Source organism: Artibeus jamaicensis, unplaced genomic scaffold (genome assembly GCF_021234435.1).
Source record: "Artibeus jamaicensis isolate MK-2021 breed Jamaican fruit bat unplaced genomic scaffold, CSHL_Jam_final scaffold_916, whole genome shotgun sequence".
NCBI classification, from domain to species: Eukaryota; Metazoa; Chordata; class Mammalia; order Chiroptera; family Phyllostomidae; genus Artibeus; species Artibeus jamaicensis.
In genome coordinates, this window is record NW_026522059.1 from 3,860,795 (window position 1) to 4,148,294 (window position 287,500).

A 287,500-nucleotide genomic window follows, 5' to 3' on the forward strand; every position below is an offset into this window, starting at 1 on the left:
TGGAACTTATACACAGAAGGATATAGATTTAGATAAAATTCAGTCTTTCTAGAATAAGGCAGAAAAAGAGGGCAATAAAACCATAAAAAAGTTAAACATAAAATACAAAATAAGATATACAAAGAAGTCCAAAACGTGACTTAATTACAATGAATATCAGATTCTCAGATTTGATTTTAAAATATGTTGTTCACTCCTAAGACAGAATTTCTTGTTTCGATAGACATTTATTATTCCTCTGGAAGTCACTGTGGATACCCGGATGAATGTCTTATCTCTACAGAATTTTTGTGTTAGCAGAGAGCAGACACATCCTATCAAATACAAGTACATCTGTAGTGGATTGAATCGTGTCCCCCCAAATTTATGTCTACCCAGACCTCTGGACGTGACCTCATGTGGAAATAGGGCCTTCGAGGGTGTAATTAGTCAACGTGAGGTCACACTGAAGAAGGATGGGGCCTAAATCCAATGACCGGGATCCTTAGAAGAAGGGATCTCGTGCGGAGACACGCGCAGGGGAGAAGTCCGTGCGAAGGTGGGGGCAGAGAGCGGAGAGGTGTGTGGACAGACTGAGGAGCCCACGGGCTGCCAGCAGCCGCCTGAAGCACCCACGAAGCCGGGGAGGACCCTTCGTAGAGCCTTCCGGGTGAGCAGGGCTCAAGGACACCTTGGTTTCGGATTCTGACCTCTGGACTGTGTTTTTGGGGGCAAATACCGTTTTTGTTGCTCAAGCCATTTCAGAGAAGCTAATAAACTTGACTCAAGCCACACAGCTTGTAAGCCAGAAGTTGTTGTGAAAACTCTATGTGATGTTGCAGGCACACTACTTAGAAAAATGCCTGACGCATAGCATGCATTCAAGAGCATTGGGCATTGATTCGTAACATACTGGACTGGGTTAAGCGTACAGTTTGTAAGGTGTGTGTGATGTATGTGGTCAGGTCGGTTAAATCAAGTTCCAAAGTGACATCGAAGAAAAAATTTTAAGCAAGGATAAAGCAAGGATAAGCAAGGAACTGTTAACAAAGAGAGGTATTAGAAGTTTGACAAGGAAGGGGGAGTTTATTTAATTATATATTCTTCTGATGATTTGAATTTTTAGCACATGCAGTATATCTTTATTAATAAAAGCTAGCATGCTCCTTATTTACTATAGATTCAGATCAGTATGTATATTTGAGTTCAACTACAATGCTCTTATTAGAAAAAGTGATACCTTGAACTATAATTCAGTCTGGGGAGGCGGTGACATGGGAAGAAGGATGGGGAAGGTTATACAATGATTAATTTTAAAGTAATTAATCATCAGCTTCTGTCTACTTGCTCAAGCCCCAGACCATATTCAGAAAGCAGGTAGGCAGGAATCCTCTCTTCCAAGTTCAAATTCTTGACATAAATTGACCCACAGTTTTATTCAACTTAAAAATGGCCACACTGAATCACTTTGCAAGAGTTCATTAACCCTTACTCTTATGTATGAGGTCTGTCCAGAAAAAGTCCATCCATTTGTTAATATATTGGGAATGGTTTGCATGACATCGATGTAACTTGGCAGCCAAGGAGAATAGACTGGAAAGTGCATGTGTAAACAATGATGACTTCACCATACTAGTCAGTGGGGGCAGTAGATGCCATTGAGTGAACATGTGCACTGTGTGGTTGTCACATTCAAAATGACTGAGGGAGTAGAACAACGAATCTGCATCAAATGTTGCACTAAGCTTAAACATTCTTCCCCAGGAATTATTTGGATAATTTAGAAGGCCACAGCTATGGGCAGCTGGTGATTGGCAGTTTCATCATGATTGGCAGCTTCATCATGACAATGCACCCACTCATGCATCACGTCTCCTACAGAGTTTTTTTGGTGAAACATCAAATGACCCAAGTGACTCAGCCCCTCTACAGCCAAGATTGGGTGCCCTCTGACTTCTGGCTTTTCCCACATCTAAAATCACCTTTTAAAGAAAAGAGATTTCAGACCATTGAGGTGATTCAGGAAAATATGACGGGATATCTGATGGCAACTGGGAGAACTGTGTGAGGTCCCAGGGTGCCTACTTTGAAAGGGACTGAGGTGTCATTGTCCTGTGTACAGTGTTTCTTGAATCTTGTATCTTCTTCAGTAGATGTCTCTAATTTTCATATCACATGTCTGAATACGTTCTAGAAAGACCTTATAATGAAGGCTTGTGAAATAACTTTCTTATTTTGCTTCTGATATGACCTATTTCATCATACTCAAAAGAATTTATTTTTTTATGTTCCATTTTTCATTTGTAAAAGCTTCATGGAGGCATAATGGACATGCGTAGAACTGCACATGCTCAGTGGCTCCTGCTGATGCCTGTGGGTGTTTGCAAACGCCTGTGCCGCCAACAGCGTAGTCACGGCAGTAGACACGGAGCCTTCGGTGAAAAAACAGCATTGCACCACTGCAGACCTAAGACATGACAAGCGTAGATCTCAAGTTAAGTGTGCTTACTGTACACTCACTGAAGGACACCAGGAAACTCTGGAAGGTGTTAGCCACGTCAGTAAACTTCTTTACTGAATAAGAGATACAACACTGAGCATTTTCTCACCTATGAGGTTAAACCCTGCTATTGCTCTCAGCTCAATAATATGAAACGGATGTCTGGGGAATTGTGCGACACAGTCAAGGTCACCGAGGAGGCCAGGCCCAACCTGGTCTGATCGAGTCCCCAAGGCCCAACATGGTGCACAACGCCACCCAGTAAGTGAAAGCCATTCCTGTGTTAGCTGTTAACCACTTTAGAGTCACTGAATTCTCTCGTGTACATGAAAAACGGTTTAAAGTGACTTTCCAACCCCTGAAGCATCCACTTTTTGTGTTGTTCACTCCTCAAATGTCAGACCAGCCACTGTAAACGAAGCATGGGCCGCTGACCCTTCAACCCACTCGAGCATCTTGCTTTGTGGCGTTGCCACGCAGATGGGCTCGGACTGCCTGAGGACATGTCTCCTCCCTGCGCCCTTTGGGGCTCCCAGGGTCATATCGTCTGTGCTTTGAAGTGACAAAGGCTCTTACTCTGAAATGAGCCCACGCCATATGTCTTACCCACTTCCGCTGGGTTCCTGCAATTCAGAGCTCTCGCCTCAAGCCCGGTCCCCTTTTCTTCTTCTATCTCCGCATAGCAGCTGAAAGTCTGGCTCCGGGCCCACATTGTATCGCATTTCCTTTCCATTGGAGCTTTTCTGTATTCCTTCCCCTCTGCTGGGAGAGCAATTCCCTTCCCGAGCCGCAGAGCTTTGGCACCATATCAATTAAAATTTAATATGTGTTATTATGATCACCATTATTATCATCACTGTTATTAATAATGTTCCTTTTGGCAGCATTGGGAAGCCATTCCGGTGGTGACATTTGGCTCCCAGGATAATGGATCTTTTCACGCACAGGCTTGTAGACTCAATGCTGGCTGTTTTCATCGCAGAGAGAGCAATTTCCTGACATCGGGAGGCACGAGGGAGCTGGGACCCTCTCCGGTCCTGCTGCATTTTCCACCGTGAACTGAGTCTCTCCGGGGGGCCAGGGTGGAGAGGCGCCACTGCCATCACTGGGAAACGATGGACCCTCACGGGTACGCATCACTCATTCATTTCGTACAAGTTTGTTGTTCAGTTGCAGACCATTTATTTTCTGTTTAAAATAAGATATGAGCAAGCCCCGATGGAAATGCCGGGTATTTTGTGTGCACAGGCTCAGCTATGCTTCCTGTCCATGCCCCTGAGACAGGTGCCGTGAGTGTCAGTCACGTGGCAGTGATTTGCAGGTGTCTCTGTGTAACTGACGACCGGGCTCCAGTCGGAGGAAGAAGAGGATGTAACTGAATGCAGGAGGAAAGGTGCATCCTAGAGAAACCATCTCCACGTGTAGGACAGTGACAAGTGGTCCCAGCCCTCATTCCGTTGGAAGATGCCATGACAGCAAAGGCGTCTGAGGGCAGCTGCCACCCCGAACTGGCAGAGCGCAGATGCAGAACGAGTCACATATGGTTCCTCATCGGTTCCGCCTCGCTCAGAGTGCGGCAGGGAAACAAGCTGTGCTGGTAATGCAGGTCCCCTCAGGATGCGATTTTGGAGAAGAGAGAGCTTACTGCCACAGCCACCGGGAAGGTTCCCTGAAGCAGGTGGAATTTAATGTAGAGATGACAGTCCAGCTCCCAAACCCGTGCTGTACCTCAGCAGCCCTGGACAGGGCCACCCCACCAAGAGCTCAGTTTGGGTGTCAGAAGGCGGCAGGGTACGAACCCAGGAAGGGCAGCCAGAGAGCAGCGGCTAGTCGTGGTGCCAGGAGTCCCGAGGCAGGTGAATCGGATGGAATCCAAAATGCCTGGAAAGGGGGCCCAGCAAAGCGGGAGGTGGTAGAGGGTGCTTGGAAAACCGCCCTGGTCGGCAGGAAGCAGCCTTGCTTTTCCATCGGGCGCTGCAGGCTCTGTCTTGAGAAAGGAGGGGCCCAGGAAGGACCCGCCAGCCCCCATGTTCCCCAGCCCCAGGCGCGAGGCCACGCTGCTTGGAAAGACTGAGCTGAGACAAACTTCTCTGTCCCCTGATTTCCAACCCAATGTTACTTTACTGCTTTGTCTTATTTTCATTTATAATATTTTCTTGTATTTCCCAAACACCACTTGCTTGGCCCAGAACAACTTGCCTTTTCCAGCCCTGAGGGCATGAGCAGAACAGCAGCTCCGAAGAAATCTCCCGGGTCCCTCATGCAAACAGCCTCGTTGTTCCTAAGCCTGAGGGTGCCCGGAACCCTAACTCCCAGTGGCTAACTATGCTCCAGAAGTAGCAGAATGGAAAAGTGTCTCGGAGTGTTTAACCTGATTTATCGAAGAACAAATTCTCTTAAACATTTTGAAGGCTCTTCTGATCCAGACTCACTGCTCCGTCAGTTTGGAAGTTCAGCTCTAAGCTCTGCTCCCCTTGTGGGCGCCCGTGGGGCTCAGGCTTCACTGTAGGAGGAAGACGCGCTGGCCCCCGATCGGCGAAGACAAGGGCTTCCTGGCAAAAATGATCAAAACCGCCGGGAAGCAGTAAAGAGGGTCCAGGCGAGAGCGAGAGAAAACGAGGTCCTGGCAGCAGTGAAGGCCTCCCCGAGTCGATTCCCACCAGACATTTTTGATCAGAAAAAGCAAAGCATCGTGGAGGGAGTTTAGAGATGGGACTCTGTGACCCTGAGAGCCTGGAGGGGGTTGCAAAGGAGGGGCCCTGTCACCAAAGTGCACAGGGCCTCCAGTCGAACTTCCTGATCGCACGGCTGTGTGACCGTGGCCTGGAAGTAAGCCCGGGAGTCCCCGTCTCACCGCTGGTAACACAGAGTCAACGACTTCTGCCTCACAGAGGTGCCGCAGGGTTAGATCACATGACAGTCGGAGTCCCCATGATGTTGGTTCCCTTCCCCCTCCTTCCAATGACATGTGACAAGAGCATGAAAGCCTGCCAATTGCCAAGGCCAATTAAAAGATAACAAAAGAGCTGAACCCCTGAATCTCAAGCCTTGGAACCTGGGTTTCCAGACCTGAGCATGAGTCCCTCCCCCTGGATGTACGAGACCCTGTCAGGCTGCCCAATTCGCCTCATTCCCTGCATCTCAGATTCCTCATCTACCCCGTAGAGAAAGGGACGGCCATTGAAAAGATGGCTGTGACTTTTAAATGGCAGATGTGAAGCTGTTTGAGAAACTAGAGGACCTCATGCCTGAAAGTGAGGGGTGTGTGTGTGCGTTGGCTGCCGTGTTGGATGTGACGGGCAGGCAGGCAGGACCACTGGTGGGGACACAGGAGAGGCCCAGGAAAACCAAGGTTTTTATAAACTCGGGAGAAGTGACGCACCACTCAGGGCCACCTGGGGAAGCCCCAGTGTGTTCAGGAGGCAGAGGGGCGGGAGGCAGGGAGGGCCTGGGCCCTGGCCTTTGGCGAGGGTTTCACAGGCAGGGTGAAGGTTTTAAGTGTCTAATTTGAATACTTTGGGGGGGGGGGCTATATCTCAGGAGTGGTCCCTAGTGGCCTGCTACCTATGGGATAGTTAGGAAAAGGGACAGTGCCTCCAGGGGGTGGCCCAGGTAGAGGAGGGACGCTCGGTTGGTTAGTTGGCGTATAAAGGCTTGCTCCCTTTTCCGTCTCTAGAAATTGGCTGAGCCCTGGAGGGTTAAGTCTCCTCTCCCAGCCAAAAGCATTCTTAAGATGCCAAAACATTATCGAGTGAATACAAAAAAAGAAACCTGCTGTGTGGGGGGCAGAGGGTGCTGTGTGGTGTACAGAGGACACTGGGAACACTGGTGATGCCCCGGTGATTCGGGTGTGAATACAACGGTGCCGTTTCTGTCGATGCGGACCCCATTAAATGACTGCTGTTTATGAGGAGAGGATGCAAACTGCAGAGGACACAAGCTGTTCTAGTGGACCGTGTCCATCAGAGCCACTCAGCGAAATTCGAGGGCTCAAAATGCTCAATGCGGCAGGCCGGAAACCAAAGAAAAGAAGAGTTTTACAAGTCAAATCATTCGTCCTTCCAAAACTGTTGATTCCATGGTCTTGCCTGCCCATCCACCCTTTATCCCAAAGATGAAAGATGAACTACAGCTTAACCCCCATCCCTGAACGAGGTCCCTGCAGCTCTCGGGTTTATCCCCAGTGCCCCGCCCATGCCTGATCCGGGCAACACGGTCAGTGGCCACTGGCTGAATGGATGAGGCATTGGCTGCAGGTTGAAATAATTCCACCAGTGGGCTCCGGCCACCAGTCGTCAGGTGTCCATTCTCTGATCTGGACCAGACACTGGGGGGAACAAACACAATGCTCAGTTACTTGATTTTCCAAGGGTCTGGACAGGTTGGCACCGGGGGAGTCAGATGGCATCTGCTGTGCTGTCCGAAGTCGGACTCGATGACTCTATTTCTTCTGTTTTTGACATTCAAGTTTTAGGAAGGGCGGCCACTTATGCTGGGGCCCAGAGAACTTCAGTACAGACTCTGTCTCCTGCACTCAGTCCTGTGTGTCCCTTCCAGAAACTCTTCCCTTGTAGCTCCTTTCCTCTTCTTGTATCTTCCTTCTCTCTCTCACGTTCGCTATTCCTTCTTCCTGTCCTCATTTTGACTCTCTCCTTTGTAAAACAGGAATAACTGAAGGTTTGCCTGTTGAGGACATTGGTATTTTATAAGGATAAAATTAAACAATTTGTGTGATGAGGTATTACAGTGGCACATGGCAGGAGCTCGAGACACTGTCGTTATTTCCGTCCCATCTCACCCTCACAACAGCCTTCGCAGATACAGAGGGACTCGCCCGGGGCCAGTTGGTAAAGCCTAGATCTTGATGTAGGCCTTCTGATTGCCCCGTCCCCGCGGCTCCGTCTCCCTGAGCTGGAAGAGAAGACGAGCAGGTGTGGAACGGCTTTGCCCATGGAGGAAGACAGAAGGGGGGGCTGAGAGAGACCCCCAGCCACGTAAAAGGCAGTCACAGAAATTAATCCTACTTAAGCTTCAGAGTAGGCCCACGAACACAGGCCCGATACTTGGTTGTCTTCCACCTTATCCTGTTTCATCCCAAGCAGCTACTTCATAAACCTAAAATGATTTAAGCCTATTTGGGGACGAAGGCCATTCCTGAGATATTATCTGGGGCAGCTACCCCCAACCCGCAGCTCCTGCGTGAAGAAACTGCAGCGCGGAGCAGGGAAGCCCCCTGCTGTGGGCGCTGGTCCAGGGGTCTGGGTCACGCGGCAGGAGCGGCGACATGCGTCCCAGGTCCCACGCACGTCCGGCGCCTATTTGCTGCCTGGTGTGTGCGGACGGCTGACCGCCGCCGCCGCGGCCTTCCTCACTGAGGCGTGGTTTTGGAGACAGAGCAAGTCGTTTCAACACTGCAGTAATTAAAGAGCAATCATGGAGAAAAACAAACCAATTAAATCCAACACATGTGGGATGTGGCACATTAGGAGGCTGTTTCCACTTGGCAGAGAAGAATTTTTTCTTAAAGTTACAAGAACGTGTTTTCCAACGTGGTTCTCTCAGTGCCCAAAGGCCTGGGGAGGCTGCGAGTGCCCTCCTGCAGGAAGCCGCTCGGGGCGGCTGAGGGAGGCCGCAGACTTCACGTGGATTCACCAGCTCACACGGGCCACCTGGCCAGGCGGTCAGGGCGAGAGCAGAAATGTCACTGTGCTCTCGGGGAGGCAGGCTCGGCTCCAACCCGCGAGAGATCCCTTAGAAGGGAAACCCAGAGTTCAGGGTCAGGCTCTGAACCTGAAGCCCGACCTTCCTCCCTGCGAAAAACGTTCTGTTTGTTTGTTTGGGGGTTTGGATTTTTTTTCACTATTCCATTTGCTGTATCCGACTTTCTTTCTTTGCCTCTTTGCCTAGCAAGAAACTGCCAAGAAAGATTTATAATTTATAAACTTGTGAGTTGTATATAACAGAAGAACAACCAAATAGACAATTATTTGTTAATACTAAAAATTTTGTTTTCTGTTTATGCTGGTTTCGATTCACTGAACAGGTGTCTGACTACTCTGAAACACAAAAATGAAAACTAAAAAAAAAAAAAAAAAGTTTAATCCAAGAGATGCAAAGAGGTGGTGAGGACTCCTCCAGTGAGTGGCCCAGGACTCGTCCTCCGGGACGTGCCTACCTCACACATCCGTCCCACGGAGACACACACGCAAACACGGAGATGTGTTTTCTCCCTGTGAGGCACTGCCGGCTGTCTTCGTTGATGTCACAATAACTTCAGGAGGCAAATACTTTGTCCCTCCTGACTCACAGATCGGGACACGGCGCCCCGACCAAATTCAGTGTCCAGCCCTTCTCACAGCTGGGTGGCATCAGGACCCAGGCAACTTCCAGGCTTTGTGACATACGGCCCGGTTTTCCCCGCCAGACAACAGGGCCTTGATGAATTTTCAGGGGCAGCAATTCATCCGCTCGTGTTCAAAACATGTTTTTTGAAAACGGCAACAGCATCTTGTTGTATTCCAAAACGGGAGGCTCAGAGGCACCAACCCTTTCATGGTCAGATGTGCTCCAGATGACGGAAGGAACTGTCCTGCGTGATTCACACTCAGAAGTGGTGAAAAATAATCCGTTATCATTGACAGTAAAGAAAGAGAGTAATTCACAGCCGGCCACGAATACTTAATCACTGGGCCCTGCGATGCTGCCCATGTTCACACGGCCAAAATAAATCGCCGTAAATCCGCAGCCGACTTCAGCATGCCCTCGGGGGTGGGGGAAGAAGCATCACAGGACCTGGCGTGAAAGAGTCCATCTGGGAAACAGAATTATTAACAAGCGGCAAACCCTGTGCCCTTCCCCGGCACCCAGGCCAGAACCGCGCCAGCCCAGCAAACGGAAGCCACGGGGCTGCGGTTCTCCAGCCGGCACCGCAAGTTCCACGGTGACTCTGAACACAGTCATTCCCCCCAGAAGGCCCCAAGTTGTCTGGCCATCAGTTTTCCCGTGAGTGAATTTGCTACTCTGCACCACCTCGAGTAGAACTTCGTTAACTGAGACCGCCCAGGGGGGCCATGGTCCAATTAGTGAAACATGCAAACTTCACATGAAAATCAAGGAAACATGTCACTTGTGTTTTCGAGAACATGGGGTCATTAGAAGTAGATTAGCGAAAGCTTTATCTGAGTCACTGTATACACTGGAAACCAAAAGGAAAAAAATCTATTTTTAACCTAAAAATGATGTTTCTATAGAGTTTCTTAGATCTGTTTTAATTTTTAAAAGGATAATTTTTATACAATTAGTATGACAATTATTTGCAAATGTTATTCCAAGTAATTTGGAAATTAAAAAAGACTTTAAATGTTTCTCTTCCACATTCACCTCTGAAGTTTTTAGTGTTATACAAGGTTTCTCATTACACAACCATAAACATGGCATTCGGTCACATAATATCACACTCGAGCACACCATGACATGTTAGGTGAGATGTTCAAATTGCAACCATAAATTATTGCATCCATATTATCACCCTGCCAACCGCACTCAAGCAGGTCTCACTTGCGCCGGACACTATATTCTTCTTCATAGTCTCCTGTGTCTTGGATGGCCTTTAAGCCGGTCTTTTTCCAGACGAGGTCTGTCTCTGTGAGTGCACTCAAATTAGTGTGATCCCACAAGGCACACTTCTCCCCCGCACCTGCCATTCCCTGGCCCATCCGCTCTACCTCTCTCGTGGCTGGATTAAGTCCTGTGGAACCTGCCAGGGTTGCTTCCCCCAAAGACTTGTTAAAACATATTTACGATCTGTCCCTCCAGGAATACGCCTTCTTCTCGCCTACTTGTGCAGCGCAGGAAGCCGACTCTTTCCCAGTGAGTAGAGTGGCGATCGCTCGCTGCCTTCTCCCTCAGGCTTCTTCATCCAAACACATGGCAAGTTGCAGACAGACGTCTTCACTCTTCAGGTCGCCCATGTACCCTCCGCTGTTGCACACATGTGGCAGCGTGTGTACTCAGAACCCATCCAGAGCGTCAGGACACTGCCTGGTCCTCTTCCCCAGGTTCCGTCACCCCCAATGAATCCATACAGTGGGGACACCTCAAGGAGCCGCACCATGCCCCGAGCTCAGACACAGGAGAGGCGGCCAGTGCATCAGACACCCTCACCTCAAATCAGCCCTCACACCCAGCGATCACCACCTCCTGAAAAATCGAGAAGTGTGGTAATGACCCAAGCACTCAAGATGTCACCACTAAAACGTGCCTGAGTTGGGGTTCAGACCCGTCCTTCTTAACCTAAACCCTGTGAGCTCTCTACAAGGAGAGAGATTTAACTCTGTCCATCAGAAACCCAATTCTACTTCAGTCCTCGCTGGAAAATTTTCAGAAATACATCATCCAGCTTCCGGAGCCAGGGACAGGAGGACAGGAAGACGGGAGAACGCAGATGGCCCTGTGTGCGGGCCCAGGAGCCGCCTGGGGCAAGGAGTGCTCACCTGCGGCCTCAGAAGGAGAACGTCCTGGAGGCTGAGGTGGCGCAGAAAGAAAATGTATAAATCTCTGAAATCAGCGTCTTATGTTTCAGCTTCCCTTCCTTACGGCAAACTTCTGCCAAAGTGAATGGAGATCTGGCTGAGTAGTCGGCAGCCGAGACCAGCTCTTTAAAGGAAGAGGAGCGAGAGAGAAAAGAGCATGTGCTGAAGGACACAGACCAGAGTAAAACCACCTTGATTCCCAAATCTGTATCGACTGCTTTCCAGACAGGAGCTCTTTGGCCCATCCCTGCTCAGTAAAACCTGCAGACAATAATACCAATTCTGTGTAGTGTTGGGGGTCGATTGAAAGAGGTAATGTTTGGGAAGTGTCTGCCTCCACCTGGCATGGAGTTTCTGCTTGAACACATTGTTCCTTCCATCTTTTTATTTGTCTGCAGCAGAAAGTCACCTGCATCAGGAATCGTGAATAGGTCCAGAATCACGGTTTAGTCTGGCAGGGATGGCAGCGTGCTCTTGGAGACAGACCCTGGGTTCTTCGCTGGCTCCATCCCTGGGGCCGTCCCCACTCACAGAGAAGGGAGTGGTCATCACAGTTCCCACCGTCAGGGGTGTGCACACAGAGTCCCCCAGGAGTGCCGGATGATTTAGACGTGAACAAATGACATTAACAAATTATGTTCATCTTCAGGACCTCAGATCTCTGACAGCTCTTCATTCTGCAGGTGATGGAGCACCTTCTGTGCGGCAGTGCTGGGGACACCACCACAGACAGACAGACAAGGTTCACGCCTCCTGCAGTTGGCTCCATGGAGAAGCCACGCGAGTAAGTCAATAGTTAAAATAATGCAAGACAGTGATTCCAGCGGGGAATAAAGTAAAGAGGATGAAAGTTGGGGTTCAGGTGGGGGACAATGTGCCTCACGGGTCCCTGCGCCTCTGGCGTGCTGGGACCCGCACTGTGGCCTCCACAGGACCTCGGCCCTGGCTCCTGATGCTGTCTGGGGCCCCTGCACACTCACTGCCTGTATGTCCTGTATTCGGGGTGCAGGGCCATTTTGTTACCTGGACAGGGAGGGGCAGCAAGCTCCCACGCAAAGACCTTAAGCTTTGGTGGCAGAAGTCCAGGCTCTGTCCCCTTCACACAGTGGGGTATGATGCCACAACCACCTCTGAGCCCCAGTTCTCTTGTCCATCTGGCGAACGTGTTTGAAAGCCCGGGTTTGCTTTCAGCATCTTTGTTGCACTCTCATCATCTTCCTCCCCCATCACTACAGAGGTGCTTCTCCGAGCTCCTGTCTATGATTCTGATTCCCCAGGTCTGGGGCAGGGTCTGAGATTCTCCTCCTAATAAGCCTTTGGGCGATGCTATGCTGGCCTTCCACAGACAGAGCCTGGAATGACAAGGAGCCGCAGTGCTCTCCATGTGTGTGCCCTAACCCAAGGGCTGGTGGCACAGAGCCAAAGGTGGGGATCGGCAGGGACCAATCTCTTCCTGTGGAGTTTGAAACGGAGAGCAGGTTTCTCCACCCTGCTGGCTAGCTGGGAACACGATACTCTCAGAGGCATTGGGGGGAAAGAGACCACCGAGAAATGAGTGAACCTGGTGGAAAATGAAATCAGGAGGAGGCAGACCTGAGAGTCCAGGGGAAAGGGGACGAGCCTGAGTGTGCAGACAGGTCAGCCTCCCCTCGCACGGGCGCCATCTGCGCCCACACCCAGGAGTGGCTCGGGCTGCGAGCCTGCTCTCCAGTGGGCGCGGAGCAGCGCCCAAGGAGCTGTTGGCAGGGGTGATGGTGGTGGTTGTGATGACAGCGATGGTGGTCGTAGGGATGGTGGTGATGTTGGTAGTGATATTGGGGGTGGTGAAGGTGATGATGATGATGGTGGTGAGGGTGATGGTGATGGTGCTGGTGGTATGGATGGTACTTGTTTGTGGTAATGGTTAGAAAGCAGATGCCTCTGAAGCATCCTGGGACAGCACTCACAAGAACCAGAACATAATAAATCACAGCTCAGTTGCATCCATAAATGGGGATAATGAGCCCTAACTCACGGGTTTTGTTTTGTACATATGCAAGCTCATGTCTATTGCAGACAGAGCTCGAAGGAATATATATATATATATATATATATATATATATATATATATATATATATAAATATGGATTGTCACAATGATTCTATGCCTGTTTATCTCACTCACATGTGCCTAGAAACCAGACGTCTCTGCCTACAGCTCTTCGAAGTAGACCCCTCCGAGTGCAGAGCCTCGGAACCTGATGTTTCCAGGAGAGGCGCTTTCGCCCCAGGGCTGCTGCTGATGCTGCTTCTGGTGGCAGGTGTCCGCTCTCGTACGTTGATCTCTTCCTGCTGGTCTCAGCACACCGAGGGTGGACACCATGGCAAAGGTATGTTTGTCAGTGCTCCTTTTGTTGACACAGTGATACGCTTTCGCTGTACGTATCAGCGAGCCGAGTGGCGGTGAGCTTTCACTCGCGGGCCCACGGGTGGCAGGATGGTCGGAGATGCTCTGCCATGAATGTGTCCCTGCTGGGTGCCGACGGCAATGGGCAGCTCTTCTCCTCGGGGAGACTGGAAGCCCAAGAGGGGAAAGGAAATCCACAGCGTTTCCTATGGTCTGGGTTTGCCATGGGCCCTGAGCTCATCTGTGTCTGGCGTCCTGCGGCCCAAGTCACAGGTCAGCTTTACCACGTGAGTCCTGCTCCTTCCACCTTACAAACAGGGCCAGGCGATCAACGCACAGAGAACAACGGCTACAAAAAAAACTGAAAATAACTCAACGTGTTTTAAAAGGAGAAACAGTGTTCAAATTGTATTTGCCAGTTTGCCTCATCCGGACTATTTAAAATGTGGAGAAGATATTTAGTCTTCTAGGAACTTCCAGGGACACATTTAGCAGTTAGAAGAGAAGTGAAACCTGGGAAACACCCAGCAGGGACTTCGGAGGGTGGAGGTGGAGGCGGAGGCTGGGCAGCAGTGACCAGAGAGATGGAAAAGGCTTTTTCTGCCAACAGAACCGTTCGCAGGCATTTAATTACGGCTCGATTTTGCTGATTGCAATTAGAACCCTTTCTCTGTGGGGGGGGGATAGCGTGTCAGAATCCCAATCCAGGTTAAGCAGACACTGGCTTTAGTGAGACGTCAGGTGAAAAAGAAGCACCGGCGGTCGTCACCCAGGAGAGGGACGGGGCGGCTGCTGGGTGCGTGTCCTGGGAAGAGAACCGGGGCTGTCCGCCCACGCCCTGCAGTGGACAACCCTCCTCCCCACAGGCAGCTGGAGACACAGGGACCCAGACGGGCCGAGCAGCGACAGTCCCGGTCATTCGATGCCCACGCTCGCTTCTCTGTTGAACCCATGCACAACACCGGATTTCTCTGTGTCTTCCCGTGTGTCTAGGACAAGGAGGCGAGTGGGCCGGGAGTTCCTGCGTGCCAGAGCGCTTGGCCTAAAGGAGTGGGCGGACAGGTTTCATATACCCGTCTGTAGATATCTATAGATATTGTATATCTATGAAGCATAATGTACAAAATACGTATTAATAACACATACTAAAGCTCTTTCCTCATATATGTATAGAGGGTAGACAAAAGTATGTTTTCAGGTGTGAGCACAAAACACAGAGTTTATTCTTACATATTATATTACATATTAATCACTGTATTACTTTCATAGAAACAAGTACAACCCTACTTTAGCCCACCCTGTATGCGTGTGTGCATGTGTGTGTGTATCGTAAGGCGAGAGGAAGTCGTACACACTCCAGCCACAGCGCCCACCCGTCCACCAGACCCAGGAGCTTGCGCCTGCAGAGACCCACGTACGCCAACATGTCCTCAGCCAAAGGCATGTTCAAGGCAGCATTGTCCACAGGGGCGCTGGATGAAAAACTGCCCAAATATCCATGACCCCAAATGCATGTAAATAAATCGAGGCACCTTCACCCAGGGGAACCCAGTACAGCCACACGGTGAGGACATCACAGCACACGCAGCGACATGGATGAAGCTCACAAATGGTTGCACAGGAGCAGCCAGGCACTGGAGCATGGTCACATGACGCGTGTGGGGCGGGAACCTCAGTGTCCAGGTGAGAAGTCAGAACTACAATCCCCCGGAGGGCGGGGGCAGCAGCACAGGCAGCAAGGGCTCATGGGAGGGGCGTGGTTTCCTCGTGCAAGGGCGCGGGCGGCAGGAGCATTTCAGCTGAGAACACATTTAACCCGTGCACTTGGGGCCTGCGCTTCTCCGTGTGAATAGTGGCTGTGACTCAGAAGTTGTTTGTGAACCACAGTGAAGCAAGTGGTGGCTCTGTCCACTGCACCCCTGCAACCTTCTCTGACCAGCCCTCACGGTCGTATTCCACAGCATCCTGGGTGGACAGTCCACGCCGCCGTGTTTACTCCCATAACAAATCCACAGGCGGATCAGCGAGTGTGTTACTGAATGTATATGTCTGCTTCTCAGGATCTTTTATTTTTCACTCCTTTAGCATAAAGACCAACGCACCCTGGGTCTTAAGATTCTGCTCCAATGAAAGCCCATCACGTTCTGATTAGCTGCGATCCAGAATGACTCTTTTCGATGAATGAAAATGAGGCGAGCTTTTATGGGGCTATTACCCGAGGGCATCCAGTGGTATTTTTGTTCTCCATATTTGACCTTCAAAATGTTTTGTAGTTTGTCAAGGATATAATTTTCACCCAGTCAGGCTGTGGGGGCAGCTAATTAAGTGGTTTTTAATGACATTTGTTCCTTAAAGGAGGCCCGATTAAATGTACCGTGTAATTTTTTACCAAATCAAGCAATTCACCCAATTTTCAAACGTGCTTAATAGGCCAGGCCCCAGTCATTACAGTCTGTCAGCCCTGTGAGGGATGTGGCTGAGGCGGGAAGGGCTCGCTCACTCCTACATTCGCACACTAGCATGTGACTCACACTTACGTGTGACCTCCTGCCCCCCCAGACTCTGCCCCTCCCCATTGCCAACCTGGCTCACTCTAGACAATCAACCCGGAGCTCTGCTGTCTTCCTGGATTTTCCCCAGTGAGGTCAGATCAGCGGCCCCGTCTCCAAACTCTCGTGGCTCCTGCTCCGCCTCTTACCTTTGAACACGTGCCCGCACCCCGGGTGGTTGCTCCCTTCTCATGCACGTGCCTCGAATGCTCACAATGACATTGTAACCAGCGCGAGTTCAGAAGCCACTTGAATACGTCTTCTACGCCTTAGACTCACAGGGGTGTCCAACCCGCACCCTGCGGGCCACATGCGGCCCAGGGTGGCTATGAACGCAGCCCGACACAAAAATTGTAAATGTACTTAAAACCTTTTTTTGCTCATTAGTTTTATATATAATGGGTGGCCCAAGACAACTCTTCTTTCAGTGTGGCCCAGAGACACCACAGAATTGGATGCCCCTGCTAGGGCTCTGATTCCGGAGGGTACAGGCCAAGCCCCCTTGACCTGAACTCTGTCAGCCTGGAAGGTCTTTGTCCACTTTCATCAGCATCCAGGAGCAGGCGCTGCTGCGGCCGTTCCTTGGCCTCTCTGCCCTTCCTTCCTCCTTCCTCCCCCTTCGACCCGCCTTCCAGGCTCGTCCCCTGTTTCCCTTGTTCAAGGAGCACAGGAGGCAGCAGCGAAAGTCCGAAGAGAAAAACAAGCCATCATTTTTGTTTGCTGAACAAAAGATGAAGAGACTGTGCCCACTTAAAACTGGGAAGTGAGCCCACCGCGCTCACTTCTGCCTCCTTAGCAAAGCCCAGGCGGAGGCAGATCTCTGCAGGGACCCTCCCAGCTCCGGGACCCCCTCAGCCTGCCCACCTTTCTGGTGGGGGAGGGGCTTGGGAAGATCCTTTGCTTTATCATGCAATAAAAAGGCATGACAGGATGTGGGGACACAATGAAGGGGAGGCCCCAGCCACCCTAACCCCTTGGAGACCTAAATTTCCCACTGACTAACTTCTCTAAGCCTCAGGTTACCCATTTGCAAAGCAGGAACAAGGGAGGTTCTCCCCTGCAGAACTGGCCGTGAGGGTTGGGTGCGATGGTTCAGACAGAGCCATCAAAGCAGGCCCTGGCGCACGGGGGCTTTGCCAGTGCACGAGGCTTGAGCCACGCTTTTCTAAAGAAGAGAGGAGGAGCAGGTGCGCCCGGGAAGACGAGCAGGCTCCTGGGCTCAGAACAGAGATCGAGCCTTTTAAGGCAGCACCGCATTCTGCACGCAGAATCAAAGCCAGCTGAGCAAGAGAACGAGCACTCGTCAGTGGCCCAAATCCCCACTCTGGCTTTGCTCTTTAGGTTTAAGAAAGAAATCAAGCAAACAAACCTTTTTTAAAAAAATTGTTCTTTCTATTCAAGGGTCTTTGTTCCATGGCTCACTCACCCCAAATCTCTCCCCCTCGGCCCCCCCAAAATGCTCTTCCTGAAGCTGCCTCAGGCTCCCTGATTATGTAACACAGGTGTGGGCTGGGGGAGTCCGCTAGGAGCACAGCGGGCAGCCCCGGGGGGTGGGCACCTCCTCAGGAGGAGGGCTTCCCTGGGAGACCACAGTACGTGGGTGGCGGCCCGAGTAGGCATTAGCCAGTGCCGAGGACACTGAGGGCACTCACAGCCTGGCGGGTTTATGGCCAGCTTCGGAGAAGAGATGGCGAAGTTGTTGTATGAAGTGGCAGTCAGTGAGTCAGGAGGCATTCGCCCAGCTCCTACTGTGCCCCAAGCCCTGGGTTCACAAAATGTGTTAGACATGTGAGCCTATGTCGGTTAGGAAAGAGCAGGTGTGGGGTCTGAAGTGACAGGCCCAAGGAGCGCAAGCCATTGACGGGCTTGGACTCTGGATACAGGGGTTGAGCCACGGGGAGCAGGCCAGGGTCAGCCGCGGAGGGCCTGCGCAGCAAGCCTGTGCCCTAAGGAGCTCAGTCACTGTGCACACTGAGAGCTCGGGGCCACACGGAGAGGGACGGCAAACGGGGATTGGGAGCCGATGGCCCCCACGCCGTCCAGGACTTGCATGCATTCCTTAGCCACTTCTTTTTATACTGGCAAACAACAACAGTAATAATTAATAATAATAATAATGAGTGTTTATGGGCACTCACTCTGGGCCAGGTGCTATTCGAAGGACATGATGTGTTTTCATTTCTTGCAGCAACCCAATGCCATAGATGTTACAATCATCCCTCACTTCACAGATGAGTCTCTGAGGCAAGAAAGGTAAAAGAACTCAACCAAAGACACCCGGTTAGTAGGGGGCAGGGCTGGAATCCAAACCTCAGCCTTCCCGCTCCAAGACCCCTGAGCTTCCCAGGTGGGGTTTTTAGCGTGAAGAGGGGAAGGTGGGCCGTCAGGCAGGAGCCCCCAAGGGACAGGTGGCACCAGGGCGTGGGCCCAGATATCACCAGGGTGATGGGCACCAGGGTGGGGCAGGCTGCCTCTGAATCTGTGGGCCCCTTTCCCTGACGCATGGAAGGGGGAGGGGTAATACAACAATCGCCCTCACAGGGCCGCTGCAGGGATGAGCTGAGTTAATATCTGAAAGTCTTAGAAACAGCTTTAGCTTGATTATTATTTTGAAATGGAAAGTGTAGTTTCAACTCTCAAGAGCTGTAGAAAATTTGATAGAGTTTTCTCCATCCACTTAAAATAATCCATCTACATTTTAAATAATGCAGCCTGCTTCACAATAAAATAGTCATTGATCTAGATGGATGCAACTCATACCCGTGAAGAACAAGGCAGGGGTCGGGAGAGCTGGGTCTTCGTCCCGAGTCTGTCTCCGGCCAACCACGTGGGCCTGGAGCGTGTTTCTGCAGCCTTCCCTGGCTGAGTTTTCTTTAACTTTAAAATACAGGTGATGTTATTGGTGTGTTTAGATTTTCTGCTTCTTTTTCACTGAGTTTTGGAAGATTGTATTTTTCTAAAAATGTGTCCTAACAACACGGATGGAACTGGAAAGCATTATGCTGAGTGAAATAGGTCAGGTGCTGAAAGACAAATACCATATGATCTCACCTTTAACAGGAAGCTAAACAACAAAACAAACAAGCAAGCAGAAAAAAAAAAAGAAAGACACTGAAATAGAGAACAAGGGGACAGTGACCAGAGGGGAGAGGGAAGGGAAGTTAAGGGGAAAAAGGGGGAGGGATTTGGAGGAACAAATAGGAAGGACACAGGGACAAGAACTAAGGGGGGTGGAAATGGGAGGGAGGTGGGGAGCAAGGGGCGGGGGAGGCTGGGATGGGAAAAATAGACATAAAACTGTACTTGAAAAATAACTAAATAAAGTTAATTTAAAATAAAATAAAATACAGGTGATGAAAACGGCCTTGACACTTTTGGTAAGGAAGACAATAAAGATAGTTTAGTCGTTTTCTTCAGTACGTAGCCCAGTGGAGAACCTGCGTGCTCTTCAATAAACAAGATTGCCAGGTGACTCAGTAGGAAAAGAACAGGATTCTCAACCAACGGTGCCAAGACGGATGGGTACTGACGTGCAGAAACGAAGGGCGACCTTCACCAGACGCCGTACACACAAATGAACTAAAAATAGGTCAAGGGCTGAAACAACAGGTGAAACTATACAAATCTGAGAAGAAAACATAAAAGTCTTCATGACCTTGGGTTAGACAGCAGCCTCTTAGATATGACACCAAAATCACAAGAAACCAAAGGAAAATAGATAAGTTGTGCGGCACCAAAATTAAGAACTTTTGTGCATCCAAGGGCGTGTCACATGCCTGTCATGTTTATATGTGGCGAGACCTGTCTTTCATGCCCTGGCTGTCCCCATGTGAGTCTAACGCTGACAGTCCACCATCTACGATGGACCCAGGTGAGCCTTCCCGTCCGGCCACCAACGCCTGGTCCACTGGTGTGACGAGGGGCCCTGTAATCTGAATGGCGTGGGCCCAGGGGGCACACCACCCGCTGACCGCCATTCCCCCACCACGGCCTCTCAGTACATGCACGCGAGTGTGGATGGGTGCGCAGTGCTCCCAGGTCAGAGAAGCTCAGCCTCTGAACGTCGCCTCCGAGAGGAGCCAGGTGCACTGGGAGCGGTCATTGCTCCGTTGCTCCAGCAAGCACTCTGTCTGCGGTGGGCGAGAAGGGCTTCCACGGGTCCTGGCACCTTTGCCCAATTCTGGGCTTTGAAATTAGGAAGGCCCCTGACCCACAGAGACAGGGATAAACCCCTCTCCTCCCTATCAGAGTTATACTGACGCATAACAGACATTTTGGTCTCCAAGAATACTTCCTCCTGATAACATTCTCAGCCAGTACACAACTCAGGTCGCCAGGAGCAGAGTAGTTCACCAGGCCTGTCCACACCCTCGGCCTCTGGTGCTACACGGCAGGTGAGCCGGGCTTGCGCTGGGTGCAGGTAGGACGGAGAGGTCGTGCAGGGGAGGGAAAGATTGATCGTAGAGAAGACTCCTGCCACAAAGGTGATATGTGAGCTGAGGGCTGTCACTAAGGGGAGGAGAGAAGGTAATTCCAGAGAGTGGGCTACGTTGAGAACAGTCCCAGAGGTGGGCAGTAGATAGAAAGATATTCATGGAACACAGAGCAGCCAATTGTGGGTAAACACAGAGTTCAAAGGGGGAGGAGCAGAGAGAATGGTGGGTGATATAGGTTTTGTTTCTCTTTTTAGTTGAGACACAACCGACGCAGGATGTTGTGTAAGTGTAGGGTGCACAGCGTGTGGATTTGTTATGTTCGTGTATTGGAATGAGATTGCCGTTGTAGCTGTAGCTGGCACCTCCATCATGACGCATATTTGTCAGTTCTTCTTTGTGGTGAGAGCTTGTAAGATCTAGTCTTGTAGCCACTTCAAAGCGTGTGTGTAACACAGCCTCATTGACTCTCCTCGCCATGCTGTGTGTTAGCTCTGCAGAACCTGTTCATCTTCCAAATGCAAGTTTGCATCCTCCAGCCAGCGTCTCCCCAAACTCCCCACCCCAAGCCCCTGGTAACCACCATTCTGCTGCTTCGTGAGTTTGGCTTTTTTAGATACGGTATTTGTCTCTGACTCTCCTCACTTAGCGTAATGTCCTAATGGCCCACCCAAGTCGTCACAGGTGACAGGATTTCCTTATCTCTCATGGCTGGATGATATTCTCCCTCTTTCTCTGTGTGCACATGTGTGTCTGTGTGTGACATCTTTTTTACCCATCTTTGCATTGATGGGCCCTTAGGTTGTTTCCGTATCCCGGAGATTGGGACTAAGGCTGTACCGCACATGGGAGTGGGGTACAGTTTTAATGATAAAGGCCAGTGCTGCCAGAAGGAGGAAGGCATTAACTGGCAGGGATGCACTGGGGACCCCTGACAGGAGCTTCCGGATGGCAGCGGAGTGGTGAGGTTCAGGTTCAATCAGGAATGCTCTCTGTGAGGGAGGGCAGGGGGTGGATGGATCTGGGAAACCGGAGGCATGGAGACCCGCCACGCGGGGGACCACGAGCACAGTCCAAGGAAGAGTGGAGTGAGTGGAATCGAAGGTGTCCCAGGGAGTTGGGGCAGGCACAGGTGGATTCAGAAACCAGCACAGCGGTATTAACTGGTGCGCCTGCTCTCGTGGTGGAAATCATGATTAAATGAGAGGGTGGGTACCCACATGCTGTAATTCATAGAGATAAGACCCACAGGATGCAAAGCACCATTTAAAGGATGCCACTCAGTAGCTCTGAGTGGAGTCATAAAGTCACACAGCTATCGGCGCCGTGTAATTCCAGAATGTTCCATCAGCCCCCAGTGAAACCTTGTACCCATTTAGTCACTTCCCGTTCCTCTCCTGCCCCCAACCTTCTGGCAATCATTTACTTCCTGGTTCTATGAATATGTGTCCGTTCTGGACATTTCATTTCAATGTCATCACACAAAATGTAGCCTTTCGTGTCTGGCTTCTACCACTTAGCACACTTACAGGGTTCCGCCAAACTGCAGCATGGAGTGAGTCCTCAGCCCTGGGTAATGTCCACTGCATGTATACACCGCATTTTTATCAGTCCGTCAACACTCTGGGCTTTTCCACTTGGGACTATCCTGAATATGCTGCTGTGAACATTTGGGTCCATGTCTTTGTTTGAATGCTTATTTTTAAGCACAAAGACTCCCATCCACTTCACTTAATTATTTACTCAACACATTTCATGGGCCAGAGATTGCTCTGTGTCCCGGGACTAGACCCGTCCACAGGACCGGGGAGGCGCCTGCCCTTTGGGAGCACGCATCCTGTTGGGGAAGAGAAGCAGTAAGTGGGGGAGCAGAGAGATAGACAAGATTGTCACAGCTGGTGACAGTCTTATGAAGGGAAATGGCAGAGCAACTCCGGGGAAGGAAAGGCGAGACCTCGGGCAGGGTGATGGGCATAGAAACTGGGTCTCCAGAGCAAGGGAAGTGTGTGTGTGTGTGTGTGTGTGTGTGTGTGTGTGTGTGTGTGCAGAGAGAGGCTTATTTTAAGGAATTGACTCATGTGATCATGGAGGCCGGCAAGTTCAAAATCTGTTGGGTCAGCAGAGGCTGGAGCCCCAGGGAAGACCGATGTTGCAGGTCAAGTCCAAAGGTCATCTATGAACAAAACTCCTTTCTGCTGCAGAGATGCTTTACTCAAAGTCCACCAATTTATGTGTTAACTTCATCCACCAAAAACACCCTCGCAGAAACCTGCGGGATACAATCTGACCATGTATCTGGGGCACTGTACCCACCAAGCAGGGACGTGAAATTTAGGGTCCCCACCCAGGAAGGGTCCTTGAGAAGTGGGCCTGAGGATGAGCAGGATCCTCCGAGGAAAAATGCGGTGGAAACGCCCCAAGCAGGAGGGCCAGCGAGAGCACAGGCCTGGGGAGCCGAGTGTGCACGGTCAGCTGGGAGTTGGGGGGAGGCACAGCAGGGCCCATGCAAACGTAAGGCCACCGCTTTTAGGGAGGGAGAAAAGCCACTTTTTGCCTGTGCCCCCGCCCCCCTTCCACCTCCACATGCCACTTCATCACCTACCAACACAGAGTCACATTCCACTGGAGGGGGGCATGAGCTGGAAATACATCTCCAGGCAGAGGCACAAAAGAGAAATCAGGGCTTTTGAAAGAAAACCCAGGGAAAGGTAACATTGAACATAAATATCATTTCTCTTGGTTCTTTTCCGTGCTTCCAGAAACAAGCAAATTTACTTGTCAATGGTCCTGCTGTGCCCGACTTTCTGAGGAGCGACAGGGAGCAGGCCGGGGCCAGATGCGGGCGGGCTGCCTTCCGAGAGGCGCCCACGTCCAAGTCCAAGGGTGCCCGGCTGGTGGACACTGGTCTTCCCTGCAGATCCCAGCAGCAGTCCCATTGCCATGATTGCTTCTGATCAGACGAACTGAGAAAGGTGAGGCAGAGACATCTGTTCTGTCACTCGCCACCGGCAGAAACCTGCAGTCCACGTGGTCACTCAACAGCAAGTGCAGGAGCCGGGTAGCCAGCTACGCACTAACACGTTTTCCGTCCGCAGGAAGGACAGCCGCAGGCCGCTACAGTCAGAGTCAGATGCTATGTGTCGCAATCACAGAGTCTGTCGGGACCAGTGTCGGCCGGCCCTGTGTCCGGACCTCATGGTGCGGAGGGACGGTGGTCCTTAGAGGCCTAAGTTCACGTGTTGCCTGTGAATGCCTTCACAGGTGCAGATGTGCCCAGCTGGACTCGGAAAGCACACGCCAGCGCCGCCTCCCACCTGAGTGGCCGCTAAGCCTCCTGGGTGCTTTCCGGCCCTCTCCCATCCACCCTCCTCAAGCTGCCACCCTCGGAGCCATAGGCCTCCCCTGCCTCCTCTCCGTGCAGGCCCCACTTCAAACATCCGGTCACGCCCGGGGTGAGGGGGCTACTTTCAGGGTTTTAAAAACAAGTCATGCTGTCACCTCCACACCTTTGCACAGGTGCTTCTTCTACCTACAGCCCTCCTACCCCTCACCCCGCCCCCGCCCTCAGTGGATCAGCCAGCTCACGACTGTCCCCCACAGCTCTCCGCTTGTGCAAGCCTCCCCTGACCACTCTGTCTGCATCAGGTGGCACTTCTCCAGAGTCCCACGATACCCCACTCCAAACACGAGTCTCAGGGTGCTGTAGCCTTCTGTTGTGACTCCCAGTGCTCTGTGCTCTCCAGGAGGGCAGGACGCATTGCCCCGACTCCCTGTAGGTGCCCAGTGCCGAGGAGGGCACCGTCACATCTCTTTGGAATGAGTGAAGGGCACAGTGAGAGTTTGGCTAGGGATGGGTGAAAGCCAGTACCTTCCAGAAGCCTACAGGCAAATGGGAGGCAATAAGAGGCAGCCACAGACAGGCAGTGCCACCAAGTACACGGGCTGGGGTGAGAGCAGGTTCCAGGTCCCTGCCAGAGGCCCATGAGGCTTCCAGGATTGGGGGTGCTCATGCCTGATCTGGGTCTTGAAGGATGAAAAGGAAAGAGCAAAGGGGGCAGGGGGAGGCAGCACAGACAAAGCAGAGGGAGCTGCCCCACCCTGGAGTTTGCAGGAAGCCAGTGCTTCACAAACAGAGCTTCACGGATGTGGGAGCGTCAGGACCTGAGGCTGGTGTGGTCAGTCCACAGGGGCCAGGTCTTCAAGCCCAGGTCTGGTGGCCATTCACTTACGATGGAGCATGAATGTGGCAGAGAACATGAGCACATTCACCCAGGACACGGGACAGGAAGGATAGACACATAGGAACATGGACATTCAATGGAGGGGCTGAATGGGAAGAGGAGCATGGTGGATGGATAAAGGAGAGAGAGGAGGAGGGTCAGTCAGAGGATGGAAGCTGAACACGGGTGGGCACTGACCTGGAAGTCAAGAAGAGCAAAGGAGTTGCAAGAAATGGGTGTGGTTATCCACACCTGGAGCGGAGAGGGAGTCACCCAGGTGTCTGTGACCTGCGGAGGTGGGAGGGCCAGAGTCCGCCGACCAGCCCTCAGGGCCTTGAGGAAGAGGTGGGAGGGGGGAAGAGAATGTGCAGGTGGGCTGGGGTCAGGACCTCAGGCCAGGGCTGGCCTTGCGCGGGAGGAACGGACCCAGGCTCAGGACAGCAAGTGTGCGGGGCTGGACACAGACAAGTCAGTCAGTAGGAACTGAGAGTATTCCCACCTCAAGCCCCAGACTCACCTCTCAAAACTGCTGTTGTCTTCTTTGCCAAGTGTGGAGGGGTCTCTCAGTTTGCAAGTCTGTGAAGCTCAGCCAGGCCTACAGAAATTCTAAGGTGTTAAATTAATTCAAAGAAATGGAGAACATTTCATGAAGACAGACCATCTTAATTTTTTTGAAGCCTAAAACACACATTACCTGAGTCAAAAATCTAAGCTCTGACTGTACTGGGCTGCTTAGAATAGGGCCAACCTAATGGAATTAGCATTTTTGCAAATCCAAAAGATCGGATAGAAGCAATTTCACGTGGTTCTGCCTATTAGCCCCCCTTACGACCCAGGCCCCAGGCCTTCCTGTCCCCACCCTTCCCCCATGTTGTGCCCCCGGTTTTAAATGTCCTTTTCCTGAGCACCCACTCCACCCGTGCCCCCGGCTAGGCCCTACTCAGTCTCGAAGACACAGTCAAGACACTGCTTCCACCAAGCTTTCCCCAAGGCCTGTGTTAGCTGCGTGCTGCCACGTCACAGACGATGACAAACCCAACGCGCCTGCGTCATCTTAGAGCCCCTGTAGGTCAAGAGCCTGAGTCCCGTGTCAGCAAAGCTGCGTGGGAGCCCCATCCAGGGCGGGGTTCTCCTCCCCACCCTTCCCCATCCGTGCAGTTGCCGGCAAAGTTCGGTTCCTCACACATGGTTGGACTGAAGGGCCTCGGAGTCTGTTGGCTGTCGGCCTGAGACTGCCCTTCATTCCTTCCTATGTGGTTCTCCCCACAGGGTGGCTCAGGCTCCCGCCTTCTTCATCAAAGCCAGCAGGGCAAGTCAGGCAGCAAGACGGGCATGACAGTCACATAGTGTCCTCCAGGGACACCTGTCATCTCTGCTGGTTTCAGTGTCATGGAGGAAGTCACCGGTCCTTTGGGAGGTTCCAGAAGTCCGGGGTACGTGGGGCCGTCGGAGAGATGACCTACCTCAGCCGGGAGAACCCAGGATTCTCTGTTCCCAGACCCTTCTGCGCAGGAATCCGTGAGCTTCTGGCTGGCGGGCATGGAGTCCTTGTCCTCCTTCCACCTCATCGGAACCAGCACGAAGTCCAGCCCATGGTGGACCCTCGGTACTCACTTGAGGAACTCACTAGTCAACGCCACGGCTGCTGAGTTGACAAGTCACTGGGCGGCCAGACCACAAGTCTTCCAGGGGCTTCCCCAATTTTCAGTGAGGCCTGGGAATGCCAAACCCAATTAGCACATTCCATGGTTACGTTATGGAATTAAAATGGGATGAATGGGATAATTAAAGGGAATTTCAGCGCTCTAATCAGCACAGATATGATGGGGTGAAGCGTCAAAGGCTGGGTTCTGGTGCGCACGCGGTGTGTGTCCCTGATTCGGAATCAAGCTGCCCAGTGGCGAGCCCCTCTTCAGATGTGAGTCTGGGGGGCTGGCGCTTCTGTGTCTCGATCACTGAAACAGAAAGAGCAACAGGAACGAGAGGGGATAGGAAGGAAGAGACAGCGAAAGAGGACAAGAATAATGGCAGGGGCAAGGAAGAGAGAGACAGAAATACTAAAATTTAGATATTTAGTGTGCAGAAGCCAAAGACACTCTGAAGAAATGAATGTGGCTTGTAGGGAAAGGATGTGGCAGGCGATGAAGCCAGCCGCCAAAGCAAAGTGAGTAAACCCGGCTGAAGGCCCGGCTCCCGTCTCCGGCAGGGGCCGCGGCAGGGCCGAGCTCTGACAGCTGAAATGTCCTGCCTGCAGAGGGTCTGCAACATGGCCAGCACAGTGCTGGGAGAGACAGCTTTGGAGGTGACAGACCAGACCGGCTCACTGCACTCCAGGTGTACACGTCACCCCTGGGGGAGACCGAACAAAACTGACACATAAATGACCACAGTGACTGCAGTCTGGGACCTTCTACCCAAGAAACGGCCAGGGTGGTAATGACAAAGGTGTTCTCTCTACCATACTTTTACTGCCTCAGCTAGTTCTTTAACCTCCGTGGCCATCAATATTTTCAACTAGAAATGGCGGCTACCCATTCCTACCTGCCTACTTAGCATGAGCATGGCATCAGTTCATGAGAATGTAGTGAGCAGCACCACTGTGGCGCTTCGAACACCGTCAGTGCTACTGCCGTCGTCGTCCAATGCAGTTGTCCACGTGTGTTTTCCACTGAAGTGCCCAGCATCACGCCCGGCCCACCGCCGGTGCCCAGTTTGCCTGGCCTGGCCCCGAGGCCGCGTGTCCTCACGGGACAGGCAGGCAGCTTTGCCGTGTGGGCACATGTTCCCAAGAAGAGAACCATCTCCACCTTCCGTTTCACGGGCCCAGAGGTCACTGAATGAAATAGTTCCCTCACTGAGTGTAAGCAATATTTTCACCGCCTCCAGCCATTCGTGCTGAAATTACTAACAACTGCATTGGCTCAGAAACCCAAGTGGACATGGACAAACCCACAAATGGTTTGTCCGCATGATGCTGTGGTCCACAAAGGGAAAAAACAAATGGCCACAGACCGGTCTCTGGTCATAATGTGCCCCTGACTCACACTGTGTGATCTTGAGAAAATCACTTTCTCCAACTGGGTTCAAGTGTGTTCCCTTCAAATTGAGTAAATTAGAATACATGCTTGGGTAGTTTCCCATTTTAATTGATGTTTTAGAGAATTCCCACCCCCGAAAGAGAAAAGGAGGTGACAAGGTGTGAAAGTCACTGCTGCTGTCTGCTAAATAGTCCTGGCTCTCCCCCGCCCAACCCCCTGCCTGCCGCCAAAGGAGTCAGCTATGTCCCTGTGACTTGCTTTGGCCCCACGGTGCGAGAGCAGAGTAACACAGATCACATCTGGTCATAATGTTCAAGGAATCATGCACAGTTTGTCTCAATTCCCTTTGCCTTCTGACATGGCAATCAGCAATATTTGAGACCACAGTGGGCGGAGCCGTCCCTGCTGACCACGAGGCTAAGACCCTGAGCTGTGGGGTGGCTGTTGACTGCCACACGACCCAGCCCATCCCGACTGACACAGGGCGGGGAGGGGGGAAGACGGCTAAATTCCAGAGCAGAGGTTCTGGTCAGAGGGGCTGATGAATCCAGAGCCAATACCGTCTTTGAATGGACTTTAGGGCAGGGCTCTCAGAGCGGGTCACCAGTTATGACCGAGTGCCCAGGACATATCTCTGGAACATATGGCCCAGGAACGCTCAGACCTGGGCTATTCTGTGACCAGGGTGGGGCTGTGGTCTGAACAGGGAAGTTCCCTTGTCACAGGATGGGCGTGGGGTGTCTGACCCAGGCGTGCCCGCCATCTCTTGGGCAGGGGGACATGCTCCCGGCTGACGGGGCACAGGGACAGCCAGAGCCGCCCTGTGGCATCTGCAACTGCTCAGCGCCTGGAGGGAGAGTGAGGCCGTTTGGGAAGGGGGTCCTGCACACTCTTCTAATTCCAGAAAATCTGAGATTCAGCTGGCCTTGGGAAAGACAACCCGGTAAAAGCCATGTTTCTGGAGATCTTGCTCAACAACAATGCTGGGCGGAGCGGTGACTTTGTAAGAAAGGAGACTGATTGTGAGCAAGGCATTCATCTCTCCTCAAATAAGGCCAGGCGCCTGGAGACTGCAGGGAGCGGGCCTAGCAAACGGCTCGGGGGAGGGCGGGCCGCCCGGAGGAGGGCATGCAGCAGGTTAGGAGGGGCGGGCGTGTGATGGATGAGGCTGTCACCTGCCCCCCACCAAAGATCCCGGGCAGGGGACGGAAGGTCTTTCTCAAAGTCAGCTGTTGAGGAGCGTGTCCAGGCATAGTCACGTGGGAGTTGGGGTTGGAAGTTTCACGGGGTGGGGGCGGGGTGCGATAATAAATTGCACCCCTCTTTCCTACCCAGGTTCTCGACAAACAAATTGCATGAAGAGCAAGAGGGGTCAAGGTCAAACTATCACCTGAGAGTAAGGGCCAAGGGAGCCTGTTAAACGACCTTTGGGAGGAAGCGGACTTATCTCTCGGTCCTGGTCTGTGGTGGCCCAGGGCAGCCTTCCTGGGGCAGACGGGGTCAGAGACCCGGGCATCCCTCGGCCTCCTGTCTGCAGGCACCCTGCTCTCTCAAGGAGAGCAGGTTACCCAAGTAACTGAAAGATGCAAAATGCCGGAGGAGGATGCTGTTGATTCCTCATGTGATTATAAAATCTATGGCCCAGCAGCCCGGGGCAAGGTGCCCCAGCCTCCCTGCCTTGTGGCCCTGCCCAGGTTTAGGATTGAAAACTTCTTTTCTGTCCCTTTTACTCATGTGCCTTTCTATTTGAGTGCCAGGATGGCCTCAGCTTCAAGGTCAAGCCCGGAGCTCTGGGAAGCCCTGTGGACAGGCCCTAGGGCCAAGGGACAAGAGCAGGGGCAGAGCCTACTTTTGACCCACCCACATGCTGCGGTCCAGCATGTTTTGAAAACCTATTTAAATACTTTTCACAGGGGAGAGTTTCCATTTTAAGTTAATAAATCCCCTCAAGGAAGGAAATTCAGCAGAGCATACAAACAGCTCACAAACAAAACATTTTGTTCCAAAAGAAAAAAGTTCCCCAAACTTGGTGATAACGGAGCAGGAAGAAAATAGAAGTTTTTTCAAGGGATGTGTTGCTTGTGTGAATGGAAGATTCCTGACACTTTCCAGACCCATCCCTGGGTGCTCGAATGTGTGTGGGTCCTGCCACGCCCGTGACTGCCCACCTCCCATGTGCAGGACACTGTTAAGGGAAGGGACACAGATGCAGATAAAAGGAGAGAGGCCAACAGTGATTTTGAGCCTGGCAACCTGGGTATCTGGTGGGAAAAACCAACCCGACATCCCTGCCTGGGGGCCAAGGTTGGACCCAGAGAACAGCGCCACCCTCACCGACTGTCCGCCCATCCTTGTGGAAGGTGATGGCTTATCACTGGTAGGCAAATATTTCAGGGACTCAGCAGTGCAATGAGAAAGATAACTCAGCTGACTCTGATTGGGAGCTCCTGGGGCCGAGGGGAAGTAGAGGAAGGGTCAGGGCTAATTTTGAGCTGAGATCTGAGTACTCAAAAAGGATCCGCCATTTAGCTGTCGAAGGGAGAAACTTCCAGCCCAAAGAGGAGCAGCTGCCAGTGTTCTGAGGAGGGAGTGGGTTTGGCACATTGGATAAAGTGGACGGTGTGTTGGGTGGCCCAGGTACTGGACGAGGGCAAAGAGACCCACTCAGGACCCCTCTCCCTGGAGTGAGCCCACCTCAGTCGCCCTGACTCAGGAATTGGACAGGGCTGAGTCTTCAGGAGAGAGACGGGGTGCCTAGGACTGAGCAGCCTGAGGAAAGCCAAGCCTGGGAGGCTGAGTCCCAGGCCAGGGTTCTCCAGCCCTGGCGGCACACTGGGTCCTCCGGGGTCCTTGAAGGATGCAGACATCCTGGCCCCCCCAAAGACTCTGACTCAATGGGTCTCAGGCGCCGCCTGGAGGCTTGTTAACTCTGCCGTGATCTTAGGGTGCAGTCACGATGGGGAACCCACACTGGATGATGCAGAGCAGGGAAAGGGTCAGAGAAGACAGACTCACAGCCCTCGAGAAGCCCGCATCCTGGGGGCTTCTACTTCCGACAGTGGGTTAGAGGCTCCCCAGGAACCCACCACCCGACGCTAAAACTCTTTCTGATTCCCTGACTCTGAATGGGACACTTAACCTGCCCTCGTGCCTGGGGGCCAGCCAGCCTGCGGTTCCCGGGAGCCCCACTGCCAGCGCGGGGTCAGCAGGCTCCTGGTGGCATCTGAGACATCAGGGTCAAAGGCTACAGAACTGATTCCTTTGCCCGGCGGTTGTGCGTGCGGTCTGCCCTCTTCCTTACGCATACGCAGCCCCACCCCCGGCCTTCCCTCCCCACTGGGGGCGCTTTACTCATCAGCCCACCGCCCTCTCGTTGTGGGAAGCACTTTGAGGGCAGGCACTATCTTCTTCCTTGTGGTTCTTTACTGGTCTCAGTTAACACGTTGCCAGTCAGGGGGTCAGGACACGCTCACTCTGAAACCAGGTGGCCATGCTGGGCCCTGGCCCTGCTGGCGAGCTCGGACACTGGGCCAGCGTCGCACTGAACCAGTGAGGAGGTGGAGGTCCAGAGCTGTGAATGACTGGCCACTGTTCCTCGGGGCTGTGTCCTTCCTGTTTGAGTGCAGTCTCTGATGTGTGGTTCACTCCTGCCCTTCCCCGTGCAGAGGGGCCTCTCCTCATTGTCCCCATTACAGAGACAAGAAAATTCAGGATCAAAGGACTCCATCACCATGTGGGACAGATGATAAGAAAGGGAGGGGGACCCACCCAGACAGGCCAATGGAAAGGCTGCTCTTCCCACTGCCCACGGCTCTCGCTACTCCGGCTGTGACCCCCAGGAAAAGCACAGTGTCCCCACGCGCACTGGTCTTTATCCTTTGGGCCAGACTTCCTCCCTGAGCAACGCAAGCCTGCTTTTTCGCTTTCTATAGATCAGTTTCATCACGCTTCCCACAGCATCGCCTAGGAGATTTCAAGAAAATTCGCGAAATTAAAAACAAACAAGCAGGAAGCAAAAATCAAAGTCCTGGAAACAGAGCAGGAAAATGGTTGCCAGGGGCTGAGGGAAGGAGAAAATAGGGAGATGTCGGTAAAAGGTACAAGCTGTCGGCCGGGAGAAGAATCGAGCCTTCGGAGCTACCACGAAACGGGGGGGCCCGTTGACAACACCGTGTTATAGGGAGAGAAATACCCAAGGTGATGGATGGGATAATTAGCTAGAGTCGGGGAACCCTTTCACAAAGTCTACTGCAAATGTCTTACAATTTCTCTGAAAAAAAACAAAGTAGACCGAGCAAACCATGGAGCGTAGTATCAGGCAAACGACGAAGCCAAGGTCTGCGGCCCACGTTGCACCTCGGGTCAGCAGCTCCCCAGCGTCCCTGCGTCCGCGGGGCAGGGTGGCTGACGTCGGTGGGAGGTGAGCATCCCCAGCCAGGAGCGCAGCTCATCCCTCCTTGCTTTCCTGTCTCCTGACAGTCGGGGCTTCCTTTGCGTTTGATTTTGCATTAAAAGCGCCACCCAAGATGATGACGTGTTGGGCAGATTTTTTTTTTTCTTCAGGCGAACGTTGAGCAAACCAAGCTGCCCCCTTGCCCGGTCCTCCACAGCTGCGAAGTGACACTGGGGCGCAGTAGCAGTGTTCTCTCTTGGGCCTCGCCCGGGCGTCCCAGCCAGCCTGGGCGCACCAGTCCTGAAATCCGCACCGTGCTTACAGGACGGCTTTGCTGACAAAAATGGATTTCTGCGCTCAGACCCTGGAGCAGCGGGCTCCTCCGCCTCAGTGCACGTGGGGCTCTTGTTCTTTTCTGGAACAGCCTGGCCACGGGCCCCCTCAGTGGACTGTGACAACACGAGAGGTCGGAGCAGCTGGCGCTGCTGCCCAGCCCAGGGCGAAAGTGCCCCGGGCCAGCCGCCTTCTTCCTCCATGTTCTCTCTGCGGGCCCTGCCCCTTTCCCCGTAGCCCACGCGCCTCGAGACGTGAAGCACTCACACTCCCTACAGGCTTCTCGGAGGGCCCCTTGCACGAGGCCAGCCGTGGGGACAGACGAGTTGCAGTTCAGCCACAGCCCGGACGCTCGAGCTGCCTGGACATCTTTGAGTCTCCGGGGCCCTAGACGCCTAACCCTGCTCTCCCCAAAGATGCCACCTGCCCACCAGACCAGCCTCGACCCAGGGTCCCTGCACAGGGCCCTCGGACCCGTGGCAGGAAGCAGGCTGGGATGGACAAGGGCCACCAACAGGGAGAATGTAATCAGCTCCATTCTTTTGGTGTACTTTCTGGGAACCCAAATTGATGACCTCAGAAAAGGTTCAAGAAGACTGACTTCTATTATTTGAATAACACCCATGAAGAAAAAATTAAATGAGTTCTCTGGGATCCTGGGCGGGTTGTTTTGATCAATATGCAGAACGAGGTGAAGGTGGGTTTGGGCTCAGTTTCGGGGGATCATTCCAAACGGCATAACCATCCCAAGATGACCTGGCCCATCGGGATCAGCTGGGAATGTGGCCACAGGATGTGAGACGCAGGTTTTGGGGACATCGCTGAGGCCGCGAGGCATCTCGGGGAGGGTGTGGGCTTGGAGAGCTGTCGGTCCAGCCAGGGCTCAGTCCATCGTGGTTTCTCACCCCACTCTCTGCCCCACAAAGACCCGGGTCAGATAGAGGAATGCTTCCAGCTCAGTTTATTTCCCTCGGGTTCCTGCAGCACTTACCAAAAATTCAATGGGTCAAAAAGGTCTCCAAAATGAAGGGCACCCCAAAACAGTGTATGCAACTTTATATGCCTCTGCTTTTAAAAATAATAATCGAGGCAATTGGATGATTTAGGTGAGGTCACAAACTTAATATTTTACTACTAATAGTAGGGACTCTTTGTTTAAAAACTAACATCTATGTAAAAGAAAGCTTTGTTTTTCCCAAAATAGGTAAGTTGGCACCGCGATGTTGGCGTGTTTCCTATGAACAGGCAAGACTCCGTTAGACACTAGTGTCAGTGCACGGAGCAGTGTGTGGGGACTTAGCTCCAAAAATATGTCCAGGAATCTCCACACACCACGGTCCCCAGTTTGCATGATGTAGGGATATACTCAGGTGACGCCTGTAAGTAACCAGAGGAGTCCTTTCCCAGCTCTGGTGACCGAATTCAACACTCCAGCCTAACAGACACAGGATGCTAACACTCCAGCCTAACAGACACTAGTAGAACTTAGTCTGGCCCATCCTCTACCTCTGTAAGAGAAACCACTGCGAAGTGTGAAGGAAGCAGGATCCGGTCAGCCTTGTGGTCGGATAAAATTCTCCGAATTATCTTCATGCAGAGAAAATTCTATGGGCAGCAACCAACTGCAGACCAGCTGCAGAACGATGCCCACCAGCCTGGCGAAGACCCTCAATCTCCAGCCAAGTTCCTCCTGGAGGATATATTGACTCCTCATCACAACTGCTTTTGATAGTTGAGTCCAGAATAAGTCTGGCATAAAATTATACACCCACGAAGCTGTTGGAAGAGTGTTCGATCTTGGTGCTTTAAAACTGGAAGGGAAAATATTGGCTCAGCCCTGAGGGGACGTCACCTCTCCTTCAGCGGTCTGAGCATTAAGGAAGGATTCGCTGAGCAGCCCAGTGTGCGAGGCCACAGAAGCAGGGGTGACTCAGCCGCATCTCAGAGGCACGGTCCTTCGGGTGATCCCTGCGCAGTGAGCTGCTTGGCCTCAGAACCGCTGACGCTGGGCTTCAGGTCACTGCTTGATGTGGGGCCTGTGCCATGCACTGCAGGGTGTTAGCAGCTCACCAGGAAGCCAGCATGCCCCCTCCCCATGGCTCTGAGAACAGAAAGTAGATTGCCAAACATCCCCGGGAACAAAACTGCCCGCCCACGGAGAATGACGGTTGTCGGCAACAGGGGTGGAGGTGACAGGTCTCCTGGGCAGGGCAGCTCTGGCGCTGACCATGTGGAAGCCAAACGGTCCTGGAGGCCCAGGCTGTGCAGAGCAGAGGGAGGGGCAGGGGCAGGTCATGGAGGTCCTGGGGGTCCAGGGGGAAGAGCTGGAGGGGCCTCAGGGAGGGAGTGAGGGGTGGAGACAGACTGTTGACAACTCAGGAATCTGATACTTCAACAAACCAGCGCCCTGAAGCGGAAACCCACAGAGCTGGGGCTGCAACCTGGCTGCTCCGCCCGTAAACCCAGCACAGGAGCGTGGCCTGAGCTTTGGCTCAGCAGCCAAGATGCTCCTCGCACAGGCGCTGGCTGGGCCGGGCTCACCCTGCGGGCCTCCCGGGCTCCAGATGCAATCAAACACACAGAGCCCTGCCTGGTTCAGAGGACAGGGGCCTGTCCTGAGCCATCTCTCTACTGCCTTTCCGTCTCCCTGGGCCGCTCAATTTAAATCCCCAGCTTCTGCATTAATTACACAGAATAATTGACATCTTCATGTCTTCCTCTCTTTGTCCTCGGTGCTAAATATACATTCTCTGCAGCGAAGTTTTCAGATTGACTACTCCTGACAGACAACACAGATTTCAACATTTACACAGAAGTTGTCTATCAAAAAAAAAAGAAAAGAAAAAGGGAAAAGAAAAAAATGTCCTATTTTGGGATGTCTTTTTGCTTTTAAAACACAGGAGAGAGAAGGCGGGAGAAATCTCTCTCTGTGCATAACAGTGATTTATGCCAGGATGCGCAGTCTTGCTGGAGAGGTTGCTAAGCAACTGCCTGGCGGCATATCAGGGGCAAAGGGAGCCGGAAGGCGGAGAGGCAGCAAGGCCTGGGCATGCCAGGACACGCAGGGACCCACTCGGGACACACTCCCTGCCCTATAGCCAGGACCCCTCCAGGGGTGACAGAGGGGGGAGCTTGCCTCTCAGTAACGGAGTGTCCACAGCCAAGGCACAGCTTGGAATGCAGACACCGTTGCTGGCATTCTCTCTGCCATGTCGTGTGCCGTGGAACAAGCTCAAACGTGTGAGTCAAGCGAGCCTGGTGCCTTCGGCTACAAAGCAGCATTCGAACCGCAGCTGCATCCCAGTGAGAATGAGGCCATCCCTTCCAGCTGCCTCACACCGCCCGCCGGGTGACACCGAAGCGTCCTGTTTCCTATCGGACTGCTCCCAGTGGGACCGTGTGAGCCAAAGTCAGGGACCACATCTCCCTCACTCATCATTGCTCAGAGATGAGGGTGCTGCCCGGAACACAGCAGGCCCTCAGGAAGCGGTTTCCTTGTACCTGACCTGAATCAAGACCCCTCAGAGTGTCTCGTGAGACCACTCCTGCCCCGGCCCCACAGGCCTGTCTGCCCACTTCACCAGTCGTCCCTGTGACTTCAAGTCACCCTCGCAACCCCAACTCCACCTCCACTTTATCAGCTTGCATCTCCCATTTCCAGAACACAGTTCCCTGTCCCCTTTATCTCTGGCTGACCCCTCCTCACCCTCTGACACCCACCGAGAGCAGGGCCTCCTCTATGATGAACTCCCTGTGTGAGTTTTCTCAAGTATTGAGTCTGCCGGGGGGGGGGGGCATGGAGCAGAAAGGACAGGGATACACATGTTCTGAGCCAAAGGGAGAGGGGAAGGGGGCGGAGAGTGGACAAAGGGAGAGAGAGAGAGAGAGAGAGCGCTGTCTGTCAGCGACCTCTGCCATTCCGAGTCTGGGGAAGCCATCAGTGTTTGGCTTGCTGACGGCCACAGGGAGCGTGAGTAGTAGGCAGACCCGAGACAGCACCCCGTGCTCTCTGATCGCAGATGCCCTGCACAAACCTCTTTGGACTGGTTGCTGTGGCAGGTGCTGAAACACTGTGCTGCTGAACTGGTTCGGCTCAGTCACTTCTGCATCCTCGCACTGAACGAACAGCCTGTGCTGGTCCCTGGGGGTTCAGAGGTGAGCAGCCCCACCCTCCAGTCTGAAGCAGATGCTAAGACCCCGCCCTGGGCGGGGCTGGTGAGGCTCAGGGGGATGGTCTTCCTTCCTCCCTGAGCCGTTAGCCTCTCACAGACACTCCAGGCCTCACCTCCCTGCTGCCATCCAGGGGTTGCTGCTTGGGGTTTGGACCACAGGAGAGGGGCCATATCTTCTCCTCTGTAGAAACTGACCCCTTGCGTGGTTCCTTAATTTACTGCAACTGGCTCTCAAGGCAGAGAGGAAAGGACCACCCCGCCGTGGAGAGCCCACAGTGCACCTCGTCTCACGAGTCCCCTCCTGTGGCTCACTTGATCCTTGAACGGCTCTTTAGGGCAGGGACCCCTCTTCCCGTCGCCCCACACGAGAAAACTGAGCTCAGAGGGAGTAAACAGCTCGCATACCTCCAGTCACTGGCAGAGCCAACACTCACGACAGCTTTTCTCTGGCGTCCACTCTCCTCCGGGACAGCACAGTGTCTCAGACAGGCCTCGGGCGAGGATGTGGAACTGCACACAGAACAGGAGAAAGCAGATGTCAGCAGAAGAGACAAGGGCCAAGGCGTGAAGGTGCGTGACTTCAGGCAACGGGGACATCTGGCATGACCAGAGCAGGGCGAGAACATAGACAGACTCAAGGGGGAAATGCGGCCGAAAACATTCAAGGCAGAACCCCAGGGGCCCTGAGAATCCAGGGGCGCTCAGCCTCACAGCCCCACCCCTCCAAATACGCGACACTAGCATTTCTGCCTCTTCTCTGTTAAGGCCGGACCTGACTTCCATGGTGGGGGTGGGGGGAAGGAAAGTGCACTGATTCCTCAGCATCCAAAACCCGTGCCCTTACCCGCCCCACGGCAGAAGCTGGCTAGGGTTCCACTGCCCCGAACCGCTGGCAAACCCACCTGCCCCTGCTGACCGCGAGCTCCTGGAGCCCAGCGTTGTCTGAGGCTGTCTCTGAGAAGCCGGCTCCCAGGTCACTGCTGCCCCAGGACGGGCGCTCGCCCTGTGTGCGTGGGTAGGTGAGACCCTGAGTCAGGGAGTGAGCTAAACCAGCCCTTTCCGGTTTCCATCTCAGCAATCACCAGGAGTCTTCTAAGGAGGCTACCTTATTGCTTGGGAATGTCGTTAGTACTTCGTGCTTCGTACTCCAGTACTTATCTAACCCCCCAGGGCAATGCATGGCTGGGGGTGCGGCAGACAAAGTCCTGTGGAGCCCAGAGGGATGTGAAGGGCAGGCCTGATCCCACTTCTCCGGGAGGTACAGCCCCCCGGAGGCGAGAGAAGGGGTTCTTGCTGGGTTTGGGGGTGGAGGACTCTGCGCTATGGCTGCTACTTGGGCTCCTCTTAATTACAGCCCTCCTTCATGCTAGGGAGTGGGAAGGCGAGGCAGGGAAGTGAGGGCTTTATTTTTAACAACCGCACTTTCTGGGAGAAGTGTGTCCTCCTTTGGCAGCAACAAAGAGAATTAGTGCAGGGAGATGAGGCCGAGTTATTGGGTGCAAATAACGAGGCCCTCGGTCCCCAGAGCCAGGAAAGGGGCGCTCCGTGCCACACGGGGGGAGGACGTACGTTCATTCCGCATCATTCATCATTTAAGATGATAATTAGTGGGAGATAATACGCCTCGGTAGCCAATTTCGCCTCTGATTATTCGCTTGAATATGGTCATTGTGTGGTTTTTTTTCTCTCTTTCTTTTCAACATGCTTCCTAAAGTCGTTCTGATATTTCAGGGGGCCGGGGAACTCGCTTTATCTCTGAAAGTGACCATGGAAATGTATAACCAGACATCACTTGGGGTGGAATGACCCGGGTTGCGGGAGGTCTCCATGGTACAGCATTTGCCAGGATGCGAGGGCTCACTCCGAGGAGCAGCTCAGCCTTACTTCCCCGGACCCCAGAGCCCCATCCGCCACCCAGTGGGGCTGTAAGGGACCCCACGTCCAGGCAGAAGGAGCCCTGGTTTCTGGTCCTCACTCCCTCCGCCCTTTCTCCCCAGGGGTTTACTTCCCGGGGGAGGGGGAGGGGCCCTGGCTGAGGTCAAGTGAATGCTACACACTTGCAACTCTGGTTTCTTCTTTGTGCCTTCAGGACAAGGGGCAGAGCGCTGTCAGATTTCCTCCCTCCGTTCTGGTGGTCAGTACGCCACAGAGTGGAGGAGCTCTGTGTGGTCCCAGTGGAAGCATTTACCCTGTACGGCGCGGGTGCGTGAGAAGACTGAGGGCCATAGCCCTGTGCACCCGCCATCACACACGAAATGTCAGGGACCCAGAGTGGCCCGTGGCTTCCAGGAGAGGTCGTGTCCTCTGTCTGGAGATCTGGAGAGAGGGAACCAACCCGGAGAGGTGCTAAGTGGGACGCTACCGGAAGACGCGATGAAGAGGAGGCAGACTGCCTGCAAGGGCAGAAGTGCCCCCCAGTGTGGACAGGGGCTGTGCGACCCCACGGCCGACCAAGTGCGCAACGAGGGCGCGCCACCCAGGAGAGCAAGCCAAGGGCCTGGCCCCTTCCAGGTAAATCGCAGGGTCCGGAGCAGGGCCCAGGCGCTATCTGTGCTGTGGGGGTGGCCCACACACCCCACGTCCCACCTTACCCCCTCTGGACCAGCCTCATCCCATCTCCCCCCACATTCTGTTTCAGTCTCATAGAAGTGCTCGGAGTTTCTAGAATTCTCTACACTGTTTCTCACCTCTGAGAGTTTGTCTGTGCTCTTCCCTCCGTCCAGAATGCCTCTGCTGTCCCTCTTTGCCTAGAGAGCCAAGAATCACCCTTCGCAGCCAAGTTCAGACGCGAATTCCCCTGGGAAGCCCCCCAGCTGGGTGAAGTGCGCAGCCTCAGTGGCTCGTGGTGACAGACATTTACTCCGACGTTGCCTTTACCAGCGTGTGGTCGGGGCTCGATCACATTTGCTTGTGTGATTGATGGATTGGTATAGTTTTTCTTTCGACTTAACGCAGGACTTCATCTGTTCATTATGTCCATGGAGTTAGTTAGGTTTGTAAGAGTTAAGATAGGCCGGCGTGGTTAAACTGTGGGTGCTGAGTGTGGACTTGCAGCGAAGAGGTACAGGAATGCCCCCAGCCAGGGAACTAGGGCGCAGCACAAGCAGGGCCCTGGCCTCCCCCTTCACACGACGCCTCCTTCCGGACAGCACTGTGGGGAGAAGACAGAAAAGGTCAAGTGCTTTCCTGCAGGGGATGCAGCGGCTTCCCCACTGAGTAGCTGTAAGGCCTGCAAACCCTGCTCCCGATTACAGAGCAAAAGAAACACTAGCTCCAAACACTAGTTAAGGACAAAGGAAGACCCCCCTCGGCCTGGCCACTGGTCCTGCCTGTGTCCCAGCAGAGCCAGAGATGCCGGGAGAATGCTCACCAGGGAGACCGAAATGGGGCGAGGCAGGGGCCCCGGGAGGATGGCTCTCTCGGGAAGAGGCCGTCTGCATGGAAGGGTAGGGCTGGGAAATCACCGCGGCCTGGAAATGTCTGCCCGTTGTCCCGAGGCCCGGGCTTGTCAGGGTCCCTTCTGCTGCCCCCGAAGACAACGGACCCAGGGCCAGGCAGACTTGGGCCCCCGAGCACGTCGTCGGCTTTCTGGTGCCTCTGTTTCCCAGGGTGGGGAAGCTTCCAGGCCGCTCTCCCAGCGGGTCTAGAGAAACAGGTCTGCTTCCTCTCTGCCCGTCACTGTCCCCGCTCAAAGGGGGCGGGACTCACCTGCCAGGTAGGGGAGTCTGCAAAGACCTGCGGCTCACAAGGATCGGCCACCCTGGCCTCGGGCCACCCCCGCTGAACCATGGGACTCGCTCTCCCCATGGGTGCTCAGTGGCTGCAGCAACGGTGGGGCGAAGTCTCAGACACCCACAGTGGCTGCACATCTAACTAGAGTCTCCGGTCACGTTCATGTGTCACAGCATCGGCATCTTCACGCTGTCTTACCACCTCCCACTTCTGATTCCGCAGTGACTGTTGCATGCTAGAAAGGAGAAGGAGGACATTACCTTGCCACCCGTGCGAGGAAGTGGCACACCACAGGTCTCTGTGTGCCTGCCTGCGGTGTGGGCGTGGCTCCCACCATCAGTGTTGTGGGCAGTGAGCGAAGCTGCACGTGAAAACCCCACACGAAGTGAAGGGCACCAGGTAGAATGTCAGCACCTTCCCCCGCTCCACGCGGGACTGATAGCCACGCCCCTGGCATTTCTGCTCCGTTCTTCTCCCCTCTCCCACCTCACTTCCTGCTGAAGAAATCGCTTTCCACCCCATCGCCACACGTGGAAACTCGTGCTGCTGGCTGAGACCCGAGTCTGCAGCCCAGACCGCTCCTCCCCGCACCCAGCATTCGTCTGTGGAGGACATCTCCCGGAGCACCCCAACATGACACGGAATAGAACCCTCCGTCTGCCTTCAACCACACCCACGACCTGGGCTTTTTCTTGGCTGCCTGAGCACCAGCCTCGGTTCTCCAGGATGCGTGACCACAAGCAAACCCTCCTGGAGCTGGCGCCGGGTCACCCCTTCTTACTACGCCGCCCTGGGCCACGTCTGCAGTGGTTCCCACCTCCACTCACTCCAGGCCCCCAGCCTGCTTGTGAGTCACTTCCACCACTTGTCATCTTCCCCACCAGGCTGAGGATTTCCAGAGACCTGGCGGCACCATCTCCTTCTCTGGACCAGCTGTTTCCTGTGCAACCCGTGGCATAGAAAAGCACCTTAATGGTGTTACACTGAAGACGGGTGGCCCAACCTCTGTTCCCTGTTTTCTCTTGTCCAGAAATAACCGCATTGTAGTCATAGCAGTAAAGACATGTCAGAAAAGTGACATTCAACATTATTAATATTATGAAGTGAAAAATAATGTCGACCTGATCGCAGTTATGCCCCACCTCTGTTTTTTTCTAGCTCAGTGTTCTAGCAGCCGGCTGGCACATTTCTTGCCGAAAGACCCAAGTGCATCTGTCCGGGTTAAGGTCAGTATGGCGATAGCTGGTTTTCAAGCTCCATGTGCAGCGATCCCCGAGAGAACAAGTCACCCTTGGTCCTAGAAAGCGACATGTGGAAGATCATTCTCTCCAGCTCTGCTGTGGTCGAGACGCTTCCTGTTTAGTCAGTGCATTTTATTTGGGGGGAAGGTGTGCGTTCCATGATCTGATTAAGCTGTAAGATGCCTCTCCTGTCTGACACACGTCCCCGTACCTCCTTCACAGATGCTCCCATGTGCCCACGGAGGTCTCATTGAGTGGCAAGAGTGAGTCAAAGAAAGTTGGCATGATACGAGGAAGAAGAATAATTTTGACAGCCTCTTGATACTTATTTGCGTGGGAACACAGTGCTGTGGCGTCAGCCCAGGAAACAGCAAGGAGCCGACACACCCGCCTGCGGTGCCCGCGTGCGCACATTGAATGTGGGGGGGTCTCCTTCCACTCACTGCCACGGCTTCATTAGAGGAAGTGCCTTCGTCCTCCCCAGGTGTGCGGGCTGCCTCTTCGCAGCTCAGTTCTGCCGTTTCCAAGGCTTTTCTTGTGTTTCTCAGCACTGTTGGCAGGTCCGGGCTTATGTGGAAGGGCTCTGTGGCAGACGCCATTGGTGACCCCCTCACGTCTGCTCAGAGCCCGCCTCTGCTCAGGGAGGACCCTGTCTGAGCCCCCGGGGCCACCTGCACGCAGGGAGCCTGGGTGTTCCTGAATGTGGCTCTCGTCAGAGCCAGAAGCAGAGCCGGTGGTGACACAGCCCAGCACCTTTCACCCCAGGCAGGAGAACCCGGCAGTGCGTGGGCCACCCTGCCCCAGACTCCCTCAGGAGCTCTGAGCTCCCGTGGTCACAGCAGTCGCTTTCATGACATCATGCATTTTGCTGACTCCCTCCCCTTCCCCACTGCACTTCCCTCCTCCGGAGATAGCATCTCCTGGAGCCAGACTTTGAGCAAACCACTCACACCCCAATTCTGGTCTCAGGGCCTGCCTCTGGGGAGAGGAGCAGAGACAAGCTCCTCCCCGACCTGTCGCTGTAGAGCACCTCTCCAGGTGTCCCCCTCCCCCTGAGCAAGGTCTCGTCACCAGAGCACTGAGGCAGCAGCAACCTCCTGTGGACGAATCCAGGCTGGGACAGTGCGCAAGGCCTTCAGGTGCAGAGCTTGGAGCTGAGGAGGGAGACAGTCCGGAAGGGCACGACGTGTGGACATGCCAAGTCGAACAGAGGTTCGCACAGTGAGCAAGGCATCCGCATCCCTGGGGGGAGCAGGGCTGGGCCACTCACAGCTCAAACTCCGGGCCCCGAGGTGTCTCATCCCCCGCACGTTTAGTGAGGGTGTTCTGTGTGCCAAGGCTGGCACCGGCTACATCCTGCCCCAGATGGCATCTCTTCTATATGACAGTTCCCACTACCAGCTTTTTTTCAGTGTGATATTATAATCTTAAAAATAAAAATAAAACAGAGAAAAGCAACACTTTGCACTCTGCCCGTGAAAAGCAGGCAGTAAACTAAGAGGAGGCTCTCTCGCCCCCGGACAATGCGTCAGGGGCAGACCCTGCACCTGGGCCTCCCGCAGGACCACAGGGTTGGTACTTGCCGGGTGAATCCAGTTCCACTGGCATGGAAATGACCTGTCTCTAAAGTTCTGAAGGGCCTTCAGGTCAGTAACACGAGGATGTGACCCAGATGCCCACAGAGGTGATTCGGGTCAGAACGTTGTCCCCCTTCTGGGGCTGGAAAGAGAAAACAGCCAGAAGACTCCCCCACTAAGCACAGGGTGGGGGAAGACATCCGGACCTGCCTCTCCTCTGCCTCCGCTGCACCCGCCCCCTCCGTGGGGGGCGCAGCTGCCCGCTGCCTGGGTTCTGTCGCTGCTCCCTGCCTCATCCACTAATCTGTCCATCCCTCGGATCTCTGCCCTTCTGCCATTTTTTCAAGAACGTTTCCCTAGACTTTGAAGACCGAATGCTATGCCCTCTTCATAAGGGTCTCCATGTTTGTGCTTTATACCATTTATTGTAGTTGATAATCATGCTATACTTGACGTATCTATCTTTTCTACGAGCTTCTAGAAAGTAGGAACCACTCTGTTTCTGCTCACCCACGAGTCCCCAACAACGAGTTGATAGTCTGACTCGGCCTCAGCAACAGTCGGTGCATAATCGATGCGAACACAACCCTTCCCCAGCCCGAGGGAGGGCTGCTGAGCTGGACAGGGGCCGTCCTAGCTCTGGGTCCTCAAAGTGGACTCACCAGAACACTAGCTCCAGGTTTTACCGTAAAATAGGAAAAAATGTTTTCTAAATCTGGATTAAGTAAGTCCGAAAAGGCACATTTGAACAAAATTGTCCGGATTTCTTCTCAAAGCTTAAAACACTGCGTGTGGGGACTGCTAAGAGGCGAAAACACTAGGAAAAATGCCCAGCTTGCCTCCTCCGGCTCCACCAGCCCCGGCTGCCGGCCCTTGGGCCTGCCCACGCTTGGCTATTACCTGTGTCACGGCACCGGGCAGGAGCCATGTGTTCGTAAGCCGCTGGAGGAAAGGATAACGTGGGAACAGAATCATTCTACACGCCGCCGAGCCAAACGCTTATGCAATTCGAGAGACTACTTTAGGGGAAAGAATACAGAATGCTCTTAATCTTGTGAATTTTACAACACATGTATGATTATGTGATTACCTAAATAGAGACATGCTTTGAAATCATACCCGAGCTGCTTAAACTGTGTTTGTGTCCCCTGGTAAGACATTCCCACAGAGGTGTCCTCTGGGTCCTCAGGTGCAAGAGCTTCCCGAGGTAAGGACCGCGTCTTTCCCAGCTGTCTGCATCCACCGGTCTCCTTGGCAACCACCATTTTTATCTGAGCAACACCTTAGCACATGGTAGGCACTCAGTCAATGGCTGATCGATGACAAACTGGAGAGAGGGAAGAAAAGAAGGAAGGGAGGAAGGAGCTTGGTTTATTCTTCGAGCGCCAGAACCCCTGGAGTTTCTCATCATGAGAAGTTCACTCGCCTGAAGCTTGGGAGATTTATGGAGAATCTTTCTTTTTAAATTACCCAGAACACAGCAGAAGGGTCAGTCGTTCTTCAAAACCCCCTGATACGCAGGCAGGCTCGGCTTCTCTCCTTGGTTGGATCTGTCACGGCCACTCTCTTCCCTCCGCACCTTCAGTGACTCTGACGACTTCTGGTTCCTATCGTGTTTTGGGGATCTGGGGAGACCCCACGGGGGGATGCCTACGGGGGCCTGAAACACCCCCACCTTGAATGTTAGTTGCATCTGTGGGCGACTCAATCCACAGGAGGCCTGACAGGGACAATGGGCTCCAGAGTGAGTAGTCACACCCACGGGCGTCACCAAGGAAGCACATACAAGACACGTCCCCGAGGTCCACTCTGACCCAGTTTCATCACAGAAACTGGCAAGGGCCCAGACATAAGGATGTGTTAAGAGCTCCTTATGCAAGAATAATGTGCAGCCATGCTGGAGGACTGCTGAGCTACTTCCCTGAATCCACATGCGAACATGGGCAGTGTCATCACACAGCCTGGACCTCGGTTTCCTCATCTGTGACGTGTGTGGGATGAACAATACCCTGTTTACAAAGAAAATGGTTCAAGTTCCATCTCTTCCTCTACAAGGAAGACAGCTGGAGCCACCACACAGTCAGTCTCTGGAGAGTGCAAAGGTGACCTCCCCTAGGTCAAACTGTCTTTGCATACTTGTTATATTTCTTTTAAAAATAGCCCTGGCCGGTGTAGCTCAGTAGATTGAGCGCGGGCCTGCGAACCAAACAACCGCAGTTTGATTCCCAGTCAGGGCACATGCCTGGGTTGCAGGCCAGTTCCCAGCAGGGGACGCAAGAGAGGCAACCATACATTGATATTTCTCTCCCTCTCTCCTTCCCTTCCCCTCTAAAGATAAATAAATAAAATCTTTAAAAAAAAAATTGTTCACCTTGTAATAAAAAAGTGAAAATAAAACAACACATTTTCTGGCCTATTTTAATGAAGATTAAAGTGGATTTTTACCCCATTATGGCACTGAGACCATATGGTACCATACGTAGTTAACTAGTTATTAACAAAGGGAGCAAAGGGAATTAGACCTTGAGCTTAATACACCAGAAAGCAGAAGCCTGTTTGCCTGGCCAGGAAGCTACGGCTTCACACTGCAGGGGACCACAGCCTTGCTCTGCCAAGGGGTTAAACACTCCTCCCTCTGCCCCTTCTGTACTGCATTGTTGGGGGGCACAGGGAGAGGTGCTCTACCAGAGAGACCTGTCAGGTTAACTAGGGGGGCTACCTGTCAATAAGCCCATGAAACCTTGGAAACTTGATTGATTCTTTTGGAATAGCACCTGGTCCATCCCAAACCCAAGCCGTCATGCCAGGAACAAAGGAGTTTCCTCTCTCTCTCTTTCTCTCTCTCTCCCCCTACGTGGTAACACACTTTCCTCTGGTGCTCATGTACTTTCTCACCCAGGAGCACACAACCATGTGGGCTCCACATGACTAAACTTTAATATGAGGCAGAAACTCTGGACACCAGCTTTCGTGTTGGCCTTTCTGAATTGGACTTTTCTAGGGCAGGATGGAATGAGACGGGGCATTGGAAACTCAGGGGCAGGTTTCCACTAGAATAAACCACGGTCTGCCGTGCACAGGTCCTTGGAATGTTCTCCTCCTGAACCCATAGAAGAGCCTGATTCCCTGCGGCAACACCTTCAGCCACCACTTCCTGAAGTGGTATCACCGGGTAAGACTCAGAATATTGGACATGGAGCAAACAAAAGAGGACACCATTATGACCTGAAGCTTTACTCTGTCCCAGTTCTACCCCCTCCCAGCTGTGCAGCCTTCAACCTCAGGTTTCTTTCCTCTAATATTCTTTACAATTTGGTAAAGAGCAAAGGGATAATGTATTGTAATTTCCTGACACAGAGGAGACATCCAGAACATACTGGTGGGAGATAAGTGAACATTTCAGATACAGATAAAGAATGTTAAGAAAAAACAAGAAACAAGAGAATGCAGAGTCGATCTTGCCCAACAAAATGGCTTTATGGAGGCTCTAAATCCAGGGAGGCAAGGAGACCCAGCCAGAGCGAGATGACAGCAGCAGCCTCGCTGCTCCTTGAACCAGGTCTTTCCATTCCTGGCCAAGAGGTTTTGGTTGATGCCAGATTGGATTGTGCCATGAAGGGCAGTCTAAGGCATGTGGGTTTTGTCCTGCAGACATGGAGACCTACCAGAGGTTTTCAGGACACGGCAGGATGAATCGCTCACCAGGGTTTGGCACCAAATGAGTATAATAATTGGCAGGGACCAGGACTGGGCGATGAGTTCCTGCCCTCCCAACAACAGTGTCCATTTACCTGGTGATCTCTGTTTCTAAATTTAGTAAACCACGAAAGCTTTGACTTCCAACAGACACCTTAAAATAATCAGAGTTCACGAAAATACCGAGAGAGGCACAGACTCAGTTTCCACATGCCCGCCCCCGTCCCAGCAGGGTCCCCGAGTCCCTGAGAGCACTCGGTATGCATTGGGCTGATCAAAAGGCATCAGTGAAAACATATTTCATCTGTAGACATCATTTTTCTTTCGTACAGAGCGACTTTCACTCCTAATAAAAAAAAAGGACCCGAAATAAAAAGAAAAAAATGAAAAGCAAAGCCTTCATATCAAACAAAGGCTTATTGATTTTTTTTTCATTTACAAAAAAAAAAAAAAATCAACCAGGCATGTCTCTTAAAAATAGAACGGCTAAGGGGCTGGACTTATGTCACACCAAGAACCCGAACTTCCTGCTGACTTCAAGGCGGTCTTCTCAGTTGGAACCAAAGCAGGAGAGGCCTAAAGAGGGCTACAAAATCGAACCCCAAACCCAGGTCTTCAAAACCTCGCTTTCTTATTCCATCCCCACACTCTGCAAAGTTTGGAGATGAAATACCACACAGGAGCTATCAAAGGGCTTTGTGAAAAATGCCATGTTCGGAGTGAAAGCCTCAGAGTCAACAGACGCCTGAGCACCTGCTGTGTCAGAGGTGCCACCCCCGTGGACACGGAGGGGGTGGGGGCAGATTCAAGTGCAACATGTACCATGCATTTCAGATTACAACCTGCTCTGAGGCAAGAATTTTGGTCACGGGTGGCAGAATTCCAAGACCAACTAGCAAGCTGCAATAAGAAGAATTTATTGACTCCTGCTGCTGACGAGTCCAGGACAAAGCTGCCTGCAGGCAGAGCTATATATAAGGGCTCCAATAATGACAGCAGTGTTCCATCTTTCTGTCCACTTATGTTCATCCCCGGTTCCCTCTGTTAACTGGCTTTGTTTTCTTACTGAAGTCGAGCTTTCTCCACATGGCAGGCAAAAGAGCCACCACCAGCCCCAGACCTCCGTGCTTAAACCCCTGGTTCAAAAGAAAAAGACAGCTCCTCATCTATACTAGTCTGGAAGAGTCCGGGCAGGACTGGCTGGAAGTTGCTGGGAAGGGTGAGGCATCACCAAAATTACATGGAGGGGGACAGGAGTCCCCCAGACCACTGGACATGGACAAGCTGTCCCTGCATTCCTCATACACTCATGCATACAAGCCAGCCTGGCAACATAATCTAACATCTCCCAAACTGAATATTCTAAGTGATAAAACAAAACATTTCATCACATAAAATCAGCTAGATCACAACTATATTGTTCTGTGTATAGAAAAGACATCACAATTTTTTCATCAAATAAAATAGGAACTATTGACTCTGTCTCATGGAGAGACCTACCACGTCTACTGCAGACGGAGCCCTGTCAGTCACGAGGCCTTGGCTTGCTCTGTGTGGTTGTATATTACACCGCAAGCGTTGTATTGAGCAGCCATGAGTACGCTACTTCTGCCCAGCCCCTAACACACTTTGCTTTCGTGTCCTCAGAACACGTGCCCTCAGTGCCTAGTGATGCTGAGCTCTCGTGGACTGGCAGCTATGTGACTGTCTGAGGTTCTGATAGATACTCGTGTTTGTCAAACCAACACATCTGAAAGCATGCTCATATTCCCTGGGTCATGTGCCCTCAGGATTATAGACGTTAAGAGGTTCAATGACTAAATGTACCATAATACTCTTACATAACAATAATCTGAAATGGTGGATAAAACTCTCTGTCAACTGGGGTCAAGGAGAACCATGAAGCATTTCCTTCAGACCATGATTGCACTGTTTGGCTTTTCCTACAAGAAAAGTCTGGGACACGCATTTGCACAAATTGCCTGGAAGGTGATCACAAGATGCAGGGGAGAAGGGATGGTGAGGCAGGGAATGAACAGTGCAATGGGAACGGTGGCATGCCCTTGACTCGTGCCTCCAGCTGTGTTTACCCAGCAATCATAATGTTCTCATACCCTGGGGCACGTTCACACAGGCCAAGGGACATCGGGGGCTGCAGGGAGGCCATCAGGCAGGGGGCAGAGGAGTGGTTGGGGTGGGGCTGCACTGGTGGGATGCGGGACCCCAGCAATCACAGAACTGCCCACCAAGGCTGTTTGAGATCAAAGCTGAGAAAGAGAATATGACACGGGAGATTGACTTTTTAAATCTGCTCATGTATTTTTCCCCAAACTTTTTTGGATATAACATCTTTGTTGTATGAAACACCTTTTAACATCACACACGACTTGGAAATGCTCTGTTAGACCACTTCATGGGAAAGGAACTGTGAGGGACAGGCTTCCGGATGAGCAGAGAAAAGGTCTCCGAAAACCTGAAACACCAAAGCAACAAAATACTAGCAAAAAAATCCAATTTTTCAAAATTCTGGAGATTAACGCCGTTTCTCACAATAATCCAAGGAGCATTCATTTATCCAAGTAACGAGAGCTGGATCTTGGTAGGAACAGGGAGCTTCGTGGTGCTTTAACTTGCCCTCTTTCCATCCCTGCCTCCTCAGCTCCGCAGGAACCTTGTCGCGACCGCCTCACACTCTCACTCTCTGAAAGCGAGCTGCTGCCAGTGCTGCTCGGAGCACCTCGGAAAGCCCCGTCCCCTTCATGCAGCAGCGACACCCCGGAAAAGCCCCTTCTGGAGCCATTGGTGATGTGACCTGATTCAGAACTCACACAGTGAGAAAAGTCCCATCCCCGGGGCATCTGTCAGAAACCATCAGTGGTCAAGGGGAGGGGAAGACAAGCCACAGACCAAGAGAGAATATGTGCCAAAGACATGAGATAAAGAACTAATGTCCAAAATGTACGAACAACACTTCAAACTCAACAATAAAAGGGAATGGCCAGGTTAAAGAATGGGCAAGTGGTGTGAACAGGCGCCTCCTTGTAAAAGATACAGACGGAAACTAGCACATGGAAGATGCTCCACATCGCGTGCCATCAGGGAAATGCAAATTTGAACCACAGAGAGATACCAGTGCAGACCCATTGGATTGGCGGAATCCAAAACACCGAAAACACCAAATGCTGGTGAGGATGTGTGGCAACAGGAGCGCTCACTCCCCGCTGGTGGGGACACAGGTGGTGCGGCCACGCTGGAAGGCACCTGGGCACAAAGTTCAACACACGCTCACCTTACACCAGCAACTGTGCTCCTCGGTATGTACCCAAAGGAGGTGGAAATGCATGTCCACACAAAACCTTGCACACGGATGTCAATAGCAGGCCTGGCCCCTGCGGCTGGTCCTGAGAATTCCCTTGCTTTGTTAATAAAGGAGAATGTACATGAACTGGGACCCTGTCAGCTAAATTCCAGGCAGGTGCTTTGTTAATGGGTCTCATTTGACCTCACAGTCCTTGATACCATTATCTCCCCTGTACGGAGGAGGAAATGAGGCTCAGAGGGGTTAAGAAACTTGCAGAAGGTCACACAGCCAGCCAGTAGTGAGGAAGGACTGACACCCAGCCCTGACTTTCACTGTCTGTTCTCCCCTCCCCCACCCCGAAGCCTGCACGTGAATGCCGCGGGGCAGGTTAAAATTCAGACTGGGCAGCCAGACCCTTCCATCTCCGTGACACCAGGAGGTGTGGGCCCCAATGGTCCGGCGGCTGGCTGATTGGGAAACGAGCCGCAGAGGCACCAACCTCCAGGCAACGAGGTGGAGCAGAAGTTGAATGAATTTTCGTTCAGTCTCCTACATCGTCCCTCTTCCCCATGGGGAGACTGAGCGATCAAAGACAGGAAACAGAAAGAAGCAGTGGTCTCAGAAAGGGCGACGGTCCTCCAAGCACAGACTGTTCCCCCATCACGGCCCTAATTGCCCTTATTGCCCTGTTTCCACACCGGGTCAGACTTCATCTCTGCCTTCCCGCTCACCCAGGGCCCAGAGGTTTCATATCCCGACTAGGACCCGACAAGCCTTTTTATGTCACGGCAACACTCCGTCTCTTTGGAACACGATTAGCTCCATCCACTCTGCAATGCAGGGATGATGGGAAACTCTGGAGACTTGGAGACGGGAAGCCATCAGGTGGATGTCACCACCAAGCCGAGCGTGTGGTTGATTGTGAAACTCAGGTCAAAAAGTGGGGGGTCAGGGTATTAAGGACTTGGAAAAGTTATGATTTTCCAATTTTGTGAAAGTCTGCCTCCCAAATGAATTTGCATTTTTTAATGTTCTGATGCACAAAGACTTTTTCAAGAGTAAGAGCAGCCTAGGTCCCTCTGGACTGTGGCTGGGTCTTGAATGGCTCACTTGGCAAAAATAAGTTGACGCCAGCAAGAGGGCAAGTGCCCGTGAGACCCCATTGAAAAGCGTGTTTTTGCACAAAAAGCATTCGAAGATGCCAACCATTTATGCTTCTCCTCCTAATTTCTGAAAATAACTTACGTCGCCCCTTGCTGGTGTAAAAACACAGAAGTTTCCCCGACACCCCGGGGAAGCACAGGCTGGCCCAACCGAGTGAGACATCCCCCGGAGAGATTTGTGGCAGTTACTCAGATTGTAAACATTTCAGCCCAGACCCGTCCCTTCAGTGTCTACCTGGGAGTGCGTGCTTCATATTTGTCTCCCATCTTTCTGCTCCACCAGTGACTTTAAACTTGAGATGCCCATGTAAAACTAGGACAGTATCTGACGTCCATTGTGAATTTCAAGGAACAGCAAAAGCTACAGGAAGTGTGGAGGAGACAGCTACTGAGGGGACTTGGGTGACGCGTGTTTACAATGACCAAGATAAAAACACCGGCCTCTGCTTTTTGTCAGTTTGCCAAAATAATAGTAATGGAAAATGCTATGACTACTGTTAGAAAAATGGCTGGTGAGGATGAGGCACAGGCTAGGTTTTACCTCTACTGTGGACCGAACAGTTCGTCCACATCCAGCCAGATGCACTCCTCAAATGTTTTAAGCCACCCTCTCAGTCTCTATTACCACTGGGCTGTTTCTGTGGGAACTTCCACCCCTCCACCCCGTCACTCTCTCTGTCCCCTCATGGGCCCCTAGTTACCCGAGGGCTTCACTGCCCTTGGCCCAGGTGCTTTGCCCTGCCACCAGCACCATCCCTGAGCTGGTCGCCTCTTTCGGCCCGGTCCCCATTCTCCTCCACGAAGAGGGAGGCTTCCTTCTGGACTCTGGATTGCATTCCTCCTGCCTTTTGGATCTCACTGATTACAGTGCATTCTACAACATCACAGCTTATTATACATAGTAATGTCTGTGCATGTGCAATCAGTTTATTGATTTCTATCTGTTACAAATCATATGATCTTACCGAACTATTTTACTATCTTCATTCCTTTTTGGTTAATTTAATTGCTTTGAATTTTCCAGGTACATAATCATATTGTATTTAGTGACCACTTCACCTCCCTCTTTCAAGATTTTATACGGACGATCTCTTCATCTTACTAAGACATCTGGTAAAGTGAGGAAATACAGAGTGACAGCATCCTCATCCTCTTCCCGAATTAGTGGGAAGGTCTCCAGTGCTCCCCCACTCACCCTGGAGATGCCTTTGGGAAAGAAGAAATACCATTTACCAAGTTAGGGAAATGCTGTGAATTCCTATTCTATTAGGTTTTTAAAGCTGAGTCTGGGTATGCAGTTTTGCCTGTTGCCTCTTCAACATCTAAGAAAATTGCCGTAAGTTTTCCTTAGATATATCAATATGATGAATTAAACATATTGCCTTAAAACAAATATATTGTCTTCATTACTGGAATAAATGCTATAAAGGCGTGCTCTGCTTTTTTGATGTGCTACTGAACTGTTCATTAACATTTTACTTAGGATTCTGCACACTGTCACCCCTCGTCACAGGCTTTCTGCCCACCCTCTGCAGTTCCGTTAGGAGAGGGCTGGGAAGCTCGCTCGGGGCTTCCTCCAGCCCATCCCCACATGTCTTCCCCTTTGCAGATTTGCCCTCATATCACTTTGCTGTAGTAAATTACTGTGAGGGGCTGGGGGATCTGGCTCAGGCAGCCATCACCAACCAGTGCGCCGCCAGAATTTTTAAAATACGCGGCACCTGCCTGTTCAGCCAGGGACACTGACCTCTTTTCCCTCCAGTAGTCAAATAAAAAATGACAACAGCCAACACATCGACAGCCACCTGGTGTGAATGAATCAAAATTATACCTATGTTTTTGTCAGATTTGGAAAAGTGTATTTTGGGGGTTGTTGCGGAATTTTAGCTATTAGGTTATATGTGTCGTGAGTGAGAAACCACTGGGCTACAGGGAGGATGGGTTGGGGATATATTTAGTGGGAGTTTGTTGGGATATGGTTATGGGATTCACTGTCGTTTATAATTATTTCTAGCTGTCTGGGTACAGCAGTAGCTTCCAGAAGTCTCCATTCCTCTTGTGTCAGCTCACCCCACGTGACAACTTGAAGCTCCAGCATGTGATCTTAACAGGAATCTGCCCTCACATCCCCGGTACTGGGTGTGTGTGGCTCATGCAAGAGAAACAAGGTTTAAGTTCTGCACAGCCGGCAGCGTGACAGTGCAAAACTCTCCCCGTCACCAGCCGTGTCAGATCATAAGGCGGGTCTCCCTGACGTCTGCTCTCAACGCCATTCTCCTGCTACAGGTGCACAGTCTCAGCAGGCACGGTTATAAGTGCGCTGTACGTGGTTTTGCTCTGTAATGAGAGTCATACGGGACAGAACTGATCGGAACCCCTGTGTTTGCAGAGCAGAGCCAGTGTCAGGACACTCAACAGCATGTGAGTCTGAGTGAGTGGCGGCTTGTGCACCCCAATAACTGGGTTGCATCCAGCATCGCCAATGAATCTTGTCCTGAAGAGGTTCCAGGTAAAAGAGACACAAGACTAGTCCGTGACGCAGCAGAATAGCCCAAAGGAATGAGTGACAAAGTCGTACACATTCGTCAGTAAGTCAATGGGTACTAAGCAAGAATAATTGGACTACACTATTAAGTAGCTCAATACAAATTAGCAGCAGCTTTGAAAAGTCCTAGAGTTATTCTTGTGTATGCCTTCCTTTCAGATTAATTTTATACATTTTCAGAATTATCAATCAAAGCAAAATTCAAATTTCATGGAAAGTCTCTTGGTAAAGTGGAGAAAAAAAATTAAACACACCAGGACTGGCAGAATCTCTAAGAGGTCAGACCTCTCTCTTTACATCACAAGAGGAATTAGGACTCTGATGACCAAAGCCTTAAAGATGCAGAAAAGGGTTCTAGCATCCACAAGTACAGAAACAAAATGACAGTTACAGAAATGCCAAAGATCATGACCATCGGGACATTTTCCAAGAGAAACCAAAAGCAGAAGGAAGGTGAAAATAACGGGGAGGTAAGACACAGTTGTCCGAGTGACGCACTGCAGTAAGGTCAACAGCCCCCCCCACCCCATTGCTGAGTCCATCGGCTCCCGCAGGTCCGGACCCTTCCCAACGGTCACTCCAACCAGCAGTGCTTCTATTCTCATCCCACTGAGAAACCAACTTCTTTCTTTCCAATATTATGACCACAGTAATACAAAGAATCATATGACAGAACCTAAAATGGAGAGAAAAGACTCTCCTGAAACAAGTATTTAAACAAAAATAACGGCAAATTGCTGAGATCTGGGGTGTCCTATGTGACGCCCTGTACATGTGTCCTGCCCGGCTCGGTGCTGTTTTGGTGACAAACAGCGTCCCATTAAGAGGTGCGCCAAATAAAGCAGCCCCAAGATGCCGCTTCATGATTCTAGGCGCCACACCGGATGGGATGAACATCGATGTGACGAGCACTGTGCTCTCTCTTTTAGCAGAGAAGCCTGAGAATTATTTTTTAACGTTTTGCCAACTGACCAGGATCTATGACTTTATTCAACAAAGTGAAACGAGTTTGAGACAACTGTAGTGCGCCCTTGAATGCCCTTCACGGTCAGGTGTGTGGAAACGGTGCTCTGCGGGGGAACCACGGCCTTCACGTGCTCGGGAAGCGTGGAGCTCGGGCGCAGTGCGTGCTGGGGGCGTCTTGTAGCCTCGACCCCGCGGAAGAAAACACCAAGTGCTGCGTGTGGACGGCGCTGGTGGTCGGCCACGCGAAACGTTTTCTTTTCAGGCTTGAATAGCAGATGGGTTCTTTTATACGCACACAGCACCTTAGATTTTTCTTTCAAGACCATAAGGGCGACCAAGTGGCCTGGCCATTATAAGGTTATGGGAGACTCGCACGTGAGCACACAGATATTTCCAAGACTCTGACGTACATGTTTTGAAGACTCAGAAGAGAAACCCACGCACAAAGAAAACGTAAGAGAAATGTACTCAAAAAGTTGGTAAAGCTTCGATACATCATTTTAACTGTAATTGAAAAGATATTTTGGAATGTTTCAAATAAAACAAATCATAAATTACAGGCTCCTGAATTGGAATGTGATGAAACATACCTTCTTTTATCATCTAAATTTATTGTTGAGCAGATGAAAAAAATTCAATTAAAACTTACGGGAAGCAAAAGGGAAATATGAGGGAGAGCACAGAAAAAAGGAAAAGAAATGAACCCGGCATTCAGAAGCAGATTATAACAAAACAATGGTTAGGTCACAGTGGACGTGCAAATTCATTAGAAGAGTGATTCTCAAAGAACTACCTCCCCGGCTCCCAATTGCTTCTTGTTTTGATCCATCTAAAGGAGGGACTCATCTGAATATGCAGAGAAGATATTCAACTTTCTGGCTGATTTGAACCCAAATGCCAATAGCAATGGACGTCACACAAAACTCAAAATACATCCCCCTAAGAGGAAATCGTTGAGCAGCTGGGTATCAAGTGTCAGTAGTTCAGACGTGATTAACTGTTCAGTTGCCACACAAGAAAAGCTAAAATGCCCTGAAGCTATAAGCTTACACATGGCAGAAACTGGATAGAGTTTTTCCCAAAGTTGATAAGGACCCTAAAAATTTACAGGGCGTGACCCACAGTGGGTCGGAACACTGAATGAGTTTTTCCGAACTCTCGGTGAAACCTGTCTCCACCCGCCAAGCCAGAAGGAGAGCTGTATAAGCTGTCTGGTGTCTCGTTAGAAATTATTACCAAACTGTCGTCCTGAGAAGAGGCCATGAAAGAGGGTGGACCCGAAGTGTCAGGGCGAACATGTTAGAGAGGCTACCTACAAGTTTAAAAAATACTACTTCTTGCCCCTGGATTTTGTGAGATTGTTTTGGATTTTGTAGATATTCAACCCATATACTTTGTTTTCTTACCTAAATACTCATTTTTTAAATCTAATTTCTTTCTGTTCACAATCTGTTCTTTTTCTTAAAAAGATGCTCCCAAGTTGTATAATCTTCAGACCCTGGGAAACTTCACAAGCACTAACAACATCTTATACGTAAAAATAACAGTTCAGGACCTGAGGAGGGCATTAGTGAAGACACGAATTTGGGGGAGAAAAGGTTGAGCCATTATTTAAACTTTACTACAGGACAAAAGGCCTCTCCCCTCGCCCCACTATTTAGAATCCAGGGTGGCGTTGTTATCCCCTTGGGTAGAAGGCCAGTTTATGTCTCAGAGACTCCATGGATTCTTTTATAGAACGTGTATAATACATTTTACTTTCATCACCTGGCTGTTTGGGTGAGCTCTCTCGAGTATGATGCAATTGCTAATTATTACCAGGAGACGAAAATGAGCTCATCTATCCCTGTGCTTCTCAGCCTGAGGTTCCCAGGTGCTAAGAGTCATTCTGTAGTCTGCATTTCAGAATGTGGACTGGATACCACTCTTGATACGTCCTCACGGGCCAGACTCAATGGACGCAGGGTGATGTACAGTCCTTGTGAAATACGTCTACATTGCTGAGGCCACATTATTTAGAGAAGGAGTTTAAGGCCGTCCTTTGGGGTCATCTTTTTCTTTTTTCTTTTTAATCTAGTTAAGATATCAGAGCTGGCACACTTGTTATGATCAGAAATTGACTGCAGAATAAATTACTGGTGTAATGAATGTCCTTTCCTGACTTGTCTGAGAGCCTTCCAGCACAAAAGATAATGCGTCCGCAGCCAAAGAGGAGGGATGAGCAAAGAAGCTATGGTGACCAGTCTCCCCTTGGGCCCTGTGAGCCATGCCACCCATGGGGCTTACAGGGCACCTGCTATGTGCCAGGAGCCGAATTCCAGACACAGTGACAGGTAAATGGGGCACAGGAAGTGCCCAAGGGGCTCATGGGCTCATTGGGGAAACACACAGCTAACAAATTGGCCCCACGCATGAAAGCACAGCCCAAGGATGATGTTGTCTCCATGCAGATTTCCCGAGGGTCGGCCTGAGGGCAGACACTTGTGCTCAGGCCTGGTCTGGGTGGTGGCTGCGGGAGGCAGACAGAGAGAGTGAGGCAGGTAAGGAAAGAGCAACCCAGGGCCTAGGAGTTAATGCTAATTACACTATCTCCGCTGACGAAAGATCACGTGGGAACTGTCTATTTCCAGATGGGGGTCAGCCTGTACAGTGGGTGACCATGAAGTGGGTCAGGAGAGAGACAGTGACGCTGCTGAACATTGTGGCCTGTCCCGCAGTGGGGTCCGTGGTCTCAAGTGGTCCCAGTTCAGGTCTGCATGCTTTTATCCACAAACACATGAGTGCCACAGATAGAAATGACCTCACGTTTTGCTGACCCTCACGTCCACAGTAAATCATTTTCTTGCCTAACACTGGTCACCAGAGAAGTCAACTACAGAGGGTGAAATATAAAAATATATTTTTATACCCTACAGGCAGTTTGAAACTGAAGTAGAACAAAGGAAAACACAGCTCCTGTGTATAAAAAAGCCAGAAGAAATTAAAGCGATAAATCTGGAACAATGACAGAGGGGACTTAATAAGACCTTCCAACAAAGGTCCATTTTGAACAAAGACACACACACACCCCACCATCGTCATTACCACCATCCCATCACCACCGCCACCACCGCCTCAGGAGGGCGGAGTGCAAGGGCGAAAAGCTGAGCGAGAATCAGGGAGTTGGAATTTCGCTTTTGATTTTCCTGGTTGTGCTATTCTGTCCAAATCACAGAATAAGTACACAGGTCGATTCTCTAACCTATAAAATGTGCATCATAATAGCTGCTCTGTGGCTGCACCAGACAGGAAAATGAACTTGAAACTCCATTGACAAAGTATAAATCCTCTGTGAACGCCACGTCTTCATCAGTATTATAATCATTGTCATTAAAATTAAAGTCTGAGAACAGCAAAAATAGTAACATGATAGCAGTGAACACTGATCAACCGCTTTCTCTAAGAGCTAGGAAACCCGTTCTGTGGGGGACGGTAACAAGGTCCGGAAACGCTGTGACTTGCCAGGACTGGGGCCACCGTACACAGCCACAGAATTTTCTTATTCTCCAGAAGGTTCAGAATAGAGGGCTGGTCAGATTAAATCTGGCTCCAAAATGTATTCTCTTCCCATGGATTTGAAAATTCAAGAAGAAAGTGCGATCTTTTTCCAGAGGCAAACGTGGGGTTGCGGTAACATACAAAGAACTGAAGTCATCCCTACTGACCCCTCTGTGCTCACTGCCCCCGCCCCCTGCTGCCCCCAGGCGGTCTGCCCTCGGTGGCAGTCTCAAGGCTGGGACTGCATGAAACGGTCAGGGTCCTCCCTGCCCCCCTTCCCACAGGAGGGGGCAGCACCAGGTGCCAGCAGCAGCCACCGGGGGAGCTTGGAGGACAGCGGTGCACGGAGGGCCAAACCAGAGGGCCCCCAGTTGGTCACTGCAGTGGCTGTGCCCCAAATAAGAGTTCAAGGAGCCCCAAAGCCTGCCACCAGTGCACTCACCAAGCTACCCACTGAGGTGGGGAGCTGTGTCTTCCCCGGAGTCAGAGTATGAGTATGAGGAGTCAGAGTATGCATTTCCGGTCCACAGAAAGCCATCCTATAGGTGGAAGGGAGGATAAGAAGAGCAGGAGTCGGGAGAGGGGTCCTGGGATCACCCACAGCATGGCCTGCTGGTCAGAGCCTGGGCTCTTTGGTCAGAGACTGGTCTCGGAGCCAAATCCTGGTACCGCCACGTACTCACTGCTTGGCCTTGGCATATACTGACCTCGGTGACTTTGTGGAGCGCACACGGGCCACAGGCTCACCTGTGCACCGCTTCTCACGGCCCCAGTCTACTCCTGAAGGCTTTGCCCACTCCCACCTCAGGGTGGTTTTGAAAACAAAGAGAAACCAGTTCCGACCCTGGTTCTGCACAGTTCCAGTGCATGAGCTACTACAGCACCCACAGGATCAGTGGGCCACTTTCCTTGGGGGCCGGGGGGAAGGGGCAGATCAGCCCTCACTCGACATGTGAAAGGGGGGTGCACAGCTCCAGCTGGAAGGCAAGGTGCTTCCTCTGCCTTGGGGGCCAAGCAAAGCCCTTCGCCTCACCGGCCTCAGCTCCCTTGCCCAGAAAGCGAGCCTGGGTGGCAAGGACGGTATACCCACGGGGTGGCGGGTAGGCCTGCTGAGTGAGAAAGCGGACCTCGGAGCATTACAGCCCTGCCAGGCCTGCAGGGACTGCTCAACAAATCTCGTTGTCATTGTTACATGTGCAATATGAACAATGCAGCATCCTCCGAATTACCTCTCCTTCCCTCCTTTGCTTCTTATGTGATCATTTCAGTTCTACAGACAAATTCTGAGTTCTGTGGTCCCATAGACACTGAACCATCTTTGGGGAAGAGTATGGCCCTTGACTGTAATATCTCCATCTTAGCAGGAAAACAAACCCATAACTACCTGGGACACAGGGCGATGATTGTGAGTCAGCTACCAACCTGGCAGTGCTGCGTAACAAGCACCCCTGGCAGCAACGCCTGGCTGTTCGCACACTCCAGGGGCCGGAGGCTGGCCTACAGTTCTGCGGGGTCAGCGCTTCTCCAATGGACTTGGGCCCAGGCTGCAGGTTGGGGCCCAGCCTGCGCCACAGGTCTCTCACCCTCTCGGATCCATAGGGACCCAGGGTGAGCCTAACTGAAGAGGAAGCCCGGCCGTGCAGGCCCCTTTCAAGCTTCCACTCAAGGCTCATTCACCAGCATCCCACTGGTTAAAGAAAGTCACACCGCCAAGCCCGAAGACAAGTCCAGGGGTGTACACTCACTGCATGCACTTGGGTTCAGGCAGGGGTGTCGGTGTAGAATGTGGGGCAAAGAATTGGAACCAATCTCCTACAAGAATGTGGACTTTAATCCATTCTGGTCACAATGGAGGTGTGGAAGCAGAGAAATAAAGGCCCAAGGAGTGTCACACTGGCTGCCTAGGGAAGGATGGATTAGAGGAGGGAGGGACTGAAGGCAGAACGGCCCCTACAACAGCCCCTCTGAGGGCTCAAGAGCTGACCCTGGTGAGTGACCGAGGGACGAAGAGCCAGGGTGACTGCCCAGCAGGCCTCGCTCCCTAGTGCTGCGAGCAGGCCCTGAGAGTTTGCCAGGACGTGGAAATAACAGCCCTAGGCCACCCGGCAGCTTCAGTAAAATCCACCAGGAGGGCAAAGTGACTTTTCTGAGACTGCATTAGTGGGGCTCAGACAACCACGGGGATGAGATTTCCTTTCCTGCTCCCCCACGTGGGTTCCCCGCACTGCCCATGCAAGTAATTAGTTGCCATTTGAGAAGTCTTAATTACCTGCAGGCATTGGAAACCATGGCAGTTATTGGAAGCCAAGAGGCCGATAGCTCTGATCAATGCGGGGCCATTAAGGCACAGAGCTCTCGACAGACACAGCCCAGTGCCCCTGGCAGGGCCCCACCCCCCGTGTGGCCCCCTGCGTCCTCTGAAAAGAGGTGAGGAGACTCTTCCAGTTGGACAGTGAGGTCGCTGACCAGGCCGTGTCTGCAGCTGTTGGGAAGGCACTGAGTTAAACTAAGCTCGTTCACTTTAGGTGGTTGGAAAGTTTTTGCCTTTTCTCCCCTTTGGAATCTTGTGATTTATTTTCAAATTGAGCCAAACCCGAGGGTGCTTCTCTCTCTATTCTTCCCCACAGCCCCTTCAGGTTCCAGAGGGTGTCACCTGGGAGGCCAGGGGGCAGGTTCCTCCCCCAGGCTCCACTGCGTTGTTCAGTGACTGGCCCAAAAATGCACGAGAACTAGACCACAGAGCCCAGCGCACCCTCGGCCTGCCCTTCTGTCCGCGGAGACAGCAGGCCTGAGTCTGGGGGCAGTGGGGAGAGGGGGCCGGGTGTCCTCGGGGCAAAGGAGGAGCAGGGAACTGAGTGCCGAAGTTTCTGATGCAGGTCCAGGCCCAGCCAAGGATCCCGTGCAGAGGGAAACGAGGTGTTCTCACAGGAGAAAACCCCCAGGGAAGACTGAGTTGCCAGACTGCAGGTAAGAGACCCGCGTGAGCAGCTAGTGACGAGCAGGCAGTACAGCCAAAGGGGACATGAGTCACTCGTGGGCCAGATGCAATAGGGCAGCTGGGGTTCCAGCCACGGCAACCACATTCCAGGTAACAGGAAGGAAGAAGGAGAGAGACAGCAGCCCAGGCCAACAACCTCTGCTTATATCCCATTGACTGAACTCGATCACATGGCCAAACCCCCTCTAAGGAACTGAGTTTCATCGTTTTGTTGGTGGGGAACAGAGGAGAATCGATGTGGGTAGATGATGCACAGACTCTGCCTCGAACGGCTTCTGCCCAGAGAGCTGTGGACATTACACCTCTGGTGGGCCCTAGATAACCGATGTCTGAGCGGTAGACCAGGAGGGAGGGATGCACACAGCACAGGTCATGGCCAGGCGGAAAGGGGGACAGTGCGTCGGGCTGACCTGTGCTCTGAGCTGCAGGCTGGTGTGGGGCTCTCTCTGTGACAGCCACATTGCACTGGCTGTGCTATGTCACAGACACAGGAGGCAGGGGATGGGGGCCCAGAGCAGAGGGGTCAGGGAGGCCTAGGTCCCCCACGAGAGAGCTGGTTTAGGGCCAGGCTCCAGCTCCACAGCGGGGCAATGTGCCTCATGTCAGGTCCCAGAAGCTCCTCTGGCGCCCTGAGCAGCGTGAATGGGAAGGTGTCAACTCCGGGACCCTGGTATGGGGCGGGGGCGGGGGGGTCAGCAGCATGCTTCTGGCACCACGATCTTCAACAAACTGGGTTGCTTTCCACTGTGTTTATTTTTAATCTTCTTGCCTTAGTTCTTTCAATTTTAAAATAAGCTCATCACAAGCCTTGATAAGTAGTGTAGATGCCACTCAACACTTTTTTAAAAAAGAAACCCAAGAACCAGCAACTCGGATGGACAAAAAGCGGCTCCCTTTCCACCTTGAAGGCCCCGAGTCCTCCTGGCCCACCCTGCTCCATACCTTACCGCTCAGCCCCCGGCTCTCTCTGTCCTTACGACCCTGCTCAGTCTGGGCTTCGTCGCTCCAGCCCTGGACCACCCTGATTACCTTCCCCGGGGTCCTTCTTCCCCACCCTCCACGCCTTCCTGCACCAACTTCCAGGATGATGGTTCTGAACCTGGGCTCCTGGAGCTGGCAGCATGGGCCATACCTGGGGGCTTGTTAGAACCAGAGGACCTCTGGCCCACCTGGACCTCAAGTCACCATCTGAATGGTCACACTATGCCTTGGGGACTTCCCATACAGTGACGTCAGACAAGCGCTGTTCTAGCTCGTTCCCCTACCACCCCATGTTCCCCAGGCACTGGGGGCGGAGCCCAGCACCTTCGAGAGCCCCTGAAAGACACCACGTTTGTTTCACCCCTGCCATCTGCCTCCCCCCACCCATTCCCCTCCACTCGCCCTAGAACTTTCCACTCGAGCTATAGAGCTGGTGGCTGATGTCTCCACATCTGGCTTTTATTCAGCTGTCATTAGTCCACCCTGCCACAGGGGCGCGCTGATGCTTTCCACCTGTGCAGGGGATTTAGGGCCTGAGCCCCAGGGAGCATGGAGTCGGTGTAAGGGGCGCACTGAGGAGAGAGGGCGGGTGTCCCACCTTGCTGACTGATGAAGTGGTGAGTCCTTACACCTGTGTGAGCACCTAGTCGGAGCCGCCCTGCATCACGAGGGCGCTCACCTGGGCCAGACCTAGAGCTGTGGCGAGAGGGAGAAAGACTGGAGGGCAGAAGAGGAGTGTGTAAGGCCCCAGGGGAAAAGTTGGGGTCCCCCCAGAGGCTCCAGGACGAGTCCCATGCGGTCTCAGAGGCCGAGGGGAGGAACTGGCCTGATGGAGAGCCCCAGCGTGCTTCCCTGGGGCGCCCCCTCAATTTCCCACTTTCGGGGTGCCAGGGCTGAACTTTCTAAATCACCTCCACCCAGGAAAACGTGCTTCCACGTGTCCCACACAGGCAGCCCCGAGAGCCCGGGGGGCAAGCCCCACGCTTTTCCCCTGGTGAGTACCAAACAGCAGCCACTGCCGCCTTGGGTGGAAACAGCTGTGTGCGAGAAGCTGATTCACTGCCAGAGGAGGGGCATTAATCCCGTGGCGCATGCACAGGACTGGGACGTGCCTCGGGTAAATCTCGGCTAGGCGGCCGCAGCTCCGCCTCCACGGGAAATACGGTGTTTAAGTGGGGGTGGGGGGGTGGAGTGGGGGCGTGCGTGCGTGCGTGAGTGAGTGTGAGTGTTAATGAAGGAAACTGTTTTTCAGATTCTTAATTGACAATCACATTTTCCCATCTAAAAACCGTAGCAGATTATGAGATCATAAAAGAGGCAGCAAAGACACGCTCCCCCCCCCCCCGCAGGCGTTGCCGGCACTTCCAAACGCAGCGTGCATCGAGGGAGACTTCTAGCCGCAATCAGGAGACCCCATGGTTTTGAGCATCAAAGGGAACTGAAAGCACCAGAATAATTTATTGAACACCTATTAAAGGCAACGCAGTTTTCCAAGAACACGAGCTAATAATAGTATCTATTGTCATCATGATCACTGTCTCTGTGATTTACGGAGCACCCACTGTGTCCTGGGAACTCTCTACAGCGCTCTCCCGTAAATTCTGGAATGATCCCGAAAGGCAGGCTATTCTAGTCCCAAGTTTCAGCTGATGAACGGCACACTCAGACAGGGTAAGTGCCTGGCCCGTGGCTGTGCAGGCAGGTGCTGAGCCCGACGTGAAGCCCCGGTGTGTCTGCCACTGCATCGCATAAATGACACGCAGGTTGCCAAGACGACACCTGTCCTCACGCTCTGAAGTGGGAGGCCCCTCTGCTCTCTGCAGCTGGACGTGCATGCACCTCACAACCTCCTATGCTCCCAGGGGTCCCAGGGAAGATGTGATGAAGCCTCCGACCCCCAGCTGTTCCCCTCAATCTGGTTCTCAGAACTAGACCTCACAGCAAACTCTCCCCACAACAAAGTCAGTTTCCAAGGGCATTTTTCTGGCCCTGTTGGATACTAGGATTGTTACCCCCATGTAGCTGTCATTTTCAGCCCCGGTCTCCTTCACTTCCCAAACATTTATTGAGCACCTACTGCATGCCAGAGAATGCCCTCAGCACTGGGCAGGCAACAGCGTGGCTATTATATTCCAGTTAGAGAGAGAAGTGTCTCAGGCAAGAGAGATCAGTCCTTCATCCCTGCCTCCCCCACCCCCCAGCAAGTGTGTGTCCCTGGAGAGGCCGCCCCTGAGACAGATGTGGGGTCGGCAGCAGCGCTGGGGCGTATGCTGCTGGTGGCACCCACAGCCACCTTTCTGTCCCTTCTTCTCGGCCAGTGAGCCTACCTCCCAGATCCCCAAGTTGCAGCGATGGGTCTCATGCCCCAACAGCAGCCCCGAGAGCGAAGGGCAACCACCAGGAGAGGCTCTGGGAAGCGGTCTCTCTCTGATAAGAAGATCAGACGCACAGAAGGAAGCCCTGGCCCTTGCCCCGGGCCTCTCTCCATCTGGTTTCAGTCCATATTTTGTCACAGGAGGAGGTCAGCCGTCCTGCGACTGATGTGCTGAGGAGACAGCGTCTCCCTGATTGACCCCGATGGCCTTGCCTCCTCCTCCAGGAAGCCTTCCCAGCCTTCTCAGGTCCAGGTTGTCTTCACCTGTAAAGGAAAGAGTGGAGGCTGAGAGTGGGTGGGATGGTGGCCTGAGCACCCTGGACCTCAGGTGACAGCCACGTACATTATGACCATTTCTCTGCAGAAGGGCGCACGCGGGGTCATCGGCGTGGACACTGTGAGCACAGCCCACAGCCCTGGCCTGGCCCAGAGCCCCGCTCGGCAGCCCTTTGTTCTGTCCCCAAGGTTTTGTTTTTTTAAGTGTCCACTGTCAGCCCAAACCCAGACCATCCGGGACCTGCCTTCACTGCAGCCTAGCACATTCACCAGCTGCCTCTAGGATTCAAAAGAAATTTAAAAGAAAATCCAGAGACTTCCGCCAAGATGGAGGCATAGGTGGATAAGCCGTGCCTTCTCACACAACCAAGTTTAGAGACAACTAAATATTAACAATAGAAAACACAGCCAGAACACAGAAAATTGAACTTTTCGGAAGTCTGTTAACAACAAATTCTTCAGCCTGACCGGTAAGGGGCGAAACTAGCAGCTGGTGGACCAAGTGAGCAACCGCGGGGAAACAGCGAGGGAGCAGGGCTGCGGGTTGACTGTGCTCACACATTCATGCGCGGATAGACAAGCAAGGGAGTGGGCGAGTGGACCGGGACCCAGCCGGTCCCCGCGGCAAGCGGCCGGGAGGGCGCCGCCATTTCCCTGCTCTGACCCCACCTCCACATACAGCGTCATAACCTAGCGACTCTGAGTGGCTTGGCCCAGGTGAACCACCTAAGATGCTGCTCCTCACCCAGCCTGGTGAAACAGCAGAGGGGGTCGCCATTTCCCCGCTGTGACCACGCCCCCACATATAGCGTCACAACTCAGCGACCTGGGAGTCCAAGGCTCCGCTCCTCATACTTAAAGGGCAGGAACAGACCAAAAATGGCTCAAGAAGATCTCAAAGCCCCAGAGCCTATAAATCTAAGCGATGAAGAAATAGCAAAACTCTCAGACGCACAGTTTAAAACACTGGTGATCAGGATCCTCACAGAACTGGTTGATTATAGCGACAAATTAGACAAACATATGAAGGCGAAACTAATTGAAATGAATGGAATTGCACAGGAAACCAATAGTAATGAAAAGGAAACTGGGACTCAAATCAATGGAGTGGAGCAGAAGAAAGCAAATAATGGCCAAACAGAAGAGAGTCAAGAAGCAAGAATTCAAAGAAATGAGGAGAGTCTTAGGAACCTCCAGGACATCTTTAAACGCTCCAACATCCAAATTATAGGAGTACCAGAAGGGGGAAAGGCACAGCCACCAGTGGAAAACTTATTTGAACAAATAATAAAGGAGAATTTCCCCAATCTGGCAAAGGAAATAGACTTCCAGGAAATCCAGGAAGCTCAGAGAGAACCAAAGAAGTTGGACCCAAGAAGGAACACACCAAGGCACATCATCATTACATTAGCCAAAATTAAAATGAAGGAGAGAATCCTAGAAGCAGCAAGAGCTAAGGGGACAGTCACCTACAAAGGAGTCCCCATCAGACTGTCAGCTGATTTCTCAAAAGAGACCTTACAGGCAAGAAGGGGCTGGAAAGAGGTATTCCAAGTCATGAAATCCAAAGACCTACAACCAAGATTGCTCTATCCAGCAAAACTTTCATTTAGAATGGAAGGACAGATTAAGTGCTTCTCAGATAAGATCAAATTGAAGGAGTTCATCATCACCAAGCCCTTATTCTATGAAATGTTAAAGGGACTTATCTGAGAAAAAGAAATTAAAGAAACTTGAACAGTGAAAGGACAGCAAACTCACAGTTATTAACAACCACACCTAAAACAAAAGCAAACTAAAAGGACAGCTAGATGAGGAGTGGAAACATAGAAATGAAGATCTCAAGGAGGGTTAGCAACAGGGGAGTGAGGAGGAGAAGGGGGGAGAAGGTACAGAAAATAAGTAGCATAGACAGTAGATAGAAAATAGATGGGGGGGGCAAGAATAGCATGGGAAATATAGAATCCAAAGGACTTGAGACACATGGACATAAACTAAAGGGGGGGTAATGGTGGGGATGGGGGGTAGGGTGGAGGGGAATGAAGGGGGGGAATAGAACAACTGTAACAGCATAATCAATAAAAAAATTAAAAAAGAAAAGAAAACCCACCCGACAGGCCTGCCTTCAGCAGCGAGCCGATGAGGGCTGTGCCATCGGGGACAGGAGGACGGCAGCGTGGGGAACCCCAGAGGAAGCGGAGACGGACAGGAGATGGTGGAGCGCGGAGAGCAGCTCCCCGTTCACGCGTGTACGTGAGCATGTGAACAACACTGCACTGGAGAGAGGCCCCGTGTCTGCTGGCATTCGCCGGAGGAAGGTGCTAACGTCCCCCCTCCTGGGCCGCTCGGAGGGCTGCTTTCCCAACACAAGCTGCACCCACCCCTTTCAGGCTGAGAGATGGCCTCGAACTCTCCACTGACCCAGGGCCTGGAAACGGCTCCTTCCCCTGCGGTCTGAGCTCCCCATGGTCTGACCTTGGCCTCCTGCTCCCACTGCCCGACCCTGGCTCTGCTCCATCAGCACCGACCAACTCGCTTCTGCCTCCCTTCACACCTCGGTGCCTGGACCACGTCATCCTTCCTTTATACACAGAACAAGCATCTATTGAGTATTGCCTGACACAGGAGCAAGTAACACTGAAGAAGAATTAGACACAGATCAAGTCTGAAGCGCCTCTGAGCCCAGTGGGGAGACCACATCAGCCCCAGGAGAAGGATCGTTACAGGGGAGCGGCCTGACGTTCTCAACAGCGTCGAGGCCATCAAAGTCAGGGGGGGCCTCGGAGTTGGGCTCCCTCCCCCGAGGCCTCTGGCCACGCCTCGGCCAGCCCGTCCTCCTCCGTGGAATTCTCGGGCGGCTCCACTGCAGCTCCACGGCAGTTCCACTCATGTCCAGTCCACACCCCCAGAGCCACTGAGAAACAGAATTTAATACTACACTGGGCCACCTCGCCCCCCACTCATACAAGGTTGCCAGGGGGACAAGGGAAGTTGAAGTGACCGGCAAGGAAAACAATGACAGCGCTGAGCGACTTGAGCATGGCCCGATGACCGGTGTGCGTGGGGAGCTGCGGGCTAGGCTAATCCATCTTCCCAGCAAGGGTCGGGGTGGCACCACCTCCGGTGGAGATGACCGCAGAGTTCGCCAGTCCCGGGGTGGGGGCGGGGGGGTGAAGAACGTGATCTGTGTCATTACATGTATGTATCCCATGTTCTCACCCCGAGGCCGTGGGAGCAGAGTCAGCAGACTCAGGTACAAGCTCGGGGGTCAGAAGTCATTTTCATGGCGCTTACTGGCTCTGTAGCCCTGGAAATGGCCTTATTCTACCTGAGCCTGTTTTCCCTTGTGTAAAATGGGTAGAGGAAGTGCAGAATGGTGTGTGAACTGGTTACCATGGTGAGAGCTGACTGACGGTGGCGGGAGGTCCACCCCCGGGCGGCTTCGTTTTGTGCCTCTGCCCTCTCACTTTGTAAGAGGCAGTGAAGAGCAAAACTGGGAGCAAATGAGGGAAGAAAACGAAGCTGGCCCAGCTCAGTAAAGTGAGGAGGACCGGGAAAGAAGCCTTGCCTCCTCCTCCAGGAAGCCTTCCCAGCCTTCTCAGAGATGACGCGCCAATCCCTCCCCACCAGGCCTGCTACATCCCACACAGTCGGAGTCAGACCACCCTGGACCACGCTGAAGCCAGGACACGAGCATCTCATTCCAGCATCACTCAGTTCCTGCTTACTGTTTGTGTCCCCTGGGCCCGGCCCAGGCTTGCTGTTTGCACTGGTGACGGGTTGTCTTCCCCAGGGCTGGCCTTCACCTGTCTGTTTGTGTCTGTGTCTTTATGCCTCTCCCTCTCTCTCTCTCTCTCTCTCTCTCTCTCTCTCTGAGAGCCTTGCCTGTAGCTCTAGCTATCGGGAACCCTCAGCTTTAGTCCTCCGGGCTCCATGGTGGAAAGGTGGGATTTATGTCGCTCAATACCCAGCCCCACCCCAATCCCCTGGAAACCGCCCACCCCACCCCGCCCCATCTCCAGGGCCCCCCAGCCTCTGCCCCTGCTCTGGTCCCCAGGAATTTCCAGCTATAGTGAGAGCCCGTCTGCCCCTGGTGATGAGGCCACAGGCCAGGCAGCTCAGATGCTGAACATGAACAAGGTCCCCGCCAGTGGAGGCCAGATTGCAGCAAATGGGGACTGAACCAGCAGTGAGGGCAGTGGGGGCGGGGTGCCCAGCTGTCCTTGCTACCCTCCTGGCTCCGTGTCACCTCATCTCCTGCCCTCTGACCCTGTAAGCTTCACGGCCTGAGACCCCCTGACCCAGACACTTGCCATGGAGCCAGGTGGGGGTCAGCGTGTCCTTGTTCCTGGTCCAGCAGCAGGGCGGGCTCAGCGTCTCACGTCTCACACAAGCTGCAGCCTGTCCACCCCGAGCGTGGCCCTCTGAGCCTCCCCTCAGGCCCTGCTCCAATACCCGATTCTGCAGAGGCGTCCTGCCCTCCTGCCTGACCCCTGGGTCCTGGTGCCCACTCTTCCTCCCAACGGTCTGTGTCTACGCAGCCACAGCTAGTGGTTCCCAAAGGAAAAAACAAGCAGTGACCCTCCTCATTGCTCCCCCCACCCCCCAGAAGCACTACCAACTCCTCCCGTGACTCACAAGGCCCTAGGTGACGCGGGTCCCACCTGTCACCCTGACTCTCTCTTCTTGCACTCACCATTGCACAGCCACGGTGCTGCCTCGCTTCTGTTCCTGAGGCCCCCAAACCTGCTGTCCCCTCAGGGCCCTTTGTCGGGGACAAACTCCCCGGCTGTCAGGGGTCAGCTGGCCCGACACCGCAGCACCAGCTGTGAAGTCCCTGCCTCCTCTCTTTCTGTTACAGGATCCCGCTCACAGCCACCCGGCAGGTGGAGGTGACGGCTGGGTGACCCCCACACCTGCCCGCTGGCCCAGCTCAAAGGAAGAGGCAGCAGGACCGCACGCAGATTCCACACAGTGCCAGAGCCTCTCCCCTCAATACCCGCCCCAGGTGCGCACCACCCCCCACTGGGGTTCCACTGGGATTCTCCACCCCCCCCCCCCCGGGGTCCTTGTGCAGAGGCAGGTCCTGATGGGCGTTGACTGGGATGGAGGTGCTGAAGGCAAGCTGTGCAGAGAATCCGAGGCTCTCGAAGCAGCACTGGCCTGAGCCCTTCGGGTCCGAGGTGAGACACCGAGGCCCGAGGGGGACAGACGTCGCAGACTGCAAGGCCATGAGTGGGCGCCGAGTCGTCCTGTTTCCGCAAAGCCAGAGGACGTGAGGTGAGAAGCCAGGAGAGGCCTCTCCCTCTTGCCCTCCAGTTGCATTGTCCGACACTGCGTCCGGGGCTCGGAGACAGGTCAAGGGTCAGTGCTCACTGTTTTAGAGATCTACACTGCGGAGCACACCACCCCCAGCAGAGGCTGGAAACAGCATCAGTTCCTATTTCTCGTTGCTCATCCTTAGTATCAGCAGGGACGGCGCTCGGGGCCAGGCCTGAGCTCCATGCTGGGCCCAAAAATCCCCACCCAAGTCCTGAGCCCGGGGACCAAGGCAGGTCCTGTTTCTGGGTTGACCGAGCAGCTCCTGTAGCTGAGCTCTGCCCCAAGCTTGGCTGGGGGGCCTCAGCTGTCTGCCCAGCCTGGTGCCCCCACAACTTCTCCACGCGGCCCCTCTCATCCTTCAGCCAATCACCTGGGCTTTCTTAGTCAACTGGATTCTGAGAGGGAGCCTTCCCAGAGGACAAGTCTCAGCACACAAGCCGTCTCAAAGCGTTTAATGGCATCCTCTCACTAAACTCAGAGTCAACGTCAGGGAGCAGGTGGTTCCCCAGGGGCCCCCATGCAGCCATCTGCCTCCCCCATCCTGCCCGCAGACAGACAGGAAGCTGTGGAGGAGGCCAAGGATGACGAGTCACGGTCCCAAGCCGAAGAAGGCTCCGTCTCCGGGGGTGTTGCATGCTGCCGACCACACCAAGCAGGAGGGAAAGCACGAGGCTGGTTGGAGGTGGGGTGCCAGACGGAGATTTTAAATGAAGCTGAATCCCAAAGCACATAGAGAGAGGGGCTGACCACCTCTCCCGGGCTTGTCCTGGCCACGCACGGCCTCCAGAATCCTCCAAGTTTGTACAAACACACAGAGGGTCTAACAGGGTTCAATCACGTCCACTGTCCGGATGGCCTCAGCATCTTACTCCCAAGGCCGCGTCCCTGAGACAGGTCCTGCTGTGAGGACGCCGGGCAGAGCGGACGGTCCAAGGATTAGGGGGCGGCGAGGAGCTTCCAATTGCCCGGGTCCGGCTCACCCCACAATCGCATGTTCCCAAAGCCCTGCTCCCACAATCCATTCAAACCATGTGAAAATGCCGATAGCAGGACGCCGGAGCCTGTGAGGCCAGCACCTGCCGTGGCGGCACCTGCCAGGTACGTGGTAAAGCCTCGTGTCTTCGTTTTCCAACACGAGCAGTAAGGCAGTGCTGGGAATTCTCTCCGTTCACCACCAACAGCTTTGCCCCAAGGCCCAACCCAAAAATCCTCCTTTGTTTTTCCGGGGATTTCCCCTCTCCATTTGTAACTTTTAAAAGTAAAAGCGCACACGTACAGAAATCTGATTTAACATCGACTGCCTCTGTGCTTAGTTCCTGGCGCCCTGCAAATGGCAGCCAGCGTTGAAATGGAAATTGAAAAGTGAGTTTGAAAATTCAAACCCAAGCTCAGCAGAAGAAAGTCAGTCTCTCCCTAAATGTGCCCTGGCTCTTCCTGCTGATGTACCTTTTTGCTGACATTTCCTGACAGACCAGCAGTATCGGGCAGGTTCCTCGCTACCCAGCCCCCGCCCCGTCAGTCAATTTAACGAAGATGTATTGAAACCTTTGCTGACATAAGCAAGTGCAACTCCATGGTGGCCACAGATGCAAGTAAATTTCCAGCAAGGACCAGAGACTGGCAAGTCCTCGGAAGACAGCTCTGCATGCAGCCGCAGCCGCCTGGGTGGGGAGCCCGGAGACCCTCGTGGGGGCTCTTGGAGGGGCAGTCAAGATTTGGGCAGCAAACAGGACAGAATAGGAGAGAATGAGACAGTGTGTGGTGGGGTGTCGATCCCCACGAATTCGTGGGGGGTGGCCTTCGCCGTCCCGTTAGGTTCTTGCACCCTTCCCTGTGAGCTCAAGGCCAAGTACAAACTTCCAATCTCCTCAGGGGCACAGAGAGCCCAGAAGGGAAGGGAAGTCGTGGGGTGTCAGCCTCCCACCAGGTGACGATCTGATCCGTGCAGGACAGCAGGCTCCTGCCCGGCGGCCTGGGGCTTAAGAGGACACTTTGGACCACACACAGGAGGGACGGCACACAGACCACGCCTCGCTGCTGGCCTTTCTCGGCCTTCACAGATTTGCACTGGCCTCTCTGTCTCTTCTTCTTAATTACCACTTCCTTCTGGCTCAGTGTCACTGGCCAGAGCCAAGCTTCCCTCGGAGGCCCCTCCTGGAAGTTTCTGAATGGAACTGGACTCAACTCCCAGGTCGATTCTGGGGCCTGGACCATTCTTTCTAATCAGTAAAAAGCTGCACGATACCAGGCCCGTGCTTGGGGGTGTGAGCCTGGCTCCTCAAGCCGATGCATCTCCATAACCAGGGGACAGAGCAGTGGCCACAGACAGAAGGGGGCCCAGTGCACCTGTTCATCACTGCTTATCGCCCTGAGCACATGTCTGGGCCTGTGGTGAGTGGCACCTGGGGCAGGGCTGTCCTGAGCATTTGGCTGCTGGTCCTGCTGAGGGAGAAACCTGGGCTGGAGCCTCAGAGGGGAGTTTCATCTGCCTTAAAGATAGTGAGCTCCCCATCGTCAGGGGTGTGCAAGCCAAGGCAGACCACTGGTCTGTGCTGTTTTAGGAAGAGGAGTGGAAGGGGGTAGCATGATTGCAGGGAAGACTGAGTAGCATGGTTGCTCCTAAGTGTAAGGGTAAAGGTGGGGAACAGTCCCTCACTGGTCCTTGTGGTGGCCAGGACTACTGACTGGCAAGCAGCCCTGACCTCTGGGCCCAGACGCTCTGTGGCTGCTCCTCCCTGTAGGACGCTTCGTCCCATCTCCATGGGGTCCCCGCAGTCCCTTTCACAGTGGGTCTCAAGTCCCTTTGTGGGGGGAGCCATCCTCGCCCCACCCCCAGAGCCCAGGAGGCATCTGTTCTCACCTCCTTTCCCACACAGCTGTGCGTCTGAGCTGGAGCCATTTGGACAGCACCCCAGTGACTGGCACCCAGGAACAGGGGGAAGAACCTTCCCCGGGGGCCGCCTGTGCTCTTGGATCAGATGCACCTCCCAGGCAGACGCCACCACGCCCCACTACAGGGATGCTCTTCGGGCCAGTTTCCATCATTTTAACAAAGGGGGAAAAGCACAGATGTTGGCACCTGAACTGTTACCAGTGTCACCAGCTCTGGGGAACGTGCTCCCATAGCCAGTGTGACGAGGACGAGAACCATCGGACCGGGCATTTCTCGTCTGCCACTAAGTGGGCCACACTGTCACTCTGCCCATCCCCGTGAAGAGCAGGCTGCGGCGAAGGACACCAGAGTGAGGCCAGCAGGGGAGAGGGGTGGCCCTGTGAGTTCCCCTGACTGAATGCCTATCCCCTTCCCCAATTTACCTCCCAGGCACCTGGGCGCCAAATCAACACCCCAGAGGCAGCAGCAACTGCAGCCCGAGTGCCCGGCGCACAAGTGTCTCTGCTGCTTTTAAAGGATCTTTATTCTGGGGAGGCTTTTAGAGGGGCAGGTGTCTCCTTTTAGCTGTGTTTTAGTCATTTAAGACTCAAATTCTTCCCAGAGGTGGACAGAATGTGTGTGATAAATGAATAAACGTAAGAGGACAAAAACTGTCTTTTCCACGGCAGGTTCTCCTTCCCTCACGGGCGTTCATCACTCAAGGCAAAAGCGGTGCTGCAGAGGCGAGCCCCGACTGCACCTCTGGAGGGCCCTCCCTCCCTCCGCGTGCGTGAAACGCCTACTGTGTGCAGACACGTGTTGGGCGCGGGAGGGTGGCAGCTGCCGTTAGTAACAAGCCCTCACCAGAGTGCGTGCACCTGGGATATTTCTAGCTGGCCCTCCTGGGCGTTTCCTGATCAAGAGATTAGAGGCAGCTGGGAACCCAGGGTGCCCGGGTCCGCGCTCCACGAGCCTCCTCCGCAATCCGTGGAGACGCAGAGGTCGACAGCAACCAGCTGAGGACGGAGGCAGCCCACACGCACAGCCAGGGCGGCGGCCATCCAGCCCAGGCTCAGGCCTTCTTTGTGAGCAGACACTAAGGGCCACGCCAGGATTTTGCCCTTTCTCCCGTCCCGCTCACTCGCTGTCTTCAGGTACGTGGGGCACTGAGTGGAGCCGTAGACTCGGGGCAGGGGGTGGTGCGGGCTGCGGCGCTTCCTCACAGCAGGGAGCAGAGCTGCCCAGATGTCCCCCCGACCCCAGCATGGTGCTCACTGTGTCCTTGGCCTTGACCCCGACTCTGGACACAGGGAAGAGTTCTGAAGTCTTAGCCTTTCGTGACATTCAGTTGGGCAGCAGCGCATTCCCGAGTCCAAAGCTGAGTCCTGAGTGATTCTCTCACTCTACGCAGGGCGCCCCGTGATGGAATCCCCCAGAAAGCTGGGAGGCCTCTCCCTGAGGTCACTCTGGAGAAAAGAGGCCCCGTGTTCCCCAAACCTTAGAATCACCGGGCCTCACGTGGGAAGGGGTCTCTGAGCTGGCGGGTCCCGTGGATTTCCACCTGTGTTCCCACAGCCTGGGTTCACCGGGGCTGGGCACTAGAGGGCGTCCCAGGTGAGATGGCCTCGCCCAGCTCAGCTCCACCTCACCAGGTGCTCGCGTGGGTAAGATTTCATCTGAAGAAAGATGAATAAAACTGCTGGCCAGGCCCTGGCTGGTTTGGCTCAGCAGTTTGAGCACTGGCCTGTGAACCAAAGAGTCGCTAGTCTGATTTCCAGTCAGGGCACATGCCTGGGTTATGGGCCAGGTCCCCAGTAGGGGGTGCTTGAGAGGCAACAACATATTGATGTTCCTCTGTCTTTCTCCCTCCCTTCCCCCCTCTCTAAAAATAAATAAATAAAATCTTAAAAAAAAAAAAACACCACTGCTGGCCAGGGGCAAAGGGCCATAGACTGTGCGAATCTCTCCCCTGGCCAGCATTCGGGCAGCTGCCTGAACTCCTGGGTGGTCAGGGAGCTGATGGAAGACCTTCCCCTCACTCATCCCAGATCAGAGCCAGTTGAGAACTCAGCAGTCAGCGGAGTGGAATTCAAAATGGCACCTTCTACTGCTTAACAGCAGAGGCTGCTGGTGGTCACGCAGTATTCTTTCTCTCCTTCCTCCAGATCCTTATTTCATGTGGGCTTCTCCCTCCCTTAAAAGGCAGCCTTGTCTGGTCTCCCTTGCAGCCAGGACTGATCAAATCGCTAGGTCCTGGCCAAGAAGATAGAAACCAAAATGCCGCGTCAGACTTCCACAGTGGTCGTTCGAGGAGGAGTTGACTTAGCTGGGATCCACCCCTTCCGTCCTTCCTTCTGCCTCCTGCTGCCCTCGTGGGATGTGGAGGCAAAGGCTGGAACTCCAGCAGCGGCCTTGGGCTGGGAGTCTGGGATCAGGCTGAGCCAGGAGCTCTGAGGAGGAAGGGGATCGGGGCAGAGGCTTGGCCTCACGGGGTTATTTGGGTCCCTGCTGCTGTCTCTTTGCTGCACACCCTTTAGACAATTTATCACACAGCCGGGGGGTGGGGATAGGAAAGAACAAGGTGGGACCGTTCCAGGGCCCCGGGCTGCCTGCAAGAGGCCCCTCGGCCCCCTGACTTCTTCAATAATGTGGATCTCATGAGGCCACTGCCCCAACTTGAATCCCCAGTGGCCTTCACAAGGTCAAGCTCTAGTTCCTTGGCAAGGCAGAGTGCAAGGCGCTCTTGGACTTCTCCACGGGGCCTCATCCACCTCCTGGCCGCGTCTCCTGCTCCTCCAGCTACACAGACCTGTTTGGCAGCCTGGTACCACTCACCACTTCTCCTCATGGTGCTCTGCTCCTCCTACCCTTTCCTCCTGGTTATCCTTTATTCTTTCCATGGCCAACATGCCTCGGCCTCCGGGATGAAGCTCAGGTGTTGCCTCTTTCGGGAAGCCTTCCTGGTTCCCACCTCCCCACCCTCTGCCCCTGACACTCTCTCCTGCCCCTGTCCTGAGGCTGATGGAGTTCTCCCTGCAGGATGTAATGGCAGACTCTTGAGTCTTGCAATTACCCCCAGGCCCTTTATGCCTTGGCTGCTGGGATGCACAGGGGCCCGTGGTAGACCTCCAATCCCACCTCCCTTTGGCTGCGTCTCAGTTCCTCGCTTGCCCCTCCCCCACACTTCCTCATGTCCCCCTATTCTGCTGTAGAGGACACATGCATTGCAGAAACCATGCCCCAGTCACCTTGTGGGGAATGAGACAAAGCACAAGAACAAGTGAATAGAAATAATAAAAATCTACCAACTTCTATGAATCCAATTACATAACTAATAGGAGCAATACATTTCTCCTGAGAGGCAAGGAGATGGTGTGCCTGCTCCTCACAGAATGTAAAATGTTGTTGGTATTTAAAGGAAATGAAAAATAAATTTTCCTGGACTCTTCCTACCATCCACTTCCCACTGAGATTCCTCTTAAGTAACTTAGGAATCTATCGGAAAGTTGAAAACTAGTTTGCATCGTTCACCTACAGCTTTCCAGCTCATTAGCAGACCCAGGAAGTTCAAGGCAGCTTCGCCTCCCTCCAAGTCCTGAGCCTTTTTTGATCACATCCAAGGACGCCCCAAGTTGTCTCGGGTTTGTGTGTGAGTTTTCCATTGCTGCTCTAACACACTGCCACACACTCAGTGGCTGAACCCATCCCAGATTCATTATCAGAAGGGTCTGTAGGGCGGACGTTCAGTTTGCGTCTCACTGCGCTGCGGCCGAGGGGCTGTGCTTCTCTGCGGAGGCTCCAGGCGAGAATCCCTCTCCGGCCTTTTCCAGCCTCTGGGGGTCACGTCCCTTGGCTCACAGCCCCTTCCTCCACCTTCAAAGCATGTTCCTGCGCTGTCCTCACACCTCCGCTCTCTAACCTTGACCCACTTGCCTCCCTTGATAAGGACCCTTGTGATTGCAGCGGGTTCACCCAGACAGGACAGGATAACCTCCCATCTCCAGGTCTTAGCCACACCCACAGAGTCTCTGTGGCCATGGTGGGCCACGTGGTCACAGGTTCTGGAGATCAGGGTGTGGACTCAGGTGGGGGGCATGGTCCTACCACAGCCTGTGTTCCCCCAGAGCAGACCCCCAGATAAGGACTTGGGTGGGGATAGTGCAGGTCTTCCGACAGCTCATTTCATCCGACGTCATTTTGCTACAAGGTCGATGAGATGCTGTAGGGACTCAGTTCCTGTCTATGTTGATTAGCCTGCCCTAAAACTGGTTTCCTTATGCACTGTTTCGCTGAAAGTCACAGAACCTACAGATGATGTTGTGAGGACTCCTTAGTTTATCTGGAAGTGACCTTAGGGTGGGAGAAAGGCCAACAGTGGGCATGGATGGGCATCCCCGCTGGGAGCGTATGGGTTCAACCCCACTGGGGGCCTCTGAGAAACTGGAGAAAATGTGCCTCTGAATCTTCACACCCGATTCTACCCACCAAATGCCAGCCTTCCCTGGGCACATGTTCAGGAGGTGTCCACAGAATCCCCATCCCCCCTCCACCCCCGGGGCAGCCCAGGGAACAGCGGATAAGGAGCCAACATGCTCTGAGTTTTCTAGATTTGCAGTGGGGAGCTGTGCCCTGAGAGTTTCCATGACTTCATTGCAGAAAGGTGCAGAAAGGTGGGGGGACATTAGGGGCTTGGGAGCCACTGGTCTGTGTGGAGAAGGGCGGAGCCGGTCCCACTGGACTGACCACCTCGCCTTCCCTGTCCCCGCCACACCCACCCCATGACTTTAGCTGGAAGAAAGGTGGTCCCTTCCAGGGCTGAGTAGGCACATCGTCCTTAAGCACGTTCACACAAAGATGGTTGTCATCCTTGAGACAGTTGCCAGTGGTTGGGACATGTAGTTCATCCGGAGCAAGAGGGGAGCCGGACTGAGGAGCCTGTGATTCCAGATGTGCCGCTTGCCTTCCTGTATCTCCAACAAGTCAGCATCCTGGAGGGTCAGTCCCTCAGGGGTCAGGGGCACATGACCCCAGCTCTCAGAGTCACCAGTATGTAGGCCACTGTCCGGGTGCCCAACCCAGCACCTGCCCACAGGTGTGAGCTCCCTGCCCTCTTGCCCGGCTGTGGCCCTACCCTCCTTTCATCCGCACTGGCCTACACCCCCACCCCCAAAACCTTCTTCTTTCCTGCCTTCCTGGCTGCTCGAAATTTTAATGACAATGAGCAAATTACTGTTGTGTCGTGAAAGCCCTAGAAACAGCCCCAGAAAGGGGACCCTGTGACTGCCCCCCACTAACTCATTTCCTCCTAGCCCTGTGCTCAAGGCTGAGTTTTCCTCTTGGAGACAGAGGGAGGCTGGGCTCCGGTGCTCACAGCCCCCCCAGGATGCCCCCCTAGGATGCCCCATCTCTTCTGTAAAGCATCCATTTACAAAGCAGGTCACAAACAGAGAGCACAGCCATCTAAAAATAGAAAGTCATTACTGAGCTGACAAGTGTCTGCCCTGGCCCCAGAGCTGGGAGGCGGCTGTTTTCCTCTTTTCCCCCTTTCTGCACTCTAGCCCCGCCCCCACCCCCAGCCTCCTGCCTGAGGAAGGAAAGGGGGCTTCACAGGGGAGGGCAGCTAGCACCTCATTCCCCCTGGGGTCCCCAGCACAGCCCCAGGACCTGCTCCTGCAGGGACCTGGGCCAGCTGTACGTGGGGACAGTGCAGGGAGGTGGCCGTCCGCAGGGTGCTGTGTGGTGCGCCTGGCACAGCAGGGACCCCAATCCTGACTCCTCCCTTCATGGCCCCCCTCCTCCCAGCCCCTTCCCCGTCTGCCCACTAACCACCACCTGGCCCTGAGAACCCACTGTGTTCTAGAAACACCCCACTGTGTGTGTGCACTACAAACAAGGACTCGGACTCCCCTGGGACGGCCCGGCAGGGCTGGTTGGTGCCACACATGGGTCTCTGACTCTCCGTTCTCACTGCTGCCCCTTCGGGGCTCCAGGCCCAGCGGGGACCACTCTGTGATGAGTTTCTTTGCTTGGGACTTCACCCCCACATGCCAGGGCCCAGCCTCCAAGGTGGCCCACGAGGTCCCTGCCTCCTGATTGTCACACTGGGGTCCCTTCCCACACGGCACCGCGGTGGTGTGTTTGACCAGCCACAGTGGAGGGAGGGACGTTGTTTCTGGAATGAGGGTGGGTAGTCTGTGGCTTTGTTTTGTGTGTGCGTTCACCCATGGACTCTCCCTCTTGTACCACTTGCTCTAGGGGCAGCCAGCAGCCAGGCCGTGAGGACGCTGGGACCCTCCAGGCCAGACGAGCCGAGAGGACAGCAGCTCCAGCCAACAGTTCACACCCTCAGGACACTCAGAGCCAGAGAGCGTCTGGATCCTCCCACCAGGAAATGTACGACATCGTAATGCCTACTGTTTTAAACTGCTGGGTCCAGGATGGTCTGTTATGCGGCACCTGGTAACTGATACACTGAGGCATCCGGTCCAGTTAGCTGTGCTCTTATCTCCATGAGCCAAGGTCAGCGCAAGGGGACGGCCACTGGGGGCAGGCTGCATGGGACGGCCGACCCAGATGCGTAGGTGCTGAGGGCAGTAGGTGGGTGTGGCACTGGCCCTCAGGGAAGGGTCAGCAGTGGATGAATCCAGAAGTCACACTGGGTGGGGACACGCCCCAGGAGCTGCTGGCTTCTGCACAAAAGCAGCATTTTGCCAGCGCTTCTGATTGATCACTACAAATGCACTGGCCTCGGTCACCTCACTGACTCTGGTCACCCTGAAGGGCAGGACTTCAGGTTACCAGAAAGTAGAGAAGCTTTGGCAGTGCAGCGACGAACTCCACCAAGCTGTCTCTTTAAGAAGCTGGCTTTGGGGTTTAATACAGTTAAGTTTTTATCAGGAAAGCCGTCAGCTGTTACTTTTACAGCTCAGGAGTCGTCCAGGTCTTTGTAATGAAAGGTAGACCCGTCACTTCAGCCTGCCCTGCTGCTGCTAACAAGCCAGGCCGTCAGGCGGAGCTTGGCGGCCGGAGGGAAGGAAAGTCACATTTCAAGTCTAAAGACTCCTGCCCATTGCCCTGTGCCCAGCAACCCCCTCTTCTCCCTTTTCCCAAACCGAGGCGCTGTTGTGCAGACATGGGGAGTGCAGGCTGAGGTTCTGGCCCTGGGCCGAACCGGGAAGACAGCCGTCTGAGAGGGAGTCCGTCCTGCGGGCCAGCAACGCCAGCGCAGGGGCAGGGGGTGCCCACGGGGCTGCTTTGTCTCGTGCCATCCGTAGTAGGTAGGATGGGGCTCAGCACCTGAGAGTCTCAGTGAGCAAGTTTAACAGGTTCCGCAACACAGGGCATTTTCGGGTGGTGAGAGTGGGGTGGGGAGAAGGAAGAGTTGCAGGCTGGAATCGGTGGGATTTCATTTGTGGGCTTATGACTTGGGGGGTGAGAAGGCTGCAAAGAAAAGGGGGCGCTCACGTTCTTTTCCATTGACAACATACCTGGCGTATGTGTGTGTTCGGGAAGTCCTGTTTGTTAGTTTCAGACCAGCTCCCAACAGGAGGGCGCACTGAGCCAACCCCGCACCTGGGCTCCCGCACCTGCTCAGAGCACGGCCTCCCGCTCTCCCCAGGGCAGGCCTCCTGACCTGCACTTTTTTTGGTTGTTTTCAGGACTTTAACATTTCCTTAAGAATTTTTTTATTGACTTTACTGTTGGTGAGTAAGATTACATAGGTTTTGGGTATACCGTTCTGTAACGCGTCACCTGTACCGTGTTGTCAGACCTGCAGGTCTGAGACGGAGGCATGTGTGCCAGGAGGACTGGAAGGCACGACCGAGCCCGCAGGGAGGAGGAGGAAAGCACGTTTTCTGGTGCATCTCCAAGGAGGGGGGAGAGCGAGCCTAGCAGTTCTGCGGTTAACACGATGCTCCGCCGCCCGCGCTGCAGGAGGGACGCCTTGAGCAACTGTGTTTCTGAGGTAAGAATGTGACGATTTAACAAGCACAAGGCTGTCTCCAAGATTCCGAGGCCAGGACACGCGGTGCGTGAGCTCCTAGCACGGGGCTGTCACACTCACTGTCGCCAGTGCCACAGCAGCCTGGTGGCCGCCTTCCGAGGGCTGGATATGATTTAGGACTGTGTGAATGTAGCTCCTCCTTAACCAGGGTCAAGGAGCTCGGCGCTGTGCTGCGTAGAAGCCAGGTGGGCCCACGGGCCTGGTGTGTGCCACCTGGGTCCTAGCAGAAGGAATAAAACGTGTCCCCCCCGGGGCAGATGGCACCAAAGCACAATGCTCCGGCAAGTGGTCGGAAGAGAATGAGTACCATGCTGAGCGTCCACGGGGACGGTGACCTGTGTGTTCTGGAGGACGCCGGACGGGCGTGGACACAGCTCCGGCCCCACCTCCAGAGCCTTGCAGGCCGCAAGACACTCTCAGCATGAGGCTTTCAAAGCTGCTGGCCCGTAAGCAGGACGGACAGGTCACTTTCAACTCTGGAAAATGTGGCATCTTGACTTCCTGCAGAGGCGCAGCCGCGCACAGCCCTCACGGGGGCGGAGTTCGGAGCCGGGCCGGCCATCGCCAGACTCTGTCTGCCTAGGTTTGTGTTCCAGGAGAAGGGATTTGAATGGGCAGGTTTATCAGGTAATACACCAATCCTTGGTTTTCTTTTTTTATTAGGAGACAACAGAGGAAGATTGACTTTATTTCATTTTGATTTCCAAACCAAAAAACCACACCATTTTATATAACATTTCACAGAACATAAAATGGTGCAAAAAAAAAATTAGGGTGATTTCCCAAGTGAATTCATTCACCGACTAGGCACGCTGGTGAGTCGACTAAGCTTAAGCAGTCCACAATGGGAGAAAGGGTCCTGAAAGAGAGGAAAAGGAAATGTGTTTGTTCACATCAAGAAACTGGTATTTAACTTGCTGGAAATGGCAGGATGTAAGCAGAGCAATCAGGCAAGGAGCAGCTTAATGGAAATAAGGATAGTTTTATAAATCAGTGCAAAAGAGAAGAGTAGAAATGAAGGACACGTTTGTGATTAGCAGGGCAGATGACGATCGGGAGAGTATGACGGCCATCCAAACAGTGCCTCTATCGACCTTTATGGGCCTGACTGCAGGATTTCACTTCCTGAGACAGGAAGTGAGTTCCAGCGGACATACACCGGCACAGCCCTCACGTTCTTGGCATCGGAAGAGCCCCAACTTTCAGAGAAACTTTTAACATCGATGTGCTACATGCAACAGAACTGTAACGTCACACCCTAAGTGGCCATCAGAAGGGAAAAGCCCATCAAGGAGGAACCATGGCCATCATGACGCCTTCTGCTCACAGCTCTGTCACACATACTTGGACCAGGGGACGCATCAAGGCCACCAAGTGAGACCCAGAGCGACTCAGTTCGGTAGGACCTGGCTGCTTCCTGCCTCTCCCGCCACCAACTCCCTGCATTCCAGCAACTGCTGACGTGTCCCCAGACCCGTGAGGATGCTGCCTCCAGCCCCATCAACGCTGCCCCCCACTGGCACCTGATGCTTGTTTCCCCTGCCGCAGGATTTTGACCTGGCTTAGAAACCCCATTTGCATTCCTCCCCCCTGTGAGCCTGCCTGCTGCCACCTGCATTTCTGGAACCTGCTGGTGGCTCAGTGCCAGGGAGCCGGCCTTGAGTCGCCTGCCTGCTCGGGGCAAGCTGGACACAAGCTGCTGCTTTAAAGGTGAGCGTTACAAAAGACAAACACCTAATTGAGTCTATGCACTAATTAGGGTATTTGTTAATCCATGAAAATTTCTTGAGTGATGTGATGACACAGTCAGACTTCTGCCTGACACCTAGGGCACGGACGACACCCCACACGACGTCAGTGGCTGGGTCAGGCCCAGGCGTTTGCCAGTCGGGCGGTCGGCCAGCGCTCTCAAGCGAGGAGGGATGGGGCTCTTGCAGCAGAGACCCAGGGGAGTCTGCGGAGCTGACAGGCTCCGCGTGGCTGGGAGGGGAGCTGCAGGCGGAGACGTTGGAGGGAGCGCCTGCTGGGGCCTGGTGTCCTCCGAGACCAGGGTCCCCCATGGTGGAGGCCGTCTCCCCTACACAGTGTGTCCACGGAGTCTAGCACCCAGCCCTGCCTCGACAGGCTGGCCCTCAGAATACACTGTCTCACGATGACAGGGTCCAGGAGGGCAAGTGGACCAGGGTGAGCCTGAGGAAGGGTCACGGTCCCCGTAGGACGCAGTGAGCGCCCAGGTGACCCCACTGGGTCTGGCACACCCACGTGCCTCATTCACAAGCAGAGGCCCAGCCCATCCCGGCCAGCTTCCACACTGCTTCGCGAGAGACCAAGTCAGCCCCATTCTGCGTGGGCATGTTTGCTGCATGGCCGCTGGGGCCATGCGTTGCAGAGAGTAGTGAATGCACACAGTGTTCAGGGCATAGGTTCCCTTCAGGAGAGGATGTTAGCATATTCCATTACCTCTACGGGGACAACAGAGTCATATCCATTTAAAATGCAAGCACTCAATAAGTCTACCTTACAAATTTATTCTATAAGTGTTTCTCTGCATGTGTGCAATAGCAGACATGCAAGCCTTGCTGGTTTCTGGCACTGTCTTTAAAGAACGTGAGATTGGGGAGCAAACCCTGCGTCATAGCCAGTGATAGCTAGCACAGTTACTGTTCATTCACATAAATAAAGTTCAGCCAGAAAAAAGGCAGATTTACAGTGCAAGTAGGCAAGGGACTGTAAGGTAAAATATGGGGGGTGGAAATTGTTTTGTATGTAAAAACAGTAATTAGGAGGAAGCTATTAAAACTAGTCTGTGGTCCGCCAGTGCACAGATACCTCTGGAGACGCTCACACAAACCCAACGTGAGTGGCTGCCTCCAGGTGCCGAGGGGCGGGGTCTGGAGTTAAGACCAGCTTTTCATTGTACCCTTTGGTTGTATTTTGTACCTAGCAACTGTACTACCTGTTGAATAAAGGACAGAACTTGGTTTTCCAGCTGTCCGGCAGAAGCAGCAGAGATAGGAAGGCAGCACCGGGGCACTCAGCAGGCCGGAGCCGAGCGGGCAGGGCCCACAGCGGGACGGGAGTGGCAGAGGGCTGGGAGACGAGCACACAGGGCTCTCCGTTCAGGCCCAGGAGGCCAAGCCTTGTCCTGAAAGCCAGTGAAGCCGCAGGACGACTCACCATATTCAGATCTGAAAAACTACTTCCGCACTGGTGCGACTCTCTAACAAGACCACTGAGGTTCTCGAAGCTGGAATCCTGTTCAGAACCCACTGCCTAACGTTAAGTAAGGGTTTCCATGAGGTCAGGGAAGATGGAAATCAGATTCTGAACTGTTCTACAACCTCTCTCAAAGATGGAAACACAATCAAGCATAAAGTGGATGTTTTACGCTTTAAACTGATGACGGAATTTTCCCTCTCTATCCTTGCAAGACGCTGGTCAGCATCACAGACATCACCTGCATAAAAATAGCAGCTGTTTACACTCCTCACACATGCTCTATGAAGTGGCACTTACATGTGGAGAGTTAGAGTTTTATCTCCAGAACCGGAATACGAAGACGCTCTGCAGGAAGGGATGGGGCAGGGTGGGGCGGGGGCTGCTAGATTTTTACTGAAGAAAGTTATTCAGCCAACAGGGTGGTGGCCTGAGCCCCCACAAGCATGTCTGACCCTGGAGGAGTCATAATGGCTGGGAGCTGGTACCAGGGACCGGCACGGGCCATTTTCCAGGAGACATCAGATGAGCATGGCCTGCTGTTCATTCATCGTCCGTGACACATCAAAGCAGTGGGAACAGGAGGCCCTTACCTGTGCCTGCTCCGGGCTGCAACCCCTTCCTCCGACTGTGCGGTGTGAGACAGCAGATGTTTCCTAGCAAAAGAAAAGACCTTTTTACTCCTAGAGAAGGGAAGCCCTCCAGAAATAAAAAAATTAAACATTTAAGCTGCCATTTAAAAAAATTATTTAAGCTACAATTTAAAAACAACTTAAACCAAACGATTAAATAATAACTTTATTAAATATTTGTCTGTTTTAAGAAGTGCCCTCAAAGACTAACCAAATAACGTATTACAAACAACTAGTTATGAGGTTTTACATTTGTTTAATAGGGAATAATTGGCCCCAATTAAACTGGCTAAACTAAGGCTTTTTAGATTACTAAAACCAATTAAACTTTTTAAAATGAGAATTTAGGTGATCTTCAAGCCTTTCTGAAATGGATAATGAAACTTGCTCGTATTTGTCACCTCCCTGGTTTTAGTCGTTCTGTTAAGATAAATTAAGTGCGATTACAATCTTATTGGATTTATTTACCTTTGGAAATGAAGACCGTTTAAGGGTTACACATCCTCACAGCCTTGGCGAGAGCGACCTCACTTTAGTCAAGTCAGGGTGTCTTTAAAAGCTTTGTGCTTCCTGCTTCCAGCAGGGGGCGGGGCGTTCATTAAGGCACCAAAATTCTCATAAAAAATCCCAAGTTGCACTAGTGAAAAAACGCTCGACAAGATGAAAGCTGATCACATCTCTTCCAGAAAAATCAGTAGTTATTTTAAAACCAGTTTTTAAACAAGATTTGGTGTTGACACCGTTTGGACTCTTTAAACAGCATTTATATCTGCGGTGAGAGTATGATGGTACATTTACTTTTATACCACTTTTAAAATAAGGTGTCCAGTGTTTAGTGTGACCCTTTTTACAACTATTTATGAAGGCCTTTTTAAGTAGGAAAAAATGAAACTGTTAGCTCACACACACGAAAGTTCTTTCAAAAGTTTATTTAGTATCAAGCAAGAGGAAACTTTGCTTAACACTACAGAACATTTCAAGACTCGAGTTACAAAAGAATTACCACATTATTTGCACTTGTAATTGGCTTCCCTTTTTACGCATGTTGGCAAGAGAAAAAAAACTGGCATATGACTGAAAGATAAAATAACTAAACTCTATGGAAACCTTTAAAATGAAAGGTGAGGCTTATGTTAAAGATGGATTAACATATTTAGTAAACCTATTTTTCTGTTTAACACTAGTTAATCAAAGTTATTTTTTTCCTTTTGATGACCTATTTTTTCATATACAGACTGGAAATAACAAAGTTTTACAGGTTTTTTTTTTTTTTTCCTTTTTCTTTCTGCTCAGGTTGCTGTTTCCACCAAGGCGTTTTAAGTTCCATCCATTCAGGTTTTAAGCATTTTGACTTATTTAAAAAGGGAGTTGTTCATAGAAAAAATTACTTTGCACAGTATACAGGACTGGTGCAGGCTAATTCACAACATCAGAGAGCACAATCAGTATCGGCTGTACGGCTGGTCTCTGTAGATGCCCTTGGCCGTCCTCGCTGAAGGCGCCTTGTGCCGTGAGTTGGTCCACTCCTCTTGCCCTGCAGTCAGGGAGACGACCACAGTTAGGTCCCGGCCACGGGCCCCCTGGCGCCCTTCTGCAGAGCCTACCCGAGCCCCGGACCTACCCTGGGTGTCACGTCGATGTGCTGAGAAGAACCCGAGGGAATTCCCGTAAAGAAACTGCACACACAGTGGAAAACTCGCTACAGAAACCTAGCAGTGTGGGGAGAAAAATGACTTCTGCATCCTACATGGCACCCAACCAGTGGGAGCTTTCCTCTGGCCGTTCATTTGGCAAAGGCTCACAACTCCAGCAGCAAACTGAGTTGCCTTTTGCTAAACGCGAAGACACAGAGGAACAGGACAAGGATCGCTTGGACTGCTTCTGCCAAGGAAAATGTGGGCAGAGATCGTGGGCAGCAGAGAGCCCAGCGGGCAGGGGCAGACTGGGCGGAGAGCCACAGTGCTGTTCCCCGAGGGGCCGCAGCCCAAGGACCAAGCGCCCAAGGACTCAGCAGCACTTCGTGACTTCATGAAGTACACTCGGTGACAGATGCCACGTTTCGCTCCTGACACTAAACCCACACTGGGCAGTGTCTGAACAGCCCAGGGCCTTCTGCCATCTTCGTTTCCTAAAACTAAACACCAGCCAGGCTCAGCCTCCGGACCCGAGGCTTAGTTTAGCCTGAGAGTCCAAGGGCTCTGACAACAAGCAGCTGACAACCCGGCTGCCACACACAGCAGCTGAACATCATGTGTCCACAGAGACCAATTTTAAAGGCTGCGAAGGAAAAGTGCTTCAAATGACCCCTTCTTTTGACACAAACATGCAATCAGCGCCATTCCCTCGAGCTAACTTGCATCCATTTAAGAGCACAGCATTCAACAAACCAGTACTCCTCTCCTAAGTGTTTGCTTTGAATGCTGGAAAAAAAATCCAAGGTGCAATCATCACGGCTTGGGGCCAGCGACACCACAAAAGGACTTCAAAGGGAACACCTGCAGACGGTGCCACAGCGATGTTCGGAGAGAAGGCGTGACCTCCACTAACCGCATCCTGACTCACTCACATGCGGCCTGGGCATTCAGCAGGGTGACGTCGCCACCGATCAACGCTCCGTGTTCTCCAATCCCCTCGCCCCGAGGCAGAGGAGCTACCCCCCATCATTAAGTGGCTGCCACCAACTCTTTTAATTACACCAGTCCTCCCTGTGCACATGGAAGCTTCGGACGTGGGTGCTCCCGAACCCAGTGGGGCTGCGCTGTCTCCCCGTGAGCCTACAAGAGCTCCCTGTCTCCGCCCTCGCTCGGGGCTGGTTAACCTTTCCGGTACGATGCCCACTGGCCCTTCATAGAGGGTTTGAGACCCGGGCTGAGCTAAAGTGTAAAGGTGGGGGAGGAGTCACTTCAGTACACTGTACTCTCAATTGTCCCCTTTACCGTCCGGAAGTGAAGACACTTCAGAAAGACCCTGCTATCCAGGGCACAGAATCTGACTTCCTGCAATTTCCTGCAAGTCTTTAGCCCTCTTCAAATTTCAAGCCTTAAAGGAGCTTCTGAAAAGGGCCAGAGAGGCACAGGTGACTGGAGGAGAAGCTGTACCACCACGGTCTGCGCGTCCCAGTGAAGGCCCCTCCTCGAAGGCCTCGAAGCTGCTTCTGGGAGCACCCCCGCCCCCCGCCAGCGTGGGCCACCGGCCACTCACTCACCGTAGGAATCGTACGTCTCGTCACTGAGCCCATGCCCATAATCATAGTAATCGGCACCGCTGCTGGAAACGAGACAAAACACACAGGAAGAGGATGAGAACACAGGGCGAACGGCTTGGCTGTGAGTTTAAGTCACATTCAATGACACGTTCTAAAACTTAAAGACAGCTCACGAAGAGCAGGGCCATGAACTGACAGAAATTTCCACCGGGCGGTGCAGGGGGTGGTGGGTGCGACAGTGGTGCTTGCCTTGGAAGAGTGGTTGTGGGGAAAGACGGACGGACACACAGTGGACCAGTGCAGTGCCTGTGCCCACGGCAGGGCAGGGCGCGTGCCAGGGGCGGGGCAGAGGGAGGAAGCCGCAGCTCCTTTTCTATAGAACGAGTACGTAGATGGCAAGGACTTCCTTTCCCGGATCCTCCTCACCTACCCTGCACTCAGTGCTGCGGGGACGTCACTTCATAGCACAGGAGCAAGTATGGAGCTGAGACATTTCGTCTCTCAGCACCAGGTCCAGGCTACCAGGCAGGGACTGACCCTGGCCTTGGCCTTGAGGGCACCACGTGATGGGGAGTGAGCGGGAGGCTCCCTGGGGTCCAGGTGCCGGAGCAGTCTGCGGCACAGAGGGGGTGCCTCGTGGGGCTCAGGTGCATCTGCACGCTCACATGCAGCCTCCCTGAGACCCCACGAGGGCCTGGCACACAGCCGTTTGGCAGACGACACGGAACAGGCCGACCCATTTAGTAGGCAGGGACACCGTTTCCTCTCACGTAGGGACAGCAGGCTGACCCCGGTGCAATGATGAAGCGAGCACAAAGGACAGCTGCTCTGAGGGCCAGGGAGGGAAGGGGCTCTGTCCTCCCGTCCTCCAGCGGGTAGCACTGGCTTTCACGCCGTCCCCTCCCCCTGCCGGAGATGCTCTTTGTCCCCCTCCCTCTGAGCGGCCACCTTCTCGGTCTTCAGCTCCAAGAAGCTCCCCATCTTTGGGGGTCTCGGGGACCCACCGCAGCACAGGTTCACTGTACTCATCCCTCGATCCCTCTCCCACCCGAACAGGCCTCGCTCTCCATGAACTGAGTCGCTGGGTCCCTAGGGAAGGCACCGCATCAGCAGGGCGGCAGGCAGGCTTCCTGGGGAACGTGGCACTTCACCAGTGTTCTGAACGGCAGTGTGGGGTGAGGACAAGGAACGAACAGAGCTGCCGGCAGAGCCTCGGGGGCCCTCCAGGCAGGGGGAGCTGTGCACACAAGGCCCACGTGCAGCAGGCAGGTGGGAAAATCTGAGTGTTGCCAAGAACTTGCATCAGGGAGAGGCAATGAGCACGGAGGACGGGCCCGATTCCTCGGTCTGGAGTGCTGCCTTTCTGTGCCAGATCCAGGCCCGGTCCCATGACTTCGGCTCAGCCGCTCCCCCCACGTTCACTGGCTGCAGCTTGGGACCCCACCCACCAGGAGGCAAATGCCGCCCAGACACAGAACAGCCTCCCCCTGCACCAACCTGTCAGGTCACGGGGCCATGTGCAATGTTCCCAAAGAGCTGCAGGCAGCTATGGGGTGAGAGCTGGCTTCCCCAGAGCACCTGGGACAATGGAGGGAGTGGGACAGGAACCCACCCACCGTGGTGAGCCAGCCGCCTGCCCAACAAACAGCGGTGCCTCACGCAGAATCTCGCTCCCTCCGCTACAATCTCTGTTACCCCGGATGGGGCTGCAAGGCTTGGCGGGGGTGGGCCACCAGGCCGGGGTCATGCGGCCCCCCGGGGGCATCACCTACACTCAGAGCTCAGGACGCGACCCCTGCCACGTACTAGCAGCCACCTTGCCCGGCTGTTCCTGCCACACTCACCTGTTCTGCTGCTCGCTCTTCCTGAGTGTCCCCCTTGCTCCCCCAGGACGAAGCGATCCCCCCTCAGGCCCGGAAACCGAGTGGGGCCCACACACAACTGCCACGTGCTCCCGGAGGAGGGTGCCGCTGCAACTGTCTCGTCTCCAACGCCCCCTCCCTCCCCCTCTGCAGTCCTAATTTTCTCTCAGACACAGGCTACTCGGATGGGGAGGAGACAAGGAGAGGGACCCACTGGAAACAGCAGGGAAATTTTCCTATTCAAGAAGAGAAAAACATCCAGCAAAAAAAAAGAAAAAGAAAAAGCAACAAAAGAAACAACGCACGTTCCTACCACAGGGGGCCTGTGGCCTTACGTCTGAGCAACGCCATCATCACAGTCGGACACTGTTCTCACCCTGAGGAAAGGAATTTCAACACAAACCTTCTGGTAAAATGCCAGTGTCAATATTGGCCAAGACGTCCGAGTCTAAATGTGGGCGACCTCGGAAAAGGCGTCCTGCTCACTGAGCCGCAGCCTTTTGTCTGTCCGATCCTAGGCCCAGTCCAGATGCAGCTCAGACGCCCCAGCAGCGCCGACGCTCTCCAGGGCTCAGGCTCAGCATCTCCGCATTTGGTTGAAGACAAATTGCCTAATCCTCCTCAGTAACTCAGCGCCAACACAGGTGACCCTCACCCTTCTTTCCAAAGGTCAGGAGTTACATCCTGGGGGCCCCTTAGACTAATAGAACCCAGGTATCCTTGAGAGTTTTATCTTTGTTGCACAGATAAAGTGAGAGTAACCCCTTCATTAAATTCAGAGTAATTTCCTTTTCCTGAGACAGGTCCTCACTGTGCAACATGGAACTCTAAGTGACAGGTGCGGAGGGACCCAAAAAAAGCATCGCACAACCACTTAGTGACCAAACTGAGTCTCCTTCATCAGATGCACTGCACAGGGACGGACGTCGGCGGGACGGGCAATGCGTCTGCAAACTGCTCCACCACAGCTGGGCCTGAAAAACCGGGGTGACGGGTGTCCTCCGACGAACGGGGGGGTAAAAGGTCGCGCAGTCTGGTCCAGTAGCGCTTTGGGGATGAGACCATCTTCGCTCTGACAAGTGAAAACTTCAAACTGACATTTTCTATCATTTTGCCCGGTTCCTGATTATTCACTGCAAGCCTGTCACCGAGCCCAGAAGCCGGAGCAGCTGAGCCCGCTCTGGCACCTGTCAGTCCGCTGGAATTGCTTTCGCAGCGTCTCCGCGGACGAGTGTCTGTTAACCAAAGACGTGTCCTATTTCCCAAGGATAAACTGGAAACCCAACTGCGGCGAAGGCAGAACCACTAACCAGCTCCTCGTTTATGGACACGACCTTTAACGTTAATAATAGGCAAGAAAATGCATTAGGCTGACTCTACCTCAACTCCGTCCAAAGGCTCAAGGGCAGCCCGTCCTCCACAGGTCGGGAGGGGGCCTCTCTCGCCGCCCCAGGCCGCATCTCCTGGGCCTTCTGTCCTTCTCCATGTCCCCCAACATGTTGGGGTCAAAGGACATCTACGCGTTCAGCACCATTCCAGGCTTTCTCAGAGGTTCTTGATGGACCAGGAGAAAACACAGGGTTAAGGAGCAAATGGTGCCCCTGGGACCAGACTGTGTCCCCCCGGGGCCTCCTGCCCTCCAGCAACAGGGGTTCAAAGTGAGGACCCACACTCCGAGTCCCCAGACGGCCCTGTCTCTGTGGGTGAGGGGATTCAGGGGGACTGCTGACACCCACCCTTCCCTCACCCTTCAACCTCTTCAAGCCTCTGCACTGATTTCTGCTTTGAAGTCCCCGGAGCTGATCTCAGCAGGCCCTGCGGAAAGGCGGCCCAGCTGAGCGCGAGCGCGGACGGGCAAGGACCACGGCTGTGAGCTGGCGTGTCCGAGGCCCTGACAGCTGCTGTGTCTTCCCCACCCTCGGCTGCCTCCTCCTCATCTGAACCTCAAAGGAGGCTGGAGTCGACCCGTTCAGCAGGCGAGTCGCACGAGTCTGTCCACTCAAAGCACGAGTTCTCCTCTTATCCTTCCTCGCGTCCACACTGTTTGGAGGCACACCAGGCACCAGGTGTTTCGGCGCCTGGCACACCCTCCGGATGTGGAGAATCACGTGTTTCTCCGAGTCCTCAAGGTCGGCGTCTTTGTCAAAACCCTCTCTCCGCCCCTCCGTTCCCTTTGCCGTCCCCTCCTGGTGGCCCCAGTGAGGCTGCTTCCTGTCTGGGACTCTGCCTTCTCTCTCCATTGTTCTTCCAGCTGCCAGTGCTCACGCTCTGGGGCCACCGGCAGCCGGTCAGCCACCTGCTGACTGTGCGAGTCCCAACTCCTTGAGTGGTTTGGCCTGTATGGATGTGCTGTCTTCTTATGCACAAGAAGATCGAATGACTTACCTCACAATCACCTCCTAGTCTCTGAGCTCAGTTCTCTCAAGCTGTTGGTTTTCAGCCGGTTGAGTCTACTGGTTGGTTAAATTTGTAGGAATCTGGGGTGTGTGTTAATCTTTGCAGGGGGGATTCTCCGTTTTCTTGTCTGTGGATGATGACGCCCCCGTGTCCAGCAGCTGTCCTCTGGTGGTTGCAGGAAAGGCACCGACGTGTAAGCAATACGTGTAAGCAATGTGGGCTCCGTGTTTGGGGCTCCGGGTCCCCTGCAGGGGTGGCTTTGTACTGGTACAGCTTTAATCTGGGCACAGACACTGCTGAGCCCTCGGGGGTCAGAGGCTCACCCGACCGAGCGGCTGCGAAGGCAGCTCTTCCGTCAGCCTCTGCGTGACCCTCGTTCACGGCCACTGGGGTGGGGGCCAAGTCCTCCGTCCACTGTGACAGAACCCTGCACCTGGACAGCGTCTCGTCCCATTCTGTCCTTCTCACGGACCTGGGCTCATCTGCTTCCGCTTCCTCAGGAATCTCTCATAACCTCCTTCTGTCCCTTTGCGGGATATTTTGAAGGGGGCGGGTGACGCACATGTATGTTCCTCGTCCCTCCTCTTGGTCCACCTTCCTTCCTCATCCTCACTTGAAGTCCTTTTTCGTTTGCAATGCAGAACACTACACTGGTAGTGAAAAAACAAATCGGACTTTTTTTACTTTGCGGGATGTGTCACAGCCTGGTAAACACAAGCCTAACTCGGTGAGCCAGTATCTCTCAGAAAACCCGTGCACGATGTCACAGCGCCCGCAAGGCGACCGGGCACTGTGATCCGACAGTGAAGTCTGCTGGGGTGGCTCCAGACACGCACGGCGACCAACGTCTCAGGCACGGCCACCTGCCGGGTCTGGGCGCAGAGAAGAACACCCGCAGCTCCCTGAAGGGCTAGCGGAACACCCCTTCCTTTCCCACCCACCCACTCGTCATTCCAACAACGTCACCGAAAACACCCCCAGGCTGCACGCAGAACCTGACGGAAGGGTCCACCCAGGTTCTATTAGGCCAGACATTTCAAAGATTTGCAAAAATATGGAACTGTACCACAACTCTTCCTGATTATTTTTATGAAAAGTTATTTTTCCAGTAAGTAATTTACATCAACACGCAATGGGCTGATTATGGTTCTATACTTCATGATGAAAACCCGTCTTTGAACCCTTCTGTGCTAAGTTTTGACTCGACCAACAGCGATACAACCATGGGCACTGAGGCGCTCCGTGGCCCTCACTAACCTGGGGTGGAAATCAGCTGTGAGACCCACAGCCTCCTTCCCCCGGGCCCCGGGAAGTGTGGCAGCCGCAGTGTGAGGAGGGCAGGCGTGTGCACATGGGCCCAGAGCACCCACACAGCGCTGGGCACGCGCACTCTTCCACAGCCAGCCCGGGACAGAGCCTGTCCCTGCGGCCGCTGGGCCTCGGTCACCACTGGGACGGGACCATCCTCGGGCGCCAGGCCAGCGAGGAACGGTCAGGGAGGACGGGAAACCACGGGGATGGCTCTCCCATCGAAAGAGCTCCAGGTGCCTGAACGGGTGTGTTCTCCTCTGAGGCAAAGAGCATAAGAAACAAATGTACCCTTAGGTTTGAAATAAGTAATTCTCTTTAAGGATGAAAACTGGCACGCATGTGCCACTAACTGGAACACCTAAATGTTCCAGGTAAAGGGCCAGACGCAGTGTCTCCTTCGGTCAGAGACCCCCTTTCCTGCGAGGACATTCCAGTGCCACCACCGGCTCCCAGACCCACGGGGCTGATTCTCAGGTTCACGCTGTTCACCTGGTAGGGCCCACTGTTCGGAACAGCGCCATGAGGCTGACGGGAGGGGAAACCAGCAAGTTTTAAAGACAATTTTACCCCATGTTGCTAAAGATTCAGTAAAAAAAAGAAAAGTAGAAAATAGGGCTTAAAACAATTTGAGGAATTGCTCCTGATCCCTGTTCAAGTAAGACCTGAGAAAAATTTCAGTTTACAGTGCAGCCTATTTTAAGAAATGGGCCAGTGTCGAAGCACATAAACCATGGAAACAGTTTTTAAACGGTACTGAAAAATTGGTCTCCCACTTTTGTTGCAAGAGCAGAATAGGATTTTTAAATGGTGGATCAGAAAACAGATCATTTTCTTCTTTACTAATAAATCAGTAATTTAAAACAACGAAACTGGTTACATTGAAATATTTAAAATCATCTTAAACTTTGTTTTCAAACATAGGTTAACATCTGAACTTTGTCATTAATAATAGTTTAGATTCCTGTAAATCCTACAAGAAAAACACATTGGCCTAACTTAGTAAGTCTTGTCACGGTTCTGGCAGCCCATTTCCCCTGCCCTCTGTGTGCAAACGTCACCGCCCACCCTCCTGCTGCCGTGGGTGTGCAAGCACTGGGGAGGGCGGGGAAGGCGGCAGTGGCGGGGGGGGGGGGTGACTCTGGGCTCCAGCAGCCCAGCATTTCATGCATTCACTCATTCACATGTTCAATTTACTTAAAACTATTTAAAAAGCAAAACCAACCCACGATTAAAGCTCACGCTGCAATGGGGGAGCCAGCCAGACAGAAACCATTGAGACAGGTGCACACAGTGAGGAGGAGGAGGACGGCTGAGAGGGAACCCGGGCGGGGCGGGAGGGAGCAGGACCACGGGGTCGCCTTCCGACCCAGGCGGAGAGCTCTCGGCAGAGGCCATCACAGGCGCTGAGGCTGGAGCTGAGTGGACACTCTCTGTGGGAACAGTGTTCTGGGCAGAGGGACCGTCACCTGCCGAAGTCGGAACGTGGGCAGGTTCTTGTATACTTGTGGGTCAGAAAGGTGGTGTGGCTGAAGCAGTGGGGACAAGGGGGGCCACGGGGGGGGAGGGAGGGCGGAGGGGGGGTCACGTGGAGCCATGTGGGGTCAGGTGGGCTACTGAAGGGCACTGCTGTTCAATGCCCAATGAGATGGCGAGTTCCTGGATGTGCCTGTGGCACCAAGGAACCCAGTGCCACCACTCACTGAGATGGGCGGCACATGGCAGCAAGGGCTCCTGGGGCAGGGGCCCCGGCATCTGCCTGGGGCCCGGCAGGGCAGAGGCCTCTTGGACCTTCCCCAGGAGGGGAACGGGGGGCAGAGGGGCCTGGAGACACACTCGTGGAGTCGCGCGTGTAAAAGGCACGGGGTGAGAGCACCCGGACAGGAAGTGCAGGGGCAGGCTCGGGGTCTGGACCACGGGCTGGCGTGGTGCTGCTCCCGTCCTTCACCACAGGCCGTCATCTGGGCGAATGAGCCGCCACTCCTTGGGGCTCCAGCTCCTGCAAGCACGTGGTGCAGCCAAGGTGCCCAGTAAGACCCCGAAAGGAGGGCGGAGTGAATTCTGTGGCCGTGTCTTCGATGACAGGGTGGCAGTGAAGGAGGGATGGCCCCATTAGCTCCCACACAAACCGCTTTTCTCGGCCTCCCACTCAGTCAGCACAAAAGACAAGTGACTTACTCCCGGCCCTGCTGCCGTCATTGAGTCTGGGAAGTCTCCTCTCTGATGCAACAACTACCTCATCAGACAACAGCCGGCACACGCTGGCACAGTCTGCGGGGACCAGACCCTGCGGGGTCTGCGCAGGTGGCTGTCCAGAGCTGCTGCCGACCCGGGCCTGGCCTCCCTGAGTCACACAGGAGCCGACGGGCACCGGGCTGACTGGAGGGGCACCAGCTCATCCCAGAAAGTTCTCATTTCGTGTTTAACCTTCGGCTCTGAAGAGACCCTCAGAACCCGGCTCCTCTCCTTCTGTTCTCCCCAGAGTTGCAGGGGGCGCCGGGGGCAGCCCGAGCTGCTGGGGACCCACTTCGACTGCGCCTGCCCGGTGCCGGGTGCGGGGCAGACGGACCCACGCCCGAGGATTGAGCACGGACGCCAGACACACTGCTCACGAGCAAACTGGGAGCCGCATGCTGCTGGGTCCTCCGCATAAACCTTTCTCACCTTTAGGACAAACTCGCCTTCAGGTGTTGTCCCTCTTTTGGAAATTTAGGTTAAAAAAAACACAACACTTTTCTACCACTTAAGGAGAAACTCACTTTTTACATCACTTCTTGAGAAAGATGTCTTAGTTGGGATTTACAGGGTCCAGACTCCATCTGCTCTGTTAACCTCTGTTCGGCAGGTGTTTTCGGAACACCCACGACGTGCCGGGCACTGGGACGCGGCGGTGAGCAAACAAGACCCGGCCTTGGTGATAAATGTGTTTAGTGTGCAAGTCAGACACCCACACGCCGGGCGATGGAGCCCGAGGTTCTGAGAGGCCGGGGTCCTGAACCAGCTCCGGGACGGGGACACCTCCCAGAAGAAGGTCTAAGCTGGCAGCTAAGAGACAAGCCACGCAAAAAGGACAACGACCACGTGCAATCTGGAAGTGATAAGAAAGCAGGACTCCAAGACGGGGCTCGTCCCTGAGTCCCCGCGGCCAGACCGCTGGGGTCAGGAGAGAGGCCCAGCCACTCTGCACACCGCATGCCTTTCACTGTGACCTAACTACCCACCATGGCAGTTTTCCAAAAAGCCACGTAAATCAAGGGGGACAGAAGCAAACGCCAGAGAACCTTCTGGGACGGGTGTGCAAGTGCCCCCTTGGTAGCCTGGGTGGGTACACACACACACACACACACACACACTGAACCATGCACGTCAGAGCAGGGCGACTTCCTGCTTGTCGCGGCCCCTGAGGGACCATGTTTACTCTCCTTACACGGCCATACTCTCACATTCCAGCAGCATACTCATCTTACTGGAATCTGTTTGGAAGACAGTGCAGAACTGAGAGGTAGGAGCCAGCCAGGCTCTGGGGCCAAACGAACACTCTCAGAATCTAGGCTCCCGAGTCTATTGTGTGTAAGCTTAGGCGAGGTTAATTCGATTTCCTGTAAAATAGTTTTCGAAACAAATCTTCTATAAGCTTGTGGTGAGGTTTAAGTAAGATACGGTGTTATACTTCTGGGCTCTCGTTCAAGGACAGCTGTTACCAATATTATTAAAGCAGAGGTTCTTTCGATCAATGTTCTCCCGAGCACTCCCTTGGACGTTACACCACCCACTTGTGCTCAGTGTGAGTGAGGACTTGACCTTCACTGACACAAGTCTGAACAAAATCACAACAGTAAGGAAGAGCGCCCTTCTGTTTGCACGGGTTCAAGTAGTTTTCAGGGAGGGAAGCACTATTCTGTCCTTTCGCTGTATTAATTAAGTGTCAGGTTCTCAGAAGGTGCTCGGGGGGCTTGCTCCGGGGCCACAGTAAAACCCACAGCGGGGTCCGAAGCGAGACCTGTCTCTGGACTGGAGCTCCAGTCTTTCTACTGCAGCTGTTAATTTCGACAACGAATCAACTTCCCAGAAACACGAACATTTAGAACTAAGATTTCTTATGAAGAAACACCAGGGACCAGATGCATTTTTGTAACTTATTTTTCTGGCAAAAGACTCTAAAAAATGTATCAACTACATACATCATCACAAGACATCTCAAGCGATCTTAACGAGAATTCTTTGCACAAAACATCAAAACTATATATTGGAACATGACAGAACATAGCCGTCACAGCCTGGGGTGGCCGGGAAAGTTGTGACAGTCCCCAAGTGAGAAGGAGGCTGAGAAGGTGGACGAGAACTGATTCCCAAAGAACAAAACATGTACCTACACATTTAGAAAAACACAAAAAGATTTTCTGCACCGTGAACAAAATAAAGTGTGGGCTCAGTATCTACTTACTTGCACTCCTCTCTGTGTACACCCGAGTCCGACGGCGCCACGGCCAGGGTGTGCCATGTCCAGCACTGGAGTCCCTGCCTCCCCCCCCCGTCTGAAATGGCCCACTGGCACGGAGGAGCAGTCCACGGCCCATTCCGTGAGACCGTGCGTTAACGCGACTTGTTTGTGGGATCTCGAACGTGTTTTTTGCAGCCAATACTGCCATCTGCTATACTGAGGAGTCTTTGGAGGGAGATGTCTGATAGACACGTTTGCCGGTTGGATTGCAAAGCCCCTCTGCAGCACCCTTTAAGGAAATTTAGCTGAGACAAGCAGTGTTTGTGCGTGTGAAATGTCACATATGTGAACAGTGCAAGGACCCTCTCTGAGTGTGCAAGGGATTGTCAACAAACCTGGGAAACGGTGCAAGCCCAGCAAATGATTCTCGGTATTTCTGGAAAATCTGGTTGCACAGTAACTTGACCGAACTACATATCAAATAATCCAGCCTCGTTCTTCAGATACGTAGAATTTAAAAAATGTCAAGTACACTATGCGCAGCAACTATATTTAAATTCAAATTTAACCTCGAGACATTTGGGTGGGAATTCCCGTGCTGTTCTAAAACTACTGATGTGAAGTAGCATTGCACCTGGCCATCTTCATCCACTAAATGGTATTTGCTGAGTAGTCTCCATGTTCCGGGCCCCGTGCTGGGCGTGGGTGGCCGAGACGGTGACGAACTGTAAAGAGGCAGACGTGGGCCTTCACTGTGAATTACTTCACTACGAAGTCGCAGTTAGGAAGTTACCAGGAGACTCTATACACCACTTACAGCACGTTCAAAAGAGCATCTGTTGTCCCAACACACAGGTGACAGACAACGGAACTGTGGACCTGAAGCCCGCCTCGGGCCGGCGGTGACTTCGGACGTCCCACTTGATCTTCCGCGCTCCGTCGGTCCCTGGGTTCGGTGACAGCCCGATCAGCAAACCCACGTGGTGCTTCGGTGCCGCTCTCCTGTACTGCGGGCTCTCGGTTTCACTATGTCCAGTCCTGTCCCCATTCCTGCCCTTCTACAAACTCGGGGGTGAACCTGGTCTCCCTCGGGAGCTTCTCGGATGACAAAGCATTGATTCCATAGGCAGACAGTGCCGGGCTCTCCTTTAGCTGGACAGCAGCCCTGTGAGGGGCCCCCACTCCTCTGCCCAGGGGAAGTCACGGGCCCCAGGGGCACTGTCAGTGGAGCCGGTCTCGGGGGACCCCGCCCTCCTCCCGGACCAGGGCTGGAGACGTGGCCTTGCTGGCTTTGGCCAGGCTGATATGCGTACGTCCTCATCTGTATCTAAACCGTCTCCTCCCTTTCCCGGACCTTGCCAGAAACTGCCTATTGTTTTCCCACTGACACAATGGAACACTCTCTATACAGGAAGTCCGGGCGCCCACAGCATAAATACTGGGTCCAAGGCCGCACGCACATGCGAGGCTGTCGGCGTGCACCTGTCCACCACTCTCCAACAGTACCGCTGTCCTCCGGGACGAAAGACGCAGCAGGAAGGAGAGCTTCTGTCTCGCGGGCAGCATTTCAGCCCCTCAGGTCGTGCGTCCCGTAAGGGAGGTCGGACCAGACTCAGAGAAACGCCAGCAGCTGACGCGCTTATGGACCATCCTCGGGCCGCGCCCACACGCTCGCACCTGCCCACCCTTTAGGAGTCAGACACAACCCAGGTTCAACGAGGCCTTCAGGAGCTCACTTGCTCTCTTGCAAATGGGCAATCTAAATGGCACGTGTAATTTCATTCCCATTGTTTATTTGTTGGGATTCTCCTGACTGGAGTCTTTCTCAGAAAAGCCCGCCGAGTCTCTGGCCGTGGTGGCGAAGGTCACGGTCACCGCGTTCCCAGAGGGAGAGAGGCAGGCGGTGCTGCGAGTGCTCGGCCTGCTGGCTCCCGGGCTGGCTCTGGCACTTGCTCCCCGTGGACCTCAGGAAGCGCAGCCACCCTGGGCCCCAACTTCCTCATCTAGAAAACGGGACAGTAACAGGAGCCTGTCCATACGGCTGTAAGATGCTTAGAACACCCCGTGGCACCCAGGACACGGGACCCCAGGAGTTCACTGAGCTTCTGCTGCATGGTTTACACCGGCTGCCTCACGGAATCGCAATCTTACAGTCAAATAGCACTGCCCTCGCGTTTCAGATGAGACTAAAGGAACCCGAGAGGTTAAATGACTGGGCCCAAACCTGCAGCTGAGGCCCTGACGGAGCTCGAGTTCCCGTCCAGGTGTGCGTGGTTTTACAGCCCAGTCTTTTCATTAAATCATGCCACCGACCTTCCGAGCTGGGTACTACACAACCATCCTATCATTTTCTCACTAAATATGCCAAGTTCAAGGGTTCGATCCCCTTCCTCTGTCTCTAAAACCGGTGAATTAAAAATTCTTCTAAAAATCAACAGGAAAACACTCTAAGAATGTAGGCGACCTGGGGAAAACCAGCAGGGAAATTCGCAGAGATCCTTCTTTAACAGACGTCACAATTCCAGAGTGGAGGTCCGCCACGGGGCTTTGATGGCCGACATGCCCACGTTTCAGCAGCCCTGGCACGTGGGCAGCACTTCCATGATGGAGCTCCTTCCCGCCATGTCGCCCCTGGTGAGAACCGCTGGCTGTAAGCACAGCCCCCTGGGCCCGCTGAGCAGAGGCAGTGCCACGTCGGAAGGTGCAGCATGTCCTGGTGGACTTGGTTCTCACACACGACCATTCCTCTGCGCTCCTCAGGGATGGGTCCCCTGTGTGCACTGACGTATTAGCACCGGCACGGCTGTGCCCGGCCACGGGGTGCCACACACCTGCGGAGGCCGTGTGTGAAGGGGCCACGCGGTGAACGCAGGGTGCTGGGATCTCCCCCTTCACGAGGATACAGCTTTTAGACTCGATGCTTTGAAGCACATGCTTTCAAAAGGACGGGGAGCTACAAGCGGGCTGGTGTGAGGCCCAGCTTATCGGTTCTGTGAGTCCTCCGGTCAGGCTCACACGCTTGGAGCACCAGTGTCCTCACTCACACGACAGACTGACAGTCCTGGGAACAAATCACCAGGCGTGGCAGCACCTAATATAGTAGCTGACACTTGGGAAGCACCCAATAGGTATTCCATTTCTTCTAAGTTTGTCAACTTAATGAATCTTAAAAAATGCCTTTTTTTATCTTTATGAGTTTCTGTGTGAGGCCTTTCCTGATGAAGCTCTAATATCTCTCGGCCTGTTTTCAGTGTGGCCGAGGGATCAGGTTTAGTGGGAAGCTCTGTCACTCGGGGAGCCCCATGGAGCTCCTCCGAGTCCCCGGATCGCACCTTCGCTTGGCCGCCTCCGCAGCGGCTGACGCACCGACCAGGCCATCGCTGGCAGCACCGCGTCGGCCAAGCTTCGACCTCCACGGACCGCAACCTGGACTTGGCCCACCAGCTCCACCACTTCCTGCCGGTGACCTCCCATTACTGTCTCCACTGATTTCAGCTGAAATCTATCATACCTGCCTTACGGCAATATTCATAAAATCATGGGCTTAGTTGCTGATTACTGTTTCCCAATAGCTTCGAAATCTAATCATGAAAACAGCGAGACACCTGCCCTCGTACCCTCTGACATCAGCCGCGACACCCAGGGACACGGGCGCCCTCGGAGGAACACCGGGCGAAGGAAAAGGACACAGAAACGGACTGGACGTGCGGCGGGGGCCACTCAGCGCACTTCTCAGCACCTGCTTTCTGAGAGTAAAATGGTCCTCCCCGCCTCCTACGGGTGGAATCGGGGGGTGGGGGGGTGGGGGGGTGGGTGTGTGTGTGTGTGTGTGTGCGCACGCGCAGGTGTGGATTCCCACCCCACCCCTGCTCGTCCGATGCAGCTGACGCGCGGCAGCAGATGGCCGAGCCATGCAGATGCGTGTTAACAGTGATGCTTACACGTTACACTCCAGCCTGGGCCCCTCCCTTCCTTCCTCCCTTCCTCCCTTCCTCCCTTCCTCCCTTCCTCCCTTCCTCCCTTCCTTCCTTCCTCCCTTCCTTCCTTCCTTCCTTCCTTCCTTTCTCCCTCCTTCCCTCCCTCCCTCCTGTTTTGGCTGCAGCTTCTCTCTGTCGCTGCCGCCCTCCTTCCTTTTTATTTTTTTACCGCAGGACCCTGACCGAGCATTAGAGTACCTATCTGTGGGCTTATACTGTGCTCGGGGCGGTGCCTCTGCTTTCGGCCCTGTACACACGGCACCGTGGGGGCAGCGTGTGTTGGCTGAGAGCTTGTCCACTGCCTCATCGGCCTCCTTCACAGCAGCTGGGCCGAAAGGAGCTGGACCAAGCCGGTTACAAGGCCTGGTTAAAGACTCTTCACTCCGGCCAATCCTCCTCCCCTCTTTGAACGTCTGAAAGTGCTGACCCGGGTACAATTCAGCAGAATCTTCCAAATGGTAGTTTCACTGCCATTTAAATGGCCACAACTTAAGTTAAACAGCAGGTCGTTTCCAAAGTGAGAATCCCCAACTCCTTCCTGACCCCGACAGGCCAGCTCTCGAAAAGACAGTGCTGGGTGTATCGGGAGAAAGCGGCCGGCAGACACGGCAGCAAAGCAGAGGACAGGGCTGGGCAACGGGGGTCTCTGTCTCGCTGCTTTCCGTGGCATCGGTGCCGAGGACGCACCCCGAGTGCCCACCCCCGCAGCTCCGACAGCTTCCGCCATGCTGCTTATCGGGATAAAGGGGTACTGCCCTGCCCCAAAAACAAGTGGAGGGCTTTGAATTCCAAAAACATCTTCTCCGCTAGATCCTGGTGTGCAGAGTCAGGTGGAGGCCCCGGTCTAGCTCCCGGCAGCTGTGCCTTCTGGAGAAAGTGGCTGAATGCCCCAGCCCTCAACGGCCGCACTTGAGAGACTGAGCGTGCCGGTCCGCCATGGAAACACGAGACAGCACACAGACACAGGCGGCTGAGCGCTAGACCTCACAGATCCTCCAGAGCTGGCAGCTACTACTTCTCATTTCTTATCTCCAGTCACTGTTAAGTGTTTTCATGAAAATCACAGTGATTTTGGAGGACAAAATGAAATATGTTCTTGAAGCCCAGTCAAACCACACAGTGCCATGGGGAACTAGCGTGTCAGTGTTAAAGCCATCCAGACACTAGTATTCCCACCACACACCCAGCTACCTCCGTACACTCAGAGAGTTATTAGCACTTGTTCGAATCTCTCTTGTTCCACTTCTTTATGTCATTAAAGGAACCAAACATTTCTTTGGAGAGCTTACACCTACTCAGAAACATAGACCAGACTATTGTGATTTTTGTAAATAAAACCTGCGTGTAAGGTGTGCGCACAGTGGCCTGAAAAACGAATTGAGTGGGGTGACTGCTTTCACACGGCCACGCTCACCAGCGTGCCTCCCACAGCCACCACTTGTGCGTGGCGGAAGCCCCTGAAACCCACCCTCTGCAGCAAATCTCCAGAACTCGACGAAGTATCATGTAAGCTACAGTCACCACGCTGCAAACTGTCGTTACTAGGACTGTCAACAAGGCAGCAAGTGAACATGAATCCCTTAGTTTAGAATGAAATGAATCTGTTTCCAAAAGGTTTCCTAGAGCAAAAACCATGGCTGCTGTGAAGGCTCAAGTCCCGCCCAAGGAGGGGCAGGTCCCTGAGGTCGGGGGTCGTTGACCACCTGCTCTTTCTTATTCACGAGAGCTAGTCAGGGGCTGCACAGCCATAGGAAGTCATTGGTAACTATTCTGAGCCCACGGATACTGGAACTATCCCAATACTGCAAAGAATCGGGCATATTTCTGTGCACGGTGGCCGCGGACAGCTTGTTACTCATTAAACGTGTGAAGTCAGATAAACAACGCTTTGTTCTACACAACAGTATCAGTGCTGCAAGGATCGGGACAGCAATCAATGGGGAAATGTAGCTGAACTCCACCGAATTCTCCAGCACTCTGTGGGGCTCTCATTTGTGCTCTCATTTCAATGCAAGATATGTGAAAGCTGGCAGGCGGGGGAGGGGGGGGCGGTGTGTGGATTCCTAACCTGTAAAGCCCCCTGAGAGAGACTGTTGTGTCTGCAGCAAAACCCCCACGAAGCGACTGCCCTCACAAAGCGGAGCAGTCAGCCCTGCAAGGAGCCCCGCCCACAGCGTGCACCAAGCCCGGGGCCAGCCAGCCACCTGCTGTCCTGCTCTACCTGCCCTCAATGGACCGCGGCAGCTCACCTTCCAACCCCAGGATGACAAGTACAGGCACCAACCAGCTGCCTGGAAAGAAGCCCCCACCAGGCATCGCCACCCAGCCTCCTGGGGGACCCTTCCCCGCACAGTCCTTCAGGTGGACTGGTGCCTGCTTCTGCGGACCGTGCCCCAGAGAGAGGGCTGTTCAGTCCCTCTGGAGCTGCAGCGGGAGGGCAGGGCCCCGGATTCTGGGAGCAGAGCCCCTCCTGTAAGTCGCCTGAGTCCTCCTGCGGAACAGGCCTCATCCACCTGCTGCTCAGGGACTGTGGGCTCCCCCGCCTCCTTCAGCCTCCAGATCGCCTCTATGGCACCAACTCAGAAAGGGCTGACTGGGGACAGACAACTTGCCCGAAGTCACAGGCTCAGAGAGTGTTAAAGGTGGGATTGGAGCCCAGCTCTGTCAGACACGTGACCACTACAGCATGTCTGATGACCCCTGTGCACCGGGGAAGCCGTCCCTGAGCCGGCAGCTGTGATGGCGTGTGGGTAACAGGTATCCTGTGGCGTCGACAGGCCCCATGTCACACACCCAACATCCCAAGGGACACTTTCAAACACGAGTAGGAGGGGGCACCCCCAAGTCACTTTCTGCAGTGGGGGAGCTGACCAGCTGGCCCCTGTGGGCCCCATGCACAGACTCCGCCCGTGTGGGGTACTGGCGACACAGCCCGGGGCTCTACCTCTGGGCTCCCGAGAGAAATCTGCTATTTAAAGTTTTCTAGTGACCACGTGGTGGGGGGGACAAGGAACAGGTGGAATTCATCTAAGACACGGACTTTACATTCTCTGGGACTCGGTGTGTTTCCCACTTGCAGCACAGCCCGACTGGGACTGGCCACCAAGGCCACGTGCTGGTGGCCGCTACAGTGGACAGAGCAGCCTGCACTCTGCTGTGACCAAGAACACTCCACAACAGCTCTGTCATCTAAGAGGAGACCACGTCAGGAATTCTGCAGCAAGAGTGAACCAAACCAACTACGACAGGGAACCTGCTTCCAAGCAGGGAACTGAGAGAACTGCTAACAGGTGAAACTTAGGGGACAGAACCCGAGTGTGAGAATGAGGAACGTCACCCTGCAGGACAGCGATGCCGCACGGCACTACGCATCTATTACTGAGCGAGGACCACGTCTGTTTGCTCTCTGAGAGGGGTGGCAGTGAATGCCATTGGCCGAAAGGATCTCGTGTAAAACGAGGAAAACCAAGCTCTTCGCTCCACTCATCTTGGCAGCATCGACACCAGCAGGGGGGAAAAATCAAATAAAGGCACCAAGCCAAAAGGAAAGCTGAGCGGGGGACAAGAGAGAATGCTCTGGGCCAGCGTGGATCTGAACCGCTGCCTGGTGTGTGGGTTCGCGTGAGAGACGTAGGCTCTCAAGCGTGCGCGCCAGGGCCCGCCTGCTCCAAGGGACGGGAGACTTCCTGTGACGCCCTTGGAATGTACCAAGCACTGAGTAAATGCTCAGTCACCGGAGGTAACGGTGACTGGGATTTTTCTCCACTTTGACCCTGGAAATGATTCGAACGGTTGCTCTCCTGAGTTACACTAGAAATTTCTAATTCTGAAACATACGGCGGTGCACTTAAACCAATATTACCATGTGGGCATCTTACGGACTGAACTGTGTCCCTGCCCCGAGATCCTACATTATAGCCCTAACCCCCAGCACCTGAAACTTGACCACATCTGGGAACAGGCCTTCAAAGACATGATGAAGTCAAAACAGGGCCTCGCCTGGGGCCTGGTCCAAACTGTCTGGTGTACTCATAAGAAATTTTTTTATATTCTCACCTGAGCACATTTTCAATGCTTTGAGCGAGAGCGAGAGACAGAGAGAGAAATATCGATCAGTTGCCTTCTCGTACGTGCCCTGACTGGGGATTGAACCTGCGACCTTTCAGTCTGTGGGGCGACAGTCCCAACAACAGAGCGGCACCCGCCAGGGGCCGGAGGGGAGGTCTGGGTGCACGGAGGGACAGCAGAGGTGCGTGCTCAGAGGGAGGTCACAGAGAGAGGCCTTGCAAGAAACCACCTGCCAAACCTTGGTCTTGGACTTCCAGCCTCTAAACTGAGAAAACGAAGTCCTGTTGCCTGAGCCTGCGGCACTGCGGTGTGGCAACCCCAGCAAAGCAGCCCGGTGCGCAAACCACTCCCCCTCCCCGTGGCGACGGAGGGCTCCATCTGGTCTGCAGCCCAGTGCCTGCTGGCCGAGGACGGCCGCCACCATCAGACAGGCGGCCGGGCCCGGGTCCTCCGCCCCAGTGCCTCAGGGCCCTCGGCAAGTTACCCAGTGCCTATGAGTCACAGTTTTCCTTTAAAAGGACTGACATCTATTTTGTAGCTCATGAGGATTAAATAAATACTCAGAACACCTAACAGTGCTTTCCACACCAGCCCGGCAGACCTTCAGGGAAGACGGGCGAGGCGCTGAGAAGCTCACTGCGAACCAGGCAGGCTGGCTGTCGTGGCCCTTGAGGGCCGTCCCCCCCGACGTGCAAAGGACTCATCCTGTGGACTGCGCCAGCCTCTAAATGGCCTCTGCTGCCCCCAGTCTCCCCACCTGTCGACCCAGCCTCCAGACCGCCCCTGACTGACGTCTCTAAATCCAAGTCCGAATGCCCCGCTCCCCTCACATGGTCTTCGCAGGCCCCCTTGTGCCACCCTGGTGGCAAGCCTCGGTCGCCAAGGTGGGGATGTGAGGTCGGTCCCTGCCTCTCCCAGCCATCCCAGCCTCTGCTCTGCACAGCAGGGTGACGGGGTGATGAAGTGACGCAGACAAACGCACTCCTGTTCCCGCCTCTGGGCCTGGCTCCCCCTGCCCGTGAAGTGCGCCGCCCTGTCTGCCCCCTGCTGACGCCTGCTCCTTCTTCAGGGCTCAGTGAGATCCCCCGTCTTCCCAGCCCCACTCAGCACTGCTTTCTTCCGGAAACACTGAATTTCCCGCAGACCTCTCCCAAGGTCACCACACCACTCTGCCAAGGACACAGACTCCGTCTCAATGACCTCCCTGCTCCAGGCACTGAACTCAGAGCCTGACGGACGCACAGCGGAGGTTCAGTGAATGCCGGCCACATGCACAGCCACAGGAGTGAGCACTGGTGATCAAGGACATTCACGGGTCCTCAAGGCTTAGAGCGGAATGGCCATGTCGGGTTTCCAGTCTGGGCCCACATTCTGGGTTTGCCCTTCACTTCTCTGAGCCTCGGTTTCACCCTCTGACAGATGGAGATGCATCAACTCTGTGTGCGATTTTTTTTTGGCCAAGTCCCTTATCTTCCGGTCTGCACCCCTTTCCTTGATCGATGCCGCCCTACACTCTTCGTGAAGCGCTGGACGCTTCGGGGAGGTCCTGTGAGCGAGGCCCCATCTGCAGGTTGCCGGAGCTGCGCCACGTGGATCGGGCCAGCAGCGCTGAGACGCGAGCGCAGCGCAGGACGCTGTGCTAACACAGACGCCGGATGGCCTTTGAAGGGTTCCTGGCTGTTACAGGTAATACAAGGAAACACTTTGGCAGGAGCACACACAAAACGCACTGGGAAACCCCTGTCCACCTCAGGATCGAGTGGACAAATCAAAGCGCCTGTCTGTTCAGACCCTGCCTGGTACCCGTCTGAGTTCAAAGGCGAGATACTGCTTCGTCAGAATGAGCGCACAGTCCACAGTGTTAACGCTTCGTAAAGCCAGGATTCTGTTTTGTGTCTGTCCGTCCTTATTCCCCACTGAGAATTTTAAACATGAGGCAAGAGGATTCTAGGCATTTAGGGAAACGTCCTGAATGGAACGGACACTGATTGCAGACGTCCCTGGGCAGCAACGTGTGTCACCAGGGAGGTAATGATACAGCGGTTTTGCCTTCGATAACATTTATTTCTGAATAAAAACTTCTGTAGAGAAGGAATGCAAACTTGTTAGAAAACAGGCACGTCTGCTACGAAACAGAAACGGTCTCACTCTGAAACAAAACATTTGGCGCTTCCTTCCCCAGGCACAGACCATGCGGGGTGTGCACGCACTTCCCAGGGGAGTCGGGGCCTTAGGACGTGAGTGACCGGGCTCTGCAGACACGTTCCCCCTGGCAACACACGGGCCGCTAAGGCCTCCGAGGGAACGGAACTTCAATGTGTGTTACCCAGGCCTCACTGCTCAGACCCTACGGGGACTCGGGGGAGGAACACATGCTGGCGGGTGGGACAGGACGTGTTTCTCCCATCAAAGCAAACACAAAGCAAAGCAGGCCCCTCGGAGTGGCCTCCCAGGCCAGTCACCAGCATCCCGGCCCCCGAGGGTGCAGAGGTGGAAGGAAGGGCACACAGGTGGCTCTCGGGGCCAGTCACGCAGGCGGGCTCTTACCTCTGGGCGGGGGTGCTGTAGCTATTGTCATAGGAATCGTAACTCTGGTCATCGTAAGTGGCACCATAGCCGTCATCGTAGTCCTACAACAGAACAGGACAAGCACAGACACGTTCAGGGGAGCATCTGGAAAGAACAAGGCATTCTGCTCTCAGTGAGTCCTTATTAATTCAGCTAGCGTTGAACAACGCCTCTAAGTACAGTGAAGAAAAACACAGCAGAGACATCAGTGAAAAATGACTGGGTAAGACTCTCCAAAAGCAAGGGAAAACTGGCAAAAACAGTCAGAAACCACATTTTCACAAATCTGGAGATTAACCACAGGTTTGCAGAGACCTAGAGAGCATTATTATTATTTGTAAATGGCCCAACCTTGGTCTGGTGATGTTTTCACTTGACCTAGCCCCGCCCTCACTGCTGGTGCTGCAGACACCTTGAACTCCAGCAGCCACAATCACCAGGGGAACCAGTTGGCTGGGGCCCACTGCAGGGGGCAGAGCCACACCAAACCTGTATCGCACGGAGATGTCTCTATCAGATATGACTGCAAGCTCATCCCATGAAAAACCCCTGTTCCCTGGGCGCATTTGAAGATAGCAATCAGAGGCCATTATGTAAAATTTCTGCTGCCCGAGGTGGAGAGAAAGTAGAGCAAACAACAGGCTAACAAGAAATAGCGGGGAAATGAGGTGCCCACCTGGGCTTCGAAAAGCTCTGACAGTCAGGAATCTGAAGGACCGTGTGCAAGCACAGTGTCGGGGGCTTGCCCAGGAGACCTGACGAGGCCCCGCGCTCTCTCCCTGCACTGCCCTTGAGGCTCCGAATGAGAAAGACAAAGCTAAGGCGGAGTTCATTGTAAGCTGTCTGGCTGAGCAAGGAAGACATGCTCCCACCAGCACTCACATGCTCTTGGCAAAGACGAGGGACTTAGTTTCCAGGCACTGAGCAGAATCTGTGTCCAGTCATTAGCTGACCACTAAGGCAACACAGTGACAACCCACAACAAATACAGACTTCATGACACTTGTTTGAAAAGGTCATTAGACCAAAATAAAAACAAAAAAGAAATCCTGTGGGTGCAGGAGAATTTGATGTCCAGTTGACACATTAAACTCAGTGTCCAGTTTTAAACAAACAAAAAGATGGGACGTGCAAAGAAAACAAAGTACAGTCCATACACAAGGAAACACATAAACAATGGTCCCTGAGGAAGCTGAGACGTTGGACTTACAAGGCAAGACTTTAAATCGGTTGTTTGAAATGCAGGGTCTGGCAGAAGTAATGCTTGCTTGAGTGTGGTTGGTAGAGTGATAATACAGATGTACTAATTTATAGTTTTAATTTGAACACTTCACCTAAAATGTCCAATGGCGTGCTTGAGTGTGATATTATGTTACAGAATTACATGCCTGTGAGTTTGTAGTAGAAGATTCTGGAATAAACACTGAGGCCTTATTTGTGCTGGACCCCGTGCATTCAAGGAACTAAAGGGAAACCTGTCTCTAAAGAGCTAAAAAGAAGCATGAGAACCACGCCTTACCAAAAAGAAAATATTGATGTAGAGGGTATAATTTTTGAAAATTCAAAGAAATTCTAGATCGAAAAGCATAGCAGCAGACACTACTCACCACAGAGGTTCGAGAGCAGACATGACTACACAGAGGAACGAACTAGTGAACCTGAAGACAAATCAACTGAGACTGTCCAGCCCAAGGGAGGGGGGAGAAATGAAGAGAATACACAGGGTCTCGGAGACCTGCAGGCCACCATCAGACAGGGACATACGTGTAAGGAGCTACTCGCGAGGTAAGGAGAGACAGGAGTAGAAAGATTATTTGAAGAAATAATGGCTTAAAACATCCCAAATTTGTTTTAAAAAAACTTTATTGTACACGTCCAAGAAGCTCCACCAATCCAAGTAAGATGAACTCAAACAGGCCCTCACCTGGACACATTACCTTCAAAATACTGAAAAGAAGGAGAGAGGAAAGTCAGCAAGACAGAGGCCACTTGTCATGTGCAAGAAGATCCGAAGCCACCTCCTCAGGAGACACTCTGAGGCCAGAAAACAGTGAGACTGTAACTGCCATACACCAAAGTAAAAAGACCGTCAACTAAGAAACATTTCTCCAGCAAAACTATCCTTCAACAAATGGAACAACTAAGATATTCCCAGCCAAGCAAAAACCGAGGGAACACAGAAATAGAAGACACGTTGTACAAGAAATACAAAGAGGGTTCGTCAGGTGGGTGGCAGGTCACTAGACAGCAACTTGAGCCTGCACTGAAAAAAACACTGGTACCTGGAAAACAGGAGAAATGTACTTTTGTTGTAATTTTTTCTTCTATTTTATTTGAAAGACAACGGCATAAAGAAATAATTATAAACCTACATTGATAAGCACCCAGTGCCTAAGGCTGTCATTTGTTTGGAGAGTAACAGCACACGGGGGGGGGTGAGAACGGACCTGAATACAGAGAAGCAGAATTCTTGTGTTCTGTTGACATTAGATTGGTACAAATCTGAAAAAGACTAATATAAGCTAGTGTGTACCTTGCAGTCAGCAGGACTAAGGAAATAAAATATATTTTAAAAGCTAGAAAAAGAAATGACAATAGAATTAAAGTGATGCAGTAAAAATATCTACTTAACAGAAAAAGAGGTAGTAAGGTATAAAAAAGACATAAGACCTAGAGAAAATGTAGCAAAGTGGCAGAAGTCAATCCTATCTTATCAGTAATTATACTAAATATAAATGGATTAAAAACACAATTCGAAGGCAGAAATTGGCATCGCGTTAAGAAACGTGTTCCTAGCACATGCTGTGGACAACAGCCCCACGCCAGACTCGAAGGTCAAACCGCAGGGACAGAAAGCAGGTGGAAGGAAATATGCCACGGAAATGCGGCCCGGGAGAGAAATGCCGCAGCCCCACTAGGACCGGACAGAACCTGCTCGAGGGCAGAAATAGGTACCAGAGACAGGAGGACAGTTATTTACCGTGATACAAGGGTCAATCTAGCAAGAAGGCGAAATAATTATAGAGATGTATGCGTGCATAGTCACCATAAACATTTACAGCTCGGCTGGCATGGAACAGATAAAGAGAACTGAAGGGAGAAAGGCGATGCACCAACAATAGTTGGGAATCTCGCTGTCATGCTTTCAATGACAAAGGAATAAAAAAAATCAGAAAAGAAAGAGAAGACCTGAACAGTAATGTTGTCCAAGATTCCAACTCAGATACATGCACAGAACATGCTCCCCAACCAGAGTAAGAATATAGAATCTTTCCAACTGCACTTGGAACGTTCTCAATGACACAGGGGAAATTCCCCAGAACACACCATATATCTTCCCAATTCAAAATTTACTGCAAAGCTAAGTGGTCAAAACAGATCCACAAAACAGACTTGAGAGAATAGAAATAAACTCTTACATTTGTGTAAGTATCTGGAAGGGATGAAAAAATCATACACATTCCTATGAACATAATTCAGCAAAATGCCTAACATGTACTAAGGCAATCCAATGGTAGGTGGAATCATCATTTTAGTAACTGTTGTGCAGTAAACGGATATGCGCATAAAAGAATGAGGTTGCACTGCTACCTCACATCATACACAGAAATGCACCACATGTACGGGTATACCGCTAACACCGTTAAACGCTGAGAAGAAAACACGGGTGCAAATCTTTGTGATGCTGGAACAGTCATTTCTTAGATGTGCCAGAAGAAGCACAAACTGCCTAAGAAAAGATTAAATGAACTTCATCTAAATTTAAAACTTATGCATCACAGCACGCCAGCAAGAAAGCTAAAAGGCAATCTATACATTAAGAGAAAATACTTGCAAATTGCATATCTGATAATGGCCTAGTGTTCACAGCACATAAAAAACTCTCACAACTCAACAGTTTAAAGACACCCAACAGCAGCAAAGACTTTGCGGCTCTACCATGGACAGGCTTCCAGCTGAGAGCACTCCGCAGGTGTGGTAACAAGTGCACTCTGGTTATTTTACAAGTATTATAGAAGTCGAAAAAGTCCGAAGAAATAACTACTCTGTAAGATCAGATTCACGCAAGGGCATTTACATCTGTGCAAGGGTGAAACTTGTCCTACAACTGACTTCCACGTATCTGGGGACAGTGAACTACTTCATGACTTTGGATTTATTGGTATCTAATTAATATTTAACTGAGCCTAGAACTAACATTGAACCATCTCAGGACATAAGTATTACCAATGCTAATGAATTTAATCATTACCACCGGACCTCCTGAAGCAGAGAAACGTGGCCACGGGGAAGGAGGAGGGATGTGGAGTTGCACGGGGTCTGTAACTGAGTATCGACAATTTCAGGTGGGTGCATTCAGGTGGGTTCATTCACCTGGAATCTGACTCTTTACCTGTAAAATATGTACCTTGATGGGATGAGAAATCACCACATTTTGTCGTATAAAATGCACACTTTTTTGCCCACATTTTTGAGGGAACAATAAGGATGCACATTATACGCAGGTAGTACTAACTCTATCTACCTCCTATGATGTGTAAATTCTGTACACTTGTTACCAGCACATAAAATTTCTTGTACCATAATATGTTGAAAAATAAATGCTAAAACTCCTTTATAATACAAAAAACAAGTATCCAAATATACATTCAAAAATTGAATTAAAACACAAGATTTTTTTTCCTGGAAGTTTGGGCCCCAAACATGCATGCACCTTACACATGGGAGCACGCTCTACACAGCAAAACACGGTCTATACACCTGTACATCTGTCCCAGCCAAACGCCTGTTGTATGAACTCTGTAAAGGCAGCTTATATTGTTGACCTTGGAGAATCACCCACACAGGCCCTCTGCTAGATTTTAAAAATGACACAGCTCAGAGTGAAGAAGCCACCACATCAGCGAGTACGAGCCCAGTGACTGGCCTTTACAGGGATTACCTTATTTTCTTTCGAAAAGCATCTACTAAACATCAGACCTCAATTTCATTGAATTAGGAAAACACAAATATGTAAACAGGAAGTTATATGGTAATGTTTCCAAAAACAAGTACTAACATGAAGGAATGGTACTACCTTTGCAGCATAAGGCTTATATAATTTGTACATAATCACCCAAACTTGTGAATGCTTTTCCATGAAAGAGACACCAAGCGTTTGTTGAAGAGCTCAGTACTCTGGACACAAGACAGAGCAAAACACACAACAAAGATGCGTCCATGGGGCAGAGGAGGGACGAGAGCCGAGAAGATGGGGCGCACGTGCGGGCCCCCGTGTCCGGCACCGTGACTACGGTGGTTACTGATGTGGCTGTGATCTGTCAATGACCAACGCAAGGTCACCAAAAGCTGGCAGACAAATCACGAATAAAACACAGCCAAAAAACCCTGAAATGATTTTAGTTATAAAATAAGTAGTGCAATGCAGATGTCACTAATAACTTTGGCAAATTAACAAACTGAAAAAAGCACCTGTTCCTAATGAAAGAAGTAATCATTAAATTAAAAAAAAAAAACATGCTTCACCGAGCACCTGGGCTGTGCATGGCCCCTGCGGGACTCGGGGGACGGAAAGGAAGTGTCCCAGCCCAGGGGGACGCCGAGAAGGGGAAGTGGGAGGAATGACAGGTGGCTGCGGCAGCAGAGTGGACGCACCCGCTGCCGTGGCAAAGGGGAGCGTCGGGGGGGGCACAGAAGTGACCGAGGGGATGGGGAAGGAGAAGGAAACGTCCCAGTAGCCTCGATGACAGGTCTTAGCCTCGTGAGCAGAGAACAGCAGAGTGCTGGGAGAATTCATCAGAAATAGAGACTAGGCAGCACGAACAGCAGGTGCAGAGCAGTGCAGTGCAGACACACGAGACCCTGCTCACGCAGGGACGGACGGCTCTAGTGGGGGCACCACAGGGTGCAAACGGGGCGGGGGGGGTGAAGAGACTGAGAAACCCGGGGCCCGACCTGGAACGACCAAGGGGAGCGGTGTGGGTTTGGACTCCGAGTGGCACGGCCCCTTTGAGCTGCAGTAACAGTGTCTGGGGACAGCAAGGGTGACCCTGGAGGGCCAGGTGTGCCACATGGTCACTGCACTGGGCAGTTTCGGCAAAATGCGGAGCTCATGCCTTCGTCATCGATGGGCTAGTAGCTTGAAAAGAATATGCTCCCACCAAGCGAAGAATCCTGTTTCTATGCTCATTTAGAGGCTCAAAATTAGAAATGACTGTAACTTTTTCTTTTTTTTATTTATTTTCGGAGAGAGGGGAAGGGAAGGAGAAAGAGAGGGAGAGAAACATCAATGTGTGGTTGCCTCTTGTGAGTCCCCTGCTGGGAACTGGCCTGCAACCCAGGCATATGCCCTGACTGGGAATCGAACCGTGATTGCATGGTTCGCAGGCCCGCGCTCAATCCACTGAGCTACACCAGCCAGGGCCCGGAACATCCTTAAATAACCCAAAAGTCAAGTACTGGACTATTTTAACCCTCAGTGACGCCATTCATCTCTTATTCAGTTACTCTGTCAGATGCTACACTCAGAACAACTTATCTGAATTTTCAAATTGGGTAGGTCGCTGGATTATTGACTTCCATACTTTCACATGAAAGGTTTTAAAAGAGTAAATGCAAGATTTCTTTCATGATGACTTCACAGCTGATCTGACCGGGGCAGGTAGGCCCCTCCCATGTTGAGTGTTATTCGTTCAATGGGCAACACTTGAAAAACCCAGGGAAGGACACAAACAATTGTGACGGGGGAGGAAGAAGAAAAGCTGAGCGTGACGGCAATTAAATGTGTCAGTTTTTCAGAAGAAACTCTTGTTTATCATCTGTTGTAATTTTGCAAGGCAGCAGACTCGGTCGGTGGCTGAGGACCATGGCAGGGGTGAGGGTGACCAGTCAGGGACCAGGCAGGTGGTGAGGACAAAGCGCTGAGGTGGCAGGAGCCCCGGCCCCAGGCAGCTGAGCAGTGGGGGTACAAGCCTCAGCGGCCCCCTGCTCCCCAGTGCTCCGCTCTCCCCGTGTTCCCAGCCATGGGTCCCTTATTTTTCTTATTTATGTCACTGGACATTACGAACGTCCTCTTTAGACGGCTCTGTGGCTGGAGCAGAAATTCTAAACAGTACTGAAGGCGGGATTTGTGACACTGGATGTCACTGAGTGGAATCCTCGGCCCAGGTGGAAGCTCCGCCCCAGCGAGCCAGGGCCTGGGTGCAAAGCTCCATCCCTGTCCAACGTGCTGGCGTGGTGACTGGTTTCCTTTACTCTTGAAACCTTTGGGGAGTTTCTCCCATTTCCAGGAAGACGCCCCCCTTTGTGACCTGGCCCGGCCTGCATGTCAGCCTCCTTTTCTGCCACGAGTGCCATGTCCCACTTGCCTGGTCACACAGTCTGGGCAGCACCTCCACGTGACACGCAGGAACCTCGCACCAGGTGGCTGGACACCGCCTCCAGGGCAGAAGCTCACCCGCCCGCTCACCTGCGTTCCTTCGGCTGCTTTGCCTCCCCGGCCTGCACACTCACACGGCCATTCCTCCAAGTGAGGGTCCGGGCAGCACGCCCTGTCGGTTCTGCACACCCACCGAGCTTCCTCTGGCAGGAGCTCCAGAGCGCCCCGTGTTGCCACAAGGCTCTGCGAGGACATCCGGTCCCCGGCAAGGGTACGGCCTGGCAGAGGCACACCCCCTGGCACGGCACAAGATACCTTCCACCTACAGTCCACGCCTCCTGCTCCACCAGCAGCAGCCATCCCACCTGGCCAGCACGTCTCTCCCATCTATTTCCCAAGTCTCCGTCACAGCCGCGCCTGGCTCTCCATTCCCCATGGACTCTGTGACGGCCCCTCGGAAGTTCTCGGCTGGACTCGTGTGACCTTCCAACTCCACCCGGCCGCTGGATCCCGCTCCAGCCTTCCCGCAGAACTTCCACCCCAGTGCGGTGTGAGCCTGCTGCCTCCCCACTTGCAGGTCTGTCTCCACTCCCCCCGCCCCCGGTTCCCGCAGGGAAGAACTCCTTCCTTAAGGATGCCCCAGAGTCCTGCCCTTCGCAGCCCGCCCAGAGACGGTGCCTCGCACGCGTCAGCACGTGTTAAGGGCCCTGAAGCAGCCTCTCTATCTCCACCGTGCTGTTCCCTCTGATGTCACCTTTTAGGTCCTTCACCAGAATCTTCACCTGCTGCCTGGTGCTTCTATGATCACTGGTGACTGAAGAACGCAGTGCCTGCCGTAATTTCCTGGCCTGCTTCCCCTCCCCCTGGCCCGCCCGTCCGGGAAGGGTCAGGACCAGGCCTTGTCCCCTGCGCCCATGACGCCTGGCACATACAGGAGGCATGCAGTTGTGTGAGGAATGAATGAATGAATGAATGAATGAATGAATGAAGGCAGGAAGAAAAGAACTAGTTAAAAAACGAGTAGCAGGAAACAGAGCAAGAGCTGCTTTGAGATGATGCAAATCAAGGAGCTATTGTAGAATAAAGTGCAGTACTTATTAAAATGTTGTACGTTTGATGAGTCCTCCCCTGAATTCTCCAGCCACACACTGCCCATCATTCTCAGGTTCTCTGCCCTCAACAAGCAATGCCCCTTTAAAATTCGATATTCTGGACAAGAAATAAAGGTAGATTAATACACACTCTTGCCTCATTCCAAAAAGCTTGCTCATTCCTCCAGCTACACCTCTGAGTTTTTGTCTCCAACACAGAAGACACCTACATGGGGTGTAGCTGGCAGGGCAGCCGGTAGACAGAGGACTCGGCAGGGGGCGTGTGAGCAGACACGGGCAGAGGCTCCCGTCCGCCGCGCCGGACCCGCACACGCCGGCAGATACACAGCCGAACAGCGAGGAACGCCTGCTTTGGGGAGAAGAGGTGTTCCGGGAAAGGAAACAGCGTGACACTGAATTCTATTTCTGCCGCAAGTAAAATCAAGCACAACACTGAAGCTGGGAAAACCCATTTTAACCAGACAGAAGAATTTAGAGAAGACAGACATTTTAAAAGGAACATTTCAGGTTTCTGTCCTTTTAAAAGACACAATTACCCCACATGAGACCTCATGCTAAATAGGGTGCTGCCTGGTCATGTCAGAATGTAAAAAGTTTTCATTTATAACACAGTGTTAAAAGCTTGTTTAACTATAGCTTTCTAATGGCTGTTTTCAGTTTATAAAATAGATTAGCTAAACACAGGCTTTCAGAAATGGATTTTTGCTGGGGTCTGAGGATCATCACTGACCATGAACCCATCACACAACCAAGTTATTTTATAATTAAAGACAAAAAAATCACAATATTACCAACAATTCTAAATAGCATGTTTCCCACAATCATAAATAAAACACTGCTAATTCAACGATCACGTCACATCCCCAGCTGTGTATGTGGTTGTGAGAAATGTGTATCACGTGGCTTCTAGACTCACGCTGCTTCCTCATGTCGGTCTCCGGAGCCCGAGGCCCGTGTTCAAATTCTGACGCTGCCTCGTACAGCTCTCGGCTTTGGGGACATCGCCTGACCTCTGTTTTAAATGTGCCAAATGGGAATCAGCATCCACGGCCCAGCTCCTCTTCCCAATGGTCGTGGGAGGATTAAGCAAAAACCATGGTGGCTGCCCGGGGCAGTTCTTGCCCATGAAAGGCGGTTTCATTTCATCAAAGACCCAGCCCCTTCAGCAGTCTCATGGCACTAGGCCACAGGATCCTCGGTGCTGCCCAGGCCTTTGTCTCCTGTAGAATGTGACAAACTCTTAAAACGGTTTAAACTGTGACGTCTGCATTTCCACAGCCGACAAACGCCAGTATTAACTACTGTGGTTTTTAGATATAGACACGGCTGGCCAAGACCAGCTGCAGGTCTGCCCACATCCAAACCCAGTTTTTAAAAACACCTCTACGCCAATTATCCACGGAATGCCTTCTCCTCTCTCAGTTCCTCTCTGAGAGAGAATCAGATTTGTTTGGATTTGACAAGGCTGTTCAAAAACACAATACAGGAAAATAAAATAACAAAGAAGTGAACCCAGAAATCCCACAAATGAGAGAAGGAAAATCAGTAAGTTGAAAGTTAAAGATGATTTACCCAGAAACCCCAAAAGGATGGGGAGAAGGGGGTACATAAGCCCGCCTGATGTACAGGATGGGTAAGAAGGCACAGCCCACCATTGGCTAACTGAAATACAGTGGGAAAGGAGACACCGGACCAAGGAGCGCTCGCACCCTACCTGCGCTGTATCCGCACAGAGTCAGAACTCTGAGAATGACCACTAGACTATCGGGGGGGGGGGGGTCACTGCAAGGGGTGTCGGCTGCCCTCCCTGCAGGATGCTGACTGGCTAACAGGGGAGGACTGAGTTCTACGCATGCTGATCAAATGCTCGAGGAAAATGACCAACCAAGACCGCGGGTTCTTGCAGGAAACCCGTTCTGACCGAGGGCGATGTCAGTGGCTCGCCGGCTGCGCTCCCCGCCACGGGCTCCTCCCCCTGCAGCCCTGGCATGCTGGTCACAGCAGGCCCCGCCCAGCCCTGGCCACCGGCCACCTGGCAGGGTCAGCACGCCGATTCCAGGGCCCTCAACTTTCTTCATACAGGCATGCCTCTTTTCATGGTTGGTTTGTTTAAAGAAGAAAAACATCCCTCCCTATTCATAAATTTAAAATCTGAAATCATTTCCTCGAGTTTTACACTTACAAAATAGGTCACTCTTTCAAGCATTTAGAAAGATTGACTTGTGAAGCTGCTGACAGACATTTCAAGTAAATTGCATGAGACTCTCCCGCGCTGGTGAAGCGGCTGTAAAAAAAAAAAAATGATGGAGCCTTCGCCTTTTTATCTAAAATAAAAAGGTGTCCCTGGGCTTTTCAGGGCGCACGTGAGATGCATTTTCGTAAACAACCCCTTTTCAATCTGCACTCTGCTTTAATTTCTCACTGTGGGAAGCAGGACACCTGAAGCCATTTAGAGCCATTTGGTTAACTGTCAACAGAAACCATGCCCACAGTCGCTGCCCTGGGAGGTCCCGCTGTGAGGACGCCCCCATCTGCACGAAGCCCCCCGACCCATCCTGTCCTTAGAACCTCATGTGAGATCACATGGCATTTGTCTTTCACCGCCTGGCAATGGTCTCACCTTTAACAGAAACCTAATCAACAAAACAAACAAGCAAAATATAACCAAAGACACCGAAATTGAGAACAGGCTCACACTGACTAGAGGGGAGAGAGGGAATTTCAGGGGAAAAGGGGAAGGGTTTGCAGGAACAAGTATAAAGGACACGTGGACAAAAACAATGGGGGATGGAAACGGGAGGGAGGTGGGGAGGACTGGGGTGGGAGTACAAGGCAGAAAATTGTATTTGAACAACAATTAAAATAAACTAAAATAAAAAGCAAAAGAACCTCATATGAGCTCTCAAAAGCGTGAGAAGGAGCACGACTTTGCCGAATCTTGAAACACAATCTGCGCCCCCCTACAGGACGCGTCACTCACACACACGCACAGACACTCACACACACTCACTCGGACAGGGAATACTTAGACACCATTTGTCTCACGTGCACGCTCCAGGACCCAGAGGGGACATCGGAGAGCCCAGAGAAAACCCTCGCAGACGAGATGTAGGGGGAATGTGCGGACTCCAGGCAGGCGGCGGCCCCAGACGGGAATCAACCCCTTTTCTCTCATCAGTGTTGTACGGAAACGCCCTTGAACGGGAAGCCACCTGAGGGCCCGCTGCGGCTGGAAGCGCTGTCCCGGTCTGACCTCGCTTAGAAGGCTCGGCCGTGCCCGTGGTCGCAGGCGGTCAAGCCCCAGGCTCAGCCTCAGACACTCGGAGTGGTCACACCGCACTGAGAAACCCCGGGGTACCACATATCAGCGCACGGCTGACACAGTCACAGCTAAACGAGTCGGAAAACAGTATGATTAGATTTCTAGGGCAATTCTGGTTTATACATCTTGAATGGCAAGCCCGCATTTTTAAAAGAATCTCATTTTGAAAACATCCTCCAAAACTTGTTTTTGAACTCAAAAGACTCACGCCCACTCTGTTGTAGCTTGTTTCTTCGTGTTAAAATGTTTTGTTTGCTCTGTGACTTTTTGGTATCAAGACTCCGACTTGATGAAATTAGCTTCTCATCAGAGACGTGGTCTTCAGGGTGATGGTGCAAGCTGAGTCTCAGAAAACACCGAGCCCACCACAGGGTCTGCCCGTTGGAGGAGAGGCCGGACGGCGCCGGTCCAGCCCACCGACCTGTGCGTGGAGGCGAGTTGTGTCTACATGGCGCTGTCTGCAGGAGTGAGTGTGAGTGTGAGCGAGCGACACGCTGGAGCAGGAGGGCATCCTGCCCAGCAGCCTGAGCCTCCGCTCTGCTCACTTAGAAACCTGGGCTCCAGAAAGTTAAATAATTTACATAACAGGAAATGGATGGTGACACTGACAGGAAGAGGGATTGGAAACCAAGGACCACGCCTCTCAGAGTCACATGACCTTTCCTCAGGGGCCAGGGCTGGGACAGAAGCATCACCAGACTCGGGCACAGGAAAGCCCACTGGGAGTGGCACGAACAGACACATCATTTAAGGGAAGGGAGCGGGGCAGGGCGAGACCAGTACAGGTGGGACTGAGTGGGCTACGGCCATTACCTACACGCCTGTCCATCTATCCAGCTAAACAACGGAAAGACTACTGCATGTTAGGTGATAAGAATAAAACAAACACAGATTTGAAGTTAGTGAGGGCTCAGGCAGGAAAACAGGAAGCATCGAACAGACCCTCCCGTGCGGTCGCCCCAGCATTCTGCATCGGTCAAGTGCTCTCGGGGACTGGGTTCCAGGTCCATCGATTAATGGCCAGGTACTCAATTATCCGTCCACACGGTAATGACTCAGCACCACTGCGAGGCGTCTCCTACAGGAGAGTGTCTTGTGGGTGTGGTTTCCCACCAAGCAGGGCGTCTCCCTGAAAGTTCACCCTCACGCCGAGGCGAGCTTTACAACTGTTCCCGGCTCCCTTCAGCAGTTCCATGAAATCAGTCCCGCATCCCCGAAGCAGCCTGCCACTGCCTGAGGCCAACTACCCTGCTCTCCCCACCAGACGGTTCCAGCACAGACTCGGAACCGACGCAGGGCAACCTGCATCCGGGAAACTTCCCGGGTCTCCGTGGTCTAGTCCAGTCAACACTCACTGAAGTGCTTCCCACGTGCCAGGAACCACGGGAGCAGCCAGAGATTGATTAACGGGCACAGTGCTTGTCCCTGGGAGTTTCCAGGGGAACAGTGAACTGGGACACAGCTGTGGAGTCACCGACGGCCGCAGGGCACACAGGTACATGCTGATAACTGAGTTACACATAAATCCAGACGTGGGCAAAAACAAAAAGCCCCTGGAGAAGCATCGATGTGCGTCTCCAAGGGCAGCAAGTTTTAAAACTCAGCCTTGAGAATAGGAGGGGGGAAGCCCCCCAAATGGAATCTATGAAAAATTCTGTATTTATTCTGACACATTCAAACTTCAGTCACCTTCAAAGTACTTGAGACTGTTTTTCCACTGCTCAAAATGGTTTCTGAACTTGTCAAATTTGGTGCCTTCTAGTGCTTTTGCCATTTGTTTCACCTCCCCCACACTGGCAAAGTGTTTTCCTTGGAGAACTTTTTTCATCCAGGGAAACAAAGAAGAGCTGCTGAGCACAGGACTGAGAAACAGGGAGGGTGGGGCACAGCGGGAGGTCACGTGGGCTTTGCTGAAAACCTGCCGAACACTCAGCACAGTGCGGGCAGGTGCACCAGTCAATGAAATGGGAAAACGCATTGAGAGTCTTTAAAAAAAAATTCACTGAAGCCGAACACAGCCCCTCACACCACCACCAGCTGGTGCAGATGGGTTCCTAGAACTCACCTAGCAGGAAAAGCCTAGACTGCAAGGGGCCCCTACCCTAAAAGACAGCTCCCCCCTTTTGGGGGCCCCCCTTGTAATCATTCAGTCAGTCAGTGAACATTTATTACAGACCTCCAACGTGCCGGACCGTGTACTGGGTTCCTAGAACATCAAGGTGAACAGCAGGGCGGCTCCTGCTCTCATGGAGCTCACGATCTAACCTAGGGTACGTCAGCTCAATGGAATCATTATTTTAGCTCAGTCTACAAAGACCCACTTCAACGTTCTCATCCGCCACATGAATGAACACACGTTCTGGGGTCCTAGGCTTTCTGAATTGGGTGTCTTTGTCACATGTCCACTCAATCTAAAATCCAAATAGTTTGGTCAACGTTTGTGTTTTTCTCCTTTGCCATCAACCCAAACCGAAGAGACCCTGAAGAAAGATGGGGTGGAAAGAGAGACAGCAGTCCACCAGACGGAATTCAACAACACCTCCTTTTTCCTCCGGTGCTGCCAGAGTGAGGACACTCGGCATCTGTGGCAGAACTCGAGGCACAGTTACCACTGTGAGCTTCATAAGAATAGCAGCAGCAAAGAGCAAGTAAGTCCAACCGTAAGGAAGACGGGCGAAGATACAGATGCCACATCCTCCCCGACTGCATGACAAACTGGCGAGGCTGTGAACTGTGAGCTGTGTTTGTTGAATACAATTCACCAAGCTCCCATTGTGCACCCTGTTGCTGCCGAGAATGAAGAAGTAAAAGCTATGCACCCAATCCAACCAGGTGTCCCCTCCAAAAAAACAGGAGGTTACCCACCCCTGTCCTTCTGGAGCTCACAGTCTAGGCGACAGGGAGGAGAGAGACAAGCAATGACCATGGTACCACTCAACAGGCCAGCTTCTCTGAACTTCCCCAGAAGAGGTGACCAGAGTCTAGAAGAACAACCAGGAGACAGGCAGGTGCAGAGAAAGCAGCATGAGCCGAGGTCTGGAAGCCTGAGAGGACTCGGCACACTCAGGGAAGTGGACATAGTTCAGTGTGTCTGGGACGGAGACCCAGGTCTTCCCAGTGGCTGCAGGTGAAGCTGAAGTGGCTTCCCGTGGCCCAGGGATGTCTGTGCAAAGAGGCGCTAAGCACCTAGCAAGAGACCTCCACTAAAGCAAAACTTGTCTCGAATGTGGCGCCTCAGTGCTCGTCGTTAATCAGTTCTGGAACTCGTGACAAGGGCCAGAGCAACCAGTACTGACGGTGAGGCATCTCCTCTTGCGAGGCGGCATCGCCACACACAAGTTCCAGCAAGTGCAACGAGTCCCAAGCAAGCACCGAGAGCCGACGTGTTTCTCATCCAAATGTGACGAGCACAGGGTCTGACGAGTTCTGAAGCTGAGCACCAAGATGTAACTGTAGTTGGAGGAGAGGAGTTAGTTCCTCATTGAATGTTTGATAAAACTCCCCTGTGGAGCCATCCGGTCCAGCACTCGGGTCTGCTGGGGACTTTCTAACCACTGCTTCAGTTTCACTGGCTGTAATCTGTCTATTCAGATGCTCTGGTTCTTCTGGACTCAGTTTTGGAAAACTGCATGGAATTTTCTAGAACAAACTCTGGGCATTCTAGGGATTTATCCATTTGCACACACTGCCCCGTGTGCTGGCACGCAGCTGTTTACAGTGCTCTCCTCAACCCTCTCCACTTCTCTGGTGGCAGTAGCTGGTTCTCCTCTTCGTGTTTGGTTTTATTTATTTGGTCCCCTCTATTTTCTTCTTGATGAGTCTGGTAAAGGTCAACCTTGTTTGTCTTATTAAAGAACCAGGTCTTGGTTTCACTGACCTTTTGTATATTTTTTTGTTTTTTAGATTCTTTCATTTATTTCTGCTCTGATCTCTATTATTTCCTTCCTTCTACCCACTTTGGGCTTTGTTTGCTCTTCTTTGGCAAGTTCTTTTAAATGTCAAGTTAGATCGTCTATTTGTGATTTTTCCTGTTTCTTGAGGCAGGCCTGTGATGCTATGAATTTCCCTCTAGGGACTGCTTTCCCTGTGCCCCACAGATTTGGGGTTGTTGTGTCCTCCTTTTCACTTGTCTCATGGCCTCTTTCGATTTCTTCCTTGATCTTGTTGTTGACCCATTCATTTAGGAACGTGTTATTTAGCCTCCTTGATTTTGCGGTTTTTCCATTTTTTTTCTTGTGACTGGTTTCTAGTTTCAGAGCATTATGTCAGAGAAGATGCATGATGACATGATTTCACTCTTCTTAAATTTATTGAGAATTGTCCTGTGTCCTAACATGTGATCTATTCTGGAAAACGTTCCATGTGCATTGGAAAAGAAAGTATATTCCGCTGCCCTGGGGTGAAATGCTCTGAAGACATGAATTAAGCCCACCTAGTCCAGTGTGTTGTTCAAGGCCTCCATTTCCTTGTTGATTTTTCCATCCGGAAGATCAGCCCACTGATGTCAGTGGGGTGTTCAGGTCCTGCCACGGCTGCACGCCTGCCCGTCCCTCCCTTCACGCCCTGTGGTCCCCACAGCACCACCTACAACCGCCAAGGTCTGGGAGCAGCCCACGTGCCCATCCACAAAGGAGCATGACACGGCTGTGAAACAGCTACACAACCGAGCACTACTCAGCTGTAAAAAAGGAGGAGCTCTCAGCCTTCGCGACAGCGTGGATGGCCCTGGAGAGCATTATGCTCAGTGAGCCAGTCAGAGAAGGAGAGACGGCATATGATTACGCTTATATGTGGAATCTACTGAACAAAATAAACTAACAAAACAGAAATAGACTCACAGACAGAGAACATACTGACAATGGTCAGATGGGAGGGGGTTAGGGGGCTGGGTGAAAAAGGTGAAGGGATTAAGAAAGAAACTCGTATGTCTCTGGCAGGTGTGGACTGAGCGCAGGCCTGCGAACTACATGATCGCGGTTTGATTCCCAGTCAGGGCACATGCCTGGGTTGCAGGCCAGTTCCCAGAAGGGGACGCAGGAGAGGCAACCATACATTGATATTTCTCTCCCTCTCTCCTTCCCTTCCCCTCTAAAGATAAATAAATTAAAAAAATTAAATCTTTAAAAAAAAAGAAAAAACCTCATAGACACAGAAACCAGTGCTGTGACTACCAGAGGGGAAGAGGAATGGAGGAGGGCAGCAGAGGGTAAAGCGGAGACAAATGGTGGTGGACGGAGACTCGATCTGGGGAGACTGCAATACAGTATACAGACCGTGTGTTATAGAAATGTACACCTGCAGCCTATATGACTTTTATTAACCAAAGTCACCCAAATAAACTCGATGAAAAAAAATAAAAAGCACAGCATGAAACCTACTGGGGGCCTCGCATCCATCCCCACCAACGCTCCCCAGTTTTGATGACAGCTGCACACTCTTCCTTTACCACTGTGCACTGACATGGAACATCCGTCCCCTGCTGATGTCCTTCCTGCATGCAAACCAGGAGGTGCAGGAAGAATCCGAGGGGGTTAGTCTGTAAATGAACTCCCCCCCAATCCCACTTTTCAGGGTTACATTTCTTCCTCTCATGTTAAGTAAGTCTATGAACCATATCAAAGAATTACTGAACGGTAACGAAAAACTGATTTGCATTCATTTAAAACACTGTGAACTTTTGTTTTCTTCACTGAAGACATTTTCCACTAAGAATCCATATTCAGCAGCTGAGCTTCAGAGGGGACACTTCAGGGTACGAACAGCTTGCTCCATGACGGCAATTACTTTCTACATGACTGAACACTAAAAGGCGACCTGGAGTGGAGCAGGAAAGAACGGTACACTGGAACCCTGTCCGGGCCTGGCAGCAGGTCGCTTGGTGCCCACCCTGAACCCCAAACCCACTGCCCAAATTCGGCTAATAAATGAAAGAGGTTCTTTCTTTCTCAGGCGTTGTACCTCTAGTACCAAGGACTTACGTAGCACTCCACGAATACTGCTAAATAAACTAAGATGGAGTATTGAAGAGTGCAAGCAAGCGAGAGAGGATACTCAGTTCCATCAATGGTATATACAGACTGGGCCCTTCAGATATCAAAGCCGATGCCTGATACCACCACTTACATAGTCTCCATAGGTCTCTTGTGTCGGGGGTGGCGGTGGAGGTCGGTACCCGGTTGGGGGAACTCCTCTTGCTCTGGGCGTAAGAAGTCCTCTTCCCCGGCTCACTGGCCCTCGGGTGGCCAGGACCCCCCGGGAAGCTGGCGTCCCTCGTGGTCCACCTGCCCCGACTGGCCGGGCTGTGACGACTCCCCTTCCCCTACAAGCGAGAAGGACAAGAGGGCATTCATTATTCACCATCTTCTCGGACATTCTGTTGCTCACAGGCATTTACGGCTCAGGCAAATCCACGGTAAAAGAGTGAAAACTGAAGCGGGAGAAGAAGCGGGCATCCACCAGAAGGAAGCTGAGCCACGAGGCAGCTCTTCCGGCAACAGCAAACTCGGGGGCATCGAAGCAGCTCTCGGTTTTACTGGGAACCTAAAATCGCCCTACTAAGCAGAGAGAGCCTTGTTAAACCACGCACAACCACAGTAACTGATGCAACAGAAGAAATGAAATGTTTTGGTACAAATCTAAGAAAATACGTACTCTGTAAAAAAGTACAAGACTGATGAAAGCAATTAAAGAGAAAAATCACAAGCTCGTGGTTCTAAGAGGCAATGTTGCCAAGTTGCCAATTCCTCCCAATTTGATCTCCAGACTCGACGCAGTCCCAGCCTAAGTCCCAGATGCTGTTTTGTAGACAGGCAAACATAAAGCGCACATGGACAGGTAAACAGGAATCCCAGAGGACACGGAGCTGGGAGCAAGGACTCACAGTGTGTGACTCTAAGACTTACTTTAAAGCTACATAATCAAGTCAGTGAGGACTGGGGAAAAGATCAGACACACAGACCAACGGGAGGAAGGAGAGCCCAGACCCTGATCCACAGAAGTGCAGCCCAGGGGTCACTGACAAAGGAGCAAAGGCACCCGATGCAGAAATGAAAGTCTTTCCAACACAAGGAGCTGGACCGAATGGATGTCCACATGCGCATGTCCATGCGAGAGAGAGAGAGAGAGAGAGAGAGAAAGAGAGACCAGGGTGCGGGGGAGAACCTAGACGGACATGTTCCATCTCTCACAAAGATTAACTCCACGTGGCTTCGGACCTGCATGTACCACGTCAAATTTGTGGGGAAGACATAAGAGAAATCAGCGTGACCTGGATTTGATGATGAGCGCTAGATACCATTAGAAAAGCATGATCCACGACATGAAGATTAGTAAGGCGGTCTTTACTAAAACTGAGTACTTCTAGTCTGAGAAGGGCACTGCTACAGATGAAGAGACACACCGCAGAAAGGGAGGGCATTTTTGCAGAACACGTATCTGTTAAAGGACTTGTACCCAAAATACAGGAGCTTTTAAAACTCAACAATAAGAAAACAAACAACCCAATTAAGAGTGGGTAAAAAACGTGAACAGACAGCTCACTGCAGAAGACAAACACATTAGGGAATAACCAAATGAAAAGATGCTCAACATCATTTGTCATTAGGGAATTGCAAATTAAACCGTATACCTGTTAGAATGGCTAAAATCAAAAGTCACTGAATGTACCCATTGACAGTGAGAACGTGGAGACAAGGGCACTCCGCTCCACTGTCGGTATGTGTGCAAAATCGTAAAGCCACCTTTGAAACGACAGTGCTAACTACCATCTGGTCATACAATACGGTAACCGTGTTCCCAGGCATTCAACCAACCGACCTGAAAACTTACCTCCCTGCACTACCTGCACATGAATTTTGTAGCAGTTTTATTCCCAGGAGCTACAACAACCAAGACGCCCTTCCACAGGTGCACGGACAAGCAAGCGGGTGCATCCATATGATGAAATTATCATTCAGCAATGATGTAAAATGAACTAACAGTTAATGAACAGGACTGAATGGAAATTCAGGTTTCTAAGTAAAGGAAGTTGGTCTGAGAAGGCTACACCCTGTATAATTCCAGTTACAGGACATACAGAAAAAAGAAAGCAGACAGAGATGTGGAAAATGAGAGTGAGTGGCGGGCACAGGTTCCCGGGGGGAGGAGGCCCAATGGGGGAGGCAGCAGGAACACTGTAGGGTGACGGAGCCACCCTGTGTGACAGTGAATGGTGGCTAAGTGACACAGAGCGCCTGTGAAAACCCACAGAACTGCACAGCACAAAGACTGGACTTCAATGTACGCCCACCAAAAATATGTCGAGGAGACCGAGGTTTCCTAGGGATAGGGTGTTGACGTGACAAACCGTATTAATCATAGTAAAAATATATAAACAAACTTCACTGAAGGAGCTGGGAAAATGAGGGGAGTTTGTAAGGCTACAGGCAAAGGACTGTGTGTAAGGCCTGTGCTGGCCGACGCGGCTGGTGCCCAGGGTGGGGCCGCGGGTACGGACTAACCTCTGACTGCACTACACCCAGATCCGCTGCCGTCCCCCAAAGGGGAGCCTGGGGGACAGCGGGGACCACGTTTCCCAGGCTGCAGGGGAGGTTTTCGGTCAGCAAGGGGAAGAGGCTATAGGATCGTCAATAAGGGAAGGGTCAGAGACATCAGCATGAACTCGTGATTAGTCCCGACAGACGGTGCAGCATAGAAACAGGTGCAGCTCTGTGGTACACGCGTAGGTTAGTGTGTGTGTGTGTGCACATTTCCCTGCTCTGCCAGCTGAGGGGTGAGAAGCAAGCACACGCCAGTGGTAACAGGCAGACGGGCACCCGAATCTGGGTTTGAACACTGTTCCCCAACAAGAGGAACAAGGGCACCCTGGGAAACAGCTGATGCTAGGACCGGACCAGGAAATATAGACGATGATAATGGAACCACGTGGAGTAGAAGGTACTCAAAAAGAAAAAAAAATTAAAATTATGGTGGCATGTGAAAGGAGCAGAGTAGCCAACAGGAAGAACTCCCGAAGGTCAAAGCTGAGACAATTGGAGCAACAAAAATAAAGTAGTATTGGACTTGAACGCAACATATAAAATAGACGTCCATGAGTCCATCCTGACATAAATAAATGACCGAATTAGTACGTTGGGGAGAAAAGAAAAGCCTTCCAAATAGTTCATGTGGCCACGCCACCCTGGGGGAGCGGAGAGTGACATCGCAGCGGAGGACCTGACAAATACTAACCTCAGGGTACCACGGCAACATCAACAGCGGATAAGCCACGGGGACAGTATGTGCCCTTGACATCATGTGATGGAAATGACACACGAGTTCCCCAAACCCAGAAGCCCAGGCTAATCTTGAGAAAAGTATTAGAGAAACCCCAGATGAGGGACGTCTTAGAAAAACCTGACCGGCGCTTCTCGAAATGCTGACATCAGGAAGAAGTGAAATCTAGTTTAAGACTTTCACCTTCAGATAACTCATTGGTCATATCCCCTTCACGAGTACTGCAAATTACAGCGTTTCTTTCCACTCCCGGCCAGGAACAGGCACACAGGAGACGATGGTGGGCCCAAGGCCACTGGAGCCGGGTCTGAGTTCAACTCCTGGCTGCTCCTACTGGCCCAACTTCCGCCTCCCACCTAACACTCAGAGCAGCCGAGAGCCTGACCTCCCCGGACCAGCTTCCTCGGGTGCGCGGTGGGGTGCGGACCCACATCACAGTTATTGCGAAGGGAAAGGACACGGGGCGTGCGAAGCGTTTACACATTTTCTGCCCGATGCACATGGACAATGCGTACAAACAGCAATCGCTCTGAGCTGCACTGAAAGACACCTTAATTTCTGCGGTGTTTTATTCGTCTTATCTCTGGTGAGAAGAAAGTATGTAGTTTCCACCAGTAGTGCACCCAGCCCATCGGAGATGCGTCTGGATCTGTGTACATTCGAACGACGGAGGCTCCTGCTTCCTTCCCTGACGCCGGACCTTTACCATCCACGGTGCTGCACGGGCCACAAAACACTCCACACATCTTGGAACGTACAAATTCATGCTTTCATCAGACTGGAAGACACACGTTCCTATGTCTAAGAAGTCCCCGGTTCGTCCCCATCATCATCCACGCGGTCAGAGCACGGGCCCACAGGGGGTATGGAGTCACGCGAGGCGTCGGCTGCGGCGCTGCAGACGGGCCATTCGATGCACGCAGCTCCAGGCACTTTTCCACAGAAGACATGTGGAAGATTCACTTGTAAGTGAACGTCCGTGGGGAGGTGTCAAGCAGCACGGTCGGCACGGCCTTAAAGGACACTTTGGCGAGAAGAGGGCACGGCACAGAGTGACATGCTGACGTCACAGCACAAAGTCCTCACTGGACGCTGCAAGTGAGGTTCAGGGTCAGGCTGAGCAGCGGGGCTGAGAACAGAGTGAGAACAGACACAGCGCCCGTGAGATGGTGTTTGTAACGGTTTCGATGGGAACTACTTTCTACTTGAAGAGTGTACTTGAACTGAGAGAGGTACGTACAGTGCAGCTCTGAAGGGGGACATGGAAGGGCAGAGCAGAGAGATGATGCCACTGAGCAGAAAGTTTCATAAGCAGATGGACGGGTGGGACCGTAATGGTCCCTTCTGTTTGTATTTCTCAGCAGAGTGCCGATGGTTTCTGGCTTTGAAACTCGAATACAGAAACAGCCTAGAGCCCTGGCTGGTGTGGCTCAGCGGACGGAGCACTGGCCTGTGAAACAAAGGGTTGCCCATTTGATCCCCGGTCAGATCACACACCTGGGTTGTGGGCCAGGTCCCGGTGCGGGTGTTCATTTGGCACCTGATCGATGTTTCTCTTGCACATTCATGTTTGTCTTCCTTTCTCCCTCCCTTGCCCTCTCTCTAAAAACAGATACATACAATCTTTAGAAGAAAAGCCTAGAAAGGCTTTTGTAGCCAACAGCTATTTTTGAGGAAATAGGACTGACTATAAATGACTGAATACAAGAAGTAATGACTAACCAGAAAAAGATTATTATTTAGTTTGTAAGTTAAACCAGGTTTTAAGATGTGATGAAGACGCACATGCTTTGGGTTCCAACACCCTCACACCTGATTCTGCCACCTTCTGCTTAGCCTTGGTCTCCCCACCTGGGAGTGGGGTTCGTAACAGCCGGCTCCTGCAGCACAGCTGTGAGGTTCACCCACGGGATGGATAACACGCCTCGCCTAGAACAGGCGCCAGCAAGCGGGCCTCCTTAGGTGGACGTCCACGTGGGCTCAGCCCGACGCCTTCCTCTCCCGCTCACTGAAGGACGGGGAGAGCAACAGTGCCGCCCCCGCCGGCCCCCACTCCCTGTGTGCAGCGACCACGCATTCGTACACGTCTCATGCGTTTAGCAACTGCAATGCAGTCTGGTAGAGAGACAGCGGACACAGACTGCCTTGTTCGGCTTTTGTTCCTAAAAGTCATGAGACTCACAAGCAGAGGCTGCAGCCATATGGGGGGGCAGTAGCCCAGGAAGCACCAGCATTACTAACCAGTGACCGTGGGACCGCAGCTGACCCCGAGCCCCAGGAAGGGGAGGCCCGCCGCTAACCACGGGAGGCCTGCAGGATGCAGTGCCAGCCTCTCAGCCAGACGTCCCCGGTGTCACACTGAGGCAGACCTTCCAGGGATCAACCTGAGGTCCACGCCCCACGCAGTAACGACCCGAGGGGTCGTTTATTTTCCGGACAGAATCCCCCACACATTCAACAACTTTCTTCCTCTCTGCGAGTGTTTTTCTGAGAGTTAAAGCTTAATCATTCTGAGACTTCCTTCCTGCCAGAGGCTGACAGGAGAATGAGGGCTGGACAGAGGGGGAGGCGGGCGCAGCCTGGAGTTAAAATCCCTCAAAGGCGCAGGAGAAACTGTCAGAGGAATTCGGGGACCTCTGAATGGGGGCTCCGGCAGCTCCCACCCTGAGCACCCTTAGAGACCAGGGTGGCTCTCGGGCAGGCTGCCCACACGTTCGTGTGTGCCCTCGTCACCAGCGACCCCGTCTCCGGGCACGGTCTCGCTGTGTAGGTCTGGGGCGCTGGGCGAGTTTGGGGGGACGGAGGTCCTCTCCAGCAGGCTGCCAAGTGCACCGCTGGTGGTTCAGAGGCACAGAGCCACTATGAAACCTGTTGGTGATCTCCTTTCTTTATCCCATGACCCGTCCAATCTTCAATGTGAGTCCTTAAAGAAACGACCAAGCAAGTGTCCATACTGTATGGGGTACAAAACAGAGGCAAGGCAACCTGCTTCTTCTCCGACGAGTCGCACAATGCTGATTAGTCACACAGTGGACAACGCAACACAGTGTGTGAGAACGTGCAACCTCTTAGAAAGCGCGAGAAACTGACTGATCTCCCCTCTTCCTCCAGGGCTGCGTCCCCGAAAGACAAGAGCTCATTCCTTCCTTTGAAGCCTGTCATTGTCTTCCAGTTCTAGATGTTTCACGTTTTTCCTTTTCTTCTTTACTCAAACACAAAAGTAGCAAGTACCTATCATTTCTAACTGTCTGCCTTCAGGACTCAAAAGCACAAGTCTTCCTTCCCTCTGACGACAACGAAACTGGTAACAAAGGTGTTCCAGACGGACGTGTCATTGGTCCTACACTGAGCCACGGGTCCAGGGTCAGTGCTAAAAATTCACCTTTTGGTGTGGGGTCATTCTGAGTGATCAGAAAAGCGCTCAGTCCAGTTTGAACTTGAATAGGACATTTAAAGCATTAAGAGACCCTGGCCAGGTAGCTCAGTTGGCTAGAGCGACATCCTGATACACCAAGGCTGCAGGTTCGATCCTCGGTCAGGGCTCTTCAGGAAGTAACCAGTGAATACATTAAACAAGTGGCACAACAAAATGATGTCTGTCTCATGTTCCCTAAAATCAATAAATAAAAATTAAAAACAAAAATTAGGTAGGGCTTGGATTAGTATGTGCTCAATTTTCTATTTCCATTTAATAGAAGAGGTTCTATGGCTTAGAAGGGGCAGATCCCTGAGGCCACAGAGCGAGTCAGAGCCAGGGTGACTCCTGAACCTCTGGTCTCCCCAGCGTCACTCCCTAAGTCACAGGCAGTCCCCAACTCTTCTGCTCTGAAGCCTTTGCCCCTCTGCCCCCCATGACCTCCCTCGGGAACACTCCCATCTCACTTCTTCACCTCTATCCTGAGTGTGTTCGTACCCACACTCCCCACTCCGAGTCATCTGCACCCTCATTCCTGTGGCCATTTCGTTGTTCTTCGCACCCCTCATCCCCTATTCATAGCATTTGCTCACAATTACCTGCTTCTCTGGCCTTCTTGTTAGACTCGCTGACGTCAGGACAAGGACTTACATGTCTCTATAAATTCAACCCATTACAAAAAGAGCTCAAGAAACCCCGACTGATGGATTTTCAAAGAGGAAAAGGAAACACTGAAGCGTCTAAGAAGCCAGGGCATGGTGGGGAGACTCCCTCTCTGTAGGAATATGCTCCCCACTCCCTCCCACCTGTGGCTTCAGTGGGTCCTGTCCAACGAGATCTAGGAAAAGATCAGTGGGCACACCGGGGTCGGTGAGGAAGCCGGTGTGGGCGCGGCAGCCTGCAGGAGGGCCTGGAGGGCTGTCCCGCTTCGTGCTGCGCTTCACACGCACGCAGCAGCCGAGCTGAGGCCAGGGGCACCACGTGTAGCTGCCTCTCTCATCTGTCCCACCTGGCCGGCATTTAAACGACAAGTTCTTGCCAGAAGCTCTCATACCACGTGTGATGCTATTTGCCTCAGTTACTGTCCTCCTAAAGCCTGTTAAGGTGATTTTAAAAGACACAACCTGTTTTTCTCCTTTTGTCTCCTTTTGCTCAACACCAGCGTGGCTGCTCACTACTACCCGGCTGAGCCCCTGGGAACAGGGTAACTGGGCTCCGCGGATGGAGAGGGGAGTTCAGCAGGAGGAACTCGGGGCACCTGCTGTCCAGAAAGGCGGGGAAATGTGTCTGCAGGAAAGCCCTCGGGGACTCTGCCTGGGACGCGGGTGCACGTGCCACAGGTCCACGCCGGGCGTGTGACAGGCACACGTCGTCCACACAGAATCTGCAGGAAGGAAGCAGGGGGCTGTTCCGACAGGCCAGGTGGTGGGCGGTCCCGAGAAATCAGTCCAGGCGCCAGCCAAACAGTTTAAATAACACCCCAGCAAAGCGTTTAAGAGGCGTCCCGTCTGGCAGAAGAAATGGATTAGTCTTTCCTACGCCCACCCTTTCCCTAACACAACAAGGACCTTCGAACACAGCTGGGCGAGACTGTTTACGACACCGTTTCTCGTACTTTGTGTACCATGAGGGGACACCTGTCACTGTCGGTCACTCGAAAGGTCTCTGCATCTCTGCCACCATTCCTAACGTGTCTTCCAGCGAATCAGGGCCACGTGCCCATCCATATGAATGAGGCAGCAAGAGCAACAGTCTCTCACGAGACCCCGTGGTTGGAAATGTGGCCCCACAGTTGGAGATGTGACTGATAGGCAAAGTAACGATGGCTGCTTATTGTCCCTGCCACAGATGCGGAGGTGCCAGTGCGAACAGAGACCGTGACGTCAGCGGGGAACGACCCAGTGTTGACACTGCGCACGGCCAACGCACGCTGACAGCTCGTGCAGTGTCTCGGAGACGCCGACCATCCTTACGGCCCCATGAAGTTTCACCCTCTCCTGCAGCAGCCCCGTGAGTGTGCCCCCCGGCACCTCGTCTGGGAAGCACAGTCACTTCTAACGTGTGGGTCTGACGACCAAGAAAAAGAAAAGGGAAAGGGGCAGGAAAAAGCATTTCAAAAACAGGGAGCTGAAAATCTCCCCAATTTATGAAAGCTGATAAAGGGCCTGAGTGGCCAACCGCTCACCCGAACGGCCTGAGTCAGAACCGACCCCCACACTCAGCACCCGACCCCGGTGGGCGGGCATCCGCTGCTCGGAGACGCAAACTCCCGTCAGCTTCGCTCGCTTTCTCCTCCTGCTGTCCTGCCACCAAATTCATGGAGCTAACACTGCCTGCTGCTCGGGAGGAAGGGCCAGATGGGCCAGAGCCAAGGCCAGGGGACAAGAGACACAGAACGAGCCGGCTGTTTGAAGTGAGGGATGGAGGGATGTCTTCTTGGAAGACCCCACACTGTCTAGCCCAGGCCAGAGAGCAGCAGGCAAGTTGTGGGGAAAAGACCCACTGAGAAAAATGTGAAACCAAACAGACATGTGCCACATGGAGTGGTCTATAGTCCACTGCAGTCCACGCCCCAGTCCCCTCTCCGCAGGGCTCTGTGGTAGGGGACAAGGGGGCGACGTCACGGCAGTGCTGCCTGGAGGCCCGGGACTGGTGGGGGACCGACTGTGCAGAGCCAAGAAACCTCCCCTGCTCCTCGGTGAAAGAAGTTCCCGTCTGGTTCTCACATTTCAAACCGAAGTTAAAAGTCTCGCTGAAACCCTTGTCACTTCCCCTGCAGGATTTAACTGTAGACCATTTATTTACATCTTTCACCAGAAAGCCCCCCCGAAGTGACAGCAGTGGGGGGTGTTCATGACGACCCAGGAATAACTTGTTCTGCCATGAAATTCCAAAGTGGGGACATCCCAGTGACCATTCCCGCAAAGCTAATTCAGCCACGTGACTGGCAAGAACTATATTAACCAAAAATCTGTAAATGGACAACACTTGATCAGAAAGAGCCTTGAGGATTTGCTATTGTACTGAATTCACCGCACAGTCTTTTGCCAAATGATTACCAATGAAAAGTGAACAAATATAAAGGTAAATTCCACTCAATAAAGGCCACCGAGCAGCCGGGGCAGGTGCCATGACCGGTTCTGGCCCAGGCGACAGCCGTCGGTGGAGACACCTGTGTGTGGGGACTGCAATGCCAAGAGTAATAGCTGGATGCCCGGGGAGCCAGCGTCCCAAGAAGAGACCAAGTGCAGAGGACTCGGAAGGAGACGGCTTGGCCATTTGAGGAATAGAAGACTTTGACCCAGTGGGTCCGAGGGCAGACAGGGTGAGGTGGACAGACAGACAGGGGAAGACAGTGCCGGGGGAACGAGAGTGCGCATCGGGAAGTGTGGGCTTCCTTCCAGCTGCGAGGGAAGCCGCGGAAGGATGTCAGCCAGGAGAAGGGACATCTGACTTAACCAAAGAAGGTCCTGAATGGGAGCTGGAAGAGATGGGTGTGGATCAGGTCAGGAAGGACGGACGACGTGAGGAAAGGAGGCCCTGGCCCACGGGTGGAGTGGTCTCCCGGCGAAGGGAGCGTTAAACCTGCCGGCATGCCGCCTTATTCTAACCACAGCGAAGGCCAGTCAATGCCTCATGCCCACCTGCTTATCGTGGGGGTTGGCACCCCCCTGGTGCGCAGGGCGGACTTCCCTCGAACGACTGGGACGTCGGCGTTTTCTGAGCCTCCATTCAAATACGTCAGTTCCTGGAGCTGAGCTTGCCTGATTTCGTCGTTGTAGTCCTGCATGGAAGGCAGAAGGAGGCAGGTCCGCCTCGTGAACAGCAGTATGTAGAACAAAAAGCAACTTTTTAATAGAAAACGGGGGGCTAGGAAAAATTCATGAAATGAGACTAGAGTTCATCAAAACAGAAACATATCAATAAATTGTAAACAGGAAAAAACAAAAAACACAGTCTTTTCCCCCAAACTAAAAGGTCCTATAACGAGCCGTAACTCTTTCCCCCAGGCATGACTGCCAAGAGAAACATCTATGATGAAATTAAAATGCCATGTAACATCTACCGGCATTGTTGTTTACAACTCAACTAGTCCTACTACGCGTCTGCAATGCACCGAGCAACAGAAAACGGAGAGGAACGAGCCGCATCCCTGCACACATTTTTGGTGCGTTGCCATTTGGATGCTGCACAAGTGGCAAAAGTCAACATCTCCAAAACTGAATGCATCATCTTACACCTGAAAACGCGCTCTTCGGCGTGTGTAGCTGGAGGGAGAAAGGGGCGACCTGATGAAAGAAGAGGTATCAGCAGGTCTGCATTTGAATAAAGGGTTCAGAAGAGACAGTTTCCTGGATTGCTTAGAATTAAAAACATGAAACGTGTTTAGTGAATTTCTTTTAAAAATACACAGTCTCCTCCTTACTTTTCAAAAGCAGAATGTGACACTGACTTGAAGCTGGTGGTAGAAGATGTGGAGCACAAAAAAAAATGCCCCACGAACCTGGCTTGAACGTGGGCTGGAGACCACAGCCCAGAAGGCCCAGTCACCGCGATCAGCAGAATGGGCGGGAACTCAGGGTCTCGGCTTTACTGTAAATACAGACTCTTTCTCTAACTCATTTGGAGTATCCTGACCTCAGCAAAGTCACTGGAATTAATTGGTATTTCTGCCTCTCTACAGTAAACCCGTAAATGTTCCTACCACCTTACTACATGTGTGGAGATTACTGAATTGTCTGAAAAGCACATTCTCCATAAAATGTGCTACATACATGCTAACTCTCCACCCTGTTGAAAGTGTGAGGGGGGGGGGACATGAACTTGTATGGGGTTCAAATCAGATGCATGGGGGAGAAGTTCACTTGGCCCCGTGCAAACAGACCAGGGGTGGGGGTGGGGGGCAGAACTCTGAGTTTGCCTCACATATGCGAGGTCATTCTGGGGCCCAATAGGGCTTGGGTTCCCACAGCCTGGACAAGTGACCGCTCTTCAACCCTCTCAGTCATGTGACCTCAGCAGTATTAACAATCTCGGAAGTCTGCGGTCTCATCTATACAGAAGGAACGCCACATAATTCACGGCGGCGGTATGGGGGCTACGCGCCGTGACAAGCGTGAAGCCCCTCGGTAGGTGCAGTGCTCTGCCAACACCAAGGACCAGGACCGGTCAGGCTCCCCAGGGCTGAAACAGAGGAAGGGCGCTGAAGCCACTCACGGGAATGAGGAACTTCTTGATCTCCTCCAGGGCGCGCCCCATGCGGGCGTAGGCCTCGGCCGGCGGGGCGAAGACCTCGATGAGCACGTGGAGGTCGTCGTGCAGGTGGAAGTACTTCGCTTCCCCGCTTTTCCTCAACTCTTCTTCCTGAAGAAAGACACGTGGTGCTGAAGAGTGGGTCGTCCGGAGGAAGGAGAAAAACAGTAAAACTACCCAGAGCGTATTTGGCATGGGACTGTCACAAAGAGTCAGTCAACAGCAGACACCACCTAAAGAAGAAAGTCTAGAATATAAATCTGATCCTGCCATTGCCTATTTGCTTTTACAGAAACTTGGAGGCCACCTGCTGCTGCTGCTGCTTCGGTCTCCACCCCTGTCTCCGGCCTACGGGTCCCGCCACCGCCCTCTCTGCGCCCCGTGCCTGCTCCCTCCTGCCCGCCCCCTGCGCCCCAGGTGCAGCCTGGACTCCCTCCATGGCCCTCCACCGGCCAGGCAACACAGCTCACCGCTGCCTGGTTAAGCATTCGGGTCACAGTTAGGCTTGGGGTTTGGGTTAGGGCTGTCTCACTAAGTACTGCATTCCCATCGTCGAGAAAAGTGCTCAGCAGAAAGCAGATGCTGGACAAGTATTTACTGAGTGAACGGCCAATTACCCATTCATGTCTATGTCCACTAGGTTATGTATGTATCTTTCGAAAAGCACTTTCACATGCCAGGTAATACACTCGATCTGAGGGTAGAAGAGGGCGTAAGATAAATGAGAGACTCTATTACATGAATTTATGTTCCTATGATAAAACATTTTCTAATTTTTTTGTTGTTCATAATGAAATTCAGGGGGAAATCAGGAGGAAAAAAACAGATAATTAAGGGACTAGTAATTTTGCTCCATTATTTTTTCTAACTAGCCTTCATTAGAGGCAATTACAGAATCTGAGTTTTTCAGACATTGTTTCCAACATGAAAACCAGAAAGAAAAACTGCTAGGTACCTGTATCTAAAACTGTCCCAACCTCCCCAAAAAGCCTGTCCCAGCAGAGGGTGAACCCATGGGGCCCGGACACCATCGCCCTGCAATCCCACCCCCAGCCCCCAGGCCTCGCCAGCACACACACCCTGGACTTCACCTCTCATTACTGAACTGACCCGAATTCTTACAAAGAAAAGAGGCTCAGCAGGACCAGGGCCTGGGACTCAGAGTCAGGCACACCTGAATCGCAGTGAGGCTGGTCACTAGGTGTGTGAGTCAGACCATTTATGTACAATCAAGCCCTTACTTTGCGAAATCAGCTTGGCACTAACAAAGGCGTGTTGCTGGAGGGCCACGGAGAAGGCTAAGAGGTCGGCTCCTTGTGACCGCCCGGCAGAGGGGACAGAGCTGTGCTGCCCGGCATCTCGCCTGGCACGCGGCAGGTCCCAGCGGGCGCTGGCTGCCGTCATGGTCAGGGGAAGAGGGGCGGAAACCCAAAGAAAACAAGAAAAACATCTGAAGTAAGAAAGAGCAGATGGAAGCTGACTTCAACGTCCTGTGCGGTTTCCTCGCCGTTTGTCTTGAGTATGAAACGGTGCTATTCTTTTACGCCAACCAGAAACTGTGCGCTGTTCTAACTGGGACGTATTCAACCATTTGGTCTGGTGCTCTGCCTTTTACAGCTGGGGCTTCCACTGGAGATCATGCACAGCATCGTCGCAGAAAGCAGGAACGAATGGAATAAACACTTCCAATGTTCTAACATGCACCAAAATGACCATCCTAATAGTTGACAACTGTGGACCCACCGTTGGGCACTTTCACTTCCATCACAAACTCGGGCTGGAACAGGGGCTCTCTCGCCATCGCCCCAGTGTCTCCCAGTTCCACGGAGCAGGCGGTCATTCCTAGACTGGGTCGGGGCTCACCAGGAGAGGCCGGGCAGTGTCTGGGGAAGGACCAGCCTCTGACGAGCTGCATTCAAACCCCACACCTGAATCCCACATCCAACACACCCTGCCCAGCTTTGGGCAGGTAGGTTACTTTACCCCATCTCCAGGGGCTGACTTCAAATGGTGTTAACAGCACAGAACCTGCTGTTGCCCACAAGGTGCTGTAGCAATAGAGGAGTCGTTATACCAGTAATTAGGAGCACGTAGTAACATAGGAACGGTAGTGATAAAGGATTTGTGTCTGAAGACAGAAAGTCTTTAGATTTAGGTCTAACACATAATAAATAACAAATCCAGTAATAATTACTTGTATAATGATAATTATTACTACACAACTATAGTCTTAACTATTCTATTATTCTATGATGTCAGTGATGTGGGCAAGACTTCGAGCCCGCTGCTCAGCACAGACGGAGGCCCCACGGCATCACTGAGATGATTACTCTCAGAACCATCCTGTGCATGTTGGTAACGACTCCCACGATTTCATCAGTGTAGCAAACAGAGAAGATGAATCAGGTTCACGTGAGAATTAAATAGTGAACACCCTGAAAATCTGGAAGAGTAAGATTTTAACAGGGAGCAATGGGCTCTCTTTTGAAACAGACATAGTATTAACCGAGGACGTCTGCAGACTAAAAGTGAACTAGTAAAAAGGGTCACGTGAAACCCGCGTCCAGGCTCAGGCGGTGAGGCTCTGATCGCAGAGTGTACCGTGGGTGGGGCCCCAGAAGTGCCCGCTGATGGCCACCACCTGGAACGGCCCCTGTGGGGGCAGCGGACTGTCTGTTCCCAGTTTCCGGTGGTCTGGAGAGGATGTAGATGCTCCACGCCTGCAGGACATCCATACTGACTGGCTGAGTGGCGCCGTCAGGACACGGACAGGGAAGCGTTACTGAGTAGGTGAGACATGGGCTGGGGAAGTGCCTAAGTGTGGACGAACAGGGGGGCTCATGCAATGCCAGCTGGCACTCAGTGGCCAGGTGGCTGGGGGGACCAACTGGAGCAGACACCAGAGCCCCGCATTCCCCAGCCACCTCTGTGCTACTACTCCAGGGCCTCCTCAATGAAGTGCTCCTGGGGACAGCGAGGGAGGCCACACAGTAACACACCACGGGCTGCACTCAAAAGGAGGGCTGGCCACGGCCCCTGCTGAGTACCCAGCAGGCCACAGCAGGGGACTGCCACCAGCCCCCGAAGTGACAGCAGGCTCCGGAAGGAGCATCCAAAGTCCCGAGAGCAGGCCGATGATGTTCACAGTCCCATCTGTTACACGGACAGCCAAGCACCGGCTATTACCTGGACCTGGACATCTAGTCCAGGTAAAGACGCGCCTCCCCTGGCCCCTTCTAGCTGGAACACCCTCCTGGGAATGAGCGTCTGCTGCCCAGCTCACTCCACAGAATGTCACTCTGTCCAAGAAACTCCGTTACCAGCAAACCAAGCAGCACAATGTCAATGGGCTTTGCTGGCCTCCTCAGGTACCTCATGACCAGGTGGCCTTATTAAAGACCTCATTAGCATATCAGCAAGGGTGGGATGCTGTCCTCCAAGATACAGGCTGTTTCTGTCCAACTGGCCAACATAAGTTTCATTTCCTCCTCCATCAGGTCAGATGGGTCAGGGAACCAGTCACGTCACTCGAGACGGCACTGCGTGGTGAGTAGTTAAACTGGCCTGGCCGTGGGTTAGAATGATTTCAAACACCTACTGAAAATTCTCATTAGGGCCCACCCTGAACACGCTGGGGGCCTGAGGATCTCTATTTTTAAACGGGAACACCTGTGAGCGGGGTGCATAGCCAGCTTTTGATCAAATGACAGAATGAAGCCCCTTGATTAACCAGATGATACACTCAGACTCTCCGGCTCTCAGTGCTCACACATGTAAAATTTAAAAACAGGATCATGTTTATCGCCCACCATTTTCCCAGGGATAACATGGGATAACACAAGTGAAGTGTCACGGTGGCTGAGCCACGGTGGCTGTTCAGTAAACCACTGGTGGCAATCTTTACGGGAAGCCGTTATTTAGATGGACTTCCTCGTGAGGAGGCGGGATTTTGTTTAAATAACTTTCTGGCCTGACACACCCATTCTTCAACACCTCACCATAAGTGATCACTAAGCACGGATTTGGTTCTCAGTAAAATAAATCCTGAAACAGCGACAGAACCACAAAGTGACAAAGGAGAACAATGTGAATGACGACACATGAGGAGATATGAACATTTCTTTCAGATATAGTACATTTGAGAAACTGGGTAATAAAAATAGTAATAACTTTAGCTTATTAAAGAGGGAGGCATATCACCACGAGATGCTACCTCGCACCTGTCAGGAGGGCCACCACCATCAACAAACCGACAAACAACAGGTGTGGCAAAGATGTGGAGAAAGGGGGACGCCCTTGCACTGCTGGTGGGAACGCAGACCGGGCAGCCACCGTGGAGAGCAGCGTGGAGTTCCCTCCGAAAAGTAAAAACGGAAGTGCCTTAGGACCCAGCAGTCCCACTTCTGGGAATTCATCTGAAGGAACTCAAAACACGAGCTGGAAAGGATACACGCACCCCTATGTTCGCTGCAGCGTTACTTACAACCACCAAGATCTGGAAGCAGCCCAAGTGCCCACAGGCAGCTGCGCAACAGCTGTGGCACATTTACACAGTGGGATACTGCTCAGCCATAAAGAAAAGGAAATCTTGCCCTGGCTGGTGTAGCTCAGTGGACTGATCTCGGGCCTGCGACCCACACGATTGCGGTTCGATTCCCAGTCAGGGCACATGCCTGGGTTGCAGGCCGGTTCCCAGCAGGGAATGCATGAGAAGCAACCATACATTGATGTTTCTGTCCTTCTCTCCTTTCCTTACTCTCTAAAAATGAATAAATAAAATCTTTAAAAAAAAGGAAATCTCACCTTTTACAACAGCATAGATGGACCTGGAGAGGATTACACTAAGTGAAATAAGCCACTTGGAGAAAGACAAATACCCTACGATCTCACTTGTATGTGGAATCTAATGAATAAAATAACAGACTGTTAGCTGTCAGAGGGGAGGGGGTGGGGAGGTTGGGTGAAAAGGTGAAGGGATTAAGCAAAAAATCTGAGGGAAAATGATTCCTAATCTACCATTCTATACCAGACCAAACTATCCATAAAATGTGAGAATAAAATAAAAATTACAGATAATCACATAAAAAATAAGCAAAACAAAGAAAAAACTCATTAACGCAGACAGCGGTAAAGGGATGACCAGAGGGAGGGGGTGGGGAAGTAAGAGGACAAAGGGGGAATAAATGGTGATGGAAGATGTGACTCGGGTGTTGAACACACAACAGGACATGCGGATGATGTGTTATGGGACTGTACCCCTGAAACCTACATAATTTTACTAACCAAAGTCACCCCAATAATTCAATTAGAATAAAACTAATCTTGAAATTCTCAAAAAAAAAAAAACCCACAGGGCAGTTCATGTGAATACATCCCAGTAAAATAACTATGTATAAGCAATTATTAAAACTTTTAACATCAATTTAAACTTGGTAAAATATACAGGATACCAAATGAAGGGGAAAGGAGCAAATAAAAGTATACACTCTGCAGATGCGCCAGGCGGGAGCGTGTCTCTAACGCAAACGGGCGTGCCCAGACTGCCGAGTGCTCCCCCTCCTCCTGGTGGCAACGCCAGTGTCCCCGCACTCTCTGCAAGGTGACACACTGCTTCTACAGTCAGAATCACGGGTGCCACAGGACCATTTACAAATGAACATAAAAGGTACGTGCGAGTTTAAGACACGGCACATTCTGAATTGGCCGGTGTGACTCAATTTTCTACACAGCATCAGAAGTAAGTATATCGCCTTATGTAACATCTTCCTGTAACCTCCTTTGAGATGCTAGCTGGCTTCGCGGCAATGTGCCTTAAGAACACGGGCGCTCTCAAAGTACCTCACATGACGGCTGGGAAGGGAGCCGCCGTCCTGATGAACATTACCTTTGCCTTGTCTCTCATGGAGCCTTTTCCAAGGATGGACATCTTTGTCAAGGTTTCTTCTTGTAGACGCTTCAGAGAATTGCCTCGGGGACCCAGCAGTTTCCCCACGAAGTTGAACTAGGAAAGACAGACCAACCAAATCTGTAACATTCGTACTGGAAACTAATTCCTTAGTCTCGAGGATCAGGGAACATGGGAGAATGCTACACGTCACTGGTCAGTGACTCGGTTCACTTCATGCTACCCAAACCGCACTGTTCCCGCAGACCACGTGCAACAGGGCTTAAAGCCGTAAAATGTCTAAAATGAAAGACACGTGTCCCCATACCAACCGCTTCCATGCTGGCTACAGTTCACAATGGAAAATGCAGTTACTTCCCCCGACCATGTCCACGCATGTTCAGTATCTACAGGAACAGGGCAGGAAAGTGGACACTGGGTGCCGTGTAAGGTCACCGACGGTCACTGGAGAGCATCTGGTCCTTCTTCCTGGTCAGCACTTGGCCGTGGTCGGTCATTCAGTGGGTGTGTGGCCCTAGACGCTCTCCCGCACCCAGTGGCCCACAAAAGCTTTACCGGAAGACCCACCTGCCCCTTCCAAACAACCCGCCATGCGAATGTGGACGGCTGATTCCAGCACTTAGGGTTCTGCATGTAACAAGCGGAGTAGACATGGATGAACTAAGAGCATGAGCTGGAGGCTGGGCCGCTGTGGTCATAAAACCTGGCTTTTCCATGTAGCAACTGAGAAACCCTGGGCAAGTGCCTACCCTCTGTGTACCTTGGCTTCTGCATCTGGGGAATGGGACCTTCTGTCGTGAGGCCCTCCTGAAGGTTTAATGGGTCCAAATAGATAGATTATTTAAAACAATGCAGGGCACAAAACAGACAACAAATATATCTTGCATGAATTGTTACTAGGAACGTCACACGATTTTCTAAAGCCTCGCTGTAATGCAGCTAAACCACGAGTGCTCTGTGCTCCCCAACAAAAAGCCTCGTTTACTGCTTGGAGAGCACCCGCTGTCCTGGGCCGGGGACCAGCTCCCTCCACGAGCAGAGCCGCGGCCAGACTCGGCACAGCTGTCCTTCAGGGAAAACATCTTCCACTCGCCCGGGACAACCAAAGTAATTCTCCTGAAACCAACCTACTTCAAAAAATACCAAAATATTTTTTCCTTGCCCACATTTAATTGCATTGGTCTTTAAAAAGACTCAGGGATCTATCTCTAACCTTCACGTGCAATACTTTTATTTTTTAATTTTAAGTAAATTATTTGTAGAAAAATGTAAGTAATACAGAGTTGAAAATGTCAGGCCCTCCAGCGAGGGAGGGAAAACCAGAGCTCAGACCCCGCCCTGACTTCATCCTTGTCCCCATTCTCTGCTTTACCCCCTGGGGATTTCTATTATTTGGGCATCAGAGTTCCTGAGTTGAATTGCTCAGTTTCTTATTTTTCCTCTCTTCCTCTTTTACCTTCTCTCTCTAGTTTCTGGGAGATCTAATTACATTCAGCCACCATATCTCTTAAGTCTTTCATTTCCACTATCAGATATTTAACTGCTAATAGTATTTTCTTATATTTGTCCTTTTTATGGCTTTCTGAAAATTTTTATGGAGGCCATTGGAGTTCTTATCTTGCAGAGGATATGAATGGCAGCAGAGGGTGTTCGCAAATCGCCCTCTTTCTACAGCACAGACACCCCTTGGAGAACTGGCGACCCTCCGTGACGTGTCCTTAGAAGTTTACGACTGAGCCCCCAAACTGCTGACGGGGTGTTCAGACCCGGGACTCAACAATCAGCTCTGATGGTTCACTGCATGGGGCAGCCCCGTTTTCATGAAAAGCTACTCAAATACCAGTGTCTGCGTGCCGTTTCTCCTGGGCCAGGTGCGGACCCGGGAGGATGCCCGGTCTCCCAAGAGGAGGGGTCGGTGCTGCCAGGACAGGGAACCCCCCGGCAAGCCCACACGCACCCCCTCACTTCTACAGGAGGCCATCGGTCGCCCACCGTGAGCAGGGCCTCACACTCAAGCCCAAGGTCCTGTGTGTGTCTGGACCGGCTTCTTCCAGGAATATCTAGTCTGTCACCAGGTTAAGAAGGGCAGACACCCAGGTTACCAGCAAGACGAGCCTCCCCTGGTCTAACTGGGTGGTTTCCAACCTTTTTCACCTAATGGCATACCAAAAAATGTATCTTTTGTTGATCTGGCAAAACCCCAAAACCAGGTATGGTTTTGATTCGTTCCCATGGGAGGGCTACTGCTGCACTGAATGCCGTTGCTTTTTATCCGACGCCCTAAGGGAGAGGCGGCTGGGTGCTGCCGCAGCGACCGCCCTCGGCACCCATCCTGCGGCTCGCCCCTGACGACCTCGGTCTAGCCACCTCCCCTACAGCCTCCCAGCAGGTCCCCTCCCCTCGGTGCCCCCCAGGACTCCACCTTCGCAGTGGCAGCTGTCTTTAGGGCACTCTCTCCGTCCCGCGAGCCCAGGGCTCTGTCCGTGCTGGCCATTCCAACCCCCTAGTTCTGCAGCCGCCAAACTCCTACTGATCTCAGTTGCCTACTGTTGTCTCACACTCCCGGACTTATTTATCTCCATGGGTTTCTGCCTTTAAAAGTCATTTATATTCATTTTAGCAGGCTTCAAGGACAGCGTGACCTTAAATGGATGTGGCCAAACTGCCATATTTACACTGCTTTAATAGTTAAATATTCCTCAATTAATAATTGTTGGGAGACCTCAGAAGTCACCCAGTCCAAACATCTAATTTCATGCTGAGAAAACTGAAGTCCACAGAGTGATAAGGTTTATTCAAGGTCACGTGACAACACAGGATTCTATGCAAGGAGGACAAGCGTTTCACGTGACTCCGCCCACCTGCAGGAGTTGTGCTCTCCGTCCAACTGGTGTCCGGTACCCTGTTCTCAGAAAGCACACCGACAAGGGTTCTGACACCAGGACCCCTTCCACTCCCGTCTCGGCTCCACCCACACCGCCACCAGCTCGACCTCCTCAGGCAAGTCAGCCTCAGGGGGCTCTGCACCCCCTGCCAGGACACAGGGGCCACGCTGCCTACTGTGGGCGCCCGCTGTGTAAATCAAACACGGAAATGAATACAGGTCAGAGCAGCCAGTAGGCTGTGCGCGCTCTATGCCAAATGCCTAGGCAATAACTGGTGAATTTAACTATTACGGAGATGACGGGTTTATGTAAACAGTACCCACCCTTTACCGGGAGGTGACTCCTCGTCATCCACAAGGCCACGTTCCTGTCCTGTCGGCATACAGTGGGCTGTCACACTCATCTTCACCGGGGGCCACATCAGCCTCGAGGTTGCCTCCAAAGGGCTGAATGTAGAGCTCCTTGCCCCTAGTTAAGGAGTAGTTCCATTTACACACTCCTAAAATTACATTTGGCCCTTCGAAGGCAACTGTGAGGCTGATGCAACCCCTGGTGTCCAAGTCCAAACCCTCCATGGGATTCTGTGACACACTCTGGTGTGCTTAAAACAAAACAGAAACAACTCATCAGCCAGGCATGGTCAGTAGTTGCAACAAGAAAAGGCCTAAGCAGTGCATGGGCTGAGTAAGTATTTTCGCACTCTGTGGAGGATATAAAAATAAACGACTGGACAGTGTCTATGTTCTACACCGCTGGCTCTGTGACCTGCTGAGGTCCCAGGGGCTGCAGGCCTCTGCAGAGGTGTCTGGAACGCGCTCCCTCTTTCCAGCAGTGTGACATGGCGGCCTCAGCCTTCCCAGGCCTCAGGGGCGCTGTATTTACCAGAGCCGTGGCTCACAAGAGTCAGTGCCCTGCAGGGCTACCACCACGATTAAAACAGATCAAGTGCCCAGCACCCCAACAGTGCAAATTCTACCCGAGCCCTGAGCACCTGAGAACCAGGGCCGTCTGGGAAGTCCTTGTCCCCTTTTGCATGCCTGGAAACAGCTTCCTGCAAAAACTCCTCTCCCCCACGTGACTTAGGTAAGACCTGCAGGTGAGCCGTCTGCCTGCGACAAGGCCAGACACCGGCTCTCCCATCCCCACTGCTTGCTCCACGAGACACTGGCTGACCTGTTCATCTCTCGAATCAATCAGAAAGTGCCCCTCGGCCTGCCTGGATCAAACTCTGGTCAAGCTTCCCCTCTCCTCAAGCCATGAACAGCGACTCCCCAGCATTTGGGCCAGCAAAACACTCTCCCCAAAAGGCCCCTGTCTCCAGGGACCGGCCTCAGGGCAAAACGCTATCTGACCCCTTGTCCCACCAGGCAGCCTCCACCCACCCCTCACTGCCCCTCACCTTCCTGGCCTTGTTCATGTCTCCCCTCAAAACCAAAGCCCTGCCCTGGCCAGCGTGGTTCTGCTGGATGGAGCGTCATCCCATGGACCAGACAGGGTCACGGGCTCGGTTCCCACTCAGGGGTCAGGGCACAGACCCAGGGCGTGGGTCTGATTCCCACTCAGGCTGCACAGAAGAAAGCAACCAACCAGTGTGCTCTCCCACACGGACGTCTGTCTCCCTGTCTCTCTGTCTGAACTTTCCTCTCTCTCTAAAAACAATGAAAAAAATGTCTTGGGTGAGGATTTAAATAAAACTGTCTCCCCTCACTCAAGTCAGGACTGTTTCTTTTTCACTTGGTAACTGTGTTTGCGAGACAGACAGTAAGAACTTAACACATTTTAACTTCTGATTTTATCATTGCTTTCACTTGGGCACAGAACCATCCGGAAGGTGAAGTGCTACTATCTAAGACCAGGTACCAATGACTGTATCACAAATATATTACATGACCGACTCTACAGTTGTAAATAAAGCCCTTTCCACCTGATCACAGAGGTGGTGAATCAACACACGACGAGCGTGTCTGAGTTCCACGGCCTGCGTGCAACACGCAATAATTGCGTTCGTTGTTGGCGAAGGCCTCCCGGTGCCTGTGCGAGCCAGCTGTAATTGATCCGAACTATATTTGTGACATGACCCTGTTCCTCGGGGAGCAATTACAGGTAAGCTGTCACTTAGTAAACAACTAAGCCTCCAGAACATGTCACTGTCTCTATTAAAAGGTGTCCCTTAATGCGGTGCTCACCAAAAAGCTGATTAGTCGAACACAGGGCTGTTGTACTGACCGCTAACGCCACGCTGCGGCTGAGCCCGTGGCCTCTGGCACCCGGCTTTGAACACGGCATGGCGGCTACTCCACCGCACCAACTGCTGCCTGAGCTGGTGCCCACGCCGCGGGGGCAGGGACGAGGCTTTCTGGAGCCCCTGCTCCAGGATGTACAGAGGGGGTTCTTAGTAAATGTCCGAGCGGTTAATTCTGCCTGGACGGCGTTCCCGTCTGCCGACCTCCTGGGCCCATCTGTTTTCCCGCAGCCCACCAGAGCCGCCTCCCGGCTGGCCCAGTGCAGAAAGCTCACTCAGCAGGCTCGCCACGCTGAGTCCCAAGTCGGCCTGGTGCCCGGCCTCTCTGTCTAAAACACCAACTGCCCAACTCTCCCGAGAACAAGCTGGCTGTGAAAGGCCCTCGCTGAAGCCTCCCTGGCCCCCCCGGGCCTCGCCCCTCTCTCCTGCTCTTGATTCTAGGCATTCTGCATTTATTTCACTTTCTCAAAACTGCCATTCTCCAAGAACTACCCATTTTAGCTCAGACGCAGAGGAGAAAACGTCACTCTCACTTAGACCCAGAAGGAAGCCGGACGGAAGGCAAGCTCAGGCCAGCAGCATCCGGGCCAAAGCTGAGCACGCCCCGCAGCCAGCAGGGCCCCTGCTGGAGAAACAGCACCGGAGCCAGCTTCTCCGCAGAGGGTGGGCGGGCTAGCAGGAGGACAGGTCGTCCGGCAGCTTCCAGATTTAGAGAGCTGACACCTTCCAGGTTTTTTCCTGCAAGAATCCACCACACAGCCCCCACCCCCAGGTGCCCCCAGGGAAGCTTCCTGAAGAACCCTGAGACCAGCACTCAGGTGCAGGAGGAAGGCAGCCTCTCTCTGCTGCAACCTGCCCAGGTCTGCACCCGTCTCTCCTGCTGAGCAAAAGCATGAGTCTGCAGGGGGAAGGGCAACACCCACCAAGTTGCTGCGTGTTTTAAATGTTGACAAAATCCACAAAGCCTGTACCTGGCTCAGAGTCCAGCCCTGAGGAGGTGTGGTCCCCACCACAACCGTGGTGGGGACAGGCCAGGTGCTGGGTAGAAAACAGAGGGACAGGGGCCCCCTCTGATGGAGTTTCACAGTCTGCTAAGACCAGCCAGGTGACACACAAGTAAAGACACACTCGGGGACAACATCTGTTCATGACAGCAAGCCAGGGGAGGGAAGGTGACCACAAAGAGCCTGGGTGTCCCTAGGGGCGGGCAGCTGCGGGCCAGAGACCGCTCTGTCGTGGTTACACCGAGACGCATCCTCCGCAGGGATGCCCGGGCCACCGCCCAGGGTTTGGATCTAATTTTGACTGTGAAACACAGATGCGATCTAGGTGGTGTCATCTTCTTCAAGTTTTGGTCACTGCTGACAGTTTCCATACTTACCTTTCTGCTACTTTTTTAACAATGGCAAAAATGTACACGGAAAAAGACCAAACTCAGTGGTACAAAGTACAATACAGTCCGGCCATCTCTTGTCCTCAGAGTCTAAGGGACCCTGGGGGGCTTCTCCGCCAGGCCCCTCCCCCTGCTTTCTCTGGCCACGCCTCCCAAACTACACTTTACGACAGGTCCTTTCAGGCTGGCTGCCTGAGAAGACGAGACGCATTTTGCTCAAGTCTGAAATCATCTCCACATCTCACTCCGTCTCCGTTCTTAGTACACTGCCCAGCACACAGTACTGCTCCAAAAAAAATTCTACTGAATCGACAAAAGCAAAAGAATAAAACAACGAACTCTGGGTCCAGGAACCTAGCGTCCCGCCTGCTGTGGCTCCATCTGGGGAACACCACAGCTGTGTCAGCAAAGTCGTGAACGACGTACGAAACACAGGCAGTCCTTCTGCCGCCGGCCACCACGGCCAGCGTAGGAGCACTCCGGCCCCTCTGAGGGGCCTGGGTAATGTGGAGGGCTCCACACCCTGGAGCCAGGGTAGGTGTTTTCTCTGGGGGCAGCTTCGGCTTTTGGGGTTACTTGCTGCTGACCATTCAGATTTTGTCAGCTATGCGTCATTATGTTACTCCTCTTGTTTGCGTTGTGGGGGGGAGATTAGGGGCTCAGGGACACCCTACTTCTTGTTAGACCAGAAATCATTTTAAAGTCTGTTTGTTGAAATTTATGTAAGATCTAGTTATGTTGTAACAGGAGGGCATTCTGTACGATACAGACCCACCCCTATAACGGTGGGTTCAGTGCCCCCTGATTCCTTACGAATTGACTAAATTTGTGTTGTGTGTGTACATTCCCTCAAACACGCACACGCACACACACACACACACACACACACACACCAAGTCCTTTCCCTGGCACAGTCCCTCCGCCCACTGCGGCAAACACGCCCAAAAGTGTTCTTATGGTGTCTTCCCTGATTATCGCCCACACTGCTTAATGTTCCTTTTACGTTTTTTATTTTTCTTGAAATGCAGTTTATGACTTCATAGAATTCACAGACAAATCCAGTCCTGGGATAAATCTCACAGTTGCTGGAAGTTACTCCCTCACGTCCACTACGGTCCCTTCTTGCTCTCACGGCCCGCCCCCCCCGCCCCGCACTCAAACCCTGGCCTGCAGCCCACAGACACACAGGCAGCATCGTGTCCACGCGGCCCCACCTGACCCGAGGCAGAAAATCGGAGCCTGCTCGGCTCCATACTTTACCGCCTCTCGAACACTACAGGCGCCTCTTCCCCTAATTAGGTCATTCTAGCCCCGTAACTACTCCGCCCTCCTCCCATCTCTGCTTACTCACAGCCTGGACTGACTGGCAAGGAATGAACTTAATTCCACCCGCAATTCTTTCTCCAGAAAAAGCTGCTCCTCACACCCCTACCTGCACATGGAGCCCCTGAGCCTCCCTCCTGCTATAATTCCCTTCTCACCCGGCGCGACTCAGCGGAGTTGACCATTTCTCCGGCTGGAGCGTGAACCTCAGGAGAGTGACTAGGGCCCATATTCGAGTCATCAGTTTTCCCACAAAGGGCTTCTCAACAAGCACCCGTGGAATTAAAGTTGATTTTACCCTGAATCAAATGGTGCTGGTCGACACAGTTTTTATTGATTTCCTCTGCTGCAGAAATTATTGCAACATATTAGACTATGGATTAAAAAAATCTATTATTTAAATTTATTAAGTTTCCAATCGCAAACCTCTAAGTATCACTGGTAGCAGTGGGATTACTTGGTATCACTCCATCGACTGTAATTTAACACAGCATCTATGTTTAAATGGTGAACAGCCCAATTTACTGAGAAAGTCACAATCCAAAAGTCAGTGAAGCACGCCGTAACTTCTCTGGCAGATGAGACGGGGAAATAAATACACATAGAGGCACACGCAGTCGACGGTCCGAAATAATCCACCTCTCGTACCTGCCATCTCTCTGCCCGAGGCTAGATCATGCTGTTGCAGGGTGGGGAGGGGTGGATGGCAAAAAAAAAAGAAAAAGAAAAAAGAAAACCAAGCATTGCAGCCCCTATATAGCTGAGTTTGAAGCGGTTAATCCAGAAAAGCCTGACTGCATCCGCCTGGTTGCTGCGTGGGGAGCGGAAGGGAGGACCCAAAATGGGAGGCGGGAACAGCCCCGGGAAGCGGCTATCCCGCGGACGGGGGAGGGCGGCAATGGCGTGCAGAGAGAGAGACGGGTGATAACCGGGAACAGAAACAACAACATGTGTGTGTAAGTCACGGTGTTTGAAGAATGGAGGGCGGAGGCAAATGAAGGAGCAGCTGGTAAACAAACGTGACGCACTGGTTTCCAGCGTGGGCACTTAGGTGCGTGTGCCGTCTGTCACTCGTGAAAATAAAGGCAGGGGAGAGGGCTGCCACGGCAGAGGCACGAATCCACTGGGGACAAGTCAAAGCCCGGCTGCCTGGGGCCTTCCAAGGGGAGGCGTCCAGCGGGCGGAGCTGGGCAGGCCACAAGTCGGGGGAGGGGCTCCTGACTCCCGTCCCCTGGGTCGCGGTGCTTCTCAGGGCCGAGGTGTCCCTTATTTCATGTGGTTACGTGTCAATTACTTGTTTGGACCAAAGTGCACAGCGGGGTCCGTGGGCTTTGAGCCAGCAGGCTGGGGCTCCCAGCGGAGAGGCCTTAAGTGTCGTTCACGTTTCCTCTGCTCGACATCGGGCCAGTCTTCCGTGGATCCAACTTGTGGTCCTCAAGGGCCCAGAGCCAAAGCGATGAGCCCAGGGACATGCAAAGGTGTCTAAGCCGGCAATATGTGACTAAAAACGTCTTTAGCTTTTGGCTTAGCGACACACTTGAGATCTCTCCTCCATGACCCCTCAGAAAGGAAGTGGTGATGTCATCAAAGATACATATGTAACCGTATTCATCACACACTGTGTTTCCAAATTTACTGCTTTGCGACCACAGGACATATGAATAAAATAGCAGCGGTGATGACAACGAGCCCCTACAGCGAGTCAATTCTTTCAGGAGCCCCTCCACACTCGTCTGTCTGCTTTTGGGGTCTACACAGCTCGAGGGCTGCCTGGTGGGCCCACACCGAGTGTTTGAAAAAGGAGGGAAAGGCGCTGCTGGAGATGGGAAACCCTCCGCAGCTCTGTCTCGAACGCAGGCGCATCTGCGCACTACGGCGTAAGCGCCTTTCTCGACGCGGGACGGGCACCACGGCATCCTGAGGGCCCAGCAGAGGCCTCCAAGGACAGGACAAGGGCGGCTTCCGAAGGTGTGCCCCTGTTCTCCCCACCTGTCACCTCGCTGCCCGCCGGTTCCCGCCCTAGGTGACAGGAGAGGAAAAGCACAGAGGGCTCCCTGCTGGGGACCCTGGGGCCACCGCGGTCTCCTAAGGTCCCATCACCCTGAGCGGCCTTCCTACTTGGTCACGGGGTCCCCCGAGCTCACCAGTACTAGCACGGGCACCCACAGTGACTTATTATCAACCCAGGTGGCTTTAAGTAATTGTTTTTAATATCGAAATCCTTACTGGCTGGCCATAATAACTTTGGTAATGGCACTTACATAAAAAACTACCACACGACACCAGCATACTGGCACTGTATGCCCACTAAATATACCAACCATCAGTTGAACACCAAAAAGACAATTTGCACATAAATCCTCTGGGGAAAATATTATACGCCTCTGGAAACCAATTAGGAATCACAGAAGTTACACGCTGATATAACCGTCAGATATTTACCACTCAAGGAAATTTTTAAACCCATGGTGATTTCTGTGGAACAGGCTTCTACCCGGCAGTAAGTTCATGGGCTTCAAACTGCAATGGACTACAGAGGAGAGATGCCAGCGGCTTTGAGGAAGAAAGTTTCCCTGAGCTCCGATTCCAACTCCAGGCAGGAACGCGTTTTCTGAGCACTTCTCTCTCAAAGACCCTTAACCCGAGAGCTTGTGTGAGCTGGGAATGTGGAAAACTTTAAAAGCACACAAAACACTCGTACAAAACACTTCAGGAAACAACCCACGTCGCTCGCCCTAAGGCTAATAAAGCTAAACAGTGTGTACGAGTCAATGCCCAGAGATGAAAACGAGGACCGAATTAAGAAACTTAATAAACCTAACTTAAACCTACAGACTTTAACTCAATCAGTACAATCAATTTTCTAAAAACACAACCGCAGTACAAAAGCACCTCATACATTAACTGTCTCCAGGGCCTGTTTTCCCAAACAGGGAAACCTTTTCCACCGAATTAGAAAAGTGGTACCAGGTCACCGTCAAAACATCGAAGCGCAAGAGCTGGTGAGACAGGAACACACACAGCCCTGTCCTCCGGAACGTGACTGCTGTCACTCCCGCTTTTCTGAAGTGACTGGTCTACACCTCGGGTTTCTAATGTAACTTGGTAAGACAGACACATCCCCACAGTGCGTGCGTGTGTACAACCAGAGCACGCGTGCGTGTGTAACAACACGGATTTAAGTCACTTCCCTCCGCATCGCAGGTTGGGCTGCAAAGGCGCACCGCACTGCTGCCCCCAGCGTGGTTTGCCCTTGGCCTTCCCCCTCCTGAAACCGCCCCCTGTGACGAAGCACCTGGAGAAGCCACCTGCCTCATCCTCTACCGCAGACCACATAACGCCCCCCCACCCCCACACAGCCCCACTGGCCGACAACACCCCACACTCTGCACCCCCAGCGCTTCACAAACCAATCCTGTAACAAGCTGTACATCGTATTGAAATGAACCTGTTTGGCCAAAGGAAATGGCTTGGAATTTCTCAGGTGGCCTCTGTTCTACCCAGAGTGCGACCATCCCACCCTGCCTGGCGTCCGGCCAGCTCCCTCCTCCCAGACAGCCCCGCAGGGGGCCTCTGGTAGTGCCTTGTGGTCCCCTCCTGTCTTCCTGGAGCCCCCAACTGTGGCTTCTCAGACTGAGCTGTAAGTGACCACTTGCGTCTGCAGGCCCCGCACCACTGGACGTCCTCATGAGGAAAATGTGCCTGGCTCACCGCCGCTCCCCCTGCACGAGGCCTGGCTCCCGGAAAACCCTCAGCAGATTCAAGTTCATGGGCAGAGGGACGGGTGCACGGATGTGGAGCAGCCAGGACAGGAAGAGACAAGTGCAGCTGAACCACAGGCGTCTACCGTGCCGCAGGCACCTGCTCTGGTCGCGGCAGGGCACTGATGTTAACTCCGCTGTACCTAGTCACTGCTCGACCCTGGAGGCCAGGGCTTACGCACACGAAAACTGGGGAGGACCATTTCTCCAGTTTAACATCTTAAAGCACAAGCATCACACAACAGTGTTTACTTTGAGCCTCACACTTCCCAGGCTCAGGCATGTAATTCAAGAACGGGCTTTAGGTTTGAACCCTGAAAGACTTGCATTCCATGGTGTGCCACAGACAGTGTCAAAAAGGGTTCCCTGCAAGAAGGGAAATCATCCCGTTACTGGAAACCAGCTGCCCAGACAGGGTGTCCCACGCGGCACTGCTCTGTGGCCCCAGAAGCTGAGAGTGGGCAGTCAGCACCAACTCCACGCCCAGCGGGACTACGCCAGGGCAGCCCCTCCCAGCTCCGCCCCTCAGTCCCGTAACCGACACCAGCCTGCGAGCTTTGCCTCAGAGCCACGGAAGTGCTGCACCAGCCTTTTATGCAGGCTGGCCCGGAACCTGCGTGCTCAGTCACGCGGGCAGAAGTTCCCTTTTTCAGCACTCGGAGCAATGGGCCCCGGACTGCACAAATACCCAAAACATCGCTGCTCTGTGAGACCTGTCTTCCCCCACGCTCAGCAAAGCTGACGCTGGAAAACGGAATTTGATATCCTATTGCATATACTTTGTTTCACACACTTACTCACACACAGCAGAGTACTCATTGCGGATCAATCACCTACTAGCCCGAGAACGACGTGAAGGCAGGCAGCGCCTGCTCACCTTTCCGTCTGCTGCCCGTTGAGCCTGCAGAGTGCACCGGGCACAGCTGCCAGTTTACAAAGGTCTCCTCGAGCTGGGCTGTGTTTAGTGAGGGCTCCATGGAAGGTTCCCGGCATCCCTCTCGGTTCCCCAAAAATGCACCTCTTCCACTCTGTAAGTGTGACTAAGCTCTGGCAGGCTGGCCGCCCACAGATAAGGAGGAACTCTTCAACGCTGAGCAAAATACACGAACCCACCACCTGAGCCTGAATGGTCATGAACAAAAAGGCCCTGGAGGGGAGTCTGACTTGAAAAAGGGAACGGCCTGGGCAAATCTGCTGGCGTTAGGGTTTTTAGTCTGAGCAGCAGAGTTGAGGACAGACCACGGTGCTGACACATGAGAGAGGAATTGCTAGAAAAGATGGAACCAGAGCTGGGGAGACCAGGTTTCATGGGAGAAACCAGATCTGCCAAAGTCTCCAGCTGACCCCCAAACCACGTACGCCAAAAGTAAACGCGAAAGTCAAACTAAGAAAAGAACTGAACTGAGACCGCTTCTACCCGAGGGATCCATCTTGGTCCGATTCCAAGAGCACCCATAGACCTCACAGGCGGAGAGCAGATTCTGGCATTTCCACTACGTGACGCTCCCGTGTCCGGAACAGCCTAAGTGCTCACCGCACAAAGGGCTCGGACCGTGTGACTCACTAGCGAGACAAAAGATTATCGATTCAGGTCAAAGCTAAGGTGACAAAGATTTCAGAATCAGACACCGAAGCATCTATTTTAACTGTGCTCAATGGCATAAAATAACGCCCGCAATTCATTAAAAAATTAGAAAATCCTAGCAAAGAAAAAATACTTTAAGTGGACATACTTATACATGAATCAAATACAAATTCTGAAGCAGACTGCTGAAATACTTGACATAAAACTGTTGGAAGATGGGCTGAGGAGAAAACAATAGTAAGAAAGAACAGTGACTCTGAGACACAGCAGTACAAATCACCCAGTCCGAAGAACAAAGGGGAAAAGAGGAAACTGGTAACAAAAGTGACTGGAGCCACCAAAACCGTTTGGAGAATATCAAAAGGTCAAACATACGAGGTCTGTCCACAAAAAGTCCAGCCATTCTTAATTTAATGAGATGACGAGAACTAAAGGGTTACGTGACATCGATGTGACCAGGCAGCCAAGGGGAGGGGACTGGAATGTGTGTGTGTGAGAACAATGATGACCTCACTGTACTGGTCAGTGGGGGCGGTAGACACTGTCCGGTGAGCATGAGTACTACGTGGCCGTCACATTCAACATGACTGGGAGAGTACAGCAATGGGTCCGCATCAAACTTTGCATTGAGCTTGAACACTCCTCCCCAGAAACCATATGGATGATTCAGAAGGCCGCAGCTCTGGGCAGCTGGTGATTGGCAGCTTCATCATGACAATGTGCCCACTCACACACCACGTCCAATGCAGAGTTTTTTTGTGAAACATCAAATCACCCAAGTGACTTAGGCCCCCTATAGCTCAGATCCAGCACCCAGTGACTTCTGGCTTTTCCCAAAACTAAAAGCATATTTGAAAGGAAGAGATTTCAGACAGTTGATGAGAGTCAAGAAAATAAGATGGGGCAGCTGACGGAGACTGGGACAACTGTGTGAGGTCCCAGGGTGTCTAATACGAAGGGGACTGAGGTGTCCTTGTCCTATGTACAGTGTTTCTTGTTTCTTGTATCTTCTACAATTAAAAAAGTCTCTATTTTTCATACTACATGGCTGGATACCTTCTGGACAAATCTTGTAGGAATAACAAGTCTCAAAGATGGAGAGAAAAGGCTCAAAAAAAGTATTTGAAGAAAAATAGTTAAAATTTTATAATGACATGGACGAATCCCTTGAAAAATACACCAAAAAATTCCCAAAGATGAAACAGAAAATCTGATCAGTGACACGTCAGTTGAAGACATTGGACTCATCACTGAACCCTGGGCCCAGGCAGCTTCGCTGGTGAATTCTATCAAATATTGAAGGAGAAACAGCACCGAACTGGCACACATTCTTTGAGAAGAAAATCAATACTCTCCACTTACTTTATGAAACCACACATAACACTAATACCAACATCTGACACAGATCCTAAATTTAAAACATGACAGGCCAGCAGTACCTATGAACATAGGTGCATCTGAATCCAACAACATAAAAAAGGGGAATATGTCATTACCAGGTAAGGCTTCTCCCAGGAGTGAAATGCTGGTTTAATTTAGACAAATCAAAAAAACTCACTATGTTAACGGCATAAAGGAGTAACATCCTGTGTTCATTTCAACAGATGCGGAAGGGCAGTCGATAAAATTCACTACCCAGTCAGGATCAAATCTCTCAGCAAAACTGAGATACAAAAGACCTCCCTCTACCTAATAAAAGGCATCTACCAAAAAAACCAACGAACAAACAAAACCAACAAACCTAAAGCTGTACAGCTGTTACATTCTCAAGGGTAAAACAATGAATGCCCCTCACACTAATTGTGAACAAGGGAAGAATAACTCATCTTTCCCACTTGTATTCAAACATTATTCTAGAGATACTAACCAATATGATAAAGCAAGCTAAATAAATATAAAGTATACAAATTGGAAAAGAAGTAAACTGTTTACACAATGATATAATTATGTACATAGTGTATCCTAAAAAATTATAAAACAACTTACTAGAACTAATAAGTGAATTTAGTAAGGTAGCAGAACACAAGGTTAATATATAAAATTTTATATCAGAAGCAAAAAATTGGAAAAAAATTTTAAATATCCATCTTACAAATGTCAAACACATAAAATATTTAGGAATAAGTTTAACAAAAGACAAATAAGACCTTTATCCTAAAAAGTATAAAATGCTGCTGATAGAAATTAAAAATCTAAACACATGGGAAGACACACCATAGTCAAGGAAGACTCAATATCGTTCAGAAGTCAAATTTCCCTGACTTGAATAACAATCACCTGCGATCATGATCCCTGCAGAATGTTCTGGGAAAATTAATGAAAGAATTATTTAATTTCCATGGAATTGGAAAGGACTTCAATCCACGGGACCTGGAGAAGGAAGAACTCGGTAGAAGGACGTGGTGGAAGGGACCGCACTGCCCAGCCCGATGTCTTCCCACAACACGCTACGGCGTGAAGACCGCAGGGCAGCAGCGGGGTCCACAGTCACATCAAGGAAACGAGAAAGCGCACGCAGCCCTCACCGCAGCAGTCGCCTGGTTCTCAAAGGCGCACGGTCAGCGGGAGGACACATCTCTCAACCAGCGGTACGGGGGAACTGAACATCTGTAGGAAGGAAACACGAGCTCTGACCCTCTATCCCACAGCACAAACAAAAAGTTCAGATGCATTGCAGACCTAAAAGCAAGAGCTACAGTGATAAAGCTTTTGGAGAAAATATAGGAGAGTCTCTTTATATTCAATAAAGAACTTGGAAATTCCCTGGAGCTCAGCAAAGATTTCTCAATTGGTAAAAGGTAATCATCATAAGTGAAAAATCAGATACATTGGATATCCTCAAAGTTTAAAACTTCTGCTTATCCCGAGACTCTGTTAAGAAAACGGCAGGCGAGCCATGGAATGACCCGAAGAGGCACAAAACATACATCCAACAAAATGGGCCCAGGACAAATAAAAAAGCTCCCATAATTTAATGAATGGAAGACATAACATCCCATGTAGAAACAGAACAAAAAATCTCAAAAGACACTTCGCAATAGGAGATAAATGAACAGCCAGTACATGCATTTAAAAAAAAACACAAAAAAACCACAGCCCTGCCGGCTGGTGTGGCTCAGTGGACTGAGCACAGGCCTGTGAATCAAAGGGTCACTGGTTCGATTCCCAGTCAGGGCACATGCCTGGGTTGTAGGCCAGGTCCCCAATAGGGGGCACTGGAGAGGCAACCATACACTGATGTTTCTCTTCCTCTTTCTCCTTCCTTTCCCCTCTCTCTAAAAGTAAACAAATAAAATCTTAAAAAAAAAAAAACCAAAACACAAAATCATTAATCATCAGGAAAATACAAATTAACACAAGGAAATACCATTACATAATACATTAGCAGAATGGCTAAAATTAGAAATCGATAACAATAACATCACAGGTTGATGAAGACATGGAGCAACCACAATGCGCACGCACTGTCCCTAGAAGTGTCACAAGGCGTCGACCACTACGGGGGAAAAGTCTGACAGTTTCTGGTAAAACTACACGCCCAGCAATTAAATTCCTATTACTCAAAAGTAATAAAAACATATGGTCACAAAGTGATCTGTAATGAACATGTCCACAGCAATTTCATTTAGAATAATCCCACACGGAAACTGTCCAGACAAATGGATAAAGGGCGGTGTATTCGGGGAAGGGATTGTTGGTCAGCAACCTGAAAAAATGAACTCCAGAGAAGTACCACCGTGTGCGTGAATCACGTGCGTGGACTCCCAAATGAAAGAAAAAATAGAAACAAGGTAAAAAGAGTATCAGTTCAGGCCCAACCTAAGATGGCCAAGATTTCAGAATTAAGAGACTTGAAAGCATCTACTGTAATTGTGCTCAACAGCATAAAGTGACACTTGCAATAAATGAAACACAGAACTTCTGTTAGAATAATTACAGTAAAATCTGGAACATTTCTGTGCCAAAGCCTGTGCTAAGCATTTAACACAGATAATCTCATTTATTTCTTAATCCAACCTCTTCTTACAAATAAAAAAACAAAGGTAGAAAGAAGTTAAATTAGTTGTCCAAAGTCGCCATGTTAGTATGCCTCATAAGCCTGATTTTGGGGGGGCCCACACCTCAAACTAAGGACGAACAGCGAAGACGGAATCACTAGGTAAGTTCTGAGTTGACTTTAAAGGTCTGTGGGGGGTGGGTGGGGAGCTGCGTGAAGGGGAAGCTCCTGGAGAGAGTACCTAATGAAAGGTCAAGGACACAGCTGCTCCCGGGCTTCCGGGCAGCCGGCCTCGCGTCTTACCTTGGGGAACTGTTTTACAGGAATTAGCACTTTCTGTCCCAGCTTCATGTTCTTATTAATCACCACATCAATGTACTTTTCTTCGTCCTTCCCTTCTCCTTTCTGAAACTTCTCTATTTCTGTGGAGGAAAAAAGACAACCATGAGGTGTAGGACTGGGAACTCCGGGGCTGGAGCTCTCGTGAGCCCCACCGTGGCAGGACTTCAAACGCGGACTCTTCGATCGCTGCAACTGTTTTACCTAACGATACACTGCTCGTTTTATCAACAGTTAGTTCTTCACCAGGACCACAGGGAAGTGCGGATACCAGGGCTCTACCAGTTCCGCCTCCGCTGCCCGCGCTAATGGGAGCTAACACACAAATCAAACACCAGAATAAGCTCCTGGGGCCTTCTGGAATCCTGGAGAAACTGACCCGACAGCAGAGAAGAAGGAGCCAGAGAGCATTCTCGGTTCCGGGCTACTGAGCCCAGCATCTCTATTCATCATCCTGCCAGGCTCTCTGAGGCTCATCCCATCAAGAACTGATTCTTTTTCACCCTCCCCAGCCGAACCTTCCCTCCTTGCATGTGACAAGACGGACTGCAGGCGCAGGGCTTTGCTCACACTCGTCTCTCTCCCTGTGGTGTTCCGTGGATGAGTTCAAGGTAACACCTCTCTCTCTCAAGAGTCAACCCTGTGACACGCTGCTCTCCGTGCGCCTCTGGCCCTCTCCTCCCCGCAGTACTAGTGGGGGACTCACTCACCCCCATCCTGACACCCGCACACAGGCCCACTGGGACCCTCTGCTCAGTCAGTGTGTGCTCACCCCAATGCACACATTGAACCCCTGCACCCTAATGTGATGGCCCGTCAGGAGGTGGGCCTGTGGGAGGTGACAAGGTCGTGAGGGTGGAGGCCTTGTGAATGACATTAGCGCCCTTATCAAAGAGACCCAGTGCAGACACAGCCAGAAGACTGCAGCTACGAACCAGGGACTGTGCCATCACCTGACCCCAAACAGGCAGGTGGTTCCTCTCGGGCTTCAAGCGTCGAGGGTGACAAATCAGTTGAGAGCCCACCGAGGGTGAGGCCTTCCGTTACAGAAGACTGCACGGACTAGAGGCTCTCCCACCAGAGCCCGCCTTTCTCTTAGGCACCGTCTGTTTCTTCATTCAACAAACACGACCACTAAGCACCTACTATGTGCACGTTCTAGCTGCTGGAAAACATCAGTATCCAAAGCCGGAATGAACACATTCCAGCTAACGACCCCGTCTGCCTGCACCACCAGGTGTTCACGCAAAGGGAAGGACACGCCTTCACCAGACGACTCCACAAAAGCAGGTATTACTGAGCCCGTGATGCCCACCTGAGCCCGTCTGGGGTGGGCCCTTTGGTGTCAGAAGCTGGCGGCGGGGAACCCGAACACTCAGCCCCTCGGAGGATCCTCTATGGAAGAATAAAAGGGGTCCTCCCCTGAGTGAACGACCCAAGGAACAAACGGGATTCCAGAAATAAAGATGGCGTTGAGACTGGGTAACCTGAGGGGCACTTATTAGGGGCCTACAGAGAAGGTGTGCAGAGCCCAAACCAATGGCAATGAAGGCTGGGACGGTTCTCTGCGGTTGGTCGGGAGGGGCGGTGTTGCTGCCCCGGGGTGGAGGGGCGGGAATGGAAGAGAGAGACTGTTTGGCCAAGACAGGGGTGCAGACCTCCACAGACGGACACCGCCAACCCGTGTGCTGGCCTCCGGGGCAGGAAGCCAAGGAGGACACACACTGCCCTCACTGCTGCCCTCCCGCAGGTCACCTCCCCGGGCCGGGCCGGAGGGGGGCTGTGTGCTGAGCCACCCCAGGCCTCGGCATCCCCACCAGCCTCCTGGGCACAGAGCGGGGCAGGGAGGGTGGCCGGGGACCCAGTAAAACAGAAAGCAGCTGCCCAGCCCAGCTCCTTCGGTGAGCAGGCAGAGTCTTTAACAAGAGTTTCTGAGGCCCCTTGACATCCGAGGGTCTCCACATGTAACACTACACAGCAAAACGCTGGAAAGCAATGAAAATTGTGTTGGAGTGCACTTGGTACAGCAGTGCTAATTAAGTAATTATGATTATTACCGTGGTGACAATGCTTCACCAAGTGCAGGGCTGTGTGTGTGGCCTAAAGTCTCTATTTTCATAATTCTAGGACCTACCACCCCCTTTACAAAAAGAAGACCCTGAGATCCAAGTGGCGGGAGCTCGTGGACGGGCAGTGAGTAGTCGAGTCGTACGTCACACTATGGTGTACCTAACGTCGAAGCCCATCTTACCAGTTGTTCAAAAGCCATTTAATAGAAACTCATTAAAGGCCTAGAAAGTACAACTAGAGAACCAAGTCAGCCTGCAGGACGAAGTCCCAGTGGGGACAGTGACAGAGCAAACACGGCCCCCGTCCCAAGCCCCTTCACTCTGCAGACTCACCAGGGGACCGGCTTGGCCGGATCCACAGTGGAGTGAGAAGGCCACTTGGGAATAAAAGTGCCTCTTCGCTCCCCACTCAGAAACATGTTTCAAAATAATACAGCGGCCCAGGTGCAGGATCTAAACTGATCTTAAATAACCGTAAACAGTGCTCACAGCCACTGTAAACGCTGTTTGACACACCACTAAAATATTCCCGGGGCTTGTTGCCGGAAAAGACATGTTTTACCCGCCAACAGGACGAATGGGAGAGATGCTTTCACACCAGCAGGCCGAGCCTCACGGAACGCCTCTCCGAGCCAGGCCAGAGCGCAGTGACGGAGACCTGCCCCGGACGGGAGGGACCCACGTGGCTCAGGACCGCACGGGCAGGAGGCGGCAGCACAGCGGGGAGGGAGCTCACGCGAGCTCCTCACGGACACAGGAACACGGCACCCAGGGAAGGGTCGGCCCTCTGGCCCTGACAGTGCTTGATAGGGGACTGGATGTACATTTACACAGGCAGAGTGAGTGTCTGCACAGGGAGCACCCCAATCCACACCCAGCACCTGGCACGAACACGCACACCGAGCAAATGCTGGCCAAACTCACCCGGGGAGCGAGGGAGGTTGGTGAAAGGGGAGAGGAGTGGGAGGGATGAATTCTCCCCATCATGGACCACTGACAAAATTTTCATGGTAATAGCAGAGGCCACTGGAATTTACTTTTTTTAAAAATATATTTTATTGATTATGCCATTACAGTTGTTCTATTTCCCCTTCATTTCCCCTCCACCCTGCACATCCCCTCCCCCACCATTCCCCCCCTTTAGTTCATGTCCATGTGTCATAAGTTCTTTAGATTCTATATTTCCCATACTAATCTTGCACTCCCCCATCTATTTTCTACCTACTGTCTATGCTACTTATTCTCTGTACCTTCTCCCCCCTTCTCCTTCTCCCACTCCCCTGTTGCTAACCCTCCATGTGATCTTCATTTCTATGGTTCTGCTCCTGATCTGGAATTTACTTCTGATCGTCCAGGTTTTTAACTGGTGACATGGCAGCAGAGTAGATACCATCTCCATTAGGCAGAGCGGAAACGGCCGCTCGGAGCAGACTTTCAACCGTCTCATCTCCGGGCACATGGAAACAAATTACTAACATTCTGCAGCACACCAAAAAACACGTTATATTTTTTATGCTGATCTGACAAAAAATACATATAACTCTGATTCATTTCACATCAGACGGCTACTGTTCTGTGGCTACTGTCATTTTTTTAATTTCACATCCTAAAGGAACAGAGGGCAGTGCCCCTGACTAAATGGTCGGGTATCTCAGGTTTTAAATATTCCTGCAGCGCACCAGCTGGAAATCACTGGCATAGGGGCATCCGGTGACCTCGCTGAGGTCCCACGGCCAAACCAGGTCAAGTTCGCCCGACTCCTAAATCCGCGCTCCCTCCACTTTCTTGGCATTAGTGTAGCAGAGGGGTACGACTTTGAGTGAGAAAAAATGCTTCAGGTTATTATTTCATTTGGGGGGGAAACTAACCAAATTACTGTTCAGTACCAAAACGATGTTTATCAGAGTTCTCTGAAAACCGGACCACACAATGCAAACACAGGACACGCCCTACTCAACAGGCCGCCTAACTTGTGATGACTTGTTTACATGCGTGCAGCGAGGGTTTCACTGTGCACTGAATGTCAAGAAGAATTTGTGAAGCAATACGATTCCGGAGAATAAAACCCAGGTAACTAAAAAAACTAAGCCTACTCAGAATCATTATGAAAATTCTCTCAAATTCTTTTTAAGAAAAAAAATGCTTCCAGTGTGTCGGCCCCTTGCGTTCCCCTCCAACACGTAGTCGGCCACCAAGCCCAAGGCGCCGCGGCAGAGAAAGACATGGGGACGAAAGACTCGATCGACACTTCGACATCTCCATGAAACATGAACGCGTCACCCAAACAACGCAGACGTCGCAGAGACCTTCAGAAACGAGGAGGTTCCTGGATTTCCGTGCTAACTCCCAACACTTTTCAAAATAAACTTCCAGTTGGAAAAGGTTTTTTGTCATTTTAGATAACAAAGACCAGAGCCTGGACACCCCAGGTACGATGGTCCTGAAAACCGGGAGAAGGTTCCCAGAAGTTGCAGCATCCTGGGTATATATTCTAGACACCCCGCTGGAAGCTTTACCTGACCTCGCCCTCAGAACTCCCCAGGAGAGCGCGGGCACCAGCGGCCCCCTTCATCCGAGGCGGAGCTACGGTCTGACTGCAGGAGAGCCCGACACTCAAAGGTTCTGCTTCTGCAAAACACCGAACACCTGGCTTCGAAACCAAGCCTGGCTTTCTGGACCCACAGACAAGCACAACAGATTGAGTCCCACCTCCAGTGAATCAAGAGGACTTTCCAGGAGCAGTCAGTCAGCTGCCCTCACTGCACACCCACTGTCTGTGGGGACACACAAGGGGAGAGCGGAGGAAGGGCAACAGCACCAGTGCACGGCGATGCGGACTGAGTTCCAGCCAGCTGCTCTGCACGGCAGTGAGGACGGCAGATGACGGGGACCCGGGTCCCCACTGTTCCCCTGGTCCCCACGGGAATACTGGGGAACTCTCTGGTCATAAGGAAGGTTCTGAAATGCCTACTGAAACTGCTTGCAAACCCTGCATCGGCTTCTGCTGCCATCACCCAAAAGAGACAGGCGGGAAGGCGGACCCCGAGGTCAGAGAAGAAGAGGCTGGGAGGTTTTGCGCTCCCGAGCAGACCAATCCCTGGGAGGCTGGAAAGGACTCAGGATTATTCTTAATATAACTCAACACATTTGTCAAATGAAGCTCCGCACACCCACAGACTGAAGAAAAAGGTGCATAGGGTTCATTCAAGTTAAAAGGACTTTCATTGGTAACTACGGGGAATAGGGATGAGAATAACTGTTAAAATTTGAAAAAAGAAAAATCTGATTTTTAGTTAAATCTGCCGAAGGGTTAAACCCCATTTCTCACTTCTAATTGCAAACGTCATTAGGCATACAGCGAAAGACCAGCTATCTTACCCAATTATCGAGCTCCAGAGGTTACCAATTAGAACCCTGCAAGGATCTGAATTAAAAAAAGTTTTGTGATTAGGTGAAGTAATGATCCAAGAGAGAGATTAGTTCTGTCCGGACCGCACTCATTATAAAACCCATTTCCTCTGTGTGAAGACTCGACGTCTCTCTCACTTATCCTGCTGGCGCTACCACGCGCCCAGAGAGAATCGGGGCCGCACTGGTGACGCCCAATGACGGCCACAGCCCACGAGCGCTCTGCTCCCACGAGACCACCAGTGAAGATGCTCCACTGGTCAGGGGTACAGCAACTCAGGCCGACGGCAGCGGCGGCAGACCACTCAGCCCAGGCTCAGGGCAGGCTCAGGGCAGGCTCAGAGCAGGACATATCCGTGCGATGCCACGTTTAACTTTCAGGTCAGTTCCATAACCAGAGTCATTCCCGATTTCTGTAGCAAAGAGTCAGAGTTGGGCGGGGAGTGAGCCTTAGGACGTGAAATTGTTTTTGTTATCTGATGATGACCTACAGGGTCAGTTTCATAGAAAAACATTCAGAAAATAAACAGCAGGCTCCAGGGCTGCAAAAATGACCCCGAAGGACCCTCCTGTCCTGGCGCTGTTTACCAGGCCCACCAGCACAACCACACGAGACATGCGGGGAAATACGCACGGCCAGGCAGGCGCCGCTTAATAATCGCAGGAAACGAACAAGGTGCCTGGAAACACAGCAGCTCCCCCCGCGTGCAGTGGCCGAACCTGCCCGAAAACTGCCAGACAGGCATACAGCACTCTTTAAAAACAAACACAATCACGACAGAAGACACGTTTCGTCACTCAGGTCTAGACACCGCAGGAAGTGAAGACACTGATTTAAAATGATTCACACGCGCTTTTGGGGTCACGGCTTTGGAGGACAGGAAACACCTCCACGCAGAGGCAAACTACTCCTGAAAGGGAGGACGGCTTCCCACGTCCACTCGGGGCCGGCCAGGGCCAGCTCCAGGCTCTTCCCCGAGCACCAGCCCATGGTGGGGGCTCTGCTCAAAGGGACTCGTCAGGTCAGGCAGGCACCCTCCTGTCCCAGCCAGACCGAGCTGCGCGTCAAAGCCACCTCGGGAGCTCACAGAAAAGGAGCCACACCAAGGCCACTCGACAGCACCCGCTTGCTTTCTGTCCTTCGACCACAGAGGATGTAGGTAGCCACCGTGCACGCCTGTGGACTCCACCTGTCAGATCTACCGACAGCTGATGGATCTACGTTCGGGCCGAGCATGCGGACTCCATGTCACCTTGCAGAACTGTGCCACCCGGGCACGGGAGACAGAAGGATAACCACAGTGACAGAAACATGCACTGCAACAACCACCGGTTGATGTCTGTCTGTCTTCTGTTCTCACCTCAGCCACGGGGCCACGGGAGGTACAGTCAGTTGTGGGTCAGTTCTAGGGATGAGGAACAAGCTAAGACGAGAACACTACCACCATGGCCTAGAATCCAGAAGCGGTCCCTTAGACCAGCTTGGAAAACTGACCAATTTTTACAGCAACAATGGTTGCCAGCAACAATACAGATAGAGCACCATCCGAAGAATTACTGTTTCATGAGAGAGTATGGGCAGACGGCTGGGGAAAACCATCTGAAAAGGTTCTGTGAGGGAGGAAATAATGGGGAAAAAGCTGAAAAGACTACGAAAACCAGCTGAAATAGCTGCGCGTGCTGATCCTAAAGGATGAATAATTCAGGAGGAAAGGAAACTGCTGCACAGATACTATTGGACATCGCCTCCAGGAGAGCTCCGAGTCTGCCAGCGAGTCGGCCACGGCAGAGTTAGAACGACGAGGTGGAGACTGTGGGAAAAGGGGCCGCTGTTCAAACTGCAGCGACGACGGGACCCGAGTCCCATTACAGAGAGCTGAGTCCATCTGGGAGCCCCGTCCGGCACAGGCCAGGCCCCCCGGCAGAAACGTGACAGGCAGCCCACATGGGCATGAAACCGTGTCCCTCAGCGTCGCGGTCCCGGGCCCCGTTCTGCACCAAGGACACAATGCGTGTTCAAAAATGACCCGCTGAGCCAGTGGCAGCGCCCCTCGTGGAAAAGCCCAGGGAGACCCGACGGACTTTAAGAACACCCGACCTTCGCACCAACCGAAACGGAAGTCTCCTGTTCCCGAGGCCTAACAGACCACGGTGCTAGCCGCCACGCCCTGTCTCTGGGCTCTGCAGGCGCCTGCGGGTGCCCTGAGCTCCCTGCTCCAGATGCCTGGTGGGGACTCTGCTAGTGCCTACCCCATGGCCAGAGGCCCCCCCAGCAGGTCCCACGCTGCCAGCACGGGAGAAAGAGGGGCCTGTCCCTCCTGTTTTGCTCCCAGTGCTGGCAGTGCACCAACACAGAGTCCCCAAGTTCTGGCAGTGACAAGGACCCCTCCACACTCACAGCCCTCCTCAGCAGGCCAGGACCCTGTCCCCAGAGGCCAGAGTGCCTGGGATAACTCACTGACCAGGCCTGGGTCCCAGGTCCCCAGAGTATCTCCCCCCAGTCCCTGCCCTTGTTCCTCCAGCCTCAAGGGTGCAGGCTTGTGGGGGTGCGTGTCATTATGTCTGTGACTTCAGCATTCCTCAAAATCTTTTTCAGTCATCCGGCACCTGTTCAACAAATTCTTTACATTAAATCCTCTGTTAAAATACCTGGGTGATTTCTGTTTACCTGATCAGCCCCTGATGGATACCCAACCTTGGCAAACTCTCAGAGGTGGTGCAGAGTACCTGGGAGTCCCCAGGCCACAAGTCTTAAGGACACTGTGCCAGGTGCCATGCTGGGCCTCAGGAAGGCCTCTGAGGGTCCCAATCAGGAACAGGATGGAGGATGCAGATATGAACCATCCCTGACTCTTGCGGTCAGGAGTCACTAATCTAATGGCATCAAGCCACTTCTCTCTCTCTTTCCTTTTAATTTTAGAGAGAGGGGAAGGGATGGAGGGAGAAAGGAAGAGAAACATCGACTGGCTGCCTTCCACACATGCCCCAGCTGGGGACACAACCCACAAGCCACACACGGGCCCTGACCAGGAACTGAACTGGCAACTGTTTGGTTTGCAAGACGATGCCCAACCCACTGAGCCACACCAGCCGGGACCAAGCCACTTCCAATAATGCTTCTAGTTCGATGTTGCTTGGAAACCCAAGTAATGAAACTTGGTTGGCGCAATGATTCAATAATGGTAACAAGTCCCTTGAGAAGATGCAGGACAAGCTCTCCCGGGGAGGCGCCCACTTCCCAGCACACTTTCACCTGCTGAGAGCACGATCTCCCTCCTGAGTCCCACCGAGTCCTGGAGAGCTGGGGGGTGGGGCTGGATGGGGGCCCTGAGGTGCTGGGATGCTTGTGGACGGCCCGCGGCGCCCTCAGTCCACGGCAAACTGGTCACCATCAGGGTCTGGAGAAAGCACGTCTCCGTGACAACGTCAGCAGAGACGCTCTCCATACATCAGGACCAGGACAAGCCCCCAGAGGCTGCACGGTCGGAGCTGAAGCTCTGACTTCCGGGGGGACAGTGGGGTCTGGGGACGGGCAGGAGCAGGTGGTGCCTGCCCGGAGGAGCAGGTCTCTGGGTGAGCTAACTTGAGCAGCAGAGAGCAAATGCCTACCAACACACAACCGTTCAACACGCTATTCGGAGGGAAAGTGTTCATCATCTCCCAAACATTTGCTGTTCCAAGAACTAATTAAGTTTACAAACTCTGCCGCACACACCAGACGGCGGTGGAGGTACAAATCACATTGTTAATTACGCCTCTGACAGGAGAGGGGCTACAGGTACCACAGGCAGATGCCACGACCAGCCGCGTCCTTTACGTTCCCCAAGCTCGGGTGCGGGGACAAATGAAGGTAAAACACGGAGCATAAAATGACGGTAAAATTAAACTGCTTAGAGGAAAATTCAAAAAGAGCCTTAAGTGATGGGTTATTCTGCCCCGTCTTTGCTGACGGCACTCCCGGACCCGCAAATTAACCTGCTGCCTGCAGGGGGCGCTGCTGCCTGCCTTTCTGACACCTGCAATCAGAGACCATAAATTAATGATAATATGGAAAGGACTTAATTTAATGAGACCTGAAGTAAAAGAAACTAGTAAGAACACAGGTTCGAATTACAGATCAGCACTTACTTATGGTAAAACAGGATAAAAAAGCAAGGCAGGGGCTCTCGGTCCCCCCGACTTGCAGTGAGGCACACGGACACCCGCCTCCGGCGCTGTGAGCAGGAACGACACACTGCAGTGCCACCGGTGCCACCGCGCGGAACACGTCCCAACCTGCTGCACACTCCACAGTTCCACGTATGAATGAGGGCAGAGGCCGGTGAAGAAGGGTCATAAGAGCTGAATGAAAACTTTCAGCATTAGCACAATTAGAATTAGAGACCAAGGCCATGGAAGTAGTCACAGTAACTCCTGGTTTTCGTGTGGACACATCAGCTGTGGCAGTGCCACCAGGGGAAGGAGCCGGTGGGTGAGACCAGGAGAGCCCTAAGTGACCCCTTGCTGATGGCTTTCTACTTATCCTCCCTGAGACTCAGTTTCATTGCCTGTAAGATGGGATCACCTATTACCTCACTTAGTTAAGCAGGAAATCACCTAAGACTTTGTAGACGACACCATTCCCAACCAGAAGGAGAACCTTCAATGCCAGTGGGGCTGCAGCAGGGGCCACGGCAAGGGCCTGAGGCAGGTCCCATCGGAAGGTTCCGCCTACACAGCCCAGGGCAGTGGCAGGACCCTGGGTCATCGCGGGAACCCTCCGAACGCAGCGGCGTGGGGGCTGCTAGGCCCCCCCGGGGGGCCTGGCCAGTGACCCAGGCCAGAGCTGCAGAGGACGCACGTCGTCTGCCGCCCTCCAGAGGGCAGCGAAGGGGGTCTGCTCGGGGAGGGCGCGTTTCCTACGCAGTTCGCAGAATCGGGCACGTGCTCGGTCTTTGTGGATCCCGCTGCTTCCGGGACGGGAGGAGGAAACACTGTGCAAGCCAGAGAGCGTTTCATGAGAGTGTGGACCGATGCCTCCGCGACAGGGTGCCCTGTGCCACTCCTGTCCTGGGAGAACGCCCCACAGCTACATATACCGCGTGCGCAGGGTTACCGTCCTGCCGTCAACACCAGCCAGCAGGTCCGTCCCGCGGAACTCTCTGTGATGACGGACACGGATGCCGGTACAGCCCAGACAGTCGTCCCCCACCATGGGGGACACAGCTGCTGTGTGTGACTGGAGAACTGACTTTTTAGTATTATTTCATTTTAATTAATTAAACTTAAAGGTTCAGATGGCTAGACGCCATGCCAGCACAGATCAAGAGCACAGACGAAAACTGAAGGGAAGTGACAAGGCAGGTGACCAGCAGGCAGAGGTGCCAACACGTCTAAACATTTGTTTTTCACGCAGCGACCACGAGCGGGGGCCTGCAGCGTCCTGGCGCGGCCTGCTGGCTGGCAAACACCTAACAGCTCTGAGCAGGGGCTGGATGGGGCAGAGGAGCACCCGTGGGCTGGAGCCGGGCGACCTGCGCTGGCTGAGAGGTGGGTCTGTCACCCTGTGACCCAGGACACACACCTCAGGCAATACCACCCGTGGCTGCTCCCAGTGCGAAGCACAAACGGCAAGCTCCTTAAGCACAAATGGAGGACTGTGGCGTTTAAAGGAGGCAGTAAGGACTTCCAGGTCCAAAGCTCAAGGGGAGCTTCAGGGTAAGTGTACCTGAGCTGAGGCTGAAGGAAGGGGTGTGGCTATGAGAAGGGCTCCGTGTGTGTGTGTGTGCGTGTGTGCGTGCACACGCGTGCGTGTGCAGCAGCAGGAACGAAACTCTGTGGACAGATCCCTGGTCAGTTCTGCCAAGAACACGGGACATAAGAGGAAGAGCACATGGTGCCACCTGAAAAGGCCAGGCGTGCTTCTGCCCACAACACACCCAAACGCTTCTGCATCTGTAACACTAACATCCAGAGTGGTAAAGAAAATTCAGTCCCAACAGCAAACTTCCGTCAACCTCATCTTGCCCGAGGTCACGCAACCAGCAAGCCGCACAGTCAGGAAAGGACTGGGGTGAGGACACACAGGCCACAGGAGCGCTGTGAGCCCCAGGGGCTGGACACCCCAGAGCTGAGCGCTTTTAACGGGGGCGGCGAGGAGGAGGGCTCTGACCACAGTCGCTGGTACAGGCGGCGGGAAGCCTGGGAGACAGAGCGGAGGGCGGTCCAGAGCTCAGAAAGGCAAAGACGCCAACAGGCCGAGGAACAGACCGCGGAACAGGGTCCCAGCACAGGTTCGGAGTGCCCCCTGGTCCCACGGGGGCCGATGCTGCCGTGGTCCGGCACCGCAGGGACGCAGTGGGGAATGACACCCGGGCCCTGACCTCTCAGGGGTCACAGTGCAGCAATGGAGACAGACTGCAAAGGACTGGAGGAAGGGGTGGACAGAATTGCCAAGGGGAGTGAGAGGGCTTCTGAGTATGTTACTAGCCATGATGTGATAATGATTGTAAACCACTAATTATCATCACAACAGCTGCGTCCACTCACTGGCCGGGCCACTGCCATCTGTGGGTCCCCTGCTGGGCTTCCCACACGGTCTTCAGTCGTCGGAACAATGGAGAACACGCACGAACACCACGTAGCGTATCTCGGGCACAGCTAGAATCAGCATGGCTGGGGTTTAACCCAGGAGTCGCTGGGCCAACCACTCAACAACGACCACTCAGGAGACTTTTGTTTAAGCACCAGCTGTGAAGGGGACCCACCCATGGGCCAAGTCTACAGCAACAACCTCGACCCTCCTCTTGCCACGTATGTGACCCTGACATGTGGTCCTCGGCCCATGGTACTCAAGGCCTCCATGCGGCTCAGGGTCCTCCTGTGCCTGCGGGGCAGCCTGCCTCCCGCCGGCTGTGAGGTCACTGTACCCAGCAGGGGACCCTGCTTCCTCATCTTGCTCCCTTTCAGCTTCCTCCAAGGTCAACCAAGGCACAAGTTTTGAAAGGGACGCCTGGCAGGGACCTGACACTTGCTGCCTTTGCTTTCCTAACCTCTAGAGCAGGGGTGTCAAACCCGTTTTCACCAGGGCCCACATCAGCCCCGTGGTTGCCTTCAAACAAAAGGCCGAGTGCAATTTCAGCACTGCATAAATGTAATTACTGTATTTTCCCAACCATAAGATGCACCTAGGTTTTAGAGAAAAATAGAAAAAAATTTTTTGGAGAAAAAAATGTGGTAAAAAACATAAATAAAACAATATTTCACCAGTGTAAATATAAACAGAACTCAACAGCAGCATTAACGACCATTATTCCTCCCAAATTTGAGGGGGGGCAAAAGTGAATCTTACAGTCCAAAAAATACAGTACTCGTTAACGAGGGGCACCGGGCAGAAACGAGGTGCCGAGCTGGATAAAACGAGGTGGAGGGCCGGAGTCGGCCGAGGGCCGTGTGTGCCGCCTGTGCCCTAGGTACTGGGCCCTAACCGTGGCGCAGACAAGGCACAAGGGAACCTTTTCTGAGCATTTTCCCTATGGGGCTGACCCTGCAGGGGGTCCCCCACGCCCACCCTTCCAGGCTGCAGAGGATTCCCTCCCCATGGAGGGGGGGATTTTCATGGCTCAGTCACTGAAAGAAAGGTGGCCCCGCCCACAAGCCGTCCTGTGCATCTGATAAAGCAGATGAGCTGATAATCTGGCAGTAACAAGGAAAAGATCTAAAAAATTCACTTCAGTTCAGTTTTTCAGATCAACATGGTAATAATCTCCCCTTGGCAACAGCATGATCAGTATTAGCAATTTATAGAAACATACAACTTTATGGGGAACTATGTATTTTCACAGATTAAACATAAATACATGCATGTTTCTGTGTGACAAGATCCAGCGGCACCAACACAAGCCTTCGAGCATAATCTGAAGCGTTATGAAGACCCTCACGGTTACTTCAAGGGATCTTGTCCGGGTCCCACCAACCAGTACGGACACACACTGATTCCCTGTCTCACTCTCTCCCTGATAGTCCGCACACCCAGAACCCCTCCCCGTTCCAGAATTCACCGCGCTCACCGGGGTTCCCCGATGTCGTGTGTGCTGCGGTCTTTCCTCCCAGTCTCCTCTGACCCCACTGAAGCTCTAGATCCGACCTCAAGTGCGTACAGGTGCCCCAACTGCACCACAAAGGAAGTTTCCGGCACCTGGACCACACCTGGCTGGGTCGAGATGGGCAGCACTTCACTGTCCTCCCATCTGCCCTGTGCCCACGCACATCTGGAAAGCAGAGCGTCGTCCTTCTTCCCCGCCCCCCACTGCCCAGCTCTGGCACAGCACCTAACGCAACAGGCATTTAATAAGCTCCCTGACTCCACAGACATTGGACACCCGCCGTGTGCTGGGAACTCAGCGATGCACAGGAGACACACGTGGCACGTGTCCCCTCAAACCCGAAATGTTAACGTCGAAACGTATTAACCACTCCTGACGGATGATGGAAAGTGATCAGTATATGGAACCACTGCACACAAATAGTTAAGTGACTTAAAACGTTGAGAAAAATTAAAGAGACACGTAAAGAAAACAGTACAGAAAGAAAAATATTTCACAGATCTGAAGGTTCAAGGCGAAAATACCAGGTAGAAGAGAAAAACCCTGTTACCCAAGGGGATTAGCTCCAACCGTCCTCTCCCAGGAAAACAGAGAAAACCAAAGAGGAAAACCCTGTCGCTTCTCCTTCACCAGAGATGCTTCCGAAAACAAGATCTGTGCGCAGCGGCTACACGTCCGATCAGCACTGATCACGTGCAGCGGCCACACATCTTACTCAGCTCTGACCACATGCGCAGCTACACGTCTGACCGGCTCTGGTCACGGTCTCGCTGCCAATCAACTTGTGCCACAGTCAGGCAGGCCGACCTACTCGTGTGATGAATATGCCCACGTAAGAACGGGTTTGCTACACAGGTAAATGTTGTTGTTATTATTCAACTTGTGTTCACACACTGAGAGCGTGCGGGAGACAAAACACAAGGCAAACAGATCTAAACAGTTACATGTAAACAGCTACTACTTTCCAATGGAACTGAGCCAGTCATTCAACAGCACTGGAGAGAATGTGTTCCTAATACCCCATAACCCCAGGTAAGTATTTCACCTCTTTTCAGAATCCGAGACAGCAGCCACCCTGCCTACCGCAAAGCTCTGCTTTCCAGGAGGAACCTACACTTCCGGCCCTCCCTTTCACCCATAAACCGGAGCTCCGATAAGGGGAGGGCCAAAGAGACAAAACGAGGCCACCGCCCACTTACCACCCATTCGCCCAAAATGTTCACTGCGCATTTTCTGCTGCGTGACAAGTCCCACTGTGACTGTTTGGTATCAGCAGCAAGTGACAGAGTCCACGCTCACTGCGCTTCTGCTCTGCGGAGGGATAGTGCCGCAGAGTGGACAATAAAGGCCTGTACCACACGGGCCAGGCGAGGACCTGGGCTCGCCGACCACGGTGACACCAACCTCTTCTTTTGTCTGCTCCTCAAACTGCGAGATCCACATGCTGGCAAAGGGCCTGGGTGCCTCTGGACAGAGCACCAACACCTCGGAAAGCTACCTGGGGACCAAAATGAAGTGCACAAGCCAGATTGCTCAGGGGGTCACTCCTTCCCCTCCAGGCCCAGGCCCAGGACAGCTTTACTGCTCAGGTCGGTGACAAAGATGCCAGGTGGGACTCAGGGCCAAGGCCACTGCAAGAAACAAGAGGATCCCTGCCTGGTGTATCTTTGTCATCTACATATTCTGAGGGTCTAAGGACCGAGAAAAAAAAGAAACCGGAAATGCCAATCAATCCTGCAGACCCTGTAGTGCTAGTAGGGGTCTCAAGTGAAGTAACGTGAAAATCTTTGGTAAAAGCACTGAAAGGGATTTGCAAATGTCATCATCACCAACATCATCATCACCACCATCATCACCACCATCATCATCATCATCACCACCATCACCATCACCATCACCATCACCATCACCACCATCAACATCATCACCACCACCATCACCATCATCAATACCATCATCACCACCATCAACATCACCACCATCATCACCATCATCAACACCATCATCACCATCACCACCAACATAATCACCATCATCCCCACCATCATCATCACCAACATCATCACCATTATCACCACCATCATCATCACCATCATCATCACCATCAACATCATCACCACCATCATCACCACCACCATTATCACCACCATCATCACCATCAACATCATCATCATTACCATCAATATTTTAACCATCATCACCATTATTGTGTTCACCATCAATATTTAGTTGTATTTGTGCTTGACTTTATCACTGAGGGATAGCTGATATTCCAGAAACTAATTTCACCCCAAAAGATGAACTCCCACGTGAAGACCTAAATTAATTAATTTCATAAGGAAAATAAGAGTTTAGATGAGACCATGGTATTGACAACAAAGTAAATAACCGACCAGAAAGCAAGGCCTTTAATCTTCCTGCAAACAAGCCATCAGATTGCCCCTGTGACAGCACACACCTCCGTCACACACACCCACACTTCCATGTGGCGGAAATGACCAGCCCAACCGAGCAGACAGCTGGCGAACTCCTCCCCCTCCTCCAAGGCCTGAGGTGGGAATACCACCTCTGCAGCTTTCCTCGTCCCACACGGGCCGACTCCCTGTTTGCTCCTCAGGGGTCCCAGGGCACTCGCCACGCTCATTCGTCCAGGACCTCTGACTGAGTGCCTCCTGCATCCCTGTCCCTGCTACGGGTGCTGGGGACACAGCAGGGAGCGGATGGCACGCTGCTTACACGCGGTCCAAGTTCCGGCAGGAGACACCAAGTGCGGTGACAGACAGACTCTATGCCAGAGGGCGAAGGAGCCAGCACAGCACCCGACACGACCAAACAGTGAAACAACGATACTAATACGACTAACGATGGCAGCTGCCATTAACTGAGTGTAACTATCCACCAGCTAATGAGTGCTTTGCATATGTTAGCACATCTCATCTTCACAACGACCCTTTGAGGTAGTGTTTCTCCTGTATTCAACATTTCACCCCAACTGAGGAAATGCAGGTGGCGACGGGTTAAGTGAGCTGCCCAGGGCACACGGCCAGCAAGCAGGAGTGACCAGATGGAGCTGAAGCCACGCAATCCGACCCCAGAGGCCTCAGTCTTCAATCACTCACTGATACCGTCTTCCAAACACTGCACATTCGAAGTCACCTTGCACCAGAACGAACAGCAACTGCGCACTTGTGCTCTACACGTGTGCAGAGATGTCCCACACTGGCCAAGAAACAGGGTCCATACAGCTGCATGGGGAGCCAGAATGAGCAGGTTCTGGCTGGACTCCGAGGCTTCAGGGCCAGAGGGTGAAGGGAGCACAGCACAGCAGAGACCAAGGAACCCTGAGAAAGGAGCAGTTCGGGCCATGCTGGTGTGGCTCAGTGCACTGAGTGCCAGCCTATAAGCCAAAGGGTCACCAGTTCAATTCCTAGTCAGGGCATGGGTTGCAGGCCAGGTCCCCAACAAGGGGCACAGGAGAGGCAACCCCACACTGATGTTTCGCTCCCTCTCTTTCTCCCTCCCTTCCCCTCTATAAAACACATAGAAAATGGAAGGAAGGGAGGGAGGAAGGAAGGGAGGAAGGAAGAAATCCAAAGTCACATGAATGCAGAGTATGAACGTGAGTCACACACAGTACTTTCATGCTCTTTAGTCCCAAGCTCTGGAGCACAGGACATGCCCTCCTCCACAGCCACACCCCCAGGCCCCCAAACCCTGGCCCCCGTGACCAGGGGGCCCTGGGCAGTGGTCTGACAGCAACCACGGGCCAGGGTAGGCAGCTGCAAACCACAACGAATGCACGAGCGAACGGCAGCCGGAAGGGTTTATGCCCTGCAATCCTTCCGCTCTGGGGCCGCTGCCAGGCGAGAACACACCGAGAGAAATCACTGCTTTGAGAAAGAGTCCGACACAGGTCTGACCACAGCACCACAGGCTTAACGTGGGAAAGGAGCCCATCAGATGGATTCCAGCAACTTTCAAACATGACTCCAGTGCAAAGAGGATTTAATTAGTAAATACATTTCAACAAAGAAAATGCATCCATTCTGACATTTCCTTTTAATGAATGGGATGGGGATCCAGATGGAGGGAGAGCGAGAAAGAGGGAGGAAAGGTGTGGATGCCTAGGAGAGCTACGGGAGAGGAAAAGGCACGTTTCACGCCGGAATGGCGCCCAGCAGAGCAACACCCATGCACAGCATTCCCGTCCGCGTGCTGTGCTGGGAAGGGCGCTGTGAACACAGAGGAAGGCGCCTGCGCCCGGCAGCTACCAACCCCCAGGCACAAGCGCGACTCCCCGTGAGCATGTCTTTCCCGCCGCCCTTCCCACGCACGGCCCGTAGCCCCGTTCCCAAGACAGTGCTGGCCCACTCCACAGACGAGGGCAGGGCTGCGGAGGCCAACCTGCCCGCGTCCCGTAGCTCACAGTGCACCAGAGCCCTTCGCTGTCCACTGTCGGGCCACGTGTCCAAACACAAAATCAGAAGCTCGAGCAGCACGCCTTTCCCAGGCCCGGACCAAACCCCACCCACCCCAACACACGCAGAAAAAAATGGGAAAAGGAAATGCACGGAGAACAAAAGACAGAAGAAAGACACGCGCGGGACCGAAGAAAGGCACAGACAACTGGGCGTGGTCTCTGAGGATGAATTTCCAGGAACTGTCTGGTCCCTGGGCACTCGTCTGCCTTCCTGCTGCCTCTGCTGCTAAGCAGCAGTCGAACCGCCCCCTGCGTGTGGGGGTGGCACCGGGAACGCCCTGCGACCCCATCACACAGACCCAGTCCCAGACCCAGTCCGGGCACACACCGCCACTCACTGTTTTCCTCCCCATCCTGTGGACGGCGTCAGCCACCGCCAGCTCATCGGCCCAACCAGCCGCTCTGAAATTAGGTATTAATACAATAAATGCTCAATGGCAATGTAACACTTTTTTTTTTAACTCTGCAAAACCATAAAGAGATCAGACAAGAGTGCTTTTCTGAGAGCTTCTCCAAGTTCGGAAAAAGCATGCATTCGGACCGTGCCTGCTGCTGTTTTGATCATTATGCCGAGCGTCAAAGAAAGCTCTCTGCCAGCCCCATGCACCATCAGGGAAAACCAATTACATCTGAAAGGCAACCGCGGAGCAGAATGGGAGATGGAACCCACATACCCAGTTCTCTAGTTTAGCGCATTATGTCCCATTACCAAGGACTCCTAAGAGGTGACAGGCTGAGAGGCCACCAAGGGAAGAGCTTTCTACTCAGCAGCTCCCCAAATAAATTATCCGCACAGGCAGTATCTCAGCGTGCCCCATGTCCACGTGTCCACACACAGACTGGCAGAGAGAACCTTTAAAACGCTGATGAACTCTGACCAAGGATCCAATCTCTGGGGACTGACCCTGAAGCCGTCCGCTGGATGGCCACCACGAGGGTGTGTCCCAGAGGCCACTGCAGCAGCCCTCACGGAGTGAACATGTCCTGAAACCGTCCCAGCTCAGTGCACCAGGGTCCCTGCCTTCAGGAGCTCACCCTGCGAAGGGGAGACTCACGTAGGAAGGAAACTGCAATCCAGGGTGACAGAGGCTATGGCAGGGGTGTGCCACATGCTGGGAGAGCAGGAAAGGACAGGGGGTCCCCAATCCAGGGTTCACAGCATGCAGCAGACTGGTTTCCTCTTGGCGGTGAGGAGTTGAGCACCTAAGAGGGAGAAGGGCATCTGCGTGGGTGTATAAGTGTGTGTGTGTTTAAATTGAAAAACAGCCCTGGCTGGTGTGGCTCAGCTGACTGAGCACAGGCCTGCAAACTGAAGGGTCCTGGTTCAATTCCCAGTCAGGGCACATGCCTGGGTTGTGGGCCAGCTCCCCAGTAGGGGGTGCAAGAGAGGCAACCAGACATTGATGTTTCTCTCCCTCTCTTTTTCTCTAAAAATAAATAAAAAATTTTTTTTAAACACTGAAAAACAACAGAACAAAACAGAGCACTGAAGGAGCATGTGGCCATCATGGATCAGACAGCAAGCACCCGGGCATCACAGAAGGAGGGACAGACAGGTGACAAGGTCGGTAAGCGAGGCAGTGAGGAGGTACCATCCTGAGCAATTCAGATCTTACCCTGAGGATACAACGCACCAGGGAAAAACTGTATGCGAGGCAATGACTCGACTGGATTTGCCTCTTTAAACAGACGTACATTTTGCACTGATTCCCCTTAAAATACAGACTTGGCAGAGAACAGTAGCAAGTGGTTAGGAAGCAAGTTCCAGCTGCTGGGCAGAAATGCACAGCAAGTAAGGACCCAGGTGGGACAGTTCATTCCCAACACGGGAAGCGCCCACTGGTGATGCATCAGCTACAGACATGATGATGTACGTAACAGGGAGGGCTACACAGCATGCAAACCAGTGTCCCCAACTTCCCGGTGACCTCAGAAAATGGTGCCGGCAGAGTGAACTAAAAACCAAAACACAGCATTTTAAATGGCAAAGGAGACCACCTGAAACATTAACCGTGATGTCCTCCGACTTGTTGCTTTATGAGGAGTGAGTGCCCTTGTTTTATTTATAAGGGTGCTTTTTCCCATGACCAGCTCTCATTTATTTACCAAGTATATACGGCATGATGTCTATGTACCCGGCCCGGGAGCAGGTGCCAGTCATGTCGCTCTACAGAACAGAGGTGGACCGGCCCCGTGAACGGGCAGTCCAGTGAGGGGCACATTCTGGTATCACCAGAAGAGCCCACTTTAAATGTAAATGCAAGAGGGGAGGGAGAGTGGAATGTCCTGAACTTGTTTATTCGCTGCTGTAGGTTTCCAGCGGATTCCTTATGACTTTCTGCACATAAGATCATGTCATCTCCCAAAGGAGCTCATGGTAAATAGCTTCTCCTGTCCAGTCTGGATGCCTTTTCTTTCATTTCCTTGCCCCACTCCCCTGGCTAGAACCTCCAGACGATGCTGATGAGAAGGGCTGACGGCAGGCGTTCTGTCTGTCCCTGACCTTCCCCAGGTGATGATACCTCCGGGTTTTTACACAGACTGCACTGTATCGGGTTTTGGAAGTTCCCTCCTGTTCCTAGTGTGTTGAGTAATTCAATCACAAAAGTTTGTCAGAATGTGTCGAATGTTTTGGCTTGTGTCTATAAAGATCACTGTGGCTTTTTTCTGTGCTCTATTGATATGGTGCATTAAATTAATTGACTCTTGCACGCCAAACCAACCTTTATTTCTGGGATGAATGCCACGTGATCCTGGTGGATAATCCTCTGTATACATAGCTGGATTTGGTTTGCTAGTATTTGCTGAGAATTTTTGTGTTCACATTCATAACAGATATCAGTCTATAATTTTCTTATGATGCCTTTGTCTGATTTGAGAATCAGACAATAATAATCAGAGTAATAACACAGGTCTCAAAGAATGAGTTGGGACCTAGTCCTTCCTCTTCAATTTTCTGGAAGTGTCTCAAGATTTAGTATTAACAATTTTTTAAATGCTTGGTGGGATTCACCAGTGAAGCCGCCTGGGCCCGGGCCTTTCTTTGTGAGCGGGTTTTCACTTACCAATGCAATCTCTTCATCACTCCACTCAGATTCACTCTTTCCGCTTGGGTCAGTTTTGGTAGCGGCCTTCTAGGAATCTGTCCATTTCAACCAAGTCACCTAACTTAGGGACACACAACAGTTCTGAGTCTCTCTTCATACTCCTTTTCATTTTCGTAAAGTCAACAGTAATGTCCGCTTTTCCATCCCTGACGTTGGTCATTTGAGACTTCTCTCTCTTCTTGTGGTCAGTGTAGCAAAAGTTTTATTAATTGTGTTGATATTTTCAAAGAACCAACTTTAGCTCAATTTTTTTTTCATTTTTTTCATTAATTTGTATTCTAATCTGCATAATTTGCTTCATTCTGCTTAACATTTGTTCTTTTTTACCCGGTATCTTAAGATTTAAGGTTAGGTAATTGGTTTGAGATTTATGTTCACTTTTTTCTTTAAGATTTCATTTATTTATTTTTAGAGAGAAGGGAAGGGAAAGAGAAAGAGAGAGAGCGAAATATCAATGTGTGGTTGCCTCTCACATGCCCCCTACTGGGTGGGGATCTGGCCTGCAACCCAGGCAGGTGCCCTGACTGGGAATCGAACTGGTGACCCTTTGGTTGCCAGCCCACACTCAATCCACTGAGTATGTTCACTTTTAACATAGATGTTCATACCTATAATTTTGCCTCTAAGCAGCTGCATTAGCTGCACCCCATAAATTTTAGAATGCCATGTCTTCATTTCCATTCTGCTCAAAACATTTTCTACTTTCCCCTGTGATTTCTTCTTATTTGACTCATTGGTTATCTAGGAGTCTGTCAATTTTCACCTAATTTGTGAATTCCCCAAATTTCTTCTTTATCGAGTGCTAATCTCATTGTGGTCAGAGAGCATCCTTTGGATGATTCCAATACTTTAAGATGTACTGAGGCTGTTACATAGAGTAGCACATGATCTTCCACGGACAACATTCCATGCGCACCTGAAAAAAAGTGTACCTTGTGCCTTTAGGAAAATGTGTTCTGTAGATGCCCCGGCTGGTGCGGCTCAGTGGACTGAGTGCCGGCCCATGAGCCAAAAGGTTGCCAGTTTGATTCCCGGCCAGGGCACAGGCCTGGGTTGCAGGCCAGATACCCTACCAGGGGCATGCAAGAAGTAACCGATTGATGTACCTCTCACACATGGATGTTTCGCTCCCTTCCCCCTCTCTCTAACAATAAATAAAATCTTTTCTAAAAAATGTGTTCTGCAGATATCTGCTGGGTCTCTCGGCTCCCACAGTGTGGTTCAAGGTGTCTGTCCCCTTCCTGGTCTTCTCCTTAGTTGCTGTAATCTTCTTCTAAAAGGGTGCTGCACTCTCCTACTATCACGGGTAAGCAGCCCGTCATCACTTAAGGACACTGTATTCATTCTCTGTCGCCACTGGAACTATTCACCACAAACCTAACGGCCTAAAGAAACAACAAGAGCAACGCGTAACTGGGTCATTCTGGAGGTCGGAAGTCTAAAACGGGCACCTAGAGCATCGCCTCTTATTGAGGCTCCGGCGAGCACGCCTTTCCCAGCGTCCCCTGTGGGATGCTCCTCCCCAGATGGAAGGAGGTGGGAAAACGATTTGTTGCAGCTCATGGGTTGAAGGTCCGTGGTCACAGTGCTTTCATCATCAGAAGGTGCCTCTGCCTGGAATGTCATCTCCGGACCCCCAGCACCCTCTGAGGTGTGGGAAGGCCCCTGTCCGGTAGCAAGATCCTCGTTCAGGATGGAGTCTGGACCGACCGCTACCGGCCGGTGAAGCAGACCTAACCAGAGACATTCGCAAAGAAAGCAGCAATTTGAGCTTATGCCTGATGGTGAGAACCGAAACCACAAAGCATATCATTTAAATTTGAAGTCTACTGGGAGAGGATGAGCCGACTCAAAGTCAATTTGGACGACTTGCGGTCACTGATGAAGAAAAGCCATCAGGAGCAGTGAGCTTCGCAGACAGCCCTGCGGTGATAAATGCTCCCGCCGCCTTCCCGCGCTCCTCCCCCCAAAGGGCTCGCCTCTGAGTGCTGGCAACTCGGGCTTCCAGAATCCCCAGATACCCCGTTTTGCCTAATCATCAGGGGCAGCGGCAAATTTTAAGCTTTCTACTGAAGAGAAATGCATCACTTTTTAAGAGCTTTTAAAGTAAGCATTTTAAGTGTAATTCACACCGAAAGAAACCCAGAGGCTCAATGAAGTCAGTTACCTTAATTAAGAAAAGGACACAGCGGGAGTCCCTTTCCTGTCCCCCGGCCTCCCGAGCTGGTATGGCCACAGGGGCTCCTTCCTCTCCCGGTTCTGCGCGCTCTCCCTGGGGCAGTCTCTTCCTTGACCATGGCTTCCGACACAAGGCAACGCGTTTTCAGTGAGCGCAGACATCTGGTAATGCTACACGTACCTCTGAACTGCGCAACTCAGAGACTCCTCTCCCTGCCTCGTTCGGCATCCCAACGATCTTCCTAAAACACGCAACTGGCCGTGCCCCACGCCCACCTGAACCTGAACATCCATCCACGCGCCTCAGCCACCTGCAGGCCCTGCCCATCCAGGCCCTGCCCCCGCCCCCCGAGTCCTGCTTCCACCTTCTGTTCACACAGACTGACAGAGGGGCTTCCACTTAAACATTCAACAGACACTGAGTGCTGACCGAGTGCTGTTCTGGGCACGGGGCAGCCAGTGGGCAGTGGAAGCCCAGCCTCGGCAGCCTGGAGACCATTCAGTCTGCCGCATCTCCCCGGAATCTGGGAGGTAGGGAGCATGGCGCCTCTTACCAAACCAAAAGCAAGGGAGTGCCGGCTGCTGAGTGTGTGTGCCCAGGTCCAAACGTTCTTCCAGAGTGGGGCACGCCTGCCTGAGAAATGGCAATCTCTATCCACAATCAGTAGCCAGCCACTCAAGTTCAAAACAAAACAAAACGAAACCCTCTTCCATCTTCCTTCACCAAAGCATCCTGAGACAGTGAGCGCACCTGGCCCGGATGCTCTGAGGAGACACTGAGACCAGGGGACCCTTCCTCCCACCCGCACTCCTGAGGGCCTGCATCTCCCAGGCACTGTTCGGGTTCCAGAGAAGCCAGCATTTCAACAGAAGGAGCGTGGACTCTAGCGGGCGAGGTCGCCCCGACAAACCACTGTCATCTCCAGTGTGGTCCAGGCGGTGACAGATGTGCAGAGGAGGCACTGTAGGTGCTGGGGACCCACCGAGGGGAGGGGTGGGGCTCGCTCTTCCCACACACGGTGCCAGACGGAGCCCGGCAGGCTGCAAGGGCGTCCACGGTTTATTATGGGGACAGAGACTCCAGGAAGCCACCTGACTCTCATCACAGCACAGACTGGTCTCACTCTGTAGCCCATGGTGTCACTACGACCACACCACGCCTGTCTTCCAGGGGTGAAGCAGAGCTCCGGCTCTGATACCCCAGGGATTTGTCTGCCTTACAGCACTGACCACCCGGTACCACCAACTTCTAGCCCGGCCACTCCTCCTGGAGCAGGGATGAAGTGCGCCCCAGCTTGGGGCCCAGCACCCCACCTGGTCTGGGCCGCACTCCTTCCTGAGGGGGAACTGGGCACACTGCAGGCCAGGGGGAAAGACCGGGACGCACACCCTCCCTGCCTTCTCCTGATGGCCTTCCGGAAGTCTGGACAGAGAATTCCCCAAGGGCTCTCTGAGTGGGAGGTCTGACCAGCAGATTTCCCCTGGGCCACGTCCCCTGGGCCACGTCCCCGACCACCCGAGCCTAAACTCGCTTCCCACTCTGCATCCTTTCTCAGAAGTGACCCAGGGCCCCAACAAAGGCTGGTGAGCACAGACTGACACAGCTTTTGAATAAATGCTGCAGCCGCAGCCAGACCCCGCCCGCCCGCCCGCCCGCCCGCCGCCTGCGCCCAGGCACAGTTCATGGGACCGTGCTCACTCGGTCGTGTACCACCTACGTCTGCTCACCTCACTACAGCAGCTCCGCTGAGTAGAAGGGACAGCCCAGAAAACGTTCACTAGTTGGCCATTCGCAGAGAACAAACGTCTGCTGGCCCGGGCTTAGCGCTGCACCCAGAAACAGAGGCCACGCCCACTGCCACGGGGCCCCCTCCTGGCTCCGTCCAGAGAAAGGGTCTGGAGACCAGAGGCCGCCACCCAGGCCCTGGTTTCTGGGTCACCCCACACCGAGCACGCCGGGGGTCCTGTGCACGATGGCTGGCTCCTGGCCCGGCAGGCCAAGTCCTGGGGAACCCGAGACAAAGAGTGGTTAGAACGTGTAAATTTAAAAAAGGAGATGCCCAGGATGAGCCTGTGGACAGCACGCGGGAGCCAGGGTGAAGGGCTCCTGATGGCCAACCCCGGGACCAGCTCAGCGCCGACTCACACAGTGATCGTGGAAGGGTCACGACCCGCTGAATTAAAGACGAGTCCCTGAACTTACACGGACAGAGGGAGGGAGACAGGAAAGAAAAAACCAAAGTGTCCCCCTCTCGGCAGAATGTCGACCCGTAAATGTAGACAGAATGGCTGCCTGAGAAAATCTCTGTCTTATGACCATCGCAGTAATAATTAACTCAGGCAAGAATCATTAACGGGAGCTGGAATTGGTGCGGAGGAGGGTAATGAGGAGCGGAGCATTCACACGGCCTCAGAGTATCTCCCCACAGAAGCACTAGCGATGAGTCACTTTATAGTGGGGACAAGCGCCCCTGCTAGCGAAATGACTGAACTTAACATCGCCACCAACAGGCCCCAGGGACACAGAGGCGGTGCCCCCGACGCTGTACCCAGGAGGACGCCCCGCCACAAGGCAGTTCCTGCCCAAAGAGAGAAGAACAGGAATCTGATCTCCAGGAAACATCAGCCAGCCCCGACTCAAGAGTCCCCAAGAAACTGGCCGGTGCTGCACTCAACACCGCAGGTGCGGCAGGCACAGGAAGACGGCGCCCGTCTCCCAAACTACGTAAGACCCTAAAGATGCTCAATGGCCGAGGGCTCCAGTGGACCCGGTGAAAGACGAAACAGAACTCGGGGCCGAGTGAGCCCGCGGGCTGTGGATCAGATACAGCCCCCACACCGTCACGGACCCCTTGTCCTATCGTAACTGCAGCTACACCAGGGCAAGCCCTGATGCCGGGCACTTTACACCAGGGCAGGCAAGTATTTAGGGCGTGGGGAGGGACACAGCCACCGAACTCCCAAATGCGCCGTGAAACGCACACCTAGGGAGAAGGGCAAAGCAGACGTGAGAAAATGCCAACAGGTAGGCGCACCAGGTCCTGGGCGCCGTCCTTCTAAGCCTTCTAGAAGCCTGCGATTTTTCCAAGTATGCACTTGAATCCCAGGAAGAAGCCAGTGCGTTCTTCTACCACAGCAGGGAACACACTCTTGTTACAAGTTTCCTCGCTGCATGGTTACCTTCCCACCGGGTCACAAATCCCTTGATAAGAAATTAAGAAGAAGATAATGACGATGACAATGTTGATGATGATGAAGGGGGCAGCAACTATTTACTCTGTCCCATTGCATGCCAGGCCCAACACTAAGTAACTCTTCACACAACTCACTTAAACTCTTCAAAAACTCAAGAGGCTTTATCTTGCTTTAATCGCCATTTTTCGGACATGGAAACTGAGGCTGAGAGGGGTCCCGGCATCCAAGGGGCCGAGCTGCGATGTGAACTCAAGTCTGACTGACTTAAAACTGTGTCCTTAGCCCCCCCTTTCAGGAAGCGGCCAACTGTACCTAGCACCATTGTTAGGTCACTGCGGCTTGCACGCAGTAGGTGAACAAAAGGAGAGAGGGGCTGTCCTTCTGTTCCCATTCTCCAAGGACACCCACACTGAGAACGAGGGGCAGAGACGGCGCAGGGAGGTGGGAGAAAGCCAACCCCGAAAAGCATCACCAGCAGGCGACACCCTGCACTGACGTGTGAAATTCAGACCTAAGCGGTAATATGGGAGGAAGAGAAACATAGATGTGCAATAAAACCTCCTATTACGTACAAGTGTATTCTGTATGTCAACGATACACAGCAAAAGTAAGCAAAAGTAAATCACGTAGACATTAAAAATGGACAGTACGATGACACACACACAGATCGCTGTCATCGCACCCTAGTGACAGCCCGGGAGGCAGGCTCCCTGCCCCGCCCAGAGGAAGGACACAGGCCCAGGAGCCGCTGGCCCTGACGCTCTGCGCAGCTGGGCATTGCAGACACTCCACAGGTACGGAGTAAATGAGAAACACGAAAGACGCCTCAGTGAAAGCTCTAGAGAGCTGCGGGCTCCGAAATGACAAACACAGCCGTGGCTTTGTCCAAACCCTCGCCCAGGTTTCGGGGCCGACCGAGTCCCTGAGCCCACACGAGTCAGGAGACAACAGGAAGTGGGCATTTCCACACCAGCTTTTGTCATTTTCGCCTGCCTCCTTGCACAAAGCAGAGCGTCTGACTTACACACGCCCGTGCAAGTAACTGTCGGGAGGGACTGTGACTTCCCCCACGGAAATGAACAGAGGGCAAAAGCAGCACACGTGAGTCGGGCTATCCTGACGCCCTCCTGGAGAAACGTGTTTCAGTCCAGGGCCCCGGGAATAGTTCTTCCTTAGGGCACCGCAGACTGAGGCATGGTGGGGGGCTTGGTTTTCCCTCCCTCCAGCCTCCAGCTGCCCATCTGCAGGAAAACAGCAAAACACCCTCACAGGCTTGAAAGAAGACAAGTCCTGATTTTCTGCAAGTGCTCCCTACACAGCAGGCCTCTTAATATATCACAAATACAAAAGATTAGTATCAAAACATGAACATCAAAAGCCAAGCAAACTTGCGGACTGAGGGAGCTGCCACAGGGGCGGACCAAGAGGGCACCTGCCTATGCGGAGCACCATCTAGTGGACAAAGAGCAGCATGCAAGTGGCGTAAACACTGAAGCACAGAAGGAAAAAGGACGCGGATGAAAACCGCCCCTGCTCCTCTCCATTCTAATTTCTCCATGGAAGCCTGAACGAGCAGCAACCCCGAATGTAAGATTTATAGCAACAAGAGAGATCAAAAAGGGTGCTCTTGCATGCTCATGATCTTTACCGTGCCAAGGAAGAGCAACCACGACATGCCAGAATCCCTTTCCAAGTCCTTGAAAGAGCAAGGGCTGGTTGGTGAGATGCTATGGAAGTGTGCAGCTTACCGATGCAGAGGATGCAGGGGGAGGCACCTTGAGCTTGGGGAGAGACGCTGCTGAGTGTCCAGACACATGTGAGATGCACAGCCGTGAACCTGGGTATGGAAGCTTCACTTGCTAATTTAAGCATCAGGGGCTGCGCTCTGGAATGGCTTCATAAAAACCCGTTGGCGCTGCCGCTGACTCTGCGCAGGCTATTAATGAGAGACGCTTCCTAAAGAGTGGATTTCTCCGTCCACAGTTCCAGGACTGGAAAACCAGAACCATCCTAATAACATACAATTACCACAAGGGATGAAACCAGATGCTTTACATATTAAATTATTATTGTAGACTTTATGTCTGGGAAGTGATTCAGGCTGCTCCATGAAATGTGCTGTTCACTGTTTCTGAAGCACCTATTGGGTGTGAAACTCTGTACATGTTAACAACAACCCTACAAGGGAGGTATATAGGGTCCCAGTATACAGATGGGGAAACTGCGATGCCAAGAAATGAACTTGCCCGGGGTTACCGACTGGAAGGCTGTCGCCGCCCGTAACTGCGCGGCCCCTTCTGCACCAGCTCTCCCCTTGTTAAGAAGGCTGCTTCCCACGAAAATGCCAACCGCCAGACCTCCCAGGCTGCCGCTGGTCACCAAGTCCCTGCCCCGCTTTGTCACGCCACTGGCTGCGCCCCTCTGGGTGGCATCAGTCTGCCCTGCTCACGGGTCACCCACACAAGACCGTAACAGAGAATCTCCTAGAGAATTCAGGCATGAAACTCCAGCCTCAGCGAGAGCTCCGCCTCCACCCACACCTCACGGGTGAGCCCTGGAGGTGGGCACACGCAAGTCTGAACCCTGGGTCATGGCTTAGCAGCTGCCGGACCTCGGATAAATTACCTGACCTTCCTGCCCTCGGTTTTCTCATCTGTAAGATAAGGCCAAATGATTTACTCTTTTAAAACTGTCCAGGAACTAAATGGAATTATGTACATAGAGCATCTAACCCAGAAAAAGCTCTTGATGAACGAATGTTAACTGCTAATACTAGTGATTGCAAGGTCAGTGTATTCAAACGGCCCCCCTTCGGAAAGCCAGCAGCACTGTCTGTGGGAATGTGTTTCTGTAAGTTCTTGACACGCTTTCTTTTTTCTTTTCAGAGCCTATTTTTAGAAGACGGAGAATTTCTAAACATGCCATAAACGGACTCTAAATCCCTGATATCACACTCTCCCTTGTTTCTGTGATGAACAGAGCATCCAAATACCAGGAGCCCCACGCCTCTGAGAGGTCCCTTTAGCAGAGACAGACCTTCACCACTTACTAACTTTCCGTACAGCAGGGATTCCCACTCCCTCCCCAACTGTGGACTTAAATAAAACCCTCTCCCCGAATGCGTACTCGGGACTGAAGTGAACTGCCGGGGAGCACAGGGAAGCAAAGCAGCAAGCTTGCCTTCTGGTGAAACCCGTTTTCAAGAACCTCTTTTAAAAATGCATCCTCCCCATCGGAAATTCCTGACTGCCTTCCACTCTAATGAAACTTATACTCAAAAACAAACAGTAATGTCAAGTTCTGTCCTTTCATCTCTTCTTAGCCCATCTTATCGAAACACTGCAGAGGTGGGTTAAAATTTCAGCGTGATTAAGCTGTGCACCTTGACTAGGCGAGTCCCTTTAAGTGTCCGAGCCTCCGGTGCCTGGGTGGAGAGACACAGAGATGAAACCCCCCACCTTGCAGGTCACGTCGGGGTCGGAGATAAGGCACAGGAAGTACCTGGCCCAGAAGGGGCCCTCAATCTGGCAGCTTCTATTACAATCATTAAGCCTGATGATGCTTAGGAACACTCAGCTTCTGTTTTACTGGCAAAAAAAAAAATGTAAACCCTTCCAACGTCCCTCGGGAGGAAGGCACCAACAGGCCAAAGGGCCAGTGACACCCAAGATGCCGCAGACATCAGATCCATTCTCTCAATCGCTCTTGGGGGACGGGGGGATCTGCATGGCACCCCAGATGGAGGTGCTCCTGCAGGTAAGAAGGCTTATTTGGCACATGACAAGGGCCTCCAAATTTCTGGTTTTGATCTGTGGTGAGAAACGTCGTTAAGGCTTTGAGGAAGGAGAGCTAATTGTATTCGAGCCCACCAGCTAAACAAGTACCCTGAGAAAGACTTAAAGTAAACAATGATCAGACTCAAAGCCCACATCCTCTCACTGCCCCTCAGGAAGGAGCCCTGACTTCCAGGATACCCTTCTGGGGTGTGGGTGGTTCCCAGCCTGGAAAGGGCTGCATCCACAGAAGACCTGCTTTCCTGTGTGTTCGGGGTGCATCAGAGAAGTCCGCCCTCCGCCCAGCTCAGGTGCTCTACCTTCCCACTGTGCTACGCTTTCTTGACCGCCAACTACGCTAATTCTCCTTCCTTTAAGATCAGTGAAACCCGGTGCCAAAGGAAGGTGGGCGTGGACAACTGCCACATTCTGATAAGGGGCGGGGCCCTGGACCTAGACTGACAGGAGGTGCTAAAGAAGCAGTGACGTAAGGCCAGGAGGAACCTAGGCTCTCCGCCCTCCTGGGGGAAGACCAGAGACCCAGGCAGCAGAGTGATGAGAACAGGCCACTAGGGGGACCAGAAAATGGGCAATGCAACCCATCCGGGTACTTTAGGGTGGGAATTTGCACGACTGAGTATAAAAAATGGTGGTGTACAACTTATCTTTCAATTCCGACACAGGCAAGAGACAAAAGAACAAACAGCTCATGAGAGGCCGGGGTTTTCCTCTCTGTCTGTCCTGAACTACCTGTCCCATCGCAGTGTGCCCTTGAACCTGCAAGGACTGCGTGGTACAATGAAAGAGCAAGGTGCTGGAGGACAAAGCTGGAACCTTCACTCAGACCTTTGCTAAGAACGTCACCTCAAGTAAGTCACTTTCACTTTTGGCATCTCGGCTTCTACACCTGAAAAACTGGGTTAAGGACCTCAACACATCTGGGCTGTTACCGTATGAACTCACACACACAGAGAAGCAGTTCGGAAGTGTCCCTCGACTGACTTGGCTCGATCTATGCCCTCTAGTCACCACCTGTAATAAGAAGATAGCTGAATGACGAGTAAGACATTCCTTAGGACACTGTAGGCGTCTATAAACTTAAAACTCACTCTTGAGCGACCGCCCTCGGGCGCGCGAGCCTGTCTGCTGAGCCGGACAGCGTCTTTCCCTCCGCCAGCCAGCGGGACCCAGCGGGGCAGGGTCTCGACACACTTGGTACTGAAGCCCAGGTACGGAGGCACGGTAAGGCACCGCCACCGGGTCACTGTGACTTGTGACACGCTACAGAAAAGTCAGACGTGGATTCTCCACCAGTGTGAGTCGCCCCATGCACTCCCTACACAACTAAACACCGAACAGGCACCTCCTCCGGGGTGAAAGCGCCCACCTGAACAGCGCTCTGCCACTTCCGCCCGCTCCACGCACCTCCCGGCATTCAAGCAAATCAAGTGTTTTCCAAAGAAGGGGGTTCGCAGAAATTAAACTCTGGGCTTTGCTACACAGAGATGCACATGGGGCAGAGTTGATGCCCCCCCTTTATACAGCGCTGCCCCCGACATGTATCCTGAGTGACACCGAGTCCTAATATTAGAGAAATCGATGCCATCAGAACATTTACTGTAAAATGCCGACAAAAAGAACTCTGTCGATCTGGACACAGGGAGGCCGCCTCACCCTGCCTCCTTTGTTCACTTCCTCTTGTCACGGCCCACTAAAGCGAACTTGGCAGTGAACCAGCCACCAATCCATACATGATACCCGATAATTAAAAATACAGGGTTATGTAATCTTATTTAATGGTTACTTGGCTTGTATTGAAAACTATCCAAAGCCATACCAAGAGCTGGATTAAATTATAATGCGTAAGACATTTCTGAAGATGGTTTTTAGTCGGAGTCAGCACATCCCCTACCAGCAAATATAATATAAAATACGGAGCAGGGCTTTCATCTCCAATTAACCTCCTTGGCAAGAACCTGCAGTGTCGATTCAACGCAGAGGCAGCACCTGTCTGTGTATGTGGGGGAGGGGGTGAGGGAGGGGTGGGGAGAGTGGGGGAGGGGTTCAGAGAGAAGAGCAAAGCCTATTTTCTTTGATTTGGTTTCACATCAAGTAGGCATTACCCACTATTTGGGGGGTGGAGGGAAGGAGGGCCCGCTACGCTGAGAAAATAAAAATAAAAGTCAGTCCCTAAGGCCCATCAGAAAACCCAAGCCTGGAAAAAGTGTAGAAGCCGACCTCTGTCCTCAGGAGCCCGTATCTCCAAGTCCTCCCAGCAGCTCAAGTTTTTACTTAAAGATCGTTAGGGAAAAAGTAATTCAGCTAGAAAGTTAACAAAGCCTTAATATTTCAAAAGTGACAACCCCTCATTTATAAACTGTCCCATTGTCACCAAGTGCTGACTGCTGGTCACGGGAGGGCTTGATTCCGAAGTGCCTCTCGGCCGAGCCCTGGAATCCTGCAGGAAGAATCTACCACGCTGTCCACTCCGTCCGAGAAGAAGCACCAGACAAATACAGAAAGAAGGACTTTTTGGAAAATCCAAAGAAGTCAACTGGCAGCAAGTGTGTTAATTATGTCCATGTCTGCAGGATTTTAAATTAGCATGTGCAAGGACTCGGTTCCATCTTGGGGGAGACACAGCGGTGAGAACGATGACCTTAGAGAAGGCCGGGCTCACCATGAAGCCACCTCAGCTGCCTGCAAGTGCGCGGAGCAGAGCCCTCAGCTCCCTCCCCTGGAAAATGGAGATGTTGATGTCAGCCTCCCAGGGGTCCGAGTGTGAGAACTGAACCAGACAGCAGGGGCCTCGAAGCGCCTTGGAAACTTGAAAGGACCGTGCAAAGCTGAGGGGGCATCAGCCTTCGGAGATGCTCTGTCCATGAAATGCCACGCTTGGCACTCAGGTGGAACATTTGCCTTGCCGACACCTCATCACAGTACCAGTTAGTGCCAGAATACCGATTCCAGGATGGAGTGAAAACAGATGACCTCTGAAAACAGAGTTTCCTTCACAGGGAAACAGTCCAAAATATAGCTACATAAGAATACAAACACTCCCCTCTAGCCAATAACAAGATGATTATCAGATTCAAAATCAAAGCTTGCTAATAACCATTCCCATTCAGACTTAAGACATTTTTAGAAATGCACTTGTAATTCTGCAGTCACATAACAGCATAATTAATATTTTAAATGACAGAGCTTTGTATTCTGGATATCAGCCTATGATTTAAGGGAAAAACCTTTTAGTCTGAAGTAATCTAAATTAACAGTAATAAGAGCATATGAGTAGCTCTTTGCTTCCTTCACATAACTGTTCAATGTGAGACTGTACTTCTTACAAGAATTACATTTTTAATGGAAAAATTAAGGTGATCAGGTTTAAGACGTCTTTAAAAGCCACACTAAATGTCAACATTGTCCAATGCCTGTTTCAACTAACTGGAAGCCCTGAGCCCCAGTAAAAACAAAGAAACCAAAAGAACTTGGAAGGTTTGGTCAACACAGTCCTATGGCAGCACTGCACAGAAAAATAATCTTGACTTTTAAAATAACTCGTTAAACTCTCAGTTAAACTGTCTCCTTAACTGAGTACAACATCACTTCGATTCAGCCTCTCCGGTCGGAAACTCACTTGATCCCACCCACGGTCCAGAACACTTCTAACGCCACTGACTACCCACGCCGGGCGCAAAGAAATTTCTTTCACAGAAATGACAGCCCGGCAGGCAACAAAAGACATGGAAACCACAAAGAGCCGGGAGTGCCGACCTAACTGGGGAGCTTCTGCTAAGAGCATGGGTTTTGAACTTGGATTCTTGCCCCTCATTTAAGAAGGCATGCCTCTTACCTTCTCACAAGCCCATTTGACTAAAGAAATCACAATAAGCCTCCAAGTACAGTGACAAGGAAAAGCTCTGTAAGCCGATTCCTGTTCCACAATTCAATGTGCTTATGTTCTCGGAGACGGGCAGTCTCTCTCCACTGCCACCATCAGTCACCACGAGCTCCACGCGGAAGAACTGGCTGCATTAGGCAAACGCCGGAGGTCACTGTTTTAAAACGCAGATACCTACCTACAAACCAAATACGTCTGCTCATCTTTCATCTCCCACAATGAAAGAGCCAGAGCCAGCGCTGAGCCCAGCCAACCTGATTTACCTCGTGAACTACAGACTGTCACTGAGGAGTGATCCACGCCAAAGGTGACAGATCCGACCGGACAGGGAGCCTGCCCTCCCCCAGAGGAAAAGCAGACCAGTGGCCCCCAAACCCGTCTCATCTGAAACACGTACTCAAGGCACAGGAGGAGCGCAGAACTGCTCCAGGGAAGGAAGACTTCATTTACCTTCCATCCCGGAAGAGACCTCCGGCTGCTGGAGGAATGAGCCAGGAAATGCTGTCCTGCGTGGGCTCACCTCTGTCGAGCCCCTGTACTCGGGTCCTGTACTTCCCAGGGCTGCTCACACCCTGAGTTAGCTAGAGTGGTGCTAAAATGGCACCAGCCGCTAAGACTCCTTGGCCAGTGTTCCGAGCCAGCCACCAATGAGGGTCCCCTACCCAGCTCTTCCCAAAATGAGGAGCGGAGAGGGGCTCTTGTGCCGGCCTCTTCCCCCCTCCTGCCCCTTTCAAGAGTCAGCCTCAAGCAGGGCTTGTCATGACTCGCTAACCCCCCGGGGAGGGCAGACTCCCCGCTCCCCCCCACCAAGGCTGCGAGAGCCCAGATCTGGGTAAAGCGAAGGGGTGGGAGAGGAAACCGGGCTCTGCCACTAGGACCAATGGGTCCTTCTCCAAAATGCCTGGGGTCGGCCCCCAAACCTCCTCCATGGCCTTCAAACTTCGCTAACAATCGAAGCACCTGCTCCCTTCACCTCTTCTGCATCTGGTCCCCTCAAACCCTTCCATTTTCCTCCAGCTGCTTTTCCAGGTCCTTACCCAAACCAACGCGAGTTTCCCGAGTCCCCTCACTCTCCTCTTCCAAAGGCATAATTCAACCACCGCCCCAGCAAAGCCCCCAGATGTCCCCCACCCAGAAGTTTCCCTTGGGTATCCTCCGAGTCCCCAAGAATTGCCTTCAAGTCTCATCCGAACGCCCAGCCTTCTTCCTTCCTAAGTCTCCCAAATTCACATCTCGGGCTTTCCCCAGGTGTCCCATATTCTCCCAGATCCCCACCCGAATGCCCCCAGATCGCTATCCGGGAACCCAGAGTCACTGCGCGGTCTGTTTCCAGCCAACCCCTCCAGCCCGCTCATTCCCACTCGGTCCCGACCCTCCCTGGTCCCCAAGTCCCCGGGACGCCACTCCTCCGGCCCCCAAGGGCCGCGGGCCACATAAAGGGCCGGCGGCGTGTGCCCTCACCTTGGTTCACCAGCCGCAGAGCGTGGGTGAAGGAGGGGTCCAGGGAGTCCTTCTCCGCCATGAGCTCAGGCAGGTACTTCTCCTCCATGCTCGCCGGCCGCCCGGGCCCGGGACGCGGACTCGAGGCGGGCGGGCAGCAACGGCCCCGCAAACCCCGACCGCGCCGCGGAACCCGGGCCGGACGCCTCGGCCGAGCCAAGCCGGGAAGTCGGCCCGGCGGTGGCGGCACGGGGCGGGTACCGGCCGCGCAGCTCCGGTTCCCGGGGGTGTCCGCCCACCTTGTGCCCCGCGCTGGCGGCCGCTCCTCCCGCACTGGCCCCGCGCTCCCGCACTAGGCGCAGGGGGAGCGGGCGCGGGCCGGCGAGATCAGCGGGCCCTCGGGCGGGCGGCGCGCTCGGCGAGCTTCGGGCAGTCCCGGGCGAGCCCCGCCAGCCGCCACCGCCGGCGCCCCACTCAGACGCGACCCGCACGCCGCGCGCCGCCCCGCGCTCTCTGAGCCGCCGCGCCGAGCGCCCGGTCCCGCCCCCCGCCGGCACCGCCCCGCCCCACCGGTTCCGCACGCCGCGCCTGCGCGCTGCGCCCCCGCCCCGCGCCCCGGGCACAGCGCCCCGCTGCTGGGCGTCTCGGCCGCCGGGTGGGGCCGGTTCGGCTGAGCTGCCAGTCGGCAGGAAGGGGGCGTCCTGGGCGCCTTCTTCCTGCTCGGGCGCTCTCCTCCAGCCTGGGGGCCCCCCCGCGCTGCTATTACAACATTGCCACACTCAGACACCGGTCAGCGGAGGCCCAGAGAGGGCAAGCGGCCGGTCCAAGGTCACCCAGCGAGCAGTCCCGAAGGGAGCGCGCTCACCTCCACTCCCCATGAGGGGACAGGCTGGGAGTGAGGACAGGGAGCGGGGTTTGGGGTTACCCCAGCGCGCTGTGGGGAAAGGCCACCGGGCAAGTCTCCCTGCTCCTTAAGGCCCCCAGGACTGGTCTAACTTATTTTGCTTTGCTGTCCCCTATTTGCAGAAATAACGTGGGCACGCTGTCCTTTCTTGGCCCCGCCCTCTGAGCGCCAACCCTCAGACCCTAGGGGCCCCTAGGTCTATTACATAAAAGCATGTGCCCTTCAGGGCGTCTTTGTCATCCCCAGTTGCCATCGACCGGGTTCTCATTCTCTTTGTCCTTAAGCCAGCGGGTGCCTGGGTGTGGTGGAGGGAGCCATGTACCCTGGGCGGGTAGAGGCCCGCGGATGCACAGGAGTGCTGATGACCTCTGTCCCTCTCCGCCCCCTCCCCAGCGTCTTCATATTTCTCCAGCTTGCGGAATAAACAAGGACTCCAACAGGCCAAGGACTTCAGTCTGTCCGGCCTGGCCCTGCCAACCCCCCAAATCTTGTCCTGGCCTCAGTACCGCCTTCTCTGCACCGCCTTCCAAGGCCACCCCGCCTTGCCTCCCCCTGCAAAGCGCGGCACTCTTCCGTCTCCCTCAGTGCTGGGCAACCCTCACAGGGCTGTGACTCTGTTTTCGTCAGACCATAGACATCTTGTAGGCAGGGCTAAGTTTTGTTTTCGGGGGAGCGGCTTGGGGCTGAATCTTCCTCCCAGTCCCCCTGGCAACACCCTGAACTCCGATGCAAATAGAGACCACAGGCGCTGAGAGTGCAAATCAAGGAGCTCTGAGCTGCTCTGAGTCCCCATCCCTATTGTCCAGCTGTTCCCGCACTTAAACACCCCATTCCCTGCTCCACCTCTAGGCTGCCTGGCTCCCACCCAAGGTGCCACTGCAGAGTCCCCAGTAACAATGTTCTCCATGGCTCTCTGTAGTCTAAACTTGCAAGAGGCAGTTAAACGAGAAAGTTGAATGTGTAGCCTCCAGGACCAGGCCGCCTGGATGTGGAAGGACGGCTCTGGGGCTCCACCAGCTGTGTGTGTCGGGGAAGTGGCCTCTGTGCCTCCCCTTCCTCAGTGCAGAGTGGAGATGATAATGGAACCTATTTCATAAGAGAGCCGTGAAGACCGAACATGTCAGCTCATAATGAGATCCCCCAATCAGTCTCTAGCACATAAGACATGTTCGATGGTCTTTGTTGTTTTTCTTTCACTGCATAGATGCTCTTCAGGTCCCCAGAACCTCTCTCCTTCCCCTCAGCTGTAGCTCCCACCCTGTGGCACCCTCCCTGCTGGGCACTCTGCATTGCCCAGCAGACTGAATGAAGGGCCCCGAACAAGACAGCTCTGTTCTTGACCTGGGGCCCAGAGTGGGGCTGCCAGGACAACCACACAGATGGCTAGAGGCCCAGCTCCTGCCTGGCCCACAAGTGACCACAGCTAGTTAACCTGTCTGAGCTTCCAAGACACATCTGCAAGGGTCATGCCAGCAGTCCTGGAGGACAGTCACCAGGTTCCCTGGGGAAGCGTTTTCTCCTGCGACATCGGAATGGCACGCACATGCCTCTGGCTTACATTCTTCCATAACAGGACTTGCGTTCTGAGGCTTGAGTCCCTGACAGCCACTTGCAAAGGGAAGAAGGGAGAAGGACAGTGTCTGGGACAAGAACGAGCCCCCAGAGGGGAGAAGATGGACCAGAGGCTCAGCTGCACCCTCACCACCTGGTCTGTTACTCTCCTTTCCACTCAGACCTTCTGTCCCAGAAGCAGTCTGAACCTTGAGAAATCGCTATTTTTTATCAAGCATTTACTAAGTACCAGGCACAACGCCATCTGCTCTGCATTCGGTTTTCAAGTTCCCTCCACATCCTGCAGGGAAGAGACTATTCATCACCACTTACCAAAGAGGAGAAGGAGCAGTTTCATATCCTGCCTCAGTCCCGCTGCTGTCAGCTCCTCCCCTATTTTGCCCTTCTGCCCCCCTCCAAGGTAGCAGTCTGTGACACTCCTGCCTGGCTCCCTCCCTCCTCCCACATCTGAGCAGTTGGCAGAGACACCCTGCCAGCAGCTGCGGGGGAGTGTCTACACCAGGCGCCAACACCAAGGGCACTGAATCTTCTGCTCTGACCCTCCTTGTCCCAGAGCCTTCCAAGAGGGCAGGTGCTCAGCACCGAGAGTGCCTGTGTGGGGCCCTCTGGGAGGAAGGAGATGAACTTCTCTGTGAGATGCTCAGGAAATTGTCCCCACCCACCAACCTGGCTGAGCCATGGCCCCCCTGGGCCCGTGGTGGGGGGAGGGGGGCTCCTCCAGGCCTCACTGCAGACTCTGCTGGTCTTCAGCAGGCGGCCATCCTGAGGTCCCTAACCCTCCGGTCCCTTGGAAAGTGAGAAAATCAGGTTTGGGAAAGGCTGGCGTGTCCCTGCGATCAGCCGCAGGTAGGCACCCACTCCAGTCTCCTGACTTCCAGTGCTCCCTGGGCACACACAAGTGCTCCAGAGCACAGACCAGCCAGGGGCAGGGCCCGCCGCGGGGACACAGCAGACTTGAAGCCACTTCCGCCCAGGGGCACTGTGGTCACCAGCTCCCTCTGCGTGGCGTGCACCTGCCCTGGCGGCCCTGAGCCGCAGGAAGAAACAGGCTGCCTTTGCTCCTCAGGCCCACAGCTCAGGGATTCAACACTCGGCCCAGGGACAGAGAGTCGCCCAGGCCGCCGGCCCCCTCAGAGGCCGAGGCACCCCCACAGCAAGCTTCTCCAGGTCCAGCGGGGTGCGGCCATGGCAGTCAGAATCGCCACCTGTCGGTGCAGCGGGACTTGAGGACACTAATGGCAGTAGGTCAGACCCCGCGTCATCCGGGGACACACACAGGTGGGGGAGGGGGCCCTGAGGCAGTGGTCACATTTGTACCAGGTTGCTGCTCACACAACCCTCCTCTTCCTTTTCTTTAGAAAGTCGAGCCCCGTCCCAGTTGCCCCAGACTCTGCAGTGCCCCAGGTGGTGAAGTCCAAATCCAAGTGCATGGAGGCCAGGGAGTCCCCTGTTGGGCCCTGCTCTCCTGCAGACTGGCTGTGTGATCTCCAGGCAACTGCCTGAGGTCTCTGAGACTGGGAAGCAGACGATTCTTGCTCTCTCCCGGGGCCAGTACACAGTTTCAGCTGAAGCACTAAGCTCAGCCTGGGCACTAAGGGGCTGCATTTAAAGCGTCTACCGCCCCTGCCTCCTCTCCACTGTTTGTGTGTGTGTTTTTCCACATTAACCCATCGGGCTGCGGGCATCCATGGACCCCCTGCCCCCACGACGTCCTCAGAGCCTGCTCACTTCCACAGCCCTGGAGCTGGTCAGGCGGGCGGCTCCTGCCAAGCACCAGGCAGCCTGCATTCAACTCCGCTTCTCCCGAAAGGCAGTCTGCAAACAGCTCTGCTTCCCAGCTCCCAGAGACAAATGAGTTTGTCATGTAAGACAAGCGCCCAAAGGGGGCCCTGCTTCACCTGGAAATCAGTCATCCCGTGTCAGGAAGACGAACCCCAGCGGTGTTCACTCCGATCCCGGCCCCGCCCCCATGTCTGTCCCTGCAGGAAATGTGCTGTCCAACTTTGAGTGCGATTGAAAAGACTTACCACAGGGAGAGGGACACGGAGAAAGTCTTCAAAGCTAGGCCCTCGCTGAGGCCCCTCGGCTGGGTCAGCCACTCTGTTCTGTTTTGCTGCACCCACCTCCCCGGGCCTCCTGCCTGCAGCCACGGACAGCTGGAAGGGGCCACAGAACTCAGCTAGCTCAGAAGTCTCTGGTTTTGAGAGGGGACATTTAAGTATCCCAGAGATAACAGCGGGCAATTGCGCACACAAGCACACACACATTCTCTCCCTGAGTATCCACGCTCCGTCCAGGCCTGTTCCTTCCTCTCACCAGGCCTGGGATGGAAGCTCCAGGCCCTCCAGCCACCTCTCTTCCTTCACCTGGAAGGGAGCCTTCCTGGTGCCAGCAGCTACTAAAACCACAGATATTGCGCACGCACCCCCTCGTGGCCAAGTGTGGAAGCGCAAGCCCCCAAAAGCTCACGTTGAGCCAGACTGATAACCCCTTGGGTTGGACCTGGTCTCCCCCAGAAGGGAATCTCAAATAGGATTTTAACTTGGTCCAGGAAACAGGATTGTGAAGTCTGATCTCAGGAGAAAGAAAGCAGAAAAGGTAGAAAGTGAAGAAAAAGGGAACGGGGAAGGGAAAATGGGATGGAGGGAGAAAAAGAGAAAGGAAGAAGGAATAGCACAGAGAGAGCAAGAGAATACAGAGGCTTAAAGGCGGAATGTTTCTCTGTGCTCCGCCTTTTTCTGTTCCAAAAATAAACACTCAAGAAAGTAGCGTTGGGAAATGAGAACAGACACGCTCCGGGCCATCCAGGGAGGAGAGGGGCCAGGGCCCCGCCCCCCGCCCCCGCTGAGCCCATCACTGCCTGACGTGGTAACGCTTTCAAAACCTCGGTCTTTCTCCGTGTCTATTTCTGAGCTTGTCAAAGGGCAGCTAACAGCAGTCGTTCTCTTCCTCTTTTATCGAGGGCTGATGAGAACAAAATAAAGATTTGCCGAGAAAACCCTGGAAAGTGCTCTGAGTTCCCAGGTGTGACCACCTTTGGGATGTGTTTTATTGTTCCCCTGCATGCAGGGGCAGCCCCCCCCGCCCCCGCAGTGCCGGGCCACCAAAGCACAGGCCGTGTTCCAACCGTGCGTCAGGTTGTCAGCAGCCCAGGTGCTTTGTAAGAGGCTGCGATTTGAACGGCGCTGCCGAGGGGTAGAGCGTCACAGCCACAGTTGTGCAGAGATCTGCGTCCATCTCCCCTCCCCCTCGTTCTTGTTCATCTGCATAGAGACTCGAACACCATTCTGTCCACTTCAGCGGCGTACTGCACAATGAAACCGCACAGGGCTGGGCTTGGCAAAATGGTCACAAACAAGACATTTCTGCAAGTGTCAAGTTCCCCTTAGTGTTCAAACCGCTGCCCAGGGAGCGATGACATTTCCAGAGTCCACTGGCAGAGTAAACACAGCCAGGTCACAGTAAGAAGGCCAGCTTGTGTTTCTCTGTAGTTAAACAATGAAGAGGTAATCCTGCTCTTGTGGGACAAGAGCAGGCGTAACATTGAACTTGTGTACTCATGTACCTTGAGTTTCATGATGAAACATTTCTTCTCCAAACAAAAGTGGGCTTTTGTGGGTGACCACTTGTGGTCTCGCTAAATGCTGCTGTTCAGGTTCTATATAACACAACACCAGTCTTGGACCCTCTCGGACCCTCAGCACGACCCCTCTGGATTTATACCGGTACCATATGCAACACTTCATAATTCTGTGCTTGCTGTTAATGGGGGCAGGGCTAGGGCACCAGGTCTGCCCAGGCGACCTTGCCTGGCTGGATGCAGCCCCAGGGCAGCTGGCTCTCGGGGAGTCCCGGCTTCCTCTGCAGACTGCGCTCACTCTGCGCACGCGTCCGCCCAGGTCTCCGGAGTCACACACGCTGGTGGCGGGTTGGCAGCGCCAAAGCCATTTAGGTGCCCAAACCGTAGTGGTCGGTGCATGGTTCGGCGTGATGTTACCCTGAGCCTGTGAGCACCAGCCAGGAGCCAGGCACAGCCGTGGGGCTGCCTCTCGTCCGAGGGCTGGTCTGGGCAAAGTCGCCTCTTCTGGCTTCTCTTTCTGCGCTTGTGAAATGAAGGCAGCCCCACAAGCAGGTCAGGGAAGACCCCGTGAGACAAACGGGGGTACAGTGCTTAGTGCAGAGCCCGGCTCTCCGAGGGCACGGAAGGGCGCAGCGTGAGCCGCAAGTGTGAGTTTAAAACAGACAGGTGATGTCCACTTTAATCAGGTAGTTTGTTTATCCCTATGTATCTAGAATAGTATTTCAACATGTAACCAATAACTTTAAAATATTAAGGAGCTAGTTGACATTCCTGTTCTTTTCATACTAAGTCTTTGAAATCCAATATGTGTTTTGCACCTGAAGCACATGCCAATGGTCAAAGTCAAATGGGGTCCTGCTGAAGCTATAAAACTACAAAGTTGTATTTGATGGGAAAAATATCTTACACTGCTTCCATTTTTACATTTAAATCGATTACTTAAAAATTTTGAAAAGCATTAAAAACGGCTCCTCACCCACGCTAGCCCAGCGGCTGGGCCTACTTGTGACCTGCCTAGCTGCACCCATCAGGCGAAACGCCACGAGCCCCCCAGGGCCGTGCTCCTCTGGGGGGCTGCAGCCACAGTGGCTGAGGTTCTGGAGATGAAGCGTGCAGGCCAGATCGCAGCAGAGCTGTGTCCTTGGACAGAACACTTGCTCTTTTCATGTCTCGGGTGTCTCATCCACAAAGTGAAGGAAAGGTGTCCCTACTACATAGGCTTGTTGTGAGAATTAAGTGAGCCACTACATAAAACACGATTAGAGCCACATGGGACACTTAGTGACACCCCGGTAAGAGCACCCAGATCCACACAGTGTGGTCAACACCAGTACACACAGCCGAGACCCCTCCTCGCACCCCTGCAGCCCAGGAAGCCCCAGAAAAAGCCAGCACCAGCACTGTGGACAGCTCCCTCCGGGTGCGGCTGGGGGCAAGTCTCTCCCTTCCTCCCAGTAGGGTAGTAACAACAGAAGCAAGTGTTTCGAACAAAATCTAGGACAGGGCTCATGAGTTGTGGCCCTCTGTCCTCAGGAAAAGGAAAATCAGCAAGAAAGCCACCCATGCTCTTGCCCAAGAAATCCCTGGGCTTAGAACACTCATCGGGCTGCTTAGTGTAGGGGTTAAGGTCATCGCCTAAGGGGGCAGCTTCTCTAGCTGTGTGACCTTGAGCTAATTACCTAACAGCTCTATGCCTCTGTTTCCTCATTTGTAAAATGGGATTATAGTAGCATCTACATCCCTGAGTTGTTATGAGGATGAAATTAGTTAATATTTGAAAGTCTTGAGAACAGGGTCGGGAACATAGTGGGTGCTTTAAATAGGTTTGGTGACTAAAGAGAGTAATCTTTGTTCCATAAACAAGTGTTGCCCAGTTGATTCTGAGACATTGTTCTCCCGCTGGGGGCTGAGAGCGAATCAAACTATGCTTGTCCACGAAAAAGAAAATGCTAATGTCAGCAAAGCAAGAGGCCCATTCATTGACCCAAGTCAATGAGCTCCTCTGTTTCTCATCCTCTAGCCTGAAAATGATTTCATTTTTTATCTTTTGGACAAAACAAAACTCCACCAATCCTTTCTGAACACCAACAACAGAATTAACCAGCAGGCTGGAAATGAAACCCTTACTCCTTCCTTCACTGGTTTGCACGATTTGGTCAAGACTTTCACCTTTCTGAGCCTCCAGTTTCTCATCTGCGAAATGGGCACAGCAATTTCTGTGTAAAATATCCCTTCCGGCACAAAGCAGTTATGTAGTAAGTGAAAGTGGTTTCTTTCTACCTTTTGTCTTTGAAAGCCCATGAATAAGGAGGAAGTCTGGGAGGTAACTACTCTGGGAGATGGAATAGCATAGATAACATTAGTTAATGAAGTGTGAACGAATTGGAAACCAAGTGTGTAGCAGGGTTGGTGGTTTTTTTCCTAGGTAACGCACAGTGATGCTTCTCGTCTGTGCGGATCACAAGAAGACTCTACTGTTTCACTTTGGGTGGAAGAAGGGCTTGTGTTCAGCAGCGGGAAGACACTGGAATCCAGGTCTCCACTGGGTCCCACAACTCCAACTCCAGTGTGCGACAGCCTCTAGCTGGTGACTTAACTCTTATCTGTTTGGCATTAAAACGCCTTTCCATTTCTGAAGAGTCAAGACCTCTGACTTAACTTTTCTAAGCCTTGGTTTGCTCAACTGTAAATGCCCATCATTCAGAAATACTAAGATGCATGAACTAATATTTTATATCTGCACTGTAGGGCTTAGTAAATAGTGATTGTTATAGTAAGTTCACGTCCCCCTTGAACTAAATTAAGCTTCCATTAAATCGAACAAACTGTATAAAGTGGATAAAAAAAATAAACCCACAGAAATTGCTTCTTTTGTTGATGGCTTGTTTTCTTGATTTCCTGCCATGTTGGCAGGAATCGAATATTATGCTCTGAAGAAGTAATGTCACTACTGCTGAAGAAGCCATGTAGCAAAGACACAAGGACAATTTCCCCTAAGTCCAAGCCACTACCCCTCCATCAGCTCCACAGGGGTTCCCGTTGACTGCCCTCCTTTGTCAAGTCCCCCACTCGCCTGCCCCTCTGTCTTCCCTGCTGTCTTCTCTCTGGCCTCTGGCCCTCAGGCCTCCCTCTTGTCCATGACCTGCCCTGCACCCAGACGCACCTCTAATCATGCACGTCTGCCCACGTCTTCCTTGCTGGAAACTTGTCTGTGGTTCCATCGTCATCAGTTCAAGTGAAGGTCAACAATCCTTCATTCAGCCAGCAGGGCCTGTGGCACTTGGCCCTGACCACTCTGCCAGCCTCTCCTCACTGCAGGCACATTAACCTCTAGGTCTGGGGCATTATGTTTGGAGTTCATTGAGTGGGTGCTCCGTAACCAACCCTGGCCCCCTTTGGCTCATAGCATCAAAGTTTAACATGATTCTCACCACTAATGTATTTTCTGTCACCTCCTGCCTCCTCTTTGTGCTCAGAGCTCAGCAGCTCCTTCATGGCTGGCTCCTCTCCTTGGGGGCAGAAGAGGTGGTTTAAGTTCAAGTTCTGGTCCTTCCACCAGAACTCCAAGGTGGTGAAGTAGGACGAAACCCACCGACCTTCACATACACACACCCATTTGCACACATACGTGCATGTTCAACCACACTCACATGCGCACTCTCCTGCTCACACACCGTCACACACACACATACACACTCACTGCTCCTCAGACTGGAGTGCAGAAGCCATTCCCGGGCTGTCCACCAGTTGCTCGGTGTGGCCACAGACCCAGCTGCTGCTCTGAGCTCCAGGGAAACACCTCCTCCCACCTCCTCCCAGTCCGAGACTTCGTGCTTGTCCCCCTCAGGGCTCATCTCCTCTCTGACCCCGTGTTTAGTGAGCACATACCCGTGTCCGTCGCTGTTTGGGGCTGAGGATCAGGGTCGCTGCCCGCATGGAGCCTGCAGCCCAGAGGCGGAGACAGACGGGCCATGTACCGGCTCTACGATCTTGACTAAGCAACTGGAACTTCCTGCATCCCAGCTCCATTGACTGTAGGATGAAAATAGCAATGTGACCCTCACAGCATTGTTCACGAAACAAAGCCGCGTGCTTCAATTGCTAAGTGCTGACTTTGTAAGACCGACTGGAGATATGATGAGATAACACCACGAAAGTGCTTAGAATAGTGCCGGACAAAATGTAAGCAATGGCTTTGTGTTATTTTCATGTGAACAGAGGAGTGTGGAGTTGGAGGCTGTGGCCAGTTATCTGAAGGGAGAAGGGCTGGTGCAACGATGACCAAGGACCAGGGGACGTACCTGCTGGCGTGATCAGAAAAGGCCCCTCCGGAGAGGTAATGGCTCGGACATGAAGGAGGCGGTCCTGAGGCTCAGCGGAGGCAGGGCACCGTGGGCCCAGGGGCAGGTCTGGGATGCAGCAGGACCAGCCCAGGACTCCTGGACGCACAGACCCGGCCCTGGCGCCTCTGCTGCCACTCTGCGTGCCCTCAGACAAGCTGCGTCACCTCGAGCACCAATGCTCGGTGTCCTCATCTGCAAAACAAAAACCACAGTGTCAATAATGAAGAGAACGGAGCTAAGAGTAATGAAGATGCTGTCAGTGTGGTGGATTTTAAACCCCAGGACTCGCAGAAGGCAGCACTCAGAGAGACTCGCTCGGAGAAGGCATTTAAAAAATGTGGGGCGGCCTCTGCTCCCCGATGCACGGCGTCCTCCGAAATCCATGCCTGCTTCCTGGGGACCCTTCACGGCACCGGGACGTCAGGCTTCGAAGCCACACTAACCGAACTCCAACCCCAGGCTCCTTTCCACTTCCCCACTCGGTCGAGTCCAGAATCCTCACAGTGAGCAGCTACCTGGGTGGAATGCCTGTTCTACCCCGGGTCTTTTTCGTGACTTTTCTCTCCAGTCCTCACAATATTTCAGCAAAGAGGAGTCTCTTCTTTTCCCTTGTTTTGCAGGGGTGGGGACCTGAAGATGTGGCAACCCCTCCGGCCGTATCCGGAGCAGGTGACCCAGGCATCCTCGGCCTGTCCTGCAGGCGCTGCTGTGGACTTCCTCAGGGTGGGGACGGAGGATTCCTGGGTTCTCAGGGTCCTCCTGTTTGTCTGATACAGCCTAGATTTGCGTTCACCCCTTTCAGGAAGGTTCTGGATTGTCCCTGGCCATAGTAATCTAAACTGATCTGGAAGAACCAGGACTTTGGCCACACCGAGTCCTGGATCTTGCTAGCTGTGACCCAGCCACCTTTCAGGGGCTGACATGGCGCCTCCCTCCCTCCCCTCCTTTCTTCCTTTTTTCCATCTCTCCGTCCTTCCTCCTCCTCTGTTCTCTGTTCCTTCAGCCCCCCTTCTGCCTGGCACGGGTCTGGGGACTCACTAGACTGCAGGTCCCAATGGCGCTGGACGGGAGTGAGGGCACCGAGGAGAGAAACACGGCCCCAGGACGGGCACGAGTGGGCCTCGCTGCCTTCACTGCTGGGAGTCCCGTCCGAGTTCTCTCTGTGTCCGACAGTGCGCTTTCTGGACGAAGAATCAGCACCCACTCCCGAGAAGAAAGCGGAGCAGGTCTGAAGAGGCCAGCGTGTTGGCCAGCACTGTGAGGACTGGGTTGCAGGGAGCCTTTGAAATTAGACTTTTGTGCAGAGTCAACCGAAAGATAGTATCGTCCCAATTTTGCAGATAAAGAACCTGGGGCCGGAGGCTATCCAGCTTCTGAGCCGCTGGAGGCGTCGACCTGGCTGGTGCACTGGAGGGTGTCCACCACGTGTGTTCCTGCCGTGCCTCGCCAGGTCCCCGGTCACCCTCCCGTGGGTTACATAACTGAACACCTGCACTCTGGCCTGCCCGTGGCCATGACATTGCAGAGCTCCTGATGCTCTCTGAACCTCCCCCGTCAACGCGTTCATCTTACTACGATGAAACGCTCTAAGCACTGGTCCCTGGCCCCAAGGACTGTGGGACGGCTGGTCTGTTTCACGTTTGTGCTCCAGAATCTGGGCTCCTGTCCCCAGCCCTCCTCCCTCCTGGGCTCCTCACAGTCACACCAGAGGCTTCGTTTGGGTGGCGTGCCCGTCCTGCGTGAGGTGCTCCTGCCGGGCTCACAGGCTCGGGGCCTCCCCAGGGTGCAGAGCTAGCACCTCGCACGCCCATCTCCCCACGGTGCTGTGTCCCCTGGGCGGCCAAAGGCCAGGGGTGCTCGGCGAATGTTAGCTGGACAGATAAACAAGTGATTTGTTGCTGATGTCACCGTGAGTTTGTGGGACGTCTTCCCATGTGACCAGTTAAAAACACTTTAATACACGCTACGGAAGCCATCTTCAAACAGGGCACACCCAACACCCAACACATTCCCACCGGGCTGACGTGTCTGAGATGTGGGGCTTTCCCATACAAAAAAAAGGAGAAATGGGGACTGGCTGGAGAACCAGTTCCAACAGTTAGGAGACCGCGCCCGTGGTGATGACCCAGAGAAGTGTCTGGAGGTGGCGGGAGGCGGGGCTGCGAACACAGGACGTTCTTTTCCTCTGCTCAGGGGAGGCATCAGGGTTCCTGGTTTTCACAGCTGAGAGTGTGAAAAAGAGTGTTAACTTGCTTAATAGTTTGTTATATAGCAAGTCTAAAAAGCCAGTTTGTAAAAAAAAAATGTCCACATCTATTCCAATAAAATAAAATCTATGTGAGCCAAAAGCCTTCCGTGTGCTGTTTTAGTTTTATTCCTGTAACGGGCATTCGGGAGACCCAGACTACAGTAACTACCTCCAGGGTGACCAGAGTGTGTTCTGTGGTGCGTCCGACTCTCCGCACGGCCGGGTGTTGAGTGCTGCCTGCGGGCCCTGGGGAGCCACGGGGAGGTGGCTGTGTCCTCAGAGAGCTACACTCTGCCGCTCCTGGGGAAGACGGGTATTAACCAAGCACACTCATACACCAACAGAGAAACCACAAACCTCGAAATGTGCTCTGAGGAGAAAGGGGGAGTGACCCGCCCAAGGCCAGTGGTCAGGAGAATGATGGGCTGGAGGGAGACAGATCACTTTGTCCTGAGTCGCATGTCACAGCCCGGAGATTGGGTCCCGGAGGGTTAAGACCATGGTAGAGGGCCAGGACCGTGACGAGGGGAGTTCAGGTCTTCTCTTCCCAAAACCCAAGCTTCCTCGGCGAGCTCAGCGTGTGACAAGTCAGGGTCTCCCTTGCTCAGTCAATTCATCTTTACAAACACGGACTGAGCTAGGTTCTGTCTAAGGTCTTTCTGCCTCTAAGAGTTTATGACCATATCTGATGAAATCACTTAATAGACACCCTTTGAATATTTCTTTGTTTCAGATTCCATTATGAATCCTTGACGAAAACCAATTATCACAATTCCATCGGGGGAATTATTTTCATCCCCACTTGCCTTTTTAAAAAATGTTTCCTCATTATGCCCAACAACGCGCTCTTCTTACATAACACGATTTAACTCTGAAACGGAAGTACGAGTTGACATGTACGGACACAAGCCAATTGATTGAAGAGCCGCGGGGGTGAAACTGGGGGAAGGAGAAACCTGGCCTGATAACTCCGTGCTTGTGGCAATGGCTGTGTGGCCGAAATCTATATGCAGAAGATGTTTTCTGAAGTTTGCAATAATCTATATTTCATTAGATGGCAGCATCAATGGAACAAAGTCTTGTCACAGAAGATGTTCTCTGCAATCTGCAATTAATTAAGCAGAGGGACAAATTGTATTTAAAGATCTGTTGAAAGGATAGCAACACTGTTATTTTTCTAATACACAATGCTTCTCCCATGATGCACGTGGCCCCTCTTTTTTTCCCAGAAAGACATTTTTTAAAGAGGCTTCATCACCGGATTTGTCATCTCTGGAGCGTGTCTCAGGTTCCTGAATACCGTCTTCTTCCCCTGACTGTTCGCCATGCAGTTTTGTTCTGTGCAGCTAAGGCTTTGTTGTAAACTGCACAGAAATTCCTGGGCAGAGGTAACTCACGTCGCTCTTCCTCCCTCTCTGCTTCTTTCCCTTCTGTCCTTTCATCCTTCCATCCCTGTCCCCCTCCCACTCAAAATAGCAAAAGACTTCACCATTTCTGCTGAAGTGGGGATAGGGAACCTGAGGAACCATTGGCACCCTGGCCTGTCCCCGCTCAGAGCCAGCGAGGTACCTTCGGATTCAGGACAACTCTGGAGCTCCCTCCACAACAGGACAGCCATGGCAGGTAGAAGTCTTCTCACCTCTACTGCTGGCAGTGAGCAGGACCAGATGCCCCCAAGTTGCTCCGACGATGAATGGAATTACAACCTGCTGGATGAGAATTATGGAGTTTGGATCCAGTCTGACGGTGTTGAGCCAGCTAATGGGGAATAATAGTTGACGTGGGAACATGGTGTCATGTCTTCTGGTGTGATGACAAGTGCTGGGCAGCTGTGAGTTCAGATCCAGGCTTTGGTTCAGAGCTGCGGTGGGACCCGGGCAAACCACCAAACGGTCGCGGCCTTGGCGTCTTCGTCTTAAAATGGGGATAACACTCCTTTGTTGGATGGGAGATAAGATTGTAACCAGTGCCACCCAACATGTGACAGGTGTCCTGACGCACGTTTGCAGCCAGTGAGGGCACTGTTACCTCTGGGACAGGGGTGCAGAGCTGTGAGCCTTGCCATTGTCCTCACCCCCTGTTTGCTGAAGAAGAGGCAGATTTCCACCAGCACAGGCTTGCTGCTCTGTAGGGTACAAGAAAAAAAGCTAAGACAGGCCTCTGGCCCTCAAGGAAGTCACCGTTGCATTTGATGGCATCACTTAATCCATCTCCTTACTGTGGTAGTAAACTGGGCCGGCTGCAAACCACCATGGAGGCAAACAGAAACTTCACCAGTTTGCTCCGACACCCTGCCTTCTCCCTCCGAACCATCAGAGGAGAAGTCGGAACAACAGCCGCCTCATCCTCACCACCCATCACCCCACCAGACAGGCCAAGAAACTCACCCACTGGCTTCCTGTGTTCTCACAGGCTCAACACCTGCCATCAAAGCAGTGCGCCTTTGTGTGGAGTATTGGCTGATGAGGAATCAAACTTTCTGAAAATCCCCTGTTTGTAAAGCACTCTTAAAAAAAACGAATGAAGGAATGAATGGATGAGCATACAGCGTACCTAATTCTTGCCTTTCCTCCTTATTTATCATCTCCAACCTGCTCTGCAGGCTTTTACCCTTGTGCCGCAGGTGCGTTCTCATGTCTGCCGCCAGGGGGAGCCCTTTCAAACACGTGTCAGATGGTGTCCACCCCCTGCGGCCCCCACTTCACTGGACATCAGGGCCACAGCCCCAGGAGCCCTCCACGGTCCTTCCTGCCTGGACCCTCCGTTTCCTCCCTGGCCCCCACTCCTAGCATCTCACCCAGGCGCAGGACGGTCCCACCAGTCCCTGCTTCCCACACTCACTCTCCCCGGGGAAGTACACAAGAATGTTTCATTCCCACTTCCTAGCAATTTCATCCCGATGGCACATCACATAGGTAGCCTACGTCTTTGTCTTGCCCTTGTCTTTCTCTCCCTCTAGAATGAGGTTAGCAGTTTTCATCTTCTTTGTTCTCTGCTGATCCCCGGTGCCTGCCCCATAGTAGCTGCTCGATAAACACATGTTGTTGAAGAGACCGAAGATGTGTAGGGCGCATCTTCAGTGGCATCGAGCTGCTGTGATGCCTGAGGATCAGTCCAGACTGCAGGGGGCTCCATAAGGCAGGTACGTACACAAGAGACAGCGGGAGGCAAACACTGAAGCCGTGTTTTATTGCCAGCTCCCCGAAGGAGCCCTCTGGTAAGGCTGGGCTACACCCATGGGCTCAGGTAGAGACCTAGAGGGCCTACAGCCTCACCCCCCAAAACTGGATTTCCAGTCTCACCCCCCTTTGACCATCACCGGGAAGTCAAGGGGTGGGGGCCTCTGACTCTGTCTGCTGTGGGTGCGAGGGGGAAGGGAGGAGAGATCCCCCTCGGCGGAAGAGGGAGGGCCACCCTCATGGCCTGAGCTCTGGGGTGCAGTGGAAGCGCCTCTTTGAAAGAGAGCAGGGGTGTGTCGGAGACCCGGCCCTTCCTCAGCTCTCCGGTGTTACCTTGCAGGGGCACCACCGAAGTGCTTTTTGATCCTTTACAGAAACATAAACATCTTCCTGTGTTGCTAACAACTGTGTGAGCAGCATCAAGTGGCAGAGCTGTTGCATACTGCACCCTAAGGGGCCAGGGGCTTCCTGGGGGCAGGAGACAGGCCCTCCCCTGGCTGGGGATGGCACACCCTTGCTTCGGCACCCAGCCAGGTGCCAGGACTGCCCTCAGAATGACGCGCCTCACAGCCTCAGTCCTCTGGGTCTGAGAAGGGGAGCCTCCTGGACTTAGCAGAGATCACACCATGCTGGATTTCCACGGGCCAGGGGCGTATCGCTGTGAGGCAGATGCTGTTGCACCTGGTTCTCGCCGGGGCAGGGGACCGTAGCTGATGTCTGGGTCACGTAAGTAGAGAAGCCAGTGCTCACACGTGGGGTCGTTCTGGACCCTCACAGCGGGGCAGAGAATAAGCTTCTGTGTCAGGAAGGTGCCAGTTGGTGGGACAATGTCAGAGAACGGGAAGAATCCCCAGAGGGCTCTGGGGCAGAAAGCCCATGAGGGGGTGGGCCAGGGAGGGGAGGAGTCAAAAGATAGAGGGGTGCATGGTCGTGACACCGACTTCCTTGGTTGTCACCCCTCACCAGGGTCCCTGCTTCTCAGAACGGGTCCTGGGGCACTTTCGTCTCTGTGTTCCGACGGGGCCTGTGGCAGTGCCTGCGGGCAAAGCACTAATGAGTGTTTGCTGAATAAACAAATTAATGGAGATGTTTTTGCATATGAAATACAATACACTGCTTAAAAATTCAATTTGTCGTGAGCTGTGCAAATGCACAACTGTTTGAGTAGCTGACATTTTAATGGCATTCAGCTTCGTCTGCACGGCGTTTATAAAGTGGACTGTGGCTGGAGTAGAATCAGGCTCTTCAGGTTAGAAAGCTAAATAGGATTATCTGAGGTAGACCTTGACCCTCAAGGATATGATGTGGCTACCACCTTCCGGACAGACTGAGAGGCATCGTGGGACAGGGAGAGGACTGAGTTCCCCGGACAAACCCCCAAGACTGGATCTTAGCTCTGTCCCTCACTACCTCTGTGAGCTTGGGTGAGAATCAAATTCTTCACCCGTTATATGAGAAAAGCTATATCCATTTCCGAGGACGTGAGGCTCCTGAGTGACGGCCCGAGTATGTACGTGGACAACTGGATTGGGGCTACTCTGGTTTCAGGTAACGCTCCTCCGAGCGAAAATCCGTCATCACTGTGCACTTGAGGAGCAGACAGATCAGCTGCTTTCAGGGTCAGCTCCCGACTCAGACTCTGAGTGCCGTGAAGAACGGGAGACTTGCCTCCACCTGGCTCTTCTCCGAGTCCCAAGACCCGACACTCGTCTGGATCCGATATCACGTCGGAGCCCAGGCACTGAGACAGTGTTTAATGGTGGCCCCTTGTCCCAGCGAGTTCTGCCTTACCTGCTTTCAGATCTTCAGAAGTTTTCTTCCCATTTTCATCTGCAGTTATTTTAACTTAAATCAGCCCCAGACAACTGCATTACTAGACCATGGCCTCTCGGATGGATCACAGTGGACGGGGAAAAGCGAATGGGATTCCAGCCAGCTGTCTGCCAACCACTCGGTGTGGCCACGGGGAGAAGGCTTCGGCCTCGAAAGCCAGTCTGGGAACCGACCGGACAGAATCTGGGTTCACGTTCTCACTACCAGTGCTCGTATGCTTGTAAGACAGGACTTGAGAGTTTTGGGAAATCGGTTCCTTATCGTGTTCACAATACATACTCATATTAATTGAACTTCCCACCACTAATAATAATTTACGCTCAAATACTCAGTGTCACTCAGTTAAGACAACATCTGAGCATGCCTTATCCTTCAAATTATTCCTCAAGCAAAATAAACCAGATGAAAGGTGTGGACCAGAGAGAGCCAGACTTAATTCTTCAGGACCAAGGTGCTTCATCCAAAGGTAGAAATGACAAGATATCCCAGCAAACTTGTTAGGAAGGTTAAAAGAGAGAGCAACACACAGAAACAGTCCAGTCATTCCCGATGCTTCTCTCTTTGACAGAAGCAGCTCACGCGACTATCTGAGCACAGCAGAGTGCTGGGCGGGGAGAGGGGATGTTTCAGAAGCCGCCTCACTCTGTCTGTGGGCTGCAGGGCCTCAGCGAGAAAGGAATCCTGCAGAGGCTTGGAGGAGATGCGGGGCACACGCCTTGGAGGAGGTGCCGCCTTTTGCTAAGGAATTCCGGCACAGGCTGGATGCCATCCTGGGAGGGAGGGGCCCTGCAGCAAGTAGCCTGGTACCTGCTGGCTCCAAGGTCTCCACCCCTGCCATGGAGCCCACGGGGTAGGAAGGTCATGCTTCCCACCTCGGCTTTAAAGCCTCAGACTGTCTCTCCCCCTGCAGCTCCCCACCCTCCCTTTTGCGAACCAGCAGGAGCAGCTCTCAGGTTCATGCTTTGTCACTCCCGCCTCTGTACCTGTCCCCCCCGCATGCATCCCAGGCTGCTGGGAGATAAATTTGTCTGTCTTCAAAGCGCCCAGACCCTCAGCGGCTGCTGGGTGAAGGCGCCCAGGAGGGTGGAGCTCATTTGCGAGCAGCGCTTCCTGAGGTTCTGGCCTGCAGTCCTGCCCCAGCCCGAGCCTCCTGTGGCTTCCGGTCGGCCTGCTGCGCTGTCCGCACCCGCCACCCCACCCGCAATGCCCGCCTTTCTCTGTGCAGAACAAAGGCCTGGTGTGGCCCCAAAACTGTAGGGCTGGGGCAACACTCAGGGATCATCACACCTGGGCTCCAGAGGGCTGTCTCCGAGCTTCTGAAGAGCATCAAAGCGGCCCGGAGACCACCGAGGCGTTTCTGCAGGGAGCAGGCCGAATTTTGGGCCAGAGAATTTAATGGGAATCATGAAATTAGCATCCACTTCCGCCCTTCCCCACCCGGGGACAAATGGCCCCTTTTCCCAAATACCTGTTATACCTTCAAGATGTTTCACCTACCTACAAAAAGTAACAATTACAGCCTTATTAGCTTATTTTTCTATCAGAGAAATTCTTCCGTGGGATGGAAGCAGGAAGCTGGCGGGCAGGGGAAGCAGGGCCCAACGTGGAAAGGCCACTGTCCCCAGGCCTGACGTCAGCGTCCGTTCCACATTCGGGGCCTTTCCCCCGGGCTCACGCTCTATCCACCCTCCTCTGCTCTGGCCCCTGTAGGAGAGAAGAGCAGACAGTGACAGGGGATACAGCAGGGCCCTCATGGCTTCTTCCTTCTAAACAAAATCTCTGCAGCTCTTTCCAGGTTTGTCCATTGCAAATGGGGTGGGGGGAGTCCCCATGGGTAGGAAGGCATGTGAATAGGGTTCAGGAGTGAAAAAGAAGAAAAGGACCCCCCCCCCCATGTTTTGAGTAAATAAGTAAATGAATAGTTGGCTAGCTCAGGCTTCCTGGTCATTTACTGAGGACTGGAGGTGGGGGTGGGGAAATTGTCTGAACCCTCAATGTTTTAAGTTTTATTTAGAAATGGCTCCTTACTTTAGGTAACTGTTCTTTGCCAGGTATTATTCCAGACAATTGCAGTGTTAAAAGCCACCTTTTCTACCCTCTGAAGATTACACTGGCGGATGCGGGTTCCCACGTTCATCCTGGACCTTGGTTTAGGTGGTTCCTTCGGTCTCAGCAGGAAGGTGGAAGGGAGACGCTGTTGAATTGCCCTGGTAGTGGCATCACTGGGTCACATACCCATGAGAAATGCCCACTTACTAAGTGAGGAAAGTGAGGCTCTGAGAGGTTAAAGAACCCACCCAGGCTGAAACCCTGAATGAATCAATGTGTGCATGAATGAATGAGTGAATGGATAGGGGAGAAACGCGTGAATAAATGAGTGGGTGGGTAGAGGAATGCACGCGTGAATGAATGCATGCGTGCACCAGGATCTGGGCATGTTCCGTCGAGCGTGCAAGCAGTGCAATTCCCCCACCATCACAGCAGTGCCGGCACCGTGTCCTGCTAAGGCCATGGCTCCTGACAGGCTCCCTGCAGCTCCAGGCTCATTTCTCCCACTGCCTCTGACAACACTAACTCAAGCTTAACAGGCTTACGAGCAAACTCTTGATTCTTTCTTCCCAACCATTTCCGAGTCCAAAAATAGATACCCCACCCAGTGCTACAGTTAACTACTGCTGTGTAATAAGCTCTCCCACAATTTAATGCCTTAAAAAGCTATCATTTTATTATCATCTTAAAACCCGTGGCTGAAGAATGTGAGCAGGACCCAGCCGAGTGACTCTCCTCTTCGGCTCTGAGAGAAGTCACGTGGCTCTGATAGAGGTCACTGGTGGTGACTAGTCAGCAGATGGGCTGTGCTGGGTGACCCACGCACAGGTCTGGTGCTTGGTGGGGACAGCTGGAAGCCTGGGTTCAACTGGACTGTTGACTGGAGTGTCCATACGTGGCCTTTCCGGCATGGCGCTCTTAGGGTACTCAAATTTCTTCCCTGGCTATAGCTATGTACTTCCTAGATAGACTCCCCGAAAGGCTGAGTCTAATTCCCTCTGTTTCGATAATGGCTGGCCTTAGTGCCTTGTTTCTAATGAATGGAAGTGATATGTGGATATCCAGGTCAAGGTTAGAAAAGGTGATACAGGTTCCAGGTGACTTCCTCTCTGGGAAGGGCCTCGGAGTGCTGGACAGATGCACACTAGCATGAAGCCGCCATAGGAAAGCGAACAGGTAGAGAGACTACGAGGGGTCGGAGACACCCAAGGGCTCCGGCTGCTCCAGTCCTCAGCCATGACAAGGGAACCTTTGGATCACTCCCGCCCCCAGGCCTCGAGAAACCTGCCTGGCCGAGTGGAGACGGTATTATGAGCGTTCCTCACTGTGTCCTGCATGAATTTCTGACTTTGGAACCCATGAGCATCATAAATGCTTGTTTTGCAGCCACAATAACCAGAACAGGGATAACCCAGGAACCTAAGAGTTTGTGCTGTGTTTAAGAAGAAAGAGACTTCCTGGTCTTCTCCAGCCTGGCCTTGGACGTCACAGCTACTTCTGCTGTACTCTACTGGTCGATGCAGGCAGGAGGTTCAAGGGGAGAGGACACCTCTTGATGGCAGGCAGGTAACGATTTGCAGCCACAGCAATCGGCACACTGGGTGCGTCTCCCTCCAAACTATTTGCAGATCCAGCCCTGCTTCCCTGTCTTACTGCCCCGGTCAGAGTCATGGCCATCTGTTGCATGGAGTATGACCCTGGCTTCCTTGTTCCTCTACAGTACTACCCACAACACTAGAGGGACCTTTAAAAAATATATGAATCGGACCCTATCACTGCCCTGCCAAGAGCCCACCGGGGACTTTCCACTGCAGTCCCCAGGACTTGCTTGGTCTGATCTTTGTCTACATCTCCAGTCCAATGTCACATCCCTCTCCTCCTCCACTTCCAGCTGCTCAAGCCAAGCCCTTCCCCACCCCAGGGCTGTTTGGATGCTGTTCTCTCTGCCTGGAATCCTCTTCCTCCAGGTTCTTTGAGTGTCTGCCTCCTTCTCGCCCTTTAGGGCAGGGCTTAAACGTCCCCTTCTCAGTACGACCTGCCCCAACCACACCAGCTCAACATGTCAACCTCACTTCCCACACCTCCCGCTCTGCACCTCGGCCCTGCCGCTGTGTATGCAGTGGAATGGGAATGGGTGTCCTACAGCTCAGAGGTGCAGGAATGACGGCTTAATTTTTCCCTGCAGATGATCGCAGCTTGCCCTGGAACCCTCCTTATTCCAGCGACTGGAGACAGTACTGGGTAGGGGTGGTGGGGAGAATATAAACACAGTATCCTCCTAAAAACAATCTGAAACAGCCTCTTTCTGTTCAACCTATTCTCTTTTGGAGAAATACCCTGTCCTCCCTAAGTCTCAGCTCTCTCTCCCTCAGAACCCTTCCTGCGCCCTGTACTCTCCTCCTCTCTCCATTCGTCCCCCCCAGACTCTGTACAGGGACACTTGTCTTCCCCTGTACTGGGAGAAGGTGGCCTCTGTGGACTTCCGGACCTGAGCTGGCCAGTCTGGTCAGTATTGGGTCACCAATGTGTACCTCCTGTATCCTCTTCATAGTTGCCATTTTCCTTTCAAAGAATAGGGATAAACGAGGTTCACCTCTCCGAGGCAAAAGGGCACTTAAAAACAACCTTTCTTCCCTCTATTCTCCCACTCTCTTCTTGACAGGATCCGGGAGAGCCAGCTGAGAGCTCCGTCGGCAGGTGTCCCAGCTGCCCAGCTGGTGGAGGTCATCTGACACTTTCAAAGGCTTATTTGAAGAGTAGAGGATGAGGAAGACTACAAGGAACTCGGAGCCACAGTGGCGGGGATGATGGGCCTCAGCAGCCAGGGAGCTCGGGGCAGGAGAGAGGCTGGGGGTTTGGGACATGGGCCGTGCCTGTCAGGACAAAGCAGACAGCACAGTGCCCAGGGAAAGGGGCATCTCCTAGTGTCTCAAGGACAAACAGGGCACCAGATATGGGCTGAGATCTGTAGGAGTGGAGTGGGACAGCCCCCCAGAGACCAGAGCCAGTGCAGAGACGAGGCGGAGTGCGAGTGAGGAGGCTGCAGCAGACGGCAGCTGCCAAGGAGGAGAAAGTCAGAGCTCCGGCAGTGGGAAAGGAAGAGGGGCAGACAGAGGGACTCAGAGAGGGAGACGGGGCCGGGGGTGTCCTTGCCCTCACTGGGCTACAGTCAGTCTTTGAGCGGAAACTGTGGACCACCTTAGAGGGGAAGGGAGGAGGGCTCACCTTCTCCCACCCTTTTCCACGTTCTCCAGCTGAGTCAAGGCTTTAAAGTCGCGGGCGCCAAGTCCCAGCGCCAAGTCCCAGCGCCACCAAACCACGGAAAACGGGTCGGAGCAGTGCCGTCTTTTGTTTCTCCGAAGTGGAAACGAGTGAGGTGGACCCTCGGGAACGGAGGCTCGTTTCCAGTCATTAAAGAACTTCCTTCTCGACCCTTCAAAGAGAAGAATCCCATCGTTAGATTTGAGAAAAGCCAGAGAGAAAGCTGACTGTTGGCGTGCCGGAGGCATGAGGGGGCAGCTCGGGCCCCGTGGCGGGAGGGAAGCCGCACATTAAAGGGACGGCGAAGTCGCAGACGATCTGAGCTCAAAGGGACCTGCAAGGTGACCTGTGTGTGCCTGAAGATTTCTGATCGAATCCTGCAGAGCAAGGAACACCGCGTGGGGGCCTGGGGAGGTGGCTGCAGTGTCTCTCGGCCCTTGATTCTATTTCATCCTAACCGTTTCTGCTTTTGCATCCTTTATGTTGGATTTCTGCGTAAGACTTGGCTTTAAAAAGTAGGTTCTGCTCCTGCCACCTGAAATGTGTAAAGCCCTGCTCCATTCCGACGGGCCACACTCGGGGGAGGAAGGAGGCCTCGGAGACAGCAGACACCCCCGCAGCATACAGCTGGCTTGAGGCAAAAAGGGACTTCAGCCTGGTACCTGCCCTTTGTACCCAGAAAGGCACAAACAGTTTGAGTCCATTCCAGTAACAGTCTGTTGGCCCCTGGACCACGGAGGCATGTCCTGAGTCAGAGAAGGTGGCCAGAGCTGCAGTGAACCTGCCACCCCATCTCCACCAAATGCCATGTCCCTTTAGTGGCCCTGGGACAGGACCGGGCTGCCCCAGCTGTTGACGGTCTCAGCCAAGGCAGGCTGGATGGGGAGAGAAAACCTCTCCAAGCATCCGCACCCCCGTGCTCCCCGACCTTCCACTCCAGCCTTGGTTGGTCCAAGAGCTCTGATACCGACTTTCCAGGATCGTGGCTGTCCCACCCTCTGCCTGCCAGTGCCCGCCCAGGCTCTGTTACATGTTCTCGACTGGTGACGTTCGGAGAGGTGAGGCAGGAACAACATGCCACTCAGGTGCCGGGTGAGCCTTTCTCTGCTCCCCTGTGCTGATGACCCAGTAGTTTAGGGGTGGGTGCAGGTTTGGTGAGGGAGGGGCCCCACTGATGAAGCACAGCAAGCTGCTTGGTGCTGCCTGTCTCTCGCGTGAGACACATGGCCATAGGGTGAGGGAGTGTCTATTGGAAAAGGCCGGGCTTTGCAGCTGTGAAGCCAGACAGACACCCTGCGAGTGCAGCAGCCTCACATGATGGAAGTTTACGGTCCCGCAAATCCCGGTGAGGTCCCGAAATGGATGCATCGTGGGGTCTTCTTCCTCTCGGCCACAGGGAGGCCTCTCCTACTATAGCTGACATCACACTCCTCTGGCTGCCTCTCCCACCCTTTTCCACCCTTTCCCACTAAGGAGGGAGGACCCAGCCCTCCCTCCTTAGTGCAGTTGCGGGCACGAAAGACATTCGTGGTTTCCCTGGGCATGAACCTTTTCCCCTAGGTCTCAGAAAATAGCACACTGGCCCTCTGATGCCGAGGGGTGGCCGCCCCTTCCTGCCCAGAGTTAGACAACAGAGCGTCCTACCTCAAGAACAAAACGAAAGAACAGCGCTCTGGGATCCCTGTCTGTTATCTCGGCGAGGGGACTAGAAGTCTCCCCTCTTCACCCCTGTAGCTGTTTCATGAAAAGCAACAATACCAATTGCATTCATGACTTAGTAAGGGCTGAAAAATAAAACATTTGAAACACAAATATGGAGTTTAGTGGGCTTGGTACAACCTGTGTTATTAGGCATAAACAGTCAGGTTTAATGAAGCAATACATCTCTGCTCACACAAAGGAGAGTGATTAGTAAATTAGACGAAACAGTCCTTTTCACAGAAGGCCTGGTGGAAAGAAAACAGTAATTATAATGCCAAGAATATTGTGAAGTGTTAAAACTGACACTGGGAAAATGAAACACTTTCCTTAATTTTTGATAATGTTACCTGTTGAGACATGACATGCATTTCCAGTGACACGAAGCCTTGTTTTTCAGCTCACACACGTTTCCTACTTTCACACTCGGCTTTGCCACCGCCTCCCCCACATTCGGAGCGGCTCCCACGGATGGAGCGGCACCCCGCATCTGAGCCCTGTCACCTCTCTCCCCCCACCCCCTCGACCTGAGAGCGTTGATCTGTTGCTTTTCCTTTTAGGTGCATGTCCAGTACTGTGTGGTCTGGAAGGCCAGTCCTGAAAAATGCCAGCCCTCGTGCCGAGAGAATCAATGTGCTCAGGGACAGACGGAAAGTGCAACCCAGGACCCCTGGGGGGCGGTGGGATGAGCCCCTCCCACAGTGCTCACGTGACATCTGACACTGTGCAAGCACAGTGTAAAGTGGGGACTGCTGGACATGTTATCTGATATTGTTGGACAAGCAAAACATTGCGGGGAAATGGTTTACAATTTCCATTCTAATAGACTCCCTGTCATTGGCGCGGGCTTCCGCCAACAAAGGAGCCCCACAAATTCCAGCCGTCTGTCGACAGCCTGAAAGGGCGCTCTCCTCGGAGCGCTGAGATCAGCACCCTCGAACAAAGCGGCCTGTCCTTGCAAGAAGAATCCCTCTTCAGAAACGCTATAATTTCCCCCTTACAAAGGAGCCTCTTCCCAGGCACGTAAAGTGCTAGTTGGCTCACCGTGACCTCCGCTTCCATTCCGCCAAGGTTGTGTCCGATTACGGGGTAAGACAGATGAAGGGGTGGCCGTTCTGGGCGCAGAAGAAACAAAGATCCGGCTCGGGTCACGTGCAGAAGTGGTTCTGCACACTCACCAGCAGCATGCGCAGTGCCACTCAGGTGGCCCTGCAGCGTGAGCCCGAGGAGACCTGTCTAGACACGTGTCACAGGCTTTGATGTGCATCGTGGGAGCTGACCCACTGGGGCGAGTGCAGGACTGTGAGGCTGGTTTCCTCCTGGAAAACCAGGCCGTGGAAAACAAGGATGACAGACACAGTGTCCCCACGGCCTCCTGGCCACACTGGGTCACTGGGTCACCGAAGCCTGACCTGGCCCACCATACACATCCCGTGAGAATCGATGTGACTTCTGAGGGTGCTCCATGCACCGTGATGTGTGGCACATGTTTTCTGGGCTCAGTGCTCGGGTCATAGAGAATGCTCAGGAAGTGTCCGGGGAGACTGCTCCTCACAGTGACAGTGCTTGGGAGGAGGACAGAAGCCTTGGGAGTTCTCCCCCCACCCCCGAGACCTGGGGGAGGGAATGAAGTGTAGGGCGATAGAAGTGCACTTGTTCCCAGTTCCGAGACCTTGGCTAGAGCCCTTTATCTTTAGTCATTGAGCTCCCCAAGTATGGAAATGAGACACTTCCTTCCCCTCCTAGTCCCCGGCCTGGGCGAGGTCACAGAGGAACAGCACTTGGTGTGTAGCAGACAGAGGCCCTAAAAGCACCCTGCCATGTGCAGGGGTTGCAGGGGCACCGTCTCAGTGGCTAACCTTGCTCTCCTCGCCCCCGTTGCAAAGCACAACCAGCTGGCTGCTGCTCCTTTGCCCAAACCCAGCCCCTGCCAGGAGCAGCAACCCCGCCCACGGCCCCGAGGCCACTCCACCTCCCCGCCCAGTGGTCTGCAGGGATGCTTCTAAAAACAGAGGAAGTCCCATTGTGCTCCTGCTTGGACCCTTCACTCACTCCAACTTTCTCGGAATGAATCCGGGGTCCCCGCGCTGGCCTGGTCCCAGGCTGCTGTCTCACCCCGTCTTCTCCTGCCCTGTGCTTGCTCATTCCAACCTGCCGGCATTGCTGTCCCTGCCGTCCCTGGCACAGCATGGACTTGGCTGCTCCCCCTGCCTGGCCTTCCTCCACCCAGATCTGCCTGCTTCCTCTCTTGGCCCGGGGCTCAGTGCACAGGGCCTCTCTCAGAGCGGCTCCCTGGCCCCCTGGTGGCCCCTCCTGCTTTTGACCATCGCCCCCTTACGGCTGTCCCCGACATTCTCCAGGTTATGTTTACCCTGTTCCTTGTCTGTCCCCCCACCCCTGCCCCCGAATCAAACCTGAGCCAGGTGCTCTAGGAGCACCCTTTGCCCATTTCCCCAGGGACCCAGGCCTGCAGGGGCTCAGGGTTGGCCTAATGCCTACAGCTGCACCTTATGTCCTGGACACTGGTTAAGGTGTCCGGGGTTCAGAGATGAATGGCTGTTTTGTTCTCAAAACAGATAAAAACTATAAAGAAATAAGCTTACAATATTATGGGAGAACAAAAGAAGAAGAAAAAGGCATCTAAATAAAATGGGGTGATGGTGGGAGCAGAGGGCGGCAGAGTCTCCCCAGGGTGGCCCAAGAGACCTGAATCTCGAAGACCACGCACCACAGTATGACGCAGCCCCCAAATGGTGGTGGCAGGAAAAGTGGATTACACGTGAACGTGCTCTGTAGACAAAGAAAGGCTTGCTATGAACATTACTGTGGCTAGTGACCTTCATCTAAGGCTGTGCACGAGCCCTTGCTCTGCTGAGCTCAGAGTCTGCTCCAGGATGGTTCGTTTCTTTTCTGCCCGGAGGCTAAGGAAGCCCAGAGCCTTCAAGCTCTACCCACAAGACTTTAAATGCACAAGGAGGCCATGGGCGTGGGGGTTTACAGAGTGGAGATGCCAGCGGTGGGCACGGCCCTGGTAAGAGCCGCTGCTGCTGGGAGAAGCCTGACTCCCATGGTCAGCCCTGCGGCCCCCACCCCGGTGTCATCAGTGCGGGTGCTGGTGAGAGGCTATCACTGAAAATGCAGAAGTGCTGTTAAAAATATTGTGACATGTGACATGAAGTGATGTGACTGAGCTATGTTCCCGAGTTCCTCAAGGACAGCCGTGATGGTGCCCACAGCTGTCAAAGCACAAGGCAGGACAATAAAGGCAGGGAATGCTGCTGGATCTGGGGGGGGCGGGAGTTACAGCCCTGCCCAGAACCCTTCACACACAGTGGGCGGGAAACTGGGTCAGCGACGACACCTCACCGCGCCAGCGCACCTGGACGAGCTCGGTCAACTGCAAAACTACGGCTCTGTGTCATTATTCCAGTAAACACAGGCGGGCCTGTGGGGAGAGACCTGTCATTTTAGCCTCAACATAAGACAGACTTTAAAAGTAGGGTACTTCTTGGGCTAGGGTCAGGAGATCTGGGCCCTGGGCCTGCTTTTATCTGAGTGGCTGCGTGGCTTAAGACAGGCACTCAATGTATTATTAGTCAGGATAATTAACTCTAGGTGCTGTAACAAATACAGTGGAACCTCGGCACTCGTTAATTCTCTCTGGAACGGGTGGTGAGTGTTGCAACAGATGAGCGGCAGGCCACTGACAAGTGATAAACCATTTCCTTCCGCACTGTGGCTCCTGCAAGTTCCAGCAAGTGTGATGAACCCCGTGTAAACGCCGAGTGCTGGAACATCTTCTTCTCGTCCAAACGTGATGAGTACAGGGTTCTGCAGCCGATGAGTACTGAGGTAGGACTGGAACTCTGCAATGCTGATATCGTAACACAGTAAACCTTTGTTTCTCTCTGGCATAACCATGCAGTATGGGTCGCAGATGGCTTTGCTCTACACGGTCATTCAGGAACCCAGGCTAATGGACATACCATTTTTAGCACATGATTCTCTGGGTCAGCCTAGGTGTTATCCTCCAACCTGCAGGTGGGAAGGAGAGAAGGAGCCTGGAGGACCGCACAGGGCGTGGTGGGGAGGGACAGGAACCCCACAAGAAGATCTCCCATTCACAAAAGAAGAGAAGAGACAGCACACGGTAGTTGCTGATGTGTAGAGACTGGGATCCCATGGGACAGGCGTGGGGGGCTTCCTTGCCCTAGCAGAGGGGACATCCCCAGACTTTCATTCTGCTCTTTGGGTAGAGCTACCATGTCCATGTCCCTCGATGGTCCCAGATTTGCCCTTGGGGACTTTTCTCTTGTTCATTTGCTTTCATGACCACATCTGAAGTGGCTGCTGGGAAGAAGCTTCCCTTGGAAACTACATTTTTTGGAGCCTGCTGTTTGCTTATCGGAGGTCAGAGGACCAGGGGCTGTTTGAGTCTCAAATCATCAAAGATTGTTTTGCTCTGAAATTCTGGTATCTTTGGTAATACGATCCTTGTAAAACCTCAGTAGACTTTTGATCTTTTTGCTCCCAGTCAGTTGTGTGACCCAGTAACCATTCCCAGTGATCTTCCCTGGACGTAATTTTCCCGTTTACCTTATTTCTCTGCTTCCTCGCCCCCGTGCCTTTCTCTCTCAGCCTCATGGTGCATGGTGCATGGTGCATGGTGCATGGCGCTGGCGGGGGTAAGTGGGAAGGCCACAGTCTTAATCTGACCTCTGTTGAGGGGTTTGTTCGTTTATTTAGACAGAGACTCTCTAAGTTTTAGTTTCTACCATCTGGAGTCTTGAATCGCTGTTTTTCTGATCCTTCATGGGCTGACACTTCCAGGCTCCTTCCATTCCGTTTCATTTTTGCCTATGAAACAGCTAATGGTCCCCTGAGAGCATCTCATGTTTGTGATGCTCAAACAGCCAGTGTTTTCCAGGCACTCCCAATATTCGATTCTGCACCAGAGACGAGGCCATTAGCACCTTCGAACCAAACCCACGTGGGACTCCCAGTCTCGGAGCCATCGCTGTACCGAGCCCTGCTGTGTTTGTGAATGCACGGGGTAGGAGGCGCTTCGGGAGGACGGAGCTCCCTCCAGGTCCTCCGAGCAGGACGGGATCCCATACCAGCAATTAGTCTCGCTTAGTCATTGAGGTGCCAGGAAGGACAAGTCAGCGGTGGGAGATGCAGACACTAAGCTACAATTCTCTTTGTCTATTCAACACAGTGAGGTGCATTATGTCAGGAGAAATTGCACAGCCTGGTGAACCCGATACAGTCGGGCGCTCACCAGTGGGAGCAGGGAGTTATTGTCGAAGAGGTGCAGGTTCTCAGTTTCGGGAAATGAAAGAATTCTGGAGACAAGTATTGAGGATTGTTGCATGAGAAAGAGAATTTGTACCTAAAAATGGTTAAAGGGGTAAATTTTATGATATGTACTTTTTACCAAATTTCAAAAATATAGACAAGAGATCTGTAGAGTCTCTTCACCAAAGAAGATAAGCAGAAGGCAAATAAACATGGGAAAATGGTCGATGGTGCTGGGCGTTAGGACATTTCAAATTCCACCGACAATCAGATACTGCTACATACCTGTTAGAAAGATTACAATCCAGCAAAAATCTGACAATACCAGTTTCTGGCAATGTGTGTACCTACCACCCAGCTGGTGTTTGCTAATACCATTCATTCTTGGACACGAGAAAACAGGGTCCCTCGGGGAGATAGATGCTTCCCAGACAGGAGTACAAAATGTACAAGATGAGCCTGGTGAGGCCAGAAAGTAAGGGAGTACATTTACACAGTCACACTGATGAGGGAGAGGATGTCAAAGGGATGCAGGAGCCACGTGATGGAACTCCCAATGGCCAAAGTGGAAACACCTCAAGCAAAACAGGTGAAGCACCACTGGGTTATAACCCAACACGAAACACAAACATTCACAGGTCCATTCCATAGAGTCGGGGGAGAACTGATGATTTTTCAGTGCAGAAAAATTCTGGATAATTGTGGAAGTAGAGGCTTGTCCCCGTCCCACTCCTTGAGAGTGGGCTTTCCACAGTGACGTTCGCTGTATTTCTTCCCATTACCAATTAGTCCCCTTGTGCCCCCCTACCACTGTAGTTACCACACTGCTGTCTGGGTCCCTGAGCCCTTGTTCTTTTTGCTCAATCCCTTTACCCCTAACCTCCCCACCCCTTAGCTGTCAGCCTGCTCTCCATCTGTAAGTCTGGCTCTATTTTGCTTCTTAGTTCAGTTTGTTCATTAGGTTCCACATAGGAGTGAAGTTGTATGGTATATTTGTCTTTCTCTGACGACAAATTTCACTTAGTGAAACATTATGTCACTCAGCATAATGTCCTCCAGGTCCATCCATGCTGTCACAAAGGGTAAAATTTTCCTCTTTTTTATGGCTGAGTAGTATCCCATTGTATAAATGTACCATGGCTGTTTTACCCACTCATCTACTGATGGACACTTGGGCTGCTTCCGTATCTTGGTGACTATAAATGACACCGCAATGAACGCAGTGGTGCTTACATTCTTTCAACTTAGAGTGTTTGGGCTTCCTTCAGGTATATTCCCGGAAGTGGGATCAACGGGTCAAAAGGCAGTTCCATTTTTAGCTTTTTAAGGAAATTCCACACTGCTTTCCACAGTGGCTACACGGGTGTGCATTCCCACCGACAGTGCACAAGGGTTCCCTTTTCTCCACAATGTCTCCAACACTGTTTGTTGATTTGGTTATGACAGCCATTCTGACAGGTGCCAGGTGGTATCTCCCTATGGTTTTAATATGCATTTCTGACCATTAGTGATGTTGAGTATCTTTTCGTACGTCTATTGGCCATCTCTATGTGCTCTTTGGACAGTTGTCTATTTGGGTCCTTTGCCCAATTTTTAATTGGATTGTTGTTGGTTTTTGCTTTTGTTTTTGTTCTGGTGTTAAGTTTTATAATTCCTTTACAAATTTTGGATAGTAACCCTTTATAAGATGTTATCATTGGCAAATATGTTCACCCATTCGGTGGGCTGTCTTCTGATATTGTTGATGTTTTCTTTTGCTATGCAAGAACTTTTTAGTTTGATGTAGTCCCATTTGTTTATTTTTTTTCTTTTGTTTCCCTTGCCTGGGAAGATAGATCTGATAAAATACCACTATAAGCAATGTCTAAGATTTTTCTTCCTATATTTCCTTCCAGGATTTTTTATGGTTTCAGGTCTAACATTTAGGTTTTTAATCAATTTTGAATTTATTCTCATGTGGGGTGTACCTAGTGACTTCCTTCTTCACGGTACAGTGTGGAAAGGGGACAGAAGAGATGAACTCAGGGGGAAAGCTGACAAACACTGTCTCAGACACGTGATCCAGCTCGACCTCCCCAGTGACCGGTCACGGGGAGAGTGCGTACTCTTACTGCAAGATGATGAAAGTGGTCCCTTCCTCTGTGGTCTTCCTGCCCCTGACCCAGAACCCTGGTCTAATCATGAGAAAAATATCCAATTCCAGTTCAAGGACCTTCTACAAAGTCCCTGATCCGTACTCACCAAAACTGACACAGCCCAGAGCAGCCTGAGGGGATGTGATGACTCGGGTGGCGCAGTGTCGGGGTGGGACGCTGGAAGAGAAGAGGGACGTGAGGTGAAAACGCAGGTGATGTGAATGAAGCGTGGACTTCAGCTCCTGATGACGCGGCACCACTGCTTTCCTTGCAATAACGTCCTACGCTGACGCAGTGTGTTAGCACTGGGGACGCCGGGTGTGTGGGAATGCTCTGTATTTCTTCACAGTGTTTTCCCATCAATCTAAACCTATTCTAAACTTAAAAGCTTATTTAAAAAGTGAAAAGTAGCTTACGTTTGACCACCTAAACCCAAAAGGTAAAATTAATGGAATAAAGGATTTTGAATATTTTCATCAACATCCAGAATACAGAAAGAACATTGTTTTAATCATGAAGACAGACAAGAAGTTCAAGGGAAAAGGAGGCAGCGTCCCAGGGGAAACGCATGTGGCCAACAAACGGACGGAAAAGCACTCAACTTCTGTAACTGCTGAAGAGATTGAAGGAAAAAGAAGTGAGCGCTTTTCACTGCCCAGTACGGCAAAGAGCAGAGGCCGATCACCCTGGACGGGGAGATGGGAACCTACGCACGCTGTCGATGGGGGAGGATCGGGAAAGACTTTGAAAGGGAAATGGGACAATAACTATCAAAATGTAAAACGCGCCCTTGGCCCAAGCATTCCGCTCCTCTGAAAACATCCCGATAAGGATTCCTTCTTGGGCACACGCAATTGTAGGATATCACCCGGATCTTCATTTTTAACATTGAAAGCGGAAACGCCCTAAATACCCAGTAAAAGGGAAGACGGTAAACATTTCTCAGCAAGCCCAAGAAATGCTCTCCACGCATTCAAAACAAGGCAGGCACTGTGCGGAATATTTTAAGCAAAAACAGCAATTTCCATGACTATGATTATGTTATTATCTCCTGTGTGTGTGTATACAGATTTGTGTGTGTTTAGGGCTTTACCAAAAGGACTGGGAAAACAGGCAACAGCAGGTCAGAGCTGTCTCTTTGGGGAAAAAGAAGGATAAGAGGAACTTTCTTGCCTTTTGCTACGTATTTTGGTATTACTGGAAATTTTCCCAATGAAAATGCACTCATATTTCCTGTAATATTAAGAAAAAGTGAGCCCTGGCTGCTTGCTCAGTTGGCTGGAGTGTCATCCTGGGCACCAAAAGGCTGCAGGTCCCATTCCCCGTCAGGGCACACTCATGGGTTGCAGGTTTGGTCCCTAGTCGGGGCCCATATGGGAGGCAACTGATCAATGTTTCTCTCTCTCTTTCTCTCTTCCCCTTCCTCTCTCTGAAAAGGAAAAGAAGAAGGAAGGCTGGAAGAAAGGCCAGGTTATCACATGTTCACGTTTACAGTAGAAAGATCTTCAGCTGGAGGGTAGAGAGTCTCAACACTGACCCCAGTGTGGTCACTGAGCAGGTCACAGATCTCGTCCTCAGCGTACAGGTCAAAATAGAGAAATAAGGCCAGCCTCTGTGGACTCAGGGCATATGGTGAAGTTCAAATACACTAAAGAATTAAAACTCATGCCCACTGCAAGTAGAACATCCTAGGAATGTGAGTTAGGGCCCGATTGTCAAAAACAGCAGCGAGGATGACCGTGTTGAGATCATCACCATTTGGGTCCTTCCTCAGGACCCCGCAGTCACCTGCTGTGGGAGGACCTGGGGTGGGGGCAGCTCTCTGCCGCCACCCACGCAATCCCACCAGAGGTGTTTGAGGCTGTGTCTGCCTCTGAGACCCACTCGGCGCCCTTGCCTCTCCTTCTGCAAAGTCAAATGTTAATGTGCCCGGCTCCTCTGTGCTCCCTGGTAATAGAAAGAAGTCCTTGTCTTTCAGCAGTGGCCTTGTTTGCTGTCATCCGAAGGGGACATGTGGGGACGTTTCGCATTACTCCAAGTGACAGGCTAGAAACATGTCTCTCCCCTCGCTGGCCTTGGGTTCACTTTGTGGTGAGAACAGCTCTAAACACAAGCGTTAGGCCTTGCCGCCCGTGGCGTCCTCTTCCATCACGTGGCCCTGGGACCTACCGAGTACGCCAAACAATGCGAGTGAGCCCCACCAGCATGATGACAAAGGCCGCTGACCATGTCCCAAGCTCTGTTCTAAGAGTCTGTATTAACTCCTTTCATTCTTCCAAGTTCATGCACCAAGAAGCTTTGGGGCCAAGGTTTAAACACAAATGTTCGGTGCATCCAACAAGTGGGCACTTACCCATGATGCCTCATACAAAAGCAAGGTGGACGGTTTGGGAATGAATCCCCTCCCTTCCCCATAAGTGTATGGCATTCTGGGGGGAAGCAGCGGGCCTTGGGGCCTTGGGAGGAAGCGGCTGCATGTTAAGACGGAGGCTCCTCGCCAGAGCCCAGGAAAAGACTCAGCCTGGGAAGGACAGCCATGATGAAGGAGAGGGAAAGTGCTCCCGGCTCTGCCTCCAGTTCGCTGTCGCTGGGCACGCCTCCCGGTCAGTGCCCTGCCCAGTCAGTGCCCGAGCAAGCCATCAGTTTTTGTCTTAACTGGGCACTGGGCGGAGTGGGGGTGGGGCAGAAACAGTTATCAGGGGGCCAGACCACCACGCCTGCCTATAAGCTCTAATACCATATGACTGAAATAGAATTTAGAGATGGTTTACATTCAGCTTTAAAGCACTGGGTGCTGCTCTATGTTTTAAAATGCTGGATGCTCGTGAGGGCAGGACTGAGGCCACATTCACACACGCCCTAGCACCATGCGAAGCCAAAACTGTGTCGCTAATGAAGGTCTTCTCTGAGTTCATGGGGCACTTCCTACTCTTTTTAGATTATTCCCTGTCGTTCTCACTAGCTCCCCCTAGTGGCTCCCTCCCAGGTGCATGGATCTCTCTGCCCTCCCCTGCTGCCCCTTTACTCCAGATGACCACTCTCCCTGGCCCCCGCCCCCTGCACCAGAACAAATCACCTGATCTTTGATGGCAAGGGAAGGTGGACTGTGGCTGGTCTAGCCAGACACACTACAGAGCTTGAAAGAAGATGTTTTCCAAGCTTGGCGAACTCAGGGGGAAGCTGAAACTTAGAAAGAAGACTGCCGTGGCGAGCTTAGGCCTGGAGGTTGGGGAAACACAGACTCAAACCATTTTTTAGGATGGGGCCGTCAGAACTGAGGATCCAGCTATATTTTCAGAGTCATGATTTTCAGTCCAGCAAAAAACTAGGTTTAAATACGGGCTGGTCGGGGACAGGCTGGGAGCTTGGGGCAACACAGTTTCCCCTGTACAGGCCGCTGATGGTTCGGAGCAAGTGGGATGGAGCTGGGTAGAGGGACAGAGACAGTCCAGAGGACACTGGGCGTGGACTCTGTTCTCCTGAGACTCATGGTAAGTGACAACAAAGATTGACCAATGACAATAATTCAAGCAGGGTCAAGACAGGCCACCAAAGTGTGCTCAGGCACCCACAGCGGCAAGAACTTTTAGCAACCACTGGTATTTCTGCTCCGAATGGTGGGCCGGGAAGGGCAGGTCCCGCAGAGACCAGAAGGTCCTGAACAAGTAGAATTCAAGGTGAGAAACGCTGTGATGTGACTGCGGGGCCCCACGCACTTGGACCTCTCCAGCCCCTCTGTCGTCCTACCAGAGAAAGGCTGGTCTTGGAATAAGCTGAGGGCTCCGGCGGGGCCCGGCCATGCACTGCCCCCAGGTCCTGAGCTGACTTGTCGGGTGTGTTTAGAGGCATTAAGACTATTGGCGAAGCCTTGGTAAGACAGCACAGGGCAGGAAGTGACGAGCTGGTTGCTCTTTCCTCCATGGAGGACACATCAAGAAGACAGCCACCTGTAAGCCGGGAAGAGGGCCCTCGCCACACGCCGAATCTGCCAGCACCTTGACCTTGGACTTTGCAGCCACCAGAACTGTGAGAAATAAGTGTTTGCTGGTTAAGCCACTCCGTCTGTGGTGTTTTTGTTATAGCAGCTCAAACTGACTAATACTGATGGCTACAGGATACATAATAGCAAGTGTTGGCAAGGATGCAGAGAGTGAGACGTCGCTGGTGGGAATGTGCCCTCACTTTGTAAGATGGCCTGGCAGTTCTTCAAAGAGTTAAACATGGAGTTAGCACGAGAGAGTTAGCACGAGACCCAGCAACTATGTTTTTAGGTATAACATTTAAAAAGTTAAAAACCAAGTACATGAATGTTTACAACTGTCTTGTTCACAATAGCCAAAAAGTGGAAACAAGCCAGTTGGTGAGTGGCCAGATAAGTATGGTGTACCCATGCAGAGAGATGGCATTCAGTCATAGAAAGCAATGAAGTAAGGGCACTCTAGGGAAGAACCGTGTAAGAGCCATGTTAATTAAAAGCTGGCACAAAAGGCCACACCTTCAATGGTTCCATTTATGCACAAAGTCCAGAACAGGCAAACCTGTGGCGTCAGAAAGCAGATTAGCAACTGTCAGTTGTGGGGGGGGGGGTATGGAGTACGGGCTGCCTGCTGCCTGGTGCCAGGTTGCCTTTAGAGGGTGGAGATGTTCTAGAATTAGAGAGGGGTGCTGGTTGCACAATTCTGTAAATGTGCTGAAAATCACTGCCCTTTGCACTTTGTTATTTTTCAGCGCACCCCCCTCTTCTTCATCTCTGAGTCAGGGACCAAGAGACAAACTGAAAGTATAAATCCAAGATTCAGGTTTTGATCAACAACAGAATCCCTGAAGAAAAAAATCATATTTAGAGATTATCGTACTTGAGATTAGTGCCGGAGACAAAAGTCATTACCTCATTAGGCTCTCTCTGCTTGTGAGAAGCCACAAAGTATTTTGTTTTTCCATTCAAATGTCATGCATCAGACAGAAAGGTGGCTTTTCATTAAGGTGTTTTTAAAAAGTGGCCTCTGGCCATCTCTGCCAGGTTTTTTTTGGGGGGGGGTGTGCATTTGATCTGAGTGAGACACTGGCCAGCAGGTTAGCAGGAGTCGCGAGGCACACTCTGATGGAGAAGCTAAGTGACCCTGCGTGTCCAAGTGAAGACCCATTTCCTGGTCGCACCACAGGCTTCAAGAGGAGCAAATATTTATTTATTTGTTTGTTTGTTTGTTTATTTATTTATTTATTTATTTATTTATTTTTAGATTTTCAAGTTGGAGCAGCAAACAGTCCTTGACTGAGATGGTTTATAGCCAAGGAGTTTGAACTGAAGGGTAGCAGCTAGGATTCCAAATCACGGTGGATAGTTCTTCCACCCCGGACAGCGGCCGTGAACTCTGTGTGGCTCCCCCACCCTTTCCCCACGGAAGTGCTAACAGCTGCTGACAGCACTGGCTGGGAAGTCATGCTCTGGGAAGGATGACCCGGGAAGACCTCTGGCTTGTCTAGGTCTCATGTGTCCCGGCTTGTCCTGGGCCCCGTTCATCAGTACAGAGAAAGGTCCTTCTGAGCGGCAGGCTCTGCCTCCCAGAGAAACTGCGTGGCACTGACAGGACACGTGTGGGTCCGTTCTGCCAGACTCCAGAAGGTAATTCTGGTGGTAAAGTCCAAACCAAAACCAGGGTGAGGGGTCCCCTTTCTATCCACTGACGTTCCTGGGTCTCATCCTCTGTGTAGCTTCAGGCTCATGTACAGGCAGCCGAGCACGTCACGTGTGTCAGGGCTGTGCGGACAAGTCATGACTGTAGTGGAAAATCAGGGTGGAGAGAGGTCGTGGATGTGTTCTGACTCAGACACACGCTGTGACTAACATCTATTGAGAACGTATTCTGGGCTGGGGCCTTGTGAACTGCCTCACCTGTTTTATCTCGAGAGATGCTCACAACAGCCCGGGGCTCCCCCTGCTCCACCGGGAGGAAGCCCAGGCTTTGGGAGGTCAAGTCGATAGGACAGAAAGTGGGGCAGCTGTGAAAGACGCCCAGGGCAGACGCCAAAGCAGGAGCACAGGACGTCTGTACTGCGCGGCCCTGGGGACCCGGGCCTCGGGCTGCTCCCGGGACGGGGGGAGGTCTTCCCGACGCTGCGTTTACGGCATTTGTTTGTGTCCCATGAGCATCTGTAGTCCTTGAAGAACACGGGATTGTTCACTTTAAAACAGGTTCCCCGAATCCTGGATTTGATAAACTTTCAATGTTAAAAAAAATCAATAAACAACCCTCGGTGAGGGTTTTTTAAAAATCCCACTATCTAATTCCACCATATTTTTTTAAAGTACTGATTTCCAACATCAGAACGTGGGAAGGACACGCTCTTAGAATAAAGCTCAGCTCTTTAAATGGACTAAACTCAGCTTTATGAAAAACACACTGCATCCATTTTTTCCACTCCAGAAATGCTGATGGAGCTCCGCCTCCGCCAGGCCCGCACTTGGCCTGCGGCCTGGCCGACCGCCAGCTGGAACCTGCGGTCCGCTGCCCTGACCCCCTCCTCCCTGACGGACAGACACCTGCTGTGCCCTACCAGCTGCAAAGTAGTTCTAAACTCCTCCTTCAAGCCGAACACAGAGGCGAACAAAACCAACGAGGCCCTTTCCTTATGGAAAATGCAGGCTCTAAGGAGACAGGCCTCTGATTAAAGATTCCGGGAAGGGCCCTGAAAGTCGGGCGCTGGACCCACCGAGGACACACCTGCAGTGGAAACCGAGGAGGGAGCAGGTGCTTCCGCCCCATCTCACCTCTCAGCTCTGCACGGTCCGGCTCTGAGGACACTGGAGGGGGTGGCGGGGCCCCGGGAAAAACGCGCAGAGTGACAAGTGTCAGACAAGAAGGCAGGATTCTGGCTCAAGGCGTTCGCACTAAAACACAGAGGCGTCTCTTTGTCCCATGCCGCCTGCAGAGGAGTCTTTCCAACTGGGACGCCAATCTGTTGGGAACAGTTGGACGGGGAGGTGCAATCTGTGAGCTCTCGACACTTCCTGTCACTGCCCAGGAAAGCAGAGAGACCCCGCAGAAAAGCCGTTCCTTCCCCCAGTCAGCGCACCTCCCGGGCGGGGGCAGGTGCGCCCCAGGATGACAGTGGGAAGTGGGTGCTCTCCACACTGTCTCCGCCCCTCCCTTCACTACAGACCCCCTGGGCAGACAGCAGGAGTGACCTGAGCCTGGGCTAACAAGGCCAGCAGGGATTGATTGGGCTGCTCCGAGCTGGAGCCTTGGCCTAGGCTGGCTCCCTGAGCCAAGAGGAAAGCTTAGAGCTGGCAGGGTGAACCAAGGTCAAGTCTGCAAGGAAAGCTGAGGTCTCAGTTTTGGTTACGCCTTTTTTTTTTTTTTAGGTTGGAGTGTCAGAGGCAGGACCAAGAAATGTGAAGTAGCTGGACCTCATCCTCATTTTATAGAGGGTGGAATAAATTAACCGCCCTCCCCACCCCGTGATCTTTGTAGACCTGCTGTCATTCCGAAAAGCGCCTGACTGATAGTGTAAAAAACCTCAAGTAACCAAACTCGATCTTTTGTCCAAACTGGAAGACGGATCTTTAGGCCAGGGGCTGGGTGCTGCAGCCCTTGGACCGAATCCAGCCCACAGGCTGTTTTGCAAACTGCGTTACTGGAACCCAGCCAGGCTGACTCATTCGTGAGTCGTCCACGGCAGAGTGGAGTGGCCGTGGGAGAGGACACGCACGGCTCACAAAGCCTGACATTTACTAGCTGGACAAGCTTGCCGGCTCCTATTCCCTGCCCAGACATGTTGCGTTCATTCCTTCATTCATTCAACACATGCTTGTAGAAAGCTACTAGGAAACGTGCCAGGAACCGGGGAGGGAAGGCTAGAAGATGCCCCTCTTGACTTCAGAAAGATCTTGGTTACTGCTCGGTAGGTGGCACTTCCCATGAAAATGGGCCGTAGCGCAAGCTGCTGCAGGAAGTTCCCAAGAGGACACAGAGCCCTGGTGGGGTGGGGTGGGGCAGGGCGGGGCAGGTGGTCTCGGTGGGCTTTGGGGATGATGCGTGCTCGCCGGCCGAGTTTGCCCGAGAAAAAGCTGCAGCCCTGCCTGTCCACCCCGTGGTCTGGCTCTGGACTGATGAGTTCAAAGGCCATCAGCCCACCCATGTTAACTCTCTCCAGTACGATGACATCAAAAGTCCCTCTGAGTCCTCTTGTTCTAACAGACTTTGTATGTGCCAAACAGCAGGAAGTATGGAGAAGGAAAAAATCCATATTTAATATTTAATTTCCTCATCTCCTGGATTTTGTATATTATTATGAGATTTTTAATTAAAAGCTCATCTCAGATTCAATTTCCTTATTAAATGGGGTAAAGGGAGGTGGGAAGGGTGAAAATACGACTTAAGTGTATGGAGCTGTGGGTTTCACTAACTGCTCTCTTTTCCACACGTCAGGGGGGAGGACCCTTGGTTCCTGTATTTTGCACGGCACCCTAAGGGGAGACCAGCGGGGTCATGCACTGGGCTGGACTGCTCAACACGGTCACAGCAAACAAAAAACGCAACTCCCTGCCTGGTCTGGGAGCCCTGCTGGCGCGAGGGTGGGATTCCCCTGCCCCTGGCCCCATCCTGGGTCCTTCTGACCGGACATGTGAGGCTGGGTGGGTGCTTTCCACTCGGGCTCTCTCCCATCCTGCCCTCATGGGGGGGGGGGGCTCTCATTCATGTGGGTGTTCACTGGAAATGTCTCTTTCAGTACCAGGCACTCACTCCAGCACTGAAAGCACCAAGCTTTCTTGGGTCACGCCTTTCAGGGAGAGGGCGAACCCATTTTTATGTTCTGCCTGACAGCCTCTCCCCCGGGCCTGCAGCAAGTGCCTGTGGCCACCCCAGCCCTCGTCCCAAAGCAGAAGTCAGTCTTCCCTCCCACACCAGATGAGTGGGACCCCGAGCCTGCCTCTGTCCCTCCAAGGGGCAAAGGCCCCTCTGTCTCCTGGTTGAACTCTAAGATGCCTCCTTCCAGTTTGGAGACTTGCTCTTTCCAGACAAAGCCCTCCCCTTCCTAGGGCCCCGCCCCCTTCTCCTATACACTGGCCTTGTGCTGTGCCTTCTAGCAGTACAATTCCACCAGCATATAACCGTCCAAAGGCTGTCAATGCACGGCACCCAGCGGACAAGCACCATTCTGGAACTGCCCGACTGCATTTTACTAGGCCTGGGGCATCGGCGACCTGAACTGGGCTCATTTCGGGCTCCCTGCAGCTGGAGGTGGTGGCCAGGCTCAGGTGGCACATCTGTGTCATCAGGCCTTGGCTCCCGGTGACTGGGGAGAAAATGATCCCACGGATCATTGTGTATCCACACTCCTCATGACCAAGTGGAAAGTATCAGTCCCAATGTGTGCACAGGAAGAAGAAGGCTTTCCCCGGGGGAAACAGGAGCTGCAGGTCCTCGGCCTCCGCTCTGCGTGCAGAGCTGTGGGCGGCAGGGAGCCGGGGGCGAGTTGGAGGGCAGCCTCGTCCTTCCCCACCTGGAAGGTGGCGCTCCTACAACAAACTCATCAACAACTCCGAGGCCAATGCCACCATCCACGTGTTATCACAGAGAGTTTCTCAAAGCTCTGAAATGAGAGACTTCAAAGACCTCAGCGCGACGACTCAGCTGAAGCTCAGCAGATGGCCGTGTCTCCTCCCTGCCCGTACACTGCAGTCTCCAAGAGATGGGGCTCCCTGTATCCAAGCCCTGGCCTGCGAGGGGGAGTCCGACCCGGGGAAGTGGGAGGGGGCAGGTGGGGGTTGGGCCGTCCCCCTCCCATCTCGGTCAGTTCAGGTGCTTTCACCGAATACTATGGATGGAGTGGTTGACCAGCCAACATTCATTTCTCCCAGATCTGGAAGCTGAGGGTGTGGGGCAGTCAGCACGGCAGGGTGGGGTTCTTTGTCAATGTGTCCTCCCGGTTTACAGAGGACCACCTGCTTGCTCTGTCCTCGTGGTGGGGGGTGACAGAGAGGGCACTGGCTGGCCTATTTCATCCTCTTGTAGGAGCAACAATCCCACCACATTAACGTAATTGCCCCCCAGAGACCCCGCTTCCAAACGCCTTCACGTGGGGACCAGACATTCGGTCCACAGCGCCCCCTGTGGTGATGCAGAGGGGTCACAGCTGCTGCTGCTTCACTCTCTCCCTCCCTGACAGAGAGCAAACCGATGTTTTCGGGAGTCTGTCATCACCACACGCTTCACTGAAAGACATTTTCACCCAAAACCTGACTTTCGTTGCTGTGTCGAACCAGATTTGTAGAACGGAAGGAAGTGTTTTGGTTCAAACCCATTAAGCCAAGTCAAAGTCAGGACTATTTGCTTCCTAGACCACATTACCCACTTTGTGCCCTGGCTTCGCCCCCCCACCTCATCTCCACCCAGCCCGGTCCCGACCCGGGCCCCCAGCAAGGTGGAAGGTGGACAGGCCTGCATGTGCCTCTTCCTCTCTCAAGCTCCGGCCACGTGCTCCACTCTCGTGCGCTCTGATGCCCCGAGGCCAGTGTGAGTCTACAGCACGCCCCCACCTGCGACCTGGAAACGCAGGGCTTAGCACCCACAGGGGCGCCTCTCCACCAGGGGATCCTGCTCTCCTCCGGGTCGGTCTTTGGGTGAAAAGGAGCGTCCGGGAACTCTCCGGAAGCTCCCAGGTGGGTGGAGCCCCAGGTGCCATAGCACGGAGCCCACCCTTCTGTTGGCTTCTCCTCAGGCGAGGGAAGTGAGGCCTCAAACTATTAAATCACTGCCTGATTCCTATTGGGAGAAGTACCAGGACCCAAACTCAGGACCTTGCCTCAGCTGATCAGCAGAAAGCAGAGAGGACTGGCCTTCATGCTCACACACCCTTGCCCCGGCACCAGTCTCCGGCCCGGAGCTTCGGTCTGGTGTTTTTCTCATTTTCACAGGGGCCCCAACACGAGAATTGTACCCAACCCCTTCAATGATGAAGTAGAAAGGTAGTGAGCAGTTTTCAGAACTGGACTGGAGAGAGTCTGGGACTCCAACCCGGTCCGTTTGTCCACAGAACCTTGCGTGTTCTACTTTCCACCCAGAAAGCCTGTTTTATTTTTTTCCAAAAAATGACTAATTACAGTTTGATCTTTACTGAGAACTCTAATGACACTGCTGACCTCTCTCCCACTGGAAGCAGTCGTTTCCCCGCCCACTCCGTGTCCACACAGGTAGGTTATGATAATCATGTGCCCGCCACATGCCAGGGACTTGGCTCTGTGTCTCCCTCAATAATTCTTTGTGATTTCAGGCAATTGTAGGACACAGACGCTGTTATTGGCCAAAGGTAACAGGTGACAAAGATGGAAGTGGCAAGTGTTTAAGTCACTTGCCCAAGGCCGACTCAGCACCACGATGAGAGCTCTGTACCCACCAAGTTACAGGGCACCCTTCGGAGGCTCCTCACATCAACAGGGACCCCAAAAGTGGGGTTACTGGGGCCAGAGGGGAATGACCGCGGTGCACGGTCATCCCACTGAGCACATGAAGTCCACAGCTATGGTTTGTCCCATGTGCGTGTGACAAGAGCTTTTCATGTCACTATGTCGTCATCCCTGGCTGTGTCAGGAGCTCTGTCTTCACCCCTCTCCATTTCCCTCAGCCCCACCATTTGGGTTCAGATGCCTCTGAGCAGAGACTTCCAGAGGCTTCCTGGTACATTTCGTTGTGCAGATCATGGCATTGGAGGTGACACTGGAAGACAAACATATCTTCTGAATGGACCTTTTTTTTTTTTTTGGCTGCTATTCAAAGAGAATTATAAAATTGTGAAAATAAGACATCTGGCCATTGCCCTTTGTTGACAAGTTTTGGGACATGATTGATGGCTGCGGCTCTGACCCCAGCACACGCAGGTGCCAGTACCGTGCCCTCTTCAGCCCACACATCGAGATTAAATCCCAACACTGTTGGCAGAGCTGGTGAGCAAGGGGCCAGCACCGAAGCTCAGCAAGGGGAGCAAGCCCGGGGAGTGATTCGAGCTGACAGGAGTGAAGTGGGCTGCTGTCTCAAGAAGGGGACTCACTGATGGGCTCAACCCAACTAGAAGGTACAACACAGGCCAGGGACCCACCCCCCAGGGCCTCAGAAGGCATCTGAGGCCAGGGGACCTGCGTGGTTTGAGGAACGTGAAGCGCCGATATTCATTCTGGCTCTTCCCTTCACATGGTAAACATCCACTGAGCGCCGCCCTGGAGCCTGCATCTGTGCTCGTGCTGGGTGCGCAGACTCAGAAAAGCCACCACTCTGCCAGTGAGGGGAGAGGGGCGCAGAAGCAAGGACCCCCCCAAATTCTATCCTGGGGCAGGACTCCGATGCTGATAAAGAAACCAGGGCAGCTTAGCTTAGGTGATGGGGTGTGAGCCTTGAAGATTAGCCGGCGCTGGCCAAGCAGAGAGGGGCAGGAGAATTTCCAGGCAAAGCGAACAGCATGCCGGGCTTGGAAAACACGAGTGTCCTAGGATATCTGAGGCTTAGGGCTCTTGGGGACGTGGACGAATGGGGCTGAGAGACAGAAAGGCAGCAGCCAGGTCACAAGGGCTGGGAGCCATCCTAAGGACTAGGAACTTGATCACACAGGACTGCTTTTTTTTTTTAACCTTCTTTATACCCACAAACACTAAAATCACATGATGTTGAAAACTCAAAGATAAATTGAGCATTGCTACTACAATAAAATGGCGATCATGCGAAGCATGTTTCTGGTTCCAGACAATGCTTTGAAAACCACTGGCACAGAGGGGCATGTTGACGTCTCTGAACTGGGCTGGGGGAGCGCCCGCCCTCACTGTCCTGCCCGAGGAGACAGCGGTGATCAGCTCCAGTTCATAAAGGATCCACACTGTGTGACATCAAAGGCTTGTGCCCCACAAACACACACCTGTTGAAACCTGGGACTAGGAGGTGGGAGGGGGCTGGTCATGAGAGGGGAGTTCTCATGAATGGGAGCAGGTCTCCTATAAAGGAGACCCCTAGGGAGCACCTATGACCCTTCCACCACGGGAGGATGTGGGAGAAGACAGCCATCTATAAACCACAAGGGGGACACGCCCTCACCAGACACCGAATCTGCCAGCACCATGACCTTGGACTTCCCAGCCTCCAGAACTGTGAGAAATGCACGTTTCTGGACTGAAACCCAACCCAGTCTGCAGTGTGTGAGTCGGGCAGCCAAGGGCACTAGTGCACTATGGCAGCAAAGGGGACAGGAGCAGCCTGGCGGGGACTGAGCACCTGAGTGGAGGCTACCAGTATCAACATCGCGTGCAGGTTAACCTTTTAAAAAGCATATTAGAAGCTCTTTCTATTCAATTTATGGGGGTGACATCAGTTCATGAGAGTACACAGATTTCAAGTGCACACTTCTCGGACACATGACCTTCATGTTGCATGGTGTGCCTGCCACCCAAAGTCAGATCATCTTCTGTCACCTTGTATTTGACCCTTCACTACCCCCACACCCTTCCCTCCATGCTGTTGTCTGTGTCTGTGAGTTTCTGTTGGCTTTTCATTTGTTCGTTTGTTCGTTCGTTTGTCAAGAAGCTCCATGTTAAAATGGAGTTTACACAGAGCTCGTCACTCTTAAGGACACTAATGTGCGCTAAACAAACCACAGTGAGAGACAGACAGACATCAACTGATGAAGTTCCAGGGGAAAACTTGCTTCCTGCTCAGGAGCCCAGATCACAAGTGGATTTACAGGTCCTGGCCCTTGGTTTTTCCCTCTCTGGGAGGAAGATGATGGGTGGAAAATGAATAACTGAGGATTCTGTTTGGCGGACATTCATCCACTCAGCCAATGTCCACCACACACCAGAGCTGTGCACAATGTGTGTGTGTGTGTGTACATGGCACACACCAGGCAGGCAGAACACGCGTGCCAGAGTTGCCTGTGCTCTAGTGGGGAACAAGAACACGTCAATAGGAGCTGAGGACAAGAAAGAGCAGCATCTAGCAGGCCAAAGGACACCACCCCTCCTTCACCTTCTAGAAACTGTCTTCCTGTTGGGAACTGGCCACACGGGATTCCCGGCATAGCCCTTGGCAGGAAGCAGGGTGCTGTCAGATGAAGTCATTGAGAAAATCCAATAGCAAGGCGTTTTCGCTGAAGTTGATAGTGGGCGAACTGCTTGCACTCAACAACTGAGCCTGTTCCACTGTATTCAGTTGCTTGAGCTGCTAGTGGAAAACATCACAAAGCTTAAACAATAGAAATGCATCTTCCCATAGTTGAGGGTATTTGGGGTCTTTTTTGGTTCCATATAAATTTTTGGAATATTTCTTCTACATCTGTGAAATATGTTACTGGAGCCTTATTTATTTTTTAGAGGGAGCATCCCTTATGGAGCCAGAACCTCTACAGGGCATCTCCAGTGGGCGGCTTACCCTCCGTGCCCTCAGCTTCGACCTTTCCTGGCTACAACCAAGGATGAGGTGCTCACCTGCCTGGGAGAGACCTTGGCACTCAGCTGGTAGGAGGAAAGGCCTGAGATGGCAGGTGGGCGGTGCTAAGGCCTCTCTGCGGGTTTTAGCGCTGTCAGAGTTTAGGGACACTGTCTGAAGTACTGTTCCTGATCAGAGTCCCACCTCTTGGGTCATGTGGACACCTCTGCGGCTCTCAGAGAAGGGCTTCCCCTGAGGTGTCCCAGCTTGTGAGTGACAGACACAGAGCCTGTCCCAATGGAAGCTGTGACGCACCCGCCCTGGGGTGGGAGGGCAATAAGACATGCCCCTGGCCTTGGAGCTAGTACCTGGCAGGGGAACCAAGACACAGGTACACAGCACCTGTGGACCGGACATGGCTCCGCCGTGATGGGGGGGGGGCTGTCTGCTCTGGAAATCCCCCCTAGAGTGGGGCTCAGTGGGAGGAGGGAAATGAGATTGGAGTCCTGGCTCTGAGGCAGCCAGGCCGTGTTCTCAGGTTCCTGCCTTGTGGAAATTCACTGCCTGTCCAGCCACTCTGAGCTTGGTTCGTGGAAGAAGTGCATTTTGAGCCCTTATTGTATACCAGGCAGTGAGCAAGGCAGAGGCGATCCATCGAACAGGACAGGAAAGTATGTGCAGTGCCACAGAAGTGCTTCTCCAGCTCCTGGAGCAAGAGAGCTGACCTCATCCGGGGTCAGCAAAGACCCTCCAAGGGCTGCGGGGTTCCTAGGGCCCAGTAGGGGCCGCCCTGGGGAGGTGGGACGGTGCTGCTCAGAGCAGGTTCAGGCAGACGGAAGGCCTGGAAACAACAGGTGTGTTCCAGGAGCGGAAGCATCTGTCGGCAGGGGCTTAGGAAACAAACATCTGTAATAAAATGGAGCTTATCACCCATCTCGGGAAGCTACGGGATTATCTGAAATAATGTGCGAAAGAAATGTGCTTCTCTGACAACCTGAACAGAACACACTTCTATGTTAGCTGTACGGGGTACTAATCAATATCGGTATTTTTTTCCTCCCAATCTAAATGAGAGTTCCTGGAGGGTGTGCCAATTAGGATGAAAGGTTAGCTTCTACAGCGAACAGACTTCAGAACCCACATCTTAAAGATCCACACCTCTGCTTCTGTCTCCCGGGACAGTGCTGGGGTGAGTTGTGGGGTGGAAGGAACACGGCAGCGTCACCCACAGGCCTCAGGCACCTCGTTCCTTCCACTCCGTGGCTCCTCCTCCCCCCACATACTGGCATCGTCTGAATGGCTGAAGCTGGGTCACAAGGGCCAATAATGCAGGAGGCCAGAGGCAGGCAGAGCCTGCGGCAGGATGGGGTAGCCAGCAGCTTATTTGGGAGACAAAAGCACAGTAAGGGAGGGGGGAAGAGAGCCAGGGAAGGTGAGGCAGGTAACACAGGAAGTATCAGCTTGCCCTCTACCAGTGGGCAGGCCGCACTGAATCCTACCAGGGGCTCCCGGGAGACCCAGCTAGGAGGTCTCCCCCACGGGGGCCCGGGGTGCCAGGCAGGGCTATATGGTCACTGGTGGGGAGCTACTCCTGGGCATGTGAATTCCCTAGAGCTTCCTTCCCCTTCCCCGTCAGCAGCACGGAGGGCTCCGGCACACGGGAAATCCCTCCTGGAAGGAAAATCAGACGCCACCTTGGAGGTGAGGCCTTGAGAACAGAGAGGAGGGAAGAGGTACTGCCGGGGCTCTAACAGCATCAGCCACACTGGGCGGCACACAGGGTTTGCAAGAAAGGGGAAGCTGTAGTCGTGGTCCCACCTGTGCATCCCGAGCTGTGCCTGGGCCATGTGAATGCTCCCAGAGCGCTCATGGGACGAAAGAGTGAAGGAGGGCTGAGGAGCGCCCTGGTATGTCCCGTGGGGGGTATCTGCTCCTGCTGCGGAGACAGCAGACCTCTCCTGCTATGGCCACGCTGCTTATGTCTCTATCTGTGTCTGTGCCATGACTGTGTCTATGACCGTGTCTGTGTCCATGTCCATGTCTATGTCAGTGTTCATGTCCATGTCTGTGACCGTGTCCATGCTTGTTTCTGTGCTTACATCTGTGCCTATATCTATGCCTATGTCTCTGTCTATTCTATGTTTATGTCTATGTCCATTCTATGATATATATGTCTGTGTCTATTCTATGTTATGTCTGTGTACTTCTATGTCTGTATTTATGTCTATGTCTCTATGTCTGTGTCCACATGTCTATGTCTCTATACATACATCTGTATCACTGCTGTCTTTCTCTCTCTCTCTATACACACACACACATACACACATATCTATACACACATATCTATATCTATCAACAGGTAGATACGGGTATAGATGCAGACAAACAGGTGGGTGAACAGAGAAGTGACCTGAGGTGTGAGCAAACACAAGCATCTCCGGAACTGTGCCAGGCACTATACCTACGGCATTTAGCGTAATCTCCACAACAACCTTGTGGAAGGTGAATTTCCCTGCGCTTACCAAGATGGAACCTGAGACAGAGAAAGGCGGGGACATGCACCCAAGGCCACAGGGAGCTGACAACAGTCAGCTCTGCTCAGTGGCCGCTGCCCCCAGCCCCCTCTCCGTGCCGTGGGCAGCGGGAGCCGGACCACCAAGCAGATCTGAGTTACGAGAAACCCTCTTCAAAACTTCTTCACGCCTGGCATTGTTTACAGAGACCTGGTGGAAGGACTCTCACGACTGACTTGTCAGCCTTGACAGATAGACAGCACTTGCCATGATCCCAGTTGAAAAAAATGGCTATTTGATGTGCTGCCTAAATTTCTAAGCAGAGATCTAATTAAAACAGGTCAACAGCATGACTCTGATTAAAGAATTCAGTGTGAAAAGTGTGTCTACTGAAATGAATCAAAATAAATGAAGGGAAGGAAGATTTATGAGAGAGAGAGGAACTCTTAGAAGGCCGGGTCTGAGGTGGGGAGTTATCTGAAGCCATGCCTATCTGCCCACGGATCCTCACTGAAAGGCTTTGAGGACTAAAAAAAACAACAAATAAAATAGCACTACTTTTCCCTAAAAGTTGATAGAGCAATAAGAGTAAAGCAAGTTCTATTTGGTAAAATGAAACTGCAAGACCCATTTCGTACAAGACGCAGGGAAGGGAGAACCTGGTTCATCACCACGTCAGGTGGGGTGCGAGTCAGAATCAGGAGGCTGTTCCCAACCCCACAAGCCGCGGCCCTCGGTGGAAGCAGGTGGTGATGGACCAGCATCGCCGGAGGGTTTGCTGAGGACGCGTGTTCGCTCGTCCAACCAGCGCTGTCTGTCCAGTCCCCATCCTCCAGACCTGGAGCTCCATGCCTCCGAATGCAGAGTCTGATGGGCACAGGCCTACCATTCACCCTACCAGGGAAGCACCACTCTCCAAGTTTGCAGGAAACTGGAGCTCAGAGGAGTCAAGGGTTATTTACGGTACACTCCAGAGATATGGGAATCTAAGCCCTGGAACCTGTGACTGTTACCTGAAAGGGCAAAAAGGACTTGGGGGATGTGATTGAGTTAAGGATCTTGTGATGGGGAGATTGTCCTGGATCATCTGGGTGGGCCCTAAACGTAACCACCAGGGTCCTTTAAGACGGAATGACAGGGAGAGTCCACCCCATTGGAACACACGCAAGCGCCACCTGCTGACTTTGACGGAGGAGGAAGGGGCCAGGAGCCGAGGCATGTGAGCAACGCAGCTCGAAACCAGACCAGGTGAGAAAGCAGACTTCAGCCCAGGAGGACCGATGCCAGACTTCTGACCTCCAGATCTATAGGAGAACCGATGTGTTTTGTTCCAGACCGCCAAGGTTGTGATAATTTGTCACAGCAGCCATCGGAAGCCAACCCACGAGTCTTGTTTAAGCACAGTCGGGAAATAGAAGACAGAGCCCTGAGACCAGGTCTTCGGAGCCCTGGTATATGGCTCCGCGTCCATATGCACTACACTGCGAGCTCTGTCCTGTGCAGCCTGCTGCGGCCCGCCGTCCGCCCTGCCCCCCTCAACTGGCACCGCGCAGATCCCTCCAGAGCCTCCACCCATCGTGGAGGTCCCCAAACTGTGCGTCAGAATGCCAGGCCCTTGTCATAGAACACTGAGTCCCTGGGCTAGAGAAGTCCCTGGGCTAGCCACTAGTAGAAGGCTAGAGAGGGGCCCTCAAAACCCCTACTTTTAAATAAGTCAATACAATGCAGTTTTCATGATCCGATTTGAAACTCATCACTCTAGCACCTTCTTTTTCTAAACGGTCTTTTAGATACCATATTTTTCAGACTATAAGATGCACCCCCTCAATTTTGGAGAAAAATGCAGCGGCGACCCTGCCTCCTGTGACTCTGCTTCACTGCTACCCCCCGACACACAGCGAGCCAGGTAAGCTACATTAGGACTGTAAGACGCACCCCCATTTTCTCCCAAGTTTTGGGGGTAGGAGTGCATCTTATAGTCTGAGAAATATGGTATGTTAATCAAGAGAACACACAGGGTGGGCACTGCGCCCTCCTCTGGAAGGTGGAGACACCTGCAGGGAGCTCAGCCTGCTGGGGAGGGTATTGTGTGGGAGGGGCTCTATGCCCAACAACTCACCTGTGGTCCTGCCCCTCCTGGGAGGGTGACATCTGTCTACTACTGATGAGGAAACCAAGGCACCTGCGGAGAACTTGCATCCTCAGGCCTGTCCTCAGGAGTGCAGTTTTAGCAAGAATCCTGCTAAGTCAGTTTAGCCAGAATCTATCTACCTGCTTTCAGCAGGTGAGCAGGTATTAGGCAGATGAGCAAGAATTACCCTACTGTCCTAGTAATTTTCCACCACAATTCCTCTCCTCCCCTTCCCCCTGGTTCTAAAACCCCTGATTTCCTGGCTGTAGTGAGAGATGAACTTGGCCTCTTCCTGCACTGCACAGACCCGTTCCCATGGTCCATAGGGCCACTGCGTTAGTCTTGACTGAAGTCTACCTCACCACTCTAACTAGTGACATTAATAATTTTTCTTCAACACCTGCTGTATGCATTTCCTGTGGCTGCTGCAACAAAGTATCACAAACTGGGTAGATCAAAAACCAGAAATGTCTTGGCTTATAGTTCTGGAGGCTAGAAGTCCTGAATCAAGGTGTCAGGAGGGCCGTTCTCCTGCCGAAACCTGTGAGGGAGAAGCCAGCCCGGCCTCTTCTGGCTTTGCCGGCAATCCCTGGCTTTTAGATACGTCCCCCTGACCCCTGCCTCTGCTGTCACACAGTTATCTTTTTCCTGTGTGTCTCCGTGTCTCTTCTCCATTTCTTACAAGGACACCAGTCATGTGGGATTAAGGGCCCACCCTACTTCAGTATGGCCTCATCTAAATTTAGCTCATTACATTGGCAACCACCTTAGTTTCAAATTGTCATACCGAGGTACTGGGGTTTAGGACTTCAGTGTATCTTTTGGGGGGACATATTTCAACCCATCACTCTTACCGTGTAGCTGGGAAAGGGCAGTGGTGGGCTCCCACACGCACCTGGCTCCCTTTGCCAGATTTGACAGAGTCTGCCTGAGAGGAAGGATGTGAACGAGGCTCATGGCCCATCTGCACCTTCCCAATCCTTCCAGCAGAGTTCTTGGAGCTCCCACGTCTCCCAGGCACCTCCCCTGGGCAGCACTCCTGAGCACCGCTGAGCTCAACCGTACAGAGGGAGCTCGCATTTGTAAGTCTCCTAACCCCACTCCGAAAGGCTCGGACACTCCATACTCATCCCACTCAGCGCGAACTTGCTCTCCAATGTGCAGAGGAGGGGGCTTGTTCCCAAACTCGATCGGGTTCTACCTGGGAACTGCCATGTCTGCTGCCCTTCTGGATAATCTCTCCTGTGAATTAACTATTCCTATCATTGGCCCATTTTTTAAAAATTGCTGTTGTTGCTGCATTTTAAATTGCCGCATTTTTCTTATTAATTTGTAAAAATGCTTTCTATCATGGGGGTTGTGGGTAGGTCCTCCCAATCCATCATTCATTTTGACACTGTCCCCCTGTCCACTCAGGGTGCCCGGGACAGACAGAGGTCGGGAAACCTCTCAGGATGCAGAGCTGGAGCAGACTTGATCGTGAACTTTGTGTGGCAGCAGGAGTGGTCTGAGGAAAGGATGCAGACAGTGGTGAGTGGTTCCCCTGGCTGGTCAGAGACCTCCAAGGGACCTGGCAGGGAGGCTGCAGGCGAGGACGTCCAGGGGAGCGGCTGCTGCTAGACCCAGGGGAGGGGACACGAACGGCACTGGCCCTGCTGGCCCTGTCGCTGTCCCTCCCAGAAACCTCTTGAGCATTTTTTACCTCCAAACTCAGAACTCTTGGCTTTGCTGGAATAATAGTCCTGGTTTCCAAGAGAAGGATGATTCTGCCTGGTGATACGTGAAGGGCTCTACTAATACTTAAGCTACAGTTGCTGCCTGGTTAGGTGGGGCTGCTCATGCTGGTAGACCAGAAGGCCAAAAAAATAAATAAAATAAACAAAACAGAGTCATTGTATTCACAGGAGTAAATGACACAAGGCGCTGGTCTGCTCCCACCAACCACGGGAGCAGAGAGGCCTAGGATTGGAGCTCTGGTCATTCACTGTGTGGTACTGTTCAGTGCTTCCGTGCCCACGTGTAACTGTGAATGGGCATGACAGTGGCATTGTAATCGGGGGCTCAGGTACCTCAGGGATGAAACTCTGAGTTCACCCACTGGGCAAGCAGCTCACAGCAGCGGAAGTGTTGGCCAAGGCTGAGGACGGCCTCCCATGGGTTACACGGGTGGGAGATGAGAAGTGTCCCAAACACTGCCTTGCAGTGTCGGCCACAGGACAAAGTGGACTTAATGTGTGACAAGAAGGGATCTGACTGGTGCGAAGGGCTGACTGTGGCGGGTGTCAGCGCATGTCCGCTTCACTCCAAGGACAAATCTAATACACAGAGTCCTCCTCCTCCTCCAGCACCTGCACCTCGGCCCAAGAGCTTCCTCTGGCTATGGGAGCACTCGAGGCTCTGGCTGAGTGCGTATCAATGTCAGGGGATTAAAGTCCCCCAGGGCAACTGTTTAGCGATGACAGGCAGGAGTCAGCCAGGTGGGCCCCATTGGCCTCCCAGTGGGGTCTTTCGCAGGTCAGCCCCGGAAGCCAGCAGCGGCCACCCGCTCAACTGCATGCGCTCCATTGCCCTTCTCGGCCCACCTCCCACTGTCTGGCTTCCCGGGGTCCTTCCCAGGCTCTCCTTGCACATGACCAATGTGCACCAAATCCTTGTCAAGAGTGTGCTTCGGGGCATCCAGCTAAGATGCTGAGCCGATGGACAGTAAATACTGGTGCTTCTCCCACACACGTTAGAGGCATTTGCTCAGGCTCATTTATGGATTAGAAGGAAAGACAAGTTAATTGCACTGCAGATGCTACCACAGTCCAAACCGCAGTGAGTACTGGAGAGGCCAAAAGAATAGAGAAGAAGAACGCCAGGCTTTGGGAGCAAATGAGATGGGTAAAACAATGCCCCCGGGGAAGTCACAATCAGCACCACTCTGAAATGGGAATGGCAACTCATGAAATAGTCAGACCATCAAAGAGCTGGGGCTATAAGGTATAAGAAATTACGAGTTGGGAAGTGTGCTGCTTTCTAGGAAGACAAAGTCCGCCATCCTGCAGAGTGTAGATAAAATAGGATCAGACCCTTCCTGAGACAGAGCTACAAATCGAGGGCGGGTGGGTCAAGGTGGAGAGGGGCAGCCAAACTGGGAATGAGATGTGGGATTCAGCAGAGTCTAGGGGCAGGGTTCTGGGCCCAAATCTGTGAAAGCAGTCCCCCCTCAGACAGGGTATGGTGACCCCCTCCATGGTATGGAGGTCAGCAGCGGGCTCTTGGCCAGGCTGGGGGCCAGGGCAGCAGATATGTGGCATCAGCGACGGAGACCTTGAACCTGACCGCACACTGGAGGCCATGCTCACTGAGAGCGAAAGTTGGGGTGCATCCTTGGCACACTCTGGCCTCCCTTTCCCCAGCATCTGCAGGGTCTGCAGCGAAGGCACCTCACATCTAGGTGCCGGGTGGGCACTTGGCCAGGGCTGTGTTGTCTTACTTTTTTTTAATGGTAACTTCACCTTGGATGCATTTTCTCGCCTCTTGGCATTCACAGAATGAGAATAAACACTGGTGTCTTCAAGGGTATTTGCAGCAATTCAAAGGGATACTGTGCATGATGCCCGGTGAATGGCTGGCAAATAGGGAGCACTGTGTGAATGGTTGATATTAGTCATATTAATGCAGTGTGATCGGCTGTCCTGAGAACACAATACTTACTGAAATTTAGCATTCAAACAGGATGGATTCGGCTCTGCAGATGAGCAGGAAGTATTTGGGGTTCCCCCCACCCCACTCTGGTAACGTGGGAGATGTGACTCCATTTAAAGATACAATAGTTTAGGGTGTCAGACATTAAACACTTGCAGTCTTTTCCTTTCCTTTCACAACACCGCTGCAGAATACCTCTGCTCTGCACCCCAATTTTCGGTTCACATCTTTTCGAGGGCCTGGTTAAGAATCCGGACCACCTGCCACACAAATCTAAGCAAAATTAGATCTTTGCAAGCCAGAGAGGCTGATCTAGGCTCCAGAAAATACAAGATCATCTGGAACACTGGGATTGCACGTGAAGGCGCTGATTCCATCTGAAAGCGGAGCCCTAGAGAAGGACGTCACGAGCCAGGAGAGGCCCGACCTGGCTCCCGGGAGGAGGCTGGAGGTCCTGCCTCTGCCCTCGGGGGATCCTGCTTCCACCAGCTTCTCCCCTTGTCTAGGCTCTGAGAGCCAGACCGCAACTGCTGTTCACGTCCTCAGTTGCTTACATGTTGAACTGTACTAAAAAGCAGACAGGATGCTAAACAAATGCCCTGCATCCAGATAGCTGCTTCACAAATTATTAAAAACTGAAAGAAATATTACAAAATGGGAGACCCTCCATTCAAGTTCACCCCCCCAGGTAATTGGGATGTAAAAATTGTGTGCATTTATCAAACCACATTCTTATGTTTAGACTATACATATAAAGATAGCCCCACAAGCAAAAAATCTATTTATTTGTGTCTATTAAAGCATTTACACACATGCTTTTATGGGTTTATACACATGACTTCTTGTAATTTGCTTTTCTCATTCAACATGATGTTGATAAAATATGTCTAGTGAGTTCATTTTAATTGCTGAGGGAACATTTAATTTCACAAGTCCCTCGCAATTTATCCATCTCCTGGTTGATGGGAGGCGTGTTTTTTCTTCTTTCTTTCCAGTTCTTGTTCCAAACAATGATGGCTTGACCACACTGGGAATGACAGCTGGCACTCGCCTGCCTGCCTGTCCCTGGGCACTTGGGCCAGTGGAGAAGCAGCGTGGAGGAGCCCTGCGGTCTCTGACACTAGTGGGTGTTATCTGGCGCTTTCCTCAGTGGTTCCTTCCCTAAGTTACACCATCACCAGTGACCGCAGAAGTTCTTGTTTCTCTATAAATATTAGCTCTTTGTTAGTCTGCTCAATGGGAAAGGTAGCTCCTTGGCTAGTTGGCTTGTTAGATTGTTTGTTGCTTGATTCCTCTGATTGCGGGTGGGCTCTATCCTTCTACAAATGCCCATTTGGCCAAGTCTCCCTGGCGGGGTTTTCATGACAGGCAGCCACACGTCATGCCATTGCACATGGAGGCGGGCATTTCTGACCAGGGTGAACCGGCTCGCCAGGCAACACCCTGGGACTCAGAAAGAGGGACCCGGGAGAGCAAGCGAAGGAAAGAGGAGAGTGTGTTCACAAGACAAATTTCATCAGCGTCACAATTTTGCCCAGGGATCCAAGGAAACTTTGATTTCACACTTAATTTTCCCAGATCAAACCTAGCAAAACTATATTCCCCAAAGGCGGATCAGCTCCGCCTCAGACACTGGGCTCCTCCCCACCCCTCCAGTCCAGGTGCTGTGCTGGGAGGGACCTCTGAGCTCAGGCGTCTTGCCTGAAACTTCTAGACTCGCGGGGGCATCCAAACTGTAGGCGTCTCTGGGCCACACTGGAAGAAGAAGAGTTGTCTTGGGCCACACGTTGAATACATTGTAATGCGTAATCACAAAAACGATCTCGTCATGCTTTAAGTAAATTTACGATTTTGTGTTGGGCTGCGTTCAAAGCCATCCAGAGCTGCAGGCAGCCTGCAGACCGCGGGTCGGACACCCCTGTGGGAGGCTGGACGTAAGAGGAATGCATACGCACTGGAGTCCTGCACACATTTACCGAGTGCCTACTACAAACGACTCACTGTGTTTCCAGCAGAGAAAGTGTATTCCCTTCGGGGGGCCAGTTAACAGGGGGTTTAGAGAAAGGCACAGTGTGTCACTGCCCACCTTTCCCTGCCGAAGAGCCCCAATCTTCACATGTGACAGTTCCATCCTGGCTCCCCAGCCAGAGCTGACCTTAGAGCCCACACCCATCTCCAAACTGAGACCCAGGAGAGGTCCCAGACCTCGGCCCTCTGTCCTGAACACCTGGCTGCCTCCTTGCCCCGGAGCCCCTCAGGTGTCCTGCCGCTTCTGTCTGCCCACCGACAGGAGAGCCCCCGCTGTCGACCCCAACTGCACACGAACGCTGAGAAAACACGTGTGGTGCTGCGGTTGCAGGCTAATGGCAGTGTGTCTCTCTGATGAGCGGTTCCATTCTGTGCTTGTCACACAACCACAGAGACGAGTGGTGGCCCCGCTCCTGTGACTGTCAGGTCTGGTTAGTGAAAACAGGGGAAAAAGAAAACCTAGAGAGAGGAACATTACTATGCTAAGAGCGGCCTTGGGACCAGAAGGCAAGGGGTGAACAGGAAGGGACGCCTCCAGGCACTTGGTGAGGATCGCTCCGGGTCCCTGGGCCAGCGACAGAGCTGGTGCAGTGAACTGTCTCTCCTCTGTCCCCATAGCCCCTGGAGGTCGCCACCGTGGGGCCCAAAACAATATCCAGGGTGAGGACCCAGGCTGAAGACAGACCACGCAGGTCCAATCCCAGGCCCACCAGTGACTAGCCATCACTTTGCACTGACGGCCTGACCCTTGCCATGCTCAGTACACACACCAAGAAAGCAAGGGACAGCAGGAGCAGCGCCTGTCCAAGTGCACGACCCCCGTGAGGTGGCAGCGAGCCCGTCACAGGGTGCCTGATCCAACACCACTTCTCCATCAGTGTCCTCATCAGCACGATCACGGCCAGGGAGCCAGTCCCTGGCCCCCACTCACAGCTCATCTTCTCAGGCAGCTGGTGAGCTCCACAAGAGCAGAGACAACGTTGCCCACGGACCGTCCCGACACCTCACACACAGAAGACGCTGGTAAACTTGCATTGAGCGAGTGCATTTAGATACAGTCTTCACAACCGGTGAGGCAGGGTTAAAAACAAACAGATCCAAAACAAATCATAGCTCCTGTTGACATCTGTGTTTCGAGATGAGTGAGCACGCTCACCAAGGCTGAACACTATGCTGAGGGGTTCACGACTCCCCACTGGTGGCTCTGAAACCCATTTGCTCACTGGTTCGTTCATCTGCCAACAGCACTGGAGACACCTGGGCTCTGTCCCCTGTCCCCAGACAGCCCCTGTGCTAAAGGGCGTCCAGACCCCACTGCGACACATGAGAAGTCTGAAGGGAGCACAGAGGAGGGGGCTCCCACCCGGGAACGGCAAGAATGGTGGCATTTGTCCACGGAGGGAAAGGGGAGGGCAAGGAGGGAGAGAGCCTGTCACAGGTGCGGAAACGTGGAAATGCACTGTGTACACGGGGAACATGCTCCTACAGCGTCGCTCTGTGCCCGCACCGGCTGCACGGCTCTGTGTGTGCGGCATTTAGTGCCAGGGGAAGCTGGAAGCCTGTGAGCCTGGGGCCTCGCCTTCCCCCCTGTTGTTTCCCAGGTGAGGCGGGCGCTGACACGGTTGTGGGGGGAGGGCGGTGGAGTTGTGGGGGTGGAAGTGCACCCTGTCTGGGGGGTGTTGAGGGACTGGGGTGGCAACTCGGGGAGGACAGTGAGACAGTCAGCAGGGACACCCCGACACCCGTGCCACCCGCCGGGACCCAGGGCCCCCTGTGTTTTCGTTACTCCTTTCCTAGAGCAGAAAAGCCCCTCAAGTACTTGGACGCCACGGGACACAGTTATAAATAAAGTGACAGATACCATAGCAACAGGGGAAGCAAACGAAAGGCCTCATCTTGCGAAGGGCAGAGCCCACGCTCTGTGTGCGAGGGAGCACCCCTTTCCTCTCCCCACCAATTTCCGGCACAAACACCTCAGACTTCGCATGCAACAGGCCTGTCTCTGCCAATGAGGGGGTTCGGAGATAGAATTTACACACATCTATTTGTGGGCTCAGCGTTTAGTTATATAAAGTGCGCCTCCAGCGCTGCGGACAGAGATATACATTGGATTGCAGATGTACGTGTTACCTGTCTGCAAAGCACTAAGACAGACAAACACAGCTTCTGTGGCACGTTGGTCTACAGTGAGACCTTGACCCTCTTCTTGACCTGGTGGGGCGGGGGGAGGTGGTCAGTGTCTTCTCCCTCTGAATCAGGGAGGGCTTGCTAGTCCTTCACCCAGCAGAGTGCGGTGAGGGGGAAGCCCTTTGACTCTGGGGGAATGTCAGCTTCCGCCAGTCTCTCTCGCAGCACAGGCTCTAGGAGAAGCCGGTCCCATGTGAAAAGCCCAATTCCCTCGAGGCCACCATGCTGGAGAGACCAGGTGTGGCGCCCGGATCAACAGCCCCGCTGAGCGTAGCCTGGCAGCCACGTGCACCAAAGTGCAGGCACGTGCGTGAAGCTATTCTGGGTGCTCCCACCAGCTCATCCGCCAGCCGGGCACCATGAGTGACCCCAGCTGATGCTACAGAGAAGGAAGAATCAGCCGAGCCCTGTTGGGACCTACTGAACTTGGCAGACGAGTAAAATGGTTACTGTGGAAGCCACAGAGCTGGGGCTAGTTACTACACCACACTGGGTGACTGGAACAGGCAGCCAGTCAACACCCAAATAGCCACCACCTACAGGGTGCCCAGCATGTGCCCTGCCCTCTGCTGGCCTTGACATTCACCAACCACCTCTTCCCCCCGGACATCAGCACCAGCAAGTAAGACACGATCTCCACTCTTTCGCTGAGGAAACCGAGGTTCAGGGGGCTCAGGAGCTTATCCATGGCCTCAGACAGGAGCCAAGACTGGGAGTGGACCCCCACCGACATGGAGTCCCCACCCCTAATCCCCCTGAGACTTGATGGGCACATCCTCTTAGCCCTTTCCTGGGCAGACTCCCACTTTTTAAAATTTTCTCCGAGAACAAGGACTCTGCTTGCACATTCCTGGGGACTTGACATTTTCATTGAACGTGTTCCCGAGTCAATGCGTCTGGATCCGTGTTGTCACCGCGACGGCCGCAGGCCAGGGTGGCAGACCGGTTTGCAGATGAATTTCACAAGTGGGTAGTTAGGTTGTTCAAAGTATTTGTTGTACTGTTACAAGCAATGTTTCAGAGAACGGCTTTGCGTGTACGTCTTTGTGCCCTGGGACGAGCCCTCTTTACTAGGCCCCCAGCCCATGCCGTTCCGCACCACGCCCCTTTCTGCCGTCACTACCCTTGCAGTGCAGGTTGAAAGGTCCTGTGGGGGCCGGTGGGAGGGTCAGAGTGGAGACCTCGTCCATTGCCCTTTGTGGGAGCCAGAGTGGAGAGCTCTAAACACCTTCCCTAAACAGTGAGTTCAGCAACAGACCGAGAAACACGAAGAATTCAGGAAGCACAGGAGAACGTCCAGACGTGCACACCCGAACTTACGCTCAAACCACGGGGCTCCTTTGTCTTGCTGCCTCCTGCCAGAGCTGCCTGCCCACCACTCCAGGGGACCGGCTCACCTGCCTGGGAGGTGGGGAACCCAGGCTGGGGTGTGGGGAGAGGGGAAGAGCCGTTATACAGGACAGGGCTACAAGTCTGGAGCTGAGAACCAGGGAGAACTCATGTGGGGTGTCCTCACGCTGAGAGCAGGGCCGAGAGGAGAGGGAGAAGGTTAGAGACCGCTGACTCCGACCTCCGTGGCGGCAGAGGGCTTGCTTTCATCGACCAGGAGGACATCGTAGTGGCTTTGTTGGACTCGTTTAAAGAATCTTGTTTGGTAGGTGAGAACAGGGAGGGCTGTTGAGGGACAGGAAGTTGGCCAAGGTCACCAGTGGCTGAGCTGGCATTTGAAGGCTCGTCTCCTCAGCCCTTGCTCATTAGTAACAGGAGGCCTCTGTTGGCTAAACTTGGCGAAGCCCCCGTGACTCAGGGGGGCAAGGGCAGCCTTGCTCTCCTGCGATGCTCCACAGCTGACGTGCAAGTCATCTCCCGCCCCACCGGGAGAGAGTTCCAAATGTTCTGAGAGAGCACACGCAGGCACACACAAACACTCCCCCGTGTTTGGAGTAAGTACGGACCCTCTGGCAGAAGCTTGAAGGAAATAAACAAATATATGACATATAACATCATCAGGGATGGGGAAACAATTCTGAGTTGGACCGAAGAACGAGATCTTAGAGCAGAAAGCACAACCGCTTGGGAAAAAATGTCATGAGCACACCATCCGCCCACTGCTGGCTTCCACTCCCTGCCTCCGCAGGTCCGGCCAGCTGGATCCCTCTCCGCTCCGCCTCCCGTTCTCTGTCACACTCTCCTCTCTGTCCCTCAGCCCTGGGCCCGGGAGACTGCAAGTCCTCAACATCGCTCTTTCCCCGACATTCATGCCCCTGGCTGTCCTTGTCATTCAGGTCTCAGGTTTAAATGCATCTCCTCTGAGTGGATGTCCCTGCCTGCCCAGAAACATCCCGTGACATTGTGTTCTACAGATTTGGGGGAGGGGTACACAGAAGACAGACACAGAAGAGGGGTGGTAATCCCCAGAAGCTACCCAACCAACCCCCTGTGCCAGGTGATCTTCCACTGTGGGCATCGTCACGGAAATGGAATGAATGGGATAATCACAAGCCATTGTCAAGGACATCCTCCTGGGCAGCCCCTGACCCGTAATGCACTGGCATAGACCTGGAGCTTGATGAACATTTGTGCCCACGAGTATTAACTGTTCATTCAGCCCGGAGCGAGAAGCCCCGTGTGGTGCGCCCCCACTATGACCCGGCTAGAGGCTCCGAAAATGTGCTGGTTTTGACCCAGTGCTGAGAGGGGTGGATAGGATGTTTGACAGGGGCTCAGTCTGCCGGACACCAGACTGCAGTGAAGGACTCACCAGCAAGATGACATTTCACAGGGAAGTAAGGGTAGCCCACTGTGTTCAATGAATATAGGCACAAAAAAGTCAACGGCACAGAGGTGACCTGGTTAGGCAGCCACCCAAAGGCAAAGTGTTGGAAAAAACTGTAGAATCTGAGGGGTTGAAAACTGTTTTTCAAAAAATTTCACCAATATACGTCTCTAGGGGCCTCAGGACTTTTGACCTAGTAACCCACTTCTAGAGAATGTTCTGCTTCTGGAACACTCTCCTAAGTAAATACAAATAGATTTTGACAGAGGTATGTGTATATAATGCATTAAAGGAGTGAAACATAGGAACAACCTTAATGTTTAGTAATAGAAATCAATGGACTATCATGCATTCATTAAATGTCCTATTTGCAAAGTATTTAATGACACAGTATAATCTTCCATATTACAGTGCTGTCTTTCTAATTCAAGTCGTGCCTCTAATGACAACATTTTAGGCTTCCTGGAAACCAGTGGGGAAAGTCAGGGTGTCAATGACATCGGTCAGCTGGTCGCTTTCTCAGTCTCTACGTGAAATCACCCCCTGGAGCGCCCAGGGTCTTTCAAGGAGGTAAAGGAAAGGAATGGGCGTTCGGGGGTAAGCGGAGCCGAGGGTCAAGCCTCGGCCACCCGAGTAGGGTGTCGCCTGTCTCACATCAAGTCGGACCACCCTCTGGTCAGGGACGCCCACCCAGGGGAAAAGAGGCTCTGAGGCGTTCTGTCCTTTAGCACGTATTCCTCAAAAGCCGACAAGACAAAAATCACTTACGAAGCTCTCAGTTTCCCAGTTGCTTATTCGCAGCTGCACCAAGAGAGCAGAGGTCCCAGGAGACCCCCCCGACTCTGTCACCCACCCTGGTGCAAAGCAGGCCCTCCACCTTCCCCCCGCTTCCTCCCGCGGCCTACTTATGGGAAAGGAGTGAGAGACCATGGACCCCTGCTGCACCCTCTGCTTCCATCCCCGAGCACAGAAGGTAAACGGACTTCGGGAGGCGCGGAGCCTCTCGTGACAGAGCGCCCGTGAATTCCCGGAGCAGGGTTTATTAGAAATGCACTCAATCCTGGGACCACAGTCACAGCCACAAGGACCCAGACATTTCGAGGTAGAAGGGATTGCTGCAGAGCTGTCTGTTTGGAGGCTGGTTAAGCAACTTTGGAGGGACGGCTGGCATCAGGCTGGAACTTGTTTGAACTCAAGCTCTGTCACTGACCGACTGTATGACCTTGGCTGAGAACTTGACCAACCTGTTGCTCAGATTTTTTTTACAAAGTGTTGTGTGAGTAATAACAGTGTCTACCTTCTAGTGCCACAGGCAGGATTAAATGAGATCATGCACACAAGTGGCTGGATTACTGGCCAGTGTATTCAGTGCTTAATAACTAGGAGCAATTTTATCATTATAGAGGAAATTGCATGACCTGTAGAATCAGCTAGACTTAGGTTCAAATTTTTATTCCGTTTATTAGGCTTGTTTCAATGTGTTTAATATACTGCATCTCCTGAATCTTAGTTTTTCTCACCTTTATATGGGAGTAAAATCACCCCATCCCTTCTTCAAAGGACATCCATTTTCTGCATCATTTTCCTGTCCACCTGCCTTACATGTTTGTGCCCCATTCTCTCAGAGCCTCAATTACTGGTTAAAAAATTAAGATCTCATTACTTCTTATTCATTCACCCCACAGACACCTGAATACCTGCCATGTGCCAGGCATCGTGCTCAGGTCTGGAGGCATGGTCCTGTCCTGTCTGGTCTGATGGCTGTGTAAACCCCAACAAGCAGAATGCACATTCAGACAGGCAGAGGGGGGCATGAGGGAGCAGGGAGCCAGGGGACTTGTTGTAGGCACCTGGGAAGCCCACAAAATGTCCTGAAGAAGGCAGTGACATGATCGGGTTTGCTCCCAGACACGTCGCTCTGCTGCTGGGGAGGTGTGGGGAGTGGGCTGAGCACCAGTGGGAGGTGGCACTCAGCTTCTTGTAGAAAAGGGGGCAGGAAGCTGCAGGTGAGGGCCACGTTTTGAGGGGGAGAATCTGGATGATGAATAATGGTGATCTTCTCTGAGCTTGGGCACATCTGAGGAAGCTCAAGTTCTATTGACCATGAGTGTGTGTGAGAGAGAGAGAGAGAGAGAGAGAGAGTGTGTGTGTGTGTGTGTGTGTGTGTGTGTGTGTGTGTACACGTGAACAGCTATGGAGCAGGGACACCACAGTGTTTAGTTGAGGACACTTTGGAGTTGGGGCAGTCAGGGAGCCTGGGTCAGAAGCTGAAGCCAGGACTGGAGACACAGGTGGGAGAGTCATGGGGAGAGAGACACAGGTGGATCCGTGACAGTAGGTGGAATAAAGAACCAGGAGCCACAGAGGGATGGAGATAGGGAGGTTGACTCACCAGTAAACCCACGAAGAACCTGAAATTCTGGCCTTTGATTTTCCCTTGATCACATCTGGTATAGTGTCCTTGGAAGACCCGGTAGCTGTCTGATCCCCAATCCTCTAGTAGCTGGGGAACAGGACAGAAGTGTGGGCAAAGAGTGTACATGGACGAGGAAGGATTCTCCCCCATGTTTCAAGGCATGAGGTTCAGAGATTCACATCGCCTTTTCAGGGCACGGCGGCAGTTACTGCTGGTCTGGGGTCCAGACACCCCAGCCCAGGAGAATTCCTCCCCCTGTGCTTTCAACCGAGCTCCTTGCTATAGATTTAGCATTCGGGGTGGGGGCCTAGGGAGAACGGCTCACAGGACATACGCAGGCAAACGGTACCAGACTGAAGGTCTGGGAAGAAAGTTCTTGAGAAAAGTTTGCGCCTTGGCTCCACGTCCTGCTTTCTCAGTGTGACTCAGTTCTGGTGAGAAATGAGTGTTTTGGCTGCTCCTCAAGAACAGAGCCTGTTGTTGACAAGGACTTGGGACAGAGCGCTCTCCTTCTCTCCGCAGACCTGCTGTCCTCTCCTCCCGAATCTGCCTGCTTTGGCTCCGGAAGGAACGCGGAGCCCGACACGTGTGTGCCAGCTATGTGGCGCTGCGTCCGCAGCAGCTGAGCCGTCAGCAGGAGGCCGGCGCTGCCAGCTTGTCACCGGGCGGGGGAAGCCGTTTCACAGCCTCCCCCACGCACAGGTTGGAAGTTCTCTTTTCTCCAATGAAGTTTTCTGGGGGGTTGTGGCCAAAGCAGACAGAACCGTGAAGTGAGGGTTGAGAATTCCCCTTGCAACAAGGAGCCCCTCCGTGGGATCTGCCCTGGAGGCCCGACAGTTCCTGGCACCCGCATCCACCCTCAGAGGCTCTGCCATGACCTGCACGGGGAGCACCTGGGCTGCTGGCTGAAATGAAGATGCCGACGCAGCCACTTGAGGTTCTTAATTCCTCTGAGTTTGCAGAGGATGCTGATGCCGCTGGTCTGTAGACCACACTTGGAGTAGCAAGGCTCTAGATTAGAATTCTTCAACCTGGAGTCGAGCCTCCTTCTCAGTCTGCTCAGAAAACAAATTCCAGACTCACCTCAAGTACCCCTTCAACGGCAAAGACCTTAACTACGGATACCATCTCCTTGGCCTCTCGGCAGAAGGGGCCGCTCCTTTGTAGGTGTCCTGACTTAATCTGTCAGAGCCCTTCCTCTCCCCCCTCCCAGAGCCTGAGCCCTGGAATCCAGATGAGTTCCATTTCCTTTTGCCTCTCCTGTGTCAGCAGCGCTCGTCACTATTTACTGACTGAAGGAAGGGGCATGGTTCCCCTGCTCTGCCCACCTTGCTTCATTTCTCTCTGTTACTGTTCAGGTCGCTTATTGTTTGTTTATTGTCTGTTTCCTCCCACTAGAATCTGAGTTCCAAAATGAAAGGGAATTTTATATTTTCGTTCACTGCTCTATTTCCATTGGCCTGACACATGCTATCTGCACAATAGGTATTTGTTGAGTGAATAAAAGGATGAGTGAGTGAGTGTCAGGGGAGGCACCATAGCCGATGTAGGGCAATGTGCAGTGATGAATGACCAAGCAGTTTAAGTTTACTGGGCTGCAGGAGATCGGCAGTGCAGTGGGAGCAACGCAGAGGAGTCTGGGCGGCCCTGTGCTGGTTGAGAGCTGTCCACGTGGTGTCTGACACATAGTGAGTGCTCACTGCACCTTAGAAATAACCACAGTGGTCTAATAATAAGTTCCCTCTGCTTCGATATACACATTCAGTGCTTCACAGACCTCAGGCTCAATGCACATACATCACTATGCCAACCCACAAGTCATCCATCATCCATCCATCCAACCATTTCTCCACCCATCCACCCAACCACACATCCATTCATACCTACATGTATTCATCCCTCCTTCTGCATAGTTTGGTCAATGTTAGACAATATTTTTTATTATTATTAAGCAAGGAAGTCCACTGATATTGTTTGTTCAATTGTTAAACACAACAAATGTATAAAAGAAATAACTTTCTCTTTGCTGAATGAAAAATATAAGTTTCAAGATCCATCAGAAAAACATGCTTTAAAGGTCAAAGACACAGACAGTTCCACTCTTGCCTCTGTTTTCCCATCAACCTTAGAACTGACATGCATATTTTTGCATATTATGAATCAGAGTCCACCAGAAATGAAGTGTTCTGCTCATGGCAGAGTCTTGGAGTTTTTCGGGGCAGAGTGGGGAGATTGGGGAATCAGAGAAAGAGGAGTCTTAACTCCCCAGGCAGAGCTGATGGAGGGCTCTGCTGAGAGACCATATCGACTGGACAGTTCTGCTGAGACCTGCCGGAAATAGGACTGCTGGGAATAGGGATGGACAAGACTCAGCCATACGGTCATTCTGTATTGCTCACTGGTCCAAAACTGTTCCCTGAGATGTCTTTCCAGTTACTTGTCCAGATTTCTATGATCTTAACAGATTGCTCCTGGGTAGAAAATAGCTTGACTTCCCCAAGCTCTGACAACCCTTAATTTGTCCTCGTTGACGCTTTTAGAGCCTGCATGGCTTCCAGAGGGAAACACACGTATCTGCCGTCTGGCCCAGAGGCTGGTTTCCCTGGGGTTGCTGGAGACGCTGCTCTCCAGGGATCATAATGAGCAGAGCGTCTGGAGGCACAGGCCTTCACTTCTTCTGGGCACTTCACCTTTGCAAAACAGCAAAGCCATGCAGAGGGTATCCCCAAGGGACACACTGTCCCTGCAGGGTCACCCGCAGAAGCTGGCAGCCCAGCAGTGAGGGGTGGGAGGGCAGAGGAACGGGATTTTGCAGCTTCCGACTGTTGTGAGGCGCAGGCAGGCCCTCCCTCCCTCCGTCCTTCCCTCTCTCCCTTTCCTACCATTGTCAGATGTCTCTGTGTATTGCCTAAAAATTCCTAAAATCTTTATTCAAAAAACAATGCACAATTTTGGCTGTCAGGGCAGAGAAACGTAAAGCTTGTCCCTGCTGTACCACTAACCAGGGGTGGAGGTTGGCTGAGTCTCCCCACCTCTCTGTGCCTGCTGGCTCATCTCTGCACCAGAAGGGAAAGAGAATAGTGGTGGCAGACACAGGCCCTGTGTCCCTCCCAGCTCTGCTTCCTGGCAGCAACGTGCCCTTCTGGGAGTTTTTCAGCCTCAGTTTTCTCATCTCTAGAATGGGAATCTCCATGGTACGCACTTCATTAGGTGGCAAAGTGAAATGTATCTGTGATGGAAAGTGCTTGGAATAGTCCCTGGCACGTGATAAGCATGACACGGGCTTTTTTAAAAAGGACAGAGAACCCCAATCTAAAGTTCCTCCTAGACTTAAAGGAGGAGGCAACACCTTAGTGGATACTTTTGGCTGCATACCCAGCACCCATTCCCCCATTTTCCCTTTCCCAAAAGCCCTCAGAGATCTTCCGGAAAAAACCCTTAAACTCTCCCCAGCACGACGATGGAGCACTGTTACAGACCACGTTGGCTCAACTGGAATGGTGGGGAAACGGCTCAAGTGAGTTTATTAACAATAGAATTTAAAAATAATAATTGGCCGAGGCATCCTTGGTGAACTTGGGAAAAAATCCCTCCATTCTTTTATCAGGTTGTCTCGGATGATTTTGAGAGATGTGCCAGATCAGAAAAGATACCCTTTCTGTTCCCCTAACTTTGTTATGGTTTCAAGTAAAACAAAAACAAAACATACCACCAACTTCTAGACACACGGGTTTCCTGGAGGGCGCGATGATCTGTTTCCTCCACAGACCCATCTACACTGAGACTCCGTACTCATTCCTGGGTTTCACTCCAATGGCCACTTTCAGGGTTCCATTTTCAGGAGAAAAAAATAAACGGTGCCTCCAGAGGAAAAACCGAGATTCTGGGAAGCCTAGTGGCCTCGCTTCCTGGAGGAAAAGGGGCTGCGAACACACCTTCTGGCCCCACGGAGAGCTCCCTCCTCCACGAGATGATTTCTGTGCCTGATTTCTAGGAACCCCAGGCCCTCTTGGATCCCACCTGTACGGTCTGCAGCCTCTCAGGACAGACCCCGTTCCCTTCTCTAGTCTCTGGAGTTGAGGGCTCGGCACCCCGCTTTTCCCACTTCCCCGTGGATGCTCGCCCACGAGATCAACGCCTTCAGTCCCCAGGGCTTCACACACTGTCTACTTGCTGGCTGATGGATTTCTAGTCAGTGTTCTCATTCAGATGTACGTTTCACGGGGGAAGGATTTTAACTGTTCTCTTCAATTCAGCAACCACAGAGTCTAAAACAGTGCCCGGATTTCGTTTCCTTTGAATATATGCCTGGAAGTGAGATTCCTAGGTCATGTGGTAGTTCTGTTTTTAATTTTTTAAGGAACCTCAATACTGTTTTCCATAGCAGCGGGGCCAATTTACATTCCCATCAATAGGATACAAGGGTCTCCCTTTCTGCACATCCTCACCAATACTTAATTTTTTTGTCTTTTGATAATAGCTATATATACATATATATCCATGTATAGATGCTTTCTACATATACAGAACACATAGATATTCATATATGTGAAATATTATCCAGTCTTAAATAAAGGAGTCCCACCACTTGCAACAGCAGGGATGGACCTGGGGAACAGGCTCCATGACATAAGACAAATCCTGCTCGCCCCCCACTTCTTGCGGAACCCCCAAAAGCAGGACTCAGGGGAGCAGAGGGGGGACTGGCACTGCCTGCGGGCTGGAGGGTGGGGCAGTGGGGAGATGCTAGCCAGAGGCGAGAAGTCCCAGTTAAGAAGGGTGAACCGGGTCTGGAGGACCGATGCACAGCACGACGACCACAGCACACGCACTGTGCTGCACACCTGAAATTGGCCAAGAGAGGAGATCCTGAGTGTTCTCACCACACACACACATACACACACGCACACACACCGTAATGGGGGACATGATGCATGTGTCAACTAGCTTCATTGTGGTAATTATTCCACCATGTATACAAATATAAAAATGACATTGTGTACCTTAAACACATACGATTTTTATTTGTCAATTATACCAGAATAAAGCTGGGAAAAATAGAACAGCTCCTAGAATTCTGTAGACACTGGATAATAAACGTATGAAGAGTAAGTGAATGCGTCATTCCAAGTACAAAGCTCTTGCTCCAATGTCTGTTGTTTCTGAGATTGGCGGGAGAGAGTGCGGCTTCTCAGACACGGCACAGCCGACACAAGGGGCTGCGTGAGTCTCTGCTCGTGGGGACCGTCCTGGGCATCGTAGTTGGCTCAGCAGCACCCCAGTCTCTACCTACCAGCCCCCAGTGTGACAGCCAAAGGGCTGTGCAGCCGTTCCAAAGCGCCACGGGAGAGCACACACACCCATGGTCGAGAAGGCCCGGGTCGTGGAAAGGTGTCTTGTACACAAAGGGTCAGGCTCCAGTTTGCACTGTGGAACTTGTCTGGGCCTGTTTCCTGTCTGTTGGTGAGGGGTTAGAATTCCCCCCGCAGTGCAGTTGGGAAGGTCAAGTGCCCTAGTGTCTCCAGAGCGGTGTCCCGCTCATGTTTACTTCTCTCTCGACCCCGGGATGGCCCACCTCAAGCACCCAGGTCTCACGTCCTGAGCCCCACCTATTCTCTTGGCTCTGCTCTTGCCTGTTTTCCAGGACTTGGGCCCTCCCTCTTTCCCTGTCCCCAGCACCTGCGTTCCTCCTGTCTGCCTGTCCTTTGAGCTCCTGCTCACAGTCCCCCTTCCAGCCACCAGACATGTATCCACTGTGAACCCTCCTGGGATCCTGGAGCTGCAGCTCCCTCTCAGCCACGCTCTCCCAGGTTCTCCTGTCCTGCCTCCTTCCCATCCACGTGCACTAAAGCAAGGTCACTGTCATGCCAGCAGCTCATGCTGCATCCACAGCCGGGGGTGGGAATCGCGTCAGAACACCTGGGTGAACTTCCTGGTCTCCCACGACACACGACGGTTTCCTCTCTGTGCTCGGACCCCTCCCCTCACACACCAGAGGACACTGGCCACTTGTTAGTTGGAGTCGCCTTTCCCACTGTCCACAAGATAAATATCCATTCGCTTTCCTTGACCCCACTGAACAAAACTCTCCTTCCAGTTTCAACACTGTGCATCCAGGTTTCGAACATGGGAGTTAGAGAACCGTTGAGGGTTAAGGAGGTTAAGAGTTAAGGATTAAGAACAGTTAAGTGTTAGAATTAAGACTACCTCACAATCACGGTTCCGTCCCCCACCCCCATCTGGTTGGCTCTTGGTGCTACTGCAGCATATGAACAGGGTCCATGTTTGGGGGTCGGACACACGGTGAAGCATCTCCACCCCTCCATCCACCGGCACCCACAGTGGGAGCTGAGGCGGGTTAGTTATTCATTCCGACCCCTCGATGATCTGTTTGCGGCCAGAAGCAGCTCTGCGGTCGGTACATGACTGTGTAGAGAAAGCAGCGCTACCCAGCGCCTGGCGCACGGTGGACCTCTGTTGGACATCGTTCCCTCTCCCCTCCACCTTGACCCTCATCGCCTGGCCTAGGCCCATCACCTCCTGTTGGGCACGGACACCGCTGCACTAATCTTTGTACCCCCCTACCCTCTCTTCTAGCACATCGCTTCTGCATAATTAGGACTTAATTAAACATCTATGAATTAAATGGACTTGGAACTGGACATGCTGTAGGACAAGAAATAAAAACAAATCATATTAAAATGTAGTTGAGAGTGATGGAAAAGCATCGACACAGAAGACCAGAAAGACAAAGAGAAGTCGGCTCAGTGCCGGGTGTTCGCGGCCGGGCCTGCTTGGGGAGCGGTGAGTGCCGGCAGGACACAGGAGGAAGCGCGGCTGGGCTGGGAGTCGGGTGATCCGTATCCAGCAGAGTTACCTGTCACGCAATGAATGTTCAAATGATAACCACCCGATGAAGGTTGTTCGTGTTTCAGCGTGTTCGTATCCTAATTAGATCACTTACAAGCAGTTATTTTACTTCTCTGAGACCTGGTTCATAAGCTGTAAACGGAATAGTAACGAGGATAAAGCAAATGAAGGTGAGAAAGCCACTGGGCCCCGGTGCACCCCTTGTGCTGCGCCACTGGCAGACACCGGTGCCCCGCGCTCCTGTCTCACCAGAGGGAGTTTGACAACGGATGCTGCTGCCAGTCCGATGGTTAATTAACATTCCTAGAGGCTGCCGACACCGCGAAGCCCACGGGGCCGGCCAGAGACACCGCAGCGGCTGCGGCATCGGCAGTGGGGTCCCACCCAGACCGCTCTAATGCCTGCGAACTGTGTGAGCCTGGGCAAGTCGCCGTGCCCTCTGACCCTCCATGTTCATGCAGGTACCAGTCATGCTGATCTCGGGTCTTTTCCATTTCTAGAGTCTCCGAGGAGGACTCGCTGACCTCAAACGCGTCTTCCACTCCCACAGCTGTGTGCTTAGAAGTCTGGGCTGTCTATTTCCCTGTCTATACTGGCCGGGGAGATGTACCTGTGCGTGCCTGGGGGAGGGGGCGGGGACGGGGCCTGGGAGAGTGCGTCAGTGACGGGGAGGGGGGTGGAGCAACAGTGTGGATTTCCTACCTAACTGAGAACTGTAAGTCTTCCTTCACACGGTTGCGGTTGCGTAGTTCTCCACAGGGCCCATCAGGATTGCGTTCTCACTAAGGACATGTCCCCACTGCGGAGAGTAAGACCGGGGGCTGTTCCATCCCCGACATAAAGTCCCAGAAGGAAAAGCCCTTTCTCGCCTCCTGTGCTGCCCCTTCATCAGTCTGGCGCCTCAGCAGCTGGGACCTGGCTTATCCACTTGACAGGGGGTCAGGTCCCTGGCCCCCAGACTCTCCTGCGGTCCAGCTGCTGTGAGGCTGAAACTTGGGTCATTTTCTTTCCCTCCAGGATCCTGCACCAGCCCCGAGGAAACAGTCCAGGCTTCTCAGCACGGTCACAAGGCCCCACGTGGTCTGTCTCCTGCCCACCTCGCCGGCCACACCTTCGGCTGGCACCCTTCCGGTCGGTATTGGTGAGCACCTGCTCCACTCCAGCACCTCTCCAGGCTGCCTCCACAACGGTGAGAAGCGTTCCTGCCCCTTACTTACACCGTAGAGGGTTAGACACGCCACAGTCATCTCATCACAGATAGCCATCCATCCACCTACCTACCCATCTCTCCACCTCTGTGTTTCCCTATCATCTGTGACCTAACTCTCTACCACCATCATCATCTATTAACAGTGGTTAACACTTATTAAGCACTAGTGATCAAGGCAGTATTTTAATCTCTTCAAGTGAACTTCTTCCTTTAAACCTTCCCACAAGCCTCTGAGAAAGGCATTTTTATTTCCATTTCCCAGATAAAGACACCGACTCAGAGAGTTCAAGGGACTTACTTGCCCGTGGTCACACAGCTAGGAAGCTGCAGGGCCAGGATTTGGCGCAGGAGGGGAGCCCGGGCCCCCGACCACAGTGCTATGGCCAAATGCGTGCTTACAAAACATGGGAGGTGCCGTAAGAGAAAGGCACACACTGCCGTCAGCGTGCGACTGGTGATGGGGGCCTGGAGAAGCTGCCGGAGGAAGGGGCACGGGAGCAGGGTCTTTGCACTCAACTGTCCTCTGCCCCGACAGGCGCCCTGGCCTCCGGCAGAGATGAACCGCAGGCTGCCCCACGCTCCGGGAGGCCTTCCTGTACCTCTGGACGCTGCTGTGTCTGAGAGAAGGCCCCGCCTCTTCCTCAGGCTACAGCTGCTCATTCCCCATGTGCCAAGCAATTACTTGGTCTGCTGTTGAGTCAGATGCTGCTGGAGTCTGAGCCTAGAGATAAATGCCCTCTGGTGCTCACCATTTGGAGGGAAGAGGGGCAACAAGCGCAGAATGGGAGAGCCGCTGATGTCAAGAAAAGTGTGCAAGGGAAGCAGCCTCACAGTCCCATCGAACTCTACCACCATTTTCAGCAACACATAATGCTGTGCAGAATGCACATTTTTAACCCCCAAATCAGTTAATTGCTCCTGGATCGGCACCCTGAAAGCCTCTCATGTTTTTCCATGGACCTTCTGTCTTCCCATCCCCTCCCTCCTGGTGCTCTAAGGCCGGTTTGGTTTCTTTTTCCCTTTATCTAGGGGCTGTTCCCGGCTCTAGGCCTTGGTCTAGCTTGGCCTTTCTGAGGTCCAAACTGGATGCTGGGGGTGCTCCGTGAGGCCCGTCCTCTCCAGCTGACCGCCCGGGCCCATGGCTCTCAGTCCTCTGTGACCGCTGCAATTTTCCTGTGTTTTCAGGCCACAGCAGCTGGTCCCCGTTAGAGTCCGGGGGTCTTGCTGCACACAAGCAGTGGGAACACCCCCAAATGCATACATTTGTCTCACCCTGCATCCCGTGCAGCTCCCACCTTTCTGCACTGAAGCAGGAAGGTGCAGCCAATCAGAGGCAGGTCATACACGAAGCGCATCTTGTGTGATCCTCTGTCCTGAAAGGCCAGCCCCATGCGGCTGGACACCCAAAGCCTAGAAACAGTTGCTTATTATGTACATTTCTGTTCTTGGCTGGGGCAGAAAAGTAAATTTGTATTCATTACTCTGTTGTGGTGAGAGCCAGAGTTACTTCTGATCTTCTGACCTGACATTAGCTCACTGTGTGCCCTTGGTCAAGTTCATTCACCTTTTGTGTTTTAGTTTGTTTTCTTACAAATGAGCATCAAGTGACTTAAACCCGAAGCTCAACAACAATAGCTATCCTGTCTATTTTGCTCATTTTGAATCTCCAGTGAAGACACGGTGCCTAGGATGTAGAAAGCATTGAACTCATGTTCATTATTTAACTATATTCTTTCAAGAAATGTTACTAAGTGACTACCTACCTCACAGAGATATAGTAAAAATAAATCATTTATGTAATGTAGCCAGTACAAAACTTGCTTCCAAGCAAGGATCTGGGACATTATAGATATTTAAAAGAAATGACTGCAAAATATAATTATACTCCTAGGTCCTAGGGGCAATATATATTCCATTTAAGAAATAAAAACTAAGTAGCCTCTTAGGACAAAAGCTTAATGCTCCATGTTAGCAGGTCACTGAAGAATCGGTGGATCCACCACTGATCCAAAAGGTGGGGGGCCAGCTCCCCGTCACTGTTGAGTCTGTCCCTGGCTCATGGTGAGCCCTGCAGCCCAGTCCGTGCAGCAGAGCATCCATGGAGGGCTGGCCGGCTGACCGGTGGGTGTCGGGTGCTGGTGGGGCGGGAAGGCTGGCTGCCCCCACCTGGCTGAAGCTCTGCAGTGCTCCCCAAGGATGGTGTCACCGCCCACACTAACGAGCTCTGCTCCCAGACAGCGGGTAAACAAGACATTATTTCTGGCCCGGCATGAACCGCCAGGGCAGTGGGGAGGCGATGGAAGCGGAGACTGGGACGGAGCCAGATTCACGAAGCTCCGGGGCGACAGGCAAACCCCTCCCCTGGCAGAGACAGAGGCTCCCGGGACAAGTCTGTCGTGCATGTTTGATTTCCTTTCCTAAGTGCTTCTCCCATCTGCAGCCTCATTTGACCCTCACAGCATCCCTGGAATGGATAAAGGGCAGAATTAAACGCCCCCATTTTAAAGGGAAGGGAACAGAGTCGGGAGAGCCCCCGTGACCCGGCCCGGGCCCACAGCCTGGGAGCTCGAGAACCGTGTGTTTGGAATTCTGTGGCAGGCAGGGGGCTAGTGTCTGCCTGGTTTTGTCTTCATTCTTTTCATGGTCTAGAAACAATGGTTTCGATCCCTTTATCTAATGGCGGTCTGGTCAGGGCGCCCCTTTGGAAAGCGAGGCAGGTGCCTGGGGAGACAGCAGGTCCTTCTGCCTCCACCCAGGGCCTCAGCACGTCCGAGTTCAGGGAGACCTTACTTAGCAGCAGGCCCTGCCGCCTGGTCCCGAAGATACAGAACCGGGGGCTGGCGGAACCGCTCACGGCGGCTCAACGGCATGTCCTCGGCACAGCCGGCTGCATCATTACTCCCCTTTCTCCCTCACACCATGCTGTCTCCTAAAAGCCTTCCAGCCCCCAGCTTCACAGAATCAAAGAGAACAAGACAGTGAGAGCTTTGGGGCTTGGCTAGAGCCCAGGGCGCAACCGCACTCGGAGGCTGTGGGTCAGTTTGACAGGCCACCATCAGAGAGAGCCTTTACAGAGCAGGCGCCTGGAGACCCCCGGCCGGCAGCGTGGTTTTGTTAGTTTCCCTAACCTTAAGCCGCGTCAAAGCTGTATTGATTAGAACCAGCTGGGAAATGAATTACTGAGGCTGATCTATAGAGAAATTCAATCTGGAGATGGAACAAACTACTGTCAGGATTCCTTATTAGGCGCTCTGCACCACGAGCTAAATAAAGCAGACAGACAGACACACACACAAAGGCACACTTTTTCGGGGGATGAAAATGACACTGTGGTTGGGGAATACGGGTCCAGCTAATACCATAGTAATTGACCACTTTTTAATAACCAGCGAATCGATTTCTCTCTAACAATGCTTCCGAGAAGTGGGAATGAGAAGGGCCTGTATTAACAAAGAGCGATGGAAATGAAATTAAGCCCCGAGTGTGACTTTTTCAGTATCCATCAGATGGGATCACAATTCTGCTAGAAACTGCATTCTACAGAATCCACAACGGTCACCTCATTGAATTAGGAGGGGAAGAGCGTGGGGAGGAGGGGGGCTCCTGGGGAGGGGCAAGCCAGCATAGAGATCGAACCCCCCATTTCAAAAATTGCTTAGCAAAGGCGATTTTAATTGCTGCCTTTGTTATAAAAGATTGAAGGCAGTTATGTGCCCATGTACCTCACTTTACACAATCAATACGTTCCCGAATAGCTATGTGCAAGTCAAATTTTCGTAAATCAAATCCAGTGGTCAACGCCCTCAGAGAGCTTGCTTTTTCCAGAGGACTCTCTGGTGAATCCTTTTTTGAGGCCTAAAACAATTTCCTAATTTACTGGCTTGGTGGGTGTAAATGTTTTTAGATGATGATAAAATCGGTTCCATAACATTCCGTCCCCTCTCTCCTTACAGAAGAAAAGGCTTGAACACAGGAGGAAGTGAATGACTCGGCAGCACACTGTCACCACTGGTGGTCCCACCCACCCGCGCGGGTCAGTGCTGGCATCACCTCCAGGGTCTTCTGTTCGAAGCTGTGACACCGAGCAGTGGTGACCAGTGTTTGGCATTTGAATGCTGAGACTAAGAAAGACTCCAAGAGGGTTACTTAGAAAGAGCGTTTAGAATGATCGAGTCCAGTGTCTTTCAAAACAGGTAGTTTCTTTTTGCAACATTCCGGAATGATGACTGTGTAAGCTCTCTCTGCTTAAACACTGCTTGAATGCCCTGTAATATTCCCTCATAAAATTAATTCATTAAATATTTATTGAGCACCAACCATGTAGGGAGCTAGGTCTGGGGAAATGGGAGGAGAAAACCAGATACCGTGTGCACGTTCTGCGGACTTTAATTGAGCTGCGAGAGCAGATGGTCAATGAAATGGTACCACCAATTGATACGCAGCAGTTCTGATAGACATTACGAAGATTAAGTATAGGAGGCTGTGAAAGAGGTCAGGGAAAGGTGAGCTGAGGAAGCTACATTGGATCTAAGACTCGAGGATGACCCTGGGCTGAGACAAAGGGGAGAGACTGGCGGAGCGACGTGCCGGGATCAGCACAACTCGGTGTTTGCTTTGAAACGGCTGCCCTGGTTGCTATGTGACACCAGGGCTGGAGAGGACAGGGTTGCAGACAGACAGACCTGCAGCTGGGTGGGAGATGCTGATGGCGTGGACCAGACGCTGGAAGTGGAGACAGAGACAAGAAGGCGGTCTGAGTGCCAGTTGGGGGCGGGGTCAGTAAGACGTGGTGGCTGACTGTACAGGAAGTGAAGGAAAGCAAGAGTCAAAGAAGACCTCTGTGTTTCTGGATTGGGTGGATGGAGAGAGAGGAGTGCCATCCACTGCCAACGAGAGCCCTGGGGGAAGGGCACACCAGGGAGAAGAGATTTGGGGTGATCAGTCTGGGCATGTGGGGGCAGAGGTGACATCAGTGGAGCTGCCAGGTGGGCGGTCTGGTGACTGAGTCTGCGACTGGATGGCATTCAGATGGGATCACGAAGTCTGGCAGACTATGAGCGTCCTGCAGCAGGGCCAGCACCCAGCAGTCCCCGGCACCGGCTTCAACGTCTAAAGAAACAAGGTCCTAGGGTCACTGATATGTCAAAGCTGGAATTAGCATGCATGACCTAGGCAGGGACCGAGCGATCATCGCGGGAACCCAGGTCACTGGGATACAACAGGGGCGTAACGATGGGTGTTAGCACTCAAGATTCATGGCTGTTCCTGGATCATTGGGATGATGGGAGCAGAAGCCAGGAGAGATGCCGAGCACCGGTGCGGTAGGAGGGGATGTGCTATGGAGCTCAGCGCTCAGCAGGCAACTTCTACCAAATGTTTAAACTCTGAGTCCATCTGCTCGTCAGAGAGAGCAGCATACTCCACACCGGGCAGAGGCAGTATTTCACAGAACTTACCACAGACCCCACACTAGGTAGTTCGTCTCTTTTTCTGCAGAGGTGAGAAAAGTGAGCTGGCTCTGTCTCCTTTATCACTCCCCCACACTCAGCCATGTTCACGTCTCCGTGTCTTCTGGGAGCCTTATCGGCTCCCTACGGGCTCTTGATGTACCAAAGCCGAAGCCAACAGCCCATCCGAAAGGAACCCTGGTATCAGGCCCTCTCGTTCAGCTGCACACGACAGCTCTCCACCTGGAAGCAGTTCGAGCTGTTTGACTGGAGTCAGGCTGGGCCCAGACACAGACGGAGCACATGAGAGGCAGCCCTGGGAACCGTCAGCTGGGACACAAGTGCCCCACTCCGCCCAGTGGTTCATGTCGTGACCTAACCCGGACCTGTTGTGGGCACCTTTCTATCACGTGGGGGAGGGTGACTGTGAAGGACACAGAGAGGGACGCAGACGAACTTGGGTGGGGGGTGAGGAAAAGCAGCGTCAGCAGGCAGGGAGCTGTACCTGACGGCCCAGCTTGAAACCCTTGACTTAACCGTTTCTGAATTGTATCTACTTTGGGTTTTCAATTTACACGGTCCCATATCTTTTATTTTCCATTTTCTAACTCAACAAGCTCAAATTGCAGATTTTGTCACTTGAAACTAAAAACTTCTGGCCAATTCAATGCCAGTGATTTGATCCCTCTTTCTTTTTAGTCACGTGCTCCCCCCTTGGCGCGCTCCTTGCCAATGTCCAGGGGATGAGGGTATGGATCACGCGGTCACGCTGAAGCTTGGGCGCGGAGGAGGGTGGGTTACTAGAGCTGGCATCCCCCAAAAGAGCGTCAAGGGCAGGGAGAGGGACAATGTACAACAGGAAAGAAGGTGCTACGACCAGGATTCTGGCAAGAAGGGAGCATCGAGCAGAGGTCCTGACCTGATCGGGGGCCTCTGCCAACAGTGTGCTCCCCCCTGGAGTGGAACACCAAGGTCACGCAGACTGTCCGCAGCAAAGAAACACAGGGCACCACCTGACACCAGGACTTCCCAGGGGCCAAGAGGCCCTGTTTGGAGCATATATGACACAGGATAAAGCGTGCAGGGGGTTTTGAAACATCTAAGGTGGGCTTCCTGCATTAGTTCTCTGATCTTCAAAAGATCAGAGATCAAATCACAGGCCCCCCATGTGATTTGCCTGTCCCCTTTGAAGTTCCACAGCAACGGAACTGAGCTAAAAACACAGAGACAGACCAGCTGAACATATGACTTTCCCTAGACTTCCTCAGAAGCCTTCCACCTGAGGCAGGGTTGGCTCTTGTGGCTGGTGCTGGGCAGTATACTTAAGGAGAGGGAAGTGGTCTCTGGCCACTGCCGTGTGGGGGAGGAGGAAGGCAGAAGCTTGCGGCAAGGTAGCACCTGGCAGAGGGAACAGGGACCCAGCATCTCAAGCGTCCAAACCACAGTTCACTTCATGCTTTGGGCGTCCCACTGCCTGGCGATCTGCCCCGTGATAGTGGTCCTTGGTGTACGGTTACTCGTGAAGGATGCATGAAGTCACATCCATTTTGTCGAGAAGCCAGCCTTGAAGTGGAGTTCTCCAATATGTCATGTCTCCCTTCCTTTCCACCACTTATCTTTTATCCCATCTTACCAGAGCTATTTCTGTCTACAGGGAGTTAGCAGGAAGATCGCATATTGTACAGAGAGCGGGGTGTTAAATTTATGCAAGGGGAAGGAATGTGTTATGGCAAAAATTATTTATTGCATGGTGTCTCCCTTGCGGGTTGGTCTCTTGTTGGAGAAGTAAGGGCGGCAGCTCTATATTTGTTGCATGCGGAGCCACACTCCTGCCCGCTGCCTGCTGTCCGCGCCGAGCGCATATGCAGAGTCGTGATGCCAGCCTGCACCTTCAGGAGGCACGATCTGGTCCGGCACCACGTGTCTTGCCGCAGAGACACTTGTGTTTTGAGGGCGGTGAGTCTCCCACCAGGGAGCAGGAGAGGCAGGGACAGGAAGGTGCTGGACATCCTGGATTTGGGCCATTATCGTAGCAAAACAGCTACTAAAACAAGGGGGACCTGTCACTGAGCTCTGAGCACATTGGAAGGTGGCAGCTGTGGTCTGACATCCAGAGGCCATCACACCTGAAGTGGGAGGGACCCTGTTTCCTCCATTCAGTGGCTGTAGGTCTCAAGAGGGGCAGTCGGCCTTGCTGAGCCTTTATCTTCTTGGCTGTGAAATGGGACCGAGAATAACCATTTGTATTGTGTTCTATGGTGTTGTACTGTGTTGTCAATGGGATATGCCCAGTGGTAAGTGCTAATATAATTTTCATTCCCCTTTATGAAATAATTAAATATTAGTTTAGCATTTTTTTGAAGAAGCTCTGTTCCTTGGATCAAAGGGGTGGCTTCCCCAGTAGAAGATGGCAGAGGCTTGGTAGGCACAGAACAGCTTCCCTCTTACTTCCGTTTAGCAGACATTGCTTGCTTTTTTAAAAAAAAGACTTTATTTATTTATTTTCAGAGAGAGAGGAAAGGAGGGAGACAGAGAGGGAGAGAAACATCAATGTGCAGTTGCCTCTCACGTGCCCCTTGCTGGGGACGTGGCCTGCAACCCAGGCACGTGCCCTGACTGGGAATCGACCCCCTTTGGGTCGCAGGCCTGTGCTCAGTCCGCTGAGACGCACCAGCCAGGGCTGACAATGCTTGTTGACTATGCCTGGCCCTTGTAAGCATCCCCTCGGGATCCTTCTCAACACAGGCCTCGAGGTGGGCATCAATGAAACATCAGCACTGACACGGTAAAATATGTTCTCCATCTGTGACCCAGATCATGTCCATGAATTACTCTGTCGATTCCTGCTCCCCGTGAGCACAGATGGCTTTAATGTGCACTAAGTGCACACATGGACCTCCCGGTGCTGGGAGGACGCAGGGCTTCTCCAGGATGTGCCAAGGTATTTCCGCCCTTGTTTCAAACATTGCACCGCAGGATTTCTAGCTCACGGACGTTTCTGCCCCACGGCAGATTTTCTTTTGACTAGAAAGGTGTCAGCTCCTCCTCTGCTTCACACAGGCACCTGGGGAACAAGCTCCACGAGCAGCAGCCTGTATATTAGGGGTTAAGAGCAGAGCGGTGTGGTCAGACGGCCTCTTCCCGGGACCAGCTCTGGGAATTGGGTTGGGTCATTACGCTTTCTGACCTCGGTTTCTGCACCTGCACACCTGCACGGGACCATAGTCACGCCTGTCCCTGGGGCTCGGGTGAGGATTATGAGAGATGATGGCAGTAAAGAGCGAAGTGCAGCCACAGGCTTCTGCCAACCAGTGCTCGTGGTTTCATTGTTATTGATTATTATTAACGGGGGCATATTCGGGGAAGGGAGCCCCTGCGAGACTCAAAACTGTGTCACAGAAGAACATAAAAGGAATTCATCTGGAATAAATCTTCTGGTAAGTGTGTTTGACTACAGAGCTCAACTCTCCCCAAACACCAAGAACTACTGATCTTCAGAAGACTGTATAAAATTGAAAACAAGCACTAGCTCAGCTTTTTTGGAATACTTCATTGTTCAGGAATTCACTACCGATGAGGGCGGTCGTCCCTCTTTAGACAGCTTTTATCGACAGAAAGTTCTGTTGTATGTTAAAAGGGAATGTTTCATCTTCTACCTGCTGACATTAACTACCCCTTCCTAAGGCTAGGAAGGAAACGTCTTGCCCTGGTTAACTCACGCTGCAGTAACAAGTGAGCCCTGGGTTCCAGTGGTTCACAAGCGCAAGCTGCTGTCTTCTCGTTCATACAACTATCAGCTCCAGGGGAGCCGACACTCTGCTCTCCCATCTTCCTCATTTCAAGGCCCAGGCTAAAGAAACATCCTTCTCTTGGTTTTGGAGCCAAGGAGAAGTTGCGGTGGAGGAGCGACACGCAGGTCTTAATGCTCAGTTGTGGCAGTCACCGCCTTTTCTCGTGGTTCATTGGTCAAAGGAAGTCACATGACCCAGCCACTTAAGTATAAAGAGGATGTGAAGGTGTGATCCACCCATGGAGAGCATCGCCGATACTTGGGGACTGTAATACCGTCAATGGTACAGTCACGGGACTTAGGACTTAGGAACTCTGTTACTAACAGTCAGACGTAGGAGGAATGCGGTGGCAGAGGGGCAGGGAGGAGGTAAGGGAAGCAGCAGAGAGGACTGATGTGGTTCCTACGGGGCTCTGGAGTGGGAAAGGTGAGTGGGCTCTCCGCCCTCACCCGGGGTGCTGGGAACTGGTTTCCTGAGTACCCTTTGCTGTGTGGTTCTCTTTTAGGGCTGGCCAAGGGGAGGCTGAAGGAAAGCAGAGGCGTCGCTCCCAGAAAACTCTCATTGGCATTGAACAGGTAGGTGCACGGGAGGCACAGTCCCCGCGTGTCCATACTCTTCTCTGCAACCAGCTCGTGTCCCTGGCTAGCCACCACCCAGGCCCTTGGCTCCGGCCCTGCCAGGCCAGTGGTGATACAAACTCAATGGCTCTGGAGACGACAGCTCACAGAGCCCTCTCCTGTGTCCGTCCCCGCCCCGCCCCCACAGTCCCACTGTGGTTTCCACACCAGTTCTGACACATCCACCCGGCCTGTGTTTTAGTGATGATGGTCTCTCTGGTCCTTCAACTCCCTCCTTGCAGACACCCACTGCCAGCACCTCCCCCAGGTGTGAGGTCCAACTCTGGCAACAAGCCCCCATTCCCACACCACATGCAGGGACTCTACTCCCCCAACTGAACCCGACGGTCAGGGCTCAGCCTCGCTCCTAGCCATTCCCCTGTCTCCTCTATCCCACTTCTCTGGAACACGCCAAGTTTCTAGGCCGCCTTAAACTCTCTTGTGTTGATATTGTCTTTGTATATTTTTGAACATTCCCTGCGCGTGTTCCACTGAGAACAGGAAGACGGCAGGATGGAGACAAGAGCTTGGCAAGAGAAGGGACCCTCCTTCCCTTCCCCAGCTTTCAGCCTCTGTGCCCCACCCACATGAGGCCCTTCCCAGCTCACTATTCACAAAGCTTCCCCATCCCCGATCACAACACACTCTTCCTTTCCTATCCCTCACAAGCCACTCATGCATCATTCCATTCGTGCGTGTGCTTTGAAATCCTTTCCACGTACCAAACATGCAGTCCACACCGACACGTGCTGTTCATCCTCGTATGAATGACGGCAGAGAGGAAGCCTCTCAGAAAGTGTTTATTCACTAAATGAATAAATTAACCAGTCTGGGCCACTGAACCTGCTTCCAGTGTCACGTGACATTGCTGTTGTCTTCACTGGGGTGAGGGTGGTGATCCCAAGTGGGAAGAACTGGGTCAGAACATTCTTCTTTTTTCTCCCCTGTGGTTTTCATGGACTGAGTTCTCAAAACAGGGGGAAATATCTTACTAAAAAAGGCCAAGGATTTAAGAAGAAGGAGCTGCATTGTTCTGGACGACAAAGGCAAGATGCACCTTATGGGCCTGGTGCCATACGGTGGAGAAGGGCGAGCAGCCAGGGAGCCTGGACACGGTGGGAGGAACTAGGAGAGGGGCAGAACCCCAGGGAGCCAGGGGAGAAGGGAATTTGGGAAAGATAAATGTCTAACAGGGGATACATATATTTTCTTAATTTTGCTGAGGGTTGTGCTATGTAAATTTTCTCCATTCCATAATTGTCTGTTAATCCACATTGCTCACTAATGCTTTGGTACAAGCGGATTCTTTAGGGGAATTGAACAGCTGTTGAAGTCTGCAGCCAGGTGGGTAATAAGATAAACTCAGAGACAGTACATGTGGGCAGTGGACTTGAACGATGGGCTTCTCGCTGACATGTGGTTTGCGCTCATAATGCCATGTCCTGGGGAGAAGTTTGGAGGAATCTCAGACTGACACACATTGAAACTTTTCTACTCTAACCATATGCCAAAGAAAACAAGTTAACGAAGGTTACACAATGCTTTACCAGTGTAAGCATCCTCATTATTCTGAATGCCTGAACCAGAAGAAGACTGAGAAGTGGGGGTCATCGGGTCCCAATGGTAAGAGTAAGGACCGAACACTCTTTTTCCTTACCATTGCTATTGGTGCCTACAACATCCTGATGGTCCTCCTCAGACTAATGTCTCAGGGGGAGTACAAAGGCAAGCTTCAAAAACAGTGTGCACTCTTAGAAGCCAGCCACCATGTAAAAAGGCCTGGTCTAGATTCCTGATTGATGAGAGACCTTCTTCCAGACAGAAAGAGATGCCTGGGGGCGATGAAGTGAGCTCCCGGCTCCCAGCCAGCACCCACGCCCTGGACGTGTGAGTGAGATGCTCTAGCCCCAGTCAAGCTGCCCGAGCTGACACCACGTGGAGCCAAGATGAACCATCTCTGCTGAGCCCAGCCTGCACCCCCCACCCACAGAAGCCTGGGCAAAAACCATGGCTGCTATGTTAAGCAACTAAAACAAGCAAAAAAAATTACACAATAATACAACAGATACCATAGTGTTATATATGTTTTTCCCCTAAGCATCTTTGGTTGTTCTGAATTCCTTCATATCAACTCATTTAGCTATCATTTTCCTCTTGCCCTTTGAGAGGAGGGCTCTGACAAGTTTACTGGAAATCAGGTGTTCTGTTCAGTTAGGGCACAGTTAACCAACAGTTTACAGGTTCCTGCTGATCATGAGCTGGAGGAAACTGAAATAACACAAGACCAGCTCTGGAGAGCTGACCTAGATTATAGAACCACCTGCTGGCCGGGTCTCTCTCCTCCTTCCTCCAGAGGATACTTAGCACCCAGAGTGGTGATGTGCCCTTCACACAAGGGTTCCAGGCAAGCACCTTCCTTTTGACATCACAGGGGACCTGGTCTCCAAGGAAGTCCAATTAAAAAGGTATGTAGTTGTGAAAACAGCCAAGGCTTAGTCAGTAAGGTGCCTGTCAACGCCTATGACTGTCTTGCTAGTGTGGTCTTCACCAGGGAGGTGGCTCCTGGCATCGGGACTTCGGGTTGCAGGTGACTTTCAGGTGCCAATACCTTGAGACACATGACTCACAGCGAGGACATCAGGGATAGCAGTTCTCAGCCTGAAGGAAGCATATGATGGTGGCACTAATCTGATGAGAAGAAAAGGACACCAACAAAGTGCTGGAACACAAAGAAACCTATTCTCCATAGAATTAAAAAGCCTCTTCGCACTGGAAGGAATTTTGATATTATTGACTCAGGGTGCCCGAGCCATCTGCGGTGACAAAGGCTCTGAAGTACCCTCTGGGCGTGGCGGAAAAGAGTGCTTTGACAGAATGTCCACACCTGTTGTTGGAACCAGAAGGGAGTGGAAGAATTCAGGCTATGCACCTGCCCTAGCTTATCTGGTACCAACTCTTTACAGATGGGCACCTGAAGTCCAGTCTGTGGGAAGAACTTGCTGAGCATCACACAGAGTCACTGGGAGGGCCAGGTCTGGCCTGAAGGATCCTCCTTGATTTGTTTGCAGTATTTTTCCCACTCACATGTGGCCTGGCCTGGGGCTCACACCCATGACCCTGAACTTGCCTGTTACACTGAGATTGATATCTATGGCTTTGATTACTGGCATGTTTTAAGGGTTTTGGCTCAGAGCCCCTCCCTGGGTCCTGGAACTCAGGGCAGACAGCTTACTCTGTATCGCCAAACTCAGTTACCATACTGCTTGACCAAAATCTCACCAGGTTTTTTAAAGGGGAATTTGAGTTTGTTTTACCTATGTCCTTAGATTTTTGGAAGCATCTTTATAATCTCCAATGAGTCAAGGGTAGACTGTTGGCATATCCTCTCTAGATGTATTTCACATGTCCCCTCAGGGAGGCCCAAAGGCTCCAAAATATTGTAGGTTGAACTGCTTCAATTCAGGGGCTCCGCTCCTCCATGCGGGGACAGTCTAGACCAGAGTGAGAGCACATTAATCTAGGACCTGGTTTCTCGGGGCCTCCAGGCAGCATCTGGACAAGGAAGTGTGGGAGCCACTTTTCCAGTCTGAGCTCTGAACCACCAAGCTGATCGAATCCACGTTCTGCCTCCGGGCTGTTGACTTGCTCTCATCCTTCAGGAGCCTGCTTCTCGTTGTGGACGGAGATTCTCTGGCTGAGGAAAGAACAGCCTCAAGCTGCTCACCCGACTACCTTCCCTAGGAAAAGATGGTCTCCTTTCTCTCAACTCTTCCAGCAAGTCTGATCCCTGTTCTCACTTAAGCTCTTGCAACATATTACTTTTCAGTCCTGACACACGAAGATGCACCCGCACACGTGTGCACATGGTGTACACACACGTATCTGGTGTGCTTGTGTGTGGAGGCCTGCTGAGACACGGAGAATGTTAACGCTGGAGACTGCATAGAGTTAAGTCTCCCCACTCAGTCCCCACTTCGTCACTCTCACTTATCTGGAGCACTGGCCGCTGGCTGTTGTGGGCATGGCAACCAGGGACCATTAGGACAGTGTCTGCCTGGCACAGAGCAAAAGAACAATGCATGTCAGCTGGCACTAACCAGATAAAGGCAGCAGAGCTACCGGGGGTGGGAATGTTTTTTCTCTCCTCGCCATGTAGCTGAGGGGCCTTGTTAGCTTAAACACCCAGGTCGAATCAAACAGCTCAGTTAGCCATAAGGAACCAAGAATCGGGACTCTTGCTACTCACCCCTAGTCACACAGCTTCAACAAAGCCAGGACCAGATCCGGGTTGTCTGAGCCCCATCTGAGCGCTCGTCCCACAGGTCCACCCTCTTGACCTCTTTTCAGGACTGACATGTAATTACTGTGGACTAAGTTTCACCTATGGTCATTTTATAATTAATGGTTAATGATTGTGATCATGAGTGAAGGCGTGAGATTACTGTAGAGTTGCCAGCAATTGGAAATTGAGATAAGAGTTACGAGTTAAATATCCATGGTGATTAAAACGACCACAGTGACAGGCTGGTGGCCGTCCCCACCAGCCAAGCTGCAAATCCCGGAGTGCGCCGTACCGGACGTTCCATCAGAAGGCATTCTGTGGTCAGGTGCATGGAGGGAACATTCCAAGGCTCTCCTGGAATTTCACCCACTCGTGAGTGTAAGTTGTGCAGCAGTCATGTGGCCCTGAGGTACAGCATTGCATTCTCTGACCTTGACTTTCCACACTTATGTCTGCAGATGTCTCTTACTCCCTCTTAGGTTTCTGTGCAAATTGAACAAGGTAATATACGTTCAAGTGCTTTGCAGAGACGCATAAAAAGGTAAGGGAGTGATTATAATTTCTATTACTATCATTATTACCACTTTGGACTTTGATTCCAATTCCTCATCCTCTGTCTTCTGGGACACTTCCTGCTTTGCCCAGAAAAACTCACTCATTAGGCACTGAGGGTAATTCCCAGACGGACAAAGGAGGCGAAGCTTCTGGATCGGCTAAATTGGAAGCATTTAAATTTTTCATCTATTCCCCTGCCTGCTCCTTGGTCAATAGCTTATTCTGATAACTTCATTACCTCCTAATTACTCCAGGTCCCACGTTCATTTTCTGGGTGTGATAAAAAAGCCCACCCAAGAAATGGACTGGACACACCAGGCCCCTGGAACCCCTGCGGACAACCCCGGCTCCCTGCCCCCGGGAGGGGGTCTTCTTTTTTCACTATCAGGAGTACGTGTGCAAAGCCACCTGGTGCCTTGTCTGGTGGCTGCTGACCGCCCTCTTCTGCCCACTTTACCTTCCACCACGAGACCGGAGTGACACGACCCATCTCGGTCTCCCTCGTCATGGCTGATTTATCCTCTGCTTATCAACCTTACAGCAGCCCTTCAGGAAGCCGAATCGCACATGCCTTAGTCTTTGTGGTGCTCATTTCTTAAAGAAATTTTGATCTATTGGGTTTTAATTATACGTCCCTTCGAAAGTGCCAGACTTTTCTTAGCCAGGCACTCTATCCTCGTGATTTGGTCCTTTTCTCACTGTCTCATGAGGCCACATTTAGACGTGGGAGGTGGAAGGGACCTTCAAGGTCGGCCTGCCTCCCGGGCACCAAACCGGAGCTTGTGCTGTTCCGGGGCTGCTGCTGGAAGTGCAGATTTCTGGCCGACGCGGGCCGGAGAGCGGTGCTCTACAGGCATGTGTTTAAGACGCCACGCAGGCGACTCGGACAACCAGGCAGCTAGGCAGCTGAAGGAACCACACACCCAGTCCTTAGCCTCTCAGGGGCGACCACTGTGCTCTGCAGAACAGTTTTGAGACTTAAAATGGAAAGAAATATTTCTGAAGAAATATGCAAAGCACCTAGCACAGCACCTGCACCTGATAGGATCTTGATCGCTTTCTCTTGTCCTGCGGGCCTACTATCTTCAATATTGGGCAGACCAATCAAAAATGTGCTTTGGTTCTTACCAGTGTGTCCTTGGTTATCACTCACACAGCCCGTGAGTGAACACTCACACCCCACTAGGAGGGCGGCACTGTCCCCGACTGCCAGAGGTGGAAAACATCAAAGGTGAGCTATGTGGCGGTGGGGGTGGCGGTGGTGGCGGAATCTGAAAACAGAAGGCCTGGCTGGCAAGCCCGTGGCTGCAGTGTCGGCCCCTGGCTGGGGTGCCCCTCCAGAGTTCCTTCCTGACCTGCCAGGACCAGGAGTGTGCCCCATTTAAGGAGGCGCCCCTTCTCCCATGCACAGGGGGCCTCCTTAAACTGCGAGAGCTCTGCTCACCCACCCTGTCTGCCCCAGTGGGGGCCACTGGAGACAAGAAGTAACTGCAGTCAGGAGTAGATGGGGAGCTGCTGGCCTCTGTGCCATCCTCCCTCCCCAAGGGACGTGCAGTGGGGACATTTATTCCCTGGAGGTACTGAAGGCCCTGAGGGGGCCAGGGAAGAACAGACCCCAAAGAGTGTCGGGGAGCATCTGGGCCCCGGCCTTCACCCCCCCAGCACGCACACGCACATGCACACACACTTCGGAGAAAGATCTAGCACTTCTGTTGGCTTGAAGACAATGACCCTTCCCCAGCGCAGCCTGACTGCGTCTCAAAATCAGCCAGAGCGTGAGAGGAAAACTGAGGCAGGGCGGGTCTTCAGCCAGGAGCCCCTCGGTGTAGCCGGGGGGAGAGGAGAACGGTGAAAGCGTGGGCCAGGGCAGCAGACAGTCCCGACTTCAGGTCTCCTAGCTCAGAAGGACACAGGGGCAGCACTTCGAATCCCCCGAAGAGCCCGGTCAGAATGGCACCAACAACAATATTTTACAGGTGAAAACTGAGGATCAGAGGGAGGTCTGTTTGGAACTAGGTCTATTAATAAAAACGAACATTTATTAAGCACCTACTATGTGACGTGGAATAGCTTCTAGAACATTAAGTAGCATTTATCACAGGCAACCTGGGTGGTAGGTGAAAGTATATTCTGTACACAGAGGCAGAAGGTTTAAGGAGAATGTGCAACTGGCTTCATGTCACATAGGAACCGGGAGACGGAGCACACACAGGCTTGACTCTGAAGCTGGGCTGCTTCCTCCCACACAGGCACCGGGGCTTCCCCTGCTGGTGGATGGTCAGTGGCTCCCAGGGGCCGTGTTAAAACTCCCGAGGTGGCATCTGGGTTTGATTCGTGATGCCTGACAGGGTGGGCTGCAGCCGAAGCACACGTGCCATCCCCGCGCCACAGTGCTCTCCCAAGAAGGACCCCATCCCCGTGGATCAGAGCACGGCAGGAGGCCTTCTGGAGCAAGCCGCTCTGCCCCCTCCCACCTCGTCTCACTCAGTGCCTTCCACAAACTCCATCTCTGCGTCCCCCCACGAAGCTGTGGCACGTGGACGGAATTCACTGACTGCAGTGATACTCTGGCTTGAACAGATGGCAGGCAGAGGAGGTGACAGGGTCGCAGGCCACTTTCACAGGGACAGAAACCGGAGCGGAGTGTGGCAGGGTGAGCGAGTGGGCAGTGCGGCAGGGACTGCGAGCCAGACCTGCCATCGCCCTGTGACCCCACTGGGTGCTGCCCACTGTGAAGCGCTGAGGGGGAGGGGAGTGCAGAGGAGTGACGGTCGTTCCCGGGAGGCCCAGGAGAAAGAAACAGCCGCAGGTCCGTTTGTTCACACTTGCCTCCGCACAAAGACAGGGAAGCGAACCGCCTCTGGCAGGCT

General features: G+C 52.6%; 1 protein-coding gene across 5 annotated transcripts; it reads right to left on the reverse strand.

Moving 5' to 3' along the window:
• Nucleotides 1-81,795: 81,795 nt before the first annotated feature.
• Nucleotides 81,796-198,112, reverse strand: KHDRBS3 (KH RNA binding domain containing, signal transduction associated 3). Of its 5 annotated transcripts, XR_008390744.1 has the most exons (11): nt 197,634-198,111; nt 161,942-162,060; nt 144,432-144,548; nt 138,512-138,658; nt 136,939-137,078; nt 126,730-126,925; nt 108,774-108,856; nt 88,174-88,235; nt 86,357-86,502; nt 84,930-84,992; nt 81,796-81,979 (listed from the first exon to the last, which is right to left on the reverse strand). XR_008390744.1 is itself a non-coding variant. In XM_037166757.2 (9 exons), the coding sequence occupies exons 1-9, from the start codon at nt 197,719-197,721 to the stop codon at nt 86,411-86,413; spliced, it is 1,041 nt and encodes a 346-aa protein (XP_037022652.2). In that variant the 5' UTR covers nt 197,722-198,112; the 3' UTR covers nt 85,883-86,410. The 5 variants fall into 5 exon arrangements, 4 of the variants coding, with proteins under 4 accessions (XP_037022652.2, XP_037022651.2, XP_053516779.1 ...); XM_037166757.2 differs by lacking the exons at nt 81,796-81,979; nt 84,930-84,992 and having other exon boundaries at nt 85,883-86,502; nt 88,174-88,232; nt 197,634-198,112; XM_037166756.2 differs by lacking the exons at nt 81,796-81,979; nt 84,930-84,992 and having other exon boundaries at nt 85,883-86,502.
• Nucleotides 198,113-287,500: the final 89,388 nt, after the last annotated feature.

What these genes read in the sequence shown, in the direction of transcription:
- KHDRBS3 (XM_037166756.2), bottom strand. Translation starts at nt 197,721, where the DNA reads ATGGAGGAGAAGTACCTGCCTGAGCTCATGGCGGAGAAGGACTCCCTG. An exon ending in TCAAGAAGTTCCTCATTCCC is followed by an intron (nt 137,079 to 138,511) that starts GTGAGTGGCTTC and finishes CCTTCCATGCAG; the next exon opens with GACTACAACGACGAAATCAG. An exon ending in CGAGACGTACGATTCCTACG is followed by an intron (nt 86,503 to 88,173) that starts GTGAGTGAGTGG and finishes CCCTGACTGCAG; the next exon opens with GGCAAGAGGAGTGGACCAAC.